At 50.6% G+C, this 280,996-nt stretch overlaps 2 protein-coding genes across 6 annotated transcripts; both read left to right on the top strand.

The window, feature by feature from the left end:
- The first annotated feature begins 69,321 nt into the window (after window positions 1-69,321).
- COL5A1 (collagen type V alpha 1 chain) lies at window positions 69,322-203,732 on the top strand. Of its 4 annotated transcripts, none has more exons than XM_032130511.1 (66): window positions 69,322-69,706; window positions 99,572-99,739; window positions 104,946-105,159; window positions 105,740-105,902; window positions 128,621-128,752; window positions 130,410-130,556; window positions 130,670-130,918; window positions 133,805-133,957; window positions 134,222-134,278; window positions 137,882-137,923; window positions 138,143-138,205; window positions 144,373-144,447; window positions 146,029-146,121; window positions 148,723-148,779; window positions 149,109-149,162; window positions 149,749-149,802; window positions 150,786-150,839; window positions 152,392-152,445; window positions 152,999-153,052; window positions 154,364-154,408; window positions 157,042-157,095; window positions 158,516-158,560; window positions 159,202-159,255; window positions 159,852-159,896; window positions 160,946-160,999; window positions 163,313-163,357; window positions 164,354-164,407; window positions 165,869-165,913; window positions 166,600-166,653; window positions 167,184-167,291; window positions 167,798-167,851; window positions 169,082-169,135; window positions 173,265-173,309; window positions 173,613-173,666; window positions 174,512-174,556; window positions 175,182-175,235; window positions 175,755-175,808; window positions 177,789-177,842; window positions 179,173-179,280; window positions 179,448-179,537; window positions 179,636-179,689; window positions 180,295-180,402; window positions 181,681-181,788; window positions 182,360-182,413; window positions 183,096-183,149; window positions 183,348-183,455; window positions 183,539-183,592; window positions 183,675-183,782; window positions 183,911-183,964; window positions 184,303-184,410; window positions 185,387-185,440; window positions 185,580-185,633; window positions 186,096-186,149; window positions 186,590-186,643; window positions 187,279-187,386; window positions 187,776-187,829; window positions 187,926-187,979; window positions 188,461-188,568; window positions 189,034-189,087; window positions 189,674-189,709; window positions 190,461-190,514; window positions 190,860-191,118; window positions 191,470-191,582; window positions 193,605-193,673; window positions 198,723-198,956; window positions 201,108-203,728. In XM_032130511.1, exons 1-66 carry the CDS (start codon window positions 69,607-69,609, stop codon window positions 201,252-201,254), a joined length of 5,514 nt encoding a protein of 1,837 aa, XP_031986402.1. In that variant the 5' UTR covers window positions 69,322-69,606; the 3' UTR covers window positions 201,255-203,728. The 4 variants fall into 4 exon arrangements, with proteins under 4 accessions (XP_031986402.1, XP_031986403.1, XP_031986401.1 ...); XM_032130510.1 differs by lacking the exon at window positions 193,605-193,673 and adding an exon at window positions 193,481-193,549 and having other exon boundaries at window positions 69,324-69,706; window positions 201,108-203,732; XM_032130513.1 differs by lacking the exons at window positions 69,322-69,706; window positions 193,605-193,673 and adding an exon at window positions 193,481-193,549 and having other exon boundaries at window positions 99,622-99,739; window positions 104,946-105,002.
- Window positions 203,733-248,353: 44,621 nt separating this feature from the next.
- Window positions 248,354-280,512, top strand: OLFM1 (olfactomedin 1). 2 transcript variants are annotated; one of them, XM_032130480.1, is made up of 6 exons: window positions 248,354-248,971; window positions 261,517-261,666; window positions 266,778-266,933; window positions 269,323-269,542; window positions 275,534-275,640; window positions 278,682-280,512. In XM_032130480.1, the coding sequence occupies exons 1-6, from the start codon at window positions 248,906-248,908 to the stop codon at window positions 279,354-279,356; spliced, it is 1,374 nt and encodes a 457-aa protein (XP_031986371.1). In that variant the 5' UTR covers window positions 248,354-248,905; the 3' UTR covers window positions 279,357-280,512. The 2 variants fall into 2 exon arrangements, with proteins under 2 accessions (XP_031986371.1, XP_031986370.1); XM_032130479.1 differs by lacking the exon at window positions 248,354-248,971 and adding an exon at window positions 259,155-259,624.
- Window positions 280,513-280,996: the final 484 nt, after the last annotated feature.

Here is a 280,996-nt window from a genome sequence, read left to right as displayed (position 1 = left end):
GTGGGGTTTTGGATGCCTGCAGCTCTTCGGGGGCTTTAAGACTGATGCAAATGCCCCATGTGAGGGACAAACTCATCCCTTAACCCCAAGGGCTGTGAGCAGCTGGAATTGCCTCCCCAAAACCATTGGAAATCCAGAGAAATGGGGATTTATCGAAGTGCTGAGAGTGCTCAGAGCTCAGGAAGGAGCTGGAGAAGCTGTGTCGGAGTCACCGCTTTGATACGGGGTCAGCTCTGAATTTTAGGGTTGCAAGAAGTCCTGCCTGGCTCTGGAATTCCCCCAAATGTGGAGGCTGCCTGTGCCCGGGGCTGTGTTGGTGCTCAGCACACCTCGCTCAGCTCCTTTCTGGACCTTGGAGAGGCTGGGGCAACTCCCAGTGGGATTGGGATGGGATGAGGGAGTGTCCAGCCAGATCTCCCTGTCCCAGCAGCCTGGGCTGCCCCAAAGCCAGGCTGCACCTCCCAGCACTCCCCTGCTTTGGCTGGGAAGCTCCCACTGCCACGTGGCCTTTCCCACTCCAGCATCCTGCTCTGGGCCTCGCTTTGCCTCTTGTTCACCTTCTTTTTTTCCTCAGGAAACATCTGGAAGCTGAGTGAGAAACATTAAAAGGGTGGGGGGGGGAGGTAAAGAAAGAAAAGAAGAGGAAAAAAAGCAGAGGGGGAGGGGATCTTGGGAGCACCAGATGATTTCACTTTCCTAAGACAACTGCAATTATGCCTTTGAGGCTTTACCAGTCACTGCAGATTCAAACCATGCGGGGTGATGTCAGTGGGAAAATATGAAGGCCCTACTGGCTGCTCAAAAAAAAAAAAAAAGGAAAAAAAACCCAGAGAAAAAGCTCCTTTTCTGGAGTTTTATTTCCCATTCTGAATCAGAAGAAGGGTGTTGGCCAGATGGACTTTTTCTTTATTGCTCTCCTGGGCTTGGTTGGGCCTTGGTGATCCCTGGAGAGAAGGGAAATGCCTCCTGGATGCCTCCAAATGACCTCTCCTCTGTCCTGCTGCTGTCTGTTGCTGCCACGAGTCCCAAAATCCTCACAGACAGCATTGGGAATGGATTTGTCCCAGCTCAGCCACATCCCAGGCTGGACTCTTCTTGCTCATACTGAGCAGGGACTGTTTATTTTTGGAAGCTGATGAATGGGATGAGCAGGAGATGTCAGTCCCAGCTTAGCATCCACGAGAATTCCAATTTTCAGGCAACTTCCAGCTAACCTGTCTGCCTGCCACTGATTCCTGGGAGGTTTGGGGAGGTTTGGGTGTGAATCCATGGGGAGCCTGGCACTGGAGAGGCAGAGCCAGCCCAGCTCCAGCACAGGAAGGGTTTGCCAACAGCTGATTTCCACACCCAACCACTGGAAAACACCAAAACTGGTGGAAACACCAAAACACAAATGTTCCTGGAAAGCAAAAGCATCAGGGCTGCAAATGTGGACACAGTGACAGTTGTGGGTTTGAGCAAAGGCAAACACAAAACCCTCTGAGAGGGAGGGATGTGAGGAGCGTCCTTGGGATGGGGACCCAAGGAACAAGAACAGGAACAGCGGAGAAGGATGAGCCCAGCAGCTGGGTCTGCTCGTGTTGGAACCTCAGACTCACCTTGCAGAGCCCTCAGAAGCAGCAGGAGAGCTCAGCTCAGCAGGTGCCAGGAGCTGACCTGTCCCTGCAGCACGACAACCCCCTGTGCCTCAGAGCTCCTTGAATCCTGGCAGTCTCTGTGCTGTGACCATTCCCTGGGGACCACGATCCATGGAATTCAAAGAGGCTGTCTCCATTCTCCATCTGGGCCAAGGCAGGAGAGGAAAGGTTTGAATTTGTCCAATATTTGCCACAAAAGACGTGGTTCCAAGTGTCCCTGGGATCAAACTGCACAAATCTTGTGGCTCTTGTCCCTGCCTTGTCCTGCTGAGGTGACAGTGCTCCGTGAGCTCCCCGTTTCTGCATTCCATCCACGCAGCCCAGCTGTCCTGGCAATGTGTGTTTTCCTTGCCCTGACCTTTCCAAGCTGTTTACACAGCCCAGGAGTGACGTCCTGAACCCGCTACAAGATTTTTCAGCGGTGACAGCAAAGAGCATCCTCTGACATGTCTGTGGAGATGCAGGGCAGGCCTTTGGACAAGGCACCCCGAGCACCCTGCCCATGCTGCTCTCAGCATCCCAAAAAGCTTTGCTAGCTCTCAGCCCCCCGAAAGGCTTTTCTGGCTCTCAGCCCCCCGAAAGGCTTTTCTGGCTCTCAGCCTCCTGAAAGGCTTTGCTGGCTCTTTGCAGACCCCCAGGGGGAGGCAGGAGGGCAAATGAGAATTCAAATGTTCTCCAGCTCCTCCTTGCAAGGGATTGCCCTGTCCAAGCAGCCTTTGTGTCACGGAGACAGCACCAAAAAGATCTTTAAGGAGCTGAGTCGCACCAGTGTCCATCAGTTGGGTGTTGAACAGGAGGTACCCGACCCCTCAAACCCTCTCTCAAACCCAACCTGTGCTTTCTGCATCGCCACATGAAGAAAATGTTATTCCTTCAGTGCTGTTCTTGACACAGGCTCTTGCCCTGTGCTATTGCAGCTCAGGTTACAGCTCCAGACTCCCTGACTGGAGCCAAAACTAATCCTAAATCATGAATGGATATGAGGTAGGTGAGGTGAGGGTGAGGGCACTGCACCCCAGGCCAGGCTGAGCTCCCTGAGCACAGCCCTGGCAGGGCTGGGAGCTGGAGGTGCCCCTCAGCCACATCCCAGCTGCTGCTCCTGTGCTTCCTCCACCTGCTCTTCATCCTCCTCCTCACCCACTCCCTCCTGAATCTCCTCCGTCGGGGCTCAGTCCCAGCAGAGCACCCATGGGTGCCCGGTACCTCAAGGTTTTTGGCTCCAAAAGGGCTTTAAAGCATTGAATTCGCCTTTGCAACCCAATTAAAATGTTCTCCAGGACTCAGATTACAGCAATTAACTCATTTCCATGTCCCCAGGCTCATCTTGCTCAGGCAAATTTGGGAAAAGCCTTTGGGTTTCTGTCTAACCCCCGACTCCAGCTTTGCCTTTGGTGGCTGGGAACCGAGCCTAGACATGAAATAATGAACTCAAATCCTTCCACGCATTGACCAAAGAAAACAAGCTGTCAGCTAGAAATATTCCCTCTCTTCTTTTGCAGGCACACCAAATCTCCTTCCCATCTGCAGGTACGGCTCTGGTGGGGAGGCAGCGGGAGTAACTCAGCATGAAATTGTCAGCGACAGCGTGTGATGCTGTTTGGAGAGCATAAATCAGTCTGGGCAATGAAAAGAGCTATCTTCTCTCTTCCCCCCAGGTTTGCTCAGCGTTTTATCCCTCTGCAGGGATGTTAGGAAGGAGATTTTTTTTGGCAGCTTAAAGCCAAGTCCAACATTTGTCATTAGGGCCTTAATTATGTTCAGTCTTCTCAGTGCTGTTTGCATTAGGCCATAATATCTCCCTCTCCTGAGCTCCAGTGGCTCCACTTGAGCATGAAAATGCTGCTGGAGAGGCTGAACTTCTCCAGGTTTTTCAGCTCTCAGCTCCTGGCTCAGCCTGGAAAGTGACAGGAGCTGGGGTGATTTCACTGCCTCTTTCACATGGGTTTTCCACCTTGGAAAGCTGAAGCTGGGATGGGGGATAATAGGGCAGATTGGGCAGAGATTTCTGCATTTTGAGAACTGAGTGAAGCTTTGGGAAGGGCAGGGTTGGGCAGAGGCTCCCTGCAAATGCCGGGGGTTGGTGCAGGACGAGCAGAGCCAGGCACGGCTCTGCTGTAGCATTTACAGCCTGGTGGGGTTGATACTCACTGTGGGACAGAGAGAAACTTTGGAAATGCCTTTTAATCCTGTTTAAAGATGATCTGGGACATGAAACCCTGTGCTGAGGGCTCCTCTAGGCTAAATCAGAGAGTCAGAGCATCCTGGAATATCCTGAGTTGGAAGGGACATCCCAACAACCCCACCCTGTGCCTCAGAGCTCCTTGAATCCTGGCAGTCTCTGTGCTGTGACCATTCCCTGGGGACCACAATCCATGGAATTCAAAGAGGCTGTCTCCATTCTCCATCTGGGCCAAGGCAGGAGAGGAAAGGTTTGAATTTGTCCAATATTTGCCTGAGAAAATGCAGTTCCAAGTGTCACCGGGATCAAATCAGTCAAATTTAGCACTGAGAGGCACCTGGATGGTGATGGCACCATGGCCTGGGTCACTACAAGTCCTCCTTGTGCCTTGGCATTGCCACTTTTAGGGTTCAGCCCATCACCCCCAGCCTCTTTTCCTTCCCAAAACCCCAACCAGAGCTGATCCCCTCATTCCTGGGAGCTCTCCCTGCTCCGGGAGCTGCTCAGAGCTGAGGCTGTGAATTCTCCAGCAAAGCAACAATTAGTACCAATTTTCCCAGCCAGCTGCTCCCATCTGCTCCGGGGGTTGTTTGTGTTTGTGTTGTGCAGGGAGCAGATTTTTTTTTGCTGAACTCACATGGTTCTTGCAGTTGAGTTTGTCAGAGTGAGGTGAGCCATTTCATTTAAGCCAGTCCCTTCTTTTTTATTTGTGCAAAGAGCCTCCCTGTGAGGTTGGGGTGTGACTGGGTGCTGCTCCTGCATCCACCAGCTGGGGCTGCCCCATCCGTGGAAGTGTTCAAGCCCAGGTTGGACGGGGCTTGGAGCAACCTGGTTTAGGGTAAGGTGGTGTTACACCTTCCTGAGGAGCAGGATTAACCAAAAAATCAGTGGAAAGGCCTCAAAGAGAAATATCCCCCAAATTCAAACTTTTCTGCCCAGTGAAGGGTTATCCTGAGGTGCTGCTCCAGCAGCCCCACAAGGCTGGACCCTGCTGGACTCTCCCGTTATCTGGGATGCATTTGGGATAGTGTGGGGCTCAGCCTCGCATGCTGAACGCTCAGGTCATGGCCCAGAGACACTGAGCCACCTCTGATGCTGCCAGGCCTGGAGGGGGTGATGGGGTGGGTGGGGAGGGCCAGGAGGAGGAGAATTCCACCAAACCTGCTGGCTCCTGCAGGGAATTCTTACGAGGGCAATGAGAAGTTGAAGTGTGAACTGGAGATAATAAATAATCTGATTTTCATAAAACATCGATGCTCTTCAGGACCAGGTTGCTCCAAGCCCATCCATGTCCTGGTGCATGCTCATTTGGTGACACAGGGGTGGCTGCTGTGACGTTTCTGTCCCCACCGAGCACAGGGTGCAGCAGCAGAGCCCATGGAGGGATCCCACGTCATTCCAGGGTGGAGGGCAAAGCATCCCATCCAAAAAGATCTGTGCCAGCCTCACCTGGGAGCCTCTGTCCACACCAACCTCAGAGTCTGCCCAGGGGGATTCTGGAAGGGGTTGAGCTGCCAGGGAATGAATGGAGCTTCTGTTCGGTGGGAAGGGCTTGGATTTCAGCGCCGGGAGGGAGGGAGGGAGGGCGTGCTGGAGCAGCAGGAGGGGCCCTGGTTTACAAAACAGACAAACCACTGTGGCTTCAGAGCACGAGTAATCTGGGACTCCAAAGGGGCCAGGGAGAATTCACCACCTGACGTCTCCGTTTGGAAAGGGAATTTAACAAATGGAAGCTCAGAAGGAGGCAGGAAAGGCTGTTTGCCCGAAGCTGCTGTGTTTTGTGGCTCCCTCAGGCCAGGCTGGTTAAGCCCAAATGGGGCTGAAGGTGGCCAGAGCTTTTTGATGCCAGCCCAGCTCTGTGCATCCCATCCCATTCCCTGTGCTGGGGATGCTGCTGACCCTTCTGCTCAGTCTCCTCTCTCCCACCCCAGAGGCAGCTCCAGCAGGACACGGGGGATGCATCCCAAGGTGCCACCTGCATCTGCTTTGGGGCCAAACCCTGGGATTCTCAAGGGGAGAAATAACCTTATTATTGTCTTTGGCAGCTCCATCTGACTCCCAACGAGCACTGTGGCCACCCCTTCCCTGTTTATGTGACACCATCCCCGCTCGGCCTGCCGTGATCAGAGCAGACCTTTTTTGTTTGGACTGATTTAATCTTGCTATTTCTAAAATTGCTGATTTTTATAAACACTTTTAAGCTCTGGATGCTCTGCTTCCTCAGAATATGGCACTAACCCAGCAGAGCTAAAATCCAATCTGGACAATTCCGTAACCTCAATATCGGAGATTCCTGGTGCTGGCAGCCAGCAGCCCCCTCCTGCCCGGCTGCTCTCGGGGTCCTGTTGGAGCTGCAGCCAAATCCAGCTCCGGGCTGCTTTTCCTTGGCTCTGGCAGCAGGATCCGTGTGGAAAACACTAGATGGCAGCTTGAGGCCACGTGTGAGCATCTCCGTGCCCAGCCTCAGAGCAGGGCTGTGTGTGTGGCATCGCCGGTGGCTCTGTTGGCACTGCCAAGGCACTCTTGGGATGCTCCCGGCTCCCTCCAGCTGCACCTCGGTGTGGAACTTCTTCAAAACTCTTCCCCTGGGGCCTCTGGGCTTCGGCCAGGTTTGGCAGGAGTTGGCAAGGAGGTTTGGGAGGAGGCTTGGCAGCTCTGCAGGCAAGGGGTGGCCTCAACGCTGGGCTTGCAGAAATTCGGAGATGGCCTGAACGCGGCAAATTTGCTGGGAATTAGGGAGAGGGTCCCTTCTGAGCTGCTCAACACGGCCTGGAATGAACCCCAGGGACCAGAGCAGGTCCCACACACCCAGAGCAGAGGGACTGCACCCCAAAAGGCAGCCAGGCACCATCCAGCATCCCCATGAGCCGTGTCAGAGCACCCTCAGCAAGGTGCCCCGCAAACCAGGACGAGCTGGGATTTCTGTCCCACAAAGGGCGAGTTTCGAGGAACAGTTTTTCCTTCCTCCTTTTATGACATCTGTGCAAGCTGGAATCCCAGATTTGTTACTCTCCAGGGATCCGGCGGGCACACAAGGGGCTGATTAGGGACATTCCAGGGCTTTTTAAGGACAGGGACAAGAGGTAGGGCACGACACAGGCAGTGACCAGGCTTTTGTGTGCCTACAATGCACTTTGTAGCTGCTCCGTGTCTCCAAAGGCTTCCAGGAGCTGTGGAAAATTGGGGAGCAAAGCAGAGAAGTGGGATGCAGAGGCCTGGGCTCCAGGTTGGTGTAGTTCTTTGATTTTTGGGGGAAAACATCATCAAACCAGAGGAGGTGGGAGCTGTGGGGTGCTGGGTCTCAGCTCGGGGCTGAGTTCAGTGCAAACCCTCCTGGAGAGGGATTGGATCTGAGGTTTCTATCTGCTCTTGGGACTTTGACTTTCAAGAGCAGCCAGGGGTTGGGACATGGCCTTTCCAGGCCGATTTTGCAGCTTGGAGACGTTTCACAGCCATGCAGCCGTGGCTGAACTCCTGAACTCCTCCACACTTCCAGAGCTGCAGCCCAGCCCTGGCTCCAAGGAGAGCCTGGCCTTGGGGACATTGGGGATGTGGCTCCTCAGGGGTGTTTTTTTTACCCGTGGCTCATTTAAAGCAAGGGGTTGGACCTCAAAATTTTGGATGCCAGGAGCTGGAGGAGGAGACATCCAAACAACCAACAGTGATGGCAAAGCCTGTGTTCGGCCTGGGCGGTTCCTGGGAGGTTCAGGCAATATTTAGTGTGAGATACGCAGAGAAAAAGGGAAATCCACTGCTATTGCAGTGGTTTCTGAGCATGGAAAGGGGGCTGTGATGAGACCTTGCATCTGGGGGGGATTTGGGTTGGAAGGCACCTTAAAGATGTTGTTTTGATGGGCAGGGACACCTTCCACTAGACCAGGTTGTTGAAAATCCCATCCAACCTGGCTTTGAACACCTCCAGGGATGGGACAGTCCCTCCAGGGCTCTTCACCCCGGATTTGGGAGCCCTGCAGGTGCTCAGGTCCCCGTGGGGTTCTGGGGTGGCTGTTGGGAGCTGCCGTGGCCGCGTGTCAGCAGAAGGGAATGTTCTTCTCCAGCATTTTGAAGGCAGCCTGAAAGTCAGGATCCAGATCCCATGAGTCCCCTCCCCCTGCACATGTGGGCTCGGGCACAGCCAACATCTCCCAGTGCCAACAGCAACACGGCGTCTCCTAGCAATGGAGCAGCCCCACCACAATAAACCAGTGGGACCAGTGCCCCAACAGCAAACCTGCATCCACTCAGCCTGCCTGATGAGGATTTTCCAGCTGGGTCCTGCAGGGAAAGCAGAGGGAAACCATTTGTCTGAGGCAGCTCCGAGGTCAGGGCTGCATCTGCCCATGGCTCTCACGCCTCCTCTGTCTTATTCTCCTTCACTGTTCTCCCCCCTTTTATCTCTTTCCATTAAAGATTTTTTCCTAATGGTCAGGGTGGGTGCATCCCACAAGCAAGCTCCTCCTTGAAAAATTTGAATAAATGGATATCCTTGATCCCCTCCTTCAGCACAGGGTGGATCCTCTGCCACAGCCAGGGCAGCTACTCTGACCTGAGGAAAATATTTCACCTGCACTAAGGTGACTGTCCCAGCTCTGGTCATTTCTGCTTTCAGGTTAAAAACATTCACCATTTCCAAGGATTTAGTGTCTCCACCTGCCTTTAATGGGACTGTTCTCCTCACGGCTATTGCTGTAGGTAAAGACTTAAAGTCAGCCAATAATTACTCCCACGAAAAAAACGCTGTTTTCTTGTCATGTTCCATTAAACTGTTCACAGCAGGAGCCAAAGAATTAATGGCCTTATTATCTGGCCTGCAAAATAAATCATATTAGAGAGGAGAGGAACACAGGAGACACCGGGGGTGCCAGTGCTTAACGTGTTTTAAGGGATGAGAGTGGCTTTGGGAAAGGAAAGGATCAGGGGAAGAGGCTGGCCAGGGATGTTCCCTCCCCGCTGGGATTTGCTGGGGTTTATTTTCCATCCCGGCTAAGTTCCCTCAGCTCCATCCAGGGTTGTGAGAGGTATTTTTGCTGTGGGAGGTGTTCCTGGGCTGGAATCCACACGTTTTTCCCTGGGATGGCAGATGTCAGCTGGGGAAGTGGATGTGTTGCAGCCACGTGCTGGTGGCAGGAACCTGAGGCTCGTTTCATTAATGAGCGTTGTTGTTGTTGTTGTTGCTTCTCCTCGAGCTGCAGAACCTGGCAGCCTTGGGATGGGCTGGAAGAACATCAAATCCCCCAAGGAAGGGAGACAGAACTCCAGCCCTCCCTCACCACTTCAGGGCTGCTGCTGCTTGAGAGGGTTTGGAGTGGTTCCTCTCCCAGACACCTGCAGACACACTCAGGCGTGTGCACGTCGGTGCAGCGCCGGGGGCTGAGCTCCTCCTGCCCACAGGGCTCATATTCCACCTTCCTGCAGCTGAGGATTAAGAGGTTTGCTCAGTGGAACAGCGCTCAGCTCCTGAGCTTCCTCAATCCACGAGGAAGTTGGGGACACTGGGTCAGGGCTGTGTCTGCCACCAGGCACTGCGAGGCCACTGGTGCCTTAAGAGGCCTCTTAGAAACAGAGACTAGAGAGGATTAAGGGAATAAAGGCAGGTATTTATTTGAAAGGCCTTCAAAGGTACCCCTGGGGAGCCTGAGGCTGTTCTCAAAATGGACCCCGAGATGGACGGCAGGGCACGAGTTCTTCACACTTTTATAGGTTTGGTTCATTTGCATAGCAGGGTTCATTCTCCAATTAAAGCTTCAGTTAATGAGGTAATTTTCCCTCAGCTTGCACCCCTTAGAGGCTTTTGGTTTATAGTTTTTGGGCCTAGGACAGTCTGGGTGTCCTTGGAGAGCAGGTCTGGAGAGGCTTTGTTACGTCTGCCTGGGACGAGAGAGCAGAAATGAACAGGCTCCAAGAAACTCCAGAGTTACACACCAGGCAGTGCAGGATTTGAAAATAGAAAAGTTAAAACCTAAGGCATCACTGCCAAGAGCTGAATCCAGGCCTTGGATTTGGTGCCACACTTCCCTAGGACATGGTTTTAGCAGCAAACTTTGGCATCTGAAATTCCAACCCACTGCCACACATCAGGAAAGCAAAGTCAGGCCTGACTCCATCTGCATTTCCCTCCTGGCCTGGGAAGTTTCTCTCTGGACTCCCAATGGTGTCAGGCAGCCCAGGAGAGCACGGAACAAAAAGGGAATAAATCTTCCTTTAATTGCTTCAAGTTTTGGATTTTCTCTTTTCTCTTTTTTCAGCTCCTTGCAGACCAAATGTTCTCCCTCCTGTGTGGATGCACAGAGCAGCTGTGACATTTTGAACAGCACCTTCCTCCCCTAAACACCACCCTGGCAGGTTCATATTTACACACCTTGGTCTACATCGATTTCTTTACCTGTTTCAGGGCTGATGTTGCTGAAAAAGACTTCGACTTTGAAGACCAAGGGACTCTGCTGATTTATTTTCAGCTGCTTTGAATGATTTTTTAATTAAGGGGTGGAGGCCTAATGGCACTTTAGGGTTGAAAAGTGTCCCTCCATGCTTGAAGGGTACTCCCAGCACATGGCCCTGGTCCTATAAATGTCATTTCACTGGAGGAATGACCTCAGCTGAGGACAGGGGGACACTTTAGAGCCTGAGCACGGCTGCTGTTGGGGTAGGAAATATCTCCATGAAATCCAGGCTCACAAGGAATCCCTGCATCCCAGAAAACCCCCTGTACCTGCTTCCCTTACCATATTCAAAGGTTTATTTAACATTTTTTCAATTTTTTTCACATCCATTCAATTCCTGCAGGCACTGGAAATGTTGTGGCTCGGGTTTGTTTGTGTTTTTCATTATTTCTGCTTTTCCCACTCCCTGCCTTTCCTCCTGCTCCACAGAGGCAATAAAAAGCCAAATTGCAGGAGTGAAAAGGAAGCCAAACTGCCTTGTTAAGGCTTTAGGATTCACTAAATATTCCCACAGTCCTACCTGGGCACTGAGAAATGGAGTGTGATCCAGAAAATATCTTGGATTTCTCTGGATAGGGAAAAAATACAAATCTAATGCCCTCTTGTGGCTCCTGACACAGCGTGTGGCTGCTGAGTGGTGGCAGGGCTGGCTCAGCTTTGGGTTGTTTTAGGGTAGGAAAGGTAGCTTTAGGAATTTTGGACTCGTAAAATTGCTGAGAAAATTTGAAATCAACCCAGTGGTCCCCATTACCCAACATCCCACCCCAGCAGTGACCTCTCACTGCCTGGGAGAAGTTCTCATCCATTAGAGAAAGTGTCCTAAAATTAGAGAACTGCAGCTCCTCCCTGCCTTCAGTCCTTCTTCTTGCAAAGGGAAAATCTCTCATTCTAAAGAAATCCTGAGCTGATCAAGCCCTGTGAGCCTCTCGTGGTACTCCAGGCTCAGCATCACTGCTGGGATGGCTCTTCAATATTTATTTTTTTCCACGAGGAATTTCAACAGCGCCAACTTTTCTGTCAAAATAACAACTTCAGGATTTCTGCGGAGATGTTTTTGGTTTGAAGTTTTCCTCTGAACGCTAAAAATCAACAAGAAATTAAACTTTCAAAGATGAGTTTTTTAATTTGCAGCTTTTTGGCAGAGAGCCAAACTTATTTTCTGAGGGAAAAGTGTGAGCGGAGAGAGGGCAGAGATCCTTCACACCCCGTGAGGGGGATGCTTGCAAAAATAACACACAAGAGCTGAGACTGCTCTGCAAACATCCCCCGGAGTGAGCATCCACAGGGATCCTCCCTGCTGGGATGAGCCCTTCCTGCCCCTTCAGACCTCCTTCTGTGGTCTTGGCCACAAGAAATGGGATTTATATGGACATAGCCCAGAATCCCAGACTGGTTTGGACTGGGAGGGACCTCAAAGCCCATCCCATTCCAGGGGCAGGGGCACCTTCCATCATCCCAGGTTGCTCCAAGCCCTGTCCAACCTGGCCTTGGCCACTTTGCAGCAGAAAAAGTAGAAAATGTGACCTCCCACCCCGAGGAGCTCCTGGAATTGTTCCTCAAGCTGGGATGCAGGGGAAGGAGAGAGCAGGGATTTTGGCAGGGAAGGCCCACACATCTGCAGGCCCAGCGCTCTCTGCTCATTTCTCACTTTTTCCTTTCTCAGTGTCCACTTCAGGCAGAGAAATGGCTGAGAAAAGAAGAACCAGCAGCATTTTTGGCTGCAGACCTGGAGAAGATCTGCCTGGTGGCTGTGGGTGCTGGGGGTTGGGGGGCCCTTCCCAAGGTTTCTTTTATCCTGGTTTGTGTTTGGAGGTGGGAGTGGGAGGCAAACACGGACAGCAGTGTCTGACAGCTGCTGGTGGGACTGAGGGCTCAGATGCTGTGACAAGGGAAGGGGAAGGGCTGCTGAGGGGAATTGGCAGCTTCTCCTCATGTTTTTGGGAGAATTTCCCTCCTTATTGCAGGCTCTGCTCAAACCAGGGTGCTGCTTTCTGCCTTGAGAGCAGAGGCTCCTTAGGGGGGCTTTTCTTCCTCTCAACCAAACACAGATCTACAAAAAGCACGGCTCTGCTCCATGCCAAGAGCTCCATTTCCTCCAGGATTTCAGCAAGTCCATTTCCTGGGAATCTCTTTCCAAGAACTTTGTGCTGCTCCTTCCTCCCTTCGCTGTGGGTGTTTGGGGCGAGCACCGAGACTCCCGGGCTGGGGATGAGGGCAATGGAACCACATCCAAGCTGAGCCTCCACATGGTGCTTCCTCCAGGCCCTGCCACTTTTATTGAGGCAAAACAAAGCCTGGAAAGGACTGGGAGCATTTTCTACTGGGTGTTTCCCACTGGGGTGTGCACATCCAGCTCCTGTTTCCATAACCACGGAGCAGGTGAGTGTCAGGACACAGTGGTAGCATCAGCCTGGTCCAACACCCAGCAAGGCTGAGACAAGGTCTGTGGGGGTTACCACACTTTGCACCAGTCAGGGCTCTCAGAGAGAGAGACAGGAGGGTGCTGCAGGCAGGAGATGGGAATTTTTGCCAGTTGCTGCTGCTCAGACAGAAAAAAAGATGGAAAAGCCTCAGTCCTCAGGCTTTTTTTGGGGCCTGGACAATGTGAGTCATGCTGAGTGCCTGGAGGCTGCTGCTTGCTGTCCCCCCTGGCACTCTGGCTTGCCACTTCCTTGCCCCTCTCAGGATGCTCCTGTCTTGGGTTCTAGAGGAAAATGCAGAGGGGCATGTAGGAGAAGAGGGAAGGACAGGGAAATGCAGGGAGAACAAGGCCCAGAGAGCTCGGAGCAGAGCTGGCGTGTGGCAGAGGGCTCCAGCAGGAGCACTCCCAAGCCTTCCGATCAGCAGTGGGACAGAGGAGTAAATTCAACACATATTTTCCATCTTCAGCTCTCCACACTTCCCCCAGCCTGATCCCCGTTAGATACACACAGGCAGCTGCCAAGGAACTTTTGTGACTCACTGGAAAGGGAGCCTGCACCAAAATGGGTTCAAATCCAGCTGTCTCCTCTCTGTTGTTGTTTAGGGAGGACATTTGTGCTTGCTGAGCTCACCTAGGAAAGGGCCAGCGGGCCTCTGGATACGGGGAAAACTGGTCCTCAGCCCAGCCTGGGAACAGGCTCTGTATTCCTTAAGAAAAGGGAGAGATGGAGCTGGGCTGACAGGGAGCACAGCTCGGGATTCGGGGCTGTGGGCAGCAGCCCTGCTCTGGGGGAGCCTCCCTGGCGCATTCCCTTCACCTTCAGAGGCTTGAACAGAGCCATTCCCCACCCCCACTGCCCCCAAACCACCTGGGAAGTGGAAATCCCTGGAGCTGGCAGCTGTCCTTTCAAAGGCCTCACCTCTCGAAGAGGCTGAGGGCATCGGGCACACCCTAAAAACGGGCTGGTGTTCAGCAGCAGGGCTCAGGGACACAACCAAACCTTGCCCAGGAAATCCCAGGTGAAAAGAGACCTCAAACCCATCTGGGTCTCTTGCAGCAGCCAGATTCTGCTGCTCTGGAGCAGCTGGAGGATTCTCACAGCCCAAATTATTTCGTTTCTGCCCCTATTGAGTCTCATCCCTGTCTTGAGGAACAACAGATCAACCTAAACCCTGAAGAGTGAGACTGAAAATCCCTTCCCAAATGCTTCCTGTTATTTTAACTCCAGTGATCTGTGCTATAGCCACGATCCACAAATTGCCTGCCTGTCCCCTGGTGTGCTTTAGACACATGGGACAAGGTGTGTGGCACATCCTCAGCTGGAATTGGGGGAAAAAAAGCAGGAATGTGGTGAATATTTTGTGTTAGGAGTTCAGAGCCTGTCAAATGAGGCTTTGGTAGCAAAATGCATCATTTCTGATTCCAGGCTGGTACCAGAAAGCAGGAGGTTTCTCTTTAAAGCCGTGACTTTAAAACAAAATAAACCAACAACCTCGCTCCTTGTGAGGGAGAAAAGCAGGGGTTTGGTGTCTCTGCATTGCTCAAAATGTGATTTTACAAAACTGGGCCTGGAGAAGCTCCAGGATCAGAAATCCCTGTCTCAAGCAGGGTTGATTTTTTGGGCAAACCCCTGACTTTTAAACATTTTCTTTTCAATATGTAACAGGCCCCATTTTCCCTCAGTACCCTGAAAACTTTCACTGAGTGGGATTGTGCTTTTCGCACTCATCTCTAAAATTCAGTACCTGCAGCACAACTTTTGCTTGGCTTTTCCAGTTTCTTTCTGAAGCCCTGCCTCTCTCTTAGCTCATATTTTCCCAAGTTTCAAATGAATACTATTAAAAAAACCCTGAGATTCTCGTACATTTAAATGATGCCGGGAAACGGATCATTAGGAAAAGTACCTGTGACACCAAACCCTTCCTAGGAAGTGCAGAGTCCTGCTGCCATCTGCCTCCTCTGCTCTTCCAGGGCAGGGATTTCCAGCATCCTGCAGAGTTCCCCATTCTCTGCTGCCAAAAGGCTGCTGGAAGCCTTGGGATGAGCTCCCGGGAAGGGCTGTGCCACGGCCTGATGTGAAAGGGTGGGCATTGCCTGAAGGGATGGATGAAAAGCTGCAGTGCCTGAGCTGATCCAGAGGGTTTGGACCACCCAGGATCTACCCAGGGATAGGATTCCCTAATTTCCCTGTTGCCAGCACTCCTCTTATCCCTCCCTGGGGGTGCAATGCTGTGCACAGCAGCCTGCAGAGTGGTCCCCAACCCTTCACGGGACCCAAACCCAGCTCAGCGGTACCAAACCCAGCACAGGGGTACCCGGCCCTGCACAGCCCGGTTCGTGCGGGGGTTTTGGGGCCCGTGGGGGCCCCCAAGGAGGGGACAGCCCCGAGCCCGCCACCGGCATCACTAGATGGTGCTCACGCCTGCCTTTTCCCGAGCTCCCGGAGCAGCGGAGCCGCGCCCGGGGATGCTCAGGGGGCTCCTGGGTGTCGTTGCCATTAATGACAATGATGAGGAAGATGTTTCCCACCTCTCCGCTTGTCCCCAGGCTGTCAGCGGGGAGGGACGGGGTCGGGGTGCTGCAGGATGTGTCCCTGGGGTGTTCACGGAACTCTGCTGCTCCTTCCAAGGATCAGCGCCTCTCCCCAGACTGCTGCACCTCCCTGGGGCTCCCTCGGCCCTGAGTCAGTGCAGCCAGCCCTGCACCCACCACATCCTGCGGGACAAACCCACACACGCTCAGGGCATTTTCACAAGGAATTGCTTCCTCAAGACTAAGCATCAACGGACAAAAAAAAAAAAAAAAAAAAAAGAACCATGACCATAAATTTAATTCAAACCCATCAGCGAGTCCCCAGCTCAGAGGAAAGGTTGGTGTGGGTGTCGTGGCGTGAAGCAGATGCAGGGAGAGGGGCTGGGTGTGCTGGCGAGGGCTGCTCCAAAGCAGCTCCTTTGCAAGAGCTCCCTGTGTCCAGCTGGTGACCTGGGTGGCAGGGAGCTCGCTGGGGTGGCCTCTGCAGGGACAGCTTCTTGGCTTTATTCTTATAAATAATGAGCTATTTCTCAGCAGCTCGTCGGGGCACGAGGGAGAGGAGCAGCTGGGATTTCACTGACACGCAAAGCTGGTGGGGAAGCTCCAAACCAGCTCTGGCTCCCGGCAAGTCCTCGAGTCCCCTTCCCTGAGCAGGCCGGGCACAGCAGAGCACGAGTGGCTGCCAGCCCACAGGCTGTGACTAATTAAAAATCCACTCCAGCCTGCAACTGGGACCCTCATTTTGCTTCATCATCCCCTTTCTCCATGGCTTTGAGCTTAGAAAAGCACCAGCATCACGCAAGATCTGGAGTTCTGGTGGCCAAGGCTGAGTGTCAGCCACCCCTGGAATTTTATTACTGGATGAATTGAGGAGCAAATGAAGCCATTGTAGGTAAAATTGTCACTTCACAGCCCTGTCATGGTCAGGAAAAATTTCAGGCTACATCACCAACAAATTTCCTGCTGTGGGATCTGATTTGCCCTTGGTTACGGCAGGACTGGGCTGGGGTTGGGAGAGTTTGCAATTCCTCACTAAAAATGTTGAGTCTGGGCAAAGCAGAGCCTGCACTGCAGAGCAGGAAGAGACGGAGTGGGAAGGGCAGAGAGTGCTGGCCATGGGGACACGCTGGCTCAGAGCGAGCTGGGAGGGGAAGGACACAGCTCCAGGAGAAATCTGAGGGAAAACCTAAGGAGGCAGAAGGGATGAGCCAGGATGAGTTAAATACCCGGCTTTTCACGCTTTCACCCAGAATTGGAGCATTTCTGGAACAACTGCAGGATTTGGGATGGTTTTGGGGAGTGCAATGCCCGAGGGATGCAGCATCCCAAGGGGTGCTCCGTGGGCACTGAGAGCTGCCTGACCTCCTGCTCTGCTCCGGGAATCCAGGGAGAGAGGGAAAAGGAGCCGGAGCAACACGAGCGAACCCAAATGTGTTTCCACTTAGCTGCTCCTCCGAGGCCAAATGATGTAACTCCCGCGAAGCCCTGCAAGATGTTGGCAGGAGGAGCCCAGTGACAACTCCAACTGTAAGTTCCTGAGCTAATGAGCACAAAAGTTGAATAAAAATAATAAAGAAATGAGGCTTTTTTTTTGGCGTAACACAGCGATCCTCCCCGGGAGTGTTTTCTGAGCGGAGAAGAGCGCAGTGAGGGAAAAATTCCAGCCCCAAACACTACTCTCCTCTGGGTCTAATGGGGCAAAGCCAAGGGGTCACCACCCATCACGATAAGGGTTTCAAACCAATGGAGTTGGGTTTTCCTCCTCCTGAGGAGATGCTGAGGCACATCCCTGCTCCAGAGGAACCTCCCTGCCGTCCCTTTGTCCAGCCTTTATGGAGTTAACCCCAATCATTCCTCCTGAGGTTGGGTTTTTCTGTCTGTGTGTGTGTGTGTTACCAGCAAGGAATGTTTTACTACAGCTCTCCACACAGCCACCAGCCTCCAAATGGACCATGTTACAGGAGAGCTAAATATTGTGTCAGGGACCATGTGTTTCTTGTAAGGCGGGCTCGAGCCACAACTGTGTAGGAAATTGTTTATCTCTGCCCCCCTTCTCCCTCTCCCTGCCTTTATCCTCCCACGGATTGCGTGGATGGCCGGGGCGCTGGCGATGGGAATTTTCTGGGGATGCTGGCGGGGTTTTTTTTACAGCTGTGGCTGTAGAGAGGGCAACTGCAGACCATGAAATGTCCCTTTCTGCTGGTGGCATGTCCCTTTCTGCTGGCTGACTTGTCCCTTTCTGCTGGTGGCGTGGCCCTTTCTGCTCAGTGACACACCAATCCTGCTCCCCTGGGACACGGGTGGCTCTGTCCCTGGGTTTGGGTGCCATGAGGGACACCGGGCAGGGCCAGCACCCTGATGGGATTTGGCTCAGCACCACAAGTGCCTGGGAACCTCTTTTAGGGGGTTTGGATGGAGCTGCTCTAGGTGCGCCCAGGGAAATTTGGCTACAGGAAAATGTTGCCAACCCCAGGGTCGATGTGGAGATGAACCTTCTCTGCTTTGCTGGAGATCTCGATGTCTGCAGGGTGGGTTACAGAGCCAGATGGTTGATGGAGAAGTAGAGCAAAATGTCTGAAAATGGATGTATTGCTGCTGCAGCCAACAGGGAGCAGAGCAGGAGCTGCTGCCCGTGCCATGGGTGGGGCACAGATGTCACCGTGGGCTTGCACTTCCACTCCTGACACAAAACTCAGCAGAGGCACCGCTGCAAAACCCCTTCTGCCTTCCCCGAGGCAGAGTCAGCAGATTTGGGATTTGTTTGCTCCCTGCACTGCTCTGCCAGAGGGATGTGAGGGAAACCTGAGCCCCTGGTGCCTTCTCTCCTTATCCTTATCCGTCCATCTCGCCGCCGTCCCCAAATGGAAAAAGGCACTTTTCCTTTTTACTGTCTCTGCTCTCTCCCAGCCACGGCTCTGTACAAAAGCATAATTGTACATAAACATCTGATTTCTTTTACTTTGCCTCAGTAATAGCTTGTAGCAACCCTTTCCAACATCTATTAATGCCGTGCTGTGTATTAGATCCAGACTGCAGAGCCCCGAATGTGAGCGTCTTCCAATAAAGTGGGGGAAGGCTGAACCCAGATCAAACATTTGCTCCCTGGTCAGTTTTAGACACAGGAAAATCTGCATCTCTATAAATTTAGTAAAGGCTCTTGCTTTTAAACACCTTGGACGTTTTTCTCAGTGAGATATTGGAGATGAGGCCCAGCTGGAGGAGACTGATGGTCCCTAAATTTCAGTATCCCGAGTTTCAGGCAGCAGAACCTGGCAGAGCACTACTCCTCCCACTGCCTGTTCTCTAGAGCTACAGGAGATCAGGGTCCCTGTAGGTGAAAAAGGAGCACAAAGAGATGAATTGACTGATCCCAAATCACCCAGGAGCCAGGAGGGAGGGAGAAACCACCAGAGCTTGGAGGTGGACAATCCCTGCAGCAATCCCAGGACCTGGAGTGGATTTCTGATGGAAATAATGCTGAGATGCCTTTTCAGGGAGATTTCCAGAGGTGCAGTTGCTTCCTCAATCACCAAGGCTTTGACTTAATCTTTGGAACAGAAGAGGTTTAACTCCTAAAGAAATGAAGGATTTTCCAGACATGCACTTTTTTTTCCCCTGAATTTTGACTGTAAACAGATTTTGGGGGGCTTTTCACTGATGGTGGCTTGCCCTGACCCACCTACAGAGGCAAAAGCAAACCCAGCCAAAGCACAGCCGAAAATAAAAGCCAGATCTAACTCCTGTTCCTTCCCACCATAAGACTGGATCACTTTCGAGGAATTCTGCTTTGGCAGAGCTGCAGGGCACCAGGCAAGAACAGCACCGTCCTTGGGCAAAGGCAGAGCAAGGCAAAGGGGCAGCACTTCCATTGGAAATTGCCTTTCTCTGCCCAAACCCAAAATCCTCCCAGGTTCTAATGACATAAAGGCATGCTAAGCCTGAGTGCATCTCTAGGAATGGGAAAAACAGCCATGGTTCAACCTTCCAGCTGGTTATAAACCCTGGGAAGTGCCCTCTGCCCTTCCTTGTTAGTGCAACATCAGAGTACAGCCCCAGATTTTTAAAATATCAGAGTTTTTGCACTAATAAACCACAAATCTGCATCCTCAGCTGTTTTCTTCTCTTGGAGCACGACAGGCACAGATCACTGGCTGGTGTGAGATGGCAGTGACAGCTCTGGACATCCCACTGCTCCCTCAGAGTGATCCAACAGATGATCCTTAATGAGAAAAGGACACTGAAGAGTTTGGCTTGGAGAGAAAAACTGTCTGGGAAGATCTGCTGGGCCTGTCTTGAGATGTTCAGGCTTTGGAGGGCTGCTGGAAGCCATCAGATTGTTTTTCCTCTCCACCAGAAGCAGCAATTTGGGGATTTCCCTGGCTCTGCTTTGTTTCTTGCTGCTGTCACAGGTGTAAATTGGGCTGGTTGAAGGAAAGTGGCTCCTGATGTTCGGGATTGTTAAAAAGCCTGACCTCAACCATGAGCTGGACCAGCCCTTCAAATGCCAACCCGCTTTACCACCAGCCAAATTTATTGGGCTGCAGCTGGGAATCTTCCCCTTTGATCCAGCTTTGCCATCAAACAGCTTCAGGTAAAGCCACGGAGCTCATTTCTAGGAAAGGAAAGGGAACAACCCAAATCTTGGAGCTGAGCAGCAGCGGGGAGCCCTGCATCTTCAAACTGCATCTCCTCAGCAGCTTCAGAAGCAGAGCAGCTCATTTTTAACACCCTACATGGCTCTTCAGCAATGATTAAAGCCCCTTAAATGTGCACCTTTTTCATCTCAGGCCCCACTGCTGACAGGGTGCCAAGTACGACAAACCCCACCAAAAGCGCCATGCCTGTGATGGATTTAATTGTCCTTCTCTTGTTTTCTGAGGGGGAAGAGATGGAGGAGGAACAAAACCTGCAGAAAAATGCCCATCCTTGTGCAGAAATAACCCCTTAAAAGCAAAGTGAGGCCGTGGAGGAGCCAGTCTGCAGCCATGGGCACAAAAAGGAGCACGGGGAAATAATGCCCTAAAGTCCTTGCTAGCCCATTCATCACCCTGGCTGCAGTGATCATCTCAGCAATAAATTCCCTTATCATCCGATTGGAATCCGACAGGAGTGCCTGCCTGTTATTTCAGAGGGAGATGGGCTGGAACTGCTGGGTAATTGGTAGGAAAAATTGCTGGTTCTAGCAAAGATCTGATACCATCGGAGGAGTTACACCACGAGAGAGGGAGATTAGAGGAAGCTGTTTACCACAAGGGGTTTATTCATCCTGAATAAATGTGCTCACTTCTCAGAGCCTTCCCCTCACTCCCTGAATCCCCTTCAGTGGCATCCTACCATCAGAACTGACACAGTTCTTTTGCCAGTCACTTCTGCAGGAAGAACAGAGAGGGAGCTGCTGTCGGTGCAGAGCTGTCTGTAAAAATGATTAAAAACTTCTCATCAAACTCCCATTAATTTATGCATTTATTTCTAAGTTGTCTCAGCAAAGACAACTCTAATTTCTTAATCATTCACATTACTCCCAGTGCTTCTGCAAACACCTCTGCTCTGCAAATTTTTTTGCAGCTGAACGGTGCCTGATTCAGGTTTTTTTTCTGTTCCTCTGCTGGAGAGATGCAATTGGTTTATTAACATTTTTCTGTGCACCTGCAGGTCAGCTTCCAGCCTGCTGGACCCAAATAATTGAGCCCAGGTTTGCAGGGGGAGCCTGCAGCCTTAACCAAAAATAGGACAACCGGAGTTCTCTGGAGAGCGTTGGGGCAGAGCCAGCAGCAAATCCAGAGGTAAGATCCTGGCTTTGCTGCAGCAAACGATCCCTGTGCCCTGACTTGATGGGTCTCTGCCTTTCTCAACGCTCTCCTGCTTTCTCCCTCTGCTTCCCAGCTTGCAGGAGACAGAACGTCATTTTTTTTGTGAGCATTCCTGCTTTTTAAATGAGCTCCCCGGAGGATTCTCAAGAACAAAGCTGCGAGGCAGGGCCGCGGGGGGACTGAGGCTGCTGCAGGAGCACCGGCGCAGATTCCTAATAACCCATCTGCATTCCTTGCACGGCTCTGACTGGAACTCCCCAGAGTGTCCTTCACCTTTCTGAGAAGGCGAAAGTGGTGAGGGTGGTGGGAAAATTGCTTCACTGGAGCCAAAGGGGGTTTTGCAATCAGTTTTAGTGGAGCCAGGGCTGCTTTTAACCCCGTGCGCTCCCATCTCTCTGGACCACCCTGCGGGCTGCCAGCACTTTAAGAGTGATGGAGGGAAAAAAATTATTCCTTTTCCATGCAGATCCTCCCTGGGTGGGTAGGGATGGCCCCAAAGCCTCCCTCTTCAGGAGCCTGGCTTTCTCTGCCAAAATTCACCTTCCAGGCTCTACTGGTGAGGCCTGGAATGTGCCAGGCTGCGTGTGAGTGCAGGGTGTTCATCCCCTCATCCTCTGTCCCTGGCTGGGAACAATCTGCTTCCTGCCCATGGCATCACCAGCAGGATGCCAGGATTTGGTGACAAAATACACGGCAGCAAAATCCTTCCAAACCAAGAAAATTATCGAGGGAGGAAGTCTGGCTGGAGCTTTTCTCAATATTCTGTAACACAGACGTTTGACACTGGGCTCGGAGCAGGGACAGAGCATCAGACCCCGAAACAGGGAGCAGAGCTTGGAGGGACGGATGGAAAATTTGAGCTCTGCATTAGGAGCATCTGAGACAGGAGGCTGAACAGCTGCCCCGGTGCTGAACCGTCCCCTCCGATGGCTTTACCAGCGCCTGAGACACGATTCCCAAATCCCTGGTGCCGATTCCCACATCCCTGGTGCCGGGAGAGGGAGGGGAAGGCGCAGGTAACGAGCTGCGGCCGCGCCTCTCCTGCAGCCGGCAGGGCTGGAACCTGGAGCTTGGATCCCTTCCCTCCAGCCGTGGAAAAGCTGCTCAGTGCCCCAGCAGGGACGGAGCCTGCACATCCTGGCGCTGCTCTGTTTTTTATGGAAGGCTCTCCACGCAGAAAAAGCACCCCCAGAATGAATTAAACGCCGTCGTGGCGGCCGCGTTCCCGAGTGCTCCTGGTGCTCTTCACTTGACTCACCAACGAGGAAGCCAAGCTATTTTGTGGAGGGTGTTTAGAAAACACTCAAATTGGTTTAATTCCTAGCCAGAGCCCCTGCTGGAGGAGTCCCCAGGACGGTGTTTAGTCCCTGGTTGCCTTGGGCCCATGGAGATGGTGTCTGGTTCCCTCTTGGCTGCAGCCCTGTGCCTGGGGACTGGGTATTTTCTGCTGGTCTTTGAGGCCATCATGAGAATGAAAACATCTGTGACAGCCTGGCCCAAGCTTCAGTTTCTCCTTGTTGAAAGGCACTTTTTTCACCGCAGACAAACCCGAGATGAACACGCGGCAAAGAGGCCCAAGAGTCCGTAAATTAAACCCGGAATAATTGCAATATCCCTGCAAGAAGGGTTTCCTTATCTTGATTCCCTTTCTCTCTCTCTCTCTCTCTCCCCTCCTCCACCTTGGATTAATCACTCCCAGACCAGGAACCTTCAAACAGATTTGTTTGGAGATTTGGCTGGAGCTCATGGTAGCTGAAGCCTTCTTGCTTTCCCTACAAAAAGCAGAGCCTGTTTGGAGAGGAGGGAGAGCTCCAGCACTAAAATCCAAACCCAAACAGCACATTGCAGACAAGATGAGAAGTAGAAAGTTCCCTAAACCATCCCTGGCTCCTGCACATCTCCAACAGATCCTCTTCCCAGAGGGAAGAGTGGTGGGAATTGGGGATTTAATGTCTTTCTCAGCTGGAAATTTTAATGGAAAATGACCTCCAAAAAGACCAGAGTCCCATCCCGAAGTGCTGTCCCCCTAACCAGGGGCTGTCCCACTAAACTCTGGGAAGAGGATCTGTTGGAAATGTGCAGGAGCCAGAGGTGGTTTAGGGAACTTTCTACTTCTCATCTTGCCTGCTGTTTGGGTTCTGGTTTTAGTGCTGGAGCTCTCCCTCCTCTCCGAGCGGGCTTTTTGTAGGGAAATCAAGAAGGCTTCAGCCACCATGAGCTCCTGCCAAGCCTCCATGATGATGGCTGAGCAGGAAATATCTCAGTTTTATGATTTTTTGAGTCATCCTGGTTGTGAATATCACACCAGTCAAGCTTTGGCTCACGTGTACATCAGGACATAGAGAAATGTTCTCCTCTCGAACCCTTCTCTCCACCTCTCTGTCCCAACCTGCAAACACTCCAAGGGGGATGATGCAGCAAAAGAAAGGTTTCAGCAAAAAAAAAAAACCCCAAACCCACAGAAACAAGATTTATGTATGTTTTTCTGGGAAAAATATCCACTTTTCCCTGTTAGAAAATGAAGGTGTTGGAAACCAGATGGAAAAAGTGATTTGCCATGGGACTGTCACCTGTACTGGGTGTTCAGGAGAACTCCTCAACCTTCCCAAAAGGGAAGGTTCCTGTGGGTATTTGATTGAGGGATTTGTGGAGGAGCAAATCCTGCTCAGGGAAATGACTGGAGCCTTCCCTGAACCCAGCAGTGGGAAAGTTTGTGGAATGCAGAATTACCCTCAGCTTGTTCCCAAAGAGGTTGGGAGCACGGTGATAAATGAATTTCAGGAAGCCTGGGGGTTCAGCCTGGCTGAGGGAAAAGCTGCTGGTGTCCATCCCAACACTGCAAAGCCAATTTTCCACTTGCACACCCGACCACAAATCAGCTCTAAATGTACTTCTGCTGACATGCCAAGTTTTCCCTTGGATGTCATTCCACAGGCACACGCTCCTTGGACCACGGGTGATTTGGTTTGATGAAGGAACCTCCAAGAGAGGAGCTTTGGTGGATATCAGTGGGAGATATGTTGGATTAGACACCCCAAATGGATGCCAGCAGAGACTCCGACCCAGCCAATGGGAATCCTCTGCCTGCAAAGCTCCTTGAGTCTGGAAAAACCACGTTGGAAGTCTCTTAAGAGGTTTTTGATTAATGTAAATTGATTTTTTTGCAGCAGCAGCAGGGTAAAGCTTTGGTTTCTATTCACCTCCCCTTGAGGCTTGTTGAGTCTGAGGTTTCCTTGCTGAAACAAGCACAGCTTTTCTTTTAGATAGGACAAAAAGCATCCCATTCCTGTATTCCCAAAGAATTCCAGCCACCAAAACACAACCAAAGCCATGAGAACAAGTCAGGCACTCCAGGCTCTTGAGAACGGCAGGAAAGGAAAAACTGGGGCAAAAGTTGAACCAGGATTTAATTTTATCTGGATTGATTCATCTGTCCCTAATTAGTGACAGCTTCCCAGGGCATGACGTAAGAATGTGCAGAGGTTTTTAAGGAATAACTCTGGGCTAAGATAAAGTGTAGCCGTTCTCAGAGAGTTCTTTTTTACGCCAGCAGAGATTTGGGCAGCCAAAGATGAAAAATAGATGAGATTCCACAATCACACGTTGGAGACTAAAATCTTTTAGAGTATGGATCCTGCTTTCTTGCCAATTTATTGTGGAAAAAACAGTCATTTTTCCATATCCCGTGGTTCAATATCTGTATTTACTTCTAAAACTGCACAATTCATGGTGCTGTGCAGAGGGCTGGCGTACAAAACCTCTGTGTGATTGTTCTGGAAGTTCCAAAACCAGCTGTAAAAAATGATGATGTTTAATGGCACTTCAACAAAATAAATGAAGCAGTTAGCTAAATTAAAAATCCCTGCTTTCTGCTTTTACATGGCAACAATATGAGACTGGGCCAGAGGCTGATCTCGCTCACCTCGTGCTGCACCATCCTTCCCTCTTCCCTCTGGTTCCTGTACTCCCAGTCACACCTCCAAGTCCAATTCCACATATTCCACCTCAGTTCTCTGTGCTCACACCCTTGGAATCCTTCCAGGCTGCTTTTCTGCCTGCTCCTCCACCTCCCTGAGCCAAGCTGTAGATGGAAGCTCTAATTCCTCCCTAGAAACCGATCCCTCAGTTCCCTGACCACGTTCTGCTATTTCCACGAGCTGTGCAACATGGGAGTTCCTTCTCCCCTTTCTGACACCCATAAAACCCCAGAATCTTCCCCCAGAGTGGGGGGGAAATCAGGTTTTTGGGCTCCTTTGGGACGCTCAGGGATGCTGTGCACGGCCCTCACCCAGCAGCGAAGGACCAGGCTGGGACACGTTGAGCAGATGGTGGTTCTGGCCTGCAGCTGAGGCCCGAATTGCTGTGCTCAAATCCCATCTTTGATACACTTCCAGCTTTTATCAGCTGGTTCCACTCAAGGTTTGGCACAGCTGATGTGAGGGGAAGGCCAGGAGAGCACTCAAACAGCGAGAGCAGCTGAAGAGCCCAGCGCAGGAGAAGGGCCCCATCCCCAGGGTGTTGTCACCACATTGAAGTGGGGACTTCCCTGACTGCTCCAGAACTTGCAGAGCTTCAATATTTACCCCTCAGTGCAAAAAAAAACCACCCAAAACCCAGCACCTCAGTGCTTACACAGTCTCTGCTCCCCCCTGCCACATCACGCTGTGAGCAGCTTGCCCAGGCGATGTAAATCAAAGTTTCTGGGAGGATTGAGAGCATGTGAGCATTTTCTGGGAGTTAAAAGCCTTTCTTTCCCGGGTTTTGGCTCTGGATGACCCCTGCTCCTAATGCACTCCTCACTTCATTCACCCCTGCCAGTGCCAATGCTCTTATTTATGACTTCAGTAATGGCTTTCTATCAACAGGCCCTGAAAAGCTGCTCCTTCCACAGAACATTCCTCCGAGTAAATCCTTCCCCAGGAGTATTCCCAGTCCGAGCTCAGTCCAGAGCCTGCTCAGGGCAAAGGAGAGGACTTTCAAAGGACTCCCACTGAGTTCAGCTGGCCCAGACACCGAGTGAACACACATCCACACCCACAAAGCCCTAATAAAGGGCCTCTTGGAAGCTCACAAGGAGGAATCCAAACCTCTCCCAAAGTCCTTCGGAGGCTCCGTGGTTGTTTCCCCATCCTTTTGCTGCACTCGGACCACACGGTTTCACCTCTCTGGAGGGATCTCAGGCAGTCCCACAAAGCTGACTGAAAATCCTTCCACAACGCTGAGCCTGGGCTCTTTTTTCTCCCTTAACTTAAAAGCCTGAAAAATATAGAGAAATGCCTGTGCAGGAGAATCAATGCCACACAAAGGAACCTTCTGGGTCCCATGAAAGAGCCTGTGCTTTCAGCCTTGGCAGTTTGTTCTTCCTCCTTTCGGGAGGCAGCACAGACATGTTTCCCATTTGGAATATCCCAGGGGTCTTGCAGCTCATGCTGAGCCCTCAGAAGTAAACGAGGCCCTTTTCCCAGCAGCAATCCTAGCTACAATTAAAAAATGTTGGTTTTTCTCACCATACCCAGACTGACACTTGGTTCAAGCCACAGGAAAGTAGAGACAGAGGGTCCACACCAGAGCAGACCCAACAAATACATAAATAAGAACATCTTTAGCTCGGTTCTGCTCCTGCTCTCCCTCAGCTGTTCCACAGGCCGAGCACAGCCCTTTATTGGTGTCATGTACTCAGCTGTCAAGTGGGGGTTTTATCCTAAAGCTCAGCAGTGGGGAAATAGGAACCTGCAATGAACTTGCCTCAGATTAAAACAGATATTTCAGGAGAAGAAAGCAGTGGCTGGACTGAATAAACACAGCAGGCACTGAAAGAATGTGCAGTTGACATAAGATCTGGTGAGTGAGTTCAGGGAATGGGAGACTTGGTGCTGGAGTCATAAATCTTCCGGGCTGGAAAGGGGATAGAGCTGAGCTCTGCACCTTGCTGGGAGGGACTGGAGGGGGTTTGGTGTCCTAGGGGCTGTTGGCACAGACAGGGAGGCTTTTTCCCCACCACAGCTCCCGGGGAGTGTGGATTTTCTCCATTGCTCAGGGGAGCCTCTGGCAGAGGGTTCTGTGAGACCCTGGATGTTCCTGAGGAGCTGAGTCAGTGCTGCTGAGCCCTGATTCACAAAAATCCTGAAGGACAAGGCCCAGGGTCTTTGGGCCAACAGTATTTGTCCCAGCTGGGACAGCCCCAGCTGCTGCTGAGGGCCAAGGCAGGGATGAGACTCAGCGGAGCAGCCACAGTTCTCGGTGTGTTTGAAACCACAGCGTCCTCATATGACCCCGATTCTGCTCTCCTTTCCCTCTGACAGGCAAGGATGGAGAAAGGGTGGATCTAACTCTTGGCTGCTGATCTCCTCCAGCAGCCTGGATGATCTGAGGGACAAGTCAGAGCCCGCTGGCTCCTGCTAGCAGCTGCCAGAGGTGTGAATTCCCCGTGGCTGGGCTGGGCATGGGGCACCCAACAATTTCCTGCCCCCTCCCAGGGCACAGTGGAGGTGCTGATAGCCCCAGGGAACCTCCAGCCCTGTGCTGAGCAGAGCCAAGCCTTCCCCAGCACCAAAATCCCATCCAGTTCCACGGGGCAGTGGGATTGGCGGGACAGGCTGCCCTGCCACGGGAGGGGTGTTGTCACTGCACAACAAAAAAAATCGGTTCGGTTGTTTTTTAAAGAAAATTGCACTGGTTAAAGCCAGGCTTTCAGAAAAGTGGATATCACTGGAGGTCTTACACCATCCAACCTGGGATGGATGGCCTGGGATGGCAGGAACTTCCAACGGAAGTGTCCCTGCTCCTGGCAGGGGTTTGGAATGAGAGGAGCTTTAAGGTCCCTTCCAACCCAAACCAATCTGGGGTCCTGTGACCTGTGGGCTTTGCTCAGCCAGCCCTGGCAGCTGAGAGCTTTGGGAAGGTTTGGACATGACTTCCTTCACCTGCAGCCCCTGTGGCTCAGGAAGGCAGATCCCAGTTCCTGGGGAGGGGGTGATTCCAGCCAAACACACCCCAGGGACCTGCAGGGTGGACGGAGCAGTGGCCCATGGGGTGAGAGCTGGGCCCAGCAAGTCAGGCTGTGCTGAGGAATCCCAGATGTTTCATATTCCTGCTCCTTGCTCCAAGGAAAGGGAGAGAGGAGCTGCACAGAGCACAGCAATATTTTTTCAATCCATTCCATATGTTTCCTCCATAAGTCAAGATTAAGCGGCGGTGCTGGTTGGAATAAGAATCAGCCAGAGGCTGCTCTGGGGCTCCACAGGCAGAACAACCCCAGCACAGGCCCTGACCTGACTCCAGAATTCATTTCTGTGGGGACAAGTGGAATTGTCACCACTCCTGCCAGTGCTGTTGCCTCTACAAGTAGGACAGGTCAGCCCCAGCCTCACCTGCGTGCTGGGAAATCCTGAATTTTGGCACAGCTGCTGGGAGGATTCGTGTTGTACTCATGCCTGAGGTGGCATTCCCAGGAAAATTGTCCTTCAAGATCCCTCAGCCCTAGCCTGGTGTGTGAACATGAAGGTGACACAAAGCTCCCAGCTCTGCTACCTTGAGCCTTCAGTTACCACCAGCACACATAAAAAGTGTTTTATTTAAATCAAAAATTAAATTTTTTTTCCTAATTTTTTTCCCTGGCTTTCTCACTCATTTCAGCCATCCCCACTCAGGCTGCTCAGCTCCAGCCACTGCAAAAGCCATCACTGAGGATGGAAGTTCCTCAGGGAGGAGGAAAACCCAGCAACCAGGAGGGGAAGGAATTTGCTCCCTCCTGAAGGACACACTCAGGAGAATTGTGCCAGCCAAGTGTGCCCAGAAGTCCCCAGTAATTGCCACGGAAATCGTTCCACATGTGGGGGATTTTTTAGGCTAAAGTCTAATTACAGCTAATTGCTGTTTGATTTTGGTCCTGTTTCTACAGCCATTAAAGGAATTGTTGAAATGTCTCTGCTAAAAGACTTTCTTCTTTTTTTCCTTCTCCTCTTTTTCTTAAATCATCCTGGAAAAAAAAAAAAAGGGGGATCGTGTTGCAACACTGGGAGTTCATGAATGGCCATTAGCTCTCCAACGATCCTACAACAAAGAGCCATGGGAAGCCTGATGTTTTCCCAGTGCTGGGAACTGACAGCCCTTGAATTTTGCAGAACTGAGGAGAATTCTGCTGTTTGTTAATGAAACCCTTCTGGGAGAGAGGCTCGATTCCTGGGGGCAGATGGGAGCATTGGAGAGGTTTGCAAACAGGAGGGAAGGTGCCCTGCTTTGGGGAGAGAAATAAAGGATATTTTTTCTGTGTGCTCCTCATGGTCCTGGTGAACAGAGTACAAAAACAGCCCTGGTTTTGGAGTGTCTCATCATTTTCCTTTCCGGACCAACATTAATTTTGTGTTTTGCCCATCTCATAGAGCGAGCAGAGAGAGAAATGACGCTGGCAGGGCACTGGTGAGTCCAGGAATCCACCAGGAGCTTCCCTTGGCACAGCTGGTACCAGAATCATCATCAGAAGGTGCCCTGGTTTGGGGAGAGAAATAAATTATATTTTTTGTGTGTTCCTCATGGTCCTGATGAACAGGATACAAAACCAGCCCTGGTTTTGGAGTTTCTTATTATTTTCCTTTCCTGACCCACATTAATTTTATATTTTGCCCATCTCATAGAACCAGCAGAGAGAGAATTGATGAGTCCAGGGATCCACAAAGAGCTTCCCTTGGCACAGCTGGTACCAGAATCATCACTGATTCTTTTTTCTCAGCCCTGTTTTTTTAGCACAGCTCTCTCAGGAGAGAATTAAACATCCTGTGTGCTCCTAATCTGGCGAGTTCTCATGTTCTGATGGCCTGCAGGGAGGCCAAAACCCTCCCTTATCAGTGCTTCAAAATCTATACACACACACCTTTGAGCCATCCCTCACAATTGCTTTCCATATTTGGCCTTTTCCGATATTTGTCTATCGGAAAATTGACTTTATGTTGTGGTGTTGAGCAGGTTTTGGGAGAAGGAGCAGAAAAGAGTCACGTTCTCCTGGCCTGGGAGATTCCTCCATCCCCCTGTTTCATTTGGAATGAAAAGCTGGAGCTGGGATTGATGCTGAAAGGTGAAAATATTTTTTCACTATGTCCATAGAAATGCTTTGGGCTTATAAAATAAAAATCACACCCAAAAAAATCATTTTAAAAAATGGTTTTTCCTGGGCTCTGCTATTTCAGCATTATTTTCCCAGGAGCTTCTCCCTTACCATGGGATTTTTGGGGGTTGGCGCACTTGGCAGAAGCTCCTGGATATGAGGTGGGTGGAAAAAGCAGTGGAAGAAGGGCTGGAGAGGGGCTTTTACGGCCGCTTTAAACACATCCTGGAAGAGGTGCCAGGGGAGAGCATCGTCCCAGGCTCTCCCACCTCACCAGGATGCCACATCCCTCTGGAGAATGGAGGCAGGATAGGCCTCCCAGAGCTGCAATATTCCCATTCCTGAGCTTGGTGTCCTCTGGAGGGGACCAGGACCACATGAAAAGTGTCCTGAGCGAGGTGAGCCACAAACAGAAAACTTGGAGCAGGGAGCGATCCCACAAAATACAGGATTGTGGTGCCAAGGGACTGGATGGAAAGAGGAGCCGGTGCCACCCCAGCCTTGGAAAACAGGGAGCTTGTTTGCTCTGTATTTTTTTCCTTTTTTTCCCCTTTTTCTCTTTGGCTTCTGCCTCTGCTCCCAGCAGCCAAATGAGCTCATGGTCTGAGGCTCCCGAGCCAAACATGAGGAGAAGGAAGATGACATCGGCTGGAAAGAGGAGCAGGAATGGAGCTGTTTGCCATCCTCCTTCCCTCTGGCACTGGGAGGGAGCAGGGAACAACCTCAGGGCATGGACACGCACACAACAGCCCCCAAAATCACCTCTGGAATCGTGGAATCACGGAATCACAGAGTGGTTTGGGTTGGGAAGAACCTTAAAGCTCATCCAGTCCCACCCTGGGCAGAGACACCTTCCACTGGCCCGGGCTGCTCTGACCTGGCCGTGGACAATTCCAGGGATGGGGCAGCCACAAATCCTCTGGGCAATGTTTTCCATGTGGTTTTGTGGCTGCTGCTCATTCCCATTCCAAAATGCTCCAGATGAGCACATCACCTCCTTCACCTGGAATGTCCCACCCCATCCAATGGACTTTGAGATGATTTCCCAGACCAGAAGATGGGAGCTGAAACCTCAACCAGGATTCCTTAATGGAATATAAAATAGAGATTGAAACCCACACTATTCCAGCTGACTGCTTATCCCAAATTAAAATCCCTTCGAGCTGCTGGCTGCTGCCCCTCTGGCCGCTGCAGCCTGCATGGATATGTGGGGTATTTTTATCCAGGCTCTTTGGAGCAGGATAATGACATGGTGGTGCCTCCTCCCTGCAATTCGTGAGGTCTCTGCATTTGGGAGATGATTCCAGCTATGGCACTTCCATGCTAAGTAGCAGGAGGGAGGAGAATGAGCTCTTGATTAAAATCCGTCTAGACAGCGACAGCCTCCTCTATTTTTAGGTCCCAATTTAGAGGACCAAGGTATGGAGGGATTGACTTCACTTCCCAAAAATCGGATCAGTTGATTCTGATGGATGGAGTTCTCGTGGTCACTCCTCCATTTATCAGCAGTCTTGGGATATCCAGGTGCTTTCCTGGTGGCCCTCAGTGGCTCCCAGAGCAAATGAGACCTGTAGAGGTGGAATTTAATCGTGGAATCATGGAAGAGCTGGACCTGGGAGCTGGAAGCTTTTCAAGGTGGGACAACACTGATATTAAATGGGATCTTCTGAGCCATCTCCTGACTTTTGAAGGCTGAGTGTTGCTGTGCCCACAGAGAAGACCCTTCTAACTTTCAGACCACTTGTGCAGCTTAAAATTCCCCCAGCCCAGAACTTCCAGCTGCCTGTGGAGTTTTTTCCCCAGCATCCACCAAACCCTCTGAAGGGAAAGGCTGTCACACAGGAATGATGCCCCAGGGGACTCCATGTGGCAGCTGAGCCTTTCTGCTTGGAGCTCAGCTTGTCCCAATCCCAGCCATCCTAAGGATAAGCCCAGTTTGAAGCCTGGCCTTGAGCTGCTGCTGGCAGGACCTGTTTTTTTAGGCTCAGCCTAAGAGCAATTTACTCTGACTGTGGAAAACATCAGCGTCCCAATCAGCTGTGCCCCAGGTGGCTGTGACAGCACAAAACCCCTGATCTGGGGACACTTTGAGGCCACATCTCCAGTGCAATTCTCTCCGTGACTGGGGAATCAAGTCACTTAATTGGCCCATTATTTAAAGCTGTTGAGCAGACCCCGAGTTGAGGCTGGAGTTTCCATCCCCTGACAATCCTTGAGAGAGGTTCTGCAGCTCTCAGCCCTGGGTTTGGTTACAAACTCCACAATTATTCGCCTCTCAACAGCGCTGTCGATCTCCAGGGTTAATCTTGCTGAAACTCTTTGGACTCCACGAAGAATGAAGAGCGGCGTGTGAGTGGATGTAGAGAAAAGCAGGGTCTGGAGTGTTTGGGTACAAAATTGCTTCTGCCACAATCGATTTCTCCTGCAGAAGAGCCTGAGTCTGCCAGGCAGGGGCTGCTGGGGGTTGCTCAGCACTGCAAAAAGCAGTTTTTTGAATGGCGACTCCCTGATCGGGTGAGCCAAACGAAGGAAAATGAAGTGAGACACTCACTGAGATGGAATTAATTTTATATTAATTGCTAAAAGGGTTAGAAGGAGACAATCAGAGCTTTTTGGGCCTGGTAGAGGAGCGGATTTGCAATTGCTCTCATGACCAGTGGCATTAAAAAAATAACAGGATAAGAAGGAAAATGAGGAATTCTGTGCTTTTCCAACTCCTCTGTTCACTTGGCCTTCGTGGCTCTTCCTTTTTGAGAAATGCTCCATCCCGTGAGTGTGGAAGCAGCACCAGGAAGAGGCTGGCATTGCACATCTGGAATAAAGCTTCCCGGGCTCTGTGGAGGTGGTGGGACTGCAAAACCTTAATGAGAATCCCAAGCTTTCCAAAAGTGCCTGGGAAGGAGGGGTAGAGAGACAGCGCCGTGGTTTCCATCCAGAGCTCAGGAACATGGAATGACTCCGTGTGCGCTGACTTTTGTGCCTGAGATGTCTTCAAGTCCTTAATGATTCCTCCATCCACAGGCCCGTGGAGAAGGGTTTGATGTGCTTGAGATGTGAGTCACAATTCCAGCCCTTCCAAGGCAGAGAAACCCCGGGAAAAAGAAGGAAAAAGAAGAAATGGATCTTTATTCTGCCTGGGGATGAGTAACCCCAGGCACCCTCTAACTTTCACCTCAAGGGTATCATTCAAAGCCAGCTCGGGGACCCTCCCAGTGCCACACCACGGCAGTGCCACAAGGCCAGGGTTATTTTGGGAGCTGTGTCTGGCTTTCCAAGGCCACCATCCCTGCTCCCTTCCCCTGTCAGCATCCCAGGCTACTCCTAGCCCGGGACCATCCCAGTCCCTTGGATGACAACTCATTTCAAAGGCAGACAAGGCTTCCCACAGCTATTGTCCTGTGGCTGTCTGCATATTTGAGCCCTTCCCTATTCCTGCTCCCATTGGAAGCTCTGAACTTCAGCTGAAGGCACACAAATTAAACTTTGAACTAAATAAAAGACACCCCTTCGCCCCCTCCCTGTCCAACCTTTGCTGAAATACTCTTTAAAAACAAATCCTGATATATTCTAAACTCAAAACCATCTGGGTTTCCAAGCCTCAGGAAATTACAACTCCCATTCTGGAAATAAAATACATGTTTGTCCATAGATTGTATTAATTAAACCCTATAAATGTGGAGAGAGGCCAGGGAAAAGCTTTCCTGCTGGCTGGCAGGTTTGCATGGCAATTTATTATCTTACAAATTGTTATTAATATTATTATTATCATTATTATCATCGTTTCCTTCATGTCTGTTGTGACAGAGTATTCTGTGCTGATCAAGAGACAAGGATCTGCTCTCACAGTGATCTAATTATTATTTATCTGCCCTGTTTCCCACTGGGGAATCCCAAATCCCTGTAGATGTGCTGACTTATTGATTGTAGGGTGTGAGCTTAGCAAGGAAAAGGTTTAGAATTGAGTGATGAGCCTGGTAATTTACAAAAATATTATAAAAACAAGCAGTGGCTGCCTGAAGGTGACAGATCTGTCCTCCAGGGCTGTGGTTGTGTCCCCCTACTCCTGTCCCGTGGACAATATCCCATCTGTGAAGCACTGGATGGGGAATTCCCTCACGGATTGAGCCTTCCCAGTGCCACCATCCCTGCTCCTGAGCCGTGCTCCTGCAGCTCCCAGCCCGGCAGGATGGTAGGAAATGCCACATCAGAAGCATTCCAGCCACTGGGCAAAACGCTCTGGGGGCTGGGAAAAGTGCAGACTTCAGTTGTTCTTGGTGGGGTTTGCATTTTTTCCTGGTGAGGTGCAGGGCACGGAAAAACCACCGTGCTCCCTGTGGTCGGAGTTATTCCCAAAAACCAGAGACGTTGCTCGTTGTTAAATCACTCAGAGCTCAGGGAAGGTGGGGTTGGCTCCTCCAGCAACAAACCCAACACCCAGTGGGTGCTGGAGCTCCTGCCCAGCCCTGTGTGGGCCTGGAATTGCCCTTTCCTAGACACTGACCCTTCCTCTGGAGGAAAGGAGTCTGGGCAGCCTCAGCAGCGGGAATTATTTGCTAAGACAAGGCTTGAACTTGTGGATTCTGAGCAGAGGCCAAATTGTCTCAGACATCAATCCATGCCTTCACTCCCCAGTTGTGTCAGCCCATCCTAAGTTGGAGAAGTCGCTGCCAAAGGAAATCTGGACAGAGATTTTGAATTCCAAACGCTGTATTGAGAAATATGAAAAAATTTAGGGGAGATTTTCACAGCCAATTTTTTCTGCCTGGATGCAGCTCGTGATGTTCAGGTGCTCCAACACCAATACTGACTTTGTGAGGTTTTTTTTATGGTGCCTATGCCACGGGAAAGGGGCATTATTTATCAGGAGTGCTCTGTAGGGAGAGCACGTAGCAAACGCAACTTCTCATCCTCGTCCAAGGGGCATCAAAACAACGTTTGGAGCAGAAGCAGCTGCGAGTCTCAGCCTGGATGTGGAGTGCCCATGACAGTGTTTTGAGGGAAGGAGGATTTCAGGAGCAGCCAAGAAACGTGGCAGTCTGCAGCTGTCACCGCCCTGCCACGGGAGCAGCCCCAGCTGGCCACAGTGTGTTCAGTGCCCGGGAATTGCCACTGGATGGGAACGTGGCCGGCATCCCACCCCAGCTCCCTGCCCTCCCCACACCTCAGGCTGGCTTCACCCAGCCTTTCACTCCCTCAGCAGCCCAGGCAGGATCCGTTCCCTGCAATTAACAGCCAAGGAACTGCGTATTCCATCTGTGACACGCTGGAATCTGGTGACAGCTCCCTCCTCTCCCCGCGCGGGGCACGTTGAGTGAGACAAAACATCCCATTCCCTCTCGTCCCTTGTTCAAATAAATGTCAGCTCCTCTGATCAGCCTCCGTGTACAAGCACACAGCCAGCAGGAGAAAATCAAACATCAAAAGGAAGGAAAAGGCCCGAACAGGATATTGCCATCAATAGGAGTTCTGGGGATGGAGATGAAATGGAAAATTGAGGCTCAATCCAGCTGAGAGAAGTTAAAGACTCCCTTAACCCTTGAGCTGTCATGAAAGGCAGGAGAGCTGGGAAAAGCTCAGGGTTACTCCTTGTTCCACAGGCACCTGGGCCGTGCTTTTCTCAGGAATTCAAAGGAATTTGGCACTCAAATTCCTTGGAAAGTCAGGCACGCAATGCCACAGGTTCCTTGGGAATTGCTGCCTTAATTGCTGCCACAGATCCAACAAGGCACTGGGGACAAACCCAATTTCCTTCATTTTTCTCTCACCATCATTTTTCCGTTGTTCTTTTGCTGGTGGAAAGAGCTCTTTGTCGCAGTGATGAGGTGAAAAAATAAAGGAGAAAGAGAGCAGAAGAACAGGACACAATTTTCTGCCAGAATTTTTGCTTTGGGATGAGAAATAATGAAAGAACTAAAAGAAGTCCCTGACAGAGAATTCCTGGCAGCTTTAATGTCACAACCTCTGACCTTTGGCCACGTCAGCCAAAAGGCTCCTGCAGACAGCCCGACCTATTCCCAGTGCTGTGCTCTGGGCACTGGGTCAGGATTAATCCACCCTTGATTGGGAAATCAGAGCCCAAACCCAGTCCTGGGGGTCAGCAATCCCACCCCATTCCTGCTGAACTGGACACTCCGAGCACAGACTGTGCCCTACAGGGACACGACCCCCAGCTGCCACCTGAAATGCACGTGAGGTTCAGATTTATCCTTCGAAAACTCCACTTATTTTCCTAACATCTCTTTTTTGTTTATTTTAAGGAATAATCAGCCGTGGAGCTCGTATCAAGGACTGCTTCTTCTGGCACATTTTTATCTGACAGAACAAAGGGATTTATTTCTGCAGCAAAGGAACAGAAAAATAACTCGTAAAGGCGACTGTAATTCCATCTATTTGAAGTTGTTTCGAGCTCTGCAGCAGCCCCAGATAACTCCAGGAGTTGTAAGTGTGGAAGGGACTTTTATCTCGCTGCCTGGATAAGCATCTCTGTGACTTTATCCGGGATTTCTCGACATGAGGCTCTTGTTTAATAACAGGAAGCGACATCATAGAATCATTAATGTTGGAAAAGACATCTGAGATCATAGAGCCCAAATCCCCAGGTCCAAATTCTCCCCAGGATTTGGGATGCAAACCTGGCTGGCTGGTGGGGGACCCCTCTCCCCAGCACAGATCCATCCCGTGGGATGGATTTGGGAGAGACACAAACCCGGTTGTTTTGCTGGGTCTGGACATTCCCAGCACTCCAGGGAACCTCGGCACGAAGTGCACAAAGAAAAAGGAATAGAATAAGAGAAGAAAGAGGAATAACTCTGTGTTGAGGCTTCCTGGAGCAGGGCAGGGTGAGCAGGTCCCATCCCTGACTCAGACAGGCACATTCCCACCAGGAACGGGGTCTGGCTCTCCCTCGCTCCGGCGGCCCAGACGGTGCCAGTTCTTAACCAGCAGCACTTGCTTGGCCTGAGCTGACCCCACAGTACCTGGAAGCAATGAACAGAGAGGCCACGGAGGCAAAGGGGTTGTTATTTAACCGGTCTGACCAGCAGGGAAAAGGGAATTTGGACCCTTGCTCCGAGATTCCCGAGGTGCCGGTGCTGGAGCTCCCAATGTCAGGACTGCAGGAACCCAACCCTGTCCCCTGTGCTGCATTCACAGCTCCCTGCAGGGTGTGTGTTCCTTAATTTCGGGTGTTCCACCGGCATTTCTTCCCATGTTTTGTTGGAATAGCCTGAGTTATTCCCTGTTGCAGCAGGATTAGGGCAGAGTTGATGAACTGCAGGTTTTCCTCAGGCACAAATTCCCACCCGCGCCTCGCTGCAGTCCTGGGCATTAACAGGCAGAGCAGCTGGGATTGCAGTGGCGATTTGGGGCTAAAATGGCCCAGAGGGGCAGGAGCGGGGCTGGGCGTGCTCAGCTCCAGGCAGGATGAGCTGTGCCGTGTGGGATGGCGGCCGTGCATCCCAAAGGCGGTGACAGGGGACATATGGAGCGCTGGGCTCCAACACGCATCCTCCAAAAGCTGCTCAATGCATTCCTGCGCTGCGAGTCATGTGCTGGACACGAGCCAGGCTCGGGGATGTTTCTCTAAACACGTCATCCCTCCCACCTCTGAAGGATGTGGTGTTTCCCTCTCTTTCCGTGGAAACCTTGGATGTCACTTTGGATTTCGCTGGGCCATTAAAGCCCAATTTTTCATTTTTATCCAACCTTCAAGTTCAGCGCTGTCCACGTTGGATAACCAAAGGAGCTTTTTCATATCGTTGGTGCCTTGAGGAGATGATTTCCTAGAAAAAGCCTTGGATTTCTCCAGCTATGAAAACATTCCCGGGACATCCTGTGTGTGGATGTGATTAAACACAGCACACTCACCCATTGCATTGGGGGTGCTGGCAGCTTTTGTTTATTTATTGGAATTGTCACTCGAGAGAGGGGACATTTCCTCCTTCCAACCTGGTTCCAAAATACCTGAGTGCCTTAAAAATGGGCATTGAACCCCCAATTCTGTCATTTAGGAAAAAAATAAACACCCAAAGTTGTTTTGGAATAGCAAACTGTTAGAAACAAGTAAAGATTTCTATTTTTATAGGACCAGCAAATAAATAAATATAATCATTGAAAATACTGGATCTGTTAGGTTGGGATTTTTAGTTTAAAAAGGAACAATGTTTTAAAGCTTGGACTCAAACCTTTGTTCAAACCCAGATGTGTTCCAGCTGAGGAGGAATATTCCAAGCAAAGCTTGGTTGTTTTCCCACCATTTCTAAAGCCCAATCAGCATTGGTTGATAAAACTTGATAAAACTTGATATTTAAATCCAGCCTTAATTGAGACTGAAGTTACCAGAGTGGTTTGTTTCCTACAGCAGAAAATCTCAGTGTTTAAACTTACAGTGGGAGATGGTTTGGGAAAGATTCTTCCTTGACTGTGACAGGAATCAACCTCTGTCACCAGCAGCTCAGGGATACCCAGAGCATCCTGAAGACTGCTGAAATTAGGGGTTCAACAGTGAAATTGATTGAAAATTACCATTTTTTCCATGTCTAAAACAAAAATATTTCGAAGAAAGCAATTTTTAAAATATACCTATATTCCCAAAAATATAAATGTACTTCCGAAAACATAAAAATTAAGAAATATATGAACGCATTTCCAAAAAAACATAATTTGGGGGGAAAAAAAGTCTGCAGAGGTGGTGTGCTGGTTCCTCAGTGCAGGGAGGAATAAGGAGTGGAAATGGGACCAGCACAAAGTACGAGCTGGAGGAATGGGAGAGAACCTGATCCAGTCCTAACTCCCCTCAAGGAGAACTCCCAGGGTCCATCTACTGCATTTTCCCCTCTGGATGTTCTCAGCTTGGGACAGGAAGAGACAACTGGAGTGGATCAAAGGCCCTGAGCTGAGTCACCCCTCCACCCCCTGCTTTATCCCAAAAAAACGCGGATTGGGAGCAAGGCTGTGGCCGTGACCTTGCCACTGCTGCAGCTCCTCCTCTCCCACCAGCCCAGTTCAAGCATCCCCATGGCCAGGAAATGGTTCTCAGAGCCCCCAACTCCCAGTTTTGGTCACGATTTCCGAGCTTGTCCTTAATAATTGGAACTTTCCTCGCAGTTCCTGGCTCTGTCCCAGCCCATCCTATGTGGGAAGACCCAGCAAGGCCCCTCTGTCCCTATTTTTGTGTTGACAAATTCCTTCAAATAAAGCCAAATGCAGGAGTGAATTGGGAGTTACAGTGCAGTATTTTCCATGCACACAGAAATATCCAATGTCAAATTATCCAGAGGGAGAAGCTCCTGTGAATCCTGCACCTTTGCCTCCCTACAAGGAGCAGAAAGGGAAACCTTAATTAAGGCTTTCTAATTAACACAAAATCTCCAGAATTCATTTCTCTGCACTCCCGAGGCTCAGGATTTGTGGATGCTGCCCTAAAGGAGGGGATAAATGAGGGCATGGACAGAGGGACTGGGGTTTCTTGGAAGGGGATGTGCGGCCTGGAGCTTTGCTTTGCTGAAAGATGTGGGAGTTTTAATCCCTATTTCCCTGCTCTGCAGCATCCATAGGTTTCTCAGGCTTTCTCCCCGAACCATGAGGGACCAGAGGGAAGAGATTCATTTCCTAGGTAGCCCAACAAACACAGAATTACACAAGCCCTGCTCATTGCTCATTAGGATGTGTTTAATTAGAGTCACAAGGCAATAACTTAGGGTCATGTTTGTATTTCATCCTAAAATTTCATTCAGGTCTTTACATCCAAGCAGAGACAAGGAGGTTTTGCTGTGCTGTGCTCTCCTGTTGCAAGCGTGAAACTTCCCTTTAAGTAGATGTTTTCCCCCAGAAATCCAGAGTGAACCGATGGAATTAGAGCAGGACTCACGTGTCTGTGCTCAGAAATATCAGAAATATCTGAGTGCATCCAGTTTGCACTCAGAGCAGGCTGGAGTTAAATCTAGGGCTGGATCCAGATATCTCCAATTTTATTCTAAAAGCTAATTCGAGCCTGGGGTTAAGGAACAGGGAAATAAAACAATGCTCAGTTTCCACAGACAAGGAGAATTGTCCTCCCACTTTAGTTTGCTGTGAGAATCCCTCTCTGGGTAATTTCCAGCTTTTCTTAACAGAGCTGGAGTGTCCTTCCCTGTGTTCTGGTGGGAAGCAGCTGGAAACCCAATGTGCTCCTGGGATGACTGCAAACCTTCCATGAAACCTGACTCACCATCTAAAAATGCGCCTGTGGAATGGTGGTTGCATCACGTAGGTGCTGCAAAGCGCCCAGAAACTGAGGAACCTCCTCTCCTCATCCACACTCCTTCCTGCCACGAATTTCCTCCTCCTCCAAGGGATTGGGAAACTCTGGAAGTGCATCTCCAGGAATTCGAAAGGCTCCTGTCCATCTCTGCTTCCTCCGTGGCTCAGCAGCAAAAGGATCTGGGATCCACGAGCTCAGCTGCAGCTCCTGAGGTTATTCCTGCACTGAGGAGAATGTGGGAGAAGGGAAGGGAGAGGAGAAACAGCTGCAGGTTGGTTCGTGGCAGCTCAGCCCTCACTTCCAGGGAGCAGCCCTGGGAGAGGAAATCGCCCTGTGGATAACTGATAGGAGTGTTTGCTCAGGGGGGAAGGGGAATTCGTGACTGCCAAGGAAAATACAGGGGAAAAAAAACGTGGATTCTGCAAGAAATAATACCCAGTGGAGAAAGGCAGCCAGCTGCTTTCCAGGGATGGGCACCCTGGATGGGGATGTCCTGGAACGTGTCCCGGTGTTCTGGCGTCCTGCATTCCATCCCTGGGCTCTGTGCTGCCTGCCCTTGGGAATGTGAGCATGGCATGGCCAACCACAATTTCTCACATTTTGCCCATTTTTGGAGCCGTCTTGCAGCATCTCCCAACTCCTTTGTGATGTGGAAGCAAGAGTGAGGGGAAAAAGAAAGGAAAAAGGAGAAAGGAGAAAAGAAAAGCAAAACAACACCATTTTCTGTGACCCTCCTCTGGCTTCTGCCTCCAAAAAAATCCATCCATAAGGATCAGGTCTTTGAGCGAGTGACACTTTGATTTGGGCTCTATTAAACCAGCATGTTTTCCATGAACAGCACAGAAAGGGAAGAAGAGGCTCCCGAGAACCTCTTCAGCTCCCAACATGTGCCCCAGATGCCATCACAGCATCTGTGACAGGCAGGCCGGGGGGCTGGAAAGGGGGCAGGAGGGCTCAGCTAATTGAAACCACCGCTTGACGATAACCAAATGTCCCATGTCTTGTGCATCTCTCCAAGATGGCAACACAGACTGAGCAAAAAAAAAAGAAAAATAATAATAAAAATAATAAAGCTGCGTCCGTTCGCAGGCAGAGATCAAAGGAGCTCCTGGAAAGAAGAGCCCAGTTGTCCCTTGAGTGCATCTGGGCTGCAGACAGCCTCTGGAAAAGCCTTTTCCTTCATCTACGAGGCTGAGGAATGCTGTCTGGGTGCTTGGAAAGTGCAGGGGCTGCTTGGAGGAGGCTCTGTGTGAAGGGAGCTGAGGGACCTCAGCGTGGCTTTTGTCACCAGGTCCCCTCACCTCTGCTGCCACTGCAGTGGGGTCCTCTGCTCTGGGATTTCCAGCAGGAGATGGAGCTGGCGCTGTGGTACCTGGAATGCTGATGGGCCTGGAATGGGATATAATGGAATATTGGGGAGTGGGCTATAATGGACAGCTGGGCAGTGGGATATAATGGACAGTTGGGGAGTGGGATGTAAGTGACAACTGGGGAGAGGGAGATCTAGTGTGGCCCTGGTGTTGGGAACCACAGCTCCCTGTCACTCCTGGGATACTCTGAGGTCAGCAGCCTTCTCCAAAGCAATCCCTGTTCAGACAACATGCTCCTTGAAAGCTTCTCGGCAGGAGCATCCCTTCGCCCAGGCAGTGTCCTGGGAGGCAGCTCTGCCCACACCTGCTCCCAGCCTGGGTCCGCTCCGGCGGCGCCGGGGGCAGCGAAGCTTTCCCTGTGGAGAAGGAGGTGCTGTCCACACGAATCAGGATCTCCCCAGGCCTGCACAAAGCAGATGCCTGTGCCTCTCAGGATGGCCCCGACACGTTCCTGTGCAGAACATCTGCTCCTGCACACCCAGCTGCTGCTGCTGCTGCTGCTGCTGGGGCCACCCTCACCTTCCTGCTCCCAACGGCTCCAGGTGTCCAGGAACCACTCACAAAAGGGCTTTGCCTCTTAAAAAGGGAGGTATTTCCCTTTATTTAGAAGTTGTCACTGTTCTGCAGTAAGAGAAACGGCAGTGCCCGAGAATCGGGTGGTCTGAAGGAACCCTTAAAGGCTGTAAACTGACAGGGATTTGGGTTAGACAGGATATGGGGGAGAAATCCTTCCCTGGGAGGGTGGGCAGGCCCTGGCACAGGGTGCCCAGAGCAGCTGTGGCTGCCCCATCCCTGGAAGTGTCCAAGGCCAGGTTGGATGGGGTTTGGAGCACCCTGAGATAGTGGAAGGTGTCCCTGCCCATGGAATTGGTTGGAACTGGGTGACCTTTAAGGTCCTTTCCAACCCAAACCATTCTGGGATTCCATGAACCTCACTGTGCCCAAAAGGGATTGACCTGATTTCTCCCCAAAAAGGCAAAATCCCACCAAGTTGCTCTAAAACTCTGCCCAGACTGAGCCCTCATGCACTGCCACAGCCATGGGCCCAGCCCTTTTCCCCAGCACAGGCTGATTCCAACCCAGGAGAAATTAAAAATAACATGTACATGATTAGTGGAAATTAGAAACAGGATATGGAGGGGAAAGGAGAGACTTGTTCCTCCAAATTTGTCCTCAATTTGGCCCTGCTCTGGCAGCCTCCAAGGATGCCTCTGTCCCTTGCTCATGAAGATATTTCTGAGGAAAATGGGAAGGCTTGGATGATTTTGGAAGGCGTCTGATTGCACCAGATGGTAAATATATATTTTTTCAGTCTCCTGGGAGGCTGCCCTGTGAATCACCTATCATGGTTTTATTGCTTTCTCCTGCATCCCCTGGCAAATTTCTGAGTGCAAAAACTCAGTTTTGTTTGCATTTATAACGAAGCTTTTGGAAACATCTGCAAACAGCTGGGCTTCCCAACCAGACAGAAACCCCTCTTTCCTTTGCAGGTATTTCGAACAGCAATTAAAATTACCGACCATATTCTCCTCCTTCCATGAGCAGAAACTGGGGAATGGCCTCTGGAAATCTGGAGTAACTGGAAGCAGAGCCTACTCCTATGTGAGCATCATGCTGAATACAGCACATAACCACCAAAACCCCCCCTTTATCAAATGCACAGCGCCGAGCGGAGAGTTCAGCGAAACATTCATGAGCTATTGGAAAATTCAAGTCCAGCCCTCGCGTTTCATCAGCTGCAGCTCGAGCGCCTCAGCACAGATGGACACGGCCCAGATGGCAACCTCGGCTCTGGAATTTGTCCCTGCTGCTCCGAAGGGAAGGGGATGCAGGGCTGGCTTTGAAGCTGTGGGAGGACAGTGCCACATGGACGCTGCGAGCTCCTCATCTGCATGTGACCGAGCCACGAACCGACCCTGGTGACATGGCAGGGACGTGGTGCTGGCAGCGCCAGCGCGGGGCTCGTGGGGAGCAGCGGAGCAAGGATTGTCCCAGGGACACCCTTTGGGATTCGTGATGCCGTTATGGGATGGAGAACAGCACCAGTGAGGGTGTGGCCAGAGCCAGATGTGCTTTGAGGATGGAGTTGGCAAGGGGAGAAAGCTCGGGGAGAGTGGGATGAGCCCTTCCCTAAAATCAGGCAGTTTTTCTTTCAGCAGGGTGTGAAAGGTGATCAAGCAGCTTCAGCAAGGGCCTTTACAGCTCTGCAGCTGAGCTTTGTCTCCTTCCCGAGGTGCTGCTGCTCTGAATTGTAGGAATCAAGGCCTCCTTGGTGCCTTCCACCTTCCCATGACATATTCCCTTTGAGGCGCCAAGCTTTGGATGAGTAACGTTCCCCGAGTGTGCATCAGTTTTATCATGTCCTGGAGAGCCAGGAGAACCAGCATGTCAGGAGGAGGAGGAGGAGGGCTCTAAACTTGTGCCTAATTCCTGACTTCTCATCCTCAAGCCTTCTGGGCCTGGCTTAGCACTCGGTGGCAAACTGAGGACAAGGCTGCACAGAGGGGCACCTTTAATGAGCCCCTCACCGAGTCCCCAGATCAGAGGCAGGATTTGGGGATGACGAGATGCAAGTGGATGGCAAGAGAGGCACTAAAGGCTGTTGGAGAAGCCACGAGAGGGGGAACAGACACATTTCACCAAGCTGTGCTTGCTCACCTCTATTCAACCTTTCATCCTGGGTGCAGCTCATGGCAAACTCCTGGAGACTTTTCCATGGCCCCATCCGCAGGGAAAGGCGAGTGCAGCGCAGCTGGGTGGGCTCCATCCCACCCTGCACTGCCATTCCCAGCTCCCTTCCCTGAGCAGGGACCAGGCGAGGCCTTCAGAGAGCCCCGTGCAGCGCCTGTGTTCCACAGACATATGTTTTTAAAGGGAGCAGATGTTGAGAGCGCCGTCTGCCAATTCTCTCTGCTTTAACCGCTGCTCTGGGAGCTCTCCCTTTATTTATTACCTTGGAAAAGCAGGAGCGTGGTATCAGCCTTCACGGAGATGCAGTTTATTGATCCCACTTTTCCCCCTTCCCTCGCACTGCACAACAGTTTCTCCTTTCCCAACCCCTTGGCATCACCACGGGCGCTCAGATCTGGGCACTGAGGGAAGATCTGGATCCTTCCCCTCCCGTTTTTCCCCCCTCCTGCTCCCCATCTCCCATTTTGGCACGGCTCTAACGGAGAAGGAGAGAGGCATTTTTATTGCACACACAGCTCTGTGTATCCTTTCCTCAGCATTTGTTTTTCCTAGATATACATGTGTTTATCCCCAGCCATTTCTACGGGCAGAGATGTTAATTTGGCGTCCTGTGTGGAAAGTCTGAGGCATCTGATCAGAATCAGCCCAAGCTTCTGGGAGCTGCTTGCCAGCTGAAGGAGAAAGAAAAGGCCAATATTAAAAAGAAGCCTTGCCTTAATCAACGTAAGTACTGCAAACATAAACATTTAAAAATGCTATTAACTGCATTTGGAAAGTCCTGGTCAATCAATAAAGTGTGGAGGTCAAAGAGTCAAGCAGAGGCCATGAAACACAAATTTTTTTTTCTTCGAGTGCCCTGACAGATCCAAGTTTTAAAAATCCACGTCCCAATCTTCATGCCATGATTTTCTTCATGTGACTTCCAGTGTTTGCTTTGGGCATGACCCAAAATCCTTCAAAGTCCTGGGGCTGGGCTGCAGTGGGGCTTTTCCCCAGCACTCGGTGCTGCAGATGCTGCAGGAGCTGCAGTTGCTCAGCCCTGACACAAAGGATGTCTCCAGGAGGGCTCCAGCACTCGGTGTCACCCATGGAATGCCACCAGCTGAGGGCTTGGCAGCTGCTCTTTAGCAATTCCTGTCCAGGATAGAGGTGGAAACCTCTGAGCCAGCCCTTCCTGCACCCCTCCTTTAGGTTTATCCTACACCAGTTGGGCCAGATGGGAATCTCACACCTGGTCCAGTTTAGATGGGATATTGGGAAGAAATTCTTCCCTGGAAGTGTCCAAGGCCAGGTTGGACAGGGCTGGAGCAGCCTGGGATAGTGGAAGGTGTCCCTGCCCATGGCAGGGGGTGGGATGGGATGGGTTTTAAGGTCCCTTCCATCCCAAACCATTCTGGGATCCCATGATCCCACTCCACCCCCACTCCCACCGGTTTTAGAAGCCATGGATTCAGAAACTCTGGGATCAGGCAGCTCACCCTCCTGCTAAGGAGAGCTTGGTGACCCCGTGAGCTCTTCCTTTTTCAATCCTCTGGATTTTTTCCCCTCACACACTCAGGTTTGGCACGTCCAGAGCTGCAGGTGCAAAGTGCAGAGGAAGCCTGGCTGGGAAAAGGCCACCATGTTTATAGAGGGGATTGGAGTGTTCCAAGGAGGACTTTCCTGATCATGCAAAAAGCAAATCCTCCCCAAATCCCTAGCAAACCCTCCAGGGACATCCAGAGCCCTCCTGGCTGCTGCCATCCCAGAGCAAATCCTGCCTGTCCCAGCTCCCCACCCACCGCACCCCCAGCACGGTGCCCTCCCTGCAGGGCACGTGTCAAAGAACCACCTTCATTTTCCTGACGTGCTTTTCCTGCTCCCAGGGCTGAATTAACACCAAACGAGGCCCGGATTCCTCTGTAATTAAGGGCCTCTGTTCCACACCAGGCTGTCCCCGAAGATCCTCCTGTCTCGGGGGAATTTTCCTGCTGCTTCTCCTTGTCCTCCTCCAACCCCACCATCCCGAACTTCCTCGCTCTCTTTACATCTCCTTGTCCAATTCCCCTGGGATCCAGCCTCAGCCTCCCCCTCTGCTGTCAGCAGGGATGGGAGCACACAGAGCTGATGGATTTCTCCCACCACTTCCCCTGCTCCCTGAACCGAGGAGGGAGCACATGTTCTTCATGAATGAGAAAGCAATTGGAAGCCATGCAAATAAAAATAGCAGCACCGACCAAATCTAACAGGACAAATCATGCCTGGGAAGGGTCAGAAAATCCTTGTTTTCTCCTTTCCCATGCAAGCTTTCTTTCTTTCCAGCCTTTCCATTTTCCAGCTACCAAAGTTTGAGGAATCTCAAGAAAGGGTCGGCCCATGGTGGCCTAAAGAGAAGGGAAAAGCCTCATTTGTGAGGATGTGCTTTGATATCCATGTGATTTTGCAGGTTGTGGTAGGATTAGGGCTTGTCTCCTCCAGCACATGTTCCTGGCTCCCTTGGAGGCACCACTGGACAGTCCATGCCAGAGAGAGCTCCAGAAACTTGACCCTCTCCTGAACCTCGGGGCTATTTTCTCCTCTGCGCCCAGCTCCGTGCAGGCAGCGCTGTCTGGCCAGTGGATCCTGGCCCTTTTGGATGGAAAATGAGATGTATCAGCCTGCAGGGGACTTTGCCAGCTGTGTCCCTGACAGCGCTTCCCAGCCTCCTCCCGCTGCTGCCTCGCTCCACGAGTGGCCCTTTGCAATCCCTGCACTGAGGGATCGTCCTTTGGGATCTGGGGCCATGCCCAGCTTTCCCACTGCAGCCACCAGGACTCTCCCCAGCGCAGCAGAACCTCGTGGAGGACTTTTCTTTTTCCTTCTTCTTTCCCTTTCCATTGTTTTCCCTTCTTCCCCTTTCCAGAACCACTCCATGTTTTAGTGGTGTTTTCACCCATCTCGCCCGTTTTCAGTGCAGGGTTTGGGATGGTCCTTGTCCTTCCCCTGGCAGCAGCTGGGGTTGGGTTGCTGGCTGTGGTCCAGCTTGGGCTGGAGATCAACCCAGCAACTCTCCCAGTTCAAACCAGTGTGATCTACCCCAGCCTGAGGCACTTTGTGCTGATATTTCAAATTCCAGCACTGAGGATCTGCACAAAGCTGTAACTGAATTTCACAGCAACTTCTCCTTTGTTCCTGGGGTCGCCAGCACTCCCAGGGGATCCCAAACCTCGCCAGGCAAACCCCACCATGGAATCCCTTCCTGGAAGGCCAGGGACAACCTCGGTACTCCCAGGCCCCTTCCCTGTTTGTTCTGCGCTTGCTGCCTCAAAGGGAGATCTCTGCTTAAGTGGTTCTTGCAGTAACCCCATTAACGAGCCTTTTAATTAGTGTCCTCTTTTTTTGCTAAGTAATTGCTGCAGCGTGAGATCCACTCGGGAGATGCAAATGAGCTGGAAGGAGGAGGATGCTGCGAGGCAGCGGAGGAGCTGAGTGCTGCTGTTAATGCCTTCTGACAGCCTTGGGAGGGGCAGGACAGGCAAGAACCTGCTGGATTTGGAGAGTTTTCCTTCCACACGCCTGGCCCTGGTGCCAGCAGGGCCTGGGCAGGTGCCAAACACCTGCCAATGGCCACTGGCTGCTGCAAACACGTCACAGTTTCAGTGCAGAAGGGGTTTGGGTAGCAAAATTAATTCTGCAGAGAGTCCGGGGTCTGGGACAGGGAGAGGTCACCAGGCAGCAGCTGGAATCACTGGGGTGAGCATCCTGGTGTCGTTACAGCAGCTAAAATTCCCAAGGAAAAGAAGGAAGAAGGGTCTGAAACCCCACTGTGGAGCTGGGGCTGGTGTGGCTTGTTCCATATCCCATCAGGAATTCAGGGACACACCCACCCCTCTGGACCATGAGCATCCCTCTCAGACCTTCCACTTGGGCACCAGTTCAGTCCTGGGGCCAAAATGGGCACTGGCTGCTCCTTCTCCTCCCCGGCATCAGCACCAGGGACCTCCCCACGGGTCCTTCACTCCCAAGTGCCATCCCGAGGGTAAAATTCTCTCTGGGATATTCCTGGCTTGGCTGAGCTCTGCTGCTGCCCAGTAACCGGGGAGCTCTGTGGCAGTGCCGTGCAGAGCTCCTAACACCAGGAGCAGAGTTTCCTGTGCCAAGCCAGCGGGTTTTCCACGAATCCACCTCTCACGCCTCTCCTGGAGGCAGCATCCACGTGTGCCTCAGCTCTGCTGCTGCTGCCTTTTATCCTCTGCATCCCTGAGCAGAGCTCACAAGCGATGCTTTGTGCCAGAGCTGGAAAAATATGAAAGCCCCGTGCTCTGCCACACAAAAGGAAAAAGCCTCATCCCACCTCTCGTGTTTTTGCTGGAAGTGGCAGTGCCTTTAACGCATCCAATAAGTGGAATCACTTCTCCCCCTTTGTTTGCCTTGGCCCTCGCAGCTCACGTGCTGCAGGCCAACACAAACCTGTGTGCACCACAGGAATTCTGGGCACAGCCTATCCCGCAGGCTCGGGGTGGGGAATGACTCCCAAAATCCCCGCCTGGCTCTGCTCTGTGGGTCTGAGCAGCTCCGGGTGCAGAGGGCCCTGCTGGCCAATCCTGCTCCATCCAAAGGCTCGGAATATTCACTCCCAGGGACTCACCTCTAGGAAACCCCTCAGCTGTGACATCAGGGAGGGGAAAATCGGGAATGGGGTTGGTATGGGTGGGATATTTCGATGGGAAGGAGCCAAGGCTGGGGAGCAGGACTCGGAGCTGTCGGGGACAGCAGCCCCCAGCAAATCCAGCTCCTGTTCCCCTCTGCCTGGCACTGGTGCTGCTGCTCCCTTTATTTTATTGTCTTTCCCCCCCTGTGCGGGTCAGAACAGAGTTTGGGATACCCAGGGCCAGGAATTCCCTCAGGATGGCACTTGGGAGTGAAGGATCCGTGGGGAGGTCCCTGGTGCTGATGCCGGGGGGAAGAAGGAGCAGCCAGTGCCCATATTGGCCCCAGGACTGAACTGGTGCCCAAGTGGAAGGTCTGAGAGGGATGCTCATGGTCCAGAGGGGTGGGTGTGTCCCTGAATTCCTGATGGGATGTGGAACAAGCCACTTTACTCCTGAAACTGGGATGTGGAGGCAGAGCCTTTCTCCTCTCTGACAGGGGAGAACGGATCTTTGCCAAGCACTGGAAAACCTCCTGTCCTGGGCAAGGTGGGTATTGGGCCGTGAATCCAGGTTATTAAATAAATATTTATTTTTATGTTCAATTAAATTATTACTTAAGTCATAATTTTTATTCAATTTAAATAATTAAACGAATATTTATTTTTCTGTCCAATTAAATTATTACGTAAACAATAATTTTATGTTCAATTAAATAAATAAAATATTTTCTATCCAATTAAATTATTACATAAACAATAATTTTATGTTCAATTAAATAATTAAATAAATAATTATTTTTCTGTCCAGTTAAATTGTTACATAAATATTTACTAAGGATTCGCTGGGCTGTGGGTACAGACCCCTTCCAGATTTGCTGCATTTCAGCAGGAATGTTTTCAATAATTGGCTGATATTTTTAAGAAATCTGTAAACCCTCTGCTATTAAATCCAGTCCTTGGTTTATTAGAACACATTTATAAAGCAGATGTCTTTAATGCCTGAAGAAAAATAATCTGTGAGGGAACTCTTCTCAAACTTGAATCCATGAATGTATGAAATCATGATGACAATTATTATCCATCATCAAACACTCACTAATGAGACAGAGAAACCATCATTTGTAACTTTATAACCCACATAATTCAGAAATAAAGACAAACAAGGGAATTTCCCTCGGAGCAGTTGGAGATTTCACCAGACCAATGTGTTTAGGTGCCTGTGCATCTTTGAGGAGATTTACAGACAAACTGGTGGATTTCTCCAGAAATTGTGCACTTGTGGGAGCCAGCCCTGCTCCTGATTCCTGGGGATGATATTCCTGAAGTTGGGAAAGCTCCCTGCAGCTGTCACAGCATGGATTTGTGGGTGGCTTTGTGCAGAATGGCATCCCCTGGGTGATTTATTTACAGAGACACCAACATCACCTTTCTCCCAGCCAGGAAATAATTGTCCCAGTTCTTGCTGGAGAAGAACCACGTGGATTTCAAACGATTTCTTTGTCTGAGAATGCAATCAGCTGAGCTCAGCCCTGCTCTCAGAGACCTCAGCAAAGCTCCTAAATATTCCTCAGCGAGTTATTTCGGTCTCTCAAAGGGAAGAAACCGGCCCTGGCTCTGTGCACCATCCTAATGATCCTCCCAGCACCTGATCCAGCTCCTCCTCCTCCCTGAAAAACACTTCCACGGGCAATAAAAGGGGGAAATAGGCCTTCCCTGCCTTACAGGGAGCGTAATTCAGCTTTGGAAGTGATTCCCCAGGGATAGAAAGCATCCGCAGCTCTTGCAGAACTGAAATCCAGACGGGAGGAGATGCTTTGCTCAGAGCAGCTCTGCCCTGCAGGGGCTCCCCATGGGTTCTGGGGTCTCTGCACCTGCTCTCAGTGGGGTTTTGGCAGCTCTTTGGACACCAAGAGACTCTGTCCCAGTTTGGCTTCCAGCACTCCCAGTTCGGCTTCCAGTGCTCCCAGTTCAGCTTCCAGTGTAAGGACTTTTGTTATAGGGCCAAACCAGTGAGATTTGACCATGAATTCAGGTAACCAAACCCACCTGCAGCTGTCCCTGGCATGTTTAATGGCGTCTGTGTGGGATTGGGAATAACTGGGAGGCAGCCCAGGTTCCTTCCAGCAGCTCCAGCAGCCCAGGGGGTGTGGTGGGGGCAGCACTGTGGATTTTTTTTAACCTTTGATGTGAATAAATTCATTTCAAATCCCCACCTTATAGCAGCACGAGGAGACACCCCCTGATCTTCCCTGCTTCCAGCTCCAAGGACATCAGCCCTCAGAATTCCCGAGCCCGTGGATGCCACACAGCTCCTCAGGTCTCAGCACTGCTGTCACCAGCTGAGGCTCTGTCCACATCAATTTTGCTTTCTTGTTTTGTCCCTAGGCTGGTGCTGGAGCTTTTTGGCTCGCAGGCAGATTTTCCCTTCCAAGATTTCCATGTTGGAGTTCTGTTTCCCTAATCCCCAATAGTTGCAGATTATCTCCAGCCAACTATTAATCAAAATCAGGATCTAGCACGGTTTGCTGGTGCTGGTACACTCGAGCACATAAAAAAAGAACTCTTTTTCCTATGAAGAAGCACAGCTGTAGTTTTTTCATCTGTCCCTGATTCCTTCAGCAGCTCCTCAGCCCCAGAGCAGCCACATTTCTCCTTCAAAGCTCAATATTGCACCAAGATTCCACCTGGACCAAGGGGGGCTTTAAAAACACAGGGAAATCAAGCAAATGTCAACTCAGCGAAGGCTTAAAACAAGCTAGAAAACAACAAAGAAACTTCCTTATGTTTCCTCCTTGCACAGCGTGCTCCTTCGAGTGCAGGAGAAGGATTTGCCCTATAAAACCCTGACATATTGATGGGCAATTAACTCGTGCACTGACAGGGGTTATAGAGCAGGATTTTTACAGCCCCTTCCGTATGCCCAGGCTCCAAAAGCCTCCCTGCAGGAGTGAATTAGATGCCACTGATTTTTTAGGGTTGATGCCTGGAACAGCCCCTTCTGCTTCAATCGTGTTTCAAGGTTGGTTGGCACAGAAGAGGAACAAGAAATCCCCTTAAAGGAGAGTCTGGCTCCTCCACCAGCCTGGGACCAAATTCCACGCACACGGTTTGTCCTGGGGGGATTTCTCTGTTTGGTCACTAAATCCATCCTGGACACCAGCAAGCCCTCGTGGCCACAGACTGGCCCGAAATCCCTGATTTTTGGGTGCACAAATAGCCAGGAGGAGCTCTCTGGATGCTGCACCTTGGAGAAACGTTAAAATTCAATCCCAATTGCTCAAGGAAACAAGAACCCTTCCTCCCATGCCAGCATCTCACTGGGACTGGTGGGTGCAGGGAAATGCTCCGTGACCCCAATTTGGGCTCCACCAATCCCAAATGCTCAGGCAGGAATTCCTGCTCTGGGTGACCCATCTGCATCCAACCTTTTCCTACCACTGCAGATCCCATGCAGGGGTTTATTTCCCAATCCCACAATTTTCTGATGGGATTTGCACCAGCCCAAGCTGCCTCTCTATTTACATCTCCCCAGGCCAAAGCCAAAACTCTTCCCCCAGCACCCCAAACCAGGGGAACTCGAGCTGCTTTGTCAGATTTAATCACAGGCAGCTCTTTTCCTTCAGCTGGTCAGGAACAAGTGAGGATAAAGGAGCACAAAAATCGTTTCCAAAATGATTCTGCCACGCTGGTCCCAAAGCTGTGGTTTGAGTTTTATTTCTTGAGAACTGGGTGCTGCTCTCCCAGTGCCAGCTCAGGCTCTGTCTCCCTGTCCCTGGAGATCCAGGCAGGAATTTCAGTGTCCGGAGCCCCCCAGGCCTGGGCTCAGCCCTGCTCTAAAGTCAAGGTGTGCTTGGACCTTCTCCTGGGGAAGTTTTCCCAAGGTTTTGCACGAAACCCGGCTAAAATCATCATATAATCACCATGAAGGGCTCAATTTGTAAAGGCACTGTCTGCTGGAATAGTTCTGCCTCCTCTATTTACCAGCCAGCAATTATCCTCACTCGAGTTGCTTCTTATTTAGCTGCTCCCAAATTGGAATGAGCAGGAATGGCATTTCCTTGCTAAAGCATGACATGGAAATCCTGTCCTCACTGAGGAAGCACCAGACAAGCCCCAGCTCTGGCTGCACCCTCCACTTCTAGCAGAGACCTGACCTGGGCACAGGCTGCAGAGTGGGGCATGATTTTAGGGAATGTGGTTGTTTTTTGTCACGCCAGAGACTCAAAATCCTGCAGGGCTGAATGAGCTGAGCTGCTCCAGCGAGGGCAATGCTCCACCTGCAGCCCATCCATCTGTCCATAGCCTTTAGTAAGGGATATTTGGGAATTCCTTGTGGACTCCCAGCACGGTCAGAGGGAGCTGCCAGAGAAAAACTCGAGGGGAGTGACCCAAAGGAGATAAGGGGTGGTGGAAAAGAGCCATTTGCTCGTTTTCAGAACAGCCCAAGCAATGAAAGGGCCTGGCAGAGGCCGTGTGGAGAGCACGGAGCAGAGCTGAGATGAAATCCAGACCTCAAGCCTTGCCCCAAAGGCTGCTCTCCCACAGATCATCATCTCTCCTTCCCCTTTCCAAGGAAAAGCACCAAAGCTGGTGGGTGACCATCATCCAGGCCTGGAGAGGACTTTGTGTCCTTTGTGGAGCCTTCCCCTGCTCTCCTCCTCCTCCAGGGGGGCTCCCGATGTCCCGAGGGATGAGCTCCAGTGGGAAAGAGCAGGATGGGATGGGACTGGAGGGGCAGGAGGGGGGATCATCCCAGCGTTTGAGTGGCTGCAGCAGAGCCAGAGGTGCAGCCCGAGGTGCCAGGGAGGCCGTGACCCCTTCTCCGAGGACAAGCTCCACCTTCACCTCTCACCTGCGTCAGAATTACCTCGTGTTCCCAACTCCACGAGTTTCCAATTGGCCCATCCAAGCCTTTGCACCGCTAAATTAAAGTTTCTACCTCTCCCTGGAGGGTTATTTCCCCTTCATTTGTTTTTAAATTTTTATTAATAAATTGCTAATAATGCGCTGTGCTGCAGAGACACGGTGGGCGTGGCAAGGACAAACATCAGCTTCTTTATGAGCACATCTGGCTGCAGGGTCTGGGTACCAGAATGCAAATCCTGCCCTCAGCACCTGCCCGAGCAACTGGAAGGGGTGAGGAGGCTCGGGAAGGGCAGTGGGGTTCCCACCTCGGTCAGGAGGGAAAGATTGACAGGAAACGCCTGGGAATGACCAAGCTTAGGGGGAAAAGCAGCAGGTGGCTGAAGTTTCATGTGGTTTCAGCTCAGCTGAGCCCAGTTCTGTGGGGCTGGGGAAGGTTTATTAGGAGACCGTGGGGAACGTTCTCCCTCCATTCCCTGGGGAGGTGCTGGAGCAGGCTGGGCTGGAGGATGGACGGACAGACAGCCACAGCAGGTAACAGCTTTCTCTGGCTCCTGCTGAAGGGTAGCAGAGGGTTTTTCAAGCCTGAAGCCTCTTTGAGGTGCTGGTCCTTGGGGAGAGCTGAAGGTGGGGAATACCCTTAGGAAACTCCTCTGGAAAGTGTTCCCCTCTGTCTGGGGCTGTTTGGGAAAAGCTGGGACCAGCTCCTCGTTCAGAGGGTGCTGCAGAAGCTGGTGAGGGCTCCCTGCCTGGGAATAAAGGCAAAAGGAATATTTTCTTGGGATATTTTCTTCCTTAAATCTCCCCCAAATAATTTCCTGCCCAGGACAAACCCTGCGCCATCCCCCTGCTGCCAGGCAGGAGGCACAGGGACCTCCCAGCTTAGGAAATAAAGGAAAAAGTCATAAGCAGGGTTTGAAAAACCTTTTCTAATCCCCATCCCAGCCTGCAAATGTGTCACCTCGTAGAGTTTAGCCAAGAGAGACACGTCCTGGACCTCTCTGTTCCCTCAGTGTCAGCTCTTTCCAGCCTGTATTGGGATTTTGGGATGTGTGTCCTCCCTCCCCTGCCAGCTCCCTGGAAGAATGAATCCATCTGTCCTGCCCTGCCTGTTGAATGTTCCTCTTCTGCAGAGAAGTGAGACACTGACTTACACTTTCCAGCATGCTGAGACAGTCTTTTGGCCTCCAGACGCTCCAGAAGAATGAAAAGGTCTATTTACAGTAGCAAAGGCTCCGTCTGTTACCTCCCGGGATGAATTTCCTGCCCTGGGATTTCTGAGCAGGCTGGTTTGTCTCAGAGGCAGTGTCTTGGCAGCTCCAGGTGTAGTAAGCTTTTTGCTACCTTCCCATGGGATTTATGTCCCCAAGGTTTGTGGGACCTTTCTTTTGAGGGGGAAGGGAGGCAGGCACTGCTCATCCCCCGTTCCCATGGCCTTGGGAAGCTGTGCTGCATCCCAAGCACGGCAGATTTTCCTGCTGCAGGTGCAATTTCGCTCATGGATTTATCAACTCCAAGCTGAAATCAGGCTGGGAGCTGCAGCTTTGATTCCCAGAACTCCAGGCTGGTGCTGCTGGAGGCAGCTTGGGAAATAAAAGCCCAGAAGAAGCACAAATCCCAGCTGTGGAGTGTGGTGGGAGTGCTGGGAGTGGGATATTCCAGGTCACACCTGGGATGTCACCTCTGCCTCGTGGTGCCACTTGTGGCACATCAATCCCTGAGGGGTTAGGAGCTTCTTCCTGGCAGATCCTGGAGGAAAACCGATTTTCCATGACTGAGATCCCTCTGGATCCCAGAGAGTGCCTGAACTTAACGATTCCTAAGGCTGACCAGCTCATAAATTTCACATTTCATTAAATGCATTGCTCTTGTTAAAAACCCAAACAACATCCCAGCTGTTCCCCGTGTCCATCTAACAAGGGGAAAAAGGAAGCTTTGTCCAAGAGCCTGGAGGGCTGGAGCTTTTTCCATAGGATCTCTCCGAGGGCTGGTGGATTCATTATGGTGTCTTGGAGCTGTGGGATGTGTCTGGCAAGGAAAAAATTCCCTTTTTCTCTCCTTGTGTCAAAAGCTGTGAGAAATGCAAATCTCTTGGATGGTGTTGGAAGGTGGGGAAGAGGATGGGAGTGTATTCCACAGGGTGGGATTGAGCCTGGCCCTGGTTCCTCACGTTGTGTGTTGTCAGCTGTTGTCAAACCTCTGGAAGAATCAGGGATGGAAGTGGCAAAGCCAGGAGTAATTCAGCTCTTGGAGGAAGCTGATGCGCTGTGCTGTTTTTTCCCTTGGAAAAGATTTAATTAAACCTTCCTAAATATCCTGAAAATGCTCATGTTTGGCTCTTCCACGGATGTAAACCAGAAATATTTGTATTTTTTAATCCGCGTTCGTGCTGCCTGCTCTCCAGAGGTTCCCAATTTTCATGCAGGATTTTAACAAGCTCCGGAGAAAAACATTTTTTATGGCACTCGCCTCGTCTTTCCACCTTTTAGTGTGGCAGAAGTCTTGTCTCTCACCTCTGAATATGGGGATTTTTCCAGACTAATTCCAGCTCATGCAAAACACGGGGAAGAGACGGCGGCAGTGCCACGAGGCAAAGCCGTGACAGGGCGGCAAATGTGATTTATTCCAGGACCTGTGGCAGCAAGGGTCGGGTTGCTGCTGTTTCCCTGGTGTTCCTGAGATGCTGCTTGGGAATGTTTCCCTCCAAGACCCCCAAAAGCTGCTGCAGTCACTGTGGCAGCTGGGAAAGGGGGGGACACTGGAGAAATTCCTGGGTTTTTTGGGAACAAACAAGTGCTGAGTGCCCAGGCAGGGCTGTTTGACAGCCCCTGAGCGCTGCTGGGGAGGGATGCTCATGGAATTATCAAAAGCTGGAATTTTCAGCTTTTCCTGCCTCTAACAAGGGCCACAGATTATCTCCTGCTCATATTCCTGAGCTTTAATGGGAATGATGCTACAGAGAGCAGCTCTTTTCCTCCTCCCCAAGGCTCTGGTGCCAGCACAGCATTTGGGGAACAACAGAGCTCCTGTTGGAAGTAATAATATTAACAGCCTGGCATGGCAGAGGCTGCCAGGGGTGAACTCACCCTGTTAATTGCCATTTGGCTTCAGCACAGCTCTGGAAATGCTCTGCCTGCTTTGGGGGACCTTTTCTGGGCAGGAGGAATGGGGCTGACAGTCCTGGGGCGGTGAGGGAAGGGGAGAGCTCCTGGCTGGGAGCAGAGCTACGAGAACAGGGTTGAAATGGCTCAGGAAGGGATTTTACCCCATTTCCAGCTGGGGAGAGAGGTGGGGAATCGGGGAGAGAGGCTCTGCTGGGCTGCTGAGGTGCTGCATGGGCACGGAGAGCTTCCACATCCATGTGGGGACCACGTTTGTGGGATGCTGGGCTCATCCCTCTTCTCTTTAGGACTTTCTCTCAGTGCCAGTGCTCTCATCACACACCTCTTCTCCACAGTTCCTGGGATAAACCCTAGGAATAATCTGCCCCAGGGGCTTTGTGCACATGGCTCAAACCTCACCCCAAACTTTCTCTTGATTATCATGCCTGGTTCTGGATGCATTTTTATCCTTGGTGCTGCTGCTGGTGTGGAAAATGCAGATTCTGCTGGGTCGTTTGCATAATTCTCAGCAAAGTTTCATTTTGGGCGTGAATTTCCTCACGCTTTGGGAGGATCTGCAGGCGAACCAACCTTGGTTACGCTGAGTGGACATTTCAAACAGCAAATGTTGGTCTTTAAAACTGAAAATCTGATGTGAACTGAGGTGCTCGGTGATTCTGAAGGCCAGACTTTGTCACCAAATATTATCCTGCTGTATTCATGGGGCTTCAGTGAGTGGAAATGCTAAGGAAGACACGGATATGGCTTATCAGATGCTGGCAGCAGATAAAACAGCCCCAGCCACATCTCTGTCATGTCCCAGGGGCGTGGTAAAATGAATCACAGGGAAAAACGAGCAAACTGAGTCACTGCTGGGATTTTGGGGGCTGCTTTGGGATTCCAGAGGTTCCCTTGGGAGGCTGGAATTCCTGCAGGGTCAGGATTTGGGATGTGGCAAGGGCAGTGCAGAGCAGCACTGGGCTTGTCTGGCTTTACTCCCCAGTTTGTGGGGGATAATGATTTTACAGGGGACCCCAGGCTGATGTTTTGGGGGATGAGTTTCCAGCCTGGGTGAGGAATTTGCTCAGCCTGTGCTTGAGGAACACAGAGATTCAGAGGTTTTTGGTTATTCCCTGGGGGATGCAAAAATGCAGGTGCTGGAGAGGCCCAGCATATTGGGGAAGGGTTGGACCAGCACCTCTGGGATGGTCCTTGCACTAAAACACAGCTCAGCTACCGCAAATTGCACCAAAACCACCGAAGTTTTGTGTGATGTGACTGAGTCATTTCAGTCCAACACTGCCCAGGCCCCCAACTGCTGCAGCCCCAAATTAGCACTGAATTAAACCACAGCTCTCCATGCCTGAATAAAAAGCCACTTCTGAGTTTTGCCCTCCATCCTTCCTTGGAGCGGATCGAGCGAAAAGCTGCAGGTGGAAGATTTGCAGGATATTTTTCAGAGCTGTCTGAGAATGGTTTTGACATGTTTGCTTCCTCTGAGGCTGGCAAGCTCTGCTTCTCTGGGACTAAACCTTGTGGAAACTTCTCATTTCTCTTTGCTAGCTGGGGAGGAGGGGGAGGCCAGGTGTAAATCTGTGCTCTGGATCAGTTCTGCATCTCAAAATACCCAAATTCAGGGCTTTTCTCAACAGAACTTTTGCAGCCAGCACAGGAACTGCTGTTCAACCTCAGGGACTGCTTCCCTGAGAGTCAGTGGGAGAGCTGGGAAATATTTTCAGTTTCTTCTCCGTGCCAGTGACTCAGTGAGACGCTTTTTCCCTGGGTTCTCATGGCCAGCTCCCACTCCAGGCAGGAATTCTGCACATCCCGCTGCTGGAAGTTCTCATCCCAGTCCCTGCTGCTGTCTCCTGATATCTCCCAGGCTAGACTGCTTCCTGCTGAGGGTGTGGGACAGGGCTGCCTGCTTGGAGTGCCTGCCCCTGCTCCAGAGGTTTTTTTTTGGGAGAAAACACTGGGACTCGGCAGGACAGGTGCTGCTCCCACGGGCTCTGCGCTTCCTTTCCTTGTCTCCTGCAAACCCGATTTCCTCCCCTCTCTCACATCTGCTTTCCACATTTGCTGCCTCCTGCTCCATGCCGGGGTCTTTAAGGGGAGACTTGAATTTTTTAATTTTTTTTTGAGGTTTTAAGAGTTTGTTTTAGATGTTCTCTGCTTTGGAACCACGATTTCTCATGGGATGTCTCCGGTGTGTCAGATTTAGGTAGTCCTGGAGGGCTCAGAGGGAGAGAAGCTGCAAATTCCTCATGGAGCCACTCTGTGGACCTTGCAATTCCCAGGGATGGATAAAAAAATCATATTGGAAAACCAGTGAGTGTTTTGGGTGCTTAACCCAGCAGCAAACCCCCTGCGAGTCACTCAGTGCTGAACAGAGGCAGGAGAAACTGTCTCGATGAAAAGTGAAGTTATTTGGAAGTTGGAGGGGCCTTTACAGTCAAAGCAACTGAGAAAATTGTTCGTTTTCATCATTTTTCCCTCAGGAATTGAGCAGAATTTCAGAGTATAAAGAGGCTGTTGATGGGTAACAGTGAGGAATTTGGAGTAAAAGCCATTTTACTGCAGTGATGCAGCACTGGGTGTGACAAACGCAGGGATGGGCATGGCCCGAAGGCTTTCCTTGGTTATTGGTGGTGGAAGCATGGCCAGGAAAAAAGGAACTGTGGCATCTGAGTGTCTGCAGCCAGAGAATCCAACCCTGCTTGTGGAATCACTTTGCTAAACCTGGAATCACCTGCAGGAATTCTGTGTGAGGCTGTTTATTCCAAGGAGTTTTGCGAGGCTGCCCCAAAATCAGCGGAACCCAGAAGGATTTGAAGACAAATTAGTTTTTGTATTTCCAATACTGTGGAGCCTAAATTAGGATTAGTCTCCTCCCAAAACCTTTAAATGTCAAAGGAAAGCTGCTGCTGAGCCTCTGCTCCCTTTGGAGGGGAAAATGCCATCCCAGAGGTGTGAGGAAGGCGAGGGAAATCAGGAGGCAGCGCTGCTTTCGTGCTGTAATGCCCATGATGGGATCTGCCAGCCCTTGGTGGTGCCAGGAGCTCTGGCCCTGGGGCACCAAATGCTGCCACCCTCTTCCCAGATCCCCAAAAACCTCCTGCAGCTGATCCTCGTGGAACAAACGTGTCCCCTTCCAGCAGGAGAGACAACACAAGGCCCTTTGATTGCCCCGAATTGCATTTTGGTGTCTGTGGAGAGTTTCTGCCCGAGTTCAGCAGTTTTGGTTGCTGGCTGCCTCTCCTTGCTGACCTACAAATACCACATTTCAGGGGGAGATTTATGAGCAGCATGAAATTACCATCCTGTAAAAGCCCAAATCAGGGCTATAAATAGGGGGGGCTGGAATATGCACAGGAATAGGGAATATCTCCTGGGAATAGGGCCTGGCTTTCTCTGTCAGGACAGCCCTGCTAACCCAGCTTGGGGAGCAATCCAGAGCTCTGAATTATTATTTTTTTTAAGCTGGCAGGATGCCACAAAACCTTCCTCTAATCCCTCTCCTTGCAAGGATGGGAATAACATCTGGCCAGGCTGACAGTAGTCGGGCTTTGGAGGAGCTGAGAGCCCTGAAAACTGAACCTCCTCGAGCCTCGTGTGCATTTATCTTCCTTTGCAGGGCAGAGTTTGTTTTCAGTGAGTTATTTAGCAGAAAGAGGGATTAGACCTCGGGCTAGCATTGATTAACCCCTGCATGTTGAGTTGTTTAACAGCATAATGGATTAGTCATGTTTGCTGCTGACCTTTGTCAATTGAATCCTTCAGCTGGAGCTCCTCGTCTGTCTTTCTTAAATACACAGCTCCTTAAAAAAATTTAAAAAAAAAAAAAAAAGTAGGATATGGGCTGAAATATCCCAAGAGTGAAGAGCTGAGCAAAGAGACCCAGAATTTCTGGGCTTGGGTTGGACATGGCAGGAGTTGAGCCCCACTTGTGGAACTCCCAGTAAACGTTTGAGTCCAGACAGCTCTGGAGGAGCTGGGAGTGAATTGAATGGAAAAGCGTTTCTGGAAAGGGATTGGATTTTCTGTGGGGCTTGGAAGGCTGTAGAGTGAAAGTCCAGTCAGCAATAGGATTTAAGGTCACCCTGGCAGGGAAATCTGTCATGTTTGGTGATTAAGAGTTGACTTTTTAAAGGAAGGGATGGGGCAGAGGTGCTGTGAGCAGGAACGTCTGAAGCCTCGTGGCCTTTGATGGAACCAAATTAAATCAGTTGAGTACCTTAGCTGGCTAAAATATAATAAAAAATGCCCATATAATTCTGCTGCTGAGGCCAGGGACCCAAAGGAGAGGAAAAACTGCTCAGTGGGACCAAACACGACACCAAGAAAAGCATCTTAAAGTGCGAAATGGACATTTAAGGGCTGCCAGCATCCTATAAAGAGCCCTCACAGAGATCAGGTTTGGACCCAGCAGAATGTCTGAGCTGAGGGTGTCTCCTCAGACCTTCCATTCCCTCAGCAGTGCCACAAGAAGCTGTTTTACTTGACTTCTTTTGAACAAAATACCTTCCTGCTGCAGCCAGGAGCTCTTTCTGGGCTCATTCTGCTGCAGTACAAGTCAGGTCAAGGAGTTTGTTTGGTTTACTAAAAAAGATACTCCAGTTCAAACAAAACTTAATTCATGGAAGCCCCGTGGCCTCTGTGAAACACGAACCCCTCTGGCCTCCTGATTTATGAATACAAAGGCACGGGGAAGCCTGGCCAGAGGGAAATGAGCTGTGGGACAGGTAAAGGAAAGGCACTGGGGCAGGAGAAGGGGGAAAAGCGCCCAGAAATGGGGAATCACAGGGATGGGAGGTGGAATGAGCTGGAAAAGGCTTTGCTGGCTCACAGGGGCTTTGCTTCTGTGGGAAGGGAGAGTCTGGAGTTCAGCAGAGGATTTAGGGCAGGTCTAATGTAACCCCGGGCTTTTGACCTGAGTGAGGACAGGTTTGGAAGGAGAATAAATCTCCAGCAGCGTTTTGAGGGGGTTTTGTGGTGTTCAGACTCAGCTGAAGGTTCTTTCCTGTGACACTTGAAGGCACTGGGAGGGAACTTCCCCCAGTCTGGGCTCTGGGGAAGGGGTAGGACGCAGCTGGGTCTCCCAGCCTCTGTCCCATTCCTCCTGCAGGAGCCAAATTCCCATTGCTGGGATCACCAGCAGTGAAAACCCCACAGATCTGGTCCTGATCAGGAGCACGAGAATCCCTGTGTCACCTTAATTGTGCTGACCTCTACTCCTTAATATTTAGGAGCTTTCCATAGGCCTTGGATATTTAATGACACCAGTGCTGCTTCCCAGGGTTAATTATACCCCCCCAGAAATGGAGTTATAACACCCAGGGGGAGTGTCAGTGTTTTTGGAGATCTCCAGCCCTCTGAGGATGGGTTTGCAGGTAAAAAGAAAAAGCAAATCAAAGTTTTCTGCCTGTTCCCTGGCGCTGTTACCTCAGGAAAGAAGGATCAGGGCTGGTTTTTGGTTTTTCACTGATCAGGAACTCAAAGGGGTGGGAAGTGCTGCTGGATGATTTGCACTGTTGATGTTGAGGATGTGTGGCAAAACCTCCTTGGACTTCTCAGAGAAATGCAAAAATAAACTTCAAATAAAGTAAAGGTGAGGTTTCAAGGTACTGATCTGGTCTGGTCTGAACTGGGAACAAAAGAAGGTCAGGATTTTAAAAATAATTCAGCAAGAGCTGAGCAACCCATCTGTGGGTTCACCTGGTGACGACCTCAGTGGGTGTGTGGGTGCTGCATCCCAGAATTCCAGCTGAAATAATGGACATGTGGGTGCTGCATCCCACAGTTCCAGCTGGAATAATGGACACGTGGGTGCTGGATAATGAAACCCCAGCTGGAATAATGGAGAGTGGGTGCTGGTTAATGAAATTCTAGGTGAAATAATGGATATGGGGGTGCTGCATCCCGGAATTCCAGCTGGAATAATGGATATGTGGGTGCTGGTTAATGAAATTGCGGCTGGAATAATGGATATGGGGGAGCTGCCTCCTGGATTTCCAGCTGGAATAATGGATATGGGGGAGCTGCATCCCGGAATTCCAGCTGGAATAATGGATATGGGGGTGCTGGTTAATGAAATTGCGGCTGGAATAATGGATATGGGGGTGCTGCATCCCGGAATTCCAGCTGGAATAATGGATATGGGGGTGCTGCATCCCGGAATTCCAGCTGGAATAATGGATATGGGGGTGCTGCATCCCGGAATTCCAGCTGGAATAATGGATATGGGGGAGCTGCATCCCGGAATTCCAGCTGGAATAACAGGCTGAGGGCCTGGAGCAGGAGCAGAGCTGACCTGAGGTGCTGTTTCGGGGCTAAATGTGGGTGAATGAACGTTGTGTGCCCATGGAAAAATGTCCCTGATCTGGTACCCGGTTCTGGCTCTTCCCAGAGCTCCCCCAAGTGGAAAACTCTGTGGGGAGAGGATGGAGTGGGGATTTGTGGAAAGGTGAGGTGTCTGAAGGTGCCTTACTGGAAACACTGGGCTGAGAAATGAAAATGAGTCAGGGCAGAGTCCACTCTGTAGCTGGATTGGATTCCTCGAGTGATTCATTCCCAAAAACGATGGAATTTTTTTTCCCTTCTCTATTTAGGGAGTATCTCAGCCTCGGGAAGACTGTGGCCTCTTGTCTGGAGTGCTTTGGGACAGCTGGGTGGTGCACACAGCTCCCTGAATTCTCATCATTTCTCCTCATTTCTGAACCAGGAAAAGGCAGCAAAATGAAGGGTTTGTCACTCCAGAAGGGTGGGATGAACCTGTAATCATGGGAATTCAAAGGGGAACCTACAGAATGGGCCTTTTTTTCTTTTTGCCACCAAATTTAGGAATGGAAAGAGCTGCTTGGAAGTTGTGTGCCGTGGTCAATCAACAGGAATATTAGACAGGGGGAAATGGGGATGGAAATCGGTTGCTAAAGGGAAATCTGTAGGTATTAAGCTGATTTATTTATTTTTTTTAAGGACAGCTAGAGGATGATGTAACCAAGATGTCCTGGGATGCTTTAATCAGTTCCTAGGCTGGGCAGAATAATCCATAAATGCTAATTTTGGGGGTGCTTGGAGGAATATTTTCCTTCATTTTTCTTTCGGTTTTGATGTATTTGAAGCAGCTCTTTTTGCTGTTCTTGACCAGATTTCATTCCAGATGGGCTTTGGCCTTCATTCTCTTATTTTTACTTACTCTGATAACATCTCTTATCCATCAAAATGAACACCCCAGGGATGTCGAGGAAGATTTTGGGATCAGGAACCCAAGCTGAACCTCTGGAGCTGCTGCTGGGTGGTTTGGGTCCATAAATCTGTGGTTTGGGCTCACCTTTAATCTTCAACCATGGTTACAATGGGCAAACTGCAGCTGGAAAATGAAATTCTTTGGTAGTCAATGAAGACATTGTGGGGTCAGGGAGAGTTTGGGAACTTCTTCAGTGCTTGACCCTTGTGGAGAGCGGAGGGGAAGTGCCAGGTCCCTGCTCCTGGGCAGCTCCTGGTTTAACACAACACTTTGTGTACCCCCAGGGATTATCTCCTGGAGTCCAGACAGATTATCTGGGTTTAGCCTGAGCCACTGCCGGCAGGGCAGAGGGAGAGGGGGAATTAAACCCCAGGGATGTGAGCAGGGAATGGCAGCTCCTCCCTGTCCCCCAGGCTGGCAGCGGCCGTGGGGAGGGCTGGCATGGAAGGGGGAGGTCAGCTGAGTTCAGCCTCCTCACCAGGAGCAATTTATCCTGAATTTCACAGCTTGGGATGGCTCAAACACATTCAAGGCTTGGCCTCATTACATGGAGCTGGAGAGGAGGCGACAAGGCTGGAAAAAGAGGAGGAGTGGAAAGTCTGCTCCCTTTGTAAAGCTATTTCCTCTCTCAGACGGAGCTCCCTGCGTGTGAAACACCCAAACATGCACAAAAACAAACCCCACCTTGTGCTGCCTGCTCCCTCCACCGACGGGGCTGGTCCTGGTGCCACCTCATGGCAAAAAATCAGATTGGAATTTCCAGGGGAGCAGCTGGGATTTGGGAGAATTGGCTGCCCAGCTCCTGCTTTTTGGCCTGCAAAGCCAAAACAGGTGCTTAACCTCGGGGGGGAGGGGGGGGGGTGGAAGTTTGTACTTCTTTGTGATTTGTCTTTCTGAGGGGAAAATTTAACTCTTGAAAGAGTTTTAGTCTTTTGCTGTTTGGGAGGTACCTGGTGAATGTTTTCATTGTGCCTGGGTTCTAATTAGAGCATTAATTATCTGTTCTACCTGAAAACTTGCAGTATTCTGCTATCAGTGATGATGGGCTGCTCATCACCATCCTCTAAAAATGCGGATTTGGGATTCAAAATGGTGTTTTCAGGGAGGTTTTGGGGAAAATGCTGCCAGTCTGCAGGGTGGGAACGGGTGTGAGCAGTCCTGGATAATGCACTGAACTCCTTGTTCAAATTAAAGACCACACAGAGCTCTGAGTTTGGGGCAGTGTTGAGCCCTGGGTTTCCAGATGTGAAAATTCCTCTGTGGATAAATGGAGAGTTTCATTTGCCAAGCCTCTCAATCCAAAATGTCTTGTTAGGGCGAAATCCTCCATTTTTTAAAGCTGAATTTGGGAGCAATCCTTTCCAGGCCAGCAGGTGTGAGATTATAAATCAGGGCTGTGATTTGGGATCTCATTTGGGCACAGGACAATTGATAAAAATGGAATTAATGGCAGAGATGAAATTTTGGTTATAAATTTGCAAGGAGTAAAGGCTGGCATTGAGATTGTGGAGGAAAATTGTGTATTTTATAGGTATGTGCTTTTCATAAATGGGATTGGAAATCATTCCTGAGAGCAGCTGCCTGTCCGAATTATTTATACAACAGCTCAGGTCATTTTAATTCCTCATTTTTAGCCTCTTCCCCTCGGCTGGCCACGGGGTGTAACTGGTTATCAATAATTCTTTCAAACTTTTCCCAATTCTTTCAAACTACACAACGATGGCCTTTTGGGGCTTTTGGCTGAATGCTGGTGATGATTCCACAGCATACAAATGATTAATTTTTTTTACATTACCTATATTCCTTAAGCCTTTTTTTAATTTTGAAAGCTCACAAACGTGTCCTCCATCCTAGAAACAACAGCCAGCTGCGCTCAAGATGCATTTAGGCATGAAAACACTTCCATAAACTGCTGTTCCTTAAAGAAATTTGGCCACCTGCCACTGCTGTGTTCCTTTGGCTGGTCAGACGTGACCCTGGCTGGCTGCTGGAAGGGTTTGGGGTTGGCATCAGCCCCCCCAGCTCGTGCAAACCCTCCTGGAGCTCCCAGCAGATGATCTGGCCCTCTCCCAGTGTGGGGTTGGCTCCCTGAACTTGGCACGTGGCTGCTGGAATTTTCCAGTTTGCCATCACAGGCTGCTTTCTGTGTTTCTGTTGTTGTTGAGGAGGGGCAAACAGGTCTGTGCAAGCTCCCAAATCACCCGGGAAGCAACTGGGAACTCAGACTTCCTGCTCAGCAAAAGCTCCCTGGGCCAGGTTTTCTCCTTTGCATCTGAGCCAGGCCCAGGTTGGTTGATCTGGTGTCGGTCTGGAGCATGGAAAAAGGGGTGGAGTGGGAGTTTTCTGCTCTGAGCTGCTCTAACCTCCCTGTCTGCTGTGCTTTTGGTGCTTTAGGTATCCCCTTCCCACAGCTGAGTGCCTCTGGAAGGGCAGGGAATGGCTGGGGTTGGTGTCCAGGTGTTTGGGATTTTCTCTTGCTGCTGGACCACACAAAGCAGGGGCTCATTCCCAAACAATGAGGCAGAAGTCTGGGATGAGAAGCCCCAGGATCCTGGCATTTGGGGCAGAAATGGGACCCCACACCTGGCAGTGTGAGGAGACATCCAGGGAAATCCCAGACTGAGTGATTGCTTTGGTGTCATCATAAGGGATTATTGGGAATCACCAGATTATAGAATGCTTTGGGTCAAAAGGACCTTAAAGACCATCAAGTTCCAACCCCAAGGGACAAGGGAAGGGGATTTGCAGCCCACAGGCTCTGCTGGTGCTTTCACCACCCTGGTTCCATGTCCAGATTCTTGGGATACTCCATGCTCTGAACACACGGAGGGGAGAGAGAAAGGATCTTCATCATGGTGGGTGGGACAGCTTCTCTGTGGGAAAGCCCAGCTGGGAATATTGGGAGATTTTGGAGCAGGAGGGAGGATGGGCAGTGTCAGTCCCGGGATACTTTGGAGCACCGTGGGTGCTCGCCAGAGGTGGCTGCAGGGCTGTGCAGGTGTTGCCCTGCAAGACTCGGCCTCCAGGCTCCTCCTGGCGATGGAGCACGGTGTGATTTCTCTGCCAGCCTCCTGTCACCTGGTTACTCATGAAAGGCAGAGCTGGAAGGGGTTTTCATCCGCGGGGTTTGCCCAGGAGTGCCACTGGCACGGTCCCCGGCTCCGCACGTGCTGCGCTGCTCCTGCCCCGGGGCTCGCAGCCGCTCTGCCTCTCACCTCCGCCTGCTGAAAGCCTCTGTCAGCAGGGAATCTCCTCCTGCCTGTGGCTCAGGCTCCAGCTTTTCCACTTTCACCTTCCCCCTGCTCCCAGCCTCCCTGTACCTCAGCAGCTCCAGAGGGAAAGGGAGGGATTTCCTGCGGCTGTTCCCCACTGAATGCTGAGAAAAGCTTCCCAGGTTGCAGCCTGAGTGGACTGGGAGCATCCCCTTCCCATTGCTTGGTCTGGGGGTTTGGCCTCCTGTCCTTTTAGGTTTTGGTGTGTTTGATATGCGTTATCCATCCACGTAACTCTCATTCCAGCAGGTCAAGGATTTATGGCTAAAACACCCCGTGGTGCCGAGTTCTTCCATCAGACAGCCAAAATCTGGGACAGGATGAGCGATCCCAAACCCCTTCACTGTCCTCCTTGTATGGGATAGGATATCTGGTGGCTGCCCAGGTCCTTGAGTGCTGAGTGACCAAACCCATAGACAAAGAAATTGGAATCCAGGGTGGGAATTCATTCATGGCAATGCTTTTTTCTGCTGTGGATGATGAAGGCCTCAAGGCTGCTGCTGTGCAGGGAGAGTGGAGAGGGCTGGGATGCTCTGGTGAGGTCCAGGGTATGGGCCTGGAGGTGACATCACTGCTCCATGAAAAATTAGCATTAAAGGAGCTGGGATTGCCACCAGGATGTGACATCAGTGATGCTCAGATCTTTGATGGCACTGACAAAGCAAGTGTTGATACCAGCAAGTGTCTTCGAAGCATTTATTTAAGGCAAAGGGCTGGATTGTTGTTGGTTTTCCTTCTCTGCTCTCCATTTAAGCTGATTTTGGTTTTGTAGAGGGGTCTGCAGCATTGTGGGCCACTCAGTCCCGCAGTGTGATCTGTCCTACTCTCCTGGGACTTCAGGGATGGGGATGGTGTAGGAAAGGAACTGGCGTGGGGGAGTTTTTGGTTTTTTCTTTGGAATCAGAGAAAGGCTTGGGTAGGAGGGGACTTTATGATGATACAGCTCCAGCCCTGAGCACTGTTCGGATATTGCTGCCCCACAATGCCAGAACATTGAAAATTGGTGTTTAACCAGTGCGATTTATCAGTTGTCACTGGTGTGGGAAGGGTGGGGACTGAGTGACAGTGAGAAAAAGAGCCCCAGGAGCTGTGCTCAGGACCAGTCAGGTGTGCAGAGCAGGAGCAGCAGCTCCCCATCCCTTCCCTCACTTCCCTGCCACAGGTGGATTTTGCCACCCCACCTCCCAGCTATCCTGGGAAGCACCTTCCCTTTCCACTCCTTGTTTGCACTTTTACCCTTTCTTTGCATGCGCTTCTCTTTTTTTGCCAAATCCTCGCATTTTCCACACATCCACGTGCCCCATCTCACGGAATCACAGAATATCCTGAGCCAGAAGGGACCCACAGGGATCGAGCCCAATCCTGACCCAAGAATCCCACCCTGTGCAGGAGTCACTGAGGTTTGGGGCAGTGACCGGTCCCTGCGGAGCCTGTTCAGTGCCCGGCCACCTTCTGGGTGTAAAAACTTTCCCTGATATCCCACCCCGACCTCCTGTCACAGCTCCAGCCGTTCTCTGTCACCGGGCAGCAGGGGGGACATCCACGCTGCCCCTCCGCTTCCCGATCCCGAAGGGGGGAAAACGCAGGGAAAAGCGAGGAGATGGGAGGGGGAAGAGGCGGAAAAACTCCGTCGGCTGCTATTCCAGCGGGGGGAAAGCGAGGAAAAAGGCTTTTGGGGGCCGGGACATGCCGCTGGAAGTGGCGGCGGGGGCGGGGGCTGGCCGGGCTCGGGGTGGGGGGGCTGCTCCGCCCGGCCCTGATTTGCTGCGCGGCTCCGAGATTGACAAACTCCTGCCTTGGGTTTAAAAGAAGGGGGAAAAAAGGGCGGTGTGGGGAGAGAAGGGAAACTTTCCGGCAGCCCGGCAGCAGGCAGGGCCGGAGCTGAGCGCGGCCGAGCCCCCGCACCCTCCGCCCGCCCCATGGCTTTATAAAGGGCTGCTCCCCGGGGGGGGCTGCCGGGGGGGCTGAGCGCCTGCTCTGCGCTTCTAGATAGAGCTTGGATTTTTTTTTTTTTTTTTAATTATTTTTTTTTTTTTTTATTTTTTTTATCCCCCTCGAGCTGTCCCGAGCTGGTGCCCCGTTTTTCTGGGGAGCATGGATACGCACACGCGGTGGAAAAGGCGCAGTTGGATACGGAGCTGCTCGGTGCCCGCCGCGCTGGTGCTGTTGGGTGCCCTGTCCCTCGGCCGGGCAGGTAAGGGGGGGTCCCCGAGCCCCCCCCCAAAACGCGTGGGGAGATGCTTGCGGGGTCGTGGGGGAGTGGGCGAGGGGGGCTTTGGTGCGGGGCAAAACTCTCGGCTTTGCTTCCTCCCGTGCATTCCAGCAAAAAAAAAAAAAAAAAAAGGAGAAAAAAAAAGAAGGAAAAACCACCCAACAAAACCCACCCAACCTCCTTTAGCTGCCCGAGTCTCTGAATGCCATTTGTCAGGGGGCCCGTAAAAGGGGAAAAAAAACCTTAATTCTTTATTCGCCTTTCTTGGAGCAAGAGCTGCTTCTTTGCCGGGCTGCTTTTTCCGGAGGAAAAGTCGGGGATGAGTTTCTGGAGGCTCTGGTTCTTTAGATATGGCTGTGGGATATGTATGTGAATGTATATTTAGTCCACTCGAAACCTCCGGGCTTGCGTAGTTCCTCCTCCTTGAGGAGCAGAAAGTTTTTTGTCCCGCAGGAATCTGCTCTCTCTCAGCACATCAAAGCTCGGGACACAAAAGCTTTGGAGCTGCTCGGGGGACCTCAAAGCTCGCTATCCCCTCGCCAACCCCAATCCTGCAGGGTTTCTCCCTAAAACTGGGGCTGCCGAGTGCAGCAGGAGGAAACTCTGAAGTTCCAGATGTGCAGCAGCACAGAAAACCACTGGAATGTCTCTTTTTTTTTTTTTTTTTTTTTTTCCCCTCCCATAATCGTGCAGAAGAGGGACTAAACACGCTCCTGTTTCCCTACGGGGTTGTGCAGTTTGTTTCCAGAGCTCTGCTTCCCCAAATGTCCGCCTTCCCCGGGTGGGCTGGGAAATGCCACAGCGCAGGGAGACTTACGGGGCTGCTGGAAAAGTTTTCCTGGGTGTTGGCAGAGCGTTTTCCCAGTTCGCAGTGGACACTTGGAGGCACCGGCGCTCCCGAGCTCTGTTTGTGTTGGATTTCAGGAGAGCCACTGCGGAGCAGGATTTGTTGGCAGGGCTGAGTTTTGAAATCCGAAAAAGTTAAACTCGAGTTCTTCAGGGTAACTTGAGAACCCGAGAAGTGCCCTGAAGAGCTGGGCTGTCTGCGATTCAGCTTCCCTGCCCGAGTTTTGTGTTCTCCGGGTGTTTTTTTCCCCTGGGAAGCGCTGGCAGCGGGGTGTGCAGGGTTGGTTTGAGTGTCACCAGGACAAGCACCGGCGGGGTTCTGTGTGTAAAGCAGCGGCGTTGGGAATTATTTTCATTTCTGGGCTCTTCAAATGACCTTAAGGAAGAAGAGGTGGGCGTTGGAGGAATGCTCCCATTAAGGCTTTGCTTGTGGAGGCTGAGCAGGATGGAAAAGCAGGGGCTGCTCAATGAATAAAATGTCTCGAGCAGGGAAAGTTCGGGGCAGTGGGAGATCCCAGAGTTGGTGCTGCAGAGGAATTGGGCTCTTAGAGCCGTTTTCCAGCTGGTAGAGCACTGGAATGACACCAGCTCCTCTTGTCAGGCTGCTGCTCGGGTGCTTTGTATCAGCTGAAAATTGAATTATCACCAGACCGCTCTGTTTCAAAGGGAAAACAACAAATTTCCCTCTCGCTTTAAGCCTGTGCTGACGCTTTAACGCTTCCAGAGCATCCTCAGGCATTTCCTTGTCTGTGTTTATCCTTCAGACAGCTCCCAAACTCCTTTGTAAAGTTACCAGGTAACTTTGGAGAAAGCTTTTGGGGGCAGCTGCCCGAGCAGAGGGATGGCTGGGAGCTTTTGTGGGGCCAGTGTGCAGCTCTGAGGAATGACTCTTGTGGTGAAAGGCTTTGAGTTTTCCTAATGAGCCGCCTAATAGGACATCAAATAATTTAGATGAGGGAGGAGTCAGTTGGGGCTGCTGATGGCATTGACTAATGCTCTTTATGGCTTTTTTTTTTTAATTTTTCCACGTTGTCTTTGGGGTTTTTTTTTCAGCTCAGAGCGTGTTTTAGCTTCACGATAGTTGGTTTCTCTGTGTGGAGCGGTAAAACTTCCCTGTAATCTGAGGGATGGCATCTGGCACAGAGGATTTCCAGCAAAAAACAGGGAAGTAACAATGTCAAAGGCAACACGAACTGAGCTGCCTCCCACCACTGCCCATCCAGCTCAGATTTTCCCGTATTTGCACAGATGATGTCACACTAAAATCTAACCCACAGACAAAGTTGGAGCCCGTCTCTGCTTTTACAAATCCCTATAAAAACCGAATCGGGTTTCTGGGTGAAACTTTTTGGATGCAGCAGTTTCCTTTAGTGGCAGAGTGTAATGAGGATCCGTGGCACAGCCTTTAAAACAAAAATGCTGGAAATTATGCAGTATCCTGTTACCAGCTGTTGCTTCTCCCCTTGGCTCTTCCCCAGTCACCTAAATGAGCTAAAAAAAACCAAAAACCAAACCAACTTTATCCAGCCAGTTAAAACCAGGTTTTTTTTAAAAACACTTTGCCAATCAAAAGTGTTGCTATTGTTTTACAAGAAGAAATCTGACTTTATAAGTCTGGAATTGATGGCAGGTCTGATTTTCCCCTGTAAAACCTGGATTATGCTGTCAGTGCACTGCCAGATTGGAATGGGAATTTGGAAGTTTAGAGCACCCAGCTGTGGGACATGCCCTGGCCGGGGGACAGCAGAGGTCTGGTGCTGTTCTTCCAGGGAGCAGGAGGAAAGCTCTGTGCTGAGCATTCCCTGATTCCAGGCTCGTGAGGAGGAGCTGATTCCATCGGCTCCCTCTAAAGCTCTAATTTGGGAATGGGATGAATCCCATTTCATCTTTTTGGGGTAGCACTGCTGGGGAGTCACTGCTTTGTGGTTTGCACAGAGGGACAGCAGAGAGGGCTCACCCAGCTCTGACCAAAACATGTTTTTAACGGCAAGTTTAATTTTAAAAAAAGGTGTCTTGGTGTTGCTTGTAGAGCTTACAAATGTTGTCTGCCCTAGAAGAAATCAGGAGGGGCTGGAAAGGGGTTGTGAATCCCTATTTGAAGTGGGTGCTATCCCTGCCCCTTAGGATTTGGAATTGGAGATGGATTTTTCAGGTTGATTCCTTTTTGAAGTAGTAAATCTCATGGTGAATTGAGGGTGGTAGCACTGCAGGGGTTGAGCTGATATTTCTCAGAACTGGAGGGTGACTCAAACATCTGCTCTCCCAGCTCTGTGGGATGCTGCTGTGCAGGTGGGACCCTGATTTACCTGGGGGTGCCCAGGGGTGTTAATTCGGGTTCCTCTTCCCTGTGTGTGGCTGCAGCAAGTGGTCAGCACAGAATCCCCGAGGCTGGAGAAGACCTCCAGGTTGGAGTTCAGCCTTTGAACACCACCCAATTAAAGCCCAGCAAATCACAGCTTTATTCAGAAGGGGATTTTCTATTTTATTTATTTTGTTGCTGTGCCAGAGGCCCTGAGTGGCTCAGAGATGTCCCCACCAGCCTGGGCAGCACGTGCCTGGCTGCTTTTCCCCTGCCCCTGAGGCTGTGGTCAGTTCCTGCTGCTGTCTGTCCATCTGAGTCCCCAGTTCCCTGCCTGTCCCCAGGATCTGCATTGTCACGCCTGCTTTGGGTTAGAGTTGATCTCTGAGATGAGGCTGGGGAGCAGGAGGAATTGCTCTGGAACATGCCCAGCGTGAAGTGCCATTTATAGATGTTTTGAGTTCTGTCTGGACTTCAGGAATAATCTGGGAGCGCTTTCCAGGAAAGCGTTCTTCGCTCCGAGGGGTTTATCTGCTGGGGAGTTAAAACTGGCCTTTAATTCTTTCTGTCATTGCTTTTAGTCTCATGTCCTGATCCCTGCACCTGCTCCCTCTGGATCTGGGTGCTGGGAATGCCCTTCCCGAAGTGGGGGTGGATGGATGCTGGTCCCTGTGTAAATGTGGAAGTCTGCACTTGGGAAAACTGCAGGGAGCAAGGAGCTGGGAATGCTTTCACAGGAGCTTAGGGGCTTTCTGGCCCCATCCAGCCCGGCCTGGGGCACTTCCAGGGATCCAGAGGCAGCCACAGCTTCTCTGAGCACCCTGTGCCAGGGCTTCACACCCTCACAGGGAAGGAATTTCTCCCCAATATCCACTCTAAACCTACTTTCTGTCCATTTAAAGCCATTCCCCCTCATCCAGAGCCCCTCACGAATTTTCTTGTGGACACTTGAAGGGGCTCTGAGGTCTTCCCAGACTCTTTGGGAAGAGCAGTTCCATTTGGATCTGGTGCTCTGCTGTCATGGGAGTTTACTTCGGAGTGCAGCAGCCCCTAGGACAGGGGAAATCCCTGCTGTGTTACCAGGATGAGTTTGGCATTTCACCCCCTCTGTCCATACCTGCCCACGTCTCCTCTTGCCTGGTGAGTTCAGCTGGAGTTTGATCCCCGGGATGCAGCCGTTGTTGTATAAAATGGATGATTTTGCAAAGGTATAAAATATTATTGGGGTCCTCTGGAAAACACAACACCCAGATTTTGGTAAATGGCAAGTGCTGGTTAAAGTGAGAAGAATTCTCTGGGAAACCAACCAGGATTACACCCCAAAACACACCTGAGGCTTTTTTCATGCGGGGGAAGAGTTCTCCCCCTCTGTTCCACGCTTTTATCCGGTGCAGACTTCCCATCACATATTTAGGACTCTGCTGTGTGTCTCTGATATTGCTGCTGTTCAGGATATTTTGGGAATGCTGAGGCCCTGAACAGTCAGCTGCTGGAATTGGGTCAGATCTGAGCTGCAGTATTGGTCCCACAGAAAAATCAGTGCACATCCCTCCTGGAGTTCAGGGTGATCTTCCTGTGTAAATTCTTGCATTTTAGCCTCTGTTTTGTGTGCAATGGGTCCGTTCTCTTGGATATATGGCAAGGCTGGTTGATAGAAGCAGTACTGGCATGGTGTGGGAGATGCTGTTCCCAAAAAAAACGGGATTCCCCTTGGATCAGCAGCCCGGGGGGGGGCTGATGCCATCAAAGGCATCTCCTGTGCTTCCATCCTTCCTTCCAGGCTCTGGTTCTGCTGAGGTTTGGGGACTTCTCGATGCAAAATCCAACTTTCAGGCCTTTAATATAATTTTTTTTCTCCATCCTGGTGCTGCCTTTACCTTCTGTTCTTCCAGCTGCTGTTTATCCAGGCAGTGAATTCCCTTTCCTTTGCCTTCCTCTCTTCTTTGGGAGCAGTTTCTTCACTTCCACCCTGGCCTTTATATCAAATATTTTTCTCTTCCCACTAAATCTGATGTGATAGGGACTGAATTTTCAGTCCTTAAAAATACAATAAAACCTTTGTGTGAAACAAAGCAACACCGAGGATGGGAAGAATGAGCAAAACCAGGAGAACAAAAAAATAAAATAAAATAAAAAGGTTGAGACATGAAAGAATGGAAACATTTTGTTGAAATCTTAATGTTATATGGAAAAAATTGGGTTGGCAACGTGGTATAATTAACCACTGGTTGCTGTTGGCAAGTCCCAAGGCTCTTGAAATTCAGCCTAGCACTGGCTGAAGCATCCAAATGATGTCGTGGTTTCTCTGTGGACGTGTCTGGAAAATCTGTGGAACTAAAATAAATAAATGAAGGAACTACACAAAAGGCATTTTTGAGGTCGGTTGCTCCAAGTCTGGGCTCTTTTTTTTTTTTTTTTTTTTTTTTTTTTGTTGTTTCTTTCCAGAAGCCAAGAGGATTCTTAACATCATCTGGAAGCTTTCACAATGATGAGATGTCATTTTTTTAGAGGAGGAAAATGGTATTAATGTATTTACAATAGAGTTTTTCTTCAAGTTTGTGTAAGAAGCCTGAGAGAAAAATGGCATTTGTGAGGTTGAGTGAGTGGAGAAGCTGCATCAGGGCTCATTCCTAACCACTGCTGTGGATTTTCTCCCAGCCCTCAGGCAATTCCCTGGATTTCCCATGTCCAGGGGGCTGATCCTGCATCCCTGTGTGGAAGCTGACATTGAGGTGCTGCTTTAACAGGATTTTATTGCTGATGTGCCAATAAAATCTGAGTTTTCAGAGTTCCAAGAGTCTCCTTCCATCGCTGTGCCTCAGGTTGTGATGCTGATTGATTCTTTCTACTTTAAAATTCTTTTCTTCCTTAGGATATTTTTTTTCCTGTTGGGCCACAGCAGTGCCCCTCACACCACAAATCCAGGAGTTTATTTGGATTTTGGCTGGAGATTTGGACAGGTTTTTTCCAGATTATACCAAGACTACTGTGCTGTTATATTGGCTGGTCTCAGAATCCTTTGGATTCGATCTAAAAAGGAAATTTGGAGCAGAAGATCTCTTGGGCAGCCAGAGAAATGGCAGTTTACTGGGCAAAAAGCCCTTTTTGGGGTGCAAATGGGAGTGGGATGTGCTGGATGGTGAGGAACTGGGGTTTTGGGGGCTGAGCTGCTGTCACCTGCCCTGGGGTGGTGACATCCAGCTGTTGTCTGCATGCAAAAAGGAATTCCAGTGTTTTGCTGAGGGCTCTGCCATGGGCTGAGTGAATCCATCCCTGGGAGTGAGGTTGGATTTCCGGGGAAGTCTCCCATGCTCTGCTGTTCTGGAGTCACTGGGAAAAAGTTTAAAGGCCAAAGCTTAATGTTGCTCTGCTCAGAGCTGGTTTTGCTCTGGTCTGGGTGTCATCAAAGGAGCAGGACACCCTCTTTTCCTAAAAAGGGATGGGATGGATGTTTGGGGGGCCTCTTGTTCTCCTTCAGCTCGATGAACACCGGAATTATCTTACCTTAAATTTATGATATACATTTATTATTGAATTTATTTATTACAAATATTATTAATACACATTTGCCTAAACTCAGCTAAGTCTTCCTGTCAGCTCAGGGTGCCATCCCTGCCTGGATCCAGCTGTGCAGCTGCAGCTAGGGCCACGTGAATTCTTTTGGAATAAATAAAGCCAAAAGTGTTTCCTGGGCTCAGCTTTTTGGCAAACTCCTTCAAATCTTTTTCTTTGCTTTTTTTTCTGCTCTCACATGCAAAGAAGGGGAGTTTGCAGTGCTCAGGAAGGAGCTGAGTGGGAAAGGAGAGGTCACTGAGGGGTCTGCTGGAGACAGATTTAGGGACCAGATTTCATGTTTCTCGTGCCTGTCAGCTGGAGCTGCTGCTTTTGAGTAAGGAAATTCAGGAAGGAGCCACGCTCTGCCTGAGCTCGTGAGCCTGGCTGGCCTCTCCTCCTCTGCTTTTCCTCCCTCCACCCCCTTTTTTGTTTCCAAGACAATACTGGAGTAAGAATTCACTGCAGCTGAATTCCTGGAGATGACACTGCCAGTTTCCCAGGATCTCTCCTCCTGCAGTGTTTTACACAGGGATTTTTGCTGCCTCTCAAATACGAATTTTTAGCTCTCAAATACGAATTAAGCAGTGAGTTTGCATGATTTTGTTTTAATTTTTTTCCTCCTGGATGTGCTGGAATGAGATACCTACTCTGTGTGCTCTTGTCTGCTGCAGGGGAGAGATCTGCTCCGGGGGCTGCAGTTCACCAGCTGAATAATGAAAGCATTGTTTGGGTGCCCTTATTTCCAGCTTGCACCATTAAAAGTGAATGGAAAGGTCAAGGAGATGAGTCACAGTGAACACAAGTGTCATTCTGCTCAGGAGAAACGGGAAAAAGGAGCTTCCCAGCGAGGTGCTTCAGCTGGTGCCAGGCTGCTCTGGTTTGCTGGACTCGCAGGGAGTTTCAAGAGGAAATCTTGGCTGGGATCTGCTGGAGTGTTCAAGCACCTAAAAAACCCAGCGAGGGGCTGGAGCTGGGCTGGGCAGCTGGAGCTGCAGTGAGATCTGGTTGGAAAATCCGGGTGATGCTCTGGAAGAGTTGGGCTCCGTGCTGGTGGCTTGGAAAACGCAGAGGTGGAGTGGGGAGGGTTGGTAGCTCTTGTTCTACAGCCACTGGCAGCCAGAAGGAAACAATTCCTTCAAATCCATGTGGAAATTCCTAATGCTCAGCCAGAATCACCTTTCCTCTGCTTTTACAGTGAGGGTGGGGTGAGGGGGCTCTCAGGGGACAGTGTCGTGGAGAGGGACTTGGGACAAGGACACAGGGAGAGGACAAGGAAGTGCCAGAGGGCAGGACTGGATGGGAGAACGGGAAGGAATCCTTCCCTGTGAGGGTGAGGAGGCCCTGGCACAGGGTGCTCAGAGAAGCTGTGGCTGCCCCTGCATCCCTGGAAGTGTCCAAGGCCAGGTTGGAACAACCTGGGATAGTGGAAAGTGTCCCTGGATGAGCTTTAAGGTTCCTCCCAACCCAAACCATTGTGCAATTCCATGATTATCCCTGAAATTCTGGTGAGCAAATGGGTGCACTTGGAGCAGTGGGGTCCCCCCCTGTCCCTGCACCATCCCAGGGAAGGATTGGAGCAGTGGCACCCCTGGATCTGACGGTACCTGGAGCTGAGCGTGGCCCCGTGCCCTGCCTGGCCCCTTGCAAATGCCCACTTGTAAACGAAGCTTTTTTAATTTCCTGCCCAAAGCCCGATCCAAGAAGCCCCAGGTGGCTGGGGAAGCACTGGCAGAGCCCTGGGAAGGGGAGTGTGGCTCGTGGGCTGCACGTGTGGAAGGGCTGGGGAGCTGGGGGGGCTGTGCCAAGTGGGTGGGATGGGATGGGGACCTGGCCAGAGCTTTTCCCTTTAATTGCTGCTGTAATTGCCCTGGAACAGCAGCAGTGGCCAAGGCACAGAAGGAGTTCAGGGCTTGTTAATGCTTTTTTAATAGGGTGGAGTTGAAGTGCTGGGCTCCTGTACCTGTGGGTTTCCTTTTTCATGCCCTCTGCTGGGCTTATCAGTTTGGCTCATTGCTTTTCCCTGTCCTGGCAAGGAAGCAGCCCCGGTGCATCTGGGATCGTGGTGTGCTGCCACAGCCCTCCCTGCATATTGTCCAGCACTCCTTTGGGGTTTTGGCAGTGTTTGAACCCTGAAAGTGCAGAGGAATCTTGAAATTTTTGATTTCTAGCCATTGGATTTTTCAGTTCTGAAGTCACTCTGCTGGTGTAAAATAGATATTCCTCTGAAAAAGAGCTAAACTTCAGGATCCTCATTTATTCTGCACACTCAAAGTGCACCTTCAGTAGAAAACCAGAGGCATCCCTTTTTCTCGTCCCTCTAATCAGAGCTAATTTCCATAAACAACTTTGCAAATGAATTTGCCAGTTCGGCTTTGATCCGAGGTGGCCAAAAATTCTGCCGGAATTCCAGTGGATATCAAATGTCTGGGAACTGGGACTCGTTTGCTGGTGATGCAATAGGACCATGGAATGGTTTGAGCTGGGAGGGTGATGGGTGTGGTGCTGGCTGAGGGCTGGAGCTGATTTTGGGGGGGCTGTGCCTGGTTGTGGGGTGTAACATTGGGATAATAACCTTTGTGCTGGTATCCTATGGAAATTTAGGATTTCTGCAGAGGGATGAGGGGGTGGGAGGAGTGTTTGGCTGCTGACAGGCACGGAGAGGTGTGGGACAGCAGAGCTGACTGAGGGCAGGAGCTGATTTTGGGGGGGCTGTGCCTGGTTGTGGGATGAAAATTTGGGGTTATAACCTCTGTGCTAGTATCCCATGGAAGTTTAGGATTCGTGCAGAGGGATTGGGGGGGGGAGTTTGGCGTCTGACTGGCAGGGAGATGGTGGGAGCAGAGCTGGGGTGTGATTCCATGGGAGAAACCTTGAGGCAGGGCAAGAGCCTCCCTGGAAATGCCCCTTGGAGGGCTTTCCCTGGAAAATACGGGGCTGTCCATGCCTCAAATACAGCATCTGCTGCCTGAGGGCTGCTCAGAGGAAAGCTGTGGATTCCTTGAAGGATCAGCACTGCTCGCCCCAGGTGCCAAGCGCTCATCCTGATGTTTTCCTCATTCCCACTGCGGGTCCTGCCCGGTGTGACGGGGAGAGCAGGTCCCTGAGAGTCCCCCCGTGGTGTCTGTGCTCCAGGAGAGCCACCAGGGTGGGAGGGGGAAGCGGGTTTATCCCTCTGGCACTCGGGATCCGATCGGAAAACTGCGAGGAATGTTCTCTCACCAGGGCTTGCCGGCATCGGGAGAGGCGCATTATCACGTCCTGTGCACTCGGGGGGAGAGAGTCCCTCACTCTGCCTCTCTCAAATTTAAATTAAAACAAGCTGTCTTTTCTGTAACTCTTGGATGCTTTCCCTGCTGACCTCAGGAGCTGGGATGGGAGAAGGAGCCAACAGACCCGAACTGGCTCCGGCTTTTTTATTTCCCCCCCTTCAAATCCCGGATCCCTGCAGGATGCAGAGCGGCGAAACAATGAGGGCCATATCTGCTCTGGAAACATCCATTTTTCCCAGCTCTGTAATTAGGGAGCTGTATCAGGGAGCTGTGGGGGCTGCTGTCTGCGAGGCTGGGAGGGAGCAGGCACACGCTTTTCCAACCACAGACATTCCCACAGCAGGGGCTGACTGAGAAAGGCTGGGAAGGATCAGTCTCTCACCCCTAAAATGGGAGAGCAAAGCCAAGCTGCTCCAGAGCCTTTGAGCCATTCCCAAAGATGCTGGATGTGGCACTTCCCAGATTCCCAAGGCAGCTGTGCACTCTGTGCTGGGAATTCTGCTCCAAAGGCTTGGACTCGATGATCCTTAAGATCTGGTCCAACTTCAGTGACTCTAAAAGTCATCCCTGTGCACGGGCCAGGGTTCTGCTCCGACCCTCTGAGGCTCAGGCTGAGTTTTGTCCTGGCCCAGGGCCCTGTGGCTGGGCAGAAATGGGATTTTTTTGGCTCCTTGGCTGTGCCTCAGGCTCTTGCAGCACTGCCCTGGTGCAGGAGCCGTCTACGTGGAGCTGTGGGTGGATCCAGGGCCGGGAGCAGCCTCTGTTGATTTTGGGAATTTGGGCAGGGAAGTAGCACGGCATCATAGCTCCCAAATTACAACACTTCCCTTCATCTCTTCCTGCTGCTGTTCTTGATGTGCTGCCTCTGCTGCCCACAGGAGTTCTTGGGAGTTTTTCCAGCAATTTACAGTCCTGGGTGGGATTCAGGGCAGGAAAAGGCAGTGGGATTTCTTATGGCAATGCGGACTAGGCAGGGATAACTGACGCAGATTTTTGCTATGAAACAGGAACCAGAGCCAAACCCAGAGCTTGGTTTGGGTGTGGAAATACCCATAAAGAACTCTGGGTTCCTCAAAGGGACTTCACAATCCACACCAATAAACCCCGAGATGCTCTGAGACGCAGTCAGAGCGCGAGTTAAAGATGTTCTGCACCCTGAGGGGCACTGAGAGCCCAGCAGTGCTTCCCTGCCTGCAGCTCCCTTCTCCAAAGCCTTGGCCAGACAAACCGGGGCCCTCCTTGCCCTGGGGACGCCGATCCCAAATAACGAACAGCCGTGCTGCTAAAAGGAGCACGATCCCTGCGAGCCTGGAAATAGCTGAGCCTCTGCTGCTGGAGCAGAGCTGCCCCATTTTTGTGGCCTGGGATGAAGCTTTTTATGGATTAAGCTGAAACATCTGCCTTTGGGGGAGTGAAATCTGCCCCGTTCTTTGCTTCATTCCAGGGTGAGATTTGGGGCCTGCCCCTGTGGGGCCTTGTGGGGTCAGGTTGATGATTTTTCTGATGGTGGCAAAATGCCCAAATTCAGTTTTATTCAATGAAAAGGCTAAAAATAGATGGTGGGGATGAGAGGGAGCTTCTGTGAAACTGAACTGGGTTCTCTGGTGCTGAGTACCAAAAGTGCCCCAGAAATACATTTCGGGGGAGCTTTCCACACTTTCCTTCCAGTTTTATTGAGCCAGGAATGGCAGAGGAGGGAGTGTGGTGCAGGCAGGTAGGTCAGGCCTGTGCAGGGTCAGTTGACACAGGATTAAATGTGAAAAATTCTTTTGGGAAGTCAGGTCTAGTTGGGAATAATCATTGGGGAGCCCTGGAGGTGAAATTACCTGTAAAGGCTCCCAGAGAGGAGGGAAGGGCTGGATGTGAGGCAGGAGCTGCTCTTGAGCTGAATTTGACCTGTAATACCCTGGGTTTTATATAGAATTATTCTATCATTTGTGCATGGCAGTGATGGGCTTACAGCTGGATCTTTTTTCCATCCATGTCCTGGTGGGTTTGGGCAGGAATGGGCAGGAGAAGGGACCAGGATGGGAAAGGGCAGAGTCCTTCCCAGACTCTCACAGGTCGGAGTCCTGCATGCAGCCGATGTTGTGTTTTTCGGGGATGATTTCTCCCTTCTCCTTGCTCTGGAATAATCTCTCAGCATGCTCGTGAAGGGATCACTCTGAGTGCCCTGTCTGCATTTTAAGGACAAAATTTCTTTTCCTGTAGCCATGGAAAGTGTCTCTTCCATCTGAGCTAGGAATGAGGGCACAGAAAATGTGCTCAGATCACTTTTAAGCTGTTGGTATCCCCCAGTACCAGGTTGTTCATATATTGCTTATTTAGCGACGAGGAGGACCTCAAAATGCTCCATGTAGCAATCAATCTTCCTAATTCTAAAATAGAGGATAAAATACACTGAGAACTCAGCATTTGCCATGTCTCCAGGTTCCCAAGTACTTTCTTCCCTCATTTCTCTCCTTTCACTGTAGCTCATCCGTGTGCTGAGTGATGCTGGGCCATGCTTGGCTGCAGGGGTTGATGCCTGCAGGTGTCATTTCCCTTCCCCTCCACCAACCACGACTTCCCCCCATTCCCAAATGATTGCAAGTGTCAGCCTGCGCTTTCCCAGATGCTGGAAGCGTGTTCCTTCCCTCAGTTACCCCAAATGCCAAACCCGGTGGGATGAGTGCCTCCCAGAGCTGAAGTGACAGGGGGATTCTTGTCTCAGTTTCACCACAACCCCGAGCAGGAGCTGAAAGGCAGCCCCAAAAGTGTGACCCCAAGCAGGGGAAAGATTGGGATTTGCAGCAGGATGGACCAGCTGTTAATGGGGAAAAATTTGGGCTTGGTAGGGAGGGAATGGTTGTGAGGGAAGGATGGATTGGGGAATCAAAGGTGAGTTTTGTCTTGGATTTCTTCCCAGCTGTGCATGGCAGCTTCCCGGGGAAGGGCCTTGCAGTTCTCCTGCTTGTTCCCTGATATCCCAGGAGTTCTGTATCCACCCTGAATCCTTTGCCCTTCCTTATCTCTAAGGAAATGATGTTGTGGGGCTTTTTATTTATGCTAATGTCCTGATAAATCCTCAGGCTCTTTGGGGATAGGAATCACCCCAAAAAAAGCTTGGACCAGGTGATCTTTGAACCTGATATTCCATAATTCCGTGATAATAATTCCTTAATTGCAGAAGCTGGGCAGGGTTGTGGAGAAGCTGCTCTGGTCAGAAGCTGGCAAAACTTCCGGGATTAATGCTGGATTTGGGTGCCCAGGTTGGGGCAGGACTGAATTTCAGCTTAAACAACTCTGAAGGAAAGCTCTGAGTTCTTGGCACACCTGGAATTTGGGGTGGGTGAGTCTCCTGTGGCAATGGAAGCAGTCACAGAGAATTCCCACGTTTCAGTCCTGGTTCTGGGAATTCTGCAGAGCTCCAGGGAGTTGCTTGGCATTTAGTGCAGCCCCTGGGTGAGAGGCAGAGTGGAGAGGCTTCCTAGGAACAATAACCCTGCCTGTGCTTCAACGTGTTTATTTTGCACCCTGCCTTTTGCTTCATTCCATGTCCTTGGAAGGGCTTTTCTGGAGAACTCCTTCCAATGATCCCTTGCATTTCTCAGACACACTTCTCCCTCTTTTCTGGTGATACCTTGCAGTGTTATTTCAGTTGGCCATTCACCTTGGGGAAATGCCAGCGGAGAACTCCCTTGCCTAATTTAGGACTCCCCATTTTTAACCTCACATTCCCAACACTCTCTGGGCTGATCCTTCCCCTTCCTCATGGCCATTTTTTTATCATCCCAACATTATCCCAGCCCTGCCTTGCTTTACCTCCCCCACAAAAATAAACGGCCCCATCTCCTTTCGCCCGCTATTGTTCCCCTCTTTTGTGCTAGGTACAGTAATGCCTCTGAGCTACCCCTGCTTCCCATCCCTCTCACAAAGAACCTCTTTTCTCCTGCCTTCTGGGGCTTTGGGGCTCTGCAAAGGACCCTTGGCTCCGGAGGAAAAGAGCCCCTGCCCTTTTGTGGCTGTCACATTTCCTCTCTCCTTTAATTAGACTTGACCCTGCTCATCTTTTGGTTTCCCTTTGACCCTGCTTTTTTCCTGCAGGGAGGGAAGTTTTGGAGGAGTTTATCAGCTCCATTCCTACCTGGCTCACACAAATCTTCTCCCTCATGGGTTAGGTTGGGAAGAACTTCAATTGCAAGGCTCCAAACCCTCCCAAATATTTCCTGTTTGTGGGGTTGCACACTTGGAGCCCAGGTTGTCTTTCCAGCTCTTTGTGTGGCTCCCACAAGTTTTTGCCTCCCTGAAGGTGTTGGTGCTGCTGTCACCACTGAAAGCAAAATATTCATGCTGGTGGCACGTCCTCTCCTCCTGGCTGGCTGCTTTTCCAAACGAAGGACCTGGCATCTCCTCATGCACCCCAGTCATGTGCTGAGACCTTTCTCCAGGTGGAGGATCTCTCTCCCTGCAGTGATTTTCTCCTCCTGCTGGGATTCCAAGGGAGTGCTGCTGATTTACCCCACGCCAGGATCTGCTCTCTGGCACAGCTGAGCTGTTTTCCCACCTCATCAATATCTCATTACTCCAAATCCCCTTTTTGCTGCTGATCAGAGCCCTGGCACTCCTCCAGGCACAGATTTGGGTGGGAAAGCATTCCCAGCTCTGTTTTCAGCAGCCAGGCTGGGGCAGCATCCCTCAGACACCTTTATCATCCATTCCACACCGTGCTTGCCCTGTCAGCCAAAGTCCTTGCAATATCTCTGCAGATCCAGCTTCAAAATTAAAAGCCTTTCCTCCCTCTGCCTGCCTGTGCTGCTGCCTTGGGGTGGGACCTGTGGCACTGCTGCCACACGCAGCGGGGGTGTTGTGGGCTGGCTGGGTTTCCAAAATCATCCTGGACTCAGCTGTCATAGAATAGAACTATTTAGGCTGGAAAAGTCCTCCCAATGCCACCACTAAACCATGTCCCAAAGTGTTCTGTCCTTCCAGAGCATCCCAGTCAGCACTGGGAGGAGATTTCTCATCCTGGTTCCTTTGCCTGGATGATCCTTTGAGTGCCAGGCTGTGCTTGGCACGGGAGAACAGTGCCACATCCTGTTTAACCTCGGTGTTTTCCAAAGCCAAACCCCGCTCTGAGGTGCTGAGCAGCTGCTCCAGGAGAAAACCTGGAGGTGAGTTTGGCACAGCCAGCTCTGGGCAGGGCAGGGAGGTGACAACAGCTTTGTGTGGATTTTTGGGAGCAGATTCCTGTCCCTTGTCTGCTCCACCAGCCTGGGGTGGTGTTTATAAGGCAATGGGGATGTTGGTGGCCATCCCCAGGGAATGACAGAGTCATCCCAGGGCTCTGCTGGAGGCTGGGAAGCTGAGGCAGCTTCTGGTGCTTTGGGAAAGTTTCTGATGCTTTTGGGGCTGAAAAACTTCCAGTTTCAGGTTTATAAAGCACATGCTTAATTAACACTTAATGACTACCGTGGGTGATTAAGGAGAGCTTTATTGGTTGCTCAGGTCAGCAGGGCTGATAATCAGAGCTGCTCAGGAGCTCACTCTTCACTCTCCCTGACTCCTGCTCGAGGCTGCTGGTGTTATCACCCTGCTTATCAGAACAGAGGAAAATTAATTCAGCAGGAGATTTTGGGAGCCTTTCAAGCAATTAAAGGGATAATGTCAAGGTAAATGCCCCGTGCTGTGGAGAGAGCAGTTGAAGAAGTGGTTCATGTGCCAGGGTATTGATTTCTTTGCTACTTTTCACTCATCTGTTTTTAACCTGCTGCTCATTTGCACCCTTTGGAAGGCTGAGAATGATGTGGGCTCTGCTTGTGCTGTACTCAAGACATGGGCAGAGAACAGATCAACCCCAATGTGTTCAGTCCAGCAAAGTGGGATTAATCCTTTGGAGCCAAAAACCTCCTGTGGGGCTGCAGAATTCAGTGCAGGAGCAAAATCCCTCAGTCCTGGAGCTTGGGACGCTGATTTTGCTGCTGGAGGTGCCCGAGGTTGTGGTGTTGGATCTTGTTTGTGTCTCTGTGCTGTGATTTCACTGCTCGGCACCCTGGAAATGAAAGTTTCTGTGTTGAAATGAGATTTTTTGTTGCCCATCTCTCAGGGCCAGGTTCTGCCAGCCTCGTTAAGGAATTGCCATGGAACAACTTGGGGTTGTGGGAAAGCAGAGCTGTATATTCCTCCTCAGTGGGATGTAGGGCCTGGAAGAGCTCTGTGGGGAGCATCTGGCTGTGCTGGGCTTCTGCACAAAAGCTCCCCTCTAAAAGCAGATTTATTTACAGAGCTGGGGGTTATTTGTTTCCCTTTGGAGAAATCAGCTGTCTGATGGCAAACAGGCTCTTCAGTGTTAACAAAAAAGCAAAATAAAGTCCAAAATACCCAGTTTTTAGTGGCCAGCAGACCAAGGTGTTGTTTTGTGCTCTTTACAGAGTCTCTCTGTAGCTGTCTGTGCCCTGGAAGCTCAGAACAGTCTGAGAACTTCTTGTTCCTCATATAAAATCCTGAATTCCTTCTCAAATTTGGCACTATTTTAGGTCAGGGGACATCAGGAAAGGGACCCTACACCATCTAAGTTACCTGCTTGCAGATAAGAAGGCAGAAGTGTAATTTTCTGGGACCACTAGGAGTATGTTTGTATAAGGATACCAAAAAAAAAAATCATTATAATCCTACAGATGCTAAAAATTGCTGTAAATTTCAGTCTGCAAATATTAAATCAAAGTCATGGCTGAGCTCTTTAAACCTGGTTCCAAGAGCTCCTGCCATGAACCAGTTCCAGGCAAGGAAAAATGAACTGGAATCAGTGTTTCCCAACCCAAGAGTTTTATTTTGCTTACAGCCCCAAAAAGATGCCGTGTAGACAGAAATACAAAGTCCTTTCCTTACCTACAGAAAAATGGGACACTGCTCACCCCAGGAATGAGGAAATCCTCAGTTGGTTCCAACAGCAGCTCCCAACACAGCATTTGTGCCATTTTCCTCTCTCCACATCCATCCTGGGGCTGGGAAGATCACCACGAGGGCTGAGGAGTTTTCTTGCTGTTCCAGCTTAGCTTTACAACCCCAGAGAATTCCATTTCTCCTTCCCCAGCCGTGCTCAAATGTTGCTTTCACTTCCATGAATCCCACCCAGAAAAGCCTCAGGAGCACAGTGAAACCTGGGGGGGGAAAAAAGAAGGAAAAAGGTTATTTAGAGAGTGATAATGAGTTTTTCAGTCATCCTTTGCTGGACACCAGCTCATGGAATAATGTGGGGAGGGAGAGGGAGCCACATCCTCGGAGCTCCACCTGCAAACTGAGGGAGCAAATGTGGTCCCTGGTCCTTCCCTGCAAGGTAGTGATGGGAATATTCAGTTTTATCTCATTTTTAATGGATGCCAAAAACTTGGAAGGGATTTAGGAACGAGCACTTGAAGCAGTGGAGAGAATATTGAGTTTTATCTCTTTTAAAATAGATCTGACAAAATTGGAAGGGATTTAGGAACCAGCACCCAAAGCAGTGATGGGAATATTGTGTTTTATCTCCTTTTTAAAATATTTCACAAAATTGGAAGGGATTTAGGAACGAGCATTTGAAGCAGTGGTGGGAATGTTGAGTTTTATCTCTTTTTAAAATATATTTCACAAAATTAGAAGGGATTTAGGGACCAGCACTTGAAGCAGTGGAGAGAATGTTCTGTTCTATCTCTTTTTTAATAGATTTGACAAAATTGGAAGGGATTTAGGAATGAACACTTGAAGCAGCGGTGGGAATATTGCGGTTTATCACTTCTTAAATAGATTTCACAAAGTTGGAAGGGATTTAGGAACCAGCACCTGAGGCAGTGGTGGGGTTTGGAGGCTGGACTTGCAGGGACCCTCTGGAGGGGAAAGTCCTCCCGTGAGACTCAGCACGAAGGGATTCAAGCGTTGAAGATCTGCTCAGATTGGTGAATTCAGCCACATTTTGTGTGGGACTTGAGAGCCCAGGTGTGCTCTGGGTGCCCAGCAGGAATTCGGGAAAGGCTCATCCCAAAAGCGGCTGTGTGAAGCAGAGAGGCATAAAGATGCCAATTCCTGGGTCACAGCCTGAAGCAGCCACGAGTGGGCATTTCTGTGCCTTTGCCCATCAATTTTCCGTTTCCCAGAGGAGGCAGAGCCATTCCTGCTCCATCCCGTTGTCCCAGTCCCCTCAGGATTTTCCCAGGGGAGCAGGAGGGCCAGGCCATCAGCCCCACTTCTCGCAGCAGCGCTGACAAGGAGAGCTCAGTGGTTTTTATAACTGTCATTGGCCCCTAATTAGATGTTTGATGCCAAAGTAACGATCATAAAAGGCTCTTTATTTCAAACAAACCCATGTGAATAATTATGTAAATATTTGTCTGGGCCAGGCTTGGGTTGAGTCCTGGGAAAGCTTTTTGGATGAGGATCTTGGATATTTCTTGTTGGCTTTAATAGGAGCATATTTCAGTTTTTTAGATGCTATCTTTGGGTTTGAGTCCTCCTGGGTGGATAATGGGAGACCTGAAATGACATCTCAGCTCTTAAATGCAGCAGATATTTCCAATGTCCCAGTCACCTTGTAACCGGTTTAATAGGGAATATCTGAAAGGAGGGAAGGGAAAGAACATGCAGCTGTGACCCGAATTTCTTAAAATCAGCCCTTTGTCCCCCCTTGAAACCCCATTGTGGCAGCTGTGGGTTCCAGGCAGATGAAGCCAGGATTTTATGGGGATATTGGTGAGGAAAGATCCACCAGCTCTTGGAAATGGCAGCGAGGGATGGGTTTTGGGGTGGCTTTGCTGCCTGGGAGAGGTTTAGATCCCCATGGAGGGGTTTGGATCCCATGGGAAGGGTTTTCATCCCCGTGGAGAGGTTTGGATACTCATGGAGGGGTTTGGATCCCCATGCAGAGAGAATTGGATCCCCACAGAGGGATCCAAAACCGTGCAGAGGTTTGTATCCCATGGAGGGTTTAGTGTCCCCATGGAGAGGTTCGTATCCCATGGCAGGTGGGATGGGGAGGGAGGAGCCGGCTAATTAGCTGGGTAATTAGCTCTGATTTGGCTCCTGAGCGCTGTTTGTAATGCAGATGCCGCTCAGGGGAGGTTAATGGGGTTGCCTTTCTCCCCTAATGACCGAGGAGCAGAGATCACAAAGCTCTGTCAAGGCTGAAGAGGAGTTTCCTGGCGCTGCCCTAATCCCTCTGGATGTGCTCGGTTAATAGGAACAAACCCTCTCCCTGGGCCAGGGGATGGCTGGGGAGGAACCGCGGGATTTGAGTGTAAAAACCCACCAAAATGTGCCATTTCGGAACGTGGGCAGCAGGGAAATACACCCTGTACCCGTGGTTTATTTATAATGGGAAATGGGGAAGGAGTGGGAGCTGGATGTTGTGCTTGGATGAGCCTCTCCTGCATGTTTGGGATCACCAGATTCTATATTATTATAAAAAACCTCCACTGGCCTAAAGTAAAATAACATTCCCCGGTGATGTTCGAAAATAAATCCGTTTAAACACCTAATTGGGAGCAAGACCTGCTGGATAAATGTGGATTAGAAGTGAGAAAATCCCTGGGAACGGGGAATTTAAGTGGTGAATGTCTCCCTGCTCCCAAAAACATCCCTTGAGGGCATCTCAGCTCCTTGGGGGCTGAGAATGGATGGAGCTCTGGTTAATTCTGGGCTTTTTTTCCTCCTGCTCTTCCCTTGAAAGCAGCACCTGTGTGGTGCAGTGTGGGTTATATAAACTCAGGAATTAATGCTCCGGAGAAAACTTTGGGAAACAAGCTTCAGAAACACTTTTCATGAAGTCAAGCAGGTATTAATTTGAAATTTGCTTGCTGGCTGTATTTTTGAGGAGAATCAGATATGAACTGAATGCTCCGAGTTGGTTGGTTTAAGCATCTGAGGGAAATAATTGGTTTTACATTTCTCTCCCCGTGTCGAAATATTGGAGTATAGGGTAGGGCTGGAAATAATTCAGCGTTGGGCTTTTTTCAAATCCTCAAATGAAATATTTTAAAATGAAATTACTTCTGCCTGCTCCCATTAACTTTGCAGACAACTCAAAAACCTGCAGTGCATGAAAATGAGTCTTTAGCTTCCGAGTTCCTGTATTTTTGGGAGCATCCCAGCCGGGTTTACCTGGGCATAGGGCAGTGCCCCGCGGGGGATTTGCTGCCTTTGAAGTGGTGATGTGATGTGCGAGGCCTGCCTTGGGCTGGGTTTAGCGGGCTGGAAGTGATGCTGATTCTGCAGGTGCTTGTGTTAATGTGATTAATTAAGCTCAGGGCTGGCCCAGCCACTCGGCAAAGGGCTGGGCACGGCTCTGGGAAGGCTGGAGAGAGGGGATTATCCCACAGTCGTTCATGTTCCCCCGAGTTTTGGCTGCTTTTCCCAGGTTTGTTGGTCTAGATGAAAGATGCTGCCTGTCCCTCTCGTCCCCTGTGTCCTCACACCGCAGCTCCAGCCGTGGCTGTTGGCACATCCTGCTCCGATTTCTTCAGCATCTCCCACTTTGAGTGCTGCTGGAAGATGCTGAGAGGGAACAGAATCCTTTGCCGTGGTGTTTTCCTGGGCACAAAGTTCCATTTAAAGGTGGCTTTACGATCCTTTTTGATACCCCTGAAGTGTCGAGAGGCGCGGTGTTGGTTATCCCGTGAGGCTGCGGGCTGCTCCTGTTGGCTCCTGGAGCATCCTGCTGTGCTTCCCCTGGCACAGGAGTGGGGGAAAAAGCCCAAATTGTTGCTCACTCTGTTCCCAAAGTGCTCTGACACCCACGGAGGCTGCTGGCTGCCTGCCAGCGTCCCATATAAACCCCACAGGGATGGGCTGGGATTTCCTGGGTGGAGGATAACACTCTGTGTGTAGGATGGCTCCAGCCTGGTGCAGTTCCCACCCCAGTGACACCCTTGGGATGCAGGGAGACCATCAGCCACATAAAACGAGCCAGAGGGCTGCAGGGAATTGATTTTGCAGGAAAACTCCGTTTTAGCTGGTGAATTTTGTTCCTTTTTGGGAAGTTTTGAGAGAGGCCATGAGGAGGAGGCTGCTGCTCACGCTGCCTCTGACAAGGCTCTTAGGCCAGGTCTCCTTTGCTCCTTGCCCTTCTCTGGGAGATGATCCTGCCAGCTTTGGATGCTTCCTTGCAGGAATAACTGTTCTGCACCCCATTAAAACTGATTGCAAAGCTTCTTGTTGATCTTCATGTGCCGCAAGCTCAGGCCCTAATTAAGCCTTGCAGGGCTTTAAGTGGTTGATTATTACAAATTGCTTTGAAAATGTAGCTGCTGTCCCTGTGCCAGATTGTCTGGGAACACTGGGACTCTTCAGAGCAAAGATAAAATGTTGAAATTTCCTCTTCCACCTTCAAGTGCACCTGAGTCCATTGCTTAGGAGTGAGTCCCATGGCAGTGGAGAGAAACTGGGAAGAATTTATCCCTAATTTCCCATCTAAACCTGCCCTCTGTGGGTTCAAAGCAATTCTCCCTTGTCAAAAGTCCTGGAAAACCTCAATGTTCCACCTGTAGAGGAGGTGCCAAGGTTTTCCTTGGGAGGAATGGAAGACTCCTCGGATGTGATTTCCATCTCTTGCTGGTCCATCTCCACGTGCTCCCTGAGGGCTGAGGCAATCCAGGGGCCTTGCAATGATTTTAAAGTGGGATTTTATGTAAAAAAGCAGAGCCTGGGGGTGGGAGGGACAGGGCTTGCATCCCTTTAGGGCTGGTTTTAAGGAGCTGCTCCTAAACCCAGCTCCCTGTAAGAGCTCTCAGTGAATCATTCCAAAGATGGGGTCCTGCTCCATCATCGTTTCCATCTGTGGAGCTGCTGAGGGTGTGAGTTCGGAGCTTCCACAGCTCCCAAAATTCCAGCCTCCATTCACCCTCAGTCGTTCAAAGGGCAAGACTCCTGCCAGTAAAGAAATTTGGGCTGGAACACTTCCCAAAATGTCACAGTGACCCAGAAATACTTGCTCCATGTGGAGGGGGGAGCTTGGAAAGCTCTTCTGGATCAGGGCTGGCTGGGATGGGACAGGATGGGAGCAGCCCCGTGGGCAGGGTGGGATGTGAGGAGAGCAAGGACGGCCCCTGGAGCTGGTGATTCACCTCATTCCTCCGATCCCGCTGTCAGGGCGAGCTCCTAAAAATTCCCAGGACGCTGAACAGTCACTGATGTGGGTCAGAGGGTGACACGGCTTCACTCGGGCTCTGCCCTAAAAGGCTTTGTGCTTTTCTTGCTCCATGGATGGGGCTTTTCCTTCAGCAAGGAAGAATTTGTGCCCTGGACCTGCCTTGGGGCCAACTGGGGAAACCCAGGGAGAATCCCACTGATCCCTGCCCACGAGCAGGGAAAGGGAAATGCTGTGCGCTGCCTTTGCACCCTCAGACCTGCCCTTTTAGGGACCCCACCACCCTCTTCCCCTGTCCCCTGGGGTTTTCTCATTGCTTTTTCCCTGGATTTGTGGTTATGGGGGGCAGCAGATCCTTGAAAGTGGCAAAATACCCGGTGTGGGTGCTGTTGTCCTGGAGCAGCTGCTGTCCCCAAGTGTCCAGGGATGGATTTGTCCCTTGGCTGGGCAGGGACATGTCCTGGCTCCCAGGCTGGCGTGGGACAGGGATTTTCCTGGCCGGATCTGCTCCAGGAAAAGCCCATCCTCCTCCTCTGAGCCATCTTTTTACTGATGAATTCTTTTTTTCCTCCTCCCAGGGGAGAATCCCAAATCCTCAGCTCTTAAAATGTGCGGAATTTTTGCTGCCCTTGAACAGGGCTGGGATTTCCCCCCAAATCCTCAGCATTTGCCTGATTTCTGGGCATTGTATCTGTAAGTTTTGCATGGAATTTGCAGCAGATTGTTTAATTATATTCCATGAAGGAAAACCTTGCTCTTTGCTCACTGTTAGCTTTGTTAGAAACCCAAATGATTGATTATTTTTAAAAAATTAATTAAAAAAAAAGGATTTCTGCTCAAAGGAACAGGGATTATTTGATTTTTTTTTGAGTTTAATGGAGTCTCTGAGCTGCTCCAGTGTCAGTTCTGGGTTTCTTTCTTTTCCTTTTGGGATTATACATAGGATCCTTCCAATCTGACCCTGCACAATGGTTTCCTTTGTTCCCAGTTGGGACTATTTGGGCTTTTTTAAAAGAAAAAATAAATAAATAAGGGGATGTCATGAGTCATTGGTGAAATATTCTGCAATCTGGAGCAGTGTGAATTGACACAGCTCTGTGGAAGCTCTTGGGAGGAGCAGATGAGCCCTGACCCCTTCCGTAGCTGGGTTTTATTTATTCCCTCTATTCTGCCCCTTCCTAGGGAACAAACTTCAGTCCTGCAGCTCGCATTCCTCGATTCTCCTGCTTAAAATGCCTTTTCTCTTTGCCCAAATAAATAATTGTGGTTTATTGGGCTGCTGGGGTGCTGAAGAATTTAAGAGGCTCTGTAAAGCCCATCCAAAGGATGCTGGAGCAACGGCAAGTGGTGCTTGATATCCCTATTTTGGGCCCTGGTTTTTATTTTAGCCTCTGCCACCCTGTTTTAGTCAGTTATCCCAGGGCTGCAGCTGGGTCAGCTGTGGTGAAAAGCGTTTAGATAAGGAGTCAAAATTGTTGAAATCCCAGAAGCCTGAAAAGGAGACTCCCAGCTCCATAAAAAAAGCATCACTAAGGGGAAGCAGCTTCCAGTCCTCACTTATTTCTTGTGCATCTGACACAGGAACTCTAGGGATAATAAAACAGAATATACCTAAATTAGGATATCATGTATAAATACCTCTTTGTATTTAATTCCAAATCTAAGCCCAGATGTTCCTGTCAACCTCTGGGGAGTGAGAAACCTGGAGCCCAGGGAAAGGGCTCTGCCCTTCCCGGGTCCAAAGGCAATAACTGAGTGTTTATGTAGGGCCAAGAATATCTTGGAAAAGTGCTTAAAGAAGCCAAGGCTGGTAGAGCTGGAAGGGGAAGGGTTTTTTTTGGAACAATGTGGAGCACCAGTCCCTCTGTCGTGGGAATTCTCAGCTCCCTCATGGAGGGACCCCGACCTTGGATGGGTTTTCCACGTTGGGATTAAAGCTTTGGGATCACAGATGGCTCCTTCTGTCCCTCAGCAGCTGCTCTGACCCCTCATGCTTTGGGGTTCTGCTGGAAAACACCTTTTCCCTTAAAAATATGGAATAGCCTCTGTGTGAGGGTGGGGAGGCCTGGCACAGGCTGTGCAGAGAAATCGTGGATTCCCCATCCCTGCAAGAGTCCAAGGCCAGGCTGGATGGGTTTTGGAGCAACCTGGGATAGTGGAAGGCATCTTGAAATTCTTTTCAAGGAGATGCTGCTCCTGAAATAATCCTTATTCCCTTTATTTGCTGTCACTGCTTGCTGGGAGATAAACGACGAATTTCTGTTGCTTGTTCCTATAAGGAGGCTTTACATCCCAGCAAATCCACATCCCTGCTGCTGGGATGCGAATCCCCAGCCTGGTGGGACTGGTGGTAAAGGATGGGGAAGTTGCAGAGGGCACCTGGAATGAGCTGGGAATGGTTATTCGTCCTTCACCTTATGGCCTCAAACCACTGCACATCAACCACAGCGTGACTGAGAGCTGCAGCATTAAGTCCTGAAGGGCTTTGGGATGTCCTCTGGCTGCTCCAAAAGTGAATATGGAAGAAAGTTCTCCTGTTCCAGGCTGCTGACCCCTCCTGCAGACCCCCAAATATCTCAGTTGTGGCATTAACAACAGGGCAGCTGTGCACAGGAAATTTGTGTCTCAAGATGAGTTTTTTCCACTTTGAAGGGTGGTGGAAGGCAAAAAATTGAAGAAAGATTCCAGGAAATCCCATAAATTTTGTCACAGAATCCCAGACTGGTTTGGGTTGGGAGGGACCTTAAAGCTCATCTCATTCCACCCCTGCCATGGGCAGGTTCATAGACCAGCTTGGGCAGAGCTCAGCTTTAGAATTCCCTGGAATCCAGACCGTGCTCTTTTTAGAAGCCTGGCTTTTCCTTTCGTCCGGTGCTGCCCAGTTCACTGCACTGGGAGAACTGGGACAACACAGGGAGTGTCTGTTCCCAGCACTGGTGATCCTCAGGAGCTGCAGCCCTCAGCTCAGTGACAAGTTTAAACACTGTGGCTTTCCTCGGGGATCAGCATTTCATTAACGACCTTGAAAAATGCGATTTGTTTGGAGGTTTGGTGCCCGTGATTCGGGAATTTTTCACACGCTGGGAACACAGAGATGCACAAGTAACGCACAAGTGACTTACAGCGGTGCTTTGGGGTTGTTCAAGAGCTTTGCTTCAGGTGTTAAAAATTATTATTACAGGCATAAATACGGCTTAGATTAATGACTGCTGGCTGAGGCTGGGATTTGCAGAGCAGGAGCTGCAGCTCCATCTTACACCGAATTTCAAGAGCAACATTTCCATTGGGTTCTTGGGATTTTCTGGGGGGTTTTTTTAGTGTTTTGGTTTGTTTGGGGTTGTTTTGGTTTGTTTGGGGGTTGTTTTGGTTTGGTTTGATGTTGTTTTGTCGGGTTTTTTTGAGGGGTGAATACTATTTAACTATTTTCCTGATTTTCATGCTGCTCCATCCTCCTTTTAAGAGCATCAAGCTGGGGAGCTGGTGGTGTGTGCCCTCTTTGGGCTGACTCCCTGAGCCCGTGCAGCAGTGCTCGAGGACAGGACAGCATTCCCCGTGGGATGCCGTGGCCAGGGAAGATGGAATTAGGAGGAAAAACCAAAAATTAGGATGGGAAATCAAATAATTTAACTTTTGGATAATGGTTGAGTGGAGAAAGCGTTTCCCTGCCCTTCCCTGCAGTGGCTGAAGCAGAGCTGGTTGTGCTGTGCTCTGTGACTGACAGGTGTAATGGATTGAAATAAAATCCTTGTTTGTTATTGCACATATCCTGAAGGAGCAGCAGGGTTTAAGGCATCTTCTCCTCTAAAAATTTGTCTTAAAGAACAGTCAGGGGAAGGAGAGTTGGAAATGGGGTTTGCTCCTGGGCAAGGGGGGTTTGGTGGGCTCAGATATCCACTGGTGGATGTTAATGCCGGCTTAAATTCTGGTTTCCTTTGGAGTTCTGGAGGGATTTTTCTGCTCTTGGCTGAGTCCAAGAGGGTGGTTTGGCTGTAGTGGTGGCAGGTGGATGGCCAGCCCAAAGCCAGGGGTTTGTGTCAAAGAATCCTGCTTGGTTTGCTCTAATATTGAAAGGAGAGAGAGAAAAAGTCTCTGTTGGCCACTGCTGGGTCAGGGCAGAGTGATAAACTTAATATCAGCAGCCTCTGATCCAGGTTTTAACAGGTGTTTAAGGAGCTGGGAATCAGGTGATCACAGAAAGGTTGTGGTTAATTGTGGTGGTGGAGGAATTGGGGATTTAATTCCTCTTTTTGCCACTGTTGGTTCCTCATTGAGTCATTCACAGAATCACCAAATCACAGAGTGGTGAAGGTCCCATGGGCAGGGACACCTTCCACCAGCCTAGGTGGCTCCAAGTCCTGTCCAACTGGCCTTGGACACTTCCAGGGATGGGACAATCACTTTGTTCCCCATTTCCCTGGAAATGAAAAAAAGCCAGACTTCTGGCACTAATTTTTCTCCCTCTGTCCCTTCCTCCAGTGCTCTGCACCGTTATTTCTGCTCTGGGCATTGCAGAACCTGCTCAGACCCTGCCTTCTCTGCTGAGTTAAAATGGGAAGTCAGGCTCCTTTTCGGTCTTAATCAAGGACTTTGCAGATTGTTGGGGCAACCTCTGGTCTGATTTTGGTAAAATTTGGGGTGTTTGGGGTTTGTCTCTCTGTGTGCTGGGCATATTGACCCAGCAGGGGCTGAGCTGGTGCCTCAGGGGAGCTCTGTGCACCTCGAGCAAAGAATGTTCCTGTGTGAGATGCTGCATAGGGATGTTATTCATGACACAGAGAGTGAAAAGGAAGCTTTCATAAAGCCACAGCTCGTTCAGCTCTCGGCTGAAGGCCAAGCCCAGAGCAAACCTGTAAGAAATCCCCTGGAATTCAGTCAGTCAGGTCTCTGTCCTCCTGTGCACGGTGCCCTTGCAGCTCCTACAGGAGATTGCTGCGCTTGGATTTGGAAAAATCCTGGTGGAAATAACTGAAGTGCTTGGCTGGGCAGGAGTGAGAGCTGCTGCTGTGTGCAGCTCATCTTTGTGGGCAGGGCTGGGGCTTTTCCTGCTGCTGAAATGCTGCTCCGTGATGAGGGGGCTGTGGGGCTTTGGCTGGCTCCTCACCTCCTCTCTGATTTCCAGGAGAGGTGGGACACTGGGAGCAGAGGATTCCCTCTCCTGCTGGTCACCTGCCTGCTTTTCAGTTGCTTTGTGCAGCGCCAGACTGGTTTTCTACTTTCATAGCTCGCTCTGCCCTAATTCATCATCGTTCTGGAGGCACAGAGGATCTTCCTGGGGAATGAAGATGAATTGCCGTGTTTGGAGGCAGTGCAGGTGCCTGGATCGTCCTTTAGGGATGAGAAGTGCTGCACCAGGGCACTGGGGGTGGGTTGGGATTGCTCAGAGGGCTCCAGACAGGGGCTGGAGCTCCAAACCTGTGGCTGGTGGGCTCCTGGAGGGGTTCCAGTCCCCCGCTGAGGCTCCATCACTTCCCTGTGACCGCTGCAGGGGCACTTTCGCCCGCACAGGTAAATCCATGCAGAGGATGGATTCCTCTGCAGATGTTCCTATTCCTGCGAGCACCTCTGGATGTGCACACAGAGCTCCAACCCCCCACACCTGGCATGGGGACCCAGCTGATGTCAGGAGTCTGGAATTCACATCTCTTCCCCTTGCCTGTGCCTTTCCCCCCCTTCTCCTCCCTAAATAAATGTTGGAGGCAGCTTAGGAGCTGGCTGCTCTGCAGCTCTTGGAGCACAGGGTTGTGACTGGAAGCAAGGATGGAGTTTTATTGCATTTTGGTTGCCTGAACACGACTCAGGCTGTAGATGTGCAGGTATTTTGTGTGGAATAAAATGTAGTTGAAGGCAGCGGGAGGATCCAAGTGGCAAGGATAGCTCAGACAAACGTGTCATCCATGCATGGCCTGATGAGGATGAGGGATGAGGAAATATTCCAGCTGTTTGCTGCTCAGGCCAGGCTCCCTCAGCTCCTTTATTATCTGCACTGTTCCCTTGGCTTTGCCATGTGTTTGTAATCTCTCATGGAGGGCCCAGTTTCTCAGGATTGTGGAAACTTTTCAAAGCTGCCTAACAATGGACATCAATTTTCCGTGCAAACATTGGGCTGAGCTTATTGGTAACCAAAACTTGTGGTATTGGAAAAGGTCTGTCTGTGCTCTTTCTTCCCACTGCTGCTTGTGCTCAGTGCTCGTGGACACGGTGCAGCCCTTCCCCATGGATGCAGCCAGGTGGGATGGGGAAGAGAATCAGAAAAAGGGAGGAAAAAAAAGTAATTGTGGGTTGAGATAAAGGTGGTTTAATAGGTAAAGCAGGGCAAATAAAGCAAGGAATTCTTCTCCCTCCCCCTGGGCATGGAAAGCAGGGCTTTAGCACAGATAATGATTTTTTTGGGAAGACAAACACCGTCAGTTCAAGTGTCCCCCTCTTTTTCCCACTCTCCACCATGGCATGGAATATCCCTTGGATCAATGTCCCCTCCCAGCTCCTTGTGCACCCCCAGCCTGATGAAAGAGGAACAGAAAATCCTTCGGCTCTGTGCAAGCCCTGCCCAGCAGTGATGAAAACATCCCCGTGTTAGCAGCCCTGTGTTCAGCCCAAATCCCAAATGCAGCCCCGTATCAGCTGCTAGGATGAGATTTAACCCTACCCCAGCCAAAACCAGTGCAGCCCAGTTTGCTTTGGGCCCTGCTGGACTGGTTCATGTTTCTGACACCATTTGGCTCCAGCTACCGAGTCAAAATTCAAAATAATTTCATTTAAGGGTTTAAAGTCAGGTCTGGCTGTTCTGCTTCTGGAGCCTCCACCTCTCCTGAGGTGAGCAAGAGCAGATTAGGAAGTTAATGAGATGCAGATTCAGAAGCTAACAAGATGCTTCACTTGCATGACTTAATTGATGTCCCAGAGACCTGAACATCTGGAGGTGAAGCTGCTCTGCCTGTGCTGGTGTGGGATGTCAGGCAAGGTCTCCTCATTAATTAAAACCTCAGGATCAGAGCCTAATGGGATGTGAGTGAGGAAAGGAGCCTTTTGCTGCACACCATGAATCAAAACTCAGGTTTTTTCCCTTTTCTGTAAAGCACCTGTGGGGTTTTGGCCATCCAGCTGCACACTTGGGTGCACTGGTGGCTGTGCAGGAATCCTGGTGTCGTGGGATACCTGAGGAATACCTGGTGGCAACTGCCTGGGCTTGAGCTGCCTGAGGAGGACTTGTGCAGCATCTTTGCCTCCTCGCCTTGCTTCGTATCCCAGAACGTTCCTTGTGGGTTTTCCTGTCATCCCAGCCACTGTGGGTTCGTGTGTGATTGTTTTGCCTGATCTCTGTCCCTCGAGGGAGCCTTGCTCAGGTGTTTGCTTCCAAATAACTTTTTGCTTCAGCCACCTTAAGCCAAAAGAACGGGAAGGTTTGTATTGGTGTGGTGGGAAGTGCTTGGTTTAAAGCCTTTCCCTCAGATCAGGAATTTCCTGCCTGGTGCTTAATCTTCAGGATGTACTTGAGTGATGGAGGCTGGGTGAAGACATCCAGGACAATCCAGCTCCTGGGACAAACAGGGCAGTGCGTTCTGCCCCCTGCCCTGGTGCAGACAGCTGCTCTGCTGCTCCTCTCTGCCCTGAATTAGTGCCTTTGACCACGGCCCAGCTCTGCAGCTGGCATTAACCTTGTATTGAAAGCAGATTTCAGCTGGCTTTAAGGCTGTGGTGATTGATTTGTGTGTTGCAAGGCTGATTTGGAGCCGAGCAGTGCCACTCCTGTTGTCTCCTAATTCTTCTTTCTCCTTTTCTGTTTGCAGCTGAACCCGCAGACCTCTTGAAGGTGTTAGATTTTCATAATTTACCTGACGGTATCACAAAAACCACAGGGTTTTGCACAAGCAGAAGATCTTCAAAAGAAGCAGACGTTGCTTACAGAGTAACAAAAGATGCTCAGCTCAGTGCCCCGACAAAGCAGCTGTATCCTGGTGAGTCCAGCTTTTTCTTTATCCCATGGAAGTGTCTGATCCTGTTCTCTGTGTAATTCCTTCATTTCCCCAGCGTGTTTGCAGTGGCTGTGCTGTTTCAGGGGGCTGCAGATCTCCAGCCACCAAATAATATCCTTTTATCACTGTGTCTGCACGAGGTGGTGGCTGTCACTGCACAAGATGTGGCCAGTGCCACATCTGCTCCCTCCCAGACTGGAAAGTTCCTCCTCCTCATTCTCACAGGGTGACACCCAGCTGGGGACAGAGCCCTGGAGGAGGCAGAGGAGCACAGGCTGTGTTTTGTTCAGTGCCTGGGGAGTGCCAAGCACAGTGGGGTCTGGTTCTGGGGCTGTGGTGTCTCTCCTAACACAAATAATCACCACATAAAAATAACAGGCTGTCCCACAGGAACAGATGTCCCGAGGAAAGTTGTTTGAAGGGATGGGAGGCTCGTTAGAGGAAGGCACAAAGCCCTTGAGGAGCACTGACCATTTTATTGCTGCCTGAGTTGAATTTTTCAGGCCATGGCATAATCACTACAGAGTCAAATGTGTTCGTGAGAGGAAGCTGTGGACCCAAACTCCTCCCTGCCTGAGAGATGCAGTCACCACCCAAATCCTTCCTTCCCAAGCCTTCCAGGTGTCCCTGTTTCACCTGGGGGAATGCTGGGATGCTGGAATCAGGCATGGCAGGACTTGGTTTGGTGAGAAAAGCGCCTTTGCTGAGGCAGGTTTGGCAGGCGGCAGAAAGGAGATGCTTGTGCCTCCTGTGGGAGGCAGGAGGGGATTTAAGCAAGGAGGGCACACACGTCCTCCCTCAGTGCTTGGGAGGGGATGAATGGATTGGCTAAATCCGAGCTAATGGGCTGTGCCACCAGCAGTGCTTCTTAATTAACCAGGGCATCCATCAGCCCCAGCCTGGCAGAAGCACAAATCAAGACTTTGAGGCTGGGCTGGGGATGTGCTTCCAACCCTCCCCTCCTGCAGTTCCCTCGTTGTTGAGGTTATTTTCAGCCTTCATTATTATCCTGCTGTGACAATAATTACATTTAATCCGTGGTGAGCAGGAGCACAGGCTGTGTCTCACCTAAAAACTCAGCCTGACCTGGAGATAGAGGAGTGCAACGTGTGTCAGGCTGGACATCATTGCAAGGCCAACCCTTAGCAAAGGAGCTGCTCAGTCTGGCCTAAAGCTGGGTTTAAGTGTCTGCGGAAGGGCAAACCAGACCCTAAATTTGGCTTTATTGCTGCCCAGGGCAGGAAAGTTCTATCTGATCACAGATAATTTCACAACTGCACAGGTTGTGCCTTCATGTCACGTTCCTGAAATGAGTTAGAATTTTAGGCCTGGTGTCTACAAGCTCAAAAGTGTTCAAAGGAAATGGTTCCAGTTTGGAATATCCAATTGGAGTGGATCTGAGAGCTTGCCAGAAGTTTCTGTAGCTACTGTGGAGTCTTGCCTGGTCATTTTATGTAACAGAAACCAGCAAGAAGTGAAGATGTAAAAACAAGGCTGGAATATTCTGGCTGATTATTTAACAAGGGGATTGGATCACAGCAGCTCTGACCTAGGGAACTCAAGCATGGAGAACTGAACCCTGGTCCCAGCAGGGAACTGGATCCTGAGAGAACTGAATCCTGGTCCCAGCAGGGAACTCAGCATTGTAGAAGATTTTCTTGGTTGTCTCCTACCTTGTTACTTTTATATCCTCACCCTCACCGAGTTCTTGGCTTGCATCTTCCTCGGGTGAGAAGATCTGGATGGATTTATGGAGCAGCTTTTCCATCATTTCATCACCTGGGCAAGCACGGGGTGTTTGAAGCAGCTCAGTCCCCCTGGAAACTTGCAGAGTCATTGAGGCTTCTCTGCTGCTTGCTCAGGAAGTAGGGAAGAGCCAAGCGAAGGACTCCCAGTGTTTTCCAGCAGATCCACGGATGTTTCCTCATCTCCTTCACAAGATGTGACTTCAGCTCCCGCCCCCAAATGAGAGAGGGGATAAAGATAACAAAGTAATTGCAGGGCAGCTTCCCGGGGGAATGTGGTTTTAAGGCTTTTGTGTCACCAGGAGGGTGGGTCGGAGCAGAACTTTCCCTCTCTGCTCTGGAGCACCCTTGGCAAACGAGCTCTGCACAGAATATTTTGTGCTAATTAGAAGTTGCTGCTTTTCTAAGATGTAATTTCATGGGCTTTGCATTCTGCTGCCACAGCCATCAAAGCAAGATGTATGTGTGTGTGTATATATATATATATATATATATATATAAAACTTGTTTTTTCAAGCTCAAAAGAGTGAGAAAAATCTGCTGAGATGCTTTTTGCCCCGGCTCCCTAAAGAAGTCCTGCTTCCCAGCAAAATCTGTGCTCTTCCAGGAGAAGCAAGAAAGGCCAGGGTTTCAGTGGCAGCCAGCAAAATGTCATTTGTGTGCTCCCATCAAATTTGCAATTGTCATTTGCCTTCTCAGAAATCTCTGTTAGAGCTCGAGCAGTCACCCCTGAGGAAAACAGGCCATTGCACAGTTGAGAGTCTCCTCAGATGAAGGAAAAGGCCAGAAATTGGTGACACCATTGGAAAACAGCTTTCCTTTGAAGGGGAAAACTTTAAAGGCTCTGGAAATGCCACCTTCTCGCTTTGTGTTTGTGCCAGGAATGGGATCAACTCCCTGCTTTTCCTGATTTTTGCTATCCAGCAGCTCAAGCTTTCCTGCCCTTCCCAGATCAGGAGCAGGACTGTGTTTTAGGCTGTGTTTGGGTATGCCTGGATTAGGAGGAAGGTCACAACTTGCCCTGTTCAGAGCCCACGAGGTTGTACAAGAGCCTTTAACCGTGCTGCTCGAGAAAGAAGAGGCTCAGCCTCACTCCGGCTCATCCATTGGAGCATCCCACGGATTCAACCGTGCCCACCCTGGAGCTCCTTCAGCTTCAACAGGACTGGGGGCTCCCCCCCATGCTGCTGCCTTGCAGGAGGTCCCTTGGAGCAATTTTGAAAGGCGCTGGCCACAGGGTGGGAGGGGGATGCCGAGCCAGAGCCCGCGCTGGTGCAGCGCTGGATGCGCAGCATCTCACAGCGTGAGCTTGTTTGAGGAGTGAATCAAAGAGGAGGACTCCATCCCAAAGCCTTTGTTGGAGGGATGTCTCCATTGTTTTGGAGGGATTTGGGTCAATTTCTCCGTGCTTGGTGTATTTATGATGATGTATTTATCAGTATTGGGGTGGGTGGGGATGTGCTTTCATCCATCTTGCAGCAGCCTGGGTCATTTCTGGCTCTGACAGTGCAGGCATTGTTATTTTGCCAGGACAGCAGAGCAGTAACAGAGTAATGTCAGCTATAATTCATCCATTATGATTATTTGGGTTGAGAAACTCGCATCACCATGGAGACATTTTGATAATAATGAAAAAAAAATTAAAAGCAGCTTTTTAATGAGTTGGCAGCTTGTCCGAGTTGAAAGGTACTGTATTGTGGGTTCCTAATGAAATTTTGGACATGAACTATTTTACATAAAAGGCCCAAATCTGTAGGCTGTAATTGGAGCCAGGAAGGCATATGGTCCTCTCTCAGTGCTCCAGGAGGGTTTGTGCACAGGGGAGGGGGATAAAGCTCAGGGCATCCAGTGGGAGGCACCAGAATCGGGTGCTGCTTTTGCCAAATATCCGGGGCTGTGTCCTGGCGATAAATCAGGCTATAATGGCATTTAATTCCTGACTGGGAGGCCTCTCTGCAGAGTGCTGCTTTCTGCTGCTTCCCAGATGTTATTTACCCAAGGTGAGGGGGGTTAACTTGCTGGAAAGGTATCCTCAGTTATCTCCCTTTGCTCTGTAGCAGTTCTGGTTTTGGTGCAGCTCCTGCCTCATCCCCTTCCTTGCTGAAGGCAGATAAATACATTTAAAACATTTCCTTCCTAAAAATTTAAGCACCTCCCAGGCAGAAGAGGAGGAGGATGAGCTCAGGACCTCTGTGTTTGAACTCCAGCTTTGCTGTGGTGCCAAGAACTCCCCACTGCCACGTTCCTCATCCCCTCCCTGAGTCAAATCCCCTTGGGATGCCATCTAGGAAAAATCTAAAGTAGTGAAGAAAATCTATTTGAAGCTTCTGGGCACTGAGCTTGATGCTTTTTGTGGTTTATTTGGCTGCCCATCTGCAGTTTAAACGGGATCCCTGTGTCCCCTGGGTGCCACCAGTGCCACACGTGTCACAAACCCCACGGTGGGGCTGCCCCACTTTGCTCTGCCCTGCTGTGCCTGAAGATTTCTCCAGAGGTACAAAGCAATCCTTGTTTTGGAAAGCCTGGACCTCCAAGAGGAGATTCCCTGCAAGGCCCATGCTCTGAAATGCAGCATCTGAGGGGGTTGTGTGTATAATTTGATCAAGAAATCTTCTTTAGGAGTGCTCCTGGTGGTTTTTAAGCTGCCCTGTTTGGGGTGTGCATCCAGGATTTTCAGTCTGGGCACATTTTTTTCGGTCTGAGTGGCAGAGAAAGCCAAACAGAGGAGTTTGGGTTTCTGCAAGAGGGTGATGCCCAGATTGACTCGAAACTGTAGATGTGTCTGTCTGGCCTTGCAGATTGACCATGTACTGACAGGATTTCATGGCTTTAATCCTGAAAACCTTGCAGAAATAAAGACAGAAATCACCTGTGATCAGACCCAGTTCTTTCCTGAGAGGAGAAAAAAGCAGGAAATGAGATGCTGTTTAATAAGCAAACAAATTAGCATTTTCTACTGATTGCCAGATTTATTTCCTTTCTCAGATTTTTTTGTGTGTGTCCACAGCAACCCTGAAAGCCAAAACCACAAATTCCTCTGTTCTCATCTGGAGTGGACAAGTCCTGATGCAATTCCCTACTCCCTTAAACAAAACCCTTCAAGATTGTGTTGATGCTTGATTTCCTGTGTCCCTTTGGCATCTTAAATCCATTTGGAGCCCCCCCCAATGATGTACATAACAGAAAGTTTTTGCCTTGTCTCCTAAAAAGCTTTAGGGGAGCTTCTTGAGGAAGGGTTGGGTGCAAATAATACAAATTTAAGCCAACTTTTGTAGAATTTCTGTTTCCTCAGCACAGGGGTTTCACTCCAGAGTATTTGGGGAAAAGCCAGATCTTCACCTGGCCCTGTATAAATTTTGAGGGCTGCTGATGTTGCAGACTGTTCGTGTAGGGATTGATTTTTTTGAGGAAGCCTCACTAACCTCTTTGCTTTTCCACTCCAGCTTCCCCCTTCCCAGAGGACTTCTCCATTCTAACCACTGTAAAAGCGAAGAAAGGAGGTCAGTCCTTCTTGATCTCAATTTACAATGAGCAAGGGATCCAGCAAATTGGTGTGGAGTTGGGTAGATCTCCTGTATTCCTGTATGAAGACCATACAGGAAAGCCAGGCCCAGAAGACTATCCTCTCTTTAGAGGCATTAACCTAGCAGATGGCAAGTAAGTGACATTTTGTGCACCAAGGAAAAAACAGTTCGTTGTTTGTATGGATGCCAGCATGTTGAACGTTGTGTAAAAGAGGAGTCATGCCTGTAGAAATGTGTTTGCACACCCCTGGCTGCTGACAGGTGCCCCAGTCTGTCATTTTGGCCTTCAGTGGATTCATTTGACATCTGTAAGAATTGTAAATGAGCAATCAGTGCCGCTGTCTGGTACTTGTGGGGATAGGAACATTGATTTTGCTGCGAAGGGCCTTAAAAATAAATCAGTTGGTCGTGCAAAACCCACGCTGAGGCTTGTGCAGGGCTTAAAAAGAGGGTGGAAAAGGGAGTCATCTGTGTGGTGTTTATCCCTGCTTCTTGCTGAAGCCAGAACTGGCCCTCTCCTGCCTGACTTGGAGGGATGAAAGCTGTCACTCAGCATTTCTCTTGCCAGTGAACCCTTTAGGCTCACCTCAAAGAGGATTTCCACGAAGGTTTGCAGAACGTCAGTCCCTGAAAGTTCATTTTTGTACAATCATTGCCTTGTTCTGCAAAGCCCAGGGCTCTGCCTGACCCTTCTGCGGGCTGTGTTCTCACAGGTGGCACCGAGTGGCTCTGAGTGTGCAGAAGAAAAACGTCACCTTGGTTCTGGACTGTAAAAAGAAAATCACCAAGTTCCTGGACCGGAGCGAGCATCCCATCATCGATGTCAATGGCATCATCGTGTTCGGCACCAGGATATTGGATGAGGAGGTCTTTGAGGTGAGCCATGGCAAAGAGCAGCTCTGGAGGTGTTCCACGGGGATGATGAGAGACTTCCAGCTCATTTTTGACATTTTTGTTGGGGTTTTGCATAGCAGAACGCTGTTGTTTGTAATTCTGAAGTTTTTATTATGACTTTTCGCAGTAAGGATGAAAACTGGGGGCCGGGTGACCTTGTTGGAGAGAGCTCCTCTGGTTCTCTGGTTTCAAGGCCTTGCTGGGGTTCTAGCCCCTCTCTGCACTGGGATTTTGTAGCTCTTGGCACATTTAGCCTGGGAAGGGCTAAATGAAGTGAATGAAGGTTTTCATTCATTGCCGTGCTGGGATTTAGAGCTGCAGGGGCAGCGAATGAAGGCTGAGGGAAGCAGCTCCCCCCCAAGTCCCAGTTCACTCTTGGGCTGTAGGAATTTGCTCTTTTTCCACACATTGGCCATGGATTCCTGGTTCTTTTGCTCCATGACACGAGGGGACTCTCCTTGACAGCTTGGGTGGCAGTCCTGTCACCTCCCACACTCTGCTTCCAAAGGCAAAGCAAAATCCTGAGGGGTGGGCTGTTCCCATGAGCTCCTGTGATGGAAGCAGAGAGGCAGAGCATTATTTATAGACAAGGTACAGATGGGAGAAGCTTTTTCCCACTGTTCAGCAGCTTGTTTAATGTATGCATTTCCCTGGCAAAATCAACTTCTGTGCTCTGCTGCACTTGTGAGACTTTCCTGGGGATGACAATCCCGTTCCTGATCTTTCTTGTGAGCTGGAATTGCTTCCTAAAATCACCACCGAGTGCAACGGGGTGTAAACCAAGCCCTATCGATCTCCAGCTCCTTATTTTTATGGAATTTAAGTGAAGGAAGAGCTGGGTCTCCAGGGTCCCTCCAGCCCAGCAGAGGGATGGGGAATATCTCCTATCCATGGCTAATTAGAGCCATAGCAAAGCCAGATCTTGTCTGCATTTTGCTGCCACTCAGAGGGAAAGTTCCAGTCTGTTTAATATTACCAACATCTGGGAGCTGGCCTGCTGTAAACAGAGCAGGAATGCATGGGCTGAATATTTCTGCCAAAGTCCCAGTTACAGAGGGAGGGCTGGGTCTCAAAATTGTATTAAATTAAGAGACGTTCCCTGGGAAGTCGAACAATTAAAATGGAAAGTAAAAGCTGGGTTTAGTGGGTACTGGAGTGTCTTCTGCAAGTGTTGGACGTTCTGCCAAATATTTCAGCATTGGATGCTGTGTTTTGAGCTGTTACATGAAGGGGTGAGTTCTTCTCCAGCTCAGGTCCAGTAGATCCAGTTAAAGGAATTGGTATCACATCCAGGCTGGATGAAAAACGTGCACTTTGTAAAATAACAGGATTTCCATAGCTGCCCCTGAAATTTGGGGTATTCCCAGGTGGCCTTCAGGGCTCACCTGACTTTGGGACAGCTGATTCCTCTGCCAGGAAGGGAATTGAATCCAGGTGTTGATGGGTGGAAGTGCTCTCCCTGCTCCTCTTTTAGCCTTTTCCATGGCCACGGCTCCCTTGCTGAAAAGGCCTTAAACTCTGAGGGGCTGTGAGACCTCCTCAGTTTTGGGAGGGAAAGGATTCTCTTGCCTGTTCTGGCTCTAAGCTGCAGCTACAAGATCTTGCTGGCACTTATGAGAACTGGCTAATTAGAAAATACTCTTTTTTCTTTGTCTTACATGTACTGATATTATACAACATGGATAGAAACCCCCTCTAGTTCTGATCTTTATCCTTTATTTTTTTTGGTCACCCTCCTCACACAGTCCTCAAGACCCCAGCAGCTTTCACTGGGGTAGAATAGGTTTTCTGAAGGCAGTGGACTAGAACCTAATTTCCTTCATATCTCAGCAACTTCATTTCCTTTGCCTCTCCCCTTCTCCTTTCTGCGAGGCTAAGCAGAAACTGTGCAGGCAAAGCCTCAGAACAATGGGGAAAGGGTGTAAGCTGTGGAATTTATGAATTCCTGGAAAGCTGAGCTTTTCTGGAGCACATGCAGGAGATGAAGGTGCTGCTGTCCCCCAGGAGCTGCTCTGCAAAGCCCAGCTAACGAGGTTTTCTGCATCCATGGGTTTGCCAGGCTCTGATGAGTTTGTCACTTTTGCTGGAAATTAAAATAACCCAGTGAGGTGGGAGTGGGATTGGAGACAGCTCTGGGATTGGCTGTGTCTCAGCACAAGAGCTGTAAAGCAGTGGGAATTCACATCCTCCTTGTCAGGACTGAAACCAAACCAACCCCAAACACTTTTTGTTTTGCAAGTTGTAATTATTGAAGGGCTGGCCCTGGCTGGGGTTGTGAGGGGAGCAGCTCGAGAGCCCGGATGGGAACTTCCTCACTCATGTTCTGCTGGGGAAAAAAAAAATTAAAAAAATTTAAAAAGCCTGGCAGGAAAGGTTAGAGGAGTTTCAAAATATTACTCTAGCAAAACATTCTTCCAGTGGAAAAATGACTTCCTCTCATTAAAATTCAATTAGCTGGGAGGCTGTGTGGGTCTCTGTACGAGCACTGGGGAGGGTTGAAAAGGGGCCGAGCCCCGAGCCCAGGTTGTACAAGTTGAGTTTTGTGCTGGGTTTGTTGTTCAAAACAGGAGTTTTCAAACGGCAGGACGGGCTCTTGCAGGGTTGGGAAGTTGGGAAGTTTCAAGCTGTGCCTGGGTGAGACTGCAAAGGGATTTTTTTTTGCAGGGAGAGAGGGAAGGACAAAAATCCAGCCCGTGGTGGAGGATAAACACCTTCCCTGCTGCAGGCAGAGCTGTTCTGTGGTGCAGCAGCACTGGGGGAAGTCAAGACACGTCAATGTGCCTCAGTTTTAGAGGGAAAAGGTGCTCCTTTTAATGTGCTTTTCTTTAAACATGAATTAAAAACAAGTCCTGGTGGTTGAGTGTAGGAATGGAGAGAGGGGGAAGCTTGGGAAAGCTTTTTCTTTCACAGAAAAAAAAAGCATCTTCAGCCTGAAACCCAGGGAGACTTCCCAAAACACCCCAGTGATGCCCATTTTCTGCCCATGGGCTATCACAGGAGCCACCTCTCAGTGGTGGATCCCAGCAGGGAGCAGGGCAATCCCATAACCCACAGTTGGAGGATCTTTGTGTGGGGAAAGCGCTGCCCAAAGTCTGTGGTAGGGAAAGGTTTCCTTCTCTGGGCTGGATGGGGTGAACTTAACCCCATTTGTGGGGGAGGTTGGAGGCATCTCAGGTAAGAAGTTGGCTAAGAAATTTGGTTTGTGCAGTGAGGAGGGGCCCAGCCCTGGTTTTCTGCTCTGTGTTACTCCAGTGGTGGCCTGATGAGCAAAAGGAGCTTTGTTCAGACCTTGCTGTTGCCTTTTCCTCCTGGATTTCCCATTTTGCCTTCCGATTTGCCAGTCAGGGACTATCGTGTGCTGATAAAAGTCTTGTACAGCCCCTGGCTCCAGGGCTGGAGTTGGCATCATTAAATTGTGGTGTGGACATGAGTAAAAAATTGAGTAGGTTATGGCTAAACTGCTGAGGACAGCCTAGGAACAAGTGGCTGCTTTTGCTGCCGATTATTTTTGGTTCATCTGCGTAAAATTTTGCAGCGTTGTCCCACGAGTTAAGTGGGGTTTTGACCCTCTTGGTTCGCAGCAGTGCCTGGAGTGGCTGAAATGACTTTTCTCATGTGTGGAAAAGCTCAGAGCATGAATATATTGCTTTTTAAGGTCACTTCTGGCTCCTTTAGAGACAAGAGGAGGTTATTTTATGCAGCTGAGTGCCATAACTGTGTCTCAGTGGTGCAGTTGGTGCTGTAAAACCCAAAAAAGTGGATTCCTCTGATCTCAGCCACCTGTGGCCAGGAGGGGCTGACAAAAATTGTGCCAAAGCCCGTCCTGGGACGGGACACAGCGCCCTGGAGGATGCTGAAAGATGCTGCTTTTGATTCCCTCTCCTCCTTTGTGTTGTTTTGACTTTTTTTTGAAGACCACGAGTGAAATCAAGACATCAGAAATGGAGGGAAAACAATTTGGGATGAGCCAGAGAGGCCGGGCAGGGTGCCAGAGGTGCTCTTAGGGCTGCTGAGAGTTGCAAGGCACCACAGGACAAAGCAGGACAGACACATCAATGCTCCAGCCCAGACATTGGGGCCCTTCAGGTGCTCTTGGGGTTGAAATGCCTCCTCTCTTTTCATCTTGGGCCTTGTTTACACTTAAAAACCTCAATTATCCCTGCGCTTGATAATCCCAGATTTCATTTCACTCTCGTCAGGCCTTTCTCCTTCCCTTCCCATGCTCTTGGCTGTGCTGTTTTCATCTCTGGAAAGGGCTTTTAAAGTTTTGTAGGTTGTTCTACTCTGAGCTTGCAATGTTGGATCAAAAGCTTTTGCTTTAGTGGGAGGGGTAGAAATGAAGGCACCTTTTTATACATGTGGGTGCATTTTTAGGGTGGTTTTTGCTGTTTTTGAGGATGGAGAGGTTTCAGAGCCTTCTCTTGCAAGCAGATCTGTTGTAAACACATCAAACAACTCCAGGAGGAGATTGACTCTCTCTCTACTCCCAGGATTGATGTGCTGGGGTGCAGTGAACTTGGAGAATTTAAGTTGGATTTTTCTCAGCTCCCAGGGACAACCCATGGGAGCCTCAGGTCTAAATCCATGTCTAATTCACATTTAGACCAAATTTTGCCTCAGCACCTCTGTCTTGGCTGTTCCTGGTGGCAGGAAGGTCCTGTGCAAACATCAACAGCAGTGCCAAGGTATGGGGGGACACTTGTGATAGAGGAGAAGCAAGAAATTCCTCAATTCAGGAGGAATTTCTTCATGGAAAGGGTGCTCAGGCCTTGGGAAGGGGCTGCCCAGGGAGGTTTGGAGTCCCCGTCCCTGAAGGTGTCCAAGAAACCCCTGGACGTGGCACTCAGGGCCCTGGTTTGTGACAAGGTGGGGACCAGGCACAGCTTGGACTCGATCTTGGAGCCTTTTCCCACCTAAATAATCCTGGAATTCTGCAATCTTCAAACCAGCAGCATTCCAACAGCTCCCCTGAGCTCAGTGAGGCTCCTCATGAGCTCAGAGTTGGACCCATCACGTCCCACAGGATCTAGGCTCAGCCCAGAGGCTCGGGAAGGAACGGGAAAAGCTCAGATTTATGAAGTTGTTGTTAAACTTCAAAAAAATACATTTTTAAAAATTAGCGGGTTTTGACTAACCTGGATTTGTCTGTCAGGATGCACCACGGATCCATGTTCCCATTTCTTTTTCCCTGCCTTGGCAGGCTGCTTTCAGCAGGTAATTTACAGAGCTGGCTGCCTGCTCTGCTGGCCCTGCCAAATCTGATTTCACCTCCTTTGCTGCGGAGCCTTTCAGGGAGTGCACAGAGGGGATGTTTTACACCACCACCATATACCACGGTGTGAGAGGATGGAAAATAAAACCTCCTGAGCCAGCATTTAGGGATCTTTATTGAAGATGTCTGTAGCTTTCCCCAGTCTCCTAATAATTCTCCATTTGCTCGCTGCTTTTCTCGTCATTCCTTCTGCTTTGCCTTTTTTTAATTTTTTTTTTTTTTATTATTTTCCAAAGGATCCTCTTTAAAATGGTGCACTTGAGACATATGGATGAAATCACAGCTCTGGGCTCTTCCAGGAGAGCAGTGCTGCCTAGAAAATGTCTGCAATTACTGAGGATTACGCCTCTGGATGGGTTTGCAATTAACGGGGAGGTTTTTGGTGCCAGAGTCCAAGCGATGCAGTCGATCTGATCAAAAATGTGAAATTTGGCCCCATTTGGCAACTCCTCAACCACAGCATCACCTTACACAGGTGCCCAGGGACGTCATCTGGTTTTATCAGGGAGGAAGGGGCAGCACCTGGGCCAGAATAAGAATTGCAAACCAGCTTGTAAAAGTGACTCGGGGCTTTCATTTCCACCCCAAACTGGCGCTGGCTCCTCTGACCCCTCACTGCCAGGTGCCAGCGAGGAAAGTGAGAGCCTGGGTGGAAACATCAGCTGGATTGTTTGCATACACTCTGCTGCTGAAACTCTTGTTTTTCATTTAGATTCGCTGGGTAATTGCAGGTTCAGCCATCTGGCCTGCAGTCAAGCTTGGTGACTGGGTCAGGCTTGCCTGTAATGATGGAGTTCTGTTAGTCGTGATTACAAAATACCCTTTTTTTTATTATTATTTTTGGGTTGCTTTTTCCGTGGTTTTTTTGTTATTTTGTTTTGTTTGGGTTTGGTTTTTTTTTTTGGTTTGGTCAGTGGTAAATTCCATTTCATAAACTGCAAAAGCAACTGCATTGGCATGTGTGGCTAATTAGTGCAGTGTGCTGGTATCAAATGCCTGCGGGCCTTTGATAGCTTACAAAGCACTTTATTGTTCAAACAGATCATAAAAGAGCTTTTATTGATGTTTAAGACACTCCTGCAGTCTATCATTTATCTTCACAGAGTGCCAAGTGAAACATCAGCCTTAGGAAGCTGCGTGACCTCAGAGCTTCTTAGAGTTTGTCCAGATTTAAGGCCCAGTTCTAGGAGGACTCTGGTCTAGGCCCATGGCAGGGGTGGAAAAGATGAATTTTAATGTCCCTCCCAACACAAACCAGTCTGGAATTCCATGATTTGGGCAGTTTTTGGCCCAGGATGGCACTGCTGAGGATTTTGTTGGCAAAGGGTGGGAAATGCTGAGGAGATGGGGCACTTAGGCCTGAAAATCCAGGATTAATGCTCTCTGGGAATTCCTGGTGGAGGACATGGGACTTCATCCCTGTCTGAGGAGCCACTGACATCCTGCTGCTCCTGTTGCTGGGATGTGCCAGTGGAAAATCAACACTTTTTTTGTGATTATTCCTCCAAGAAGCAGTTGGTAGCCCGATGGTTGGGTACCAGGGGCTCCCGCAGGCGAGTTGGTTCGGGGGAGCGTTTTCCAGAGGGAACGGGCTGGGATGCTGAGGGGAAATTGGGATCTGCCATGAGTGGGGATGCTGCAGGACTCTCCATCCCTGCTGTTCTGGAGGGCACAGGCAGTTTGTGTCCCCTTTCCCTTGGCCTGGTGTCCCTCCTGCAAAAAAATCAGAGGAAAACCAAGCGATCTCTGGGAAGCAAAACTCATCCTTTGGGAGCAATTTCCATCCCCCACAGGCACTGTGGGATCTGGGGACCTGTGTCTGCTTGTTCCTGACATCCCCCTGGCAGAGTTCTCTGTTTAAATGCTGGCAGGCAGCAGCCTCAGGCTCGTTTGGGGTGATGGATGCTCCGAGGTGCAGGGTCATTACTCTTCCAGCCCTGGCTCCGTTTGGAGTTTGTTTCCCCCCTCCTTGGGCTCAATTTCTTCCATGGAAAGTCTGAGGAGCAGGAGGCTGATTGCTGAGCCCAGACAGGCTGATGTAATGCTGGAAACCTGCTCCTCTCTCCAGTGACATCATTCCAAGGTTTGCAGGGTTGGTGTGGACAGAGGGGGATCTGCAGGGACAAGGATGGAGTTTCAGGAGCAGAACAGGTACCACAAACGGATTTGGGAAGGAGCAGCAAATGGATATGTTTGGGAAAGATGATTTTCCTCAGCTTGAGCAGGGGGGAAGAGCCAAATCCTTGTGCTTTGGGGGAGAAGCTTCCAGCTGAACGTTTTTGGCAGCATCCCTGAGCAAGATGGAAAAGGGATTTTTGGGAGCGGAGCGTGACAGGGTGCCCTGGCCCAAATCAGGGCACGTTTCCCTTCCCTGCTCACTTGGGAACCTCGTTCTATGTGGGAGGTTATTCACCAATTAGTCCTGTTTGCCTAAAAGTGAATGTTTTGCAGCAGAAGCCTGTAAATAAGAAAAAATCCTCTTCTATTTGCAAAGGCAGGGATGGATTTGCATTGTTGCAGTGAATTTATAGGAAGTAAAGGCTCATCTGAGCCAAACCCTGGGAGTTGGAGGAAGAAGATGATGAGCACAAGGATGTGAAGCTGGTCAGGGTTTGTGTCCTTGTCAGCCTGGTGCTGCTCAAGCTGCTGTTTCTCTGAAATTTCAGCCTTTTTTGCTATTTTCCTGCCTTTTGCCACTTCTCTGAGGGAGGTTTTCCTGCACCAGGGCAGAGTAAAAACCCATCCCAACCTAAAAACCTCTGGGCTGACTCCGTGTTCACCCCCTTCCCTCGTCACTCAGGCCTGAACAAATGAAACACATGTTCCTCACACATGGTGAGGTCTTTCTATTCCTTTTTTTTCCCTTTTTCTCCTTTTTTTTTGAGGTAGTCTGGGCTGCCTGCCAAAACCCAAAGGAAAATCCAAGCCCACTCCAGACATCCCCAACGTGCAGGTGCAGTGCTCACTCTGACAGAGCTGAGCGGGCTTAAATGGAAATGTTCCCAACAAACACATCCCCCCGGGATGGGAGCTGGAAGAGGGGATTCCTAATGATTTGTGCAGAAGATTGGATGGGGATTGGGGTGTCTGGGAGTTTTCTATCCCCTGCAAGAACATGGAAAAAAAGTCCCTGAGCGTGGGCTCGTTGTTCTGCACACGCAGCCAGCGCTGGCTGGGGTTCAGGAGGTCAGACCTGCTTGGACAAACAGAGCTTTGGCCACTGCAGGGAGAAGTGTGGGGGAAATCGGTGCTGAATGTGACTTTTGGGCACTGTTCTCTGTTCTGGGATGGCTGCAAATGCTGCAGGGTTCTCCTGAGGCTTTGATGCCTCGCAGGAATGAATTTATCTGCAGGTTTTGTTTGCCCTTCTCCCAGCTTCAAGTTCAGAGCGGTGAAATCTGGTCTGGGGATGCTCAGGATGATGAAATCCGAGCTCTGGGGATGCTCAGAACGGTGAGATCTGAACTGTGGGGATGCTCAGAATGGTGGGATCCGAGCTGGGGATGCTCAGAATGGGGAAATCCGAGCTGGGGATGCAGAACCTCCACACTACATCCACTCCTGTTCCTTCATGGCTTTCCTTTGGAGAACCTCCTTTCTGGGATGAATTTCACAGCTGATTTTCAGGCCCCACGGTGCACAAACCCAGCTCCCTTCCTTGGGATGAAAATTTGGAGCACTATTCCATGGAACTATGCAGATTTTTATGCTTAAAAAAATCACAGAATATCCTGAGCTGGAAGGGACCCACCAAAGATTGTCCAAGTCCAACACCAGGGCAAGATTTTAATTTTTTTTTTAATGCTGAATTAGAGGTGGCAGATGCTGCATGGAATAAATGAAACGCAAATCATTTTTCACAGACAACTTGTAAAACCTCCTTGAACAAACACTTTGGGGTGTGAACATTAGCAAAGGACACATTTTAATTTCCCAGAGAAAGAGGGAGAAAGGTGTGTGGACGAGAGGTGTCACACCTATGTTTGCACACCAGCTCAGCTTTCCATCCCCAGCTCTTTCCCGAGCAGCCAGATTTCCAGGAATGGTGGGAATTAGCAACAGGAACCTGCACAAAGCCTCCTCCTCGGGTGGTCCCAGCAGGTCCGTGTTCTGTGGTTGGGTGATTGTCGCCAGCCAGATGCAGGGAAATACTTTTCCAACCAAAACTTGGTGTTAAGTTCAATTTTCTGAGTGTGTCAGCAGATCTCCCCGAGCCGAGGGGGGTAATCCCACTTCTATCCCAAGATAACTCTGGCAGCCAGGTCTATTTTCCCCCCATTGCCTTTAATCCATAAAACCTGGATTCTGTGTTCACCTCCTGGGGCAGAAAACATTCCAAGTGCTGATTAAAAGCCTCTGTGCATGCAAAACCCCCTTGATCTGATCCACCTCGGTGTGGAGGAAACCTCAGGGTGGATCTTGGGGGTGGAAATCCTGTCTGTGGGGCCGAGGAAACAGCAGCTCCACTTCCAGATTAATTGGGTGGTGAGGGAAAAAAATGGAGCAAAAAGCAAGGTTTGGGTACCTCAGGAGGCTCCAGCTGCTGTGGGATGGGAGCAGGGAGCCTTGATGTGCTCTGGAATTTAAGAGCCACCCTTTGGCACTGGGAATGAGCCCAGTTGGAACCGGATCCATCCCAAGGTCCCCTCCATCCCAAGACCTTCTGTGATCTCAGGGTTTCTTTCCTGCCCCCTCCCGTTCTGTACAAAGAGCAGCTGTTCCTCCAGTCCCTCTTGTTCACCACCTTCCCCAAATCCTCTCCTTCCCTTTGCATCCCCGACCTCCACCGTGGCCAAAGGTGGGAGTAAAACCCTCTGGATCTTTGGGACCAACACCTCCCAGGCAGATTCTGCGACCCTTTTTTTGCACTAAAACCCGAGCAAGTGCCTCCACTTTGGCTCAGTGAGTTCTCAGATGAGTAACTCAAGCCAAGAGCTTTGCTTTACTCCGTATTTTCCACTGTGAGAGAGACCCCCTCACAATCCACTGGCGTATCCATCCTCACGTGGGCAGCAGAATTCCTAATTTTCCAGAGATGAAAGGGAAATAAATCAACGTGAAAGCGGAGCCAGGGAACGGTGCAGAGGGGGAAGACACGAAGCAGCAGCTTTGTGCTGGGCTTGTAATGAGGGGGAATCTGTTTTTAAACTATCCGTGATGGTTCACACATATGTCATGGAAAAACAACTCCTCCAGGAAAAAGCCAGCCCTGGAGCTCTGGGTTATTGGGGGATTATTTGATTTGGATGGAGAGGGGAAACTTGGAACAGCAAGAGCAGGGCCTGGGTGAGGCGGTGACAGCAGGGGATGGGGTTTGGAGTGGGAGAAAGGCAGCACTGAAGGGAATGGTGAAGGAAATAGGGAATTGGAGCGTGTGGGCAGGTCTGCAGGAATGGGAAGCAAAGGGAAGGCCGGGCAGCCTCGAATTTGGGATTGCGTGGAGTTTTCGGAGACTGCGCCTCCTCTCCAAGGAAAACTCTTCAGTTTCCTATGGAAAAGCCTGGATAACAGGGCACTGCTCAGATCCTGGGCTGTGGATGGGGACACCAGCCTGGTTCTGGGGCTGTCTGAGCCTTTGTAAGGTGACAGCAGGACCTGGACGGTGGTGGCACAGCCTGAGGCTAGCCAGGCTGGCCTGGGCTACCTGGTGCTCAGAGAGCAGTGGAGGACAAGGGGAAACAGGGCCTTGGGTTTCTTCCAGGGACTCCTAATGAATGGGGTGAGGAAAATGGAGAAAATCTCTCTTTGAGCCTGTCCTGTGGAGCGCAGGGCAGTGAGCGTGAGCGTTATTCGGGGTACCCCGCACACAACACCAGGGCAGTTCTTTCAGAATTGCTTATGGCCCCATCCTCTCCCCATCCCAGCATTATTCACTGCCAGCTACAGGGCTGGCACGGCAGGGCACACAATGCCACCCATTCATTTTGCCCCATTCAGTTCACAGAGGCCTGGCCTGGGCTTTTGTGGGATTTTTCTTTTCCCTTTTCTTCATTTTGAAATTTCCACGCTGGACACTGAAGGTCAGGCTGACCCTCTCCTCCTTTATGTGAATGCCTTCCACAATGTGCTGGCCATGAGTTTTCCAGAGGGTCTGAATGAGGTTTTTGGGATGCTGTCCATGGGACTGAGCCTTGCTTGGCACATGGGACACTCGGGGTGGCTCTTGGGGACAGCACCGCCGTGTCACCCTGTCCCATTGCTTTGTCCTTGCATGGAAATTCCTTTTCCTGACTGTCATGATGAGGCTAAAATTGCAAAATCCCATTTTTAGGTGCTTCCTGAGTTATCCTGCTTAAGCATATCCAGGCAAGGAAACGTTTTGAGCAAGGATAAAGAGATTTTTTTTTGGTGAATAGTCTCGTTTGCTGCTTCAGAAGCATAATGTGACTTGATGCTTCAATTAGGGAACAAAACCACCCCGTGTGAGTGTACCTGAGCCAAATCAGCTCCTGTTGGAAAATAATGGGAAGGAACTGCTGGAAAAGATTCTGCTGAGGGGGTTTTTCACACTGGTGGTTTTGTGCAGGCTTTGGGATAGAGAATAACTTAAAGAAAGGGTAAAAAAACCCTGTGTTTGAATTCTGGAGAGGTGTCTGAGGGATAGATTTGGGGATTTTGAGGGATCTCTTGCTATGAAGTCCCTCTCAGGGGGTGAGATTAATGTTATAAACAGATGCAGGGTACCTTGATTAAAAAATACCTGAAAACTCACTTCTGAGCAGCTTTTAAAGCATTCCTTTCAAAGTTATCTTCTAGATTTCCACTAGGAATTTATCATCTGGAGGTGGAGAAGGAAAAAACAGCTGTTCAGGGACCACACTGTGAAGGTCTGGATGTAAAAGCAGTGACAACACAGCACATGGTGATTGTGGGGCCTCTATTCTTAGGGCCCAAGGCTGTAATTTGTGTGTAGAATGACATAAATGCTGATTTTGAGCTACCAAATGAGGAGTTTGAAGGCAGAAATCACAGAGTGCCAGGCTGCTGCGTGGTCATAGAGGGGAAAAAATAACTCCAAGGAGTGTTTGGAGAGGCAGGAATGATTCCAAGTGCGTTGTGCAGATGGAGCAGCCACTGGAAAGGCTCATCTGGGGTCACCTGGGTGGCAGTGCCAGCCCTGAATCTGCTGACAGGTATCCACAAACCCTTGGGCTCTGCTGTATCCCATGAAATCCCTCTGGAATCTGGCTTAGCTGAGGCCTGGACACACTCCCTTTCCTCCTCCATCTGTCTTGGGGCTGGAAAATTGAGGAGAACGGGGTTTTTTTTCCGTGTATAGGCACAAACCACTCATTTTGTGGTGCCTCAGCTCATCTTTTTCCAGCAGCTGTGGGAATTGGGAAGCTCAGAGATGCTCTGAGATTAGTCAGGCCTAGATTCCTTCTAATTTGTGTCTCGTGGTTGCCTCAGCTTCTGGTAGGGACATTAAAGGGGTGGTGGGGACATTAAAGAGCTGTTTTGTGCGTGCCTGGATCCGATCAGATGAGAGCTCACCACAGACAATGCTCTGGGATGATTTCTTTGCCTGAGCTGTCTGTTTCCATGACATTTATGGCAGTTTAATTACCCTGAGCCTCTTTTCCCTGTCACAAGTGATTGAAATCAGCCATCAGATGGAATAATTATTGGGATAGACGGACACACCTGCGGCTGCACGAAGGGATCACCCAGGGCTTGATTTTGGGGGGAAAGCAGCCAAAAAAATGCAGTGCTGTCCTAATGAATTCATTAGAGGAGAGAGCTTCCTCATGGCTGGCTTTAAACCTTCAGCTGGAATCGCTCCATGTGGCTTCTGGTGCCCACGAGGTGAATATTTAGGGATGAACAGTTGTAAACACAGAGTGGGTTGTTCCTTTGGTGAAGGTGTTTCCCTCTAGGAAATGCCTACAACAGCTCTACTCCAAGAATTTCCTCTGAGTAGGATCCTTGTAGGGAGAGATCCAGTCCTGCCTGAGCTCCTTGTGAGGGCTAAAAATGAGCTGGTTGTGACTGGAGGCCCCATGAAGACCCCACACAGGAGAGGTTTGCTGAGGACCTACCCCAGGTGTGACCTGAGCATCTGCCATTCCCTGGGACGTGCTGTGGCTGTGCCAAGCACACCCCAAACCTGCTTGCCTCTCCTTCCAGCACTTCTCAGAGCTGAGTTTGCTCCTTTTCAGTCCAAACTGGACGTGGGGAGCAGCGAGTCAGACTCTTTGCCGTGTTCATGGGAGTTTGGGAGCAGCCAAAGGAAACTGAGGTACTTTGGAAGGGTTCTCTGCAGTCAGGTTTTTTTACCTTTTTTTTTTCTCACTCTTCCCCTGAAATAGAAGGGGCACCTTTGCCCAGCAGCTCCAAACTAAGCCAGCAGAGGAGTTACTTCTTCCAGCCAAGCCTGGTTTGTGTCATGGGTTAATTAGATCCAAATTAGATCCAGTGCAAGGTTTCCATCCCAGGGCAGTGAGAACCTCTGGTGGCTCAGTCCCAGCTCCTGTCCTGCAGAAGTGACAGAAATCTTCCAGAAGTACCCAAACCTGGGTGGTTTTTCCTCTCTCAGTGGAGGAGCTGGTTGAGAAGATGTCTGTCACATGTACAAATATCCAGGCTTAGAGACCCAAAATCAGCCTCAGCCACGGGGTTGGGGCATTGCTGAGATCCCCCAGGGTTATCAGCACGCTCAGGGGACAGCCAGGTCTGGGACATTCATAAAGCCCCTCTGAAGGGGAACCCACCAAGCAGCTGCTGCCTTAGAGAGAAAACACCCACTTGAACGGGATGAAATCTGAGCTAGGAGCGGTGCAGTTTAATGGGAACCTGTGGTTCAGGTTCCTGGTTCTTCACACGTGTTTCTGATCCTCTGCTCGGAGCACACAGCTAAAAAAGAAAACGTTTAAAAGCGCTCCTTCTGCAAGTCTAAAGACTGGCTTTGCTCTCAAGTTTCGCTTTCCTATGGTGGGGTTGTCTCTTTCCTGGGGTGGAGAGAGGTGGGACTGTCAGGGGGGTTCTTCTTGTCTTTCTTTCTGTTCTTTGCCCTTTAAAGATCTGAGCTGGGCCATTATTTTTTTCCTCTTTGCAGAAGAGCTGCAGAAAGCTCTCCGATGATTTTTGCCTGTGTTAGCACAGTGCTTGGCCAGGCTGGGAAGAAGGAGGGACTATAAAGCAGCCTTTTGTCACAGCAGCCCCTCTCCCAGTCCACCCACCCTTCCAGACTGGGGCTGCAGGAGCCATTCAGTCCCATCCTGCTTTCCATGGCCAGAACTGATTGTTTTGCACCCAAAAATCCTGGGAGATAAATTGTGGTTTGTTTAACAGACATAAATATATAAAAATAGCCAGCAGAGTGGCTGAGCAGGTTGTTGATTTAAGGATATCTCTCTCTGGGTGTTTTCAGCAGCTCTTTGTATTTGCTTTTATGATTTTTTTTTTTTTTTTGCTTTGATTTATTTTTTGCTCTTTTTTCACCTTTTTTTTTCTTTTTTGCTTTTTTTGTTGCTTTTTTTGGCTTTAATTTTTTTTGCTTTTTTTTGGCTTTAATTTTTTTTGCTTTTTTTTGCTTCATTTTTTTTCACCTTTTTAGCTTTATTTTTTTGCTTTATTATTTTTGCTTTATTTTTTTCTTTATTATTTTTGCTTTTTTCCTTTTTTTGCCTTTTTTTTTTTCTTTATTATTTTTGGGGTGGTTTTTTTGCTTTTTTTTTTGGCTTTAATATTTTTTTAGCTATTTTTTTTTTTAAGGCACTTTGGCTGCTTTTTCCCTTTTATGCAGTCCCCACTGCTTGGCTGCTTTTCTCTGGATGTCCCTCTCCATCCCATAGAGGAGGTTGTGAGGTCGGTGAGGAGAAATGCAGACAAATCCAGTTTTAAGAAGGACCTGGCTGAGCAGGGAGCTTGACATGGAAGTGAAAACCCAAATCTTGCCAATATTTTGCCCCACAGGGCTGCAGTGGTGATGCCACCAAGCTCCAAGGGCTGGTGTCAGGTGGGAGGAAAACCAGAAGCCGAGGAATCATTTTTCCTCAGGGTGGGTCCTGCTCCCTGGTGGAATTCCTTGCAGGAAACACTAAAAAAGCCACTAAAAAACCACTTTTGTGCTCTGAAGGGGAGCACACAGCCCACGTGTGGTGGTTTGGAGGCCCAGACATGAGTCAGGGGACAGCTGGACACGTCCTCTGGCTGGGAGGGACCTGCCTGGCCCAGGATGCAGGGACAGGGCACTCCAACCACACTCCACTTTTCCCTGCTTGTGTTCCCAACCTTAAATCTTCCCATTTTCTGGAGGAAATCCCTGCTGTGGCTCTTGTGAAGCCTGGCTCTGTCCCCCCCATGCCAGGCTGAGTAGGACAGACATGCTGAGGGATGCTGTGCCCTTCCCAAAGTGCCTTTTCCAGCTTGGAAAACCAAAAAAAAACCTGGAGAAATGCACTGCTGGGATGGCCTTGCAGTAAATGCTTTGTAGGGTTGATGCTTTCTGTGCTCCTGCCAACACCGCCTTGTTTTCTGAGCTACCTCTGCCTCAAGGATTGTTTTGCTCCCTGCCCTGTGTCCCCAAAGTTCCTGGATCTTAATTAAATGACACGCTGCTGATTTGCCTGAGCTGGGGTTTTTTTCCCCACTGTTTTGGTAAATTTTCTGACAAAAACTCGCTCTCCAGGGTCTGGGCACCAGCAGAGAGCTGGGGAAGGCGGCCTGGCTGTGGAAGCAGCTCTCATTTCCAGATGGGGGTGGGGGGACCAGCAGCGCACGGTGTGCACGGAACGCTCCGTGCCAGCTCTGCAGCCCCTCGGGCAGGCAGGGCAAGGCTGGGTAAGGTGAAAGACAAAGCCCAAAGCAGCCCCAGAGCTTTTGGACATCTTCCCAGGGGTGATTGGATGTCTCTCTGAAAGGATGGAGGCCTCAGGTGTAGTGCTGGGGTTGAAGCAGTGTTGGCAGGGAAGGGTTGGGGAGCTGGGGCAGGGAGGACGAGGATGTTTGGGGAGTCTGGAGCTTGGCCTGGGCTTTTGCCCCATCAGTAAATGTCCATTTGAGCTTGGTCAGGCTTTTCTGTTCTCCCCAGGGCATCTCTGGTCGCTCCATGAGAAGCTGTGGGGCAGGAGGGGACACTGAGTGGAGCAGGGTGCAGAGGGCTGAGGAAAGGGGGAATTCAGAGCTGTTACAGGGACTGCAGAGAGCAAAGGGGTTTGGGGCTGTCAGGATTCAGTGAGCATTCCAGGGAAAGTGTCAGGAAGGAGCCAGCCATGATTAATGGGTTTGACAAACTCAGAAAGGCAAGAAAATCTTTGAGGGTGGGAAGCTGGAAGGTGGCTGGGTGCTGGAAAGCACTGCCATGTAAATAATCCATACTGAGGTGAATTCCGGGTGTGTTGTCTTTGGGAAGGAGCTCCGAGTTCACAGAAAAGGACTTTGGCACAAACTCTGCCTCCACAGCTGCTCAGAGGGTGCTTGGGGTTGTGCCTGGTGGGGAGTGTTTGCTCTAGGGCAGGGATTATTGACTGGGGGGGTTACCTGGGATTGGGGTGGGAGGTATCCACCTGGAAATGAACCTTGTGTTGGTGCTTCCTGCCCTGCCATGGAGTCCTTGACTGGTATTTGGGTGCTGGCACAGCGACAGCTCCTGCAGGAGAGTGTTCCAGAATTAGCAAAGCCATCTGGCTTTTGTTCTCCTCTGAGGGAATGGCTTGTCCTTCCCTTCCAGTCAGGAGTCCTTGCTAAACTGCTCCACAGTTGGATTTGGGATAGCACACGGACAGACTTACAGCATTCTGTGGGCTCTGCAAGCAGCCCTTTGCTCCAAAAAGCCTCTTAATTTTAAGGCATGAGTCTGAATTTAATTTTAAGCAACAGAAATAGGATTTGGTCTTGTGTAGGGGCAGGGCTGGGTGTTGGGGACAGCAGGGAGAAGTCCTAGGGTTCAGGGAAGGGGACAAGGAGGGGACCACACTTCCCTGCCCGATTCCTTCAAATCCAGCAGTCAGGACTAACAGCGAGTTCATGGATCCTCACACGATGGGAAATCGGGTTCCTCCCCAGGACTGTAAGATAGAAAGGGTGAGGAATTACCAGAGAGGTTCATTACCACCGAGCTGGAGGGCTGATTTTCCTCTTGCTGCTGTGGTCGGGGGAAGAGGCTCGTGGGCTGTGCAGGTCATTGCTGTGTTTGTGTTCTGCGAGGTCAGGGATGCTCTTGGCTGATCTGAGGCTGGGGGTGCAGGACTGGGCTGAGGCATTTCTTGGGGTCCCCACACGGAGATGCCATGAGAAACAGAAAGTTTGACCAGCTTTCAAGAGGGTTTGGAGCCATTTTTAGTTCTGGTGACTCTTCTCTCCCTGCTCTGCTTAATTAAACCTGGTTTTTCCAAAGAGGGCTGGGCAGAGGCTCCTCTCTTGAGTGCCCAAAGCAGCAGGAGCCAGAGGGGGAACAGCAGAGCAGCCCCATCCAACCCTGCAGCCCCTCTGAGCCGGATGGGGACACAAACATCCGGCTGGATTGAGCCAAACCACCAGGAATTTGTAGCTGAGTCACGGCTGTGCGCGAGTCAAGCCTCATTTATTTATTTATTTATTTATTTATTATTTAGCCAGACTTGCAACAATTTCCTTCCCATTTTGTAGTGCTGAAGCTCTGGGAGCCCAAAGGAGGCTCTTTAGGCACTGGGTGCTCTCTCTGTGGGGCCACTCCTGTGTGTGGCTGGCCAGGAGAGGGTTCAGGACACGGGGACAGGGACCGGGGGGGATGGTGAGGCTTTGTTTGCCCGTTTTGCTGCAGTTTTGCTGCTTTTCTGGAGCTGCTGTGTTTAAAGGAGGGACTCTGGGATGCTCTGAGCACTTCCAGCACCTCTGATTTTTGGGGTTTCCAGGCTGACAGAAATGGGGCCACGGGGATCCCTGTGTGTCTCCAACACCACTTCCACTCCAGGCTGGAGCCGGGCTGTGTCCACAGCAGTGAGAATCCATGGGAAGTGCTGGTGACAGGATTTATCAAGTGGAACATCTGAGGGCTGGCAGGCTGGCTCCAAGACAGGGATTAGGGGTTTTGGAGGCTCGCTGGGGCGTGGGATCTCTGAGCTTCCACTTCATCCTGGAGCCGCACTGAACCCTGCCACTCTTCATCCTCTGACTGGGTTTGGGGTTGTGGAGCCTGGGAGTTTGTCAGGATAAATCTGAGTGATTCCCAATAATTGTGAAGTTTTTATGTTACCATTGTTCACTCCGGGCCTGTGTTTATCCAGTTAAATGCAGGAGTTTCCAAAAGCACATCCAGCAGGATTTACTCTTTGGGATATTGAGTGTCTCAGACTTTTGGGGTGATGCCCTAACCCAAGAGCCCAGTGAATTATCAATGCACTGCAGTGGGAGCCCTGAAAATCCCAGGATTTAGGGAGCTGCTTCCAGTGCCAGATGAAGTCACTCATCATGATCCTCCTCTCCAGCTGTTTTTTTTTTCCTTGAACCACAACGATTCCTCCGAGTTCCTGAAGTTGATGTCATTGGAAGCGACGTGACATTTTTTGCACGCATATAGAATAAGTGTTAAAAAATGCTCCAGAAAGAGCTTTTCCAGCCTTGTCTGGGAGCTGGCTGGGGAGTTGAGTTGAACTGGTTTTGATGGAACTTAATCCATAACGCAAATGAGTCATCAGGCATAAATGGCTTCAGCAGAAATGTCAGGCAGATCCTTACTGCTCCTGAAAGTTAGCACTTCCATCTGTCTGGTGGAGCAAATAAAACCCTCACAGCTCTCAGTCCTTCTCACAAATGTGCTGTCCTGCCTCTTCTCTTCACCAGGAGCTTCAGGAGGAAAGGCCAAAATGTGATTTATCCCCTTTTTTAAACATTGCCTCTCCTGATGGATGAATTGTGATTATTTGCAGGCAAAAAAAAAAAAAAAAAAAAAATCAACTTTTTCATTCTTCGCTTCAAACTTTTTTGGTTAAACCAGCAAAGCACAACGGAGCTCTGCCTCTGGGTGCTACCAGGTGCTCCAGACACTGGAGAACTTCTTTGAACCTTGTGCTCAACTCATTCCCAGGCCAAAAAAGAGCTTTACCCACTGTGTGTGAGTGGCTGGTGACTTCTACAAAGCAACACCAGAGCGTTGCTCTCTTGCTCCCTGACTGAAATACCCCATTACTTGAAAATAAGTCTTTGATTTGGCTGAGCAGGTCTTTAAACCACTTCACTGGTGCATTTTTAAGTTGTCTCTCTTGGAAAAGCCTGTCCCGCACGGAGCCGTGCGTGTGGATTAACGGGATCTTCGTTAGTGCTGCAGAAATCCCGCCGGGAAGGGCATTTTTGGGTGATTCGTGACCAAAACAGGGAAACAAATGGACACTTGAGGGAGGAACGGGAGCAGGGCTGGCTCCCCTTTGTCAGCCAGGATCCCCGGATCCCTGGGCACAGTTTATGAGCGGCAACACACTCGAGAGGGCACAAAAGGCTCCGAGCCTCCCAGCGCGGCTCGCTCTATTTAAAGTCGGCTTTTTAAATCCCAGAAAGGGGGCTCTTGACAGCAGAGCTTTGTGCAGCTTCTGTGAGGTGCAGATAGTGGGGCTTTTATTGCAGGCTAAATTAGCCCATTTTATTGTTGGGCGCTGAGGGATGAGGTCAATTGACTGGGAATCTTGCTAACAAGGTTTTTACTCCTGGCTGCTTTCGACAAGGGTTAGCACGGGGTATCCCCCAGTGCTGGGCACTTGCTGGGAGTGCAACAAAGAGGAATGGTCTGAGCTCTCCTTCCCCCTCCCCTGAGCTGCTCAGCCCCTGCCCTGTGCTCGGCTCGGCTGCACCGTGGGGCTCTCATCCTTCCTGAATTCGGGAGCCTCGGTTCTCCTGGATTTTGCACGCTGGAACAAGGAGAGAAGGATGAACTTTGGGCAGGGTGATCGATTGGGTTTGAAAAGGAACAGGGGAATAGCAGCCTGTGGAGGGGTGCTGCTGAAGCCTGGTGAGCTCTGATGGAGCCGTCTGAGGCTTTTTCCTGGCGTTCTCTGCATCCCAAATTTATTCAGTTACGCACTGGCTTTCCCAGGGTCTTGACCCAGAATGAGCAGCAAGTGTCCCCTGTCTGGCCTCCCCCTCTCACTCAGCAGAAACTGGGGGACTTGTGCTGTCCTGTGTCGAGGCTGAGTTTTCTGCTGAGGCTCCAGGGGCTTGGGCTTGCAGGTGGTTTTTTTCTGTATTCTCCAAGGCTGAGGATGCTCAAACTCCTGCAGGGAAGCAGGATGGGATCAAGGAGTTCTCCCCATGCACAGCTCAGGAACTGCCATCAGCTGAGACTAAAAACAAACTCAGCTTTAGCAAATTCTCTTCTGCTTAACCTTTGGCAGGGGTTCAGCCCAGATGCCTTTCCTTGCGTTATCTGTTCCTTGAGGAAACGCAGTTCCAGCCCTGCTCACTGATGGGATGCAGCCTATCAGCTCTCCATGAGGTGTAAATCCAACCTTATCAGGGAGAAAAAGCTTTTTCAGCCTCCCCTGCCTCTTGGAGACAAGTACCAGCTCTGCTTTGGGGCTGCTTTATTTCAGCTTGTCCCAGCAATGCCAGGCACTTCCCATCTTCCCATGGAAAACAGGGAAGCTTTAAGCACCTGAGTGAGAGAAGGGCACGGATGGCTCAGCTGGGGTGTCAGGGAGGGGTGGCTGAGGTCCTGTGTGCTGAAATAGCAGCTGGGAGGGTCTTCACATCAGCCACAAATTTCCTTGGCTGGGTTGGGCATTCCCTGCTGGAGGCAATTCCAAAGGAACAGGCTGGTTTGGAGCTCTGAAGGGATGGTGATATAAAATATGGCCTGAGGAACCCCATAACACCCCCAGCACCCCCTCCTCAGGGCTGGGGGATGTTCTGGAGGTCACACCACGGCCCAGTTCCCCTGTGGGTCCCATTGGCAGGTGATGGCCAGAGCTGCTTGGAAAAGGGAAATGTTCTACAAGGCAAAAAACTTGGAATTTTCTGCTTTCCCAGTACTCTGTGCCCAGTTTTGGTGGTTACATTGCAAAAGAAAGAGCTGGAATAGGAATGGCAGGACTGGATTTATTTAAAAAAAAAAAAAAAAGAAAGGGGAAAGGGGAAGAAAGATGTTTCTGGTTTTAAAAATGGAAAGTTGAAACCCACTTTGCAGACATTTCTGTTAATTCTGTAAAGGTTATTCACTGGAAACAATGACTAATGAGCTTCAGTGAACTGAAGGGGAACTCGGGGAGGTCCGAGAGGTGCCCAGATGTTCCCTGAGCTGCTGTGGGGAGGGAAGTGGCAACCTGGGAATGGAGGAGGGAACTCCAGACAGCTCTGAGCTGCTCCTTCCCCTCAGTGCTGATGTGTCCAGGGCTCCTGGCAACCTCCTTTCCCAATGGATCTCTGCCCAAAATGCGAACAGCACCTTTTTTGGGGGGGAAGTCAGTGGGACACGTCCCTGATCCAGCGACACCAAGGCAGATTTGGCCCCTAATTTCAAAAATATCCTTTTCCACAGGGCTGTTTGCCAGTCTGGCCAGGCTCCCTTTGGAGCTTCTGGTTCCTATTACTGCCCAAATCATCCTCCCAGCTTGGCTGTAACGCTCCTGCTTTTCCCCCTGATGCTTTAGCCATGTTTGTCTATTATTAAATAAGATTTTTTTTCCCTCCCCTAATTAAAGTATCAGCTCTAAGCATCCAAGTAGTGAAGTCTTATGTAACTGTCTGCTGAATGAACTGGATTTTGGCATCGTGGCTGAGCAGCGTGGTGACTCTTTAGGAAACTCAAGAGCAATTTCTGCTCTGACCTTCGGGCTGTGGCTGTGCAGGGCTTCAGGGAGCAGCTGTCCCATTAAGCAGCCCTGGTGCCTGATGAGCTTCCTTTGCACCTGGTTTTTAGTGAAAAAAGCCTCCCTTTGGCTCTTTTCTGCGTTTATCAGATGCATTTCTAATCTCTCTCTGTGTCTGCTGTGGGTGGAATGTCGTCGAGGTGAGGCAAGATGTAAAAAAGGGGGTGTGATGCCTTTTGTGAGGAGAAGCAGAGGAGTTTTGAGGCCAATAAGGAGCTTTTAGGACTGGGCAGGGTGACCCTGCAGCCCTGCAGAGCTGCACAGGACCGGCTGGAATGGAGTTGTTTTGTTGTCCCCAGGATGCTGCTGATTTGGGGGGGTACAGAGCTCTTCTCTCTTAATTTTCCTGCACCCGCCCTGCCTGGGGCTGTCAGTGGTGTTGTGCTGCTGTTGTTCTGGGTGATTTGTCTTCTGGGGAGGTGGATTTGGGGCTGGGGATGAAGCACAGCAGGTTCCCACCTCGTGGAGCAGCCAATCCCTGGACATGGAGGTTTTCCCCTGGCTCGTCTCAGGGGACGTGTCCATGTCGGGAAGGTGGCCCTGCCACGTGTTTTGCTTTTGATTTCTTTGTGTTTATGGCTTTGATCGCAGCCTCGGGCTGGTGTCTCCACGAGCACCATCCATCCCTGACCCCCTGTGCTCCCTCCCTGCAGGGTGACATCCAGCAGCTCCTGATCGTGGCGGACCCGCGGGCAGCCCTCGAGTACTGTGAGCACTACAGCCCCGACTGTGACACCGCCATCCCCGACTCCCCACAGTCCCAGGACCCCAACCAGGACGAATACGTGAGTCTCTCGGGATGTTTTGGGTCACAATCACCGATATTTGGGTGTACACCACGCTTGCAAACACGTGGCTCCTTCCTCCTACTCAGCTTCCCCATGGTTCACGTCCAGCATCCCAGACAGAGCTTGTTTTTAGGATTTGCACGTTCTGGGTTTGGGCTCTTTGGAGTTTCCCCTCTTTCTGAGCTCCTCCCATTTCCAAAGACTGAAAAGAGCATTCACTTGGAGCTCAGAAACACAGGAGAGACAACGTGAGCCAAGTGTGGAATGCTGACCTTCCCTGGCAGCTCCAGCCCCATCCAGAACAGGCACCTGTTTCTAAATTTCAGATTACACTTTTGAACTTGTTAAAGGATTAAACAGCTCTTTCTCAATATTCTGTGGAACTACAGGTGTTAAAGGAGCGAGAAAGATTTTTGCCCCTGGATTTGCTTTGAATTTCATTTTGGCAGGAACGCTCCTAAGTCATCACTAGGAGCTGCTGTGCCCAATAATTTTTGTATGAAGGGTTCACCGCAGGTCTTTTCTTTTAAAAAAAGGAACACATTAAAAAAGGCTGGTGCCAGATCCATTTATATTTTTGCTGCCCAATTAGAAATGTCTGGGTGTGGCTGATTTCCAGTGATCAGCACCTGAATTTTGCCCTTTTTTCAGAGGTCTCAGCTCACTGCAGTTGCTGTCTGGCATCCTCAGCTACTCTCTTGGGCTGATTTGCTTTCAGCTGAGCCCAGATCTGCAGAGTCAGGGAATCCCCATAAACCAGTAATGCCATCAGCCCTCCCAGTTTATCTTTGGGATTAAATTAATCCAGCACCTAAGCAGGGCTTTGGGACGCTCCCGGTGAGGCGCGGCCCCAGGGAAGCGCTGCGGCCGCTCCGCCAGCGCTTCTGGAGAAACAATACATAGGACAAATAAAACAGCACTTTGGTCGAAATCTGTGGCAGCAGGAAAATAAACCTCTTCTTTTGGAGCCAGCAGCCCAACAAGAGCTGGCTTGTCCCGAGGCTGTGTTGCTCCATGTAGGAATAACTGCTCCACGCGCTGGCGGCCGCTGCCAGGGAGGGCTGGGCTGGCGAGGAGCGGTGCCGTGCCCGGCTGGAACCAGCAGCTTTGTTTGGGTTTCTTGCTGAAGAATGACTGACGCCTTGTGGAAAAGGCTGCAAAGATCTGCTTCTCCAAGGCCTCCTGCCTGCAGGCCGGGGGTGGATGGGAAGTCTCATGGATGCTGTTGGTGCAGGAACGGTGCCAGAGTGGCCACGGGGCTCAAGGGCTCTCTGCCTCTCTCTCGGGGTCTCAGATGTGGCAGAGCTGGGAGGTCTCAGCAATCTAAGGTTAAAAAATATCACAGTCACTGGTTTGGGTTGGAAGGATCTTAAAGCTTATCTAATTCCAACCCCTTGCCATGGGCAGGGACACCGTCCACGATCCCAGGTTGCTCCAAGCCCTGTCCAGCCTGGCCTTGGACAATTCCAGGGATGGGGCAGCCACAGCTGCTTTGGGTGACCCATTCCAGGGCCTCCTCACCCTCCCAGGGAAGAATTTCTTCTCAAATATCCCATCTAACCCTGCCCTCTGGCAGTTTGAACCCCTGATGTCCAAAGGAGGGACACGCTGGGTGCTGCCACCTCATTTCCTGCATCTCCTCCTCTCCTTGCAGTACACAGACGGGGAGGGAGAAGGTGACACTTACTACTACGAGTACCCCTACTACGAGGATGTTGATGAAGCTGTCAAACCAGAAGCCCCCACCACCAAACCCAGCCCTCCTGAAGTGGCTGCTGGAGAGAAACCCGAAACCAAGCAGGTACCGAGGCGGGTCCTGGCAGGGGTGAGGGTGACAAACCTTTATAAAAGGGGAGGGTGCTGCAGAATGTTTTGTTTCGCTGATTGTGGTGCTTTATTTTCCACATGCAACAGGATTATCCAGCTCCCACAGCACCCCCTGAGACAGGGAACCCTGGGAAGCAGCCCAAGGAGGATGGAGCAGTGGATGATCCCCTCGTTGACGAGTACAACTACGAGACCATCAACGAGGAGTATTTCACCCCCATGCCTTACGAGGATCTCAACTACAACGAGGAAATCGATCCCCAGGGTGGCCTCACTGAAAATGCCGTGGAAGCTGAACTCCCCACGAGCACCGTCGTCACCTACAACGACACTGACGTAATTTTAATTCATTAATTTCAATTTTTCCTTTTTTTTTTTTTAATTAATTCTGCTGTTTCATAGCCCTGGAAGCAAAGGAGACTGGAGCAGCCAGATGGTAAATCCATAAGTGGTTCAGGCAGCTGCTGGGAGAGGAAGTTTCTTGTAAAATGTTTTCATTCCAGATATTTCAGGGTGGGGAACGCAGATATTTAGAATTTGGTTAAGGATTATTCCCCTGGAAAAAGCTGCTCATATTGACATCTGCATTTCCTTGGGTGAAGTGGTTGTCTGACAAAAAGAGAAATGAGGGCTGCTGTTAAAATCTCAGTAAAAGCCTTTTATCCCAAAGTTATTAATATAAATCCTTAAAATGTTGATTTGCTGGAGAACATCAATATTTTTCATTTTGCAGTTCCCACTGAAAAGCATCTTTATGTTTTTCAGTTTAATTTTTTAAAAAAAACCAACATTTTAACACTGGGACAAAACCTTGATTCCAAAACTGCTGGGTCCACCTGGTGTGAACCCCTTTGTTCTGGGCTTGGATGTGCTCAGAGCTGGGATCAGCCCAGATCCCAGTGCTGATTCTGTTGGAATATTTAAATTTTTACCTCCCCACGCTTCAATATCCTTCAGCTGAAGTGCTGCACTTGAGACTTCTCTGTGCTTAAGACTTGCCCAGTTCTTGCTGTTTCTTTTGATGCTCAAATCGGTGAATGTTGGTGAGACTGGGATGAATTCTTGGGAACTGTGGCTGTTCACAAAGTGAGAGTTCACTGAGCAAGGAAATAACGACATTAAATGGCCAAATTCTTCATTATCCAGGAGCATCAGCAGGGGAATCAGTGGTGGAAGAACATGGAATTGTTCTCTGAGCAACCTGCTCTAGTGGGGGATGTCCCTGCCCATGGCAAGGGTTTGGACCTGGATGAGCTTCAAGATCTTTCCAAGTCACAGCATTCCATGTTTCTATAATGCTTCCAGATCCCTTCCTAATTCCCAGGAAGAACTTAGAGGTGGTTTCTCCAGTGGAGAATCACTTGTTGTGGAGCTGTCTCTTTTTTTTGTTTTGCCACAATTTGCGGCAAAAGAGGCAGCATAAGTTGGCCAGGATCCTTGGAGTTGGAAATTTGAGGGAAAAGGTGTCAGGGAAAGTGTCCAGGCAAAGATCTGAGCAGCTGGAGCGAGGCAGGTGCAGATCCAGCCATTTCAAGAGTGGGAGGGGGGATGCAGCCCAGCCAAAATGTGGTGGAGGAGGTTGGACAGCTCAAAATGATACACAGGGAGAAGAGGAAAATTGAGGGAGCCAACCTGAGGGAGCCCATGGACAGGAAAGTTTTCTGTTTTCCGAGCCAGAAGTCTTTGGCCAAGCCTGGACTTTCTAAGAGAGAGGAATTAAAGATTGGATAGAGGAGCCTTAAATAAAAAAAATGGAAGAGGAAGCAGGAGACTTCAAGGGCCACTTTAGTTGTTGGGAAAAGGAAATAGAGAAGGAAAGCTCAGGTAGGGAAGTGCCCAGTTATTCCAAATATCATCTTCCCATGCAAACAGACCTGGAGACCTCAACTAAAATATCGAACCAGGCATTTCTGATACTCATTTCAAGACATGCAATTTGCTGCTATCCCCAAACCCTTAGAGCCAGATGAGACTTTTTAGATGAGGGTTTTAAGGTTTTAAAGTGCAAAACCAGCCAGGATAGAAGGGCTGTGTGATAGCACAGGGTTAGGGTTAGCCCTAATTAATTCTGACTTTTCCAAGTTTTCTAATTGAATAATTGCCGAATTATAACTTCTGCCAAGGCCAGTTGGTGTTTGCAGAGGTAAGAGAAGGTGGGGTGATGATTGCCTTAGTTCTGGGCTTAGTCTTAATTTAAAATCTCTTGACTTTAGACCCAGATGCTCGTGTTTATGGGTTCTGAGTAGTTCTGGCACAGCAAAAAAGTCTGGAAGCGGTGATGGCACTGAAGTGACTTAGAATTCGTAGTAGTGAGAAGATATTTCTCCAGGAAGCACTGGAAATAACTCAATTTCGAGACTATTTTGGTCATTACCTGGAGAAGAAAGAACCAAACGAAATCTCAGCAGCACATGCTGTTCTTTGCAGGGCTGCTCAGAGCGAGGGGTGCCAAGGGCCTGTGCCTGCCAGGCTGCTGGAAGCACAGGGATATGGAGAGCAGCAAGGAAATTCTGAGCCTTGTCTGGATGTCCTTGCTGTGCTCCACGGCATCTGCGGGTGAAAGGATTCAGAGAGGAGTCAGGGATTAAAGCATCGGATTTGTAACAACTTCTGCTGCTGCTCTTTGGACAAGCCCAGATTAGATCCCAGACTAAACAAACAGGAGGTTTTCACAGAAGTGGCCTTGGATTTTTCCACATTTCCTGCTGTAATTGGACACTCACAGTGACACATCATGGGGCTGATGTGCATCTGAAATCTGGGAACGGATGTGGGGCTCCTTGGGCTCGATAATCCAGCGTCTCCAGCACCGAGGCTGTGAGGGATGAGGAGCACTTTAAACTTCCATTACCTCTTTCTTCAGGCATTTGGAGTTCGCAGGATCCTCCTGACATGAGCTTTGTGCTGTGTTTTGTTTTCCTCACTCCAACTTTTCTACTCATAGTGTTTTACTGGGGATCAGCGAAGAAATCCCAGGCAAAGCCAGGGTGTGTATTTGACATGAAGCTTCTCCCATCTGTCTTCCTGCTGTTGGAGAAGTCACTAGAGACTTAAAAACTCCAGATTTTAACTTTTCCCCAGGTTTTTCCCCTGTCACTATTATCATAAACCACCCTTCCCTTGCAAAAATCACCCCCCTTAATGTAACAACACAGGAATATTCCAGCGTGGCCAGCCAGGAGAGAATTCCAGCCTGACCCATTGCTGCTCTTTCCTCTCCAGGCTGCTCAAGGAGGGGATGACCTGGATAAGGATTTCACTGAGGAAACCATAAAGGAATATGATGGGAATTATTATGACAATTACTATGACCGGACAGCCTCTCCCGACATCGGGCCCGGCATGCCAGCCAACCAGGACACCATCTACGAAGGGGTGAGAGGGTTTCTTCTCCATCCAGGAAAATTCTGCTTCAAAATGTTGGTTCTTCCCTAATTTAGAGCAGAATTAGCAGTGCAAAAAACAGGGCTCCCCCCACCTGTAACGTGTGTTTGAACAAGGAGGGGCTGCCCTGGGTCTTTCCTGCATGAATCTCAGCAGGATTGTCCCAGGATCTCCAGTTCCTGCTGGGATTGGTGGTGATGATGGTGGTGATGTTTTCTCTGACTGACTGGCTTTGTCTTTCCCTGTGTCCCACAGATCGGTGGCCCCCGGGGTGAGAAGGGACAGAAGGGGGAACCTGCCATTATTGAGCCGGTAAGGAGCACCTGGGTTTGGGGTTTTGTTGGTTTTATCCCTGTGGAGAAAGGTGGAGAGAATTTGTTCTCAGTGGGACAGCTGGGAGGAGAATTCCCATGAAAGAATTCCTTGGTTCATTTAATATAAAACATTGTAATTAAATGATTTTTTTTTTTAAAGCTTCAAGGAACGACCTAAATCGTGAAGGAAGTGAAAGAATTCCCATGAAATCTCTCGTTTAGTAAAATAAAACCTAGGACTGAAGCATTAGGCAGGGGCCAGGTCTCATCCCTCAGGAGTTTGGGAGCACCCCTGGAGCATCCAGGTCGTATCCTGCCCTGAACTCCCAGCTTGGGGCTGCCTTTCATTGTGCCACCAATGGGTTCATCCCTGTGGGAATAAAAGGGATGTAAAACAAATCCCTGCACACAGCTCTGCAGAGGAGATGTTTGCTCCTGCACCAGCTCCACAGTCCCACCAGCTTTTCCCTTGTGTCCTCCCTGGGGTGGAACCCACTGTGCTCTTCCTTTATATTTCTGGCCTGATTTTGAGGTTGTTTTTCTCTCTCTAAAGAACAGTTCCGAGCTGTCTGTGCCCTCTGCACTCTGCAAAAGCTGTGGGTGCCCAACCTGGCACGCTGAGGTGGGGAAGGAGCCCATGGTGGGGATGGCTGGGGCTGGCTCAGGGGCTCCTGTGAGCAGAGCAAGAGGCTCTTGGCTGATTCCCATTTTTTTCCCCCTCTCTCTGTGCCAGGATACCCCAATTCCTGCTCCTCCCCAGGCTGGAATTGGGGATCAGGTCCTTGCAGCCACCTGCCCTGAGCCCAGTCCCCAAGGGCTGAGCTCCTGCTCGCTGAACACCAGCAGCTCAATTAACCTCATTTTCCTTGGCAGAGGGCCAGCACAGCACCCAGCCTTGCGGCAGCACTTCCCATCATTCTCAGGCCATTCTTTTCCTTTTCATTTTTCCTCCTTTTCCTCTCCCACCTGAAATTTCTGCAGGTAGCAGGGAGGGGAGGCCAGGGAGGAGCTGGGGTGCAGTAGCGTGGCTTGGAAACTCCAATTAAGTCCCTTATGAAAACATTTCTGACCTTTTCTTCCTTCTCTTCCTTTCTGGGTCTCTCACTCTGCAAACAAAGGGAGGAGCCAGCGATTTCCTTATCAGAGGGGTGGGAAGGGAAGGGGGGCAGCCAAACCCCACGAAGATGATGGCACAAACCCAGCCTGCAAATCTACAAAGCGAACAAAATAGTGAAGTTTAATCATCCAGAAAGAATTTGGCCGCCTTTGCTATTTCAAAACACTGGAGCATGGATGGCTTTTGCCAGAAAGTAAACAGGACCAAATGGTGCCTTGTCCCTCTCCATGCAGCTCCTCTTGAGCAGAGAAATTCGGATTTTCTGCACTCTTTAGCTGTTTTTTTTTTTTTTTTTTAATTTTTGATGGGAGCTGCAGGAGAAGGGAAATAAAACCCAAGCACAAAGTTGGATTTTGCTGGATTTTTTATTCCTTCCCGTTCCAACCCGGCTGTCCTTCAATCCTTGCTCTGTGCTGACACTTGCTGGAGGCGGCAGGGCAGGGCAGGGGCAGGAGGGATGGAGAGGAGGGATGCAGCGATCCCAAATATCCCAGCTGTGGGACCATCAGGCTGCTGGCACCTCCTCAGAGCCCGCTGTCCTTTTGGGGGGACCCTGGTGCTCACCTTTGGGAGGGTTTGCTCAGCACCTCTGAAGCACAGCAGGATTTTGGGCTGGTTTTGGGATATTGGCTTCACTTGTGGGTGGTGTCTGAAGTGGAAGCCTTGCCCTGTTTTTCCCTGGGACAATCCCAAATCCATGGTTGGCATGCCCCCCCCTCAATGGGATCACCCCACTGGTGCTGTCCCTAAAACCCTCCCTCGTTTCCATCGCTCCCGTTGATGAACATCCATGGAAGCACTGGAGGTTTCTTGCCAAGGAGAATCTCCAGATGCCCCCAAGGCCAGATCTCGACATAAACTAGCAGATAAATATGGGAAGATGCCAAGGATGTTTGCATCCCAAATGGGCCAGTTATCCCAGACATTTCCCCGTGGGAAGGAGAGTCCTGGGAAGCAGAGCCTTGGTGCTGTGTGTGCTCACACCAGCATGCCACAAACCTCTTGGGTGGGCTGGGACTCTCTGCACCCTGATTAGTTTCTATTTTAGAAACTGTTACACCAAAATATGCCATCATTGGTCCCAAAAAGGATGGATTTTGGGGTGTCCATGTGCTGGGACCTCAGCAAGGCTGGATTTTGGGGTGTCCACGTGCTGTGATCTCCCTGCAGGTTGGAGGATAGACGTGTGGAATTCACCCCTAATTCCCACCCAGTGAAGTGTTTCCATGGCTGAACCTGAAATGGGCACAGGGTGAAGCCCACGACCTAAATTCCTCCCTGGTGAGGAACTGCAGAGGCTTTCCTGGGGTGGCAGCAGCAAATTTCCCCTCACACATCTGACTGCAGTGGGAGCCAGATCTGCAGTGGGATTTTAAACACCGTGGACACCAGGAAAGGCAGAAAATAGAGCTGGCCTCACATTTGTGGTGTAGAAATCCTGATGGAAGCAGGGGTGGATCATGGCAGGGTGTTTTCGGTTATTTTTTGCTGCTCTGGGCTTAGGGAGTGTGCCTTTTGGGGCAGGAATGCCTGGATTTTCCTGCAGACATTTCCAATTCCTTCAGCTCAGTTGGAGTGGGGTCAGCTGAGGCTTTTGGCACTGAAGCCTGAGAATAGTTTAGGGTGACCCCAAAGCAGCCCCTGCGTGGCTTCTCCCACAGGAGCCAACTGCTCATCCACAGATTTTTACGGGATTTTTTTTTGCTACAGGTGAGCTGGGAATTGCTGACTCAACTGGTGCTGCTTTATCTCCCGATCCAGAGATAAAAGGGACAGAGTTCCCTGTGGAACTCTTCCCAAAATATCACCCTGATGCCTTCTGGAAAGCATTTTCCAGGTGGACTGGGAGGTTTCTTTCCTGCCTTTTACACACTCATGAGGGAAAAAAACACCCAAACTTCAATTTTCCTGAGTGCATGACAGATCTGATCTAAAGTGATGACAAAATATTTAGATTGAAGAGGCTGGAGTAACAATATTCCAGCATTTTTCCCACACAGTGATTTCCTACGTTCACAGAAGAAATCACAACGTGCAGTCTGCTGGAAAAAATGCTTTAAAAACCACCTTGCAATTTGATTGCTAACTTCTTGTTAAGCTGTTCAGGGTTAGGAACAGCTTTTTGCTGAAGCTCCAGCACCATCAAGGCTGGACACGCTCCAGGATTTTCCTTGTCCCTGGCTCTGAGCAAAGGGACATGGTTGTGGCAGGGAAGGTGACCCTGTGCTGGGGCTGATGCTGAGAGTCAGGGCTGTTTTGCTGAGCCCTGTGTGATTTAAATACACATTATTTGGCTTTTCCATGATCCTCTGCACCTCTGGGAGAAGTCACCCAGAGGGACTGGAAACCCTCCAGCTCTGGAATATCTCAGTGCAGCAGCAAGAGCTGAAATATTTAAGAGCAGATCAAGCACTGGGCATTTCTCTGTGGGCAAAATGACTTTGAGGATGTGTCTAATCGCTTTTTTCCCTTCCTCTTGCTCAGGGAATGCTGGTGGAAGGTCCCCCTGGTCCTGAAGGCCCAGCAGTAAGTGGCATTTTCCCCCTGCTTTGGGTGTGGGATGCTGTCCCCGGGCTCCCGTGCTCCCATCTGCCACACGTGTGCACAGAGAGAGCTTTGGGGTGGATTTTGTGGTGCAGAAATAAACAGAGAGCTCCAAATCTTCTCCTGCTCGTTGTAGAAATCTGCTACAAATAACAACACATTTCTGTGGCTTAGTTTGTTCCCTGTCTTTCTCTCTGCCAGGGCCTTCCAGGACCTCCAGGACCAACTGGACCCGTGGGCTTAATGGGTGACCCAGGGGAGAGGGTGAGTGTCCGTGGTTTTCTCCTCTCTGGTGGAGTTTTGGGTGGGTTTGTGTGGGCAAAGCGGGGTATCCCTGGAGCCTTAAAATCCTGTAGGAGCAATTCCCAAAGGAGTTCATGGTGGGGTACAGGGCAGAGCTTTGCATCCAGGGAAAAAAAGGTTTGGGAAACAGATGCATTTATTAAACCTTTTCCCAAGATAAACCAGTATTAAGGCTGCAAACTCCCTGCTCTGCCTGTGCCCTTTGGCTGCTCCTCCCGGTGTGGAACTGGGAAAACAGGAGGAGCAAACACACCAAGAGTCACCAGCACAGGGAAAAGGAGCTCAGCTGGGATTCTGCACCCTCATTCCAGCTGCTCTTGTGAGTCCTGGCAGGGGGTTTGGCTTTGCTTGGGCCCAGGATGGCCCTGGGGTCACACCAGGGTCTGTCCCTGTGGCCTTTCCGTGTCCCAGGCTGCTCCCAGTGGGAAAGGAGCTCTTGTGCAGCACTTCACCTTCTCCATAGGTGGGTTATTGGTCTGTCCCAGCGAGCAGCAGGCACTGATTTACATTCTTTGGCAATGCCATAACTCAGCTGTGGATGTTGCTGTGAATCGGTTTTGTCCCTGGCAGCCCCTGCTTTGTGTGCTGCTGCTGCAGAGCCTCCAGCTTCAGGATGTCTCCTCAAAGGCAGCTGCTCCCAAGGGCTTTTTGGGGACTGTGACCCCAAATCCCACACTTTAGCACTGCATTTCTGTCAGTCACGTACCTGGGATCAGCAGTGATCTGTGTTTTGGGAGCTGCTGAGCTCGAGCCTCAGGTCAGTAAGTGCAGGAGCAGCATTCCAGCAGCAATCCATGTCCTTGGAAATGCCAAAAATAAAACCCCACTGTCCTCATTCCCTGAGCTGAGTGTCTGAAATGACCCTGGGACTTCTGCTTTTGTTCACCCCCTGTTCCAGCCCGTTCCTCCCCCCTGGCAGAGGCAGCCAGGTGAGCAGGGGCCTGGGTGGGTGGGGAGCAGGCTGCCCACTGCTCCCAATCCTTCTCCAGCAGCAATTTTGGCCTGACATCTCATGGAAAACTCACCCTAGCACAGACAAGGCCCTGGCTTTGCACAGAACCCGAGCTGGGCTCAGCCTGGGGCTCAGACCAGAGAGGTGCCCAGTGCCCTTAAGCCACATTGGTTTTTGGGGGACGGAGCAGCAGAGCTGGGCAGAGCTGGCAGGGTCAGAGCAGGGCTGCAGGAGGGTGAAGCTGGCCCAGGGCAGTCATCTCACATGAGCAAATCCATGGATTTCAGCCTGACTGTGGAGCAAAACAAGAGGAGTTTGGAGCTTGGTTGATGCCTGAGTGCATCTCGGTGTGGAGGGCAGTCGGGCCTGTGTCCAGAACAGCCTCTGGAGCACTCCTGGTCCATCTGGGAATGGGGCTTCCAGCAGCCCCAGTGCCAGGCTCCACCCAAAAGAGCCAAACAATGTGCCTACAGGTGTGTTCCTGCAGGCAGGCTTGGTTTGGGGTGTGTTTTCCCTGGAAAGCACAGGAGGGAGGGAGCGGCAGTGCCACAGATCCCGGGAGATGCTCCAGAACACACAACATCCCACTGCTGTCACTGCTGTCACCCAGCAAATGCTAAAGGAAGGAGCTCTTATCAGCAAACACTTCCCTAATCTGATCCCCGAGGTGCTGAGCAGTTTTCCTGACAGATAAGGCAGCTCCCTGCCGTGGCAGGCTGTTGATCCTTCATGGGTCCAGAAGGGGAACCACATCCTGTCTGCGTTCTGGGTGCCCAGAAGAATAAGCTGGGGTGACCAGACACAGACTCTGGGGGTTTGTAGGGCCTCCCACTCTCCTGGCAGATATTTTGGCTTGGACAAGGTGGAGAAAAAAGGCAATGGCCAAGTCCAGAGGGGAAGGTCTGGCTGGCTAAGGGGTGTGGTGCTGCTCTGATGTGCGTTCACACCGCTGGTTGCTGTTGGAAATGCAGCTCAGTGTTTGTGGCCTTGGTTATATTTTTTTTTAATTGAGTAACCTAAGACCCAGAAAGAGTAGAGGGGAGAATTCACTCCACTGAAGGAGATCAGAACAGGATCTCTGTGCTCCCAAGGATCTCCCCTTGGCCTTGTTTTAGTGCTGCAGTGGTACCAGAGCTTTGCTGTGGCTTCCTCTGCAGTGGCCATGTCCGTGTCCCCTTTTCCTTCTGATGTACCCACATTGCTAAATATGACCCCTGAGAGAGAGAAAATCACTGCTGGCCTGCACTGGGAGGTGTCTCCCGAGGTTTTAAGGTGCATTGGAGGAGATTCCTGAGGTGTTGGGGCACTCCTGTGCTAATGTCCCCAACCTGTGCGCTGCATTTTTTTTAGGTAAGGTTCTCTGTTGCCTCCTTGGTCCCTGTGGCTGCTGCACTCACACCTTTCCCCTGGAGCAGTGCTGGGAAGACTCTCCCCTCGTTTGCTATGGGCTTTGATGGAGCAGTAATAGCATTTCTCGTGGCTGTGACATGATTGAGGACGAGGGGCCCTGCCTGCACTCCATCGATCGCTGCCTGCCAGCTCGGAAAGTCAATCCAGGCTCAGCCCGTGGCTGGCAGCCAGGGCCACTGCTCCTGGGCCAGGCTTAACCCTTGTGGCACTGCGCTCCTGCCCCAGCACAAGGAGCTCTGCAGCCTCAGAATGTCAGAATTCACAGAGGGTGGGTGAGCTGGGCGTGGTTTGCAGCTCTCAGTGGTCCAGGATGAGCCGAAAGAGCCCCGTGGCTTCATCCGTTTCTTGGAAGCCTCCATCCTTCATGTGCCCTACGTGATGCCCAGCTCTCCCATCCCCTCCTGCATTCCTGGCAGGCTGGATGCTGACCCTGGAGACAAGGGACTCTCTTCCTGTCATTTGTCCAGGCAGATGCAGATATTTGCTGGCCAAGCTCCTCTGGAACAGCCCTGCAAAGCCAAGGAGCAGCAGCAGACACTCTGTCCCCGATGCTGCTGCTCCACACCCTCCAATGAAGGGAATCATTTGCATTCTAGCACAGGCTGCACATCCGGCTTTTGCCAGTGTCCAGAACAGAGTGTAACACAGCACATTGTGCAGAGATAAGTGATGAACTCGCAGAGCCAGGAGCTGCAACTGTATTAAAACACTCCTTTTCAATTAGAGCAGCTCCTCTTCTAATTTGTTTATTATTAACCCTGAGTGCAGCTCATGAATTTACATGACCCTTCCCTGTGTACAGTGGGGAACGTTCCCTCTGCCTGCCTCTGGTAGAGAGACTTTTTTATCTGCAGTCAGGCAGGTGCAATGAATTAATAGCCCAACAATGGTCAGCTCTGTTAACACTAGCCAACGCTCATTTAGCTCTGGTTTATTCATTCTAAAAAGGAAAGAGCTTTATTTATTGCAAGCTTCTTCCTTTATCCCAGCGATTTCACGAGGCACAGAGGAGTTTGTGTCGGCGGCAGAGCTGAGGAGCAGCCTGGCTGTGGGAGGTTCCAGAGGGCTCAGCCGGGGGAAGGATGCTTTGGGATGACTTAGGCAGCTTTCCTGGAGCAGTGGGAAGAAGGAAATATGGCACTGAGGAGAGTAGAGAGCTGTTCCATGGGGGCTCCAGACTGGGAGGAAGGAAGTGGGAAATGTGTTGTTTTGAAGGAGATGAGCCGCAGCATTAGAGCAAACTGCAGCTCCCTCACCCACCCCACTGTTTGTTTGGAAATTCGGGGTGTCTGGGTGCTCTGGGGGGGGGTCAGCTTGGGGGAAGGCTGATCCCAAAACAATATCTTCACCTTCCAAGACCGTACAGTCATTGGATCCCAAAGGACTTACTCCCCTGAGGACAATTTTGCACCTCAGGAGTGCAGCAGGATCCCTAAAAATCCTTATTTGGCTTCTGAATATTTCCAGGGTGCTGTTTTCCCCAGGTGCTTCCTCAGTTAGGAGACCCCCAAAACTGCAAGGAACATCTCCTATTGTATCATTTTCTGGGCTGAAAAATAATCAGGGGGAGAGAGACAAGTGGGGAATTTCAAGGCTCAGCACCATGGGCTGCCGGTCCCACTCTCGCTGCCTGCGACTGGAGGAGCCCCCACACAAACACCCCCAGCTCCCAGTTTAACCATTCCATGGAAATATTGCCCCAGGGTTTGCTCTGAGCCTGGCATTTTAGAGCACTGCACCAAATACAAGCTGAAGGCCCCGTCCCTGGCTGCTGTGTATCAGCAAATCCCCATTTCCATAACGAGGGCCACGCAGATTTACACCCAGACCGTGGCAGGCTGCATTTCTTCCAGGCATTCGTGAATTTCAATTTCCAAAGTGCTTTGTGGGTTTGATTTTCCTCCGTTCCATTGCACCCCTCCTGCTGGTCCATTCCACCAGGAGAAGGCCTCCCACACCCAGCCTGAAACAAAAAGAGGCATTTATGGATAAAAGCACTGCATCAACGCTTGTCAGGAGAGATAAACAAGCTCAGCCCTGCTCCTTCACAGGCAGGGCTGCAGTTAAAAGAGGAGAGGGAGAGAAAAGAAACTTTATCATATAAAACAAGCCTGGCCTAAATGATTTGTGGCATTTCTGCTCCAACAGATGGGTCTGGGACGGGGTCTTGGTGGGGTCAGGGACTCCAGAGTGGGCCTGCCTGGAGAAATGGATGTGCTGGAGTGTTCTGCAGTCCCCCCTGGGCACTGCTGGGATTTTTCCCAGTGCTTTTCTGCTGATCCATCCCTGGCTGCTGCAGCGTTGTCATTCCAGGCTGGTCACGATGCAGAGCTGGGCTCGGGCTCTGCTCTGTGCTTGTGGGGCTGGGGACAGGGACAGGGACAGGGACACCCCAGCCCTGGCCAGCCTGGGGCAGGGGCAGCTGCTCACCCCACCAGGGTTGGGCTCTAATTTAGTGCTGGAAACTTCAGTGTGAATGGTTCCTTTCTAGGAGGAGGGAATGAGGGAATTGTGAAGTTGGACGTGGAAGAAGAGGGAGCAGAGAGGGCTGGGGTGGAGAGATCTTGCTGGAAGAGTGTGGGGCAAGGACAATGCACCAAATCTTTGGGTTGTTTTGTTAAAATATTCTGATTTTTAGGCACTTCGTTACCTATTTGTCTTTCCCTCTCCCTTTCCCACCTTTATCCACCTCCCTTGTGGGGTGACCTTTCGACTTCCTGCCTTTTTTGGTGTCCCCGTGTCTGAGATTTGTGGCAGGGTTTTATCTTTACCTTTTTCTGGAGTCTGAACAGGTCCCAGGCAGGTTGAGGAGAGCGAGAACTACAAAAATGTTCATTGCTTGCCCTTCCAAGAGCAGTGGTTCTCTACAAATTGATTTATTATTGGTGTCTCCTAAATAAAGGAGTATCCAAGCCCTCATTCTTGAGCTGTTGGCCACAAATCGAGCACTGGGGCTTTTCTTGGCCTTCCTGGGATGTGGTCAAGTCCCCATTGCCTTAAACTGCTGTGCACATTGCAATTAGACACATTGATGTCACCCTCATTTGCATATGGGATCACTGCAAGGATGTTTAAATCCGGGTTAAGCTCATATTTTGCCAAGTGCCCAGATAATCTGTGGGCTGCCTCGGGAAAATTGGCCATATTTGATTATTTATGGCTTCATCAATAGATCTTTTACTGCGCACTCATTGCTTTAGTGCCAGTTCAAGAGACTCCACTGCTGTTAATCAGCACAGCTCCATGGAGATCCACGGATTTGGGCTGATTTACAGCCCCTGACAGGATCACTCCTTTGGAGATGGAAGGAGCCTCAAAGGACTAAAATACAAAAAAAAAAGGCAGAAGAGAGAAAAATGAAATGACCCAGCGGATTGAAGGTGTGTGGGAATGAATTTATCCTCCTCCGCTTCTCTCTCGCTGACCCTGAGTTACAAAGTTTCATCTATTTTGGGGTTTTTTAATAGGTTTTAACAGGGCCAACTAAACGTTGATTCTGTTAACTTGGAGCGTTGCAGGGGCTCGGATTGCTCACTCCAAAATTGCACATGGCAGACCCTGGAAATAGTGGGGGCAGGATGGAAGAGGAGGGAAAGAAAATTAAGCAAATTGAAGAAAATGAAAAAATTTAAGAAAAATTGGGATGCCCACAAGCTCAGTCCCTGTCTGTCACGACAATATCGTGACATAACCACAGCTGCTGCTGTATGGACACAACCGAAATGATATTTTAGAAGTTCATTTTAATTTCTTCTTCTTCTTGTAGGGCCCACCTGGGCGCCCAGGTCTCCCAGGAGCAGATGGATTGCCAGGACCACCAGGGACAATGCTTATGTTGCCTGTGAGTACAAACAGAACTAAAAAACCCATTAAAATGAGTCGGATTTCTTGGTTTTGCTGCTGTTTCCTGCCAGTTCTTGCAGAAGTCTCCCATCTCCTTTTACCCCAAGGACACGTTTTCCTTGAGATAAAAGATGGGTCTGGATGGTTCCTGTTGTAAATTGACTTTTTGCAAAGCACTGGAGCTCCTTCACTGGTCAAAAGCACAGACACGCAGGTTAAAACATCCAGAAGTGATGGGTAATGATAAAAATCAAGGAATATCCTGAGGTGGAAGGGACCCACAGGGATTATTGAGTCCAATTCCTGGCTCTGCACAGGACAACCCCAAAAATCCCACCCTGTGCCTCAGAGCCTTGTCCAGACATTTCTTGAACTCTGAAAAAGCTGAAGTGTTTCTGACTGGACAGAGAGAGATAAAACCATGAAGAAACAACTGAAGACACCTCCAAGAGCCAAATTTCCAGGCAGAACCCTCTGTCCTACACTGAGGAACCTCTAACAGCTCTTCAAAGTGCCAAAATATCAATCACCTGAACTAATCCTCCTCTTTTAATGACCAGTGGTTATTCTGTGTTGTTCTCCTCCTCCTACACAAAGCCAGCAAGTCCCAAATCAGCCTTGTTGGTCCTGAGACACTAAAAAAAATGTCTTTTTTGGGTGTGAGGCAGCCCTGTGGGAACCAACAGCTGGAAGGAAGAACTTGGGTACCAAAGGGAAGGAGTTTTTAGGGAAAAACCTCAGCACATTGTCCAGGCTCCAAAGGGTGAGCCTGGGGAGGTTCCTGGCAGGGATCCTGGGCAGGCCGGGCCGGCAGCTCCACATGGAGCTTTGCTGGCCACCACACCACAGTTGTTGGCCCCTCCAGGAGCCAGCCATGGGCCTGGAAATTGCATTTCTTCAAATCTCCCTGCCAGGCTCGTGTGGTCACACACCTGAAGCCAGCTGAGGTGGAACAGAGGTGACAGAGCCGTCCGAGGAGGTTCTGCCACCAGGAGCGTCCCTCTTGCAAAACCTCCTGGCGAAGGCAGGAGCAGGCCAAGGAGGGTGGGGCTTTTGAGGGTGGAAGAAGCAGAAGGAAATACTAAGCTCCTTCTATTTCAAGTTTGTGGATGTAAAATATGCACATTTGGGGGTTTTGTTGAATGCTGAAGGTTCCTGGTTTGAACAGCAGCCCAAACTCTGGTGTTTGGACAAACTGCCATGCTCGAGCAGCTCAGCCTTTGTCCGGAGCTGCACAGATAACCCGAGGCAACCCCATCTCCCCAGAGCCCCCTGGCCACCAGGGAATGCCAGCCCTGGGAGAACGGGGAATGCCAGCCCTGGGAGAGCCCCGTGCTGGTGCTGAATGTGGTGTGTGAGGTCCCCGGCCCCACAATCCCCCTCATTGTGTGCCACCCCGAGCTGGCAGCGCTCGCCGTGCGTGGGAAGACCTCGCTTGGTGGCCCTGAGCTGGGTGACCCGAGGGCACTGGGGTTAATGGGGTGGGCTGGGGGCACTGGGATGGATTTGGGGCAGTCATGCTGAACAGAGTTGGAGGGACAGCAACCCCTGACCTGCTTTGTCCATCTTTTCCCACCAGTTCCGCTTCAGTGGAGGAGGAGATGCTGGCTCCAAAGGACCTCTGGTGTCAGCCCAGGAGGCACAAGCCCAGGCCATCCTGCAGCAGGCCAGGGTGAGTGGTGGCAGCTGGGAATGCCTGGCATGGCTCTCAACAGGTCCCTCCTGAAGCAGAATAAACCTGTCACATCTCTGCATACTTGTCCCCAGTGCTGGTGGTGGAACCTCTCAGCCCCCATGGGATTGCTGGGGGGGATGGCACCTACATGATTTGGGGTTTTATTAATGACCAGCAAGGCTCTAGCTGATGGAAAGCTGGTTTTAGTTTCCTGCAGTCCTCTCTGGCTGGTTCCAGTGGCCACACAGACCCACTGCCTTCAGTATATTTGTATTTTCAGGGTCCCTATGAACAGCTGGGGCTGTGCTCAAAGCATTTTCTTTCTTTTGTATGGTTTTCCCCCAATAAATCCTAATAATGAAACCTATGTCACAGATGGAGGCTGTTCCCAGCTCTGGGGATCTCACCAGGCAGATTTGTAATTTAATGTATTTATTTGGGAATACATGCTGACTTACCCTGCAACATTTATTTCCTCTGATGACCCTATTGATTGATGTTCAAATCATCCCTGGCTCGCTGGTGGAACAAGATTGACACATTCCCAGTCCAGCTCCTGTTCCCTGCCTGGATGGGCACCTCTGTGGAGAAGGCTTTGCACTCATCTGTTCAAAATAAAACTTAATTTTCAGCCAGTGGAGCTCTGAAATTGTTCTCCCCTGCTTTCCTGAGCACTGACATTTAAAAACAGAGATGCAGGAAGAGCTGGGGGAACCCCACAAATCTTGCCCAAAAGGGACCAAATTCTGCTGCAAACACACCCTCGCCATGAAGGAGAAAATCTCAGCTCTTTTAGGGCAGCAGTTCCCAAAGGGACACAGCTTTGGGGCTGTTTGATTTGGGGACAGCCCCTCAGGTCTGAATCCCACATCTGGCTGCAGCTGGGATGTCTGGATGGAGCTGCTTTGTCACTCAGACTTTAACACAGAATTTTTTTGGCTAAAATAGGCTAAAAACCCGATTTATTTCTCCCCTGGATGGGATAAAATCCATTGGGATCCCCCCGCCGCTGGGTAGCACTGCCCCTTTTGGGGTTTTAACGAGGTGTTTGCCTTAGCTGGGAATTTTCTGGTTTCCATCCAGCTCCCCTTTTCCAAAGGAGTTGGATTTTTTTACAGATTCAGGCAGAGTGCAGGGCCCTGATCCCCTCAGCCACTGCATTTTCCTGTCCATTAACCTTGTGCTGACAATAATATCCTGGATTATGTTCCTGGTGTTACCTTGTCAGTCTTCATTTCCAGCCTGCCCAGAGTTTTCCCATCAGCATTTTATTTTCCTGGGAAATGGGGGGTTTGACCTGATAAACGTTTCATGAGAAGCATCTGCTTTCTCCAGCTCTCTGCTTTTGTTCCTTTTTTTTCCTTCTGCCTGCTGAAAATTGTGATTTAAGACAAAACAACAAACCTCCCTCCCCTCACTCAAAGCCCCTTTTTTAATTTAAATTTTTAGGTTTGGGGATAAAAATTGAAAAACCAAATAAATCCTGGGTAACTTTTGGACTGTGGATGAAAAGTTGAATATTTCTAGAAAGGAAAAAACCAAATTTTTTGTGAACTTGCATATTTTGGGCTGCAAACCATGATGCAGAAAGGGAAATAAATGTCATATTTTGTGGGGAACCACAGGATATGACAGGATTGGAAAAAGAGTCTTGCAGCAAGGATAACCTTTTCCTTTTTTGGGTTTGTTTTTCTCATTATCACTGCTGTTAATTGCATTATGAGGTTGATTTATCCCCTTAAAATTCGCCTTTCATTAGGCACCAAACGTCGTTGCAGCCAGCAGTGGTTCAGAGCATCTCCCTTTTAATGGGGTGTTGTAAAAAGATGCCACAGAACCCAGCATTTGTGCAATATTTCTGCCATTCCAAGCGCAATCACTGGGTAGATTTTAATTACCAGAGTACACAGATAATTACAACTCTTTGAAAGTGTTGAATTGTCACGAGGGAACAAATTGTCTGAGGGGTGTTTTAAAGCATGGCCCAGCTCCATTTCCCACCATGGAAATTACGGGGTTGATGCATGGTGAACACGACTCCTTAATTATGGAGCTAAAAGCCCCCTGTGTTCAGCTTGAATTGGAGTTCAGTTTGTTGGATGTTAAATAGTAACCAGGAGAAAAAAAAAGGGAAAATTCCTCTAAAATTGAACCACCAGGACAATAAACAAAAAAAATTCTCCTGAACTAAAGTGGGGTCATAAATATTTATGTCCTCTCAGCAGATTCATGGACTGTCCCAGGGCTTTCATACAATAACAGAATGGTTTGGGTTGGGAGGGAACTGAATCCATCTCATTCCAAGCAATTCCATGGGCAGGGACACCTTCCACCATCCCAGGCTGCTCCAAGCCTTGTCCAGCCTGGCCTTGGACACTTCCAAGGATGGGGCAGCCACAGCTGCTCTGGGCAAGGAGAAGCTTTGTGCCTTTTTGTGGGAGGAGCAGCACCTGGAATTCCCTGGGGACGTGGACATTGCTCCAAGGGTTCATGGGCTCAAGGTGTGGAGAGAACTGTGGCTGGTGGCACAGTGGTGGCTTTGGCCCACTGCAGCCACAAAGAGCCACCAGGTGAGCCATGTTTGTCCTTCTGTTGCAGCTGGCACTGAGGGGACCAGCGGGGCCCATGGGCCTGACGGGGCGGCCAGGCCCGATGGTGAGTGGTGGAACTGGGGGAGGGGACTGAGGATGGAGCTGGGGAATGCTGGAGTGGGAAGGATGGAGCTGGGGAGTGCTGGAGTGGGAAGGATGGAGCTGGGGAGTGCTGGAGTGGGAAGGATGGAGCTGGGGAGTGCTGGAGTTGGTGTGGATGGAGCTGGGGAGTGCTGGAGTGGGGAGGATGGAGGTGGTGAAGATGGAGCCAACCCAGCTGATCCAGCTCCCTATGGGCTCTGGATCCATGAATGGCTCTTCCTTAATGTGGTATCAGTCTTCCCTCTGGCTCCCTTGTGGAAAAATGTCATAAATCCTCTTCTCTGTCCAAAGGGACCCCCAGGCAGTGGAGGACTGAAGGGAGAAGCTGGAGAAATGGGACCTCAGGTGAGTGTGGGGGAGCTGGGGGGAGCTGGAGAGATGAAGGGTGGAGCAGCCGGTCCTGCCTGAGAGGCTGTTGGGAAGCAGGGATCCAGTCACCCCATGCCAGCTGGGAGTAGGAAGGTGTGGGAACACGTGTTTGGCATGGAAATGTCCCTCCAAGTGTCCAAATGGAGGCTCTGGACATGATTGTAAAACTCTGCAGGTCCCTTCCTGCAAAGACATCCGTGGAGGAGTCCTGTAAATAAAAGATAGTTTGAAGTGTGGAGAATTCACTAATGCTCAGGATATTGTTCTTCCAAGCCTTAAATCCTGCATTAAGGGAAAGTTCCCATTTTCTGATGGCGAGGGAGGTGATTTATGGGATGTGTCTCCATCATGTGCTTGCAGGGCAAAAGCTTCCTCGTGGATAAACGCCTACAACTCCTGTCCTGACCCTTCCCTGTGTGTTTGGAACCACGGGCTCTGCTCCAGGGATTCATTTTGAAGCCCTGAGAGCCCCAGCAGTGCCTGATGTGGGCACTGATCACTGGGTCTGCTCCTGGTCCCTTTAGGTGACAGCATTTCTTCCTCTCTCTTTGATTCCTTGCAGGGTCCACGAGGCATCCAAGGTCCTCCCGGCCCGGCAGGAAAACCAGGCCGCAGGGTGAGTGTCCTGGCAGCTGTGCTGGCAAGGCAGGAGCTACAATTCCTGCTGGAAACTGCTCCTGCTGCCAAACAATTCCTCAGCACTGAGGGCGTTGCACAAGAGCCGGCTGGCGGCCAGGCCAGGCCAGGCCAGGCTCGGCCAGGCCCTCTCCGGCCATCTGGGAGGACACAAAGGAGGATGAGAGTTAAAATCTGGGAGGACACAAAGGAGGATGGGAGTTAAAATCTGGGAGGACGCAAAGGAGAACAGCAGTTAAAATCCAGGACACAAAGGAGGATGGGAGTTAAAAACTGGGAGGACACATATGAGAGTTAAAATCTGGGAGGACACAAACGAGGATGGGAGTTAAAATCTGAAAGTGTGGGGGGGAATTCAAGGCTGCACATCCCAATCTTTTTATCCCAGGGTTTTTTGGCTCTCTGGTGTTGAGGTTGTAGCTGCACAAATGCCTTGAACTGGCTTGGAGTCCCCACTCCTGGCAGTGTGTGAGGAGGATCCAGTCCCCAGAGTGGATCTGGTAGAAATCCTGCTCTGTTTTCATCCCTGATTCTCATTTTTATTTCACACCACCCTCTGGCTGACCATGATTCAACTTGCCAGAGGAAGAAAGGAGCAAGTCTTATGTGTGACCCACTTCTGACTTCCTTGAGACAGAAACTCTCATTTCAATTTGCAGCCATCACCATTAGCATCTCTTAAAATGTGCTGGGAGATAATTTTTTCCCATAAAAACCACTGACCATGGCCCAGCACCTCATGGAGTGAAGTGGCTTCGCTGCCATTTGTCTCCTACCTCTCATTAGCTCCAGGACATTGCTCCAAACTCAGAGCAGGGATTTTTCCCTCACCAAGGGAAGCTGCCTGTGAGCTCTGGCTTAAATAAACCCTTACTCTGACTTAACTAAACTCTGTCTCAGCCCCAGCTGGCTCTGTGGCCCTGCCTTACCCTTTGGATTTGACTTTGCTGCTCTCTGTTGCAGGGACGAGCTGGCAGTGATGGTGCCCGGGGAATGCCAGGCCAGACAGGACCAAAGGTAGTGCCACGTTTTTATGGATTTGGGGAATCTGCCTCTGCTTTGTAGCAGGAATGAGCTGAGGGATCCATGGAGAAGGAGCCCAGCTTGCTTAGAGGAGGTTGTGAGGTGGTCCAGAGGTTCCTGTGAAGTCATGGAAGTTAAAAGAGGGAAGTTAAACACACTTCTGGAAGGCAGAATAGCAACCTTTTCTTTTATCTTTTCTTCTCTTTTCTCTCCTTTCCTTTTTTCTTTTATTTTCTCTTTTCTCTCCTTTTCTTTTCTCTTTTCTTTTCGCTTTCCTTTCCTCTTTCCCTATTTTCTAATACCCCTTTTTTTTAATTGCTGGATGAAATATGCTGCACTTGTAGAACAAATACTTCAGAATCCCAATTACCAGAAACAAACATGAACAAGGGGCTGGAAAGACTCTAGAACAGAACCACCAAAACCCCACCTATTGACAGGGTGAGGAAGTGGAGGAGGCGTGGTGAGGAATTTTAATCCCCCTGTAGTTTTTTGTTGGAGACAAACCCCCTTCATTCCGCTTCGATCTGTTGGAATTACCAAGCAGCAAAGATGCTGCTCCGCTGGAAATGGAATGCAGGGGAAGTTTCCCAGGGAATGGTGCCTTAGAAGGCTTAAGCACTTTGTTATGGGGATACTTAAGGCTGCAATGGATGGGGGGGTTTGATGCAGAGGCAGGAGACCACAAATCATTTATCCAGCAAAGTGCTCTAATGAGCCTGTGCCCTCCGAGGAGGGGCTGCCGGGGAAGGAGGAGGGAATTTGCTGTGAGCACTGGCAGGGAGATGCTCTGGGACCTGCCAGAAGGAGAGGGCTGCAGGAGACCCTGGTGCTCGAATCACTGCGAGATAAGGGAACTGTGAAAGGGAGGAGCTGGTGCTGTTTTAGTGATTCAAAACACGTGTGGTTCACTCCTTTCCAGGGAAAAGGGGCTTTTCTGGCTCCTGGGTTTTGCTCCTTGCCCCTCCCTGGGCACTGGGAGTCATCCAGGATTTACAAACCCCTCTGTGTCCTCTCTTCTCCAAGGAGTTGTGGTATTTAGGAAGCAGCTCCTTCCTGTCCTAGTTTCATTAAGATACTGTCCAAAATTTATTTCTCTCTCTATTTCTTTCCTCTGAGGGTTAAAAAGGATGTATGGGATGGTGGGAAAGCTCAGGGGACCTGTTGGCAGGTGTGGGGTTACCACAGTTTGCTCGTTGCAGTCTGTTATTCCATGGAATTACAACGAAATAAATAATTGGATTAGGAGAACCTGCCCACAAGGGAGATGAAAAAATCACCCAGAGAAACTCTGAAATCCACATGGAAAAGCATTGAAAACTGGGGGAAGAGGGAAGAGTTTAACTCCAAATGACTTTGAGGCGGTTTTGGGTTTTTTTTAATCCTTGTTTTACTCTATAACTTTGAGATCATCCCCAGTCTGATGGAAGGTGAAGGCTGAATGTCTGAGGGGGAAAATCGATTCCTCCTTGACACAGAAAGGAAACAAATGGGAAGAGGATTCAAATACGGGTAGAAATGTGTTCTAAACTGGTTTTTCTTCCAGGGTGACCGGGGGTTTGATGGCTTGGCTGGTTTGCCTGGTGAGAAGGGAAACAGGGTGAGTTTTCTCCCACTTTTTTTCTGGCTGGGATGAAACCTTGGAAGGAGGAGGTGGCTGGGAGGGACTGGGATGGGCACTGCGGTGCCATGAGGAGGGGATGAGTGTCCCTAAGAGCCTGTGGGGTGTCACAGCACCCTCCCAACATCCACATCCCAGGGAGCTGCAAGATCTGTCTGGGACTGCTCCAAATGGGAATGGGGAGGAAAAAATTGCCTTAACACAATGCAGCCTTAAAAAACAAGGCAAGAGGCAAAACCTGCTGTTAGATGGTGCAGTTGGGGGTGGAAATTGCCTGAAATTACAGCACGTTCAATCTCTTTGCTTTATAATTAAGCAGTAGGGGAAAAAAATGGGAGAAGGTGGTTATTTTGGCAGGCTGGATGACCCTCCCCTCCCTGGAGCAGAGAGAGAGACAGCTGTGAGGGCACAGGGACCTCCAGCACAGACAGAAAAATCAAATCCATGCCTTGGTTCATCACCGTTCCCTGATGGTTTCCATTGCCAGAGCGTTTGCACCTTCTCTGAAGCGTTTGCTGCCCTTTTTTTACAGGGTGAGCCAGGCCCCCACGGCCCCCCGGGGGCTCCTGGAGAGGATGGGGAGAGGGTAAGTCTGCCTGTGGATTCAGCAGCCCTCGGAATTCCTAAGGAACCCCTGGAAACAAGAAGCAGATGCAGTGTCAGGCAGAGGCGTGCCAGGAGCTGCCAGCTCACGGCGGCTGCTCCCAGTTCTTGTGCCTTCCCGGGGAGGGAAGCAGGGGAACAAGGAGGTGGGAGTGGAAGTGGAAAGAAGAATTTGGCTTTAAAGATCTGGTCAGGAAAGTCAGGTTTTGTTAAAAGAAAAAAAAAAAATAGCACAAGAAAAACGTTCTTCCTTTTGTTGAGCGAATCATCGCTTCTGATTTTCTGAAATCCAGAGAACTGCAGCGAGATTTGGGGAGCAGAAATTCCCGACAGAGGCGGGAATCAAAGACTAAATTGTTCACTTCTCCTGCAGTCAATAATGGAAGAAGTTTAGCAAAGCCCAGACTAAGTGATTGCAGCTCTGGTTTAAGGGCAGAGGTTGGAAATGCTGAACCCACGGGTGCGTGGTTCAACCCGAGGAGCCAGTGTGGATCTCCCAGGCTCTAATCCCCTTCCACGATGGTTTTTCCCCACCTTGGGCTGTTAGTTTCCCCTGCCAAGCTCAGATAATCACACTTTCCTCACCACAGGCTGGGCAGCATTAATTAGTTTAATTAGTTGTGGCTGTAAAGTGCTTTGAGATAGAGCAGAGCAAAGCCGTGGCTGGAGGGGGAAGGAGGAGAGTCAGAACTTGAATCCCAAAGGGAAAAGAAACAGTTCCAGGTGTGCAGGGAGGGCAGAACTGGGGAGAAGAGCATGGATTTATCAACAGAGGAGGAAGGTTTACAAGGGTTGATTTCCTAAGAGGGAGCCTCAGGTTTGGGGTGATTTAAAAGCAGCTCAGGGGAAGCACCAGTTGATGGTTTTGGGGTGTCCAGCAGGATACGGGAGAGGAAGGATGAAGAATTATCCCTTTGCTGCCTGAGGTTTATCTGAGGAGCTCTATTTGGCTAAATCCCATTCCCACCCTGCTTTGATGTTCGGTTTGGTGTTAAATCTTCTGCTTGTTGTCTCACCTGCCCTGAGTTGTGTCAGGTGGCAAAATCCATCTTTCTAAACATCAGCAGGAATTCTGAAGTATTTTTAGGGCCTTTCTAGTCCCTGGTAAATTCACATTTAGTCCCCAGGCTTCCAGGGTGTTCCTTGGGCATGGAAACCCTGTCAGTCCTCCACGGAAGCTGCTTTTCTATGTGAATATTATTAAATAGGACAAAACCCCTGTGAGGTGACTGAACTAAAACTGGGTTTTTTTCTGTCTCTCGCTGCTTCTCCCCGTGCCTCTGCTGCTGCCCAGGGAGATGATGGAGAAGTTGGACCCAGAGGTCTCCCTGGAGAACCTGTGAGTATCCCTTTCCTTTGGCTTCTCCTCTGGGGCATGGATTTGGTATGGAAAAGGTGTTTTTAGGGTCTCGTGGGGCAGCTTTCCCTGAGATCGTGCAGGGATTGAACTCATCGTGAAGCTCCACATGAACAATTTGAGTGTCTGTGCTGTAACAACTCTGCTTTGCTTATTTTCACTAAGACACCTCCCACAAATGTGAGGGGGGGGCTTGTTCACTTCTTTGATTGGTTTTTTGTGAGTTTGGGGGATTTTCAATGAAAAAAATTCTGACTGATTGTTTGCTCAGAAAAATCCTAACTCTAAATGTAAAGCTTGGCTTAGATTAATCTCATGCTTTTCCTGCCTGTATCCCTCTCCCTGGTTTGGGGTTGAGGTAATCAGGCTGGGTAGAAATTAGGTGTGGTCAGTGGATAGAAAATACAGTTTCTGTGAGTGTTCATAGCAAATTCCAGTGAGAAAAGAGATTTATCTCGGGGCAGTGGCAGCTTCACCACCCAGCTCCCACACACTTTGTCCTGTGCAGTGTCAGTGACTCCTTTTAAACCTCAGGATGAAATCCTGGCAGGATTGAACTCAAGGAAACTTTTACATCTGACCTCAGTGGGGTCAGTATTCTGTTCCCAGTGCACAAAACTTCCTAAATCTGCACTTTGTCAGTGTTTGGACCCCACGTGCTGCGGAGCAGCTGCAGCAGGAGCTGGGAATTCCTGGTGTCAGTAAGGATGGAGGAGATCTTAGTGGTGTTGGACAAATTCTTCAGATCAACCCAAAGGAATGCTTTCAAGGAGAATCCCACTGAAAAAAAAAAAAAAAAAAACAAACAAATAGTTGGGTTGTCAGTTAAATACTCTGAAAAAGCGTTTTTCCCCCCAATACTGAGTATTTTTTTAATTGGCAAACTCTGCTTGTGACTGGCTGTGGATTTCTGTGTGTGGTGCAGTTGCTGGCTGCTGATTTCACCCCGAATGCATTTCCCTTGTTATGAAAAGAACATTATCTGTCATTTCCTTTCAAAATGTCTGATTTGGTTGTGCTAAGGCCCAGCGTGGTGGCCTGAGAGTAATTGATGGGAATTGTTGGACACAGTTCATGGGAGACAGGGAAGGGTTGGCATTTACAGACTCACTGGAACTAAATTATAGACAAAATGTCTGATTAACTTCTGGGAAAGATTAATCAACTCAGCTATCTCCTTAGCACATGTCCAAGCAATAACTTATGGCTTATTAACTTCCTAAAAGCGTTTATGTGCTCAGGTAACAGAGCAACAAAAGAGGAGCTCAAATGAGGATAACACACACAGGGAAGTTGGTTTTTATTTCAGCAGCAGGAGTCAAAATCTCTGGGCTGGCCAGGATAAAGGATTCAGCTGCATTACAGGGAATTTTGCTGTGAATATACACACCCTAAAGCTGGGGGTTTGTCTTCTCTGCCCTCAGCCACAAAAGGGTCACTCCAAATGTGGCTGAAACCAGTGGTGAGGCTTCAGAATGGGTTTCCCTCCATCCTGCTCCACTTTCCTTCCAGTTGCCCTCACCAGTGGAGTTTCTGCTCTGGGATTCATGCAGGGCTTTATCTCAGGAGGTCTCCAGTGGGTGGGAGAGACCTTTGGATTCATCCAGTTTTTGCTGGAAACAGCAAATTTTTTTGCAGCATCAAAATCCCCACGACCTCCAAGATGAGACATTTCGTTAATGTCTCAATTTCACCCTGTAACATTTCATTTTAATTCCTCAGCCTTCTCTGCATCGTAAAAAGGGGGCTGTGCAATATTTGGGCAGACAGATAAAAGTGCCCATCAATCAAGAACAATTCTCCTCCATGGCAGGGAAGGAGCTCCATCCATACAAATTCCCTGTGTTCCCCTCATTTCAGGAAGGGCCTGGGATTAAAAGCTGAGCTCTCAGGGAGTGCTCACAGATCCCACCCCTTTCCTTCCACTCCAAACCCCGCTGAAGGCTCCAGGCACAGCAGGGGCTGGGATGGCATTTGCAAAAATTCCCGCTGCAGGAATACAAATCCTCCTGCTGTGTTTTCCTTACTCGATGTGGTGCTCCAATCCCACCAATTTTCCTGAAGACAATGCCAGGTTAAATTCTAGGAATGGAAGGAAAACACCAAGAGAGCAGAAGTCCTGACCTGTTAATGCTGGATGACCAAATGCCCTTAAAAATGTACATTTACGCTGCGGGCTGGAAACCTTTCCCAGCCTTGCTGAGTTGTGTGGATTGTCCATGAAAAAAGCTCAGTCTGGAGAGATTTTTGGGATGATCCATTGGTGTTATCAGGTCATCCTTCATAACTTTCCCTGCTGGAATGACTTGGCTGCAAAGAGTTTTGCATCCTTGTGTGGGAATAATCCAGGAATAGGATTAAATTTATAAAGAAAAATTGGTTCCAGGGGAATTTGTTCCAATCCAAGGCATAAATGGCTGTGCCCATATTATTTAGCTTTATAACACAAGGATCTGTACCCAGGGGATTTCTCTCCCAGTGTGTAACTCAGGGGAGCTGCTGCAGCACCAGCAAGGTCCTTCCCAGCCCTGCTGTGTCCGTGTCCAGCGTGCTGCTCCTCCTGATCAGTGCTGGGAGAACATTGGGAATTCTAACCCTGTTTTTTCCCCCCACAGGGACCCCGAGGACTGCTGGGCCCCAAAGGACCCCCAGGACCCCCAGGGCCACCGGTGAGTTCCCTGCTCCCCTCCCCAGAGCCTCCCAGACCAAAACCCCCTCAGCCATTCCAGCAGATCATCCAGCTGCATAATTTCCCACATGTGGGCAATGAAAAGCAGTGGTATCCCAAACAAAAAAATCATGGCTCAGAGTCTGTCTTCTCCCCCATTTTCAGTGGTGTCACGTCCAGTCACAGCAGCAGCAGATTTGCCCCACCTGAGTAAATATTAATGCCTTGCTCAGGCTGGGAGGGAGGAATGAGAGTTATTAACACAGTGCCTTTGCTATTAACTCCTGCCCGAGGGCTCTGAAGCAGTTCCTTCATATTCCAGACCAGAGCTGAGGCTGGAGCATGTGAGATTTTATTCAGGAGACCTCATCCCTGGAAGTGCTGATGCAGGGGCTCTCCCTAAATCACTGCTGCTGGCTGGAATCCCAGACCTTAAAACCCAACCCTAAAGCTAAAGGGGTCAGTGTTTAATGGGGAACATTTTGTGGCCCTTCACCCCTCCTGGGATGTGAAGACACCTTTGCTGTGAGCTCCTGGTGCTGCTGGAATTTAATGAGGAGGAATTGAACTCGGGATTTGCTCCCAAACTGTCTCATCTCCCACAGATGGGATGTTCCACACAGATCCCAGCAGAACCTGGAGAAAAGGAGGCTCAGGGAATTCTTATTCTCTACAAATCCCTGGCAGGAGGTTGTCGTGAGGAGGGCCAGTCTCTTCTCCCAAGCAACAAGATGAGAGGAAAAGGCCCCAAGTTGTGCCAGGGGGGAGGTTTAGGGTGGGTATTAGGAACAATTTCTTCCTGGAAAGAGTTGCCAAGCAGTGCCCAGGGAATGGTGGAGTCACCATCCATGGAAGTGTTCCAACCCCACGTGGATGTGGCACCTGGGGACGTGGTTTGGTGGCAAACATGGTGCTGGGTTAATGCTGGGTTTGGTGATTTTATTTTCCAACCTTAACAATCCCATGATTCTGAAATGGCAGCAGGGGGACATCTCCATGTTCCCCCCTCAGTGAAGGTGCTCAGGGAGTGTTTGACCCCCAGTTTTTTGGCACGAGGCAGCACGGCCGTGTCACTTTTACCTGCCTGCATCCCAAGCCACGTGTTTTTCCCTGTTTTCCTTTGCCACTCCGTGCCTGCTTGCTGTGGGATGCAATCCAGCCAGGATTTCCTCAGCCTGGTGCTGATTGTGCCTCGCAGGCAGGTGAAACCAAAGGGGAAAGCACTGAAATGACTTTAAAAAATCCACCTGGATTCATGGAATTGGCTGCTTTACCAAACACCTCTAGGAAATTGTTCCCTTTCCACATGATCCAAGGGGTTTCTTGCTTTTTTTATTATTTTTATGGCAATTTCCCTGCTTTTGTGGTGTGAAATAATGAGGTATTTTCTCACTGCTGCTGTTTTTTAAATCCTTTCCAAGGGTGTGGCTGGCATGGATGGACAAACAGGTCCCAAAGGGAATGTGGTAAGTTCTCCCTGCAAATTTTTACAGGCAGTTCAGATATTCTATACAGCAACATGTGAAATTCTGCTGGATTAGGTTTGCTAATTGCTTTTTAGCCTGGTCTAGATTCCTATCAAAGCCTGTGAAAAGCACCAGGAACATCGTCCTGCAGCAAATGGATGTTAATTTATTGTAATTTCTGATGGAATTACACATTATTTCTCCGTGAAAGATGAAACATTTTCGTCGAGATGCATGCTGGGCTAATGAGTATCAAACCAGAGGCATTTAACTGAGAAGGAAAAAGTTTCTCTGGGCCTTGGATGGAGGGGAGGGGATGGATTCCCTGGAGAAGAAATGCAGAGCCAGGTGGTGTTAGAGCTTTGCTCAGCTCCTGTGGGCTGGAAATCCTTGGATAGGAGTCAGTGTGCCTTGGAGTGACTTCCCCCTTCCTTATCCCATTTGGAAAAGCCATTTCCAGGAGCTCTTGGTTACTGGGAGAAGGTCACAGAGGGTTCAGGGTGCTGTGGGAGGGTGTGGATCCAGCTCAGGTGTGTCCAGGCAGTGGGAATACAGGGATATGGCTGGGGAATATTCAGGAATTGTGGTTCCAGCTCCATCTCGCCTTTCCCACCTTCACCCCTGCCTTTGTCTCCTCACAGGGCCCTCAGGGCGAGCCAGGCCCCCCAGGACAGCAGGGGAACCCAGGGGCTCAGGTAAGAACAAATCTCCTTCTTCACAGGTGGGAAAAAGGGATGGAATTCAGCACCAGCCTCTCTCCCCTGCCAGAAGTGGGAGCAGCAATTTGAGAGATTTGCTGGGAATTGGCTCGAGGAGATTTTGCTGCTCCAAAATCTTCCTGAAAACACTCCCAGTGTCAGATCCCCCAGTTCTCACCTGGCTGCGGCAAAGCCAGAGCTGCTCTAGGAATCTCTTTGGCCAAGTCACACCTTGGCTGATGTTTGGCATCCATCCCACTGTCCAGTTGCTCCAGAGCCAGATGTACAGTACAGATATCCAGGCCTTTCCCATGGCTCTCAGGGAATCCTGCTCCTCAGAGCATCCCTGTTTCCCTCCTGGGCCGAGCCTGGCTGCCCACAGCCCGTGCAGCTCTCCAGAGCTAAAAGGACATTTTCTTGCCCCTCACAAAACATTTTGGGAATGAATGGAGCTGGGGAAGTCCCCAGCCCTCACAGGCACTAAAATAATGCTCAGCTGAGACTCTGCCAAGGTGCATTTGGAAGGAATGACTTGTTCCTTAATGACCCTAATTTTTTTTTTTTTTTTTTTTTTTTTTTTTGGCTTTTCACAGGGTCTTCCAGGTCCACAAGGTGCCATCGGTCCCCCAGGAGAGAAAGTGAGTTTAAATTCAGCTCTGGCCTCAGCCATGGATTTACATTTTGCTCCTTCAGCTGCTCCTTTGCCCCATGTGCAACATCTGTTTGCAGCCGTGGCCATGAAAGTCTAATGCCTCTCATTCCAGACAGAGCAGAGATCAAGCCAGCTTGGTTTACCTCTAATTCATCATATTTGCATTCATTTCCCCTCTGAGGAGAAACATTTTGAAGGCAGCCTATGGTAAAACATGAGGGGAGGATTGAAAATTGTTCTTTTTCCGTGGGTTTTGGGAGTCTGAGTGGGATGATAATGGGAAGAGCCCATGGATCCCCTCCCTCTGCCTCTCTGATTTTCTGGCTGTTGATGTGGGACTGGTGCTGGCCTCGAACCAGCAGGATTTAAAAGAGAAGTTTCCCCCAGCAGCCCTGGGACCAGCAGGATTTAAAGGAGGAGAAGTTTCTCCCTCAGAGGGGTCGTTCAGGATTTGCTCAGCTCGCACTGAGCAGGGACACTGTGTGTGTGTCCCTGGGTGTCCCCTCCTGCTTGTTTGGAGTGGAATTATCAAATAATCCCCCTGTGAAGGAGCACACTGACAGCTCTGCCAGATAAGTGGCACTTCCTGATGTGTGAGAAATCAGCAGTTGCTAATTAAAAGGTGCTCACTGAGCAGTGTTAGAGCAGCAAGTCCAGTCAGCCGGGGCAGCTCCTCTCCTTTGTTGTTTTTCACCCAAAAATGGGCATTTCTTTGCCCTGTGACCCCATAGTTTGATATCCTCCACCTTGTCCTCACGCAGCTGTGCATTATCCTGGGTGTTTGGCAGGATGTGGTGCCTCGAGCTCCTGTGCAGCTCTCATTGCTGCATCCTGGCTGTGTGTGAGGTGCCAGCACGGGCACTGCAGCATCCCGGGGTGCTGGAACAGCTCTGCCCACAGAAATACACGGATTCCTTACAAACTGGGGCAGTTTCTCCATCTCTCACAGCTGGGAAAAGCAGGAAATGTGGCTGAAAATCCCTATCCCCTGATGCTCTGGAGGAGGCTCTGATTGATTTTTCTGTTTGCTTTTAGGGCCCGCTGGGCAAACCTGGCCTCCCTGGCATGCCTGGTGCTGATGGGCCCCCGGTAAGTGCTCCTCTCCTGCTGCCCTGCCAGGGCTCATCCTGCATCCACCCAGCCTGGAATGGCCCCTGGCCTTGGGAAATGGGAGCCCAGGTTGTGATTTGAGCCCCTCACGGCTCAAAGGGAGGCAATGGGAAGGGTAAAAGCAAGAGAAGTCATGGGTTGGGATAAAGGCAGTTTAATGTGGAAATCAAGAGAGTTGAATATGGAAAGAAACCACACCCTGCAAGGTCAGCTCTCACTCTCCTTGCAGGCTGGGATCAGTTTGGGAAGCCCCATCACAGCTTTGCCCACTCTGGGTACTTCTCACCATCTCTCCAGGCCTCTCTTTCCACTCTTCTCGCTCTTGCTGTGTTTTCTGGATGCTGGCAGCTCCCCGAGGCAGGGATAGATCCTGTGGGTGTTTATTCACATCCCAGCCGTGCCTGGGGCGCTCCTGGCCTCGCCCTGGGCGCTGCTGCACAGGGGTGATAAGAGCAGGTGGAAATTACCTGTCAATGTTCCGTTCTCGCACCTTTCCCCCTCTCTAATCCCTCTTTAAACATCATTTGCTCCTCGCTCTGGAAATCAGTCTCAACAAGATCACCGGTCTTTCAACCCAGTCTCATTTTTACCCATCTCATTCTTTCATTTAAGAATGAAAACCGCAAAATTGTTTCATGCTGCAAATGTAAATGCAGAGCACGACCCGAGGAGAAAAAAAAAAAGAAGAAAGAAAAATTGCATTTCCCACCCTGGGATTATCATTCCTACGGAGAGCACTTGGAACATCCGTACAATTGTTAGCTGAGTCAACAGAGCAGCTCCAGCAAAGCCCAGAACATCTCTAAATCTGTAGGTTTTGATGGGAAATTCCTGCAGCAGCCTCCGGGGAGGTTCTGCTGGAGAAACTCTTATTTTTATGCAGCCTGGAGGCTGTGGAGGAGCTGCAGAGTGGCTGTGCATGGACAGGGACCTTTCCCACAGGTGGGCAGCGTTTGAGGGGTTGGGCTGCTCTTTCCAAGGACAAAAAGTGTTCTTTTTATAGGAATCTGTCTTGGAAAAGCCCTGAAAATCCCTGCAGGCCTTGCTTCGAGAGCTGCTCATCAATCTGTGATCTCAGGAGCAGCCAGGGAGATGGGCACGGTGAAAAGGGGGATATTCAGTGCAGGGCGGGCCAAAGCTTTTGAGATCCTGCTTCAGGTTCATCCTGGAGCTGAAGGCAGGAGTGGTTTTATGGATCCTCTGTGCCCTGGTGCTCTTGGTGTCGTTAAACTCACAGGACAAACTGAGATGTGAGTTTTCTTCCCCATTTTGCTGCTGTAGGAATGACAGCTGTCATTCTGTTCCTTTACTAAACCAGCCTGGTTTAGGGAGTCTGGCTTGTCTGACATTCCTGTTCTGAAGCTGATGATGGGAGACACTCCGAGTTTTGTTTGTTATATCAGAAGAAATGTGTGTATTTAAAGGAGAGAGTTCAGTGAAGACACCAGTGAGTGCAGAATGGCTTTAGAGCAGCTGGAGGTGCTCCCATCATCCTTTAAAAATCAAAGTCCTTGGGTGTGCAGTGAGTGCCCTTTTAGGGGTCATTGATACTCTGGATATTGCCAATCCAGGAGTTCTTTTAGATCCCAGCTCCATTTGGGATCCAGCTGTAGGGAAACCACTAAAAATCATTTTGCTGGGTTCCCCCCATTTCTCACTGATCCTCCCAACTCTACCTGAGGCAACTCACACTTTGATTTTTACTGCCTGGGACCCCAGCAAAAGGCTCTAAATGCTGTTGATGAGAACACATTGGAAACTCTGGGATGCTGAATTATTCAGCATCAAATCCCAAGAGGAATGCTGGCCAGCCTCCAGCCAGCCTCTGTCTCACAGGGATGCAGGTTAGCTGAGCACTCATCATGGGATCTGGGACTGAACTCCAGGGATTAGGAACTTAATGAGGGGCTCTGACCAGTCTGGGCATCTTGTGACCTTCACAAGTTTCCTGCCACCTGGATTCTATCTCTTTTTCCTACCTGCAAAACCCCTTTGTTGCTTTGCTGCTGAACTCACCCAGGTATTCTGCTGTGCAAAGAATCTTCCAGAATGCTTCATGCTGCTCTGCTGGGAGGTGGTGAAGGGTAAAATTAGCAATAACCAGGTAGAAAAGCACCAAGGATCCAAATGCTGCTCTCTTCCTTCTGGGAAAAGCGAGGTGGCTTCAGGGGGGCTACTTGTGTCAGTAGGAGCTTCCTGGGGAGCAGCTGCTCTCTGACAAATAAATCACAGCTACCAAAGCATTAAATGTGCACTAAACCCCAAAATTCTCTTTGTTTCTTTTAACCATAGGGTCATCCTGGCAAGGAAGGCCCTCCTGGAGAGAAGGGGAGTCAGGTAGGTGTCCACAGAACCCTCAGCTCTGCCAAGAGATGGATCTCCACAGGGATGGCTGGGGAGTCAGGGATGTGGGGCAGGGGAGGTGCTGAGAAACAAACCCAGTTAAATTTAACAGCTGAGCCCAGATTTGATCTGTCTGGGTGTCTCTCCTGGTCTGAGCTCCTCCCAGCTCTCCTGGCCAGCAGAGCTCCACAGGCCAGCACACAATGAGAACCTGTGAAGGGAAGCTTGCTCTTGACAGACACAAATAAATATCCTTTGTGGCACAGGGAATGTAGAAAATAGGGTTTTTTTCCCTTCCCTCTCAGAGTCCCTCTTGAACAATGTATTTGAGATTATTGCCAGAGGCCAAAGCCCTTGAATTATGCACTGGTCCATCTGTCCAGGAGATTTGCCAGCTGCATTCCTGCTGCAGCCCAAGCATCAGAAAACATTGCACTTGTCCAAAGTGTCTGCTTAGAGCTCAGCCCAGCTGGATGGACATCCAGGAGTGCTGGTGGATTTGTCCACAGCTGGATTTGTCCCACTGGTGTCACAGGAGGCTGAAAATTCCGACCTTTCCTTTTTGGGGGTGATCCCTCCTCTCCGAGATCATCACTGGTTCTGCTGTTCCTGCAAACCAGGGTGGTTTGGGAGCAGAGAGGCAGCAGAACATGTTCCTCCTCCCTGGTTTTCTTCAACCCAAACCACAAATCATCACCCTGGTGTATAAATCCCCTTTCTAACAAGTTTTTGCCATCCTGACTCTTGTCATTCTCCTTTTCCTCTTGGATGGGTCTTTGCCATCAGCTCAGCCCACCACACCTGCTGCAGGTGATGCTCCTGCAGCTATTTTGGACTCTTTGGGGCTCTTTTGGGCTATTTTCAGGTGGCTGCTGCCATTCCTATCCCATGCGGGAAAGAGGAAATTTGTTTTCCACACCCCCTCCTTATCTCTGCACCTTTGTGCTGGTTTCTGATGTGTTTTTCTTGTTTGCATTTCGTTCCCCTCAGGGTCCCCCCGGTCCTCAGGGCCCCATTGGTTATCCAGGACCACGTGGAGTCAAGGTAAGGAGATGGAGAAGCAGTGTCCATCTCACTGGAGTTCTCCAGCCTGTGCTGGACACTGCTGGTGGGCACAGATGTCCACTCAGGGCCACCTCAGTGACCACCTGCAATTATTGCTCCAGCAAGTCTTGGGCCAGCATTTTATCCATGGGGGATTACAAATTCCCTGCTCCTCAATAACCCCAGTTCAGCACTTTGGAGAGATTTCCCTCGTAATTCTGGGAGGGCAAGGCTCGCTCCCATTCCCATTCTTCCCAGTTTACAGCCAGAGTAAATCCCAGCCAGAATGTGCAGCCTTTTACAAGGCTGATAAACCAGAGCAGCCTTTTCCCAACACAAAGTTAGCTTTTCATGCTCCTGGTCCCAAGCCTTGCTAGGCAGAGCCTGAGTGTCTCAGCCATGTGCTTTTTCATGGATTGAATTCCAGCTCCTGCCTCATTCCTGCTGCTGGCGGGGCAGTGGGGATTTTTTTCCCCATTCACTTGTGGTTTTATGCCCATCAGGATGTACCAATTCAGGTGCACATGCATCCTGCATCCCAAAAATCCCATGAATCCACCGGGCTCTGCACTGGCAAACACAAACACAGCTTGGAGACTGAGAAAGGTGAAGTTAAATTGTCTCAAACCCCTCCTTTTCAACAGCAGAAACCCATTTGCTGTTCCACCTTCAGTGGGATGTGTTTAACCAGAGCAAACTTGCAGCTCATTTCTTGCAAGGCTGCAGATGGAGATAGAGTGATCCATTAGGGAATGTTGGATTTCCCATTGAAGTTGGAACTGCTCCACGTTAGAGGGAGTTCAAGAAACTGTGTGGTGCACCAAACCCCACAGCCAAGGTTTAGCTTCCTACAAGCAGAGTTCCGTGAACTGCACGAGCCTCCAGCTTGGGGAAAAAAAGAAGTGTCTGATTGGGTTTGTAGCCATAAATAACTTTCAGATCTTTCCTCCCTTACCAGAGCCCTGCTCTGCTGCACAAATCTTGATGGATTTTTAATTATACTTTTTCTTGACGTGCTAAAAGGAAGAAAAACTTAAAACACCCAAGCAAAGCATTATTCCTTTTAACAAAAAAACCCCAAAGTGGTGTTTTTTCTTGTGCTGGTGTGGATACTCTTTTTTTTTTTTTTTTTTTTCAAGTTTCTATGGAAAATACAGACAGAAAAAAAGATTTTGTTGTGAATTTTGTCCCTGGGAACAGAACTTATAGGTAGAGACCACCAACCCCACCTACCAAATCAACACAGCAGAGGTTTGGGACCGTAAGATGCTCCCTGGTGAGCCAAAATCCAGAGGGCAGCAGCTGATATTTAATTAATGATATGTTTAAGAGCATCACAGTTTGCAGAGATATAATTATCGGCATCAGAGAAAGCAGAAATCATCACAATTAATGGTGATTTTTAATTTCTTCCCTCTAAACTTTCCCTATACCTTGTAACATCTGGGTTTCTCTCCCAAGGGAGCAGATGGAGTTCGTGGGTTGAAAGGCACCAAGGGGGAAAAGGTGAGTTCAGTTTGGGTTGAGTTTCTACAGTTTCTGGGCATTTTTGCAGGTGGATCCCACAGGACCTTCCCTGGAATGTTTTTTCCTGCACAAGGGGTTTTTCTTGGGGAAAAAAGGGGGCCTGAGCACCCTTCCTTCATTCCTGCCCCTCCACAGCAATTCAGCAACAAATTCAGCAGTTTTAGCTTGGCATCTCCCAAACTTTAAAACTTTCTGGGAACTGTGTCTTCACTGCCTCTCAGGGATCAGCTGTAGGAGGAGATGCATTATTAATTAATCTGCAATTAAACCTCCTTTTAAAGAATGGCTGAAGGAAATATTGCAGTGTCCCGGAGGCTGCCTGCGAGCTGGGTGTAAAACCTCCTCCATGAGAATAAAACCAGTCCTACTTCAGAATTAGTTGTGCTCCCAAGGTCTTGTTATTCATGTTGGGCCTGTTTGTGATGTTGGCTTGCAGGCAGGATGGGATGCAAGGCACATTTGGGGACACTGTAGGGGTCCCTTGGGGTTCTGGGTGGGTTTCCATGCCTCTTTGTGCTCTCCAAGGACTTGGAGAAGCCACTGTGGTGGGCAGTGTGGGGACCTCAGCTTGAGCAGGGGCTGAACAGTGAGGCTTGAGAAACTTTAATTCTTTTTTTCCCCCCCTCTCTATACCTTGGATGATTTTTCCCTCCTCCATTATTTAGGGTGAAGATGGTTTCCCTGGCTTCAAAGGTGACATGGGCATCAAAGGAGACCGGGTAAGAGTCTGGGATGGGATCCATCTGTGTCCAGCAGCTCCTGGCTGTTCCCAGCATGGAACCATCTCCTACTCCCCTGTGTGACAGAGTGACTCTGCTGGAGCTGGCAGTGCCACAGTCCATCTCACACCTCAGTCCTGTCCACTCTCAGATTTCCCAATAATTCCCATAATTGTCCTGCAGTTGCCCTCAGCCCTCAATTAAACACTTCCCAGGGCTTGCTTTGCACATCCAGCCACGATTTGGGAAGCGGGAGGAGGGTGAAAGGGCTGCAATCAGAGCCAATGAAGGCAGTTTTCGTGGAGATGTTCCGTGTGCGGATGGGATAACAGCTGCAGGAAAAGATGGGTTTTGTGGGGATCAAATCCCAGAGCTTTGGTCCCACTCCACAGTTTAATCTTCCCTGGGCCTCCTGGTGAAGCCCAGCTTTCTCCCAGAGCTGTTCAAGCAGCTCCGTGGAATATCTGCATGGAATATCTATGGGATCTGGGACCTGCCTGTCTAATTAACACTTACCTTATAATTAACAGGGGGAAATTGGACCCCCCGGCCCTCGGGGTGAGGATGGGCCCGAAGGTCCCAAAGGTCGCTCTGGCCCCAATGGAGATCCAGGGCCTCTTGGGCCTGCTGGAGAGAAGGTGAGCCAAGGATGGGAATTCCATGTTTTACACTAAATCCCACTATTTTGGCTGTCGCAGGTGGGTGGAGAACTGTGAGGGGACAGTTTTAGGGCAGAGGGAGGAAGAGGAGCTGTGAGAGTTTTGTGTGAAGGGCGGCCCGAGGGATGTGGGTTTAGTGCAGCCACGTCGAGGCTTTGGTCTCTTTGGGGTTATTTGTTTGGGTACAATGCCTTGAAAAAAAAGATCAGAGGGGAATAAATGGAGAAATTAAAAGTATCATGGACTCCAGTCTAATTAAAATAAAACCCCAACCATTCCCAATTAATCCTCAGCAGAGTCGCAGTGTTCACTCTGCATCTCCCCACTGGGAATCCCTCAGGGAGGGCAGAGGATGAACTCAGTGCCCCAAAGTTTAATTCCACCCAGGTTCCATCTGCTCCGCTCCTCCTTGCACTCAGCATCTCCCCTTTCTGCTGGCTCTGATGCTGCTCCTGAGGTCTAACACACTTCTCTTTGTATTTCAGGGAAAACTCGGCGTGCCAGGACTGCCTGGGTATCCGGGCAGGCAGGGCCCGAAGGTAATGGGGATAGGGAAGTTTGGGATGGGATGGGGGAGTTTGGGATGGGATGGAGAGCCCAGGGACACAGCCAAGCTCAGCCCCTCTCATGGGACAAGGTCCCTCCTTCCCACCCATGCAGGACAAAAATAGGGATGGGCAAAAATAGCTCCCAGCCCTGAGCTGGTGGAATTCAGGGGCTGGTTGTGCATGGCTTCGGTCCTAAAGTGGTGGGAAGACCTGGACAAGGGATGGGATGTGCAGGGATGGATACAGACAGGCTCCCTGGGAGCTTTCCTGCTGCTAAAAGGCATTATAGTCTTTCTCCTTGGATTAGGGTTTTTATCTTCCAGGATGGTGTTATCTAATTAATTAAGGAGAATTGCTAATGACTCAGGGTCTCCCTGAAATGAAAATAAAGCTGCCATTTGCATATTTGCAAACATCCTTTGTAGCTTATCTCCACGCCCACCTCCTTTTGGGCCATTTTCGAGGCGTTTTTTTAAATTAAAACCGTGAATTCCACTCCATAGACTTAGGCTACAGCCCGGTTTTCACATGCCCTGGAGGCTTTGGGAACTTATGTTTTTGTTAACTTTTTCTTAAGAATCGTATTTCATTATTCATGTTCACTGCTAAAAAAAAAAAAAACAGCGAACCAACCCGGGCTTGTTTTATTCTGGAGACGTAATTATCTGCAAGAGATTGTTTCCTGCTTATGGTGTGGATGGTTTGTTTTTTAATTTGCATTTTATATCTGGAGTAGGGTTGACGAGGGTGTTTTTTGCATTTTCTTGGACTAATTCATATTTTAAAAGCAGCAGCACCAATTCTCCAGGCACTGACATCAGAAAGGAACAAGCCAGGAGTTAAATTTCCATGTGCACCACAGTGACTTAGGAGCTAAAATCCCAAATCCTGCCTGGGCTCCCATCACATCCATGGGCTTGGGCCTTTGCAGTGACTGCTAATGAGGCGTGGATCTGGTTTGGTTGTTTTTTTTTTTTTTTTTGTTTGTTTGTTTGTTTGGGGTTTTTTTGGTTTTTTTTTTTTTGTGTTGTTTTTGGAGGAAATTTAATTTCTGAGGTCATCCCAGGCCTGAGTTGGTTTTGCTGTTTTTAGAGGGAGGTTTAAGGGACAAGGGCTGGGAGCTGCTGGGGTCACTCCAGGCTGGTAGGTGCTGGTGGGGATGGCCGGGGCTGCCCCTGGGTGTGTCCTGAGCCTCTCCCTCTCTGTTTGCTCTTTCCCAAGGGCTCCATCGGCTTCCCAGGATTTCCAGGAGCCAACGGAGAGAAGGGCACACGGGTAAGAGCTGTTTTGTCCACTGCTTCACTGATTTCTTTGCTCTCCAAAGCTCCTGGGGGATGTGGGCATCTCTCCACTGCTGTTCCAGAGGCTTTCCCATCTAGGAATTGCCCAAAAAGGCTCATCCCAGGATGGGGTTCCTGCTGCAGGACAGGAGGATGCTGGTGATAACACAGCCAGCAGCTCCCCAATTAAACCCTGGAAATTTTCCCCTCAGGATATTTTAAGAGACTCCTCTGAACCTGAATCCTTCCTGCACTGTCAGACTTTGCTCAGGGCACAAAGAGCTCTTTAATTAACAGTAATTATTAGAGATGGCTGGATCTGTTCAGAAGCAGCCAGAACCATTTTGAACCTAACTTGCAATTCTACATGCATGGCTGAGAACACTCTGGCTGCTTTTAATAAGCTGCTCAAAATTCAGAGACACCCTGGAAATCAGGGGGTTTCATCCCCCAGCCTTGTCTCTCCCTCTCACCCCACCTCCACAGCCTTCTCTCAGAATAGGAATTGTCTAAATATACTGACTTTTTTTTTAATCTGCTGCAGAACATGCTCGAATTAAGGGATTCAGAGTACAAACGAAGTCATTTTCTGCACCAGCTCCGGTCACAGTGACAAGAAGGGGGAGTGAGGACAGCAAGTGGAATTAGTTTCCTTTTTCCTCTCATTTAAATAGAAATGGCTTCTAACAGACAGCTTTGAGAGGAGCCCAGGAAATACAAATCACTTTGCACTGTGTTAATATCGTGCCACTGCAGTTTGGGTTCTATCCATCCCCCTTTTTTATTACTTCATTTCATTTTGAACTAGAAATGCTCATCCTCATCCTTCCCTCTACTCCGGCTGGGCAGGAGGAGGGAGGCCGGGAAATTCAGCCTGGAATTCCCTGGAGCCCTGGAATTACCTGGAATTACCACCTTCCTTCTCAAATCAACAGCAATAAAACCCCTGGGCTGGATTTTTGGGGGGTGTAGGAGAGCAGGGAGGGATGTGCTGCTTGGAACCCTCCACATCCATGGCTGATTTTATTCTGGGATGGAGTAAAATCCATCTGGGATGGGAAACCTTCTAGGGAGTGGAGAAGGTACCAGGAGCTGGCCATTTATGAGATTGGAACAAATCCTGACGGGGTTAGGCTTGAATTTTGGCATTATCCAGCCTGAAAGGGACTGGGGAAGGAGCAGATCTGATGGGGAAGGGCCCAGCTTCAGAACCAAGCCATGATACGAGAAGAAAAGACAAAAAATCAGCACTTCAGTCACTTTTATTCCAAAGTATCTTTGTGCCTTTAATGGAGGTAGTGAGGATATTTAGTTACATCATTGGCATGCCACACATTTCTTCCGTTCAGGAATTAAAAAGGGGTTTTTTACCTTTCAAACATTGATTTACTTCATGGCAATTTCTATTTTTAATTTTTTTTTTTAAATTTTGAATGGGTGATTAGACCATTTCTACCATTTTTCTACCCAGTCCACCAACCTGCACTCATTTTATCAGTGTAGACAGAGATTTTCATGGCCAAATCTTTCCACTAGCAACAGGAGCTCAGCTTGGAAACATGAGAGTAGCAGCAGAAATGCTGATTTTCAGTAACAGCTTTGCTATCCATCTTTTTTTTTTTTTTTTTCTTTTGCTCCCAAGTATCCCATTTGAAATAAGAGAAAAGCAATTTTATACAGAATTATGGGCTGAGCTGGGGTCCAAATGCAGACCCTCATCTTAATTTAAGCCTCGTTGAGTCAGATTTGATAAATCCCCCTCTGGTTCTCCTGAGACCACTCAAATTGCTGGGTTTATGAGTGTGTTCACATGGAGTCAAGAAAGAGAATTTCCAAGGTTTTCTCCTCCAGTTCATTGTGGAAGAACTCAATTTGCACCTAAAACAACCCCAAATCATTTGTTTGCCTTTTCTTTATCACCTTGTCACCATTAAGCTCTTCAACCCCCTGGCTGATGTGGCCAAAATCATGCAAATCCCACATTTCTCTCACAAAATGCAACTCAGCTTTTCTGTTTGTTATTTCAGAGCACAAAGAGTCTTCCCAAGCCCTTAAATAATCTTTTTAAAAAGTGAAAATCAAAGGTGGAAGGACAGGACCTGCACAGGCAGCTGAATTTTGATGTTGCAGTGCTGAACTTCCCCAAACATGAAAGTTCAGCTTGTAACTGTTCAGTTGTACAAAAAAAGGCATGGAAAGGTAAAAGTGGGGAGGGGAAAAAGGGATGAAGATGATTAAAGGATGATCCTGAGAAAAGGCTGGGAAAATTGGGATTGTTGGAGAAGAGGAGCTGATTGTGGCCTCCCAGAACTTGAAGGGAACCTGCAGGAAAGATGGAGAGAAATTGTTTAAAAGAGCCTGGAGTGACTTTGGACTGGGCTTGAAGCAACCTGGACTAGTGGAAAGTGTCCCTGCCCATGGGAACGTTTGGAATGAGCGGAGCTTTCAGGTCCCTTCCATCCCAAAGCAGTCTTTGATTCTCTGTCTGGTGCTTTTGGAGAATTATGACCCATTCAACCCCCTGAGAGCTGCTCATCACCGACCCCATCCTCAGCTCGAGGAGAGCTCAGGATCTTTTCAAGAGCTGCTCATGAAATCAGTAGTTAAACATGAATAAGAAATCTTATTGCCAGAGCTCAGAGGCCTCTGCCATGAGCAGGGGACAATAGATTTCCCTGCTTGCCCAGTCTGACAGAGCCTGGGGGCTGTGGAACTCCCCAAATCCACCCATTTCTTTGTGTGCCTCAAAAATAATCTGAATTTAGCTTCCTTCACGTCAGAATCTTTGTTTGAAAAATACAGGTCTGTGTACGTTTACAGGGAATATAGATTCTTTGCGACTGTACACGGGGCTGAATGCATGATTAATGACAGCAATAAGCAGGGGGAAATTTGGCTTAAAAATAGAATTGTGGAAGAAGGAGAGGAGTGTGAGGGGCTACCTGAGGGGAGGCAGCACCCCCTCCTCCCCACCTGCTCCCAATTTAGCCTCCCAGAGCTCAAAGAAAACCAGCTGGAGTACTTTAAAGGGAATTTTGTAATTAATTAAAAAAAGAAAAAAAAAAGCCAGCAGGCTTTAATAAATGGAGCTGCAGAACAAGGAAGATTTCAGCAGGACTAATTTTAGCAGCTGGGAGAAAGTTGGTGGTAAAGTTTTCCAGCTCCTGTTTTATGTTCTGCTGGTTAATGAGTGTCAGAGCCGAGCAGGCAGCGCAGTGAGGTGATGGATTTGGGGCAGAAAGTGGCAAAGTGATATTTTAAGCAGCCAGTGTTCCTTCCATGGGATCGAGGCTTCCTCTCCCCTCCTTTCACAGGTGATTGGTGCCATTAATGGGCTGCAGGTCCAAAGGAACAAAGTCAAACCCCTCAGCTTTTTTTTTTGGCCATTTGACACCAGCTAAAACTGGGCTTTTAGGCCATTCCTTTTCTTTTAGGCACAGCTTAAAGTGCTACCAGATTGAGGCCCCAGCAGCCTCTGCCTTCTCCATGTCAGGATTAATCCCAGTCCTCCGTCCCGGGGAGCTGAGGGCAGCTGTCAGATCTCATGAGCTGCTGCCGAACAACGCCTGGAATTCCTTGTTTAGCTTCGAGTTAGGGAAGATCTGTAAATATGTAGGGCAGCCTAATTGGCCTTTGTGGTGGGAAGGAGCTGCTCCGAGCAGGAATCTGCTGCCGCTCCTTCCATATCCCGCTGCAGCACCTGGCAGCAGCAGGGTGAGGGTCCTGCCCTACATCAGTGGGGGGAAAAAGGGATTACAGGTGTTGGGGTGGTGGAGTTGAAGAGCCTTTCAGCTGGGTTTATGGGATACTGCATGGTCTGAGTGGGTGGCCTCATCTTTGAAAGCCTTTGTGGGGTTTTAAAGGACTCGGGATGCTGTTCCTGAAGAAATTCGCTCTCTCAGAGAACAGATGTTGTCTGGACATTGGGATCACTGTCCAGACCTGCCCAAGTGCTATAAATTCAAATAAATACAAGAACCAGGAGAGGAAAGTGAACCTGCTGCTGATCTTTTCATGGTAGATGAGAAGCAGAGAGGTTCTGAGGCAGTTTGTGTGTGACAGGCCCTGCTGTGGGTTCCTCTGCTGTGGTGCTGTTCCTAATCCCTTCTCCTTTTCCATTCCAGGGCACTCCTGGCAAACCAGGTCCAAGGGGGCAGCGTGGTCCGACGGTAACAAGCCAGTTCTTCATCCTTGTGCCTTTTCAAACCTTGTCACGGCCAGAGGGAAACTGGGATGTTCTTTGTGTCCTCACTGGGGGGTATCTGGCCTTCAGCAGCTGCAGCTAAGCCAGGGGGACGCTGATTTGGGGCTGGGTCTCAGCAGTGAACGTGGTTTAAGCGTTTCTGATGACTTTTCTGCCACCCCTTGCTGCTTCTGGGATGATTTGTTGTCCCCATGTAGCTCAGGTGCTTGAGGTGCTTCGCCTGAGGCAGCAGAAAGGCCTCGAATGTCCCCTTTTGTGTCTTTTCAAGGGTCCACGTGGGGAAAGAGGCCCCAGGGGAAGCACTGGAAAACCTGGCCCGAAGGTAAGGCTTGGGGGGGCCTTTGGGGTCGTGTTGGTGTAGAGAGCATCTGGTTCATCGCCCTCCATCTCCCTGCTTTCCTTTTCCATTGGATTTGGAAAGCTGAGCCCTGCTGAGGTTTATTCCCAGCTAAATGGCTCACAACCCAACTGCAGAACACGTGCACAGGTTCTGTAAATGTGTTGGCCCAGGAGTCAGCAGGACTTGAAGTGCATGCCCAGACTGAGGACCAGCACAACCCTACAGCCCCCTAAACCTCCCCTAACCCCTTGTTTTTGGTGTTTAAATAGAGTTTAAACCCCCTTAGAGCCCTTAGGCTGTGTTGGGGGTGAGGGCCTGTGTTGCTGCTGGTCCCCAGAGCCACTTTGCCTTCCCACTGTTCACCCAGGATTGGTCACCAGCAAAATCTGGGATTTTTCTCCCAGCCAAGCCAGAGGCAGTGCCTGATTACCTGAGCACTGATCACCAGACTTGATGGAAGCAAAGCTTTGGTTGCAAGATGTTGTCACCACCGTGCTGCCAGATTTAAAAACAAATGTCTGGGCTTTGTGCTGGCAGGAATTTTTGATAAATCCCTCCTCTTTGGGGTGGCATTTATCTCTCTGAGGGAGGCCACTGTGTGGTGGAAATAGCCCAATCTCCCCTGGATTTTGATGAAGGGATGTGTGGGGAACAAGCAGCTGCTCGTTTGTCACTGGCTGCTGCTCCTGACACAGAATTATTATTAGAGAGGGCTGGGGGAGTTGCTGGGGTGTGGTGTCACCGTGGGCCTGGTGCCATCTGAAGCCTTTGCACACAGAAGATTTTGGTGTTTTTTAATGGTCTCTTGTTTTCCTTATTCCTAAAAGGGCAACTCTGGTGGTGACGGCCCCCCTGGTCCTCCTGGAGAACGGGTAAGATGAGCTGGGGGGTAAAGCAGGACTCAGCTCAGTCCAGTGCTCTGGCAGCGGAGGTGGGGTTGCAGGCCTGAGGAGTTTTTGGCAAGGAGCATCCTCCTGGGTGCCCTTTTAGCAGAGAGGAGTGGGCAGGAGCCAGGAATGCAGCTCAGCAAAAGCAAAAAAGGAAAATTCTGGTTAGAAATCCAAGGTGAAAGTGCTTCTGGGGAGAGGCGTCCCCCAAGGCACCCATAGCCCTTAGGTCCCGTCTGAGCTCTCCAGGGAAGGCTCAGGTGGCACTTTGGGTGTCCTGTGGAAGCATCACTCGTGGGAGGAGGGAAAAGTCACCCCTGGGTGACTGCAGGCAGCCAGGGTCTGCTTTCTGGAGGATGTGGTTCTCGAGGACCTTGTGCTGCTCTCTCCAGATCACAGTTAGGTGGAAATACTGAAACAATGGGACTTTCATGATTTTAGCCTCAATTTCTGCTTTTGTTTTGTTCTTTTTGTAATTGTTTTCTACGAAATCCCCCAGCATTTGGCTTTCCAGATCTTTGTGCTCACCTGCTGCTCACACAGAGGTAATATCTCATATCAAGTGTTGCAGGTTCCTTAACCAAGTTCTCTGGCTTGTCTTTCATCCCAGGGACCACCAGGGCCTCAAGGACCGACTGGATTTCCTGGACCAAAAGGCCCCCCTGTAAGTAACTCAATTCCTAGGACATCCAAAGAAATAATCCAGTCTTTCCCACCCAGCCTGAGCTGATTCCCTGACAAGTGGTGACGTTCCCAGTAAAAACGAGACATGCTGATAACAGCCCATGGTTTCAGATTTTAAATAGCCAAGTAAATTGCAGCTGATTATAAATGTTCATTTCCTACTGACTCAGGATCTCTGGGATCTTTCTTGGCTGCTTTGTGCTTTCTTGTCCCTCTGTGGACGTGGAGGACAGCACATCCCTGCTGTCTCTGCAGTTACTGTACACTGGGGGGGGGACCTCAGAGATGTTTTGGGAGTGATATCCTGAGTGTGGTGAGCAGCTCCTGCTCTGGACCTGTGAGATAAATCCTTTGGGAGATGTGTGGGAAAGGGGTGTAGCTTTTAGGGTTCTGAGCACCCCCATTTCCCTGTGAAAAGGCTGGGAGCTGAGGCCAGCAGGGCTGATTCAATCCTTATCACAGTTTTTTTACTGAGCACTTGGTGATGTTTTTGCCACAGGGTCCTCCTGGGAAGGATGGATTGCCTGGGCACCCTGGACAGAGAGGAGAAACTGTAAGTAGCCAGAAAATGTTGGGCAGATCGTGAGTCCTGAGCCTCATTTTGGTCTCTCCAAACCCTCCTGTGCCACTGGGGAGATGCAGCCCCACGTTTGGATGGTTTGGATTCCCTGAGGGTCTGTGTCTCTCCAGCTGCTCCGGATGGTCTGTGAGGAGCAGCCCATTTTTCTTCACTGCCTTCCCCAGCAAATGAGTATAAAAAGGGCTTTGCACATTATGCATTTTTTCCCCTCAACTTACTACACAATTTAATTAACTTGCCTGCCATTTGCTAAGCCAGGCAATGCAAACACTGCTCAGCCCAGCACCAGATACTTATTTACACGCCATAGGACTGATTTTAAAACAAGGGGGTTGAGGTGGTTTTGAGCCCAGTCCTCAGGTCAAGATTAACTTAAAGGTGAAGAGTTTTTACCTGCCAGAGCCTGACTGACGTTGAGCCTTCCTTCCTTGAGTTTTTCATGACATCCAAGGACACCTCCAGCCAAGGGGGAGGGAGCAGTGAAAACTTTGACAGCATTTGCTGTCATCAGCTTCTGAGACTGGAATAAAAAGCATCAACCTCCAAGTCTGCAGGAATGAATGGAGAATGGTCTTTTTAATTATTTTGGGGTCTGAAAGTTCTCCCTGATAGCTTTCCTCGGTTTGCCTCTCCCAGGAAACAGAATCTCTCTTAACCTGGGCCATCAACCTTGCAGAGATCACTTTCCCCTTCAGACCCAGGCAGCAGAAATCCCTTTTTTGTGCCCTTTTCCCCACAGAGTGACAAAAAGCAAAGAGAGAAACAAAAATGAATTAAATACTATTTCTACATTGGTAGCGTGGTCAGTGCAGTGTCTCTTCATGCAAGATTGAAATCTCTGTGCCAAACACCTCCTTTTCTTTAAGTTCCCACTCAGCAGCAAACAGGCATGCTGAGGTATTTGGCCATATTAGATTTGCAAAGATTGGCTCTAAAAAAGCCATGACAGATTCAAAAAACCCCGTGCCCAAGGCTCAAAGAGCACAAAAGGAAGCCCTTTTCTTCAGGTTAATAAGGAAAGCCCTGCACAGAAATGGTCTAAATAGTTGTGTACGATAAGAGTTTCAATTGTACCTTCATTTCCTAAGGATATTTTGCCATTTCCCCATCAGTGACAGGATATTTTCTGATCTGCAGGCAGCCAGAGTAGCATGGAGGAGTTATTTTAGCGTGACAGACTAGCGTTGGCATGGGATTTATCTGATCCTCTTTTGTGGCAATGAGAAAATAGCCTGTGAGCCCTAAATGCCATTTCTCAAGCCTGTCAGCAGGCTGGAGTAAAAACCATAATTAATGTGCTTTTTGAAGAGTAGCCTGGGAGAGCCAAACAATCGAAGTGCTGAGAGTTCCTTGTTGTCCCTCTTCAAAATGCCATTGGAAGGAGCTGTCATGGAGACTTCTCTGCTCATCATCGTTTGGGGACAGACAGGGCTGTGATTCCTTTCAGATGTTGATGGAGGAGATAAAGCTTCACTCAGCCCCACGCGTTGTGGTGCTGCCCCCGCGCTTCTGGGAGCTGAGCTCAGACAGAACTGAGCCTCAACCAGCACCAGAACGGGGAGCAGGATGAGGGAAATAGCTTTTAAGGATTGCTCAGCATGGAGAAACTCACACTGGTTTTTAATAGCCATTAATGACATTTTTAATAGGCATTTCCTCTATGGTTTTATGAGCATAACAGATTTATATATATCTATCTATATGAGCAAACCACAACAGCCCCATCCAAACAGCAGAGCTTTGAGAATCCCTTCTTCTTCCTCTGTTTCACCCTTTAGAAATGTACAAAGACATTTTTCCCACTTTCTGTTTGATTTCTTATTCCCTTTTCCTTCGGGTGCCCATGCTGGTCAGAGGCTTCACGGGAGGAGGAGCAGCTGGTCCAGTGTGACCCTCTCAGGAGGAGTCCTTGGCAGAAGTGTCACCTCTTTGTCTTTTCCCTTTCTCTAACAGGGTTTCCAAGGCAAGACTGGCCCTCCAGGCCCCCCTGGTGTCGTAGGCCCTCAGGTAAGAAGCAAATGCTCACCCCTGTACCAGCCCTCTGGTCTTTACTGGTTCAACTGGGACTCCTTTTCCAGGGAAGACAAAGCCTTGTCAGGTGGCTTTGAAATTCCTGAGGCAGGTGTGAAATCCCCTCATGGCCCCAGCTCACCTTGCTGAGGGGCGGGATGGGGTTTAGAAAAACCTAAATGAGGTGGTTCCTGTGAACTCAGCACAACCACCCTGGTGGAAAACCGGTGTAAGAGAGAGAGATTTGTGTAAAAAACACAACCCAGCTAAAAGACCTTAAGCAGACAGGGAGTTAAATGAGATCTCCCAGGGCTGTGCAGCTGCTGGTGGTCAGGGCAGAGCAAACGTGATGCCGGAGTGCTCTTCCCTGTCACTGTGAGGAAAATCATCCCTCTTTAATCTGAAGTGCTGCCAGATTCTGTCAGGGCTGGGCTGGTTTCCTTTCAGTCACCAAGAGCTCTGTGCAATGCGGGAACAAGCACAACTTTCAGTGAGCCTACACTGAGTGCATGCTTTGGGTCGAGCCTTCTTCCCTGAACTGCTGGGGAGCAGCTCTTTAATTAGAAAGTAATTAATTTGTCCTCTTTAATGACAGCATAAAGTCCCTGATTTGTAAATTCCCTGATTAGGGGCAATTCCCTGGCGGCCCTATCTGTCTTGTCAAGTGCAAATTAGGTTCTGTGGCAGTTTTGTGGGGCTCTGCTGGGCGCAGTTGCTGTGATCTGTGGCTGCTGAGTGAGCTCTGCGTGCTCTAAGTGCTCCCCTGCAGCAGGACATGAGTTACAGCCCTGTCCCCAAAGCCACCAGCGGGCAGGGACACCGTGGGTTTGTGCACGTGGCTTTTGTCTTCCTAAAAATGGGTGGCTGGGGAGCCCTCTGGCTGGGCCTGAGGTGACACTTGTCACCCTGAGTGCCCTCGGAGGGCACAAAGGCAGCCGGTAATTGCCACGGAGTACGAGCCTCATGCATTATTTATGCCCCATCCGAGGAGGAATCAGCAGGCTTGGAGAGTGCTTAGGAAGTTTTCAATTAAAAAGGAAAACCTAAGCATAATAGTTGGAGTGTTAACATCTCATTTGTGTAAAATTTGCTCTCACTCCAGAGGTTCCCAGTGCCTCCAGTTTGCCAAGTAAAAAGTTGACCATTTCCAAAACAAGGCTCCTGTAGATGCCAGAGGGGGAATCTCTCCAGGGATTGCTGGTGGCACTGAAAAGGCACCTCTCCCATCCCATTGCAGCCCAAAGGACTAACCTGATATCCTGCACTTTTTCCTTCCTCACTTGTTCTGCCAACACTCACCCCATGTTCTCTGACTGGTTTTTTCCAGGGTCCAACTGGTGAGACTGGGCCCATGGGTGAGCGGGGGCATCCAGGCCCTCCGGGTCCCCCGGGTGAACAAGGCCTTCCTGGCCTCACTGGAAAAGAAGGGACCAAGGTAGGGACTGCAATTCACCCTCCTTGCTGCCTGTCCCTCCCTGGAGATGGAGAGGATGATTCAGAAAAGAAATGAAGCTTCTGCCTCATCCCAGCTGGAGCCTGGCGAGATGAGCTGGGCCTCCATGGAATGTGCAGATCCTCAGCTCTTTGTCCCTGTCCTTGCAGGGGGATCCCGGTCCCGCCGGCCTCCCAGGGAAGGACGGTCCCCCTGGACTGAGAGGATTCCCTGGAGAGCGAGGCCTCCCCGGCCCCATTGTGAGTAGAGGCTGCTGGCTCTCTCCAGCTGGAGGATTCCCAGCTGGTCCAGTTGGCCAGCCCCCACTCCCCAAATGACTTTGTTTTCCTTTCTCCAGGGTTCTCCAGGGCTGAAAGGCAACGAAGGTCCCCCAGGCCCTCCAGGCCCAGCCGTGAGTATCCCTGTCTTTGCAGGCACCACCATTTACAAGCTTGGCAGAGCCAGGCGAGGGTTAGTCACAGCTCCAGGCTTTATCCCGATTTTCCTGACGACTCCCTGGATGTTCCTTTATTTTACAAGCCATGCATGTAACAACTCCGTAATTTTGTGGGGTCAGCTGTGGGCGTACGTGACAGGCTGAGGCAACTGCAGGGGCTTCAGGACATCCAGGATTTTGCTTCTAATCCACCTGCTTTCCCTCTGGAAGTTGTCTCCATTTGAGATCCATGCTCAGGGCCACCCTCCTGGAAGGAAACATTCATCATCCAACCCTCCCTGCTGGCTGTGAAGTGGCTCATGCTCTTGTTCCAGGCTGTTGATGTGTCCCCAGGAACTGAGCTCTCTGCACCATCCAGAGGAGAATCCAGCCCTTCCAGGGATTTTAATTAAAAAAAAACAATCTGCAGGGCCCCTCAGGCTGGTGGTACCAGCTCTTCACATGGCAGTTATCCCATCAGACATGCACAAACACGGATGAGGAGCTTGGATTTCTTTCTGTCTGGGCATGGGTGAAGCTTGATACTGCAATTAATGCTCCTTTCCTCCTCCTCCCGACAGGGCTCTCCTGGGGAGCGTGGTCCTGCAGGATCAGCTGGCCCTATAGGACTGCCAGGGAGACCTGGCCCTCAGGGACCTCCAGGACCTGCGGGTGAAAAGGGAGCTCCAGTAAGTACCAGTGTAAAGATGAATAGTTGTGGGACAGCTGGAGATGTGTACAGTAGGGAGCTGAGCATGGAACCAGTCCCTGTGGAGGTGTATGAAGGATTTAAATCCCCAAAAAAGGAATTCAATTAGGAAGGAATTCAATTAAAAAGGAATTTTCTCATCTTGAGCACATCAAACCACTGCCATGCTGTGGTTTGATGTGCTCAAGATGAGAAAATGCCATGAGAATGTCAGCTGCTCAAGTGCCCCATTGGTGACACCCCTGCTATCAAGCATGGCCATGACCCCAGGGACCGAGGTGTCCTCAGGCAACGAGAAGAGCTGGGGGCTGGACAGGTGACAAACAGCCTGTGTCACCTCCTGGTGACAGACAGCCAAAGGCCAGGCCTGTGGGCAGAGAACTGAGCCAGCCCCATCAGCAAAACCAGCCAGTGGTGGCTTTGGTGATGTCAGGCTGCTCTGGTGGAGGTTGATTTTTATCAAAAACGTGTATCAGCCGTGTTTGCTGGTTTGTTAGAAAGTCCAGCAGCTAATCCAGAGGCGAGAATTTCCTGGTGAATCAGCTTGAGGAACATCTGTCCTGCTGAGTACCTACACCATGTGTCAGTCAGGGGAGGCATGAATAGGCAATTTACGTGGCATCTAATTACTGAGGGGAGAGCACCCAGGGTTCGGATGCAATTCAATTACATACGAGGGAACTGGAAAATATTCACTGTTCAGTTCCTGTAAACAAACAAATTTGATTGAAGGCTCCTGCTCAAAGGAGTGCCAGTAGATGCTGAAGCAGAGATTGTTTTATTCACTTCAGGTGGTTTTATTTGTCCAGAATCTCAAGGAGGGAGCTCGAGGCCTCCTGAGAACCTCCTTTAGTTGGGGGTCAGCCAGGGAGGGAGCGGCAGTGAGTGTTGGGGCAGCCAGGACCAGGATCAGCAAAAACTGGCTCGTGGGAGTAAAAATTACTTGGGGTCTTGTTTGTCATCCAGACAGAGATGGCAAAGGGTTCAGATTAAATCAGATTATGTTGCTGTAGCAGTGAAATTGCAGCTGTGATCTGGATATTCACTGTTTACATTTGTTTGTTCTTTTCATTATCCCTCAAGACAGAAGTTTTGTCTCCTTTCAGACAAGGAGCACAGATGAAATACCAGCTGGAACCGGCTTTGCTGTTCCTGCCCATGCAGCCAGGAGTTATTAGCAGCTGAATAAAACCTTAATGGGCTGTAATGGGTCGATTGGAGAGCTCTGTGTGTGACCTGCCTGTTTTTCTGCTTCCAGGGGGAGAAGGGTCCCCAAGGACCGGCTGGCCGGGATGGCATCCAGGGCCCCGTGGGACTGCCGGGCCCAGCAGGTCCTGTTGGACCTCCTGGAGAGGATGGAGATAAGGTGGGGACAGCTCCTGCTGCGTGGGGTCACTCTGGGAAGGAACTGGGCCGTGTTGGCCCCATGATGCATCCCACAGTTGGGTGGGACGTGCTTCCAGAGGAGGTTTTATGGAGCTCACAGTCCCGTGGGATGAGCAGCAGCAGACGGGGCTGCGTGTGTTCTTCCAGCCACATCATTCCCTGAAATCCAGTTTGCCTCCCCCAAGCCTGTAGCAGGTGCCTGCCCACAGATTCCCGGCCTCTCCAAATTAATTACCTTTGCCCACTCTCTCATTAAGCCCCTCTGGAGTGGAGGATTCCCAGGAAACATCAGCTGGGACAAATCCCTCGTGGCTGCTAAAAGGGTCTGCAAAATGCAGCTTCCTGCATCGTGTGGCAGCCTCGGAATTGTAGGATGGAACAGGGTTTGGTTGCACCTGGAATGTCCAAATCTCTGGCAGTATTCAGCACACTGGGGTGTTCCTGTGGGATTTGGCATCTTTGGGATGAGGATGCAGACACACAGGGCTGTTGCTGGGATGTTGAGATGTGGGGGTGGTGTGGAATTAACGTTGTCCCTTTGTTCCTGGCAGGGTGAGATCGGGGAGCCTGGGCAGAAGGGCAGCAAAGGTGACAAGGGGGAGCAGGTGAGTGGAGGGGACTCTGCTCTAGCTGCTTCTCTTGGGTGTGGTTCATTGTGGGACTTGCTGGAAATAGAAAATGATATGAATTTAATTTCTTTTTAATGTTGATTCATCTTCTGTGCTTCATCAAATACCCACATGATGTAAAAAAAGAGTGAGTGCCTCAAGTGGGAGCCTCCAGCTCCCAGGAACACTGAGATATTTCCACATCACCCACTTAGCATAGAAATATCTGTGAAACATGAGCAGTGCTGCCATCAAAGTTGGGTCTTTGGCTGAAGTTCTGATTTAGTTGAAGATATCCCTGCTCATGACAGAGGGATTGGAGCAGGAGATCTTTAAAGGTCCTTTCCTACCCAAACCATCCTGTGATTCTGTGGTAAATCCAGTTCCACAGCCTTTATGTGCTGCCCAGAGCCTGAGGAACAAGAGTTACCCGTGAGTGGTTAGAGCTGAGTGCTGGGACATGGCTGTGCTGCAGCAAAGATGTGTTCAGATGTGCCTGCTCTCCATTGGCACCAGGGCTGAGGAATGCTGGGGTGTCCAGGGAGACCTGACCCTGTTCTCCCTCTCTCTTTTGGGAATTAATGCAGTTCATGGAGAATGTGTTGAAGGAATTCACCTTTTCCAGGTGAATTTGTCACTCTGCTCCTAACACTGACTTGACATTTCTTTTTTGTGACAGGGTCCCCCAGGCCCCACCGGCCCGCAGGGTCCGATTGGTCAGCCTGGCCCAGCTGTGAGTATTGCCCCCTATTAGCAGGAATCCCTTTTTTTTCCCCCAAAAAGCCTCCTGGGAAGCACTGGAATGATCCTGCCTGGCACTGCTGCTGCCCAGCACAAGCCGGGCATCGTCTCTGGGTGCAGCAGGGGGTGGTGGGATGGGGTTTGTGTGACCCCATGTGTGAGCTGGGCTCATCAGACCCTCTCCTTGTAGGGAGCTGATGGAGAGCCCGGGCCCCGAGGACAGCAAGGCCTCTTTGGTCAGAAAGGTGACGAAGGACCCCGAGGTTTCCCTGGCCCCCCCGGCCCCGTGGGCTTGCAGGTAATTGGCAGCATCCAGCGAGGGCTTAGCTGGGGCTCACCTGAGATGTTCACAGCTAAAACTCCTCCTCTCCACCTCCACAGGGCCTGCCTGGACCACCTGGGGAGAAGGGAGAAACAGGTGACGTTGGGCAGATGGTAAGGGGCTTCCCTGTTTCTTTTTTCCTCACTGAAATTGCTCTGAGAAAGGCGTCTGAAATTTGTCCCCCCTTTCTCACAGGGTCCACCAGGCCCACCAGGACCCAGAGGTCCATCTGGGCCACCAGGAGCAGATGGTCCACAGGGTCCTCCTGGGGGAATAGGAAATCCTGGTGCAGTAGGAGAGAAGGTAAAGCACCCGCAGAAGCCTGAAGCAGGAGCTTGCTGCAGCACTCGTGCAGTGGCTTTGCTGTGCCAGCAGAAAACTCACCCCCCTGCAGAAATGTGAATATTTCCATCCTCTTTTTCCCTGTGCAGGGTGAACCTGGGGAATCTGGTGAGCCTGGTCTCCCTGGCGAGGTTGGTCTCCCGGTAAGTGCCCCCTGGGAGCGGCGTGGATGTGCTGGAGAGCTGTGGATGTGGAGGGACAGCAGGGGCTGAGCCAGCCCTGTCCTGGATTTGGGTATTGATGACACATTGCCACGTTCCTGGGTATTTATAGGATCACGTTTAGTCACCCAATCTGGGCTACCCACGACTGAACACCATGAACACCACTCAGTCCTTGTGGGAAGGGACTGTTAAATCATGTCCTTGTGTTTGGAGACACAAATAGAGCTTCTTGCTCAGAATTGATTAAAGGATAATTAGAGATCTGTAAGGTTCTGGGGTTTTTTTTCCTGGATAATAAAAGCTTTTTTCCTTTACAGGGCCCTAAAGGTGAAAGAGGTGAAAAGGGGGAAGCAGGTCCCTCTGGTGCTGCTGGTCCACCCGGCCCCAAAGGCCCACCAGGTGATGATGGCCCCAAAGGCAGCCCTGTAAGTACCTCTTTAGTCTTTCCTTACCTTGCCCAGCAGAGATTTCTGCATGAAAAGACATTTTCAAGAGATATCTGTGGAAATCTGAAATAGTTTCCCAGCTGCAGAATTGCTCCTCTGGTGATCCATGATCTCAGCCCCCTTCTTTAGGCTGCTGATGAGGGACAGACCCCACTGTACCATACTACCCAGAAATACTGGAATTGTCAGTGCTTTTTGCAGGCTAAGGAATCTCACCCCATGGTGAGGAGCTGCAGCAGGGTTGCTTTGTGTTTAAGGCTTTCCAAGGTCTTCTGCACCAGAGCAGAGCTTCCAAAACAAGATCAAGGAGATCTCTTGGATTTGGGAACTGTACCTTTACACCCAGGCCACTAATTTCTATAGCTCTGGTGGAGCCAGTGGAGCTCTGCTGATTTACACCAGGTGACAGTGATACAGAGTTTATCTTGCAGGCTCCTCTGATGCCTGAAATTGATGGTGAGATGAGGCAGGATGGCAGAAAGCAGCAGGAGTTTAGTCATCCCTCCTAACAGATGGGATTTGGGATATCTGTGATGGGTTGCAGGCTGTGCCTGGAATCATGTGAAGCACCCGACAGACATTGTATGGGGAAGAATGGTGAAGTGTTTCAGTCATTAAATGCTCTGAGAGGCTCCTCTTGTGAAAAATATCACACATTTGCAAAGCAAAACTTTCCAATCTGCACATTCCCAAAGCTGGGAGGATTCTGCTGTCACCAGGCTGATGGATTTCTGAAAAGCTGGGATGGAAGTCCCAGTGTTGCCTTTGGAGCTCTGGTAGTCAGGATGGACTGGCTGGGACAGGCTGAAAACATGGCAGCTGCAAAGATGGGATGTGATGTGGGGTTGTGTTTGTAGGAATTGGGATTTTATTCTGTAGGATGACTCCTCATGTTGTCACTGGTGCTCTCCAGGTGCAGCACCTCTGACTTGCGACTATTCCTCTCTCTTTGCAGGGTCCTGTTGGTTTCCCTGGTGACCCTGGTCCTCCTGGAGAGCCTGGCCCAGCTGTAAGTGTTGGTCTCACAGAGCTTCCTCCTCCTGCTGTGGTGAAACTGAGCTGTGCTGCTCATTCCCCTGACATTTCCTCTGCTCGACTCCATTCACACCCTCAAAACACCTCCTTGTTCTTTTTTGCCTCCGTTTTAGGGTCAAGATGGTCCCCCTGGTGACAAAGGTGATGATGGTGAACCTGGACAGACTGTGAGTACCTGGAGAGATGAGAGTTGTTCCCCACAGTGCCTGTGGCTCTGTGTCAGCTCCAGGGACTCTGAGCCTCTCATTCCCCCCAGAATTCCCAATGGGAATTGCCCACTGAGGATCTCATTCCCTCCTGTCTGTGTCATCCATCCATCCATGGACCCATCCCTCCCTCCACCACCCCATCCATCCCCCATCCAGACTTAGCACCACATCCCAAAAGCATAAATTATCTCCTGGAAAAGCACCATCCAAGCCTTTGATTTTAGCTTTTCCCTGCCTTCTGCCATTCTGTGGTGGGAAGGGCTAAAACAGGATCCCACCTGCACCCCGAGGAGGTGTTGGCTGGGAGCTCTCCCACGCCCGGGCTCAGCACAAACTCCAGAGCCTGACTCAGGTTTTCCTGCTCGTTCCCACATCGCATGGTGCACTCATGGCTTGTTCCCCTCCCCTCTCTCCCTGCAGGGTTCCCCCGGGCCCACGGGAGAGCCAGGCCCCTCTGGACCCCCAGGGAAAAGGGTGAGTTGGTTTTTTTAGGAGTATTTTTCCAAGTGCATTTCTATTACCTTCTTAAAACTCGTGTTGTTACTAAGCCTACAATAAATGCTGTGTAAATACTGTGTAAAATATGTGATAATTAAAAAAAGTAAAATGGTGCACCACCCACAGCCTTTGGAAATTGATGGGAAGCTGCCAGGTGGATCCCATAATTTTTTTTTTTTTTAAAGATGTTAACAGCCCAAAGAAAACCCAAGGAAGGGATGCTCCTGCTCTTCCTGCCTTGCTGGCAGAACCCAGGGATTCATTTAGCAAGGAGCTAATTTCAAAAGCTTCTCAGAGATATTTGTCTCCATTTTGTCTCTTTCCCTGGGGCTGGAGCATCATTTTGCTAATTCCAGCGGACCGTTGCAGATCACCGGATCTAATCGTGTTTTCCATCTATTCTGGGCTTTCTTTAGGGCCCTCCTGGTCCAGCTGGTCCCGAAGGAAGGCAAGGAGAGAAAGGAGCCAAGGTAAGAGCTGAATGGGATTTCACTTCTGCTGTGTCCTTGATATTCCAAGAGGATCTCCCTCTGCCAAGGCAGGGAGTTGATTTTGCTGCGTGTTACAACAAATTAGCCTGAATTTGGGGCCGTTGACCTCAAACCTGAGCTTATGTTTCAGCTCTTAACAAGCTCTGTGGAGATAATTAGGGCTTGGTAAGGTCATGGGAATGTTTTCCTTCGTTTGAAACACCCAAGTGCTGTATTTGGCAGTTTAATGTGCTGTAAATAACGGGCTGTGCACGATCCCGTGTCCTTTCCCAGGGCAAACACGGCATTAATGGGCCAGGATTGTTTGGGGGCGAGATGGAGATGGGATTGGGAATTACAGATCCCATTGTGGCAGCACAGGGGAGGCAGGATGGGTGTCCCTGAACCCCAGAGAGCTCAGAGCCAAAGGGTAAATTCCTGCTGGAATTCAGGCAAGGCTGGAAACTGAAGGAGTTTGGAGAGTGCCTGAGGTGGAGGGAGCAGCAGGAAAATCAAGGAGCAGAAAGTTTCATGTGCTTGGCATGGATCTGCATCCACTCCCTGACATCCTGGCACCATCTCACAAACTCATCTGATGTCCCAACACAAACTCAGCATCCTGCCTCTTCATCCAGGGGGAAGCTGGTTTGGAAGGACCTCCTGGGAAGACTGGGCCCATTGGTCCCCAAGGTGCTCCAGGGAAGCCCGGCCCCGATGGCCTTCGTGGGATTCCTGGTCCAGTTGTGAGTATTCCCAGTCTGAGAAAGCTTCTGGGCAGGTTGTTCCTGTATCCCACCTGCCTGGAAGATGCCTTTTCCCAGCGTTCTGTCCATGCTGGAATGCCTGGAAGCAGATAAAATGTATTTCATGGAAATAATGGAATGGTGAATATCATCTCCCACATGTTCCATTGGAGTCTTGGGTCTTCAGCCACTCTCCATGGGTGATTTTCTGTGACCCACAAAGTCCCTTTTCCAGCAGAGATTTGAGCATGGAAGGAGCACAAATCCTTTTGCTTTTGCCATCTGTGAAAAGCCAGGGCAGACATTCCCTGGCACAGGTGAATAATCAGAATATTCCCAGCTGGGAGCGCTGCTGTCACTGGGAATGAGGGAATTGCACTGTTTTCCAGGGTGAACAAGGTCTCCCGGGATCCCCTGGCCCAGATGGTCCTCCAGGCCCAATGGTATGTGCAGAGCATCCAATTCCCTGAGTTTTTGAAATGGATGAATGAGTGTGGCATGAATTCATTCCCTCTCTTGTTTTCCCCCGTCTCCCAAAGGGCCCTCCGGGTTTGCCTGGTCTGAAAGGAGACTCTGGTCCTAAAGGGGAGAAGGTGAGAATCCCTGATTCCTGGTGGGGTTTGGGGGGACAAATGTCACTGCAGAGGGGTCCTGCAGCTGGCAGGACAAGGCTGGGGAGGGTCACCAGCCCCAGTGACAGCTTCAGGGGAGAGCTGGAGCGCTCTGAGAGCACCCCAAGGAGCTCTGCTGTGGGTCCGTGTGGAGGTGCAGAGCCCTGGCCTGTTTTAGGGTGTGATTCTCCACCCTATAAACATTTCTGCCATATATGTGTATATATATATATTTCTATAACCCCAGGGAATGAGCAGCTGCTCCAGTGCAGAGGTTCCTTCTATATTTGTAACATTTTCTGCTGCAAAAAATCTCCTGTTTTGCTCCACTTTGCCATTTCCACGTGTCAGGGATTGCTATAAACTCCTCTCACACCTCGCTCAGACATTTGGGGTTGGATCTAGAGATGTCTTTTCTCTCTCCAGTCAGGAATCCTAATTAACAGCTGCTGTTTTCCCCCAGGGTCACCCAGGTTTAATTGGTCTTATTGGCCCACCCGGAGAGCAGGGAGAAAAGGGTGACAGAGGTCTCCCAGGCCCCCAGGGCTCAGCAGGACCCAAAGGAGAACAGGTAAATATTCCAGAAAACCTTCCTGGAATGTGCTCTGGAGCATTGCACCCTTGAGGAGGTGCAGCACAGCAGAGATGGGCAGCCCTGGCAGGAGATCCTTGCCAGTTTTTGAGGGATATTTTCTGTGTTAATGTGGTTTGTTCTACGTGTGAAGTATGGATCTGCTCCAAAACGACCCATTTTTGTGGGAAGCAGATTCTCAAGGGTCCTATGAAAGAGTTGAATAAACTTGGAGGGATGGTGCCATTAAATATTCATCTAAAGGGCTGATTTTAAAAAGTGTGAGCCTAAATGAGATGGGAAATTCCTTATCCACGCTCTTGTCTGGATTTAAAAACCAGATAAACCTCCAGACTGGAATGGAATGGAATCCTCCAAAACTGGGTGGTCACCTGTGAGCAGGAGTTGGATGTGTGGTTTTAGGCCAGAATTACAAATCAAGATTGTTTTGCTGTTATCTTTTAGGGTATCACAGGTCCTTCTGGACCCATCGGACCTCCAGGGCCCCCAGGATTACCGGTAGGTGACAAGGAATGATCTTGGAATTCCTTGGGAACTGCACAGGCCCTCAGGAGCCACTTTGGTGCTGCCAGGAATGCCCAGGACAGCCCTGGGTGCAGGAGGATGTTGGTCACAATTAAAACCACTTGGATGAGTTCCAGGAGTGCTGGAAGCGATGTGGGAGATGGGCACAGGGAAATCATCCCACCCTGTTTCCCTCCCCTTTTCTTTTGGAGTATCTACAATCCCACAGTGATTTATTGCCCTTTTTGCTAGTTTTGATCACTTTTTTGGATGCCCAAAGGCCTCATGCTGCACCCTGGGGTGCCCAGCTGGGTGTCCTGAGCATGGAGCCAGGATCAGCCCCACATTCCAGGAATCACCCAGCAGCTTTCCCAGTCCTCACTGGGACAGGAGCATGGAGCACAGATTGCTCTGACACAAATGCTTTTTGTCTGATGGCAAATAAAAGCAACACCCAGCTCAAATGGATGGGGGAATGGAAATAGGGAGTGAATGTTTTAAAAATTCCCTTTCTGTGTGAGGAGAGCCTGAATTCTCTGCTTGGAAATGAACTGACTCCTTTCTGTGTTTCTCTCCACAGGGTCCACCTGGTCCCAAAGGTGCTAAAGGCTCATCAGTGAGTACAGACACAGCTAAAGGAAGAGGTTAAGGGGTTTTTATTGAGTGTAGGACACGCTGGGACTCCCCTCATCAGTGGAATTAAGGCAATTAGCAGAGAGGACTTAGCAATCTCTGCTTTCCCAGGCTGCCTAAGCCCAGGAGTGATAATTGGGAAAGGTTTCTGTGCCACCACTGCACTTCCCTGAAGAGCAGAGCAGCAGAGATGACAAGGAGCAGTCCAGTGCTTAGTCCCGAGGAGAAAAGCTGCTGCTGGGGAGTGGAGGGGATTAAAAATAGCCCATGAAAAGCAGGAGGTGGGAAGCTGGGAAGGGAAGAACTTGGTGAGGAATGAGACTTTGGAACTTCGTGGTGCAGACCTCCTGTGCAGGCAGCTAAAAATTCCTCTTTTGGGCAACTTTTTAGTGTCTTTCTGCCATCCAGAAGTTGATGTTTTATTAATTTGAAGATTTTATTTGACTTGTAAAACTGTTGGATTGGTTGGGAGAGTTAAAGGTTTTACGCATTTTATGCATTCTGTAGGAAGCATAAGAAAAATTTGACTGTACTCCAGGTGTTTGATCTTCTCTTTTACCTAAACACCAAAACTACCAATTTTTTGGGGGGTGGTGGGTACAGGGAGACTCCTCTTGTGTGCCTGACAGGACAAAAATGAAGCTTTAGCCACAGTTTTAATGTTTGGGATGTGATAAAAATAACAGGTGAATTCTCCTGAGTAACTCCTGGTTTTCCCTTGTTTTTCCACCCAGGGTCCCACAGGTCCAAAGGGTGAATCTGGTCTTCCTGGGCCCCCAGGGCCTCCTGTAAGTAGAACCCATAAAGTGAAGCATGAAAGGAGGTTCAGACTTCAAGGGTGCTGGAATTTGGGAAGCAGACAACCTCTGGACAAAGATTCCTTGCCAATCCTAGCAATGGATTGGAATCTCCTGAGACGCTGGGGGAGAAAGCAGGGTGGGAAGGGAGGAGCTGTTAATGGGAAGAGGACAAGGGAAGGTGGAAAATGTTGAATCCAGAGGTTTTATCAGCACCATCCATGGGTGTTTTCCATGTCCAGTATGTATTTTGGGATATTGCTGCTTTATCCATCTCTTTGTCCTTTTCCCAATGGAATGAGAAGTTGTTTCTGGTTTCTCCTCCCCACTCATCAGGGTCCTCCTGGAGAAGTCATCCAGCCCCTGCCCATCCAGGCATCCAAGAGGACCAGGAGGAACATTGATGCCAGCCAGCTGCTGGACGACGGGAACGCCGACAACTACATGGACTATGCCGACGGCATGGAGGAGATCTTCGGCTCCCTGAACTCCTTGAAACTGGAAATTGAGCAGATGAAGCATCCCTTGGGCACTCAGCACAACCCAGCACGGACCTGCAAGGACCTGCAGCTCTGCCACCCTGATTTCCCAGATGGTGTGTCCTGGGATAGAGGGAATGGGGGGAACTCGGGGGCTTTTCCAGCTCCACACAGCGGTGAGGGTGGGAAGAGGTGTAGTCTGGAGAATCCATGGGGAATGTGGCTGGTGGAGAAGGAATATATAGAGTTGGACTGGATATCATTGGACAGCCCTTCCAGCTGAAATGTTCTGTTCTAAAAGTGGGGATATGGGATGAAAAATGTTCTTTAGCTGGCACCAGAACATGACCAGTTCTCAAAAAACTCCATATAAATAATAACCCATGAGAGATGAAACATCCCAGGTGAGGAGGTTGCTGAAGTGCCCTCTGTCCTGAGCCTTTCTTCCCTTCTCTTCCCTCATCCAGGTGAATACTGGGTTGATCCCAACCAAGGATGTTCCAGGGACTCTTTCAAAGTTTACTGTAATTTCACGGCTGGTGGAGAGACCTGCATCTTCCCTGATAAGAAATCTGAAGGAGTAAGTCCACACCACCTTTGCTTTCCCCCTCTTTCCTGGTGATAGGTGGTTTTCTGATATGAATATTCATAGACAGCCAATTTCAGAAGGATTGAAGAGCAGCGAGGAAGGATCAAAGATTCAGAACGTTCCTTTGTTACACAACATTACCTTCTAAAATAACACAGAGTACGTTGGCAAAGTCAGATTTAAACTGGGATTTGGGACAAACCTCTGATGATTTCCCAAGCATAACCAATGCAAAAAACTTAATTTTTTGAACTTTGCTGTCCAAGGCAGGGGTGTGTGTTGGTGCAGGATTTGGGGGCTCTGTTGATCTCATTCCTGGTGTCCCCTCCCACAGCCCTGCTCCACTGCCTGCATACCCAAGCAGCACTGATTCCCCTCCCCTCCCTCCTGTGTCTCCAGGCAGAGCAGATAAATGTTTACCTCCTGTCATTTTTCCTGCTGTTTCTTGTGGGTAAATGATCCTAAATGATTGCGAGGAGGCTCCGAGCTCTCCCTGGCACCGCTGCACGAGGTTGATGAAGTTCCTTGTGTAATGATGCTCTCAGCTCAGCCATACCCATCATTTTTGTCCTGTATCCCTGCACTCTGTTTTCCAGAGCTGCTCTTCCCGCTGCCTGGGGACCAGCTCTGGCACTGGCCAAGCAGAAACACAACGATTCAGCCTGGGGGAGCTGTGCCAGTGTCACAGTTGTGCTCCAGCTGTGACAAAGCGGAGCTATTCTCCTGCTGAATTTCATCCACCAGAAATGTGTGTCAGCACAGGGCAAATCCCACGCAGCATCAATTCTCCCTGAGTTTTTCTTGGGGCTGTTTGAAGAGGAGATGGATTTCCTCTTCCTTTGCATCACTGTGCTGTGTTTCTCCTCAAAATCTGACAGCTCAAAAAGCAGAGTCTGGCCATGATCTTGCAGGGGCTCGAGCTCCTGCTGGGCTGGTTCTGTGAGGGGCTCTCTGGAGCTGCAGCGCTCCTCAAATACAAATTCAGTGCTGGGATCCATAAGAACAAGCTTTTCCCATCCAAAGGGATGCAAACAGCGACCACCCCAGCCCTGGGTGGTGGCTGAGCAGGTTTGGGATGATCCACAGCAGAGTTTCAGCCGTGGCTCCTCTCAGCTCGTCCCTCACCCAGCACAAACACTCGGATTTGCTCTGCAGTTCTCGTCCTGGCTAGGGAAGGACAATCCCCTGCAGGCACCTGCAGTTGGGCTGTTGTTTTTGGAGAGATTTGCAGCACAAATGAGGGGGATGTGGGAGGCTGAGGGAGCAGCCACGCTCCTTCCTTGTGTTCTGACTCAAAAAAAGCTGCTTCAGCTGCTGAGCTGGGGCTGCCATAAGGGTGCTCTGATGGCTCATTCCTTGTCCAGCTCACCCCCTGGCTCTCTCTGGATGGAGCTCCATCCCGAGTGTCCAGCACTGTCTGTGCTTCACCTCAAACACAGCAGGCAGGCAGAAGCTTCTCCTTAATCACATCCTTTGCCTTTCCCAGCCCCACAGCGCCTGGATTTGGCATTAGAGAGGCACCAGGCTTCTCCAGCACCAGCACTGCCCTCCACATGAAGATCAATGCACCTTTTCCCATCCGTGCTTCTTTCTTCCCTCTCTGTCTTTCCTTTTAATTTTCCTGCCACTGCTGGATTTGCATCCCAAGTTTCTAGGAGGCAGAGATAGCCCTCAGCAAAGGAGGCTGGTGCCAGAGCAGCACCGCTCCATCTCCTCTGCTTCAGAGCCACCTCCTGCTCTCCTTACTGATGTATAAAGATAAAAAAACCATTTTGAAAGCAAGTTGGACAGTTTCAATAAGACATGCAGCCTCTGGAATGAATGTAACCTTTTTAATTTTGATTTTTTTTTTTTCTTTCTCTCTTCCCTCCTTGCTCTCCACAAACTAGGCTAGAATTACTTCCTGGCCCAAGGAAAACCCAGGCTCGTGGTTCAGTGAATTCAAGCGCGGTAAACTGGTAAGATGCATCCTGGTGCTTTCTGTTTCCTTTAACCCCCTGTCATATTTTACAGAGTAAAATGGCTCGTTGGCCCAAAGAACAGCCTTCCACATGGTATAGTCAATACAAGCGGGGGTCCTTGGTAAGTGGCTAACCCTGGCCCTGAATCAGAGCTTGTCACCCGCTTTGGTATGGCCAAACTGCTGCCCTCTGCATGCTGGACTAATCCCCCTCCCAGGCACATGGAAATGTTTAAGGTGGAATCCTGAGAGAGACCCCAAACCCGCCAGAGGTGCTTCTGTCCACTCTGCCTGACTGGGAACTTGGGAGCAGGGGCTGAGCTTTGCCCTGTGTTAGAAAGGGACACGGGGATGTCCTGGGGGACCCTGGGGCAGCTTTGTCATCACAGAGCTCTGCAGGAGTGCTCCACCCCGCAGGGAGTGCTCCACCCCACTGGGAATGCTCTTGCTGTCTCCTCATCAGTCCCCATTTTGGGTTGTCCCCATTTTGGGTGTCCCCACATTGCTGTCCCCCAGCAGTGCAGCCTTACCCCAAGAGCTGAGAGATCCCCAAAATGATGTTCCAGCCCAGAGCTGGGCACGGTGCTGTCACCCACCCAGGGGGGATCTGCACGTCTCTGGCCTCTCTAGGACAGGTTTTCCCCAGAGGATGAATTTTGTCTCCAATATGGAGATGAGCCACAGTGGGGACTCCCATGCTGCCCCCAGAGCTTGGGGGACACAAAGTCATTTATTTAAAGGAAGATTTCCAGCCAAGCCTAGTGGAAAAGAATTGGACTGAATCACAATTAAGGATTTTTTTCAAGGGGGAAGAGCTGTTTTAAGGTCAAGCAGTGTTTGATGTCAGCAAGACACAAACCAGGAAAAGCTCTGGTTTCTTGTCCTGGAACAGGACACCCACATTGTGAGATCACTCCCACAGAGACCCAGTCCTGGGCAGGGATGTCAGATTTGTGTCTTAAGCCACAGGAATGTCCCCCTGGGGTATCAGTCCCGGTGGAATTAGTGGGATGCACATAACGAGCTCAGTCAAACCAGGAGAACTGGGGGACAGGCAAATATTCCATGGATATTCTCCTGCCCAGAGGCAGGAGATGCTCTGCTGTGTCCCACTGAGCTGTCCCCTCCCCAGGGCCAGGGGTTCCTGCAGTGCCCCAACTTCCACCTTAAAGGGCAAACAACCCAAGCCCTGCGTTGTTTCCCAGTCTGCCGCACTCCATCGCCACTAAAACACATCCTGCTCTGGTTCTGCCCTCGAGGAGGACACGGCTTCTGTGGCTTCTCTGCATCATCAAACCAGGCTGCAAAGTCAAGGCTTCAGCCTCGAGGCTCCTTGGAGGGCAGCTACTCATAGCTTAATTACAGAGCACTTCATCAGTTAATGTTCCAAGTACCTCCACTTCTCCCTCTCCCCTGCTTCCCTTTTTCCCAGCTCTGTTAGAGGCTCAGGTGCCAGCCTAGAGCTTAAGGCTTAGTCTTTTTTTAGATAAAACATTTCTGGTGCTACTTTGGAGCTCTTTGTTCCATCTTTTTGTGTTGTCATTTTCTTGCTTTTTCTTTTTTTTTTTTTTTTTTTACTCTTTACCTGTCCTGCTTCTTCTATTTGGAAAAATAAAAAAGCCACCAGTATGTGGAAGCTCTACCTAAACAAACCACAAAACAGTCAAACACACAGGCCATGAAAGTTTTATTCATTTATTTATGTTTTTATTATAAGATTAGCTCTGACTTTGCCTCAGTCAGTACCAGGAACCATGAGATTGGTAAATTAAGGAGACTATTTTTGCCTGTTGGATCCAAAATCAGCTGAAGTTTGTGTGTGGATGGGCAGAATGAAAAGGAGTTTGGGTTCCCCTCTGGGTGCAGCTCTGCTCCTGTTACTCCATGCAGATGGTCCCTGGTGTCTTGAGGGGCTGAGCCCACAGGGAACCCCAGAGCTGAGGGGAAGATTTCCAGTGCTGTCAGGGGCTCCATATAAATCCTGCAATTGCACAGCTGGGAAGATGCTGCCTTTCTTCTGGGGCCACCTGAAGTAAGAGTGTGCAGTCAATATGAAATACAACCAGAGCAGCTGCGTTTGATGCTCCCACACCAGCATTAATCAATGCCACAGAGCACTCGGAGCCGATTCCTTACTTTTCCTTGGGATGCAGCCGAGCTGTGTTCAGAGGGATAAGAGGCCTGCAGATGTTTTCTCTGCTTCCCTTCTGTGTGTGTTACACACAATTCCCAGCAGCTCTAATGAGGCCTCTCATCCCATCCCATCCCATCCCATCCCATCCCATCCCATCCCATCCCATTATTCCTCCCAGCCATGTGGCACCTGCCAGCACAGAGAAAAGAGGGAAGGATTGAATTTCCCAAAACTGAGCAAACATTGTGCACACAAGCAGCTCCCTGTGTCCCCATCTGCAAAGCTGGGACAGGGCTTCACAAAATCTGCAGAGGCTGAACAACAAAAAACCCTTTAAGAAGCAGCCAGGCTTCAAAGCAAGCTCTGGTTTGAAATGAAACCAAGTAAGAGAAGGCCCTGCAGACCAGTAGGGCCACGCTGGGGGTGTGACAAGTTCTTGGCAGTTTTTGTCCCCCTCCTTCCACGTGCTGGTGGTTTTCTGGTAGCTCCTCCTGGCATGCGTGGCTTTCTCCTGGTCAGTCACATTTAACTCTCAGGAGGACAGTGCAGCAGCATCCTGACAACCGGTTGGTATCTTTATTTATTTGGATTATCTCTTTTTAATTCAGTGGTTTGTTGTGGTTATGAATCTCTTCTACTGTTTGCAGCCTGCACCACAACTCAAGGGTTCGTGGTACCTGGAGGAAATCCACCTTGGTTGGGTGCCTGTGTTTTCCTCCTGGTTGTTTCTAAAGTAACCCTACACCCATCCAGGGCAGGAGCTTGGAGATGCCGCCTCAAACACAGCCAGTTCATCCCTGCAAAAGATCATTTTGTGGGCCATGAAAGTCCCACTGAGTCCTGAATCCTCCAAGTCCTGGGATTTTGTTTCAATAAACTCTCTTTGGTAGGGATTTTTTCCTGCACGGGAGAAAAAGGAGCCTGGTGGGCAGAATGGAGCAAATCCCAGCATGCAGGAGCAGCTCCGTGCTCGCAACAGGGCAGCAAATCCATTCTGCCTTTACCTGAGCCTGGCTTTTCCAACCAGGGCAGCCCCCAGTCCTTAGCAGCAGGGCCAGGATTGCTGCAGAGGGAGTGCAAAGATTGCTTCAAACCCCAGTGGTTGGTGCCCAGGAAAAATGAATAGGGAACATCCCAGGGTGTGCAGGACAAAGCACCCCCAGCAGTCAGAAATTCGTGTCAGACAGCACAGGAAAATAAAGCCCTGAACCCTCACAGGAATTCGCCTTCTCTCCACTTCAAAATCTGGAGAAATACACTCAATATTGGCTTAAACTAGAGACACATCCCCAAATTTCCACCCTCTTGTAACCAGGGCTGAAATCCCTTTGCCTTTTTTTTTTTTTCCTGCCCTCCTTGGATTTAATTTCTTTGCTCACACCAGGACCCCATCCAGCAGGAGAACAAAAAGTTCCTGGGGGAGCAGAGCAGTGTGGCAGGAGCAGTGTGTGCTGGTGTCACTGGTGTCCCTCAGAGCCCCCAGTCAGGAGCAGTGTGTGCTGGTGTCACTGGTGTCCCTCAGAGCCCCCAGTCAGGAGCAGTGTGTGCTGGTGTCACTGGTGTCCCCCAGAGCACCCAGTCAGGAGCAGTGTGTGCTGGTGGCACTGGTGTCTCTCAGAGCACCCAGCTCAGGAGCAGTGTGTGCTGGTGTCACTGGTGTCTCTCAGAGCCCCCAGCTCAGGAGCAGTGTGTGCTGGTGTCACTGGTGTCCCTCAGAGCCCCCAGCTCAGGAGCAGTGTGTGCTGGTGGCACTGGTGTCCCTCAGAGCCCCCAGTCAGGAGCAGTGTGTGCTGGTGGCACTGGTGTCTCTCAGAGCCCCCAGTCAGGAGCAGTGTGTGCTGGTGTCACTGGTGTCTCTCAGAGCACCCAGCTCAGGAGCAGTGTGTGCTGGTGTCACTGGTGTCCCTCAGACCCCCAGTCAGGAGCAGTGTGTGCTGGTGGCACTGGTGTCTCTCAGAGCACCCAGCTCAGGAGCAGTGTGTGCTGGTGGCACTGGTGTCCCTCAGAGCCCCCAGTCAGGAGCAGTGTGTGCTGGTGGCACTGGTGTCTCTCAGAGCACCCAGCTCAGGAGCAGTGTGTGCTGGTGGCACTGGTGTCTCTCAGAGCACCCAGCTCAGGAGCAGTGTGTGCTGGTGGCACTGGTGTCCCTCAGAGCACCCAGCTCAGGAGCAGTGTGTGCTGGTGGCACTGGTGTCCCTCAGAGCCCCCAGTCAGGAGCAGTGTGTGCTGGTGGCACTGGTGTCCCTCAGAGCCCCCAGCTCAGGAGCAGTGTGTGCTGGTGGCACTGGTGTCCCTCAGAGCCCCCAGTCAGGAGCAGTGTGTGCTGGTGGCACTGGTGTCCCTCAGAGCCCCCAGTCAGGAGCAGTGTGTGCTGGTGGCACTGGTGTCTCTCAGAGCCCCCAGCTCAGGAGCAGTGTGTGCTGGTGGCACTGGTGTCTCTCAGAGCCCCCAGCTCAGGAGCAGTGTGTGCTGGTGGCACTGGTGTCTCTCAGAGCCCCCAGTCAGGAGCAGTGTGTGCTGGTGGCACTGGTGTCCCCCAGAGCACCCAGCTCAGGAGCAGTGTGTGCTGGTGTCACTGGTGTCCCCCAGAGCACCCAGCTCAGGAGCAGTGTGTGCTGGTGTCACTGGTGTCCCTCAGAGCCCCCAGTCAGGAGCAGTGTGTGCTGGTGTCACTGGTGTCCCTCAGACCCCCAGTCTGGAGCAGTGTGTGCTGGTGTCACTGGTGTCCCCCAGAGCACCCAGTCAGGAGCAGTGTGTGCTGGTGGCACTGGTGTCCCTCAGAGCCCCCAGTCAGGAGCAGTGTGTGCTGGTGGCACTGGTGTCTCTCAGAGCCCCCAGCTCAGGAGCAGTGTGTGCTGGTGGCACTGGTGTCTCTCAGAGCCCCCAGCTCAGGAGCAGTGTGTGCTGGTGGCACTGGTGTCCCTCAGACCCCCAGTCAGGAGCAGTGTGTGCTGGTGGCACTGGTGTCCCTCAGAGCCCCTGGCCATGTTTCCCTGTCCCTCACTGTCCAGTGTTGTCCCTTCTCCACCTCCCCCAGCTCTCCTACGTGGACTCGGACGGGAACCCCATCGGGGTGGTGCAGATGACCTTCCTGCGTCTCCTGAGCGCCTCGGCCCACCAGAACATCACCTACAACTGCTACCAGTCCGTGGCCTGGCACGATGCCACCACCAACAGCTACGACAAGGCCATCCGCTTCCTAGGCTCCAACGACGAGGAGATGTCCTTCGACAACAACCCCTACATCCGAGCCGCCCTCGACGGCTGCGCGGTATGTGGGTGCTCCTGGCTCTGGGGACACCCTGGGGACACCCTGGGGATACCTCTGTCCCCTCCCCTGCTTGTCCAGCACCATCTTCCCCAGAGCAGATCACCCCCAGATTTCCTGTGGTTGATGCAGTTGTCCTTAGCATGGGAGACATCAACTCGCTCTTCCCTAAGTTGGAAGTAAATGATTCCACGGGAATCCATGACCCTGCTTGAAGTCAGGGGAAGCTGTAGCATGTCCAGGAGTCAAATTAATCTGATTAATCTAATTAACCTGCCTAAAAACACTGCTTGCTTTTAAAAGCCTGCCCGTGCCGTTGCTCTTACCCAATTCCTCACACGGGGGAAGCGAGCGATGGCACCCAGTTGGGATGAACTTTTCAGGGTTTGATAAGAATCTCTTTTAGGGCTTCCAGGAAATCTTGGAGGCAAAGCAGGAAGGGTTTGGTTGCAATTTTTGTTTGTGCAGCCCCAGGAAGGCTCTGGGCTGTGCTGCTCATGGGGTGCACGAGCCACAATTTCCAAAGGTGCCACACATCCTCCCCTTTCTTCTAACTCCTCTATAGATGCTTGATTTTGGTTTAAACTCTGAAAAATCTGCCCTCAGGAGATAAAAATTTGGCAAAGCAGGTGCTGCCTGCATTTATTTTGAGCCCCAGCTTGCTGGTGTAAAAACATGCATAATTCCCACCCTCTGGAGCTGCAGCACTCAGAGCCCACGGGACAGAAAGATTGAGATGTTTGACAGGAAAAGCTCCCCACGTAATCCGAGATTGAAATGCTTCTGTTCTGGCACAAACAGATTTTTTACTGATGGAGCAATGAGGAAAATCAGATTAGATCTTTTAACACATTCCTGGAGAGGGAAAGGGCATCCAGCCCCCTTCTGGGAACACTCAGGAGAAGTTCATCCTCGAGTTCTTCGTGTCTCCTGTTGGCATAACATCCTTGGGAAAAAGGGCCTCCACCTCCCTTCTCCTTCTGGGTCTCAGGGGTGCTGGAGAACCACGGGTTGCACGTTTTAAGGTGGACAAGCCTCCTGAAAACCTCTGCCTTTTAGGCAGATAAATTGGGTTAATCTGCTACCCTGGCAGATTGTGCTGCCCAAAGCACAGGCAGGATATTTGAGATTTACTTACTTATTTATTTAAAGGAGTTTGGGGTTTACAATAAATTCTCTCCGTGGAAGGTGATTTTAATCTGACTCTTAGACCCACAAAAAGGCCGTTAGAAATTTAGAGAACTCTACCAGGAGCTGAGAGATGCTTTTGCTTCTTTTGTGGGAGGGAGTGCTACAACCCATTCACGTGCTTGGCTCGGCTGTGCTGCGTTAATGGTTGGACTCAATGGTCCTAAAGGTCTTTCCCATCCTAAATACTTCCAGGATTGAGCCCTACCCTGTGGAGATGAGGTTGGGCTGCCCCACACGGTGTTGCCACAGAGGTCCTGGTAGGACCAACTGTGTTGGAGGCTGCTGAAGCCAGAGGAGCTCCAGGGCTGATGTTCATCCCATTATTTGAAAATGTTTTTCCTGAACTTCCAGCCCTTTCCCAGTAGCTGTGCTCCAGCCTGTTCTTTTGAGACACAAAAATCGCGGGGAAAGGCAGAGCCAAAAGCTGCTCCATAAATTCTCTGTTTGTGCAGCTTTGTTCTCCCTCAGGGGCACTTCTGCTCCTCTAATAATTATTTATATTTTGGAAAGAACCCTGTGGCCACCAGGCACGATAAAAAGACAGCAGCACCTTGTGAATTCCATCAAACTTTAAATGTGATCTTTTCACTAATACATTCAAATTAAATCGCTCCCATTTGCTCAACAAGCCAGGCGTGTCCTCGGGGAGGGAAAACAACCCTTCCACAGCCACAACAGGTTTCCCAGGCTCCCTTTCCAGCTTGGAAATGTGCTGGAGTAGAGTTGGAGTGTCATGATCTGCTTCTGCTCCAAGGTCTGGGCATCTCCCAGGGGTTTTTCAGCCGTCACCTGAGGGCTCGTGTGCTAAATGTGCAAATAAATTTGTGTTTGGGTGGTGGCGCCTCTGATTCGGGTCCAAAAATTCCTGGGAAAGATCAACAGCATATTCCCAGCAGAGTGGTGATTATTGAGCTGTGTCTTGGCTTGGAGGCATCCTCAGAGCTCCTCTTTCCCTCCCTCCAGGCAAGGAAGGGCTACCAGAAAACCATCCTGGAAATCAACACGCCCAAAGTGGAGCAGGTCCCCATAGTCGACATCATGTTCAATGACTTCGGAGAAGCGGCACAGAAATTTGGATTCGAGGTGGGACCAGCTTGCTTCCTGGGCTAAAAGAGCCACCTGAACCTAGTCTCCAAATGAGCAACCTCGTAACCTCATTGCGTCATTTAATTAAAAACAAAAAAAGAGAAAAAAGAAAACAAAAAAGAGAAAAAAAAGAATTCCTCGTCACGTGCACGGTCTGAAACTGGACAGCGATGGGTTATTATTTTGGTTTCCCCTCCCCCCCCCCACTATTTTGTTGTGTCCCTGGTTTTGCCCAAATCCCTCCGTGCCCCCTCAGCCATTCCCAGGACGGATTTGGAATCTCATGACCGACAGCCACACGCGGAGACCTGGCCCTGTCCCTGCTGCCACCGCTGCTGCCCCGCGGCCACCGAGCTGAGCCCACCTCCAGCAAACTCCTCCTTCCTCCTCCTCTTCTCCTCGCCAGGAAGCGTTTGTTTGTTCCTAAGGGGGAAAAAAAAATACGGAAAAAACTTGAAATTCCTCATGTTCAGCTCGACGTTGAACTCCCGGCAGTCCTGGATCCGAAGCTCCTCGGAGAGGTTTTGTTGCCTTCCGCGAGGTTTGGATCAGCTCCAGCAAGGAGATGCCATGGCCAATTCCAGAATTTTCCGTGTCTCCTCCATTGAGTTTGCCTCGTTCCACGTTTTCCAAAGTGCTGACTCAAGGTCACACTGGGCATCTCTTTGCCATGTCTTAAAGGTGCTTCTATTTTTGTGTGTTTGTGAGTAAATATTTGTGTTGTATTTTATTTGAGATATTGGAATGTTCCTGCCTTCAAACCATGCAAGTGACCTTGTCTGTATTAAAGCCACCCCATCCCAGCCAAGCTTCCACCTGGGAATGAAGACAGCAGCTTCTGTCCCCACTTCTGCCTCTTCCCAGCCCCAAACTGGGATCTGGAGGCCTTGGAATTACCCCCAGGATGAGGTGCAAACCAGCCCCCTGAGCCACAGATGCCTTTTGGAATGATTCCTTTCAAAATGAGGGAATTAAAGCCATTTTTTAACAAATTTCCTACAATCCCCTGATCTAAAAGCAGGATCTGCATTGAGGCTCTGCCTTTTTATTCACTTGCTTAACACACGTATTTTAAATTAATTCTTTTTTTCCTTCAGCATTCCTTTAAAATGGTAATAATTAAACCTGAATGCATTCCCAGTGGCAGATTCCAGTGGCAGGGGAAATCCATTTGTCCTCTCTGAATATCAAGTGTAAAGAAAAACACAAAAAATGAAGAAAGAAAAGGTGCTTTTTATAGTTATTTTTACATATCTCTGTGGTGCTATCTCTTTGATAAGTTCAACACAACACTGGGGATACCCTGCCACTGGCCAATCTCCCACTTGGCTTTTTTTGGCACTTTCAGGCAGATTTGGGCTGCTGATAAATGCATGGCACCTTCTTATCTCTTCTGTCCAAATCCTGCTCCTCTCCTTCCTTGGCCGGGCCTGTGTCGAAAAAAGCATTAAATGTGCTTCCAATTTTTTTTTTTCCATTCTTGTTTTTTGGTTTCCCCAAGGATATCCACACCTTTTCCCGGTGGGAAGCAGAGCAGATTGTCCTCGGTGGCTGAATGTTTGTGGTGCTAATTTATGGAGATGTTGGGTGTCCTGAAGCCGTGGGGGTGCTGCCCACCCAGCAATCCCAGGAATTTGCAATTTTCCTGCTCTTCCCACTTTTTTTATTCCTTCCACGGCTCACAGCGTGCTGACACCCTCTTTTTTTGCCATTTCTTTTTCCTCCTCAGCCCTTTTCCTTCTTTAGGTCTCTCAGCTGGAAAATAATCGTTGCAAGGTGGGGGTTTTTTTAATTATTATTATTATTATTCTTTGGCCTGGAGCGTTCAGCTCAAGGGGGATTTTTCACCCCAAAGGAAAAGACATCACATTAACTGTGAAAAAAGCCTATATATGATGTCTTTTTCCCCCCTCCTGCCCAAATTGAGAGCAGCAGCATCCGAGGAAGGGAGGCAAAGCCGTGCTGGAGGGAGCGGCGATGCCAGCGGTGCTTTTTTAGGCCTGGAGGAGCCGTGTCCATCCCTCTCCCTTCTTCCCTTGTGCTCTCTCCTACTTAAGGGAATAAAAAACTCCAAAAGGTGCTACCCTAAAAACTGCAGACTCCGGCAGCAGAGCAGTGAAAAGGAATTTAGGATAATAAATAAGGAATTCAGCTTCTCAGTCACCTTGGCAACAGTGGGAAGGTTGGGAAAGGTCGCACATCCCAGCAAAGCCATATCCTGATATTTGTCCACACCTGTGTGTCTGCCCAGGTCATGGGATTCTGTTCTCAATTCGTTCTCATCAAGGGAGCTTTTTCTTTTTTTTTTTTTTTTTTTTTTTCCCCTTTGATTTCTCTGCTTGAAGAAGAAGAAAAAAAAAAAACAAAAAAAAGAATAAAAAATTCCTGTGTTGAATTCCACGGTGTTGTAATTGTACTGAGCTCCAAACTGTTCCGATCCTCCCCAGACCACTTAGCTACGGTATATTGCAATAAAATTACTACTTGTATTTGCAGACCTTCTTTTTGTGTAATTTTATTTCCCTCCTCCCCTTAATATATATTGACTTGAACAAATGTTGATAAGAAAAATAAAACCTATGGAAAAAAAACCCCCAAACTTTTAGTACATAAGGCCCTTTTTAAAATATAGTGTCAAATGCCATATTGTACATTTCTTCAAAGTCCAATAAACATGTCATAAAATCTAAGTGTAATGCCCATAAGAGCTATTTTTAAATATTTTAAACCTGTGTAATAAAGGAATAAATGTAATAGATTTTTTTTTTCAATAAATCAAGTTTACTGTTTCCACCTAAACCCCCGTGATGTGAATCTCTTCTTGGAGTTGATTGCAGCGGGATTTCCCCAGGACCCCTGTGCCCCGTGGAGCCCGAAAAGTTCATCAGAGGAGCAGTGGAAGTGCTCAAAGGTAAATAAATGCTGTAAAATACAATCCAAACCCATTGTGGGGAGAAATTCCAGGCCTGGAATCTTTTCTTTGTTTTTTTTTTTTTTTTTTCTCAGTGAGAAATTCCGGTGCAAAAATCCAACCTGGTTTTGGTGGCTGGGATCTGGAGGAGAAGATTGTGTGGCCACCAGCTCTGCACCTTCCCCACAGCAACAGAAACATCACCAGAGGAGTTTTTTCTCTTGCTGATCTTCTCATCCCAAGGCAAATTCAGGGAAAAATGTTTTTCCAGCTTCTTGGTGAGCTCCTCAACCCCCAAATTCCCATTCTTGGCTCCAGGGCTCTGCTGTGTGGAGGGAAACACTGTGGGGGACGCTTTGCTCATCCTCTCCTCCTCCTCTCCTGCAGGTTTCACTCCAAGAGATTCTTGATCCAGATCTGTGTCACTCTGGATCTCAGGGGCTTCTTCAAGCAGCCTCTGGTTGGTGCTGCCGTTGAGGAGATGTTGGACCTTCAGAAGGTGACATCTGGAGCCCTGCAGGTGGGTCAGGTGCCACCATGGGCAGTGCACGAGCCCATCTCTGCACGAGGCTTTGCGGTGAGCAAGCCAAGCTCTGTGGCCCAAAAGCTTCTTCCCTTCATTTCTTTGGCTGCAGAGGATCTTTGATGATTTTCATTCTTTGCTAAAAGGTGTCCAGAGAAGGGGCCAAAGTCACAGAATCCCAGATTGGGTTGGAAGGGACATTGAAGATCAGCCAGTTCCATGGGCAAGGACACCTTGCATAGCCCAGGGTGCTCCAAACCCCATCCAGCCTGGCCTTGAAAGCCTTCAATCTTTGGTACTTTAGTCTGTCATTAACTTCCAGGAGTAGTTTTGGGAAATCTTGGGCTATTATGGCTAAATCTTCATCCCAATGGACCCCAGAGGTACCCCAGCTCCAGGAAGAAATGAGGGCAAAATAACGTTACTTACCTCAACCCAGCTGGAAGTACTCAACTTGGATCTCCATCCTGCTTCAAGGTGACCCCAGCCCCACCTCACCAGTTGTGATTTGCACTCAATCACTGCTGCTTGCAGCAAATGCCTCCGTGCTGAGAGCAGCTCTGATCTGCTATTAGGGAAAAACAAAGATCTGAGGAGGGATCTGACTGTTTGTGGCACTGCCAGACACAGAAGTGTGGCAGATTTTTCACCTCTCTTCATATAACAAAGTCCGTGACTGAGTGCTCCACCTCCAAAGCTGTGGCTCCAGCAGGTGAAATACGGAGGAGAATTCTTAGCAGAGCCACAAAAAGAGCAGCAGATTATTGAGACACGCTGTGAGCACCCAAACCTGCTCAGCTGCAGGGTGAGGATGGGGCTGCTCATCCCAAACTCCAGCAGCAGCTGTCTCCCCACCTCAGGGATCCTACAAGGGCAGGACCAGGAGCCCAAAGCTCGGGATGCAGCAAAGAGAGGATGAAAACCACCAAGATCAGCACCCAGGGGGGAGCAGAGCAGCACACAGCCCAGGGCTGAGAATTATCCAAGGGCACCTGATCCCAGTGGGGTTTCCACAGCTTTTAAAGCAGGGAAGGAGTGGCTGCAGGGCTGGGGGCTGCTGCTCTGCCTTGCCCTGCGTGTGGGGTTTTGTTCTAACAGGCTGAGGCTGCCCTGGCCTGGGGTTTCTGCCCTGCTGTGAGTGAGGAAAGCAGGTGGAGCCTGCAGAGTTTTCCCCGTGCAGCTGCCTGAGCTGACCCAGGCATGGGGATGTGTCCATGTGCTTCCCGCTGCTTCCAGAGGTAAACCAGGAGCTGCTGTGGGATTTGCTGTCTGCCTGTGAGATGGGGATTGTTCCCTGGTTGGGTTTCCAGCCCTGCTCTGGAGGAAGAGGCCCAGCCTCTCGTGCTGCTCTGTGACTGGTGACTCCTTGGTTTTTATCTTGGATTCCCTTGGCTTGCTTCAGTTGGACTCGGTCATCTTCAAGGGGTTTTTCAACCTAAAGAATTCAGTGATCCAACTGGGGGAGCACTGGCTGTCCCTAAAAAAGCTCATCCTATGTGGTTTGTAAGAGTGGGGCAGAGAAAGGAGCCAAGAGGCTCCCACCAAACTTTGGTGCTTTGACCTGCGGCTGCACCAGCAGGGACAAGCACATCCCAGTTCCTCCTGGGAGCTGCTGGGGAAGGGGACCAGGATCACAGTCCTGCCATGTCCCACTCCCTGTGCCCCTCGGGGTCACACTGGGACCACACCTTTTGCTTTCATCACAGCTCTGGTTGGGATGCTCCTGCTGCTGTCGCCTCTCCCAGACATGTTCCTCCCATCTCCTGAAATCCTGTGTTTACAGCAGACTGGTAAAAATAAAAATGGCCAAGAAGGGAGCGTTGGCACTGATTCAATGTAGAGAGCAGATCCTGGGCATCCCCTCCCTGTCTAGGTGAGTTTTGGCAAACCAGGAGAAAAGCTGTGAGTGGGTGTTTCATACAAAGGATTGAGCATCCTCAGGGCCACCAAAGCTCTCCTGGAGACACAGAAACAGCAGGACCAAGTGGGAGGCTGGAATGAGGAGGGGAGAGGATTGTGCATGAATTAGCATGGAGAAAATATGCAAATTGTTGGGTAGAGTGAGGCTCTCACGGCATTCAAAGGAGCTGGAGCTGTTCTTGTTGTTCAGCTGCTTTTTGTCCTGCATCTTCTCCCAGCCAGGCTGGCTTTGACTTGGATTTATTTTTATTAATACCTCAAGCAAAAGAGCAGAATTGATCTGACCCACAGCTCTGGGAGAAGGAAAAAAAAAACACAAAAAACCCTCTCATGTGTTCCTGTGAGAAAAAACAAGTGAGCTGGAGGTGCCTCTGGCAGCTCAGCACCACCTGTAAATTAACCTGCAGAGTGCCCAGAAGGGCTGACACAGTGCGAAGGAAATGTGTCCCCTCTCTTCACACCTTGCCCAGGAGCTGTGCCTCTGCAAATTCCCTGCTCTGGCTTTCCAGACAGACAATTCCCATGGTTTTTTAACACCTTTTTTAACAGGGCTGCTAGGTGCTGCGTGTGTCACCTGGCACCACGAGGCCAGTGTCCCTCTGCTGTGAGCAGGTGGGAAGCAAGGGTTTGTCATCATTATCCATCAGTTATTGCATCCCTGCAGAACCTGGATTTCCCTTCCTTTTTATTTTCTTCCCACGTGCTTTTCCTTTAAGGCAAGAGCAACCTTTGAGGCCAAGCTGGGCTGATGTTCCCAATATCTGTCACTGGCTGTTTAGGCAGGGCTGCCCTCCTGCCATCGTGCAGTGGCCCAAAACCAGCTTTGGAAATAACTGACCCTTAATTCATCCTTCCCTCAGCACTTCCAGCTCTGGGGAAACCCTTTTCACATCAAGGGGATCTTCAGCATCTTCTCTGGAAGTGCTGGATTTGGGGCTCCTGCACTCGAACCCGATTTGCTTTTGAGCAGGGTGAGTTTCATGTGCTGTACTTTTATTAACAGCACCTATTGCCACTTCATTTATTCCTTGTAACTCCTCTGCTTGCAGATTTTTCCCATCCTGGGGCATCGTGGCAGTGATTTCCTCCAGAGGCACAAACCTGCTGCTTCCCCCAGCCCCTGCCTGTTCCTACCTCGGCAGCAAACACAACTCCCCAATCCACGCTCGCTTTGAACAGCTTTGCTCAAACAGCCCCGAGCAAAAACAAACACCCCAAAGAAACCAAACACGTGAAAACCCTGCAGAAGCAGCTGTTCCCCTCCTTCAGAGAGGAGCCAACGCGCTTGTTCCTTCAGAGCTGCAGAACGAGGGGAGCTGTGAAGCGCTGAAATTACATCTTGTAAGGCGCGGGCTGTCACGCTCCGAGCACCCCTGGAAGTGCTGCTGCACAGCTGAGCAGCCCGAGCCAACACGTCTTCCCTGGGACTCCGTGTTCTCATCCTGCCTAATTATTAATATGTTAATTTGACAATGAGATGTTGTTCTTTGCGGAAAATTTCCTGCGCCGTGCTTGGATTCTTTTTTTTTCCTGGCTGCTTCTCAGCTCGCAGATTTTTTGTTTTCTCTGTTCTCTTGGCTCGGGCAGAGCAGAGCCTGAGGGATCTTTTTGCCACGTCCCTGGCAGTGTCCAAGGCCACGCTGGACGGGGCTTGGAGCAACCTGGGATAGTCGAGGTGTCCGTGCCCATGGCACTGGATGAGCTTTAAGGTCCCTCCAACCCAAACCATTCTGGGATTCTGTGATTCCCTGAGCATTCCAAGGTGCCAAGAGAGTAACCAAGTCAGGAGAGCACCGTGCTGGTGCTGATTGTTCGGGAATATCCCATGACCAAGCCCTCCTGAAGGTGGATTCCACCCCAGGGATGGGCATTGCCACTGTTGTGCCCCAGAGGGAAAAATGCCCTGACTGTGCCTTCTTAAGTTTAAAGGGACCAGGAGCTGCTGGGGGTCTGCCAAGGGTGGTCTCACACATCCCAAGTGTGGTGAAGAGTCCGATCTCTTCAGGATTGCAGCACAGATCCGCACCCAGAGGTCTCCTGGCGGCTCCCAGATGGAAAACTGGGCTGGAAAATTGCCTCCCTTCGGCCCCCATCTCCCCCAGAGCTGAAGGTTGGGCCCCACCTGCTCCTCACTGCCACCAGCACGAGGCTGAATTTCAGGAGGGAGCAGCAGCCACTAAAAAAACCCCAAAATTGTCCCATTTGGGGATTTTCTCTTCAAGCAGGTTGATCCTAGACCCTTGTTGAAATGGAAATCAAAAAGCTGCCAGACTCGAAACATTAATTAAGACACACGACAGGGAGAGAGGGGGAGGAGGAAGGAGGGGAGCATCCATTCATCCATTCAGGAATTATCTGCTCCACGAGGCAGCGTTCGTGGATTCCACACACATCCATCATTTTGAGGGGGGGGGGAGAAGGAAGAGAAGGAAGAAATTAAATCCAACCTCACAGGAAGTTTGTCCACCACCATGGATTTAATTTCCAAACTCGCATCAGGCAAAGATTAACCTTGCTGAAGGGCGCCAGTGGAGCAGGCAGGAATGTACAAATTAATCCCTGCTCTGAGTTTTTAGGGGGAAACACCGAGCAGGATTAAATATTTATTGTATATAAATACCTTCTTTCCCACCTCCCCCATTTCCTCTCCCGATCTGCATTTCAGGCTCCTTCCACCAAAGCCAGTTTGCCAAAGCCAGTTTCCTCCAAGCCTGGGAGAGTGCAAGGGTTTGTTTTCCCTCCTAGGTGAGGAGGAAGATTTGAGGAATAATTCATTTGCCACCTTGATCTTTTCCCTTCCCTCCCCTCCCAAGATTGATACCGTGACACTTAAAGGGGAGAAAATCAAGCTGTGCTGATCTATGACCAGACACTATTTATTCTCATAGAATCTCATCTGCAATTTTCCTCAGCATCCTCAGAATTAAAATCCCTTTGCAATCTCTCCAGCTGGCTGAAAATGTGCCATTCCCCTCCCTCCCCTCCTCAGATGTCTCTTCCCTCTGATCAGGGCATAGCATTATCGATGATGTGATTCTGCTTTACATTCAGAGGCTTGGGGGGGTTTTTGGACCATAAATAATGTCCCTGTGCAGCTCGGGCAGAATCATTCTGAGGTTTTTTGGGGTTTTTTTTCCTTTTCTTATTCCTTTTCCTTCTCTCTTTCGCTTTCTATCTTTCTTTCTCCAGCTCTTGCGAGGGGTGATAAATTCATCATAGCAACCGCCAACGTGCAATATGGAGCCCGTTCCTTCACACCTGGCATTTAGGCTCGGGGGTGACCCTGCAAACAGCAAAAAAACCCCTTTTCTGTGGATCCTGGCCTTCCAGGGAGGAATAAACCAGCCTGGAACAGAAGATGGCTCAGCATTTTCATCCTAGAAAGCAGCAGAAGGGCCCGGTATCCCTCTGTTGTCCCCACCTGGGCCAGCTGGGTCCACGCTGGGGGCATTGTTGGAGAAGATGAAGATGAAAGCTGCTTTTTTCAGGGATTAACGTGTTTTCCATGGATATTCTTCCTTGATGGGATGGTGGGATTTGGGCTGGCATGGATGTGCCCTCTGGATCGTGCCCCAGCCCCCTGGAGCAGAGGAAGTGTGACAGCAAGGCTGGCTCACTGCAAAACCTTTATTTTTAGGGTTTTTGTCTGATTAGAAATAGAAAAACATCTGAAAGTAGCTGGAGATGAACCATCCCACCAGGTCCTTGCACCTGGAAGCCACCCTGGGCTGCCCTCTCCATGACCTGGATAATCTCTCCCTGTTCTCTGGGGCTGCTGGAGCAGGAGCAGGAACATCTCCAGGTCACCAGTTTCAGCTGCTGACCTCAGTTTGCTGCGATCAAGTGGGCTCGGGGAGAGGAGATGGCCAGGGGTGGGTTGGACTGGATGTTAGGAAAGGTTCCTTCACAGAAAGGGTTGCTCAGTGCTGGAAAAAGCTGCTCAGGGAAGCGGTGGGAGGGTTTAAAAGACACAGATGTGGCACTTGGGGACACGGTTCAGTGGTGGCCTTGGCAGTGCTGGGTTAAAGGCTGGGCTCCATGAATTTCCAGCCTTAAGGATCCTGTGATTCCATGAGCCAACCCTGGGTTAGCCCAAACCCGTCCTGGGGCTGCAGTGAGGGGACACCACAGGTCCAGGGGCAGGGGCTGGTTTGTGTCACTGCTTTGGAATCCTGGGACAGATCCAGGGTGGCTCCAGCTGAGTGAGGAGGGTCAGCTAAAGATCCAAGCAGGGTGTGCCCAAAGCCCCAAAATCCAACCAGGATGTCCCCAAAGCCTCAACCATCCAAACAGGGTGTCCCCAAAGCCCCAAAATCCAACCAGGATGTCCCCAAAGCCTCAACCATCCAAGCAGGGTGTCCCCAAAGCCCCAAAATCCAACCAGGATGTCCCCAAAGCCTCAACCATCCAAGCAGGGTGTCCCCAAACCTCCGAATGTCCAACCCAGGATGTCTAAATCAGCCCCAGCATCGCTGCAGAGCTGGTAGAGTGTGGTCATGGAGGAGACTCTGTTCATCCTCCTCTCCTTACTCCAGAGCTTTCTTCCTGCTGCCCAGGGATGGGGAAAACTCCCAGGCTCCATCAGGATGGATTTTCCTGCAGTTCAGTGGATCCCTCCCGTTAATTTCCAGTACAAGCAGCCCTTTGTGGCTCACAGGAAACCCACCTGAAAACCTCAGTGCCGCTCCCCACTTGGAAAGGCTTTGCTGGGGCTGATCCAGCGCCCTCCACACGGCTGAATTCCTGTTTATTTTTTAAAAGCCCAAGATTTCGCGTTGTTTTGTCTCTCATTTTGCAGAGTTAATCGGATTGGCAAGCACAGAAAGGAGCTTTCAGGGGAAGCAGCTGCTGAGCAGCACAAAGCTGGGTGTGTAATCCAAGCTTTACCCACAGCCTTATTAAGATCGAGATGTCTCATTACAGGCATATTTCCAGCTGGATTTCACATCAGCTTTTGTGATTTCTCCCTCCCCTTCCTAACATTATTTTTTTTCCCTCTCATATAATTTGCTGCTTTTCGCTGGGGGGAAAGAGTTTGGTTTAACACGTGTTGCACTGAGCAACATCCTCAATTTAAATGGAAATTCTGTCAATAACAAATGTTCTCTCTCTCCTCACCCGGGGAAGGGCTTGGAAATATGGTTCAGAGATAATAAAAAAAACCCACCAGAGCTCAGAGCCAGCACGAGAACGGCCCCAGTCCTCTGGCAGGGGCCAATTGCAGATAATAAAGTGCCCATTCGTTGCAGCTGAGATGGTGTAAATGAGCTGGAGGAAAGAGGAGCTCAGGAATGGAGGCTGAAAAATCGAATGAAGGCGAGGGGAAGTGGGAGTCTCGTTATGGAGTGACTGGGATCGTTTATTGCAGCAGCTTTGGGCTGGAAATAGGGGCAGGGAAAGGGAGACAGGAGCTCCAGGAGGAGCTGAGGGAGGAATTTGGAGTGATCCAATCAAGGCCATGAGGAGTTTAAGGTGGATAAAGGGACCAAAGGCATGGCTGGGTCCCAGCCTGTCGCCCTCTCCAAGTCCTGATCTCTTTTCCCATCATTAATTTATTATATTCCAAGCCTGGCTTGTTGGGGCAGAGATTTTTCTGTGTCAGGTAATGCTGGGAATGCCCTGTAACACATCCCTAGGAAAAACCCTAAACATAACTAACACTGAAAAACTAAATGGGGTTCAAATACATTTGTCCCTTTTCTCCAGGGAGAAAAACTAAGAAAAAAAAATTCCATTTTTCTGTCATCACCCAAAATTCCAGAAATCTTCAGAAACTGGTCTTTTCGGGTTGAAAACTTTTCCAAACGAGGAACTTTGCCAGATGTCCATATTGTTAAAAAGCCATTTGCTCCTCAAAGAGATGCTTTGAGGGACATTTTTCAGCTGGCTGTACAAATAAATCACGGAGCGTTGCTGCCTTTGGCTGGTGAGATTTACAGGGGCTGGGCAGGTGATTTACAGGGGATTGGAGGAAGATGCTTTTTGGTTGCAATCCATGAAGCAAGTCCTGGTCTCCTCCCCAGCTGGGGCAGATGCTCCGTGGATTCCACTGCACGGGGTGAGGACCAGATCCATGGATTTCCTCCCAGGATGCAGAGTTTCATTTGGATCAGGCTCTTTTGGGGATGTTGGGGTGCAGGGAGAGGCAGCCAGGCAGCCCCAATGCCACATTTCCTGCTGTGATGGGGCTCTCGCTGCTCCCCTTTGTTTTCCAGAGCCAGAATTCCAGGAGCAGAGGTAAATCCCATCCCAGGTGTGTATTAATCCGTCAGGATTGCTCAGGATGACTGAGGTTGGGAGGGATAAACATCTTTTCCTGTTTAGACTGGGTTCATTTGTTAATTTAAGCTCTGCTGTCCTGGTGCTCCCGGCCACATCTCACGTGCTCCTGCTGCAGGGCAGGTTTCTCCTCTGAGGTGATGCTCAGAGGCTCCAGCTCCTCCAAAAATGGGGAAAAAAATAAAAATTCCCAGTCCCTGCCCGGATTTGGGGTGTAGCTGCTTTTCTAAATCCGTCATGCTTCATTTATCTCGGTGATGGATGCGCTGCCCATATGTTTAAATACCACGGAAATGCAGCCTGGCAAATATCTGCTCACCCAGGAGGAATCATTTTGCTTGACAGGCAATCAAGGGAAAATCAGTATTTTCCTTGTCATCACCAGCTCTGAGAGACTTTGGAGAAGTTTCCCTGTCCTTCTCCCTGTGTGGGGCCTCCCCATTTGCTGCTGCTGCTGGGGTCAGAGCAGTTTTCTTTTCGCAAAACCCATCACCTTCCTCAAAATAACCCAAGCAGGGCCTTCCCCTCCCGGTGCCATAAATCACAGCAGGAAAAATGAAATGTAGGAGCTCTGCAAGCCCCAGCAAGGCAGGGATGATGTGGATTCATCAATCCCACGGCGTGGCTGGAGCTTAAGCTTTGCCCTTTACGAGCAGCGTTGCATTTCAGGAGAGATTTCTGAGCCTGTGGCCATGAGAGGAGAAATGAAACATAATCACCCTCGGTGTCTGCCTGGCCTGGGTTTCTTCAGGAGAAGCTGGAAGAGCCACCTGTATGAAATAAAAGGCTGCAGGGAGCAAAGGAATCAATTTTATCCGGAGCGATTTTTCTCAGAGGCTGAGGGATGGATCTTCTCTGCCCCAGTGCACATCCTTGGTTCATAACTGGAGTCTCCTGCATGAAATACTGGGGGAGAAAACTGCGTTTCCATCGCTGGAGTTTGGAGAGAGGGAAGGAGCAGCACTTCCCAAGGAGCACGAGAGCTGTGAAAGCTCTTCAACACCTTTAGTTCCTGCGTAGCATCTGCTGATGTTTTATTTTTGGCACCTATAAAGCATCTCTTATCCCTGCTGGGTTTTTACCCTGTCGTGTTTGCAGATGGAAAAATAAAATGCACCAAACAGTGAAGAAATGCTGGCAAGAAAAGAAAGAAAAAGGCAGATTCTTCTGGGCCTGGAGCTGCAAAGGGAAGGATTGTCCCACAGACAAAATGCCCGGGGATTTGGGGGGATTTCAGCCACCCAAAGGGTTTTCCAGAGGAACAAATTCCTTTTCCCAAAATTAATGACTGGATCAACTGGGCAGCCCTTTCCACTGATCCAAAGGAGTGCTGTGATTTTTCCAGGGTGGAGGAACAAGGAAAGGTTAACGTGTTATTAAAAACTCCATTAATATGTTAATGGTGGAGAAACTTCAGCTAAAACTCATTTCCAGCCCATCACCTCCTCCCCTGTGTGCACCTCCCCTGGCTCGGGGCTAAATGACTTTTTATAGGATCAGGGAATGGCTTGGAAAGGTCCTTAAAGCTCATCCATGGGTCATGGGACACCTTCCATTATCCCAGGGTGCTCCAACGTGGCCTTGGACACTTCCAGCGATGGGGCAGCCACAGTTTTTGTGCTCTCCTCAGGCTTTCCGGGAGAATTGTCTCCGCTTGGAGCTTCCAGGGATGGATCCAGAAAGCTTCCAACCACATGGAGAAGTTTCCTTCCAAGGGTCGCACAAGGATCACCCTCAGCTTTCCCAAGCTGGCAGCCAGGGAGGGGGACAAGGGGCTGCTCCTGCCCAGTTTTCCTGAGTTTCCTTGGCAGGGATGGGCAGCTTCCAGCCCATGGAGTTGATTTCCTTCCCTCACCGGCTGCCCTGCGGAGCCCCCACGCCAGGACTCACAGCCGGGGCCATCTGTCCCCACTCCTGAGCTTCCACACCAGCAGCACTCACTCCCCTCCAGGAAAACCAACAGGAAAACTCCTTTGGAGAGGGAGCAGCGGAATGGGGCTGATGTTTCAGGGCTTAACCGTGGCATGGAGTTCTCACCCTCTTTTGCTCGGAGGAGTTCTCTCATTACCAAGCTCGGCTGCTGCTGACTCATTTATTCTGTGGCTTTTAGGATGGCTAAATATATCCCAGCACTGAGGAATAGTGCTCGGGGCTTCAGGAATGAGGGGGGAAAGGGAAAAGAAGCCAGAGGAGAGAGCACTGCAGTGCTCAGCTTCACGCCCAGCCTGAGGTTTGCTGGACCTGGTTGAGAATGAAATGATCATCCTGGAAAGATCAATGATCTGAAGGCTTCTCACAGGCTGGAATTTGTCATGGCTCCAGCTCCAGGGAGGGGTGTATTTCCAGGGAATGGGGGTCCTGGCCATCAGCACAGAGGGGAAAAGAAATTTGAGGCTTTTTACCATCCTTTCCTTTCACATTCCCCCTGTCTCCTCCACACCATCACAGCTCTGCCTGTGTCAGCCTTCAAAGAATCCCAGACTGGTTTGGGTTGGGGACCTTACAGCTCATCCCATCCCACCCCCTGCCATGGGCAGGGACACCTTCCACTATCCCAGGCTGCTCCAAGCCCCGTCCAACCTGGCCTTGGGCACTGCCAGGGATCCAGGGGCAGCCACAGCTTCTCTGGGCACCGTGTGCCAGGGCCTCCCCACCGTCACAGGGCACAATTCCTTCCTAATGTCCAATGAAAATCTCCCATCTTTCAGCTTGAAGCCACTCCCCCTCCATGCCGAAAGTCCTTCACCTTTCTTGTAGCCTGTTCTCCCTCCCTGTTCATCTCCATCCACTCCCCTTTGCTTTCCAATCCTTCACTGGAAGCATTTCCCAGCTCCTGTGCCTTGCACACTGAATTATTCTCTCCCTCCGCCATCATTTACCAGGGTGGCACTCCCAGATGTGGTCTCCTGTGCAGGAAGTCTGTAGAGACATTGTGGGATTGATTAAAAAAGGGAATCCATCCTTTTGGGCACAGGCATCACGTGCTGGGGGCTGTTTGCTGTCTCCTCAGGCAGGTGGGACCAAAAGCTTTCAGAAGCTGCTGAACTGAGGGGCTCCAGGCTAAGGGCACACCTGAAACCGGTTGGTTTTCATTTAAATAAATGAACAGAGAAAAACTGAATGAGTTTTAAAAGGGATTTAGGCACCTGGAGCATTTCCTCTCTGGTATCATCCACCAGCTCCCCACCTCAGGCCTGAGGTCAGAATCTGCATCCACAGAGGATTTGCCCTGGGAAGCTGAAACAGCCAAAATAAAGGCTTGGCTTTGATGGTTTCCATGCCGTGAAATCCACCCCAAAGCCACAACCAGGAATGTGCAGCTTCACACCCACCCATTTCCATGGGCCTGGTGTGTCCTTGCTCAGTGCTGCTGGTAAAGGGATATTAAAACGGTAAATAAAAGGTAAATGAAAGGTAAATAAAAGGTAAATGAAAGGTAAATAAAAGGTAAATAAACACGAGCAAAGTGTCTGAGCCCGGGGGTGGGCATGGCCAGAGTCACTGACCCAACAGTTTGCTGCTCGAGGAATTCTGCAAATGCCAGGTGGGCGTTCACAAATCAGGCAGTGGCACACATTTCTCTCCTGGAGCTGGCAGAGCTGTGGCTCTGTAAATCACTGTGTACAGAGCCTTTATTGGGGACAGTAAATCTCAAAGCTCTCACCTTTTTTTCTTCTTTTTCTTTTTTCCTCTTTAATTATTAACAACCACACTGAGAAGGAAAACGACTCAAAGCCTTTGTAAGGTCCATGGGTTTGGGACTTTTTCTGGAGGGTTTGGAGAGTGGGAGACAGATGGGAGAGGTGGCTCAGCCCTCCTGTGTGTGAGTGAATTTTTTCCTCTTTGAAGCTGAACTTTTGATTTACAAAAATAGCCTGGCTCAATTTTAAAATTGAGAAGACTCCACCACAAACATGGGGGAACTGCTGCTGCTGTTATTCATTTTCTGCCTCAAAAATACCATTTTTATTCCTAGTCAGGAATGAAAGAAATCAAGGATTGATTAAGAGGAGACCCTAAAATCTTGCTGTTGGGAAATTCACATCATGTGCTGCATACAATAAAAGAAACTTGGGGGGTTTTTGTTCTTTCATGGGGCCTCTTTCCAAATTGGAATGAATGAGATGATGATAAGGAGACAAGACAAGGATATTGAAAGAACAGTGGAAATTGTTGTAGAAATAGATCTCGAGGGGAAGGCAGTTAGAGAAATTAAGCCAATTAGGCTGGATATGGGTTGTTTCTCCCTTTTCTGAAGAAGCTCTCCGAGGTGGATAATGAAGGCCAGGACAGATGTGAGGATTTGCATTCCTGGCTGTGGAGCCCAGAGTTCTAATTAGTCCCTGGGTCTTTCTGCAGGGCCACACTGACAGCCAAGGGTGTGCTGACCTTTTCTTTCCTTTTCCTTCCCTTTTCCTTGGGTTCATTCCAGCCCTGCTCATCCCAGGGGCTGTGACATTCCAGCTCCGTGCTCCCAGCTGTGGGAAAGGCAAAGTGAGAGCCACAACCCCATACACATCCTGCAGGAGTGAGGAGAGGTGATTCCACCCAGGCATTCCTTCCTGGGCATCCTTGGAGTGAGGCACAGGGAGCTGGGGGTGGGCAGAGGGACAAGGGGACAGAGGGTTTGGGGTCTGCTGGGCTGGGAATCTTCCTCATGTTTGATGGGACAAGGGGACAAAGGGACAGAGGGTTTGGGGTCTGCTGGGCTGGGAATCTTCCTCATGTTTGATGGGACAAGGGGACAAAGGGACAGAGGGTTTGGGGTCTGCTGGGCTGGGAATCTTCCTCATGTTTGATGGGACAAGGGGACAAAGGGACAGAGGGTTTGGGGTCTGCTGGGCTGGGAATCTTCCTCATGTTTGATGGGACAAGGGGACAAAGGGAAAGAAGGTTTGGGGTCTGCTGGGCTGGGAATCTTCCTCATGTTTGATGGGACAAGGGGACAAAGGGACAGAAGGTTTGGGGTCTGCTGGGATGGGAATCTTCCTCATGTTTGCTCAGCTTGGCATGAAAACCACTGGGACATCCCAGTGTGCTGCAGGAAGTGTCCCCCTGCTCCCCTGCCATCCCCTGTGCTCTGCCCACAGGCAAACATTGATTTCTCCATTCCCTCTCCTACCTTTTCACCACTTCCCTGTTATCTCCAGCTCCTTTTAAGAAAACTGCCGTGAGACTTCTGAAGGAAACCTGAAGAAAGCAAAGGCACCTTTAAAGTGCTGATGATTTCAACACCTTGTCTTGCACTGCTCCAGCACATTCCCCAAGAGCTCTTTGAAATACCAACACTAATCATGAGAAGTTAAATTTGCTGGATGTGTTACGTCCCTGGCTGGTGGCTGAGCTGTGTCTGCCACTGCAGCGTCTTCCCTGGCACTGTCTGTGGGGAAAAACCTGAGCCCCCAGGAGAGAACAGAGATTTTCTCTTCCCAGGGCACTGCTGGAGCTCTGTGGGGATGGAAGTGAGACTGGATTTTAGTCTCAGTACAGCAGGTAAGCTCGGAATGCCTTTGTGAAGGCGGATCTTTGAAGGGTTGGCTGAGAGCAGAGTGAGATCCAGGGAAGCTCCTGGTGTCTGATAAAACACTGAGGAGAAATTCAGTCCCACACTTGCTCATCTTGGCATGAGGAACTCCCAGCCAAGTTTCATAAAAGGGGAAAAAAACTGGTTTCAAGTGATTAATTTAACAACTGAGTGCAGCTGAGGGTCTGCTCGGGATTTGCTTCAATTTGGGAATGGAGCTGGTTTTCCAGAGGGAAATTAACTTAGGACAGCTGGCCCAGCTCATTGTCACCCTCATCATCACCTCCAGCTCCGTTTCTCAGGATCCAGGGGGACAGGAGGAGCTGCAGACAGTGCTCCTCTTCCTCCCAAACTTCCTGAGGGAGAAAGCTTCCCCATCTCCAGGAGAAATTTGCTCCAAGAGTCACAGATAGATTTGTGTGTGTGTGTTCAGAATAACCCGGGCTGCTCAGCACGCCCTTAATCTCCGGGGTTTATTGATGCACGACGATTATTTGCAGGTCTTTGAGATGGGAGTATCTGTCTCATCCCCTTTGTAACCATGTCTGGATCTGCACGGGGCTGGAGTAAATCAGCCGGGCTCGCTCTGCCAAGTCTCTGCTGTTACACCAGGGTAAAAGCCATAGAAGTGAGAGCAGAATCCAGTCCAAACCTGGCAGTAAATGAACTGCAGCAGCAAAAGCGAGTTTAATGGATGTGTACTGCAGCTTAATGGATATGTACAGCTCTTGTTTTATTGCTGGGCTTCAGGAGAGTAGCAACCCTTTAATTGACTTTGATAGAAGAGGGTCTCCTTAGCGCCGCAGTCGAGGGCAAAACTGATCATTAATGTAATTAAGGCATTTACTTCCAGCATGTGTTTGTTCCTTCTTACTGTAACTCCCGCCTGGCAGACTCCTGGCTGCGGGATGACCTTGGAGTCAGTCGGGCTGCTCCTCACTTTGTTGTGGGAAAGAGGGGAATATTTCACCCCTGCTGCGCACAGCAACCCGAGGATGCTGCAGCCACCGGGGTGTTGTGCTTTTATCCTGAGCACGACCAGCACCCACGGGGTGTTTGGAGGGGTGGGGGAGGCTCAGGGACTGCTGTCCCTGCCCTGGGTGCCACACGAGCCCTTGGCACCTGAACAGAGCAGCCCTCACCTGCCTGGGCCCTGAGCTGAACCGGGAGCTGCTTTCTGTCCCAAACCTGTCCCCTCTCTGCTTCCCTTCCCTGTGTCCTTGCTGGGAGCTGCAGGGATGGGGAGGGCAGGAAGGAAATCCAGGGCTCCTTCTCCTCCTGCAGAGCCCCGGGGCTGGGGAGGTTGGATCAGCCTTGCTCAGCGCCCTGGGTGAGTGGGGACAAGGAGCATCCCACCTCCTCATTCCAGGCTGGGAATTCCTGCCTGGGGGCAGGATCCATCAAGCCCTGGAGTCAGGGGATGCTGTCCCCAGCCTTTGCCAGGATTCAGCCTCAGAAAAGCCACCTCAGGTGCAACACCTGCTCCTGGGACAGGAGGTGACACAGCACAGCTCAGCTGATCATAAAGAGGTGGCTCCTGTCCCTCCCAGATATTTCATGGCACTTTTCCCCAGAGCAGATGACAGCACTCTGGTGGCAACTCCCTTTCCCAGATGGCTCCTGTCACTTAGGATGGGCACCTCCGAGCAGGGAAACCCTTCTGCCGTGGCTGCTTCAAATCCCCCTGAATTTCCGTTCCTTTGGCTTCTTCTCCCAACAAAAAATGAAATAAAAACGAGTGCATAAACGCAGGACAATTATCACTCAATTAATTCCTCTCCTGTCGCCATAACACTCTGTTTGACCTTATTCACAGTTACTTGATCTTCAGCTCTTTAATATTTCAGTTGACCTTTCGGGCTGCAGGGATGCTGCCAGTTCTCCCTGGCATTCCAGAGCCAACCTGTGCATCCAGTGGCCCCAGCCTCATTTATCATTCCATTTCAGGTGTTAGCAGAGCCATTATTCAAATGACTGGCCGCACATGTAATCAATCTTTAATGAAACAATAATTGCACCTTCCCCTCCGCCAGATCTCTGCCTTTCTAAGAGGTATATTGTATATTAATTATTGAAAACAAGGGTGTTTTACCAGCAATAAGTTGTGTTTCATCAATCAAGAGAGTTTTAACTGGGAAATTTATGACCTTTGGTTTCACAGAGGAGCAGGAAAACAGCAGCTCCTGTTGCTCTTGGTCTCACCTTGTGATTCCTGTAGGTTTTTTGCACGTTGCCAGAGGCAGAAGTCTGGGATCAAGGGGCTGCTGGCAATAAAGAGGTGACAAATGTACATGGGAAGTATCCCTGTGCAAAATGCCCCTGCTCTGGAAGAGGTGACAAAATAAAGGAAAATCCCCAGAAAATCCATCTGTAAAGAATTCAAATTTGCATTATTCCCCAAGTTTGAGAGGGTTAATTCAGAGACACCTGGCAGTAAAGCTCGCTTTCTTCAGGTGAGGCTCCTCATTGCTTTTACCCCATAAAAACCCAGCAGCTGCTGGCTTTGTGTCCCTTTGCAAGCTGAGAAGGCTTGGAGAGTCAGGTGCAGGTAAGCCAGGAGGTTTAGTGCTGGCAGCATTTGGAAAATGGAGGAAAAAAAAATTAGAATAAAATGCTGAGTGAGGTTCAGGCTTTTAAAAAATTAATTATAATAATAGGGTTGGGATTTTTTTTTAATGAAGATGAACAATTTCTGTGAATTTATACACCCTGAAGTACTCGCTGTCTAAAGAAGATTCATGAGAAAAACTGAAGTGGCTCTAACACTGCTTGGTTTGGGGGTAAATTGCTCAGTGATGAAGCAACACTTTTACCAGTGGAAGCAGGGAGTGAGGCAAGAGCTGCTCTTGGTCCTGGTGGAGCCCAGAAATAGCAGCAGAGCCCTGCTCCTTCTATAGCAACAGAGGAGTTAATGCTGAGAAAGTTGCTCTTCTGAGCCTCTATTTTCTCAGCACTGCATTCTTTTATTTGTGTGGGTTTTTTTCCTCACCTTGTTTGTAACCTTCAGCAGCGATTTTAATGGGGGATTTGTTGGGGGTTTTTATTTTCTTTCTCTCTGAAATTACCATCAGCCTTGTCGGAGGAGGGCACGACAGCAGCCTGGGACCCTGAGCTGTTTGCTGTGCTATCCCAGCGGAGGAGGGAGAGCAAAATGAGCCCCTCTATTTATGCAGCGACTCTGACGATGATGGGGAAAGGTAAATATGTGAACAAAGAGCCTCTGTTTGCCTCGGCTGTGACAAGGCAGCGTCTGGGGGAGCAATCGCTCCTGTTGTTAAGTTTCCCTCCCGTCGTTATTGACTTTCTGTGCCGCACTGAGGCAGCTCTCGCTTCCCACCCCCGAATGTGATGGATAAAGCAGCCCCTGGAGCAGGGAAAGCTTCGTGCAAGGGCTGTGTGTGTGGTTTGGGGGGCGGGGGTTCCCCCCCCCCCCCCAAGTTGTTTTCATGCAATTCCTGCTCTCGGCTGCCCTGGCTCGAGGTTTCTCTTTGTGCTCAATCTCCAGGATAAAGCAGGAATTGAGGAGTAGCCGCAGCACGGAGGCACAGGGAGGGTGGTGTGAGCAGCACAGCCACACATTTTTCCCTCTGGAATTCCCATTTCACTCCTTCTCCTCAAGCCCCCCAGACTGGAGCAAGGAGCTCCTCTCCTCTCCGCCTTTGGATCTGGTCAGGGTGAAGAAACTGAGGATTTTTCTTATTCTTCCTGAACTTGGAGAGGGGACGCTGCGGAGGCATCCCATGGAGAGATCCCACCTGCATTCCAAGGTGCTGCCCCAGCCTCAGCTGTGGGGAATTTTCTCGGAGCAAAGCTCCAGGTGGGAAGGGGGAAAAAAAAATCCCAACCATTCTGCCGGCACAGGATTAGTTAGTGCAAGGTTAAATCCCACTAATTTAAAAGCCTGGATTGCAGGGTGATTAATGGCCCAGCTTCCTGTATTGTTTGATAATGAATTGCTTGAATCTTGTTGTATTAAGGGGTGGAAAAAACAGCAGGATACAAGAGGAATGCCCTTTTCCTTCTGTGCACACTGAACTCCATTTGTGGGGAAAGGATTTATGGTTTTCATCATAATTTAATTCTAAAACATATCACTTAATTAAAGGGATTTATTAAAATCCTCTGGCAGTGCCTTTTTACGATTAGCTCAGGACTCAGACCCTGAATGTCAGGGAGAAAATTCATCAATTGATTTGTTGAACTGCACAGGTCTCACCCCCCTCCCTGCTCCAGCTGAGTCAGGGCGGAAGAAAGAAATCCATAGTCAAAAGCCTAAAAATCTCCAGGATGGATTGGTTTGCTGATTCCATCCATTTTTCCCTCCCCTCCTCCCTGGGCCTGGCTTCTCGAGGCTCTGTTAATGAGCCGATTAATATTGATGCTGGAGCTGGGAGCTGTCAGTTTGGCTGCCAGAGCACTCCAGGAGCTCTGCCCTGCCAGCAGCCCCAGGAAAGAGGCTGCCCAGTCTCCAAGGAATCTTCCCAGATGGATTCCTGCTGGGATGCAAGTGGTACCCGCCCTCCCTTCAGTGGGACCTTGGGCTCTGTATCAGTAAACCTGAATTACCCTGCAAAAGCTTTCTGACATTGATTGCTCGGTGAAACACCCCAAAATCAAGGAGCTTCTGGGATTTCATGGGAGAAAGGCTCTGCTTCCTGCTGGTGCAGCTGAAGGAAAAGGCTTGGAAATGCTTCTGGGTGCCTTGAATTGCCTAAATCAAAATACTCCAAGCAAAGGAGCACACCCCAAACTGGGTTGTGAATGAGCACCCAGCCTCTCCACCCTTTCTCCAGCTTCCAGACTGGTCTGGGAAAGAGAAGGATTGTTCGGGTTGTAATGGGGACTCGGGAGCAGGAGCACACCCAGCTGCAGGAGCCAGGTCCCCTGTCACTGCCCTGGTCGCTGTCATTTGTCTCCCAAAGAATTATTCCACTCCTGCTGGGATTTCTGATAAAATGTATTGAGAACCTCTCCTCTTGAAGCCCATAAATCCTCCCTTAACCTGAAAGGAGTACTTGGGAATCTTATTAAAAAACTTATGAATGAATTCCAACCACCTCTACTGACACTGGGCCTGGAGCCTTTCAAGCCTTGCCCTGTGGATCAGGGAATTTCAGCTCCACTCCCTGAGCCCATGGCTGGGGCTGAATACAAACCAGCTCTGAAGGGCTCCAGCTCTGCTGTCAGCCTTAAATGCAGTAAATCTCGGGCTGGAGCTGTCTGTGAGCCTGGTTTAGTAGAGCCGGAAGGAGTTGGGAGAGAAAGGAAAGAAGGAAAAGCTCTCAGAGAACGTTTTTTTGTTAGGAGTCTTGCTGTGCTTGCAGTGATGTGGACCCAAAATGATGGAATGCTGCTTTGGGAGGCACCTTTGCAGCCTCCTTGGGCTGAGGTTTTAATAGAAATAATCCAAAAGCAGTGGCTGATCCCACTTTTTTTTTTTGGTGGGGAGCAGCTACTCCAGGCCCATGTGGGTGTTAAAGGCCTGGCGTTTTAGGTAGAATATATTAAGGCTCTGAAAGTGTTTGGAAAGATACTTTTGATCACTTTAATGAGGTTTTTGGCTCTAAACGTTGCCTCCAAGTAGGAGAGGGTCACCAACACCACATTTCTTCTGCACCCTGCCCAGCCTGATGATGCACATCAGGCCTCTGTGGTGCTCAGGGCCTCACGGACCCAATTCCTGGTTAAACCCACCCAAAAAGGAGGGTTCATCTTCTGAGGTGCAAAGTTGAGGATAAAAAAGCCCCTGTCCTTGATGTTTCCCCTCACAACCTCTGCTTTCGGCCCATGGGACCCCTTTTTCCTGGGGTGACTGAATTTCCCTGATTTTCAGCTTTTGGGAAAATCTGCCCCAACTGAGTGGGCTGGGGAGGACACTCACAGCTCCCACAGATTTGGGAGCTCAAGAAAACTGCTTATTATGGATTTTTTTCTCCAAAAAGGCCCCTCAGAGGTGTTTTTTCCAAAGCTTTCCACTCTCCCACCTTCCCTCTCGAGCAGGGGATGAAGGTTGCCAGCGCAGCAGTTCATTTGCATTACAAAATGGGAGTAAAATATTGTCCTCAGGCTTATGAAGCCCTGTCAGAAGCCTGAATTGAAATACAGTGCCCCAAGTCCTTATTTTTTTTTTTTTTTTAGTATTTAATTAAGGTCTTTAATTCATCATTTATTCCTGCATCCCCCTCATCTCTGGTAATTTATGAAGAAAGAGGGAGATCAGGCTTCTGACAAGGATGCTGCTAAGTGTTTTCTGAAGGCAACACTTCTTCTGGCATCTCTATCTCTGTTGAAAATTTCCTTAACCCTTTTTTTTTAAATGACACAGGCACTTTTTGTTTGCTTTTTCCTAAAGGGAGTCCTGCCAAATTTATTAGAAATAAAGGATGTTCTTTACCCCAAAATCTCCCTGCTCCTCCTGACATCGGTGCCCCGTTCTTTTAGGGGATGGAGAACCGTATTTTGTTCGTTTTTTGGACAAAAAAAAGAAAACCCGTGAAGAAGAGACAACTGTGGGGTCTCTGTGCTGGATCTGGAGTCTTTCAGGCCTGGCTGTGACAGTGCTGGTGTGCACGAAGCTTTGGGTTCCCTAAGGATTCCTTCTGAAAAGGGATTTGTATTTATGCTCCCATCTCTCTTCCCGTTACCAAAACAGCCTCTCCATGCAGACAACTAAAAAGGCAGCCCCAGGAGGGGTGGAAGCAGGGAAGGGAGCAGCTCAGGTGCAGCCAGGCATGCCCACTCCCCTATTTTACCCCTTGAACTTCCACAGACTCCAAGAGAATCATCCTCAGATGGCGATGAATCGCTTCCCCTCCCCTTTGTTTGTCTTCCTTGCAGAGAACACGAATATTTCTGCTGGCTGTGAAAGCGAGGGGGAGGTGGTTTCAGCCCTGCCGAGGTGTGAGGAGTGGAGTCGCTGCTGTCTGGATGCTCTGAGCCGTTCCGGAGGGTGGCACATCCCTGCCGAGGCTCCAGCCCCGGCGAGAGGCTCGGCTTTGTCAAACCCTTCATCCCCACATGCCTCGATCCCCTTTGCTTTATAAAAACCTCATCCCCATCGCTCCCCATCCTCTCTCCTATTTGTCTCTTCCCCAGAGTGAAGCCTGGTGCTTGCTGGGGAAAATTCAGGGATATCCATCACTGTCAGCAGGGAGGCACTGGGGTTTTCAGAACAACTCTCTACACGTGTTTTTGGGCATGATCCTGCTTTTCCAGAGGTGTGGATCTGGATCCAGGACCTGCCCTGGCCTCCCTGGAGCTGCAACACAGCCGTGGTGTCTCAGAGCTGCCTTCCCAGAGCCCTCCTGCAGCTCTCATCCCTTCTAACCATCCATTATTTAAGGGATTAAATCTGAAGTGCGTATGTGACCATCCTCCTGATTTGCAGGGGCTTTGCAGGAATAAATAGAAGCTTCAGCTTCGGGCTTGTGGGTACTGTGGCCTTCATCCCAACCTTTACTGACAGCTCTTATCAATTATCTGAGCCTCCACCAGGCAGGAAAGCGCCATGCCCTGTTGCCAGGTGTGCCTGGTGACCAGCCTGAGGGCTCAGAGCCAAAATCCTGGGTCCCCCCGTGCCAGCTTTGCTGCTGGTGACAGGCAGGAATTCTCTCCTTTGTGTGACCAGCAGAATTTCTTATCAAGCCCCATTCCAGGACTTTTCCATCATCACCACAGCTGTTGTTGATGGCAGGATAATGGGAATGAGGGAAGATGGGAGGAGAGCTCTCTCCCGTGGGCACCGGGAACAGAAGATGCTCTTCCCTCTCCCTGTTTAACCTCCTGCTGCTTTGGCTCTGCCCAGACTCCCGTTGTGTGCAGGGAACAGGGGGAGGTGGTGGGGGAGGCTCCTGGATCCTTGGGCAGTAATAAGTTCTTTATTTCAAGATTTGAAAGGTGTGTTTGCTCCGTGGTGGGTCTGAACACGCATGGGGTGGTGAGGGCTGGAGAGGAGAAAAAACTGCATTTTCTGGTTCGGCTTTAGAAACACAGTGAAAATGGTGAAAGGGGAATGTTTAGAAGCAGCATAAATACAGGCTAGAAACACAAACTTCTGGTTCTGCAGTGTTGCTGCAAAGCCCAGCTCAAATTGAGAGGGAATTAAGCAATTGCTTAATTCATTGCTTCTGGGAGCCTCTGCTCAGCCCAGCTGAGCTGGAGCTGCAGCTCCCCTTCCTGAGCTCTCCTGCTGCTCCCCAGGTTGGCAGCTCAGATAAAGGTCTCGAGAGAACCCATGAAAAAAAGGCCATTTCTGTTATTTATGATGAGCTGTATGGATTTGGTAGCCAGGCTGTGAGACTCAACTTCCCCTCTATCTCTGTATATTGTCCTCCAGGGCTGGGCTGGGGGGAGCACGGAGCTTTTATGGCTGCTTGGCTGAATGTACCTGTTCAGGAGATGAATAAAGGCCACTTTTCTCTGCTGCTGACAGCCAGGCTCCTTTTATCAGCGAGTTTTTGCCCATTTTGTTCTGACGCTTAATAAGAGCTTTAGCAGGCAGAAACCTTGTAGTGCATTTTCTGAAATAAGCTCCTGCTCAGTAAAGCCTGGTGTTAAGGAAGCACTTAAACCAAGACAGATGTTTACATGAATTTTGGAGCAAAATGCTCCAAGATCCCCAGCCAGGCTCTGTCTCACAATAAAGCACTGAAATTCCCTGCTTTGGAGAGGTGGTTACATCTCGGTTTATGTAATTCACTTTTCAGGCACAGCATCCCTGCAGTTGGGCCATAAAATGTTCCCCCCATTGTTAATGTGCTCTACAATTTACCCACCTGAAAGGCTCATTTTGGGGGATGAAACAGTGAATTTCATTCTCGTTGCTTTGTTTTGTGACACTTTTTAGTGTCCTTGGAGCATCCTCTGACCTCTGTGCTGGCATCGATCAGAGCCAGGTCCTGCAGCGCGTGCTGGGAGGGAAGTGGGGTGAGCCAGGGCACGTGAGGGGCTCTGTGCAGTCCCTGTCACTGGGATTTGCTCCCAGCAGGGATGGATGGAGGGAAAATGCCAGAAAAAAAAGAGCAGCAGGAGCATTTGCCTTCCCTCACTGCCTTGTAGAGGCAACCTGGCTGCTCCTTTAGCCATGGCAGGAGTGGTTTAACCCTCAGAAAGGTGTGAGCTGAATCTCAGGGTGTCACAGGGAGGAGGGAGCTGTTGTGTGGAGCTCCTGGAGTGGGTCCAGCAGAGCCTAAAGATGATTAAGGGCCTGGAGTATCTCTGACAAGGAAAGGCTGAGGGATTTGGGGCTGTTCAGCCTCGAGAGGGGACCCCATCCCTGTCTGTCCCTGCCTGCAGAGCTCGCTGGGTTTAATTGAACTCAGACTTTCATTGATTCCCTTTTTTCCTTTTTTTTTTTTTTTTTTTGTAGCTCGTTACCCAGCAAGTCATTTTAATTAACACCATCTAATCTGGGTTGAGATGTATTTTGCAAATGTCAGCACTCCTTTTTCTAATTTTTTTCCCCCTTTCCCCGTAGGCCGAATGTGGAAAGTTCCGAGTTCCAAAGCGAAATGATTCCAGTTGATTTAGCAGTGGTAAAGCAAGTAGTTAGCAAAGTGCTTTATGAAGTCCTTTCCGAGTCCTTTATGGGGTTCTTGGGGAAAATCTGTTTGTCACAGAGGGTTTTGCATTGTGCTGCTCCTCACAGGGTGAGGAAATGGGTCAGAGCAGATGTGGGGCTCATGTTGGCGGGGACGATCCTCCCCAGAACAGGGGTGAGGCAGACCCTGGTGCTCCATGGCCCCGTATCCTGCTCAGCTTCCAGGTGCCAGTGTAGGAAACTCCTCCTGAGACCACCAGGGACCCCTCAAGCGTGCGATCAGTCACTGACAGGAGTGAGGCCAGCTCTTATCAAACATTCTGGGAATCAAACAAAGCTCCTGGCAAAGTCACTGGCTAAGCTCTTCATGATTTCAGTGGTGTCTGACAAAGCTCCAGGAACAACCTGAGCCAGTCCAACCATTAAATCCTCTCTGCTGAGCTGCACTGGTGCAGGGCGCTACCACAGCTTGGAGTGACAGGAGGCATTTGCTGCTTGTCACCCCTTGGCTCAGCTCTCAGAGGGTGAAGAGCAGGGAAAAAATAAGGCTGCAATCCTGATTAACTCCTAGAAACCCACAGCCAGCGTTGTCTGGAGTGATGGAAAAAGGGTTGCAGAGGGATCCAACAGGAGCCAGCTATGTGTGTGTGCACAGGAATGGGTGAACAGCCCTTCCTCTCTTCATATCCCCGGCAAAGTTGCACCTCCCTTTCTCCTGACGAGGGAAAAGAAAGAGGGAAAGGAAAAGAGGAAAAAAGGAAAGAGAGGGAAAGGAAAAGAGGAAAAAAGGAAAGAGAGGGAAAGGAAAAGAGGAAAAAAGGAAAGAGAGGGAAAAGAAAAGGAGAAAATGGGATATCTTCATCAGAAAGCTGCTCTGAAATGGGACAGGTGCTCAGACAACTGCAGATAAAATCATGGCAGGAGCACAGAGCTGGAAGGAAGCAGTGGCCACGGAGTGGCTGGTCCCTCGGGGTTTATTTAGGTCAGTTTTGGAGGCAGTGTAGGAAATGATTTGCTGCTTCCAAATCCCTCCCAGAGCTGCCAGATCCAGGCTGATAAAGAGCAGTCAAGCTCTGTGGATGAAGTCCCCATTCATAAATTAGAGATCCTCCTCCCCCTCCTTACAGGGTCCGACAGGCTGTGCCAGCCCACAGCTGAGGGGTTTGCTACGACATCTCTCCTGTTTAACATGTGCACAGCTCTGTTTTCCAGTCTATTTTCCTTGGATTCCCGGCATCCCAGGCCTAAACATGAAACACAGCAGGTGCTGCACTCTGTGTTGTTGCCTCTCATCACCCACGGGCGTGAAATTATCTGTAATATTTAATATCCGTTCAGCAGGCAAGATTTAATGCAGACTTAAAGCACAAGGCCTGGGGTTTTCTTGTTGTATTTTGGGGTTTTTTTTCCTTCTCCTTTACATTTGTACAACTTCCCTGGCTCCAGTTCAAGCTTCATTAGGAATAGACTCTTCCCAGGCACAGGCGAGGATGGAAGGCTCTGGGTTTGCAGGATTCCTCCTCCCTCTCTGTTGAGCCAAGCCCGGAAAGCTGATCCTGCATCATTATTTTGATTTCATGGCTTGTAAATATTCCCTCCAAGGGAAGCAGTGGGTAAACATCCCCCTGTGCTGCTGGGGGTTAACCTGGGAGGGTGGTGTGCCCAGAGCCTCCAGCTTTCACCTCTAATTCTCACTTTTAAAAAGCAGTTTTGCAGATAAAACTTGTCCTTCATTTATCTCAAGCATCCCTTTCATGGAATCACAGCATGGTTGGGGTTGGAAAGGATTTAAAACTCATCTCATCCCACCCCATGCCATGGGCAGGGACACCTTCCACTATCCTGGGTTGCTCCAACCTGGCTTTGGGCACTTCCAGGGATCCAGGGGCAGCCACAGCCTCCCTGGGAATCTGTGCCAGGACCTCCCCACCCTCACAGGCAAGGATTCCTTCCCAATATCTCATCTAATCCTGTTCTCTGGCACTTTAAACCCTTTGAATGTTTCCTGCCCAGTTCTACAGTCCCAGGTCAGACCCTTCCAGTTGCTCTTCCACCTGATATTTTAATGGGAAAAACCACACTGGGCTCCAGAGCCCTTTCCCAGCTGCCTCTGATTCATTTAGACCTCATCAATTTATGACCAAAGATTTCCTGACCACGAGCCAGGTTCAGTCTGGAAGTAGATAAAATACTGGGAGTGATTAGGAGGAAATCTCAGAAATGCTTCACATCCCAAAGTGCCTCAATCCAAAGGGTTCCTGCCCAGGGCTCCCAATCTTGTTTATCTCCTCCAAGGAGAAGAGCATCCACAAATCTTTGCTTTTTTCTCCCCCAAACCCAGCACCAGCTGCCGGGGGTTAAACCACAACAGTCTGTGAGGAAAATGAGAAAGAAGGGAAAATCTGAGGAACTTTCTCCCAGCATCAGCACTTTGAGAGTTGTGGGGGAGACGTGCAAATGAGATTGATTCATTTTTTTGAGGGGACTTGGATGGTTTAATTTATTCTCCAGCCTTGCTGGAGCTCTCCCATAAAGCTGTGCTGGTGGGCACGAGCTTCCCTCTGCTCATGGGGAGGCCAGAGGAGGGAATTTTCAGTGTTTCCTTGCAATCCACAGCGTTCCTGGGGGCTGCATCTGATGCCTTAGGTTTTAACTTTTCTATTTTCCAATCCTGCACTGCCTGGTGTGTAACTCTGGAGTTTCTTGGAGCCTGTTCATTTCTGCTCTCTCGTCCCAGGCAGACGTAACAAAGCCTCTCCAGGCCTGCTCTCCAAGGACACCCAGACTGTCCTAGGCCCTAAAACTATAAACCAAAAGCCTCTGAGAGGGGGGTGAGCTAGGAGAAATCACCTCATTAACTGAAGCTTTAATTGGAGAATGAACCCTGCTATGCAAATGAACCAAACCTATAAAAGTGTGAAGAACTCGTGCCCTGCCATCCATCTCGGGGTCCATTTTGAGAACAGCCTCAGGCTCCCCAGGGGTACCTTTGAAGGCCTTTCAAGTAAATACCTGCCTTTATTCCCTTACTCCTGTCTCGTCTCTGTTTCTAGCTGGCCTCCCTCAGCATTCCCCAGGCAATCCTGTGACCCAGGGGAACAGGAGAGCAGGAAAGAGCCCTGACTTGATGCTTCCCTGGCTCTGCAGGCTCCCATTTTCCCCTCAGTCGTGGCATGTGGGAAGCTGGGTGTGAGGCTGCCACGATCCCAGGGACTTGGTGACAGCATCTCTGCGTTTCAGGAGTTTTGTGCTTTTGGAAAGAACAGTTTTCCCTTGTGCAAAACCCACTCTTGAGTCATCCTGCAAGACTTCCTCCTGTTTTTTCCTTCTGCTGCTGCTCAGGTAGTTGGAATTGGCTGGGCTGCTTCCCTTTTCCTCCCCCCCATCCCTGAGCACTGCTGTGCTTCTCAGGAATACTCAGAATCAGGCACAGGGAAAACTTGTAATCGTGTCAAAAAAATCGAATTTCACAAATTCTTCTTGGATTCCTTTCTTTTGCCTTCTTTCCTTTTTCTCTGAGCCATTAGCTGAGGCACTGATCATGTTTTCCCACTCTAAAGGCCAACATGAAAAGCTTTTCTTTTTTTTTGAAGTGAAACGTGTGATTCCCAGGTAACAGCCCAGCCTTGAAGCTGTGGGTTTAAGAAAAACACTGAAAACCTCATAGATCACGATAAAAACCCTGCCAGGGATCAAAGCAGCCTGGGCAGGTTATTTAACCTTGAAGAAAGGGAAGTTCAGGAGATGTATTGAGGAAAATTCCAGGTGGGAGGGAGGAATGGTTGGCCAGGGATGGGACTGATTCCATGTGCCCAGGGCATGGAAAAAAATTCCACATTATAAGATCTGGGATGGTCTTTTGCTCTGTGTATGCAGGATGAGGGATAACACTGGATTTACTCAGATAATAATAATAATAATAATAATAATAATAGTAATAATAGTAATAGTAATAATAATAAATACAACTGGCAGTTCTCCAAAACAAAATGGAATGCAGACCTCTGGTTGAAAAATTCAGGAGTCCCCAAGGCTGAGTTTTGGGGTGTCACAACCCCACTGCCTGCTCTCCATCCTAAAGAAACCTGTGAGGAGCTGCTCGGGGCAGTGCTGGTCCTGCCTCCATCAGCAGCAAATTCCCAGGAGCTGCTGCTTCCCACATTGCCCATCCAAGCCCCGGACCTGGCTGCCTCTCCCAGCTGATGAGCAAAGCCAGCAGGAGCTCAGCAAACTGGGAAAACTCCTCCTGGCAAAGCCTGGTGTCTCTGGTTTGCCCTTTTCACACGTTCACCCTCAGAACCTGCGGTTTTCTACTGTAAAAACCCAAGAAAATGCAAGAGAGGGGCCAGTCCCCGAGGCCTGGGCTTGATTTAATACTCGTGGCTGCAAACATCCAAACCCTGGCTGGGGCTGGTTTTAATTAAAATGACAAAACAGGGGAGCCATGGGGATGAATTACTGAAGGAAAATGTTATATTTCCCTACAGCCTGTTTAATTAAAAAAGGCAATGCATCAGGCCTGAAGGGCCTCGTCCCTGGTGCCAAGGCAGGAAGGGCAGGGCTGGCACGGGCAGCCCGTGTCACCCTCTGTCACTAAAGCCACACTGCCAGCTCCAGAAACCCCTCCAGTGCCTCCACTTGGCCAGATTTGCTGCAGTTTTTCCCCTCACTGCCCTTTTCCTTGGATAAATTCACATCCCCCCAGGCTCGGACATCTGAGATGCTGCAAAAGGAGAAGGAAAAGCAGGGAGTGATTCCTCTGTCCGTGTCCTGCTCCCGGGTGGCACCAGCCAGGCTGCCAGGGCTGGTGGCAATGGCTTCACTGTCCTTATCTCTTGCCTGTGTTATCGAAGATCTGAAGGACAGGACAGGTTTTAATTTTGGAAGGGAGGTACTGGGGGCCCCCTGGCTCTGGATTTGAAGGGGCTGAGGGTTGCTGGCTTTTCTTCCTGCACTGGACCAGCAGAAAACAGCTCTTAGCAAGCAACGAGAGGCATGAAAAGTGGGGTTTTTTCCATCCTATGTGACATTTATTTGCCTTCTGCAGCACCTCCGAGCTGCACAGCTGGCAGGAGCAGGTCCAGTTCCAGCCCCAAAATCACTGGGGTTTCCTAGACCCATTTTTTTTTCCCCTGCTTGGTGGTAGAGTCCTGTGGCTTCTTCCCAAGACAATTCTCTGCCTCCTTTTCGGAGCAGAACAGTGCTTCTGGATAAATAATTCCTGACCTGCAGCTTGGCACGTGTGCTCAGCCGAACCCCCGTGCACGAGCTCGAGCTCTCCAGAGACACCTGCTCTCCTCTCCTATTAAAAATAACATTTTCACATCTGCCTTCGCTCTGAACTGCCAGGATCACCTCATTATGGGCTGCACATCCCATTCCTGCTCTCCTGGGTCTGGCAGCCAGAGCCCTGCTCGTGGACGTCGCTCAGCCCTGACACTTTCTGGTGTTTGTTGATCGTTAATTCCCATCCAGGGTGGCAGCCCAAGAGCTTGCTCAGGTTGGCACGGCTCCATCAGATGGCACAGAGCGTCTCGTGGCTCCTGCACCACGCTGGAGGATGAACTCATCCTCTGAGTCAAGCCAGGCGTGGCTGTGCGGGCTGGCACGGCTGCCAGCGCTCTGCAACCATGGTTACAGGCGTGGAGGTGCTGGGATATTTGGGGCAGGCTGTAATTTTGGCATCTTCGAGAGATGAAGGGGAATGTGCCGGGAAAGGCTCTTCCTCCAGGTGGCTGGGAGAGGGAAGGTATCAGGGTTTATGGTGGTGGTGATGGCGCCTTTGCGTCCGGCGTAATTTTGCTTTTTGATTTATTTAGCGCCCTTAAAAAAGGAAGAAATGCCCCAGAGAGGACTTTTCCCATTGGCCATGGGCTGTGGTGAGGAGTTACACCCAAATGACCCAGCTGGAGCTGTTGGAGCATTCCCTGCTCCTCGCTGGGCACGGTGCAGTCCCATGAAACCCATCCCTGAGTGACACAAATCCCACTTGGCACAGAGGGTGATGGGAACTGCTCCTGGAGGTGGCTGGAGCTGGGAATTCTGTGCCACCAGTTGATTCAGCGATGCTGAGCCAGGTCGATAAAGAAGCTAGGCTCCAAAAATGGAATTAAATAATTATTCTCACTTTCTTTGACTCCAGGAAGATCCTATTAGAGCAAAGAGCCTGGATTACTGGCAGGCTGACATTTTCCTCTGAGCCTGTCTCCAGATTGGATTTAGCTCTTTTATCTCCTAATCCCCAGAGCTTTTTAATGCAGAATGTAATGGCATCCAAAGGCAAATTTAATTTTGACAAGTAATCTGACTTCCTTTCCTTTTCTGGAGGCAGCTTTTAATCCTGTTTGCTGTCTGAAGCTGCATTATAGGGATGTGTTTAAAATCCTCACCGCTCTGAGATCTTTCAAAGAGGGAGAAAAATAAGGGGAGCTTCAAGCCTGGGAGCAAGGAACAGTTCCTTATCAAACATTTCAAACATTTTATTGCTGCTGCTGTTGTTAACCCTTGCACTACCCTGCAACTCAGCTCTGTGCCTCCTTCTTTTTGTTGATTGGAAGTGCTAGAATTGCTCAAGGAATGGGAATTTGGGGTTTTGCCCAGCTCTGCTCTTTCTCTTGGCAGGTTGGGGATGGGCCATGAGTGCAGAGAGCTGTGACCCCCTCAGGGGACATCCCTCTGCCACCAACACACCCCAGGATGCTGCACTGAGCATCAACCATTGCCAAAAAATCCCTAAACCCAACCCCATTTCCCAGTTCCCAGGGAAAGGAGGGGTAATGGAGCTTCAAGGCCACTGATCTCAGCAGAGAAAACAGAAATTGATGCTGTTATTCCATTTCTCAGGTCCCAGAGGAGCAGCAATCAATTGAAGTGATCATTGGCTATTTCCAATATTCCCACACCTCACCCTGTGCTGTTGCCCAGACTCATCCCAGCCCAGAGCTTCCTGTTTGTTTGAAAATCTCAATTATAAATATGGTCTTCTCTTCCTGAAAAAACCCAGTTTTACTGCCTGGACCTGTTGTCCCAAACAGCCATCAAGTGCAGAATGTCCCTGTTCCTCTGCAGGCCTCAGCTGATGGGCCATTAATCCACACCAAAACCCAAATGTGCAGCTCGAAAATGAAACGTGTCCCTGCCTCATTCCAGCCTGGTTTAACCAACACCACCTCAGCAAAAGCAGGGATTGGGTGTAAATACAGAGATTTGCAAATGCCAGCCTCAAAATAAGGAGAATCTGGGAGTCTGCCAGGGATGGGGAGGGATTGGTTTCCCACGGCGAGGTCAGAGGGAGCTCAGCGGAACAAATGGGGTTTTGCTGTGGGGTTTTTTTGGTGATGGAGAAAATTAGGGAAGTCAAATCACATCCCAGGTGCCAGCACATTCCATCAGGCTTCAGAGCAGAGAACAAGTGTACAACAGCTTCAGTTAGCAAGGGCTGGAGCAGTAAAACCACTGCCTTCTGCAGTTCCTGAGGGATTTTTTGCCCTCCTTCCTAAGTCACCAATCCATCTTGTTCAGGATCTGCCACGGGAAGTGGATGGTGATGTAAAGGATTAGCCCTGCTCCAGGGATGCAGGAGCAGTGGGCTGCGTTAGGAGCAAGGGAAGGACATTCAGGCAGGATTTTTGTCTTCCCCTGAGCTCCCTGAATTAAACAGAGCTTTTCCAACTTCTTTTTTCTATGGACAACCCCACCTTGGCCATGCCCTACCTGCATCCCCCCTCAGCGGACACAAAGTGGGGGGCTTCTGGCGTGGAGTTGACTGGAAGAGGATGTTTAAGGAAGAGAAGGTGCTGGTCTGGTGCAGCTGTAACCACCCCAAACTTGACAGCCAAGCCAACATCTCCATCACAGACCTGTAACTTTGGGTCTATCACTTTGGGGGTCACTCCATTGCTCAGTCTCTTTGGTCATCCTAAAAAGAAGGGAAAAGCAAGAGCTGCACCCACTGAGAATAGGGAACTGGGAATCACAGCCAGCTGAGCCAAAATTGGAATCAAGGCACTAAATCCCTCAGCGACCCTCATTTATCAGCTTCCAGCTCGGCTCCTCCAGGACCAGCTCTGTTCCTAGAGCCAGAAAAACAGAATCCACTCGGATGCCTCCCAGCAGCTGCCTGGTGCACAGGGCTGCGCACAGTTGGTTTCGTGACGATGATGAGCCCTGGAAATGTGTCTCATCAGGAGATAAGGAGCAGCTGAGCCCAAACACCGTGTAAGCCTCATTTCTTTCACAAGGCAGATCGCTCGGGCATGAAATATTGTCACGCTTTCCCCCCTGGATGAGCGATTCCAGCCCTGCCCCAGCACAAGGCAGTGGAAGCAGACACAGCTCCTCCGTAAATGATCTAAACAATCCAATGCTGGCACTGAGGAGAGGAGGGAGAACGCTGTCCCAGTGCTGCTGGGGGAGATTAATGGGGTTTTTCCCTTGTTTTGGATCCGTGTCCCTCAGAGCTCAGGTGATGTGCGGCTCCATGGTGGGTGTGACGTTTCCATCCAGCTCACGCGTGGAGCCTGGGGATGATTCACCTCGATTCCAAGTCCCTTTTGTCACACCCAGCCCAGCCCCCAGCTTTTAGAACTGTTTCTCCAAAGGTTTTCCAAGTGTTCTCCAGTACAGACCCCAACTCTCTCCCTGTGCGGTGTGTTCAGCCCTGAGGGTCTCAGGGAGGGTCCCTCTCTCTTAGTGTTGGGAGGGACAGAGCTGCTGGGCATCCCATAATTGCAAAAAATCAGTGCTTTTCTTTTTGGTGACAGCATTTAAAACCTGAAATAGTCCAAGCCAGCTTTAGGAACAACACATTTGTTTATCTGTACTAGATGAGGGTCATTAAGAACTGTTTATTTTTTATCCCACTTGTTTTATCAAAACACAGAGCTCCCAAAACAGCTCTGCCTGTGGTATCCCAAGGGAAACTGCAAGGAGGGGCATTGTGAGGATGTTCCCCTTCCCTGGGAGGGTGGGGAGGTCCTGGCTGCCCAGGGAATCTGTGGCTGCCCCATCCCTGGAAGTGTCCAAGGCCAGGTTGGACAGGGCTTGGAGCCACCTGGGATAGTGGAAAGTGCAAAAGGGGTGGGATGAGGTGTCTTTAAGGTCCCTTCCAACCCAAACCATTCCACGATTGCATAAATTCAGTAAAGATGGCTCAGGAAAACGATGACTGGGGTGACAATGCTGCCTTTCACCTCCTGGTTTGTATTCAGGAACGGGGCATGAAGCTGGGTTAGGATTTCAACCCCTCGAAGCAAATACAGATTTCAGCTGGACAGGTCAGTGCCAAGCTTTTTGAGAGGAAAAGCAGTGGGAATCAAGTGTCCTGGATGAAATGGATAGGAAATACAAATGTTTTACATGAGCAGGAATGAAAAGCAGAGCATAACCCCTCAAACCACTCCTGATCCAGGAACTGTTTAACATCAGTGCCTATGGATGAGCAGTGGGGGCTGGTCCTAGGGCAGGAGATTCCTGGGTGGATGTTGTACCCTGCTCTGGTTGGGATATCTGCCTCCTCCCCAGCTGTTCAATAACCTGGGGGGTGGCCCAGAACCAGCCCGCCCCGATGCCCACAAGGGAAAGGGACTTATCCAGGGATGGAATGGCAAAGCCAGGAATTCTTCAGTGCAGGGCTGTGAAATGGAGAGGCCGTTGCCTCTCGGGACAGATGGAGAGGAAAGGGAGACAGCAGGAAAAACCCACAGCTCCAGCCAAGCCATATGTCCAGTTACCCAGGCTCTTTCCCTTCAATATTAACGCAATAACAGCCGAGCTTGGAGCATTCTGTGGAGCTGAGAAACCCCTCTGGGCTGGGATTTCATCCTGTGCAGTCTGAAGGGTGAGTGACACACCGAGATACGTCCCTGTGCGTTTGGGAGCCGGTGACAGACGGCAGAGCCCATCCCCATCATCCCAGCGCTGCAGGGAACACTCACAGCAACCTGTCTCTCTCTACCTTCTTCTTGCCTCTTCTTCTTTTTTTAATAACTAAAAATATCCCCATTAGCCTTCTGTGAGTGCCTCCAAAGGCGGGCTGAGGCCGGGCTTCACAAATTTCCACGGGAATCTCTCGGGAGCAGCGAGACCTCTGAAGAAGCGATATTTGGATGGGAAATTTATGTCCTCCAAGCTGGCGAGTCACAGCACTGACACACATTTCCTTGTAGCTGCAAAGCTCTCTGGAGAAAGGGTGGAAAGTCCCTCCTGCCTTCTCCTCCTTCTGCCCCCGCTGTTATTTAACAACTGGCTATGATTTACATGGTTCATTAATGCAATGGCAACACTGCCACAGCCATTCCCAAACAAGCCAGGAGGTTTGTATTTGACCTGGGCCCTCTGCTCGCTGCAGACACCCCAGAGGATTTGAAAAACAGTGATTTGAAGTGATTGCATTGGATAAGGACATTACTCAGTGCAAATACAACTGGATGCAAGCATTTAAATTTTAAAAAACACGGCTATTGCAGTGCCTCTGAGCCAGTGAAAACAACAGTTTAGCTCCCTTCATGGCCTTGGCTCTTTATTCTCCCTGAGGACAGGGAAGGGAACCAGGCCCAGCGTCAGACTGGAGAGGTTTTGGCAGGTGGCTTGGCTGGGATTGCTCTGAAATGACCTTCAGAGCTTTTCAGGTCCCACCTGGGGGTCCTGGCACCCCGGGCAGGGTGGCAGCAGAGGTTTGGGGCGGCCCTGGGCTGCTCCCCCTCCTCAGGCAGTGCAGAAAAGCTGTGATGCTCCCATGCAGCTTTCCACCAGCAGGAGACCAGGCCCAGGGATAAACTTTAAAGGGAATTATTTGTCCCCCTCAGGCTGGATTTTTATGGCTCCATTTGGGTTATAAGGGAGCGAGGGGAAGAGGAAAAGGAGAGGGTTTGAAGCGATCATTGCACAATAAACAGCAGCAGCCTCGTTACTGTGCTCAGTGCCCACAAACTGCTCCCAGCCAAACGCCCGAAAGCTTGGCTTTGATGAGGGACGTAACCTTCCCCTTCCTGCCTTAACTCCATCCCTGCCCCTTTCCAGGCAGGCAAGGAAAATTCAGGGAGCTGGAGCACCGAAACCACAAACCTTGGGACAGCAGGTGGGGAGGGAGGGATGCCCAGGGAGCGATGCGATTCCCTGAGCTCCCTCCCTGCTGTGGAGCCCAGCAGGCTCAGGGATGGGGATGGAGTGGAAGAAATCCTGTACAAACAGCAGGAACAGGAGACAGGATTGCTGAACACACAAGGGAACAGTGGAAACATTCCCAAATTCTCCTGGGCCAAAGATTCCCCAGCGCACCTTGGGTGGCTCTGAGGAAATGTTTCCCTCTGCAAAGTTTATTAAAGAGGCTCCCAAAAGCACCAGGAGAGGGACAGATCCTTTAGTGACATAAACAGGTCTGGTTCCACCTATTATCTTTGCCTTTTTCACCCCAAATGAGAGCTGGACCCCAACAATTTGAATCCCCCCAAAAGCCAGAACAGGTTTCTCTGCATCCTACAGCCATTCCCACAGCAATCTTTCCTACACCCACTAAATCCTTTAGTGATCCACACAGCTCTTCCCATCTGGGCATCTCCCGATTATTTCCACACAAAAATCATCATTGTGGTTTGTGTTTGTGGCTCCCAAGGCTGCAGGAACCATCACTGGCTGCTTTGGCAGGCAGGAGTTTCCTGGGGAAGCAAGGACAAGCAGCCGCCTCGCCTCTGTGCCAGCTCCACCCCCAGGAACCCTGGCACCATCCAAACTGGAGAGAAGGAGAGGGATTTTAAGGTTATTTCCTTAAAAAAAAGAACCCTAGGGGTTGGGTTGAAAGACCCAAGTGAAAGGCTCCAGCCTTTGAGCACCTATAGTGCACCAAGGGATTTTCAGTCGGGGCTTGGGATGGCAAAAGGCTTCTCTGAGTTGGTGTCTCCACGAGGAAATGAGATGGGAAGAGTGGAGCCAGCTGTCCCTGCTTCCCCTTGCAACCCCTCAAGCTGTCAGCAGTCCTGGGAGGACGTTAACAGGAGGAGAAAGGCAGAACCTGGTGGGTCTCCACGAGGAGCGAGCTTGGGAAGCGCAGGGGTTATCCCCAGCAGCTCTTGGCTGGGTCTGAAAGGCAGCACTGAACCCATTACACAGGGCTGGAGACACTGGAACACTCCTCAAAACACCCCAGTGGACCTATTAATTGCAATATTGGATCTTCCTCCTTTTCCAGCAGGTTCCCAGCAGCGGGCACGCAGCCAGCTTGGCTGTGGGTTTGTTTATTTTCCAGCTAATGGAGCAGCAGGAGCAGTTCCAGAGAACGAAACTGGGAACGTCTGGAAAGTGCTGTCCAGTTCCCACAGATAATTTGTGACAGGCACCTGGTAGACACTCGTTAGCACTGTAATTAATCCGGCACTGTGGCACAGGAGCAGCAGATCGTGCAAAACCTCGTCACCAGGAAAGCCCTAAAAGCACATTTGCCCCCTTGACTATCCCTGGCCACTGGCTGGATGGGAAAATTGCACTTGGAAAGAGGGCAGAACACACAAAACCTCAGCTGCAAAGCGAGGGCTGGAGGTGGCATCCGAGCAGTGCCCGTCTGGTGTCCCTGAGTTCAGAGTGTGACAATCCAAACGGAGCCACCAGCGTTTGCCACCAGCCCCATCAAGCTGTGACCAGCTCTGGAGCCTTGCTCCCTGCTCATCCCTGGCTGTTCCACATGTGGGCTCGGGCACACAGGGTGCAGATAAAGCAGGAGCTGCCAAAATCCCACCGCTCACACCTGCAGCCCCAGCCCTGCTGCGCGCTCCTGGAGGAAAAACCACAGAAATCATGAGGGGAAAAAAAGAAAAAAGGGGCAGGAGTAGGCCAAGAATGAACAAAAATGTATTAAAAGTTCACAGATTTTGTTTTTTTCCTGTAGTTTGGATGTGATTTCAGCAGGTGTTCCCTTTCTGGGGTCTGCAGGGCAGCCCTTGCCTTGCACCAGCTCCTCCCTTTCAGCTCCTCACCTCCCTCTTATTTTTAAATATGCAAATACATCAGAGGAGCGTTTCAAACTCCTGCCTGAAAAGAGATCTGAAGGGCTTCTGAGAGACTCCTGACTTACCCTAACCAAACAAACAGCCACAAATTCGTGGATGTTGTGCATTCCCTGTGCCGCACCTCCACTCGGATCTGCTGTGAGTCCAGCCCCGGCTCCCAGCAGCTCCTGCCTTTGTCCTACCAGTCCCAGCATCACCTGCTCACTTTGTGGGGAATTTTCTGGGGTGCAGAGGAACAGAGTTCCACTTTTTATCCCTGTCCAGGGTGGGATCAGCTCTGTTTCAGGCAGAGGTTTTGAGGAAGAAAGCGCTGGGATGCTGAGCAGAGGGAATGCGAGGCTTTAAGTCAACAACACTGAGCGTGAGTCATAATTCTCCCAAAAAAATGGAACAAATAACAACTCCACGCCAGCTGGGAAGCACAGGGGCTCTGAAAATCTCTGATTGGCTCTGATTGAAGCATTCAACAGCACTGGGGCTGCTGGAAAATCCTGAATGAAGGCGCTGAGACCTGGATTTGGCTGAGCACACCCGGCTGTGTTTTATGGGACAAATCCACAGCAGCAGAACTGGCTGGAGGAAACCCCAAAACCAAGTGATTCCTGTTATCACTGATACTTCATTTTTCTCTGCATTTACCACCTTTTGTTCATTTCTCCCGTTGCTGTTTTTCACTCTGCTTTAGATGCTGCAAAATCGAGGCTCACGGGGAATTTGTGCCTTGGGAGTCCCAGCCCTGTGCTCAGCCTTGCGCCCCCCTCCTCTCCCTGCCTGAAGTCCCTATTTATGGCACTCTGTTTACCACTAGAAACCTTAAAAGTGCTAAATGCTTCCAGGGTTTCAGCTCGGATTTGATCCCTAGGCAACCTGTGGTGTAGAGTTAAATAAGGCTGGTTTATGTATGCTGCACCCTAATTCTAAAGGTCAAGGGTTTGGTGGCCATAAATATTCAAACCTCACAGGCTGGGTCTTTTCAACCTCCTTTTAAATATTTATGATGGTGCTTCCATGGATGCAGGAGAATGTTATAATAGTATTAAGAGGAAAAAAAACACTTCTCCATCTAAAAGCTCAGCATGAGCCATTTTCATATATTATGCATCACTAAGTGCTGTTCATGGCCATTTTTGGCACTGGATCCCGGCAGAGTTTGTGAATCTGGGGCTGTGCAGGGCTCGGGGATGTTGGCATCATCCTGGGCATGGGCTCTGCTGGGGTGGGCACAGCTGAGCTCCTGCAGGGTCCTTCTTGTCCTGCCACAGACCCACTCGTGGTGTTGGCCCACAAAAATATTCCCTAAACTTTGCCTTAAGCTCTGGAGATCCGTGGAGTGAAGATGCCACCGTGGCTGGTCCCTTAAAAAAGGGCCAAGCTCCAGTTTGTGCCAGCTGGAGGGTGGGTGATGCTTTTTCTTTTGAGATGTTTGGCTGTGAAGCACCAGGGGAGTGCAGAGCCCCAGCATCAGCATCAGCTGCAGGAATTCTGCTCCCGGTGCTCCCAGCGTTTGTTGCAGACACAGCTGTGCCCTGCTGGCTCCTGGCAGAGCTCTGCTGATTCCCTGGAAATCAGCTGCGAACGGGAGCGGGTGCAATCAGCAGGGGGGGTTAAATAACAAATCCCAGGATTTAGGTTTGCCTGGGAGCAGCATCCTCACTGCTGGAAGGGGAACTGGTGTCTGTGGAATGAACTGGGAAGCAGAGGATGAGCCAGCAGGGAGGTCAGCAAAGCTGAAATCCCTTCCAGACTTTAATCAGCTCCTAACTAAAACTGAGCTGGGTTTTTGGCCTTGGGTTGAGCAGAATTCAGCCTGACTGATGCATCTTGGGTGCTTCCTACCCTTATCTCGTTCATTTCCAGGGGTGGTTTAGGGGAAAGTGCTGGGTCAGCTTAGTTTCCCCGGACTCACGAACCTCTACTGTAAACCTAATCTCCCACATGAAGTCATTTTGGGAGAGAAGCAAACTGGATTTTCCCCTATTCCATTGAAACAGGCCCTGGAGCACTGAAAAAAACCAGGAGAATGATGGCCAAGCAAATGGACCCAGGGCATCCATGGGCATGCATCCAGAGTGGGATGCCACAGGCTTCATTTCCTCAGGAAATCAGGTTTCAAATTAAGGCTAATCAGAGTTAGAAAACACTGCAGTTCCCCCGGCCCAAACGATGCTATAATGCACTCAGTACATCACAGCCTCAACAGCAAAGCAGCATCTGCTCCATAAAATGAAATGTGTGTGTCACCATATGCAGGCAGCATAATGTGGGCTCAAATTAAATAAAAACATTTTGGGGTATATGCAATCTGGGCCCTGGGAAAGGATGAGGTTTACTCCAAAGTTCTCGGCAGTTGGCTGAAAAGCTGATCCCAAACCAGGGTGAACTTGGGGTTTTAGCAACAGAAGCTGCTCTCTGCACTTTCCTCCCTTTGAGCTTTGAACTTCTGGAAATTCGGGAATTATTGGTCATATTTTTAATTTTTTAATTTTCTTTTCTTTGTAATCTGTGGCTTTTTGCACCTTTCCACTACTCGGAAAACCTCTGAGAAGGCAGAACCTCGAGTGGCACCAAATCCTGCTCTCCACCCAAGAGCTGCCCTCCAGAAATACCATGGAAACTCAGAGAGCACAGCGAGCACTCAGCCTCTCATCTGTGCACCACAAATAAAGAGGTAAACTCTGCTAAATCACTCGAGCCTCACCTTTCCCACTGAAATCTCTCCCAAGCAAGGGGTTCCCCTTTAATGCTGTCTTAGAAGAGATCACCCTGGGTGACTCGAGCTCTCTGAGGCTCTGCTGTCAGTTCTGATCCTCCTTGACCCCATTTGTTGATACAAAAATGTGTGGATTCCCTCCAGGTGCCAAAAAAATCTGGGAATTCGCTGGTGGTGCTGCTTGAGCAGCAGAGTTTGTTATGGTGATGATGATCCTTGTGTGTGTTCAGGGCTGCTGGGAGGCTGCAAACCCTTTAAAAGCTGCTAGTGTGGAATTCATTTGCTTTCCAAGGTGCAAAAACAACTTTAAAGTGCCAGGCAGGGAGGGGATGTTTGCAGAGGAACTGCCTCAGACCGCTCAGGTCTGCCTGATGTGGGGTTTCATCTCCTTTGCTTAGGTCCTTGAATTATTTGGATAATGAAAAGCCCAGGAAAAGCAGCATTCTGCTCTTCAGAAGCAGCAAAAACAAAATTTCCAGCTGTGAGGCTCGGACTGAAGCACTTGATGAGGAGAGAAAAGTACAAGAGTAGCAGAGAGCAAAGGAAAGCACAGCGGTGCTAATGGAACTGGCTGTGAAACCATCTGGAAAGCCGGGATACACCTGGGAAGGGCTGGGAAGTCACTGGGACAAAAGGAAGGATCTGTTTGCATCGGGAAAAGGGGGAATTCCAGGTGAATGACAGGGAGAGGAGTGTGACAGATCTGTCCCTGCCCGGGGCAGGGGTGCTGAGAGCAGGGGGTTGCTGAGGCTTCCTGTGGCAAAGGGAAAGGATTCAGCAGCTCCCAGAAATCAGAGCCTGGATGTCACCAAGGCTGGATGTCACCAAGGCTGCCTCCCACATCCCCCCATCCTCCCCACCAGCCATGCTCTGATTCAGTGCAGCAAACAGAGACAACTCCTCAAAAAAAACCAGCCTGGACGAGGTTTGGTTTTTCTCTCGCCTTTAGTTCTGCCTTTTCCAGTTCCCTTCCCGCCCTTTGCCTCCGGCTCCTCCCCGTTTCCTGTGTTATTCCTTTTGCCATTCCTTGCGCACACTCCTGCATCCTGACCTGTTCTCCCTCGCTCTCCCTGAAGCTTTGGTGGATAAATTGAAGTCTGGCAGTGTCTGCTCCTCAGCCCACTCCTGAGCAGGGAGGTGAAGAGCTGCACAGAATGAGAGATGTTGGCTTTAAAAATAAACCCCCATGCCATGATTTCAGAGCTGGGTATGCACCTTGCTTTTCATTCCCATCCCCACTGCCCTTTGGGGGCAGTTTGAATCCCCAGTGCTGAGGGACCAAGTGAAAATGCATGGAAGTGGCTTTGTCTAACCCCAAACCAAGAGATCAGGTCCAAGAGAAGGTGATAAATCTGTGGAATTTGCCTGAAATCAGCTGAAATTGCTGAGCTCCAGGGTATGGGTGGATCCTGCGCTTTACCTCAGCTCCTTCCCTCCTAACAACTCTCTTCAGGACCTGGAGGTGTTGTCACCTTCCTGCCTTGGCTAATCCATGACTTTTCCATGCCATCCTCATGCTCTGTGCATGTCCAGAGGCTCTCCTGTGGTGGTGAAGGTGAGGAGGGACAACCCCAGGCACCGGAGGCTCTGGCAGGAGGATCCTGTGGGTGAAAACAGCCCCCAGGAGCAGAGAGAGAGCTCAGCACAGGGAGCTCTGCCAGGAGCCACGGCCTGTGCCCATCCCTGAGCCCACCTGCATGGAATGGGCTGTTGGGGGGATCACACAGCTCTGAATTCCTCAGGGATGCATTTCCCAGTCCCCCAGGGTCAGATTGTGCCAAACCATCCCCATGTGTGGAATGAGAGCTCCCAGAGGGCTCCTTGCAGCGAGTCCTCCTGTCACATACCCTGAGGCCCCATGACATTGATGCTCCTGCCTGGCAGCCCTGACATGTTTCTGACAAAGGCATCGATGCTTTGGGTCTGTTTGGAAAATCAATTCAGCACTGGGCAGCCCTTGAAGGAGCTCCATCAGAATATCAGGAGAGCCAGCAGACCCAGGAGGGGACAAAATCCATCTGGCCTCACTGATTGTGCAGGAGTGATGAGCAGGGGAAGGCTCTGCAGGTTCCCAGCACAGAGGGAGGGGCTGCCTGCTGTCGCCTGCCATCTCCCGATGTCCCCTGCTGTCCCCTGCCCTCCCCTGCTATCCCCTGATGTCCCCTGCTGTCCCATTCTGTGTCCTGGCAGCTGCTCCAGAGGACAGCAGGATCTGGAGAGCAAAGCTCCTCATCCTATCCATCAAGAAGAGAAAGCAGCTGTGCTTTTCTCTCCTCTCCTCCATCACACAGCAAGAGTTTCATGGGAGGAACCTCTCCCTTCATTTCTGGAGGAGCAGGGATGCAGCTCCTGGCTCTGGTTTAACTGGTGCAGAGGGCACCATGCCTTCAGCTGAGTTATTTCACAGCCTGATTTTCCTCCCCTGAGGGAAAGAAAAAAAACCCAGGCCCTATTTCTACTCCAAACTGTGGACTCTCACTTTGCCTTTTTCTTTCTTTTTTTTTTTTTTTAAGGAGATAAAAGAGCCTTCATGTACAGAAAGCTTCCCCCAGGCAGCCTCCTCCCAGCCCTCCCTTTTCCCGGGGAAAAAGCCGGAGCCTCTTTAGTCGCACTCCATGGGCAGAGGTTCTCCAGACCTTGAACTCCTTCCAAATTTCGAGGAGGTACTTTTCAAAGTCTGGGGAAGACACTGTGGGAATCAAAAGATCTGAGCTGTGCTCCCACTGGGCAATTTTTTTTTGCCGTTTATTTCTCTTGGTTTCTCTGATTTCTGTCCTGGGAGCGGAGCTCCCTGGGGCAGGGCTCTTCCCTGGAGGAAGGACCATGCAGGGCCTCACCCTCTGGAGCTCCAGTTCAATCATGAGGCTGTTGATACAAATTCAGAAATACTTCAAAAGAGGAATAAATTAAACAAATTGCAGGGCTGATGCTTCTGCCCGAGTGCAAGCCATGAAGGTCAATAAAACTGGATGTGTACAAAACCAAAGGAGGGGGGGAAAAAGGGATTCCCCTTTGGGAATATGCAGTTGGTGCCTTGGAAAAAGTTCATTTCAGAGCCTTGTCTGTGGAAAACAAGGTGGGGTTTCTTCTTTGAGGTCTAAACCACCCAAATTGAAAGCACCCTCCATGGGCACAACAATTTCAGGTGAAGTTGAGCTCGTTTGTTGAACATTTTTGTGTGAAGGGAGCTCTCATTGCTGCCTTCTGCCTCTCCCTGATCTATTTTCATCCCTGGGAGCTCCAGCTGCACCTGGAGCCTCTGGAGCTGCATCAGCCCCGTGCTGCCTCTGCCTCGTGGGTTAATGAGAAGCTGCTCAGGTGGGTTTTGAAGGCACTTTAAACAGAGAAATCCCCACAGAGGCACGTGGAACTCGCTACTCCTCCTCCTTCCTCTGAATTTTGGGAATTTTTTTTGCCCTCCTGTGATCCCTGCCTGTGGTAATCAAACACCTCCCGAGGTGCCAGGGGAGGAGGTGTTCAAACCCTGTCGCTCCACTGATGCTTTTGGCCTCGTTGTGCTGCTCTTCATAAAGTCAAGAGGAGTTTAATGCTTTTTTTAAAAGCCTTCAGCTTTTATGGGCTCTACAGGATCAACCTTAAAGGCAGGTGCTGAGGGGAGTGTCTCAGGGGGGATCTCTGTGGGATAGTCAGACATTCCAGCTCCCCATAGCTGCTCCCTGGGCTGCCTGTTCCAAGCTCACTGTAAAGGGATGGGATGATTTCCCATCTGGAGCTGCTAGGACCCTCCTAGGAGGGCTGGGACAACTTTCCCTTGGATATTTGCTGATGGGAACATGCAGAAAGCTTTTTCCAGTTTGTTTTCAGCCATTTGTCCCCACAGAGGCTCAGTCACAATGCTGCAAATTTCCTGGTCCCTGCTGAATTCTGTGATCCCAGGGAAAGGAAAGAGCTGGAATGTCTGACTATCCCACAGAGATCCCCCCTGAGACACTCCCCGCAGCTCATCCCTACAGAGATCTCATGTCCTGCTCCAGTCCCAAGGGCTCCAGGTGAAGAAACCCTGGAGTAATCAACGGGGGAAATCCTCTTGTGGGGCCTCTGCTAATTGTGGGCAAGGAATTTCTGTTGTGTTATTAAATAATCACTGAGAGACGATCTCTGGAGCAGGGGGGTGATGCTTTTCACCTGCAGCACTGCACACAAGAAGATTTCATAACATTTATGAGCTCCTGGAAGAAACTGGGGTTTGGAAAGCACGCAGAGGGGTGTGAGAGAGAGAGAAATGAGGGAGAAGCAGCCCCTTGGGGAGGGGAAGAACCCAGTGTGGGGTGGGCACTGCCCGCAGCCCCTGGGGCACCCACCTGCAGGTGAGGATGCTCTGTGACAAAGGATCCTCACATCCTCCCGCTGCCTGAAATTCCTCTGGAGCTGAGCCTGGCAGAGGATGGAGCTCGGAGCCTCCCCGGGGGGTTGGTTTGGGAGTTTGGGGTTGGTGTTTTGGGGGGGATCAGATCCCTGGGCACCCTCCCGCTGCTCCGAGGGATCCCCGGAGATCGGGGGAGGGCGGGGAGGGGGTTAGAGAGGGAATTAAAAACGGGGCTAAAGATGGAATTAAGGAGGGGGTTAAGGATGGGGTTAAGGATGGGTTTAACCCCCTGCTCCTCGCGGGGTCCCCGCAGCCTCACCGGTGCTCCCGCGGCTGCTTTTCCCCCTCTCCCTTTGCCGTGTTTAGTTAAATTTCCCCCGCCTTACTTGATGTCACATCCTGTTCCACAGCCATCCCCTGCTAGTAGCCAGCCCTACCAATTCCTTTCTTTTTTCCTTTTTTTTTTTTTTTTTTTTAAATCCCTGTCCTCTCCCCATCACCCCCCTTTTCCAGGCAAACTTTTGGCAATAGCAGAGATAATCATTGCGTGCTCCGCTGAATTTCTCTTCGCAAATGTCTTTGGAGCAGGGGAGCCATTAAAAAAAAAAAAATTAAATAAATTACCAGACAGTCAGCACCGAGAGCAGAGGAGAGAAACTGGGATCCCAATAAATATGCAAAGTGAAGGCTCTGCTGAGCAGATTTCTGGCATCGCTTCCCGAGGGTGCTGAGAGCCACCCGCAAAATCAGGCTGATTTTTTGGGTTTTAGGGCTTTTTTTTTTTTTTCAATCGCGTTTTGTTGTCTATATTTTTTTTAAATTTTTTTAAAATTAAAATATTAATAAGAATAAAGGAGTGAGGAGGCAGCGAGGCTCGGGGACGGCGCAGGGGAGGCTCGCCCGGAGGTGATCTGTATGCGAGGTGCCTAGAACGGGGTGCGAGAGATGCAACCGGCAAGCAAGCTGCTGACCCTCTGCTTCCTCATCCTGATGGGCACAGAACTCACCCAAGTAGGTCCATCTCTTCCTTTCCCCACTCCCCCTCCTCCTCTCCCTTTCTCCCCAACGCCATTTTCTGCTAAACCTCGAGAGCACGGAAGAAAGCTGCCGGGAGATGCTGCACCTGCCGTGCCGCCCCTTCCCCCGGGCATCACCTGTGCCCAGCCCGCCGCGCTCGGGGACCCTCGGCGCCGGGGTGGGGGCACAGGGCGAGGGGGGGGCTCGGGCTGTGGGACCCCCGCGATGGGCAGAGAAGGGGCTGCCCCATGGCGGGGTGGCGGGGACGCCTTCCCCCGGCCCCACTTGCGGGAACGTGGCGGGGCCGGAGGGGCTGCGGGACCCCCGCGCCGGGCTCGGGCTCGGCCAAGTTGGGAGCTGCTGTCCCGGGTGGCCACGGGGACGAGGTGGCGGTGCTGGGTGGCTGTCCCTGCTCGGCACCCCCACCCCTCACCCCGCCGGCTCCTCGTGTGGGGGTAGCTGTGCTGGTTTTAGGTGACATTTAAATGTCCCTTGATGTTTCCATCTGTGACAGCTTTGTGGGAGACGGGAGCAGCTTATTAGTCCCCCTCTCCCCGCTCCTCCTGCTTTTTTTTTTGCCTGGATTTTCGTGCTTTTCTTCCCTGTCCCGGCCCCTGGACTGAGTGAGGCGTGGGGTTGTGGGGGGAGGAAAGGAGGCACCCAAAAGCCATCCCTTGCAAGTGGAATTAAAACTCCATTTGACTTCTTGAGGCTGACTGGGGAGAGGCAGGCAGGGTGATTGTCTTTTGGGTTTGTGGTTTTTATCACCAGTCGCTGAGGAAAGGAAGAAAAAAGTAATTGCAAGAGGATGCTCTAGATTGTGGGGTTAATCGTGGTGCTGCCTGGAAGCGAAGAAAAAAAAAAAGAAAGAAAGAAAGAAAAAGCAGCTATAAATAGGAGGGGAATGGAGGCTTCTTAATGTAGGAGCAATTAGCAGCTGGGCTCTCATCCTGGATGCTTTATGGAGATTATTTTTCCCTTTCTCCCAGTGACAAAGCTCTCCCTGTCCCTGCCCTACTGCTGAAGTTTGAGCCGCCGAAGCCTTTTGGCTTCGCACCCTCCGAGGATTTCTGCTGCCCCCAGCAAGGAGAGCACCGAGCTGCCTTAATTGCACGGAGCCCTCCGGAGAAAGGCTGAGCAGCCCGGAATGTGGGGCGGGCAAGTGGGGGGGAAGCCGAGAAAGCCAGGGGCTGTGTGGATGAGGAGGGTGGGGAGGAAGCAGAGCTCTGAGGGAGAAGCCCATTGTGTGTGAGGAAGCCGGGGCCGTGCGCATGCGCCGCGCTGGACAAAGAGCCAGGACCACCAGCACAGCGGCTCCTGGCCAGCAGGGCATGGCCAGTGGTGGCCACAGTGCCAAGGGGGTGACAGGGCTGTCACTTGCCTCGCTGCCCCTCCAGCTTCCCCAGGGCTCACCCGCACGGCCTGGGCAGCCGGGTGGTGTCACCCCCTTATCGGCCTTGTCAGCGTGGCTGTGCTCTTGGGGGGGTGTTTTTCCAAGGAAAATCCAAGGATTCCGCCCTGCCCGGCTGTTTTCTCCTTTCCCTGCTTCCTCTGTGACTGCAGCACCGCAACTTTGGCAGCAACTTTCAGGCGGGGTGGGCACGGGGAACCCAACCCAACCCAGCCCGCCCTGGGCTGGGGCTGAGCGCTGCAGGTCCTGGGCAGAGCGCCCTGCCCTGATGGAGGCAGGAGGTTTGAGCCCCTGCTAAAGCCTGGCTTTGCTGAGCCGCCCTGCTGGGGCCGGGTTCAGCTCTGCAGTGCCCACCCGGGCAGGTGACCGTGTCCTGCCAGGCCGTGCGGAGCTCCCCCGCCCCGCTGCCTGCTGGCTCGCCTGGCACTGCAGAGCCCTGCCGGAGTTTCAGCGGCTCCTTGCTGTGGCACAGCTGCCAGATGCAATCCCCAAAAACGCCTTTCAGCCCGGGCACCGCCCAGCTCTGTGTCCTCCGGGGTTAATTCCGTGCCAGGCTCAGTCTCCATCACGCGTGGGGTTCCCTCCCGTGCCCTACAGAGATCCCACGGCCGGGGAGGAAGGGTGGAGGGTCGGGGCAGAGAGGTTGCTGATGGAGGCAGCTTTCCCTGCTGATACAGAAAGTGCTGCTGTCCCCTCCTGTCCCTCCCTGCAGTGACAGTGACAGGCCAGCTCGCAAGGGAGAAGAAATGGCTCTTAAACGGGGCTGGAGGGGTGAGCACGGGCCTGTCCTTCCAGTGGGGTGCTGGGGAAGCTCTCCTGGAGGGAAGGGAGTTGTCTGCAAGGTGTGAGTGCTGCCATCGCCTCGGGTGGTCCCCCAGATGGGAGGAAGGATGCTGAGGGCTGCACCCCCACTTTGGTGGGGGCTTGGAGGCCTGGCTGAGGTGGGTGTGTGAAACGAGGGGGGAGCTGCCCCTAAACCCCCCCAGTTCTTTGTCCTGTCCCTCAATCCCCTCCTGGGCAGGGCTGAGGGCATGCCAGGAACTCAGAGTGAGACCTGCACAAGGCTCTGGGATTTCAGAGGTCTCCTGAGTTGCTTTGTGCCTTGCCTCACCTCTCCACGGGTCAGAATCAAATCCTGAAATGACCCATTTTGGCTGGGCAGAGGGGCTGGATTCGGGGTGCTGTCATGGGGCGCAGAGGTGCTTTGGGCACCCTGGGGTGCAGCCCCTGGCTCTGGCCATGCCCACAGCCATGGGCAGGGCCTTCCTGGGCAAAGTGTGGGGTTTCCTCTCCTCGTCCTCTTCTTGGGGACACCCAGGGCAGCTCTCCTGGTGTCCATGAAGGAGCAGAGCCAACTTCTGCTCTCCAAGGATCTGCCTGTGGTGTGCTGCCAGGAGGGCAGAGCTTGGGGCTGCTGTGGATGATCAGCAGAGGGGGGCTGGGATGCCAGCAGCTGTCTGTCTGTCTGTCTGACCTGTCCTTCTGTCCTTTTGCTGGGATATTTCACTGAGAACCTCCTGGCATTCCTCAAAGTTTCCTCCGGTGCTCCCAGATCCCCCACCCCGGTAATTATGGGAGCCACACAGGAAGCAACACCTTCCTGGAGCAGGCAGGTATGAAACATTTAGGGCTTATGCAAGGGGAAAAAAAAATCCATAAAAATATTAATTATATTAATTTAGCCGTTGATTTTCATAAAAGCACCTCAGGTCCCTCTCAGAGCTGTTTGCAGGGGAAGGGAGAGCCGTGCCAGGGCTCAGCAATGCCCAGCCCAGCTCCCTTCTGCCCATGGAGAACTTCCCAGTGCCCAGTTTGGTGCCCAGGCTCTCTGGTGCCAGTCTCTCAGGGAGACACGTGGAAAGGGGGTAGGATTAAGCTGCAAATCTGCAGCCCGGAACAGGAGGCAGCTGCCTCGTCTCATAAACCAATTTGTGTCTCGTCTCGCTAACTTCAGCTCAAACCAATAAAAACGAGAGGTAATTTCCAGCCCTGGGTTGTATTTATTGCTCGAGTTATCAGTCCTTGTAATCAGTATTAGCATCATACGTAATACAAAACTAATTACTATCAGAGGGAATTAAGCAGAGGAGGGCTGCACACGGTGCTGGCAGCGGGGAAAGCTCCTTCTGGAGTTGGGAGGGAGAAGCGTTGTCTTGGCTCTGCTCTGGTGGAGCTACCAACAAAAGGGAACAAGGCAGGGACAGCCCAGGAGTGCCCAGCTGGGATTTGTGGCCTGTCAGGCTTTTTGGGATACCTGTGAGGATGGCCCAGTTAGGCAGGGGACCAGTCAGGCACCAGCAAATCCCAAACGGGGGGGAAGAGCAGCTGCAAGTCCTGATTTTCCTGCTTTTGTAGGCTGTAGCTGTTGGTTGTTCCTGCTCTCCTGGAGCTGAGCCCTGCTCCCAGTCTCCAGACTGACTTTAGTCAGAGTCTTGACCCTTTTTCTGTTCTCAGGGCCCCTTTTTCTCTGCTCAGGACCCCTTTTCTCTGCTCAGGACCCTTTTTCTCTGCTCAGGACCCCTTTTCTCTGCTCAGAACCCAAGTCCTGATTCCCAGCCCGCCCTTATGCTGGAAGGATAACAGTGGGACAATACCAGGATTCAGCCCTGGGCCAGGAGCAGAGCTGTGCTTGCTAGAAAGCGAGACCCAGAGCAATTCTTCCCTGGGAAGTCACTCTGTGACTGGAGGCGCGTGCCTGACCCAGGGAAATGTGCCAGAAAAATCCTCCTCCCCAACCACAGCATCCAAAACCAGGAACCTGGGAAAGCTGGGCTGGCTTTGATGGCTCTGCTCTGCCCCAGAGGCTCTCACAGGTCTTGGCACATGCTGGGAGATCCTGGGCTTAAAGTCAACAGCAGCTTTAGCTAAACGCAGGTTTAGTGACATGAAACCCTGTGAAGGGGATGTTTCCTTCCAGAGTTCTTTCTCCCAAAGGAAAGGAGATGTTTTGGAGTGTTTTTCATGCAGGGGTAGGGAGTGTCCAGAGCTGGGAGTTCACTTTGCTGCCTGATCCCAAAATGTGGCTGCTCCTGGAGTCAGCCACAGTTTTCACTTGGAGCTCTACCAGGAGTGATCCCCTTCATCGTAGTCACTCTCTGGCATCTTAAATTACCACTTTCTTTCCTTCTTCACTTTTATTTTCTGTCCATTTCTACCCTCCCATGATGAGAGGAAAAGCCCCCTCTGCGATGTGACAGCGTCCAGTGAGGTTTGTGCGAGTGGTGGTGGCACAAGAGTGACAAAAACCGGGCAAAAAAAATCCAGGATGTTTGGAAGTGCGACCCAAAAATGAGGGAAACCCGATGCCATTTATAGCTGTGGCAGCTGAGACCTGCTGAGGTACAGGTGCCCCATGGCAGACACAGCAGAGGTTGTGCTGTGCCCCAGAGGGGAGGGGTACAAAGGGTTTGTTCCCTCAGGAGGGTGTGGCTGCCCAGCTGCCCCCCAGGACAGGCTGGAGGCATTTTGGATACCTCCTCCAAAAGGGAATGAGGGATGAAAGGGTTATTAAGAGATGAGAAACATCCTCCTTCTGCCCAGAGCAGAGTCCAGGCCTGTCCCCATATGGGCAGAAAGCAGAGGGCACAGAGAGCCCCCAGGGCAGGGCCAGGCTTAGGGTTAGAGGTTTTTTTTCCCCCTTGCAGAAGCCCTAAATGTTCCATACCTGCCTGCTCCAGGAAGGTGTTGCTTCCTGTGTGGATCCCATAATTACCGGGGTGGTGGATGTGGGAGCACCACACTGCTCTTGAGGAAACTTTGAGGAATGCCAGGAGGTTCTCAGTGAAATATCCCAGCAAAAGGACAGAAGGACAGGTCAGACAGACAGACAGCAGTTGGCCAGGCTGGCATCTCTGTCTCCTCAGCATTGAGCCCCTGCCCAGCATCCCTCAGCACCCCGCAGCCCTCAGCAGCTCTGTGGTGCCAGAGGGCACAGCCCCTCAGCCTAGTTTTTGGGGTTTTTTTGGGTTCTCTCCACCCCACAGCTCGCCTGCCCCCTGCACACCCCTTGGGGTGCAGAAGCTCCTGGCACAGGGGGAGGCTGGCATCGATCAGGAATCCAGGAGGGATGGAAAGGGTCAGTGGAGGCAGAAAATTCTCCAAAGGGATGGTTCAGAGCCCCTCCAGCAGCTGCAGGAGGGAGGAAAATCTCAATCCAAGCATTTAATGAGGATCCCAGAAGTTCCACAGCCAGGTCCTCCCAGAGAGGACAGACCCCAGAGTGCCCAGCCCACCCCACAGGTGTCCAGGATGGAGAGGAGGAGCTGGAAAGAGCAGGAGCTGGGCTGTACCACACACCACAGAGCGACCCTTACAGTGCCCGGCCAAACTCCCGAGTCCTGTGCTGCCAGGACAGGAGCTGCCAGCCCTGGGAAGGGCACTGCCCTCATGGGGCAGCCAGCTCAGCTGGCCTCATCCTCCTGGGGCGTCACCTGAGGTGTCCCCAAGGCTCCCCGAGCCAGCTGGGAGCACCAGCAAGGTTTGGGGTGCGTTTTAGAGCAGCTCCCTTCCTCCCACCGTGCAGGCAACAGGAATTCTCTGCTCGGGGTGCCTGGATACCATCCCCAGCAGAACTTGGGAGCAACAGGAGCTTCGGCACCTCTTCTCTGAACCAGCCAGGAGAGGGAGACAGCGACCGCCGTGTCCCGCACGCTGCCAGCCGGGGATTGTCCCCGCTCGCACACCTTGACCCTCGCAGGGCTGCTGCGGGCACAGAGCCGCGCTCTGCGTTATCCCTTCCCGGCAGCGGAATTTTCCACCAGGCAGCTGTTTTGGAAAACCCTGTTCCCCGCTTTTATCTCCCGTCGCTGCTCTTTCTCTGCTCGGAATATATGAATGCCAAAAGGATCTTTTGTTCCTCGAGCAATTCTTTTCTTTCCCTGCTGTTTGCTCTCTGCTGGCAGCAGGAGAGGGGTGGAGGGGGCAGTCCTGGAGCCCCTCTTTTTTTGGGGGGCGCTCGTGGGAGGCGACGCAGAGCTAGTGCACGGGGACAACAAAAACAGTGACAGCAGAAGGGTTTTCTCGTGCAAAAACCCCGAAGTGCCCAGGAGAAAGGTGAACTCCACCAGCTCAGCAGGAGTGGGGCTGGAGGGGTTCCTGCAGCTGTGGTGATGGGAAGTTGCTTTTTAAGGATCGATATCCAGCTGTGCTCTGCAAAGCCCCATCAGGTCAAACAGGGTCACCTGAATTTCTGCCTTCTTGGTTTCGTCCTTGTTCCTGCTGTTGTGCTTCAGCATGAGGAGAGGCAGGTCTCCCACATCAAATTCATTGGATTTTTGGTCAGTTTATTAATTTTTTTGCCATGCTGGGCTTTTAAAACCAGGCAGATGATTGGGGTGAGGCAGAGTCTCTGTGCTTGCACGTCACCTGTGTCAGGCACTGAGTGACAAAGGTCATTGTCATGCTTGATGCACCTCATCACAAACCAGCAACCACCAATTCCTCCCTCTGCACAGCCCTTCATCCCTGAAAAAGGGAAACAGCAGCGTTCCTGGGAGCCTTTTTCCATCTTGGAGCAGCTGGAGTTGGCTCAGCTTCCATGGTCATGCCTTGGGGAAGGGTGGTGGCTCTCTGTCCCATGGGCTCAGGACCATCCTGCTCCTGGCAGGTTACTGATCCACTAAGAACTTCCTGAAAAGGTCTGGAAGAACATTTTGATGTCCCTTCCTTAACTCCCTTAATCGTGGCAGCAACAACAAAAAAAATTCCCCCCAAAGTGCTGCTTTTGATTCTTTCATAAACACTGAAAGCAGGAGAAAGAAAGAAAATCCCCTGGATTTCTCTCTCCCCCCATTATTACAGGTACAGCTCCTCTTTCAACTGACATGAAGGGCTTTTCTCCAGGGAAGCAGAGCAGCTCTGCCTCCCTCCACCTGCACGATCCATGGGAAAAGATTCCCAGTAATGGGCCCCCTCCTTAGCAGGGCCTTGTGGCTGCTGCTCCTCTCTCGGTGCTTTTCTGCCTGTTTGGGAGAGCTTTAATCATGGCAAAGCATTTGAAGGGAATGTGAATGAAATCACCTGCATGCACTGCTGGGAAATGAGGTTGCAGCCCAGGTGGGATCCAGGGTGAGGCACAGGAGTGATTCTTACCCCCACTGAATCCAGAACAGGGCACAGGAGTGCCTTTATTTAATATAATTTAATATAATGCCTTTATTTAATATAATTTAAATATTAAAGTGTCCATAGGACTAATTCCTTTGCATGTGTCTGGAGCAGACAAATACGAGGGATAAACTTCACTGACAAACTCTTTTCCTGAATGAACTCTGGGATGATTTAAGTGCAGCACTCGAGCGTTTGATATGATGGGAGATCAGAGAAGCAATCAGGGCCTGGGCTGCCACAGTGCTGAGCACAGCAGAAGCACCTGGGAGAGCAGCACAGGCTGAGCTGGAGCCAAGCTGGGATTCCTTCTAAAAGGTGCAATCCATCCAAGGGTTTTTTTGCCTAAGGAACTTGTTGCTGCACCCCGTGAAGCAGCTGCTGGGTGCTGACCCCACAGGTACCACACTGCACACCCAGCAGCAGTTTTGCTGTGCGATGCTGATGGTTGGGCTGCGAGAAGCTGATTCCATGGGGTGGAGGCAGTTTGTGTATTCCCAACGCAGGACTGTGGGATTCGAAGGGCAGGAGGGTTTCCTTCGGGATTCCAGCAGCTTGCTGGCTCACCTGGATTGGAGCTGGGCAGGGTGAAAGGTAACAGGGATGGAGGGTGCTGGAAAGCGAGGGAAGGGATGGGATTTCAGCTGCTGCAGCCTGACACAAACCGGCTGCCAGTGCCCTGCTGTGCCACGGGCTTGTCACAGAGACAGGATCCGAGCTGGCATCAGCGCTGCTGCTCGAACTCATCTCGTGTTCTCCACCTGGTGGAATTGCTCAATGTGCTTTATTTCAGTGTGTTCCAGGAGCTCCCAGCTCTTCCTGCAGGAACAGCTCCACTGGGCTGTCCTGGTCCTGCTCCTTCTGCCCAGCCTGGCTGTGCTGGGATGATCCCACACCAAGGGCCACATGACCAGTGAGGGATGAGGTCCTGGTGAGGTGGGACAGGCCAGCTCAGCAGGGATTGCATTTCGGGGCTTCCTGCTTCCCTGCTGGGGTGTGCTCTGTACATCACCTGGGTGCTGAGGAAGTACCAGTGGGTCAGGGCTTCGGGGTGCCCCTCAGATGTACCCCAGCCAGCTCCTGGGGAAGGGCTGTGAAGACACAGACCTCCAGGAATCCTTGCCCTTGGAAAAGCAGCACTGGATGTGTCAGGTTTGGGGCTGGGCTGATCAGACTCCTGTGGGAATGTGGTGGCTGCCGGGACCAGCCAGGCTGGGGGTGCTGGGGTCGTGGAACAGTTCAGGGTCTCCTGCACCCATGTCAAGGTTGGGGCTGTGCCAGCAAAGTGAGGGGTGTCACTTCTGCCCTCTGGAGAGAGACAGGGGATTCATTTCTGTGTTGCTTTGCCCAGGGAGTGTCAAGGTTCTCTCAGGGAAGGATGCACAGGAACTGTGGAGTTCTTGGTCAGAGATTTTGGTTCTGAAGTCACCAGGGCAGCTCTGGGACACCTGAGTGGTGACCAAGCCCAGGTGACATTCCAGGCTGGCCAGACAGGCTGTGTGCCCTTGGCATCCTTGGGTAGGGAATTCCTGTGCTGGGAATGAGGTGGGAGCAGGGACAGGGCAGGCAGGTTTGGTTTCTCCTTCGTGCTGAGGACGTGCTGTCGTGGCAGGAGGTGACAATCGGGGGCGTGGGGGATGCTCTGACAGCCCACGGGGCTGGGGACAACAGGGGACCCGCAGGGGTCCCCCAGCCCGCGGGCCTGTGCGGCCCTTGCGGGTGGCACCGCGGGGAGCTGCTCCGGCTCCTCGTCCCCGCTGTGTCCCCGCTGTGTCCCCGCTGTGTCCCCACTGTGTCCCCGCTGTGTCCCCGCTGTGTCCCCGCTGGGTCCCCGCTAGGTCCCCGCGACCACCGAGGGACCCCGGCCCGCAGCACCGCCCGCAGCCGCCAGGGGGAGCCACAGCGCCGCAGCGGGGGAGCCGCGCCCCCCCCAAACCCCTTCCACATCCCCAAACCCCTTCCACCTCCCCAAAATCCCTTCCACCTCCCCCAAATCCCTTCTACCTCCTCCCCAAATCCCTTCTACCTCCTCCCCAAACCCCTTCCACCTCCTCCCCAAAACCCTTTCCGCCTCCTCTCCAGTTCTTTCCCTCTCTCCTCATTCCTTTCCCCCCACCCCATTTATCCATCTCTTCAAATCTTCTTCTCTCTCCCCAGTTTTTCCCCCTTTCCCAAATCTTTTCCCCTCTCCCCAAACCTCTCTCCCTTCCCCAGGCCCTTTTGCCTCTGCTCAGTCCCCAATTCTTTCCTTTCTCCTCAAACATTTTCTCTCCAAACCTTTCCTTCCCAATTCTTTTCCCTCTCTGCAAACCTTTTCTCCCAATTCTTCTCCCCAAATCTTTTCTCCCCATATCTTTTTTTTTTCCTCCTTCCCTCCACTCCCCAGTTCCCGAATCTTTTCTCCCAATTTTTCTTGTCTTCTTCCCTTCTCTCCCCTTTCCCCAGATCTCTTCTCCCCAAATTTTTTATCCCCAGATCTCTTATCTTCTCATCTTTTCTCCCCATATCTTTTCCTCCCTCCATCCTTCCACACCCCTTCCCCCAAACCTCTTCTCCCACTCTCTTCTCCCCAACCCTTTTCTCCCCTCCCTCCCTGCACTCCCCCATCCCCAAACCTCCCTCCCTGTCCCCTCCCTCTCCCTCCCTCGCCCACCGCAGTGTCCTCGGCTGGTTGGGCGCTCCCTCCCGGTGCCGGCCCGCCCCGGTCCCGCCTCCTGCAGCCGCTCGCTCCGGCTGGGGCGCGCCCGGCGGCGGCGGGCGCAGGGAGCCAGCCCCGCTCGGTCCGGCTGCGGGCACAGCGGGCACAGCAGCGGCAGCAGCAGCAGCAGCAGCGCCGGGCAGGGCGGCGGGGCGGCGGAGGAGGACGATGGGCCGGCGGCGAGCGGCGGCGGCGGCCGGGCGGCTGGCGCAGCCCGAACCCAGCGGCATGGAGCCCGGCGCCGGTGCAGAATGAAGGGTGCCTGCCGCCCCCCCCCGCAGACATGTCTGTGCCTTTACTCAAGATTGGAGTCGTCCTCAGCACCATGGCCATGATCACCAACTGGATGTCGCAGACGCTGCCCTCCCTCGTGGGGCTCAACACCACCAAACTCACGGCGGCCACGGGCGGCACCTTGGACCGCAGCACCGGAGTAAGTGCGGGGGGCGGCGGGGCACGGGGAGGGCTGCCCGGAGCGTCCCAGGCTCCCGGAGCGTCCCCGCATCCCGGAGCATCCCCGCATCCCGGAGCATCCCCGCATCCCGGAGCGTCCCCGCATCCCGGATCGTCCCCGCATCCCGGAGCGTCCCTGCGGCTGCTCCCCGCCGCCGCCCAGTCCCTCCCCGCCTGGGTGTCCCCCGGGCTGTCACATCTCTCCTTGCCCAGGTGTCCCAGTGGCCGTGGGGGTCCCTCCCTGCAGGAGCCGCAGCGCCCCGGGGAGGGGCAGGATCGCCGCCCCTCGGGGACATCGCCGCAAAGTGTCCCCCGCGGCGGTGCAGGAGCGGGGACGGGGCGGTGAGGGGCCGGGAGTGCTGGCAGGAGATGGAGTGGCGGTGCAGGGAGCATCTCTCCCCTCCTCTCCTCCGGTTCAGCCATCCCTCGTTCACGGCTGGGGGCGACCCGGCTGCCCCCTCCCGCATCGTCCCTGCAGCCAAAGGGATGCAAAGTTTCCCTCGTCGCCGCTGCGAAAGCCGCCGGGACAGCGGGTGCGAGTCCCGGGAGGCTCCTCCGCCTGCCTCCCTCCCCGGTCCGTCCTCGGTGCGATGGAGATGCAGCCGGGAAGTTGCCGTGTGTGGCGGTGGGGCTGGGCGTCCCCTGTCCCTGCTCTGCTGGAGGGCTGGGGCTGTGCCTGAGCTTCCCACTTTGGGAATGGCTGGGAAAACCATTCCCGTCTGTGTGTCTGTCTTCCCTGAGCAGGGAAAATCGGGCACCTTCCTCCTGCAGGCTGCACGCTCGTGCCTTCTGACGGAGCTCTGCTGTTGCAGCTCTGCTGTTCCCGGAGTATTTCGTGCCGTGGTTGTGCTGCTGAGTGAATGAAGCTGGGAATTTTTTTTCTTTTTCCATGTTACCAGGGTTTATGAGATCCATTTATTATTTCCCCCCCCCCGCCCCCCCCCGTTTGTTTGAAGCCAGGGAATTCAATTGTGCATCTGCCTGGGCATGTCTGTCACCGTGGGCATTTGCGCGGTGATTTGTTCCGTAGTGAAACGGTGCAAAGAACATTCCCCCTCTGGCTGGGGACACTGTGACACCTTCAAAGTGCTCCGAGGCTGGGCTGGGATTAAATCATGGATCGTGCCGCGAGATCAAAGGAAAATTAAGATGAGAGAGGTTTGGGGAGCACGAGGGGCTGGGAATGCGCCGTGTTTGGGGCTGGGCTCCCTTCCCAGGCGTGTCCTGGAAGCTCAGGCACTGCTGGTTCCTCCAAACTGCATCCCATCCCTGCTGGAATTGTGCACGGGGCACGGCTCCGGGCTTTCCCTGCCTGGAATGGAGGGAAGTGTTGTCTGGTGAAGCTCCTCATCGCCGGGGGAGTCTGGCAGAGAAAAGGGGGGATCGGAACTCGCGGTGTCCGTGCGCTCGGGAGAGCTGCCGGATCCGGGAGGGCTCTGCAGCGGGGAGAGCAGTGCTCAGCCCTCAGCAGGACACTGTGCCCTCCCTGGTGCCTCGGGCACGTCCCTCTCCCGGTGTTAAGGACACGCCAAGTGCTCTGTCACCACAGCGGGGCCCGGGGTCCCCACCCCGATGAGCCCAGCAATGTCCAGCACCCGGAATTCTCGCTGCTGGCCGGCTTTCCGTGTGTCCACGCTTTCCCACTTGGTGTTTCAGCTCTTGCTCTCCTTTTCAGCCCCTTCTTTGATTTGTCCCCAATCCATATTTTTGCATTCCAAGTGAATGTTGCCAGCTGGGCCCTCGGAGGAGCCTCCAGCACAGCTCTGCTCTCTGCCACGGCCGTCCTGCTTCCTTCTCTCATTCCCCTTCACCTCCCACAGCCCTGCCAGGCCTCCCCTGCTTCATTAACCCACCTTTCCCTGTGTTAATTAGGTGTTGCCTACCAACCCAGAGGAAAGCTGGCAGGTGTACAGCTCTGCCCAGGACAGCGAGGGACGTTGTATATGCACAGTGGTGGCACCTCAGCAGACGATGTGCTCGCGTGACGCCAGGACAAAGCAGCTGAGACAACTCCTAGAAAAGGTAATGCTTGGCCTCTTCTGGCAAAAGTGGTTTGGTTTGGTGAGGTAAAAACCTGAGCTGAGCCTTGGTTTCCAGGGAAGGCCCCTTGGGATGGGTTTTCCGTGCTGTAGTTGTCCCTGTGCGTGTAGTGGGGAATAATCAGCTGCAGGCAGGAGGAGAAATCTCTCAAGTGTTTTCTGAGAGGAAAGCCTGGCCTAAGGTCGAGGTAAAACTGCTGAGATCAAAGCACCAATATTGAACTGTATCTCTAAAAAAACCCTAAAAAAATAAAAAAATTCCCCTTTTTTCATTCCGTTGGCACAAGCAGTGTCAAAGCAGCCTCAACAACAGGAGAGGAGAGAGAATTAAAAGCCCAAAGCCAAGCTTTGCTAGGCAAGGTGGAATTTAAAAGGTCAAGTAAAACCCTGCAAGCTGTTGCCATCAGGTAGCACAGAGATGACACTTAGTGCTTTTCTTCCTAATGCTGACATCCTCTTGATTAGTTTTTAATAGTCTGCTGTCCAAAGAGAGCAAAGAATCTCATTAGGGAAACATCCCCAATAACAAGAAATTTTCCAGATAACAGATTTCAGTGAGGAAATGCTGTTTCATGTGAAATTGTGCTCTTCTCTTGCAAAGCTGAGCTGGCTCCTGTGCTGGGTACAGAATTAAACCCCGTGCCCTAATGCTATATTGGCCTGTGCCGTGCATGACAAAAGAGTTTCCATCCTGCTGCTTTGGGGGAAGCTGCTGTTTTAATTCCCTATCACAATATTAAACCTCCACTTAACTGATTGCCCCATGTGCTGAGGGCAATAAAGCCAGCCAGGAAACATTCAGCCCTAAAACAATTCTTTGGGTTGTCAGAGGCTGCTAAAAATAATCCCACTCAAGCTTTTCTTCCTCGCAGCAATAACGCCCTGGGTGCATCTGCCTGAGAGGCAGCAGGATTTATCAACAGCTCACAGGGGTGTCCAAGAGCCACTGTGTTCCCAGAACTCCTCTAAACGAGCAGGATTTGACCCAATGCCATCTGCTGATGGGCAGGAGTTGGGAATGGGAGACCTGGGATAACATCAGGAGAGGGTGGAAGTGCTCGGTGGGGCTTTTTTTTAATGCAGCTTTCTGGCTGCCAATGGATAAAAAGTGAGGGAGGAGCAGGATTTCTGGGCATGTGTTCTGGGGTATGTTACCTGCCTGCTAATCTGTCTGCATCTCACTCCCACGCTAACCTATATGAAAAACCCCAAAATAAGGAGTAGGCTCTTAGTGCCAGACAGCTGATCTTGATGGAGGCTGAACTGATAATCCCTGTAGGAAAAAACAACTGCAGAGCAGGGCTTCCAGCTTCCCAGGAAGGATTTTAATCCTGGGAACTCCTTCCCTCAGCTGACATTCTAACCCTAGCTTTGTGAGGGGGGAAAATTGCAGCTCCTGGTTTCTCCCTGGCAGCAGAGGAAGCAGCACAAGGAGTTAATTGTGCTTGGATTTTCCAAGGAGCAGGCCTGAAGTCACCTGTGGAAATGATGAGGTGTTGCAAGGAATCAGCTGCATTTGTGTGTGTGCACAAAGCAATTACAGCATCTGCAGGCGAAATCTCCATGCAGAATCTTTTGGAATTTTGAAGTTCAGAGCTGCCATCCATCCATGCTCAGTTCACAGGGATGAGGATCTGTGCAGGAACCGCAGTTCCTGTGGCTGGGAACGAGTCTTGGGCATCCTGACAGGTTAAAGAGGGGAGGGGAGGGCAGCCAGGGCTGCTCACACTGCACAGAGTGTTCAGCCCATGGTTTGACACTCGAGGTGTCTGAGCTCATCCTTGGCTGGAGTACACGGAGTCCTTCCAGCCTTACATGTGTCAGGTGCTGAGCCCAGGCCTTGGACTGCGCCCAAACCAAGACATCACCTCAGTCCTGCTCATCAACAGATTAAGTTTGAGCTCCAAGTGGATATTTATTTATTTGTTTGTTTGTTTATTTATTTATTTATTTATTTATTCTGGCCCTCTTAGCAGGCAGGACTTCCTCCTCTGATGGTGAAACCATTTCTGGTTCTGCTTCTTCCTCTTTGCCAGTGCTGATTCCCAGATTTAACAGTTCTTTTTGTTCCTCTGATAGTCGCTCCCAGGTGTGTACAGGGGGACAAGTGGCATCTGAGCCATCACTCTGCCTTCCACAGACCTTATAAGATGAACTTTTCATATCCTGGGCCATCAGCTGAGTCCATTTCTCTGCTGATTTTTTCCCTAGACCTTGAAAATCTCCCTCAAGATTCCTCTTGCTCTTGCTCCACCAGTTTATGCAGCTCCCCAAGGCCAAAGGTTCATCCCAGCTGAAACCCCAAAGCTGGGCTCAGAAGAGCCCTTTTGGAGCTGGCCTGAAAGGCTGATCCACAGGGAAGCTTGAGCAGGGTTTAAACCATGGATTTGACCTTACAAACCTCACTGAGGTCACCAGGCCAATATTGACTCTCTGTTAACTCTGGTTTAACTGTGAAACAGCTCCTTGTCAAACAGGATGACAAGAGCAGCACTGGAAGCTTCATTTGTATTAATTTCCTATTTCAACTGCTAAAAATAACTCTTTTCCCCCAGACAGCCACAGGTATCTGTCTCACATTATCTTGGTGAAAATGAGCTTTCAGGCTGAGAGAGGAGGCAAAAAGCATTTCAGGCCATGTTTGAGGACTGCAACTGATGGATGGAGCTGAGGGAATTTAAGAGGCAGCATCCTTAGGCCTGAGTTCATTAGAGCACTTCTGTGCACGCCTCAGCCTGAGCTCCAACAGGCTCATTGAAACCTAATCATGTGCCAAAGCACTTTGCTGGATCAAGGGCATAATATGCTAATGAGGGAAAACAAGCAGCTCCTCAGCTGCTGGAGCACACGAGGCTGTCAGGGATCAGGAGTGAGGGAGACTCATTCCCTACAAATCTGGCCCAGATCTTGCCTGATGGAAAACAACACGGGCAACAAATACCCACTCTGGGCTTGTAAAATCCACCCCAGAATAGCACAGCTGCTAATTTTAGGCATCTCTGTGTAGGGGCACGTGAGGAGGTTATTTTCCTCTGCTTCAGGGAGGAGCAGGAACATTCCAGAGGTGTTTGAGGGCAGCAGCTTGAGCGAGATGCTCTAAGAGCAGAGTCTCTCTCCCTTCCCACCACCTGAAAAAAGCATAAGGAGCCCCCCAAAATCTTGCTCAGCAGACTCAGATATTGGTCTGTCATTAGAGAAATGCTCTTTTCTGATTATTTCCAGCTGGGGTTAGGCACTGGTGGAATAAATGAGATTAATTTCGTATGAGCCCTACAAGTCATCCCTGTCTCTGGTCCTTGGAACAATCCTGCTGGGTAGATGCAGCTCAACTCGAAGGATAGGCTGGATAACTGGGAATAAAAATAGCTTGCCAGCCTAGCCACACTTGTCTGAGGCTTCCCTTCTCCTGCCTCAGGGCACAGAGAGGTCTTCAAACTCCTCCACATCCAGCCCAGGTGAATTAACACCCACTGAGAGCTCACATTCCCTGGGGGAGGCACAGCTTAATGGGAGCTGACCAGCCTGGGGCTGAGCTCAGGTTTGCTCTTTTCTCCTCCAAACCTGCCTTGCTCTGCTCTTCCCTGCTCCTCACACCTCCCTGAGCAGATCCTGGGGGGGTCAGGATGGTGCTGGTTCATCTCTGAGGCTCTGAGACTGAAAATAGCTTCACCTTTGCTGAGGAACACTCTGGTCCCCGGAGCAGTTGTACAGAACACTCCAAAGGCTGTTGGCCTTTGCCACACAGGTCATCCATACATTTTTAAAAGATCCCTGTAATAGTTTCGGTGTCATCCTGCATGAGCAGCGGGCATTTTGATGGTTTTTCCAAGCTGGAGGTACCACAGTTGGCATTTGTCCTGCCGTGCCCTCGCTCTGCCACTCGAGGTAAGTCCCAGCCCCCCCCAGCAGGATTTGCCAGCACTTGCACCACTCCTTCCTTCCCCATGCCAACCCAAACGCGCTTGGCTGTGGCACCGAGCGGGATGTGGCACCCGGGGAGCGGATCCATGGGGACAGGGCTGGCTCCCGCTCGGGTTTGGCTCAGCCACCCACAGCTGAGCAGATTGGAAGCAGGCTGGCTCTAAAGCCAGGCCCTGACGCAGCAGCAGCAGCAGCAGCAGGCTGGGTGCCTGATTCACTTTCCCCACAGACGTCATCGCGGTGGTGGCACTGCTGGGGGTGACGTGGCGGTGGCAGGAGCAGCGCCCGTGGGCTGAGCCCCGGCACGTCCCCGCCGTGGGACAAACGCATCCGGCCCCGCCGCAGAGCCCTTAAATATGGCTCAGTGCTCGATGCTAAAGAGGCGCTGACGTCAGAGCTCTGTTCCCCCTCTCCCAGCCTGCAAAACAGGAGGGAATATCTTAATAAATCAGATGGCAGCCAACCTTCAAAATCAGGTCAGCCTCGCTGGCGTTTCCCTCCCCTCCTCACACCTCCAGCTCGTTTTCTCACAGTGAGCCCAGCCAAGCTCCTTGCATCATTCCCTTGGCGAGGCCAGATGGGCTCCAAGCGGGAGCCGCGGGAATGCGGCACCGCGCGGCTCCGGAAGCCGAAGCTCCCGAGCAGGAGGGCACCAGTGGGGTACCAAGCGTGCCCCGGTGCTTCCCGCCTTCAGGATGCCCTCGCTGCCGCTGGGCTTGTTGTGGCAGATGCTGTGTGAGCAGGCTGCTTGGGTAATGAAGTTCTGCTGGCTGGCAGTGAGGTTTGCACTCGCGAGGAGATGGAAATGAGCACCTGGGCAGAAGCTTTGCCTCGCAGCCAGGTGTGCTGCCGTCACCTCTGAGCTCTCCTCAGGTGCCTCTCAGAGAGGCCAGCCTGAGTAATGCATCTTAACCTCAACTACACCCCTCATTTCCATGTGGGATTGCTGAATTCTTCTCTGCAGGAAAAAAAAATGTTTATGAAACGGGTTTTGCTGTGTTTTGGAGCACGGGGTCGTAATCTGGAAGCTGCTGTTGATGAAGCAGTAAATAATGCATGGGCTGATTGCCCTTTAGCTGTGCTGAGAGTGTGGAAAAGGTCAGCGTTGGGATGCAAGGGGGGCTGCCTCGCTGCTGGCAGCACCTTCTTAATGAGTCCCTTCTCATCTGACAGGTGCAAAACATGTCCCAGTCGATAGAGGTGTTGGACAGGAGGACTCAGAGAGACCTACAGTACGTGGAGAAGATGGAAAACCAGATGAGGGGACTGGAATCCAAATTTAAGCAAGTGGAAGAAAGCCACAAGCAGCACCTGGCAAGGCAGTTTAAGGTAGGTCTGGTTTCCAAACTGCTACCAGAGCTGTGGCCAGGGAATTGTCGGGATGGGCACGGGACTGTGGCTCTGGTTCCCATGAGGGGACCAGCTGTGGGGTCCTTCCTGTCCAGAGCACAGCCAGATCCAGGTTGTGGCATCACATCCTCAGCCCTGCACATTCCTATAGGGTAAAAGGACAAACTCCATGTTCCCACACCCACCTGGGTGCCCCGAATAGGGCAGTGCAGGGTGAATCCATCAGGGGGGTCTGCAGGGAGACACCCAAACCCTGGGTGAGCTCTGGGTGAGGTGGGTTCCCCTCTGTGGCCACGCCCAGCACCCATTTCTTGGGGAAGCCCGGGACCTGGGGCTCCCTTTCCATCCCTGCAGCAGGTGGCAAACCGCAGCGGGCTGTCCCCAAACCACAGCTCCCCTCGGGGTGGCTGGAGACAGGAGTTCCTCAATCAAACATCACCCCCACCTGAAAAAAAAAACCAAAAATACAATTATTACAGCTGTCCTCAGGCTGGCAAGCTGCACATCTCCAGGAGTTTGTCCAGTTTTGAGCTAAAGGTGTTGGCAGCAGAGACAGCACCTCGTGATGGGTTCTGTGTGGTGTCCTGGTGCTGGGCAGAGGGGTAGCGGAGCTGCCAGCCTCTGGAATGCAGCTGGCACTGGGAGCAGTGGCCAAACCCTCAGGAAGTTGCTTGAGAACGCATGAAATTGCCAAAAAGATGTTCTGGGCAATATTGGAATTGTACATTTTAGCTGTGCTGTGGGTTAATAGATATGAAAAATCAAATGGAGAAGATTTCGGGTGGAATTTGGGGACTTTTCTGATCAGCCACCCAGCTGATTCCCACCCTCATTTGCAGGCAGCTGGCTGGTATTTTAAAGCAGATTTTTTTAATGCTAAATACTGAAATACCACAATTATCTCATAAAAAGCTGGGAAGATGGTTCTTAAAACTTTTCACCAACTCCACCTCCTCCGCTCCCCATCTCCAGTTACTGCAGGACCCTAAATTTAGCTCTGCAGTCTGGATGGAAAGACTTGAGCATGAGTTCCTTTTATTTAATTATTTCTTTGTTTCAGTTATTATTGTTTTTCCCCCCCCTCCCCGCCATCCTGATGAGTTTAACCCTCCCCATTGCCTGCCAGGGAAGTTAAAATGAAATAAAATTAAAGCATTCCCCACATGCAAAGCGCAGGAGGAAAAAACCTCGTGGCTTAAATAGGAGGGGATGGATGGGAAGGAAGGCAATGAGGCTGAGGAGCAGTTCCTGATCCTGTTCAGCCCCAAAAAGCTTCAGGACACAGGCAGATGTCACAGCCCTGGGTGCTGGGAGCATGGCCACTGTAATTTGAGCAGCACCAGGGTTTTTGGGTGTTCTAACACGCTTCATTAACGGGTAGGTGCATGCATATTAATGTCTACTCATTAGCTGCTGGAGCAGAGCATCTGCAACAAAATGCTGCATTCTGAGCCTTTAAATGAGAAAAAAAAAAAAAAAAACAACCAAAAAAAACACCCAAAAAAAAGGAAAATATTAATTTCTGCAAAATCCATCTGATAATGACTTTTGTTTTTCTGTTCCCCGCTCAAAACCAGCGAGGAATTTTTGTCTAATTTGCTGCCAAAGCAGCATTTGAAAGAACAGCCACAGCATTTTGTTCCTGCTAATGCCAGCATTAAACTGTGAGTGCTTTGGAGCTCTTGTGTTGGTTTTTTTTCTCTCTTTAGTGCCATAAGAGTATTTGTCTATGAATGGCTATCTATATAAGGCAGGTTAGTGAGCTAGATCCTCAACAGTATTTCATTTTCTTGCTTACAGGGCTAACTAAAAAGCAAGTTTTTTCAATGCTGCAGTGACTGAAGAAGCAGTTCACTCCCATGTAACCATGAAAAGAGGGCCACAGAGCATTTTGCACCATGCATTGATTTTTTTGATTATTTTCCAAATTAGCACCATATCTCACTAAGGAACCTTGAACCACACAACCGAGATCTTCCTTTGCATGCAATTGTAGATGCATTTCATGAATAGTTTGAAACCCTTGTCAATGCATATATATCTTATTTTCTTTTATTTTTTGGAAAGAAAAAAAGAAAAAAAAACAACAACTCTTTGTGTATGTGATCTGAAGCATGTAACCCTAAGATGTTGCATTCTAAAAATGACAAATAAAGGCCTTTCCCAAATATTTTGGTGTTCTGCAGCCTGTTTAATATGTTCTTGCCAAGACATCATTCGGACCAAAAATAATAATTGAACTAATTTTAATGCTAATAATTGTGGGATATGTGAACATTTCGCTCCCATAGGAAGCACCCAGGTCAAGGCAGAGTGTTGCAGATTTTTGCACGCATAGCACTGAACCGAGCTTATTTTAACCTTGCAGGCAATAAAAGCGAAAATGGAGGAACTTAGGCCTTTGATACCAGTGTTGGAAGAGTACAAAGCCGATGCCAAATTGGTATTGCAGTTTAAAGAGGAGGTCCAGAATCTGACGTCAGTTCTAAACGAACTCCAGGAGGAGATTGGCGCCTATGACTACGAAGAGCTTCAGAACAGAGTGTCAAATCTTGAAGAAAGGCTTCGTGCATGCATGCAAAAATTAGGTAGGCTCAGAACCACCATGATGGCCCTGGCTCCAACACCACCGGTGCCAACGCACGCATCCCGGCCGGAGGCAGAGATGCCCCGCTGGACATCTGGTGCCGTGCCCGGCCGCGAGGGATGAGCTCCACACAGCCAGGGGCGATCCTGCCAAGAGTTACGCCACCAGGAGCATTCCTCCTGGGAGTAGTCCTGCCCAGGATTACTGGCAGGAGCAATGCTGCTCGTGGTGTGAGCGCTTCAGGATCCTGCCCCGGGAGCGGGCGTGTGGGCGGCGCTTGCATAAGTGGCAGCTCACACTTATGCAAAGCCAACACTTGCACCCCTTTTGCTTCTGCATCCCTGGACCTGGCCCGCCAGCAAAGGGCTCTGCTCGTGGTGGGGGGTGTGGGGCTGTGCAGGCTGTGCCTCGGTTTCCCTCGTTTCCCTTTCTTTTTTTTGCATCTTGACAGTCCCCCCGGAGCAGAGCATGACGGAGCTGGCGCGGGGGCGCGGTGCGGTCCTGCCCCTGTGCGGGATGCGAATCCTCCCTCTCCCGTTCCCTGAGGGAGCAGGGAGCCCTTTCCATCAGGCTGCTGCTAAACCACCAGGGATTCATCTCCAACCTCATTCAGAGGGTTTTAATTGACTGAAAGCCGTGGGTCAGTTGTGGGGAGACTCAAACCAAAGCACGTGTTGCCAAACCCAGTGTGTGACCCCAAACACAGGGGCAAGGAGGAGGGCACCGCCTTCCACAGCTGCAAGGACTCTCTGCACCATTTGTTGGGCCAGCTCTGACTTGATTTAATTTCTCCTTCCATTATTGACTTTCTTGCTACGCCATTTAGATAATCCAAACACATTAACTGCTCTGCAGTCTATTTTGGTAGCACATACGAAATTACACTCTCAGGTAACTTCGTGGAAGATCAGATCTCTTCTGAGCACTTTATATCCTTGGCAACGTAACGCTTTGTTTCTCTCTCGGCTCTGCTGCTGGGGTTGCTTTTGCTTGTTTCTAGGTGCCTCCACACCTCTGTGAGCAGCCACCTCCCCTCTATTCCCCCTGCATTTCCATCCTGTGATTCCACGTAGGGATCCATCCCTTGTAGGCTCCATCTCACTCAGAGAGTAAAATTCCCACTTAAATCTGGATTTGAACTACAAATCAGGCACCAAGATACCCCTGGGACAGGTAAAACCCCCTGCCAAGAGAGAGATCAGCGTTTGATTTCTCATTAATTAACAAGCACAGGTGCCCCAGGTTTGGGATGAGAGCAGGACAGGCTGGGCCTTTCTGCCTCGTTCTGTTGTCCCTCCCCTCACCCCACAATGGTCCCAGGGAGGGCAGCAGGGTTGGGGATGGAGGGAAGTTCTGACCTTGCCCTCACCCACTCGAATTTCCCCATGAAGGCTCAGGGGGGACAGGAATGAGCAGGGCTGTCATGACTTGGTCCCTAATTCCTGGAGCTTTATCAGGTGGGCACCGTGCAGGAATGAGAGAACTGCAGTGAGAAAGATAAGGAAGGATGAACAGATAAGGGAGAAAGATAAGAAAGGAGAACAGGCCCAGGAGGGTGGGGTGGGACTAAGGGCACAGAGACCTCCTGGCAGCCCCACAGCCCCAGCAAGGGCAGCTCTGCCCTGCAAATGGATCCTCTCATCCTGCCCCTGCTGAAGGCAGAGGTGAAGGAGGAGAAGCTGCCCAAAGAGGGATCCCCTTGCTGTACCCAGAGCCTTCAGCCCATCCCTTGAAAATGAGGAGGAGCTGTGGGTCATAGAGAGAGGGAGCAGCAGCAGGAGCAGGGATTTGAGACTTTAAACTCAGGGACAGCTCTTTAAACAAAGCCACCCTGGCCCCCACAGCCCCTATGCAGCCAGAGAAGCTGGGACAATCCCCCCACAGACCCTGGGCAGGCTTTAAGGAGTAGCTCCCAAACCATTCAGGGCTCTGAAAAAATAGAATTTGCTCTTGGACCATTAACCCTTTCTACTCATCCCATCCTCTCATGCTCAGGTCCAGCTGGGACCAGTAGCCCAGATAAGAATGAGGCAGGTAGGGATGCTGAGCTCTTGCAGGCAGCCTTGTCTAGCAACTTTTGGGTGGCTTTTTTAATCTTTCCAAGTCTTTAGCTGGGCCTTTTGGCTTCTCCCTGCCCTTGCTCTCTGTCTGTGACCGTGGGGTCAGGGCAGCTGTCTCGCAGCAGCCCTGGATGCTCACAGAGGTGGGTTCTGTGCCTCACAAAGGTTCATCCCAGAGGATTTGCTGCTCACTAAGGAGGCTGATTTATTTGGTCACTTAAAAGCAACAGCACGGATTGAATTTCCAATGCTGTTTATCTCCGTGGCATGTAAACCACTGGAAATGGTTGTTAATTGAGTTAAATTCAGATAACAGCCTTACAAATGCTTTGCTGCCACACAGTGAAGCCCTGATTGCTGAGGATTTTACTTTGCTGCAGGTTTTCTGCTCAGCTGGGCTCACTGATGTCTCAAGGAGCACATTTTAGCTGGGATTTGCTGCTGCCCTGGAGTGTGTGTGCCTCAAACAGGGTGAGGGAGCTGCTGCAACAAGCACAGGCCAAGGACGGGGGGGGATGTGCCACATTCCCATCCAGTTCACCTCTCCCAGGAAGCTCTGACAGAGCAGCAGCCTTTTCCTTAGCCAAGGTCCTGTTCTGCATTTTGGGTTTCCTAAGCATTATTGATGGATCAATAGTGAAAACACTTCCTGACCCTGGCATGTGTGTGGAGGGAAAAAAGAAAATCAATAATGGCAGCTTCAATCTGTGTTTCTGTTTACACTCCTGAAGATCCCTATTGATACAGGGATTTTAGCCTTTCCATAAATGTTCCTAAGAGGAAGTGTAGGGGTTGTCACTCCTTGGATCAAGGGGGAATTTCACTCAGGCAGCACAAGCTTTCCCTGAGTCTTGGGAAAAATCCTGGTGTGGGAATGGGGATGGAGCCCCATCCCTGATGGTTTTGGGCTGGAGTGGCTCCTCTGGCCAGGCAACAGAGAGGCAAGATCCAGGCACAGCTCAGCTGCCACAGCCCCATCCCTGCTGTGGAGGGATTGGATTGGGATGGGGGGATCAGTCCTTGGCTTCCTGGGAAGCCAGAGCAGGGAAAGATCCCAGCTGTAGCAGCAGAGCCACGGAGCCCAGAAGGAGCTGGTGCTGGTGTCTGTGCGTTGGTGGAGGAGTTGCTGTGAGCTGCCAAGCAGGACTTGTGGGCAGGATCCGAGATCTGGAGCGGAGGTGTTGGCATCCTGGGAGGAGGGGAGCGCCCGCTTTCACCGGCGGGAGGGGAGCAGCACCCGATCCTGCTGGAAAATTCCTGAAGGAAGGGGCTCTGTGGGGATGCATTTTGTGGCAGGGCTGCAGCGGGGGCAGGACAGAGGCAGGTGGCTGGAGGGACACTTGGGAAGAGGCTGATTTTTGTCCTGGAAAAAGGACCTGAATAGTGCTGGGCAAAGAGGACTGAAAGCAGCTCCTCTGTGAGGCCCTAAAAGTGGCTCCTCAACAGGTTTCCCGTGTCCTGGACTCCTGGGTGAGCACCAGGACATGCTTTTCTGTGGCACATTTGTCCCTGAGTGACCTGGAATACCCATAGCATCCCATCCTCCTGGATCCCACCAGGAGGCTGGGTTTGCAAGAGGCTCAGCTGCTGATATTCCAAGTGTGGTGTGGATCTCCTCAGGTGGGTGAGGATCCCAGGGGCTGGAACTGGCCACGCCTGGGTGGCAAACCCAGGAAAGCTAAGCAGGGATCTTGAATCCATGTTAAATTCCCTCCCAGCAGCTTGGGATAGGTTTACACCAGGAGAGAGAACACACTGCCCTGTGTAAGAACAACCCCCTTGCGCTGCTGAGGAGCTGGGGTGTGTGTGCCTCTAGCTAAACGTGTAGGAGATGTTGCAAACAACACTGCTTTACCCTTATCAGCTGCTGCTGCTTTTTTTCTTTTTAAACTTTTTTTTTTTTTAAATCAATGGGCTTTTATACAACGCTCCTCTCCAGGGAAATGGGAGGAAGAGATAAAAGTGACAGCAATGTAGGGCTGCGATAATGGAAGGCAGCGCTGAGCAGATCTGGGATTAGGGGAAGGCTGGACCCCTGTGAGATATTAAAATCTGTTATTTTAACCCATTGCATCCTTTCTCCAGTACTTTGCTCTCCCTCTGAGCTGAGAGGTTTGGAGTGCAGCAGGAGGGCAAACTCCTGTGCCTCGTGTGTTAGGAAATCTCTGCTTTTTGGTGGCATCTCTCGTTATCTGCCTGGGTCTGGAGGCTGTGGGAACACTGATGGTCCCCTTGGTCATGACCTGCTGGTGCATATCAGGAGTATCTTCATCTGTTTTCTGCCCTGGGCTAAGGGGATCCCTTTGGCCACAGCTCAGAGCTGGAGCAGGTGGATGTGTCTGATCAGCAATTAAAATGCAGGTGAGAACAGGCTAAGGAGAGAGGCAGCTGAGAGAGATTGCAGAGTTCTGGAAACACTCAAGGTCTCAAATCCATGATTCTATGAAGGTCAGGTTGGACAGAGCTATGAGCAACCTGATCTGCTTGAAGACATCCCTGCTCATTGCAGGGGGTTGGACTAAACGACCTTTAGTGGTCCCTCATAACAAACCATCCTATGATTTTAATTGGTAATTTGGAGCAGGCTGACCTTGTCCTGAGCTGGCAGAGCTCTCCCTGTGTTCCAGCAGCACCTGCAGGGGCTCCCACCTGCAGCCCAGCCCTGGGCACCGCTGAGCAAGTACTGCAGTGCCGCCCGCCACAGCACCCAGAGCAGCTTCTTCACCCCAGCACTGCCACCTTCCCCTTCCCCAGCCTGCCAGAGGCTCCCACATCAAAAAGGAGAAGTTAGGAAACACCTCCTGAACTTCAGGTGGTGGCTGTCCCCCGTTGCCTCTGCCCTGAGCTTGTCTTGCTCAGGACCAGCTCTGCCCTGGGTGTGTCTGAGTTTTAAATGAGCTCTCCCTGCCCAACAGGACATCCCCCACCAGCCCCAGTCCTTCCTGAGGTGTTTTCATCTCCTCACCTGTCCCTCCTCACTGCACACGCGTTCAAATGTTGGTGAGGCAGGGAACCAGAGTGGCAGCTTTGCTGAAACTTGGGGATGGTGTTGGGAAAAGGAACTTGGATGTGGCTGCACCTTCCGAGCTGAGGCTGCAGCGTTGCAGAGCAGGCTCCTATCCATGCTCAGCCCCAGGGGGGGCTGGGGACAGAGCCAGCGGTGGGAAACGAGCTGGAGGAGAGGTGCTGCTGTTTCCCCTCTTGTTTAGGGCTTGAAAACGCAGCGAGGCTCTGAGCTGGCTCCCTGAATTCAGCAGACGTGGAGCACCTGAGCGTGCCTCAAACCTGGCTCGCAGTGCTCTGCCGGTGCCCATCCCTGTGGTGGTGAGGCTGAGTCTGGCAGGATTCCCGGGGCAGCTGCTGAGGGATCCTCGGGACGTTCCCACCTTCACCCTGCTGCGCTGGGGTTCCTGTCCCAGAGCTGGCTGCTGGATCCATCAGCGTTTGCTAAGTGTGCAACCCGAGAGGGAGCAGGGAAAGCGGCTGCTAAATGACCTTTGCAGGGAGGAGATTTTTATTGTGTGCCATTTTCCACCTTTCTCTTTTCTCTCCTCTGCATAACCTGTAACAAACGCACGTTTCCAGCAGGGCTGGAATAGGCACGGCTGCCTTTTTCTCTTGGCGAGCAGCTCTTGAGCTTGTTCCTCCGCCGGGCTGCTCGGCCCTGGCTCGCTGCTCTCATTCTCAATTCTGTGGCATTCGCAGCTCCGGCTGCTTCAGCAAAGCTGCTTTTCTTGGGGACAGCGATAAGGACAATTGTCACCAAGAGGCGTGAAACAAACAAAAACATCCCACACTTGTTCCTGACCTAATTCCCTGTAATTAAACCAACCCTCAGCAGGGCAGAGCCGTGGGCAGAGCGGGGTGGGTGGGACTGGCTCCCGTGCCCCTCACGGGGCTGATGTGCTCACCAGCCTTCCCCTCTTTTCCAGCCTGTGGGAAGCTGACGGGAATAAGTGACCCGATCACAATTAAAACCTCGGGCTCCCGGTTTGGATCGTGGATGACGGATCCTCTGGCTCCCGAGGGAGAGAACAAGGTAAGGGTGTGACAGCGTCATGCCTGTGTCCCAGCAGTGTGGCTGAGAACAGTGAACACTCCTCACAGCCCAGATCGTGCCCTGGGAAACCTGGGGAATGTCCTCATTCATCCCACAGGGCTCTGCTGGCAGCGGGAGGGGGCTGAGCATCCCCAGGGAGGGAGGATGAGGAGAAGTTGAGCGGCCCCTGCAGTGGTCCGGTTCCTGGGCAGGTGAAACTCATTGCAGTGATGAGAGTTCACGGGCTCAGAACTGTCACCACAAGGTCTGCATGGGAAAAAAAATCAAGTATTGGGTTTCTAATCCGTGTTTAGCAGCCAGAAGGGAGCTGGGGCCGAGCAGAGGGACCCGTGGTCCTGGTCCCTGCTGCTCTTCTGCTGGCAGCGCCTCTGATAATGTCATCTGCCTGCATTTGCCCTCCATCCTCCACCCTCATTGTTGTGAGGAATTAACTGACTGCAGCCAGAGAGAGAGATTTGTTTTGCTTTGTTTTGGTCTCTTTTTTTTTTCCATTCAGACCATTCAATTTTGATCCCAAGGAGGTAGGAGGCCAATAACTGGCTGAAAATCAATCCTGGCTCCCCATGACTGATGGAATGGAAAATATCTCGAGTGTTTGCCGAGGATTTGCAGGCAGCAAAACAAAACAAAAAGCACAAAGCTTGGCTGCCTGTAATTCCCTCCTGCATGCAGCATCCCTCAAAGGATAAAGGCACCGGCAAGGGCTGGATCAGGGCACCTATTCTGGGAGCTGTGCCCTGGTATCAGCTCTGTAGCTAAGAGAGGACGAGGGATGCTCTGGAGAAGTCACCCCTGGGTGGTTTCTTTGAAGGTGACTTGAGTTGTCCCCTCCAGCAGCCAACTGGCTGGCACTGGTTCCCCAATTCAACACCTCCATATTTTACGGTTATTAAGCAAAATTTCACTTCCAGCCCAAATAAAACCCTGCTTAGAGGTGAGGCGGGGAGGTTTTACCCACATCACGTCTCATTTTGCTCGAGAGAGGGGACAGAATTGTCCCCTTCAGGCTGTGTTTGCTGCTTCTCTTGGCACTAAGATAATTTTCAGCTGAAGCTGGTGGTTCACATCCTCCTGAGTCTTTAGAGGTTTTTGTCTCAAACCACTGTTTTTTGATATGTTTTTAGCCATGCCTTTTTCTGCCGTGCATTTTTGTTTTACGAGTAGGCTGCGAGCTGGAGCTGAAGCTTCCCAAGCCTCTCTGTGTATTTAATATATAAAACCTGCTGGGAATTTCCTTAGGAACACACCATTAAGGGAACTTCATTGGCTGCTCAGCAGAGTGGCAAAGTGGGGATGGGCAGAGGTGGGCAGTTTATCATCCCCAGCTTCTGGCCCCCAGCCCCAGGAGGTGTTTGGTGCTCGTGTGATCATTTGTTCATGTCACGAAACCACGGAATACAACTGGGGGAGGTTTGTGAGCCCTGGGGGAGCAGCAGGTGGATGCTGAGAGCTGGGATTGCTGTGTGTGGACAGGAGGAGGCTGCTCAGAGCCAGCTGCTGTGATGGGACATGGCTCATCCATCAATCGCTGCTTTTCCAGACCTTGGAATGCTGTTGGGTCCTGCAGCCCCTGCGTGGTGACACAGGGCTCTGCTGGGCTTTAAAAACAGAGCACAACATGTTTGCGTGTCAAATTCTTCATACCAGATCATGAAGTGGGAACAGCAAAGAGACAGCCTGGATTTGGATATTTTTCCCCTTCTAATTTCCCAAGCTGGTTCAGTTGAAGGCAGGAGTTTCATTTCCAGCTCTGGATGTTCTCTGGTGCTTTGCAGCCACCCCCAAACCCACCAAGGTTTGGAGCTGGGGGTCGGAGCCATTTGCCACACCCTCATTCCCCACCTCTGCAGGTTTTCCAGGGAGGTAATGCTGGAAGGCTGAAATTCCCTACAAAGTTTTTGGAGACCCCATTTGACTTCCCAAAGGCAGCAGCCAAATGTTGGGCTGTCCTTCTCAGAGACTGATGATCACACTCCAGACACGGAGCTGTCACATTTTGCAAGGGGTTTGCAGAAGAAATCTGCACTACATCACCCAAATCTGCAGCCTTAAAGGCTTCCCTCTTGCTAAATTTACCTTTTCTCCTTCCTAAATTTACCTTTTCTCCTTCCTAAATTTACTTTTTCTCCTTCCTAAATTTACCTTTTCTCCTTCCTAAATGGCTCTTACAGAAAGCAGCTCTCTCATTTTCAGGCAGCAACTGCATCCAGAATGTCAGTGGCTGGCTGGATATTTCTTGTGGATATTAACTGCACAGCTTGGTCATTTGCCTCGGAATTGGTTTCATATAACAAAAGCTTTTTTTTTTTTTAAGGAGTCTAGACAGTGTCCCCAGTGAACTGGCACTTAAATGATAATCTAAAATCTCCCCCCAATCTACCCAGAGCAAGATTTAGATGTCTTTGTCTCTTATATTTCAGCAGCCTCGCTTTAAGCTTTTTGATGCAGCAGTGTATGATTTTTAAACCAATATGGACTTTTTGCCTGAATTTGCCTGACAATGAGTGATTGCATCCCTCGCTCCCGCATTCCAAATTAATGGAGTTGTGCACAGCAGCTGCTGGAATTTACTGAGTGCCACCTCGGGAAACAAAAGCAGCAGTGACAGAAAATGTGGGTTTAGCCAGGGAAATGTTGCTAATTGCCCTCAGGAAGGAAGGATGGTGGCAGTGGTTCAGCATTCCCAGGGGAATGGGGAGCACTTAAGCCAAGGAGATACCAGGTTATCCCCCAGGGAAAGCTTTGCTGTTCGGTTGATTTCTTAGCTGATTTCGGGGGTCCAGAAATTGGGGTTATTTCTGGGTGTAGGTGACAGATGTTGGCTGGATTCAAGGCCAGATTGGACGGGATTTGGAGCAGCTTGGGCTGGTGGAAGGAGTCCCTGGCAAGGGTGGGACTGGATGAGTTTTAAGCTCCCTTCCAAACCATTTTATGACAATTCCATAGTTCCTGGCTGTGGATTTCTCTCCCAGCCTAGTTTTTGGGGTGATTCCTAACCCCCCCGTGTTTGTGTTGTCCAGGTGTGGTACATGGACAGCTACCACAACAACCGCTTCGTCCGGGAGTACAAATCCATGGCGGATTTCATGAACACCGACAACTTCACCTCCCACCGCCTCCCCCACCCGTGGTCAGGCACGGGCCAGGTGGTCTACAACGGCTCCATTTACTTCAACAAATACCAAAGCCACATCATCATCAGGTTCGACTTGAAAACGGAGACCATCCTCAAGACGCGCAGCCTGGACTACGCCGGCTACAACAACATGTACCACTACGCCTGGGGCGGCCACTCGGACATCGACCTCATGGTGGACGAGAACGGGCTCTGGGCCGTCTACGCCACCAACCAGAACGCCGGGAACATCGTCATCAGCAAGTTGGACCCCAACACCCTGCAGAGCCTGCAGACCTGGAACACCAGCTACCCGAAGCGCAGCGCCGGCGAGGCCTTCATCATCTGCGGCACCCTCTACGTCACCAACGGCTACTCGGGCGGCACCAAGGTGCACTACGCCTACCAGACCAACGCCTCCACCTACGAGTACATCGACATCCCCTTCCAGAACAAGTATTCCCACATCTCCATGTTGGACTACAACCCCAAGGATCGGGCTCTCTACGCCTGGAACAACGGGCACCAAATCCTGTACAACGTCACCCTCTTCCACGTCATCCGCTCCGACGAGTTGTAGCCCGGCCTTGGTTAGAAACTGGGTTTAGGAAAAAAAATAAATAAATAGAATAAGAGTGAAAATTTAAAAGGGAAAAAATAAATAAAAAGGGAAAAAAAGGGAGAAACTAATTTAAGAAAAAAAAAAAAGCTCATAAGGAAACATACTTCAGATAAGTAAATGTATAAACAGCTGCCAAAATTAAGACCAACGTCATGGAGGATTACCCAGCATAAACCTGACAGATCAGCATTACCTCTACATTTCTAGAAGTCTGGCCCTGTGTTATAGACTCACGAGTAACCATGTACTTGCAGCTGGAACTGCACTCAGAGAACCACTTCAGTTTGGGGTTTTGTTTTGTTTCTGTTCCGATAGCAAACCTAGAGTACATCCTCAAGCAGTAAGGCAATGACTGTTGGAAGTTCACCCTCGGGAGCCTCGCTCTCCTCCGTGTGTGGGTTGCATGGACATTCCCCCGGCGTCACGGGCAGCTGTGATGGATGTGTGGAAAGGAAAAGCAGGAAAAGCTGACCCGTGAGGAGCTCTGGCTGTCTCAACAAGACCTATCACAGGTTAGTTTTCTTCGCCTTCCATTGCAGCTACTGTCTCTCTCAACTGTGTTCTTGTCACTTAGATTAACTGTGCTGAGACCCGAAGTAGCTCATGGATCTGTGTCTTAGTAACTTATTAAACACGATGGTTTAAGTATGTATTATGAACAAGTTGTTGTACCCATATTGTTTGAACTTATGTATTCAGCAGCTATATTGTATAATGTATGTCTGTTATTTACCAGAGGTGGCAAAACTTTGTATGTCCAGTTTATGCAATGAATGTTGTAAATGCAATGATGTAGTTTGGATTTAATAAATGATGGTTCTTTCGTTTCTAAAAAGGCAAAAAAAAAATAAAAAATAAAAAAAAAGATATCAGTGTTCACCCTTATACACAGGTAACCAATTTCATGTTGATAATTACAAGAATATTCTCTTACTGTTATACTATCTGCATAGCATTATGGTGGTTGGAAATCGCTTCCGTGGAGATTCTGTGGCAGCAGATTCCCATGGGAAGCTTTGTTTATGAAAGTGTGAAGGTAATTAATTTTTTTTAAGAGGAAAACTTTGTACTATCCACAGTTATCTAAGGAACAATAAAACTATTAGGAGACTTCCCTGCTTTGTTTGTTGTCTTCTCTGTGTGAGTGAGCGAGGGAGGGAGAACAGGAATTTTTTGGGGTAAATGCTGAGCAGCCATCCTGAGTTTCCTTCCAGGGAATATTTCCTGATGTGTAGCTGGGGCTGGGGGTTGGGAAGATGGAGGGTTGGCTTTCTGCTCCGTAGGGATTCCCTTGCCATTTTCATCTGGAGCAGGCCCTGCTTCAAGGAGATAAAATCCTGTGGCTACTCCTGCTGTGGGCAGGGTCCGGCCACCCCCTCAGGGACTGACAGTGTCTGGTGTTGCTGCCACAACAGGAGGAAATCTCATCATCTGTCACCTTCATCGGAGCTGGAGACACCACTTTGGACTGCTGAGTGCAGCTGGATCCCATTCCTTCTTGGATTCTTGGAGTGCTCCCCACCCTGAGTTTGCTACAGGCTTGTGCAGGTACAAATCTCCTTCATTTAACTTATTCTAAAGAGTGACTGTCACTGCTG

Source organism: Corvus moneduloides, chromosome 21, assembly GCF_009650955.1.
Source record: "Corvus moneduloides isolate bCorMon1 chromosome 21, bCorMon1.pri, whole genome shotgun sequence".
Lineage (NCBI taxonomy): Eukaryota > Metazoa > Chordata > Aves > Passeriformes > Corvidae > Corvus > Corvus moneduloides.
The sequence above is the reverse complement of the archived record's forward strand: the minus strand, read 5'-3'. Positions and strand labels throughout refer to the sequence as shown.

Excerpts from the sequence above, each read along its gene's own strand:
- COL5A1 (XM_032130510.1), top strand. The coding sequence starts at position 69,607 with ATGGATACGCACACGCGGTGGAAAAGGCGCAGTTGGATACGGAGCTGC. Across the intron at positions 128,753-130,409 it reads ACCCCAACCAGGACGAATAC|TACACAGACGGGGAGGGAGA; the intron begins GTGAGTCTCTCG and ends CTCTCCTTGCAG. Across the intron at positions 173,667-174,511 it reads CTGGAAAACCTGGCCCGAAG|GGCAACTCTGGTGGTGACGG; the intron begins GTAAGGCTTGGG and ends TATTCCTAAAAG.
- OLFM1 (XM_032130479.1), top strand. The coding sequence starts at position 259,475 with ATGTCTGTGCCTTTACTCAAGATTGGAGTCGTCCTCAGCACCATGGCC. Across the intron at positions 259,625-261,516 it reads CCTTGGACCGCAGCACCGGA|GTGTTGCCTACCAACCCAGA; the intron begins GTAAGTGCGGGG and ends TGTGTTAATTAG. Across the intron at positions 275,641-278,681 it reads CTCCCGAGGGAGAGAACAAG|GTGTGGTACATGGACAGCTA; the intron begins GTAAGGGTGTGA and ends TGTGTTGTCCAG.